General features: G+C 38.3%; 8 protein-coding genes and 3 long non-coding RNA genes across 22 annotated transcripts; 5 read left to right on the forward strand and 6 right to left on the reverse strand.

Annotated features, from left to right (window-relative positions):
- The first annotated feature begins 583 nt into the window (after positions 1–583).
- nsg2 (neuronal vesicle trafficking associated 2) lies at positions 584–16,842 on the forward strand. Its single transcript, XM_058414896.1, has 5 exons — positions 584–845; positions 1,246–1,405; positions 4,522–4,641; positions 15,123–15,233; positions 15,827–16,842. Exons 2-5 carry the CDS (start codon positions 1,277–1,279, stop codon positions 16,019–16,021), a joined length of 555 nt encoding a protein of 184 aa, XP_058270879.1. The 5' UTR covers positions 584–845; positions 1,246–1,276; the 3' UTR covers positions 16,022–16,842.
- Positions 16,843–24,853: 8,011 nt separating this feature from the next.
- Positions 24,854–30,813, forward strand: diablob (diablo, IAP-binding mitochondrial protein b). The gene is made up of 6 exons (XM_058416386.1): positions 24,854–24,992; positions 26,011–26,140; positions 26,702–26,821; positions 26,918–27,028; positions 28,746–28,842; positions 29,875–30,813. The coding sequence occupies exons 1-6, from the start codon at positions 24,955–24,957 to the stop codon at positions 30,069–30,071; spliced, it is 693 nt and encodes a 230-aa protein (XP_058272369.1). The 5' UTR covers positions 24,854–24,954; the 3' UTR covers positions 30,072–30,813.
- Positions 30,814–48,240: 17,427 nt separating this feature from the next.
- On the forward strand, positions 48,241–134,157 carry nectin3b (nectin cell adhesion molecule 3b). 4 transcript variants are annotated; one of them, XM_058415142.1, is made up of 8 exons: positions 55,034–55,212; positions 87,224–87,571; positions 93,528–93,827; positions 96,284–96,401; positions 97,028–97,179; positions 119,642–119,786; positions 131,850–131,946; positions 132,913–134,157. In XM_058415142.1, the coding sequence occupies exons 1-8, from the start codon at positions 55,098–55,100 to the stop codon at positions 133,072–133,074; spliced, it is 1,437 nt and encodes a 478-aa protein (XP_058271125.1). In that variant the 5' UTR covers positions 55,034–55,097; the 3' UTR covers positions 133,075–134,157. The 4 variants fall into 4 exon arrangements, with proteins under 4 accessions (XP_058271123.1, XP_058271125.1, XP_058271124.1 ...); XM_058415140.1 differs by lacking the exons at positions 55,034–55,212; positions 119,642–119,786; positions 131,850–131,946; positions 132,913–134,157 and adding exons at positions 48,241–48,464; positions 50,520–50,642; positions 104,085–107,638; XM_058415139.1 differs by lacking the exons at positions 119,642–119,786; positions 131,850–131,946; positions 132,913–134,157 and adding an exon at positions 104,085–107,638 and having other exon boundaries at positions 55,037–55,212.
- A 3,943-nt stretch (positions 134,158–138,100) lies between these two features.
- Positions 138,101–141,993, forward strand: LOC131368922 (uncharacterized). Of its 2 annotated transcripts, XR_009207218.1 has the most exons (4): positions 138,101–138,155; positions 138,573–138,661; positions 140,851–141,020; positions 141,242–141,993. It is a non-coding gene; the product is annotated as an uncharacterized LOC131368922 (long non-coding RNA). The 2 variants fall into 2 exon arrangements; XR_009207217.1 differs by lacking the exon at positions 141,242–141,993 and having other exon boundaries at positions 140,851–141,225.
- Positions 141,994–142,132: 139 nt separating this feature from the next.
- On the reverse strand, positions 142,133–149,445 carry rtn2b (reticulon 2b). Its single transcript, XM_058415152.1, has 7 exons — positions 149,354–149,445; positions 147,368–147,575; positions 145,855–145,993; positions 144,830–144,899; positions 144,667–144,713; positions 144,527–144,585; positions 142,133–143,994 (listed from the first exon to the last, which is right to left on the reverse strand). Exons 1-7 carry the CDS (start codon positions 149,364–149,366, stop codon positions 143,904–143,906), a joined length of 627 nt encoding a protein of 208 aa, XP_058271135.1. The 5' UTR covers positions 149,367–149,445; the 3' UTR covers positions 142,133–143,903.
- Positions 149,446–151,967: 2,522 nt separating this feature from the next.
- Positions 151,968–159,785, forward strand: ppm1nb (protein phosphatase, Mg2+/Mn2+ dependent, 1Nb (putative)). Of its 2 annotated transcripts, none has more exons than XM_058415145.1 (6): positions 151,968–152,680; positions 153,416–153,987; positions 155,898–156,015; positions 157,263–157,377; positions 158,492–158,555; positions 158,948–159,785. In XM_058415145.1, the coding sequence occupies exons 1-6, from the start codon at positions 152,269–152,271 to the stop codon at positions 158,972–158,974; spliced, it is 1,308 nt and encodes a 435-aa protein (XP_058271128.1). In that variant the 5' UTR covers positions 151,968–152,268; the 3' UTR covers positions 158,975–159,785. The 2 variants fall into 2 exon arrangements, with proteins under 2 accessions (XP_058271128.1, XP_058271129.1); XM_058415146.1 differs by having other exon boundaries at positions 151,968–152,674.
- A 5-nt stretch (positions 159,786–159,790) lies between these two features.
- Positions 159,791–166,033, reverse strand: kcnk12l (potassium channel, subfamily K, member 12 like). Of its 2 annotated transcripts, none has more exons than XM_058415144.1 (3): positions 165,592–166,033; positions 164,555–165,247; positions 159,791–164,065 (listed from the first exon to the last, which is right to left on the reverse strand). In XM_058415144.1, exons 2-3 carry the CDS (start codon positions 164,898–164,900, stop codon positions 163,062–163,064), a joined length of 1,350 nt encoding a protein of 449 aa, XP_058271127.1. In that variant the 5' UTR covers positions 164,901–165,247; positions 165,592–166,033; the 3' UTR covers positions 159,791–163,061. The 2 variants fall into 2 exon arrangements, with proteins under 2 accessions (XP_058271127.1, XP_058271126.1); XM_058415143.1 differs by having other exon boundaries at positions 165,584–166,033.
- Positions 166,034–185,786: 19,753 nt separating this feature from the next.
- Positions 185,787–189,524, reverse strand: LOC131368921 (uncharacterized). 2 transcript variants are annotated; one of them, XR_009207216.1, is made up of 4 exons: positions 189,425–189,524; positions 186,825–186,950; positions 186,468–186,588; positions 185,787–186,387 (listed from the first exon to the last, which is right to left on the reverse strand). It is a non-coding gene; the product is annotated as an uncharacterized LOC131368921 (long non-coding RNA). The 2 variants fall into 2 exon arrangements; XR_009207215.1 differs by lacking the exon at positions 189,425–189,524 and adding an exon at positions 187,506–188,653.
- An 11,755-nt stretch (positions 189,525–201,279) lies between these two features.
- Positions 201,280–205,793, reverse strand: LOC131368917 (uncharacterized). 4 transcript variants are annotated; one of them, XM_058415151.1, is made up of 5 exons: positions 205,678–205,793; positions 204,491–204,793; positions 202,927–203,035; positions 202,731–202,793; positions 201,280–202,621 (listed from the first exon to the last, which is right to left on the reverse strand). In XM_058415151.1, exons 2-5 carry the CDS (start codon positions 204,785–204,787, stop codon positions 202,482–202,484), a joined length of 609 nt encoding a protein of 202 aa, XP_058271134.1. In that variant the 5' UTR covers positions 204,788–204,793; positions 205,678–205,793; the 3' UTR covers positions 201,280–202,481. The 4 variants fall into 4 exon arrangements, with proteins under 4 accessions (XP_058271134.1, XP_058271133.1, XP_058271132.1 ...); XM_058415150.1 differs by having other exon boundaries at positions 202,731–202,796; XM_058415149.1 differs by lacking the exons at positions 204,491–204,793; positions 205,678–205,793 and adding an exon at positions 203,505–204,443.
- An 11,656-nt stretch (positions 205,794–217,449) lies between these two features.
- Positions 217,450–222,412, reverse strand: LOC131368919 (uncharacterized). 2 transcript variants are annotated; one of them, XM_058415154.1, is made up of 5 exons: positions 222,295–222,412; positions 221,112–221,414; positions 219,609–219,717; positions 219,413–219,475; positions 217,450–219,303 (listed from the first exon to the last, which is right to left on the reverse strand). In XM_058415154.1, exons 2-5 carry the CDS (start codon positions 221,406–221,408, stop codon positions 219,164–219,166), a joined length of 609 nt encoding a protein of 202 aa, XP_058271137.1. In that variant the 5' UTR covers positions 221,409–221,414; positions 222,295–222,412; the 3' UTR covers positions 217,450–219,163. The 2 variants fall into 2 exon arrangements, with proteins under 2 accessions (XP_058271137.1, XP_058271136.1); XM_058415153.1 differs by having other exon boundaries at positions 219,413–219,478.
- Positions 222,413–236,488: 14,076 nt separating this feature from the next.
- Positions 236,489–238,213, reverse strand: LOC131368923 (uncharacterized). The gene is made up of 3 exons (XR_009207219.1): positions 238,122–238,213; positions 237,918–237,980; positions 236,489–237,808 (listed from the first exon to the last, which is right to left on the reverse strand). It is a non-coding gene; the product is annotated as an uncharacterized LOC131368923 (long non-coding RNA).
- Positions 238,214–264,946: the final 26,733 nt, after the last annotated feature.

Raw genomic sequence — 264,946 nt, forward strand, 5'->3', positions numbered from 1 at the left:
TTTTATATTTTGCTTACATGGACTTTTAAAATAGAAATGACATGATCATGGCATTTTCGTTTTGGCTCACACATATTAAGAACAAAATGGCAAATATTTACTAGATTCTCTTGAAAACAAGCCAGTGTTGCTTAAGGCTTCTATTTTCCTCTCCTTTTTCAACTTTTTCAAGGTTAGATCTAGAAATGCAGACAAATGCTATTTATCTGACCACTCAAAATCAGACAAACAATTATAGGCACATAGACAAACCCAGTAAGTTAACATGTGTCCCATCTGCACTTCTACTGACCGTCCACTAGGTGGCGAACAGGCACTAATTAATCCCGAGCGGTCATTGTGCTGGAAATGTACATCACTGCAGCGTTTAATCTTCCAAGTTTCCAATAAGATATGAATTCAGTGGATTAGAGAAGGTCAGCACTAAATGACCCCGTTCGAAATTTTGCCTAAACACTTTCCTAAATTATTCTTGTATAAAAGTTTTGAACAGCCGCTTTCAGCACGCCATGTCCCAATCTGCATACTGTCGTACTAATTAGTGACCGAATAACAGTCCAGCCCTGCCGCAGACCGCGTCCTCAAAGCTTCGTTCATTGCTCTATCCTGTGGTCAAAACATCAGATTAAAGGTGCACTTGGACAAAAACACCGTGCAGCTTTCCTCTGGATCCCTCTAGCGGCGTCGCCTCGGTTGTGCGCGAGCTGCTGGAGAGACGCTGTGCGGCTGGAGCGTTTCCCCGGAGCGAAGTCTCTTACCTCCTCCATACTGCCTCCTTCCTCTACACATCTGCGCGTGCACGTCTCCGCCCGACTGCGTTGAACTGAAAGACGGCTGGTTTTTCGGTGAGTGTGGAGATATTTCTGAACGCTTAGCGTGTTTTCAGCGCGAGATACATTGTTGTAACTGGCAGGAAGCCATAAAAGGTGCGGGTTTTTTTTTTTGTTCTGGCGGTTGTGTTAATGTTAGGCAACCTCAGCAAGACAGAATCAATTCTCACTGCATTCATGGGTTTCTTTGCATATTTGAAACAATAAGGTTTGTCCGAGAGCCGAATGCATTTCAATCTTTTCATTGCAATTTCGACTGAATCATTAAGGAAAATTCTAAGCATCATTTATGTCTGATTAAGATGGATGCAGTCAGGTAGACAAGATGATCGGTTGGTAAATACAGCAATAATATCAGTGTAGCTTGCACAAAATCTAATCCTAACCATGCTGTTGAATTGATTACTTTTTATAGGCCTGTGAAAAAGGGAAATAATTGAATAAAGATGGTTAAACTTGGGAGTAATCTCCAGGACAAAGGGATAAAAGCGGTGAGCGTTGAAGATGGATTTCAAACTGTTCCCCTTATCACGCCCTTGGATGTTACTAATCTTCATTGCCAAGCTCCAGACAAGGTAAGAGACATTTCTGTCCTGACAGCCATCATCTTACATAAGCACTCATCAGATCTTCCAACATATCAGACTAATGGAGTCTTCACCCTGTCTCCTGCCACCAAGATGATATTATTGGGATGTGTCACAGGCGATCATCTTGACAGTGCAATTAAGTTATGAATAAATCCTGGTTATGTTCTCTGTGTGATCTGAACACTTGAAATAATTTCTGTTATAATATTTTGGTGCGACATGCTCCCATATTCTTGTTTATTATTTGTGTTGTGCATTCACATTTAAGGCTTAGCAGTGACTTTTATAGTTTTGACATGTCACCAAACCAGGGTGTATTCCTGCCTCATGCCCAGTCTTCCTAGGATCAGCTCCAGAGGCACCAGAACACTGACCAGAACAAAGTGATTACTGAAGATGAACGAATGAATTAGATGCCTGATGTGTAACTATTTGTTTCATGCTGATATCCAGATTTCAGGGCCAGTGAACAGGGTCAAGGATTTAAAAAAAGGTCAGAGTGAATGTTTTGAAGCCTTTGCCAAAATGCATTTTGGTTCATTAGCGATTCTACTGAGAAAAGCACAATCAGGGCATGTACCTGATTTCTGAAGTGCCTTGTCACTCTCTCTTTACACACACACACACACACACACAGGCAAAATACAGCATTCTGTTCTGCGCCATGAGTAATTCACACACTTAACCTCCTAAAACCTCCACTCCTACATGTTTGCCCAGGGATATTTTTGACCATTCCTGATACATTACAGTTTTTTTGATGAGAAAATTCCATTTTCATGATTTCTTAGCCTTTTCTGAGCCATTTCTCCATCTCTATTTCTCCATAATTGTTGTAGGTCTCTAAATTAGGTTTTTTTTTTGAGATGTCTGTTTTGACAGAAAGCAATTATGCAATGTCAAACATCTCCATGATGTATTTCTAGAATAAACAGAATATTTATTTTAGAAGACAATCAATAATGTAATACAATAAATCTAGGTTTAAAATATTAAAAACAGTGAACTCATATGTTTCAGGTTAATATATCACACATTTGTATCTGCTATGTTTAATTTGCCTCATTTACATAATGTGTAGTAAAATATTGGATTTGTGTCAAAGCCATTCTGATCACGCCTGCTTCGCATGCACAATTGAACTGTCAGATCTGTGGTTTTAGGATTATGTATGCACTGTAAGATACAATTAGGATTTTAACGCTTCTGTGAACATGTTTACAGACAACAAAGGAGCCCTTCAGTCTTCCTGGATTTGGGGTATTTCTGTTTACAGACTGTGGAGATTTTTTTGAACAGGTTGACTCAGTCTACAGTTGATATAAGGGACACGATTCGAAAACAACATAAGAGATGTGATTGTTTTTGTATGCATGACTAAAGGCAATCTAGGGAAAATAAATTAGTGTTATTTACCAAGGCAACAAGATTATTTCCAGGACACCAATTTAACCTCATTTCCTGAACCTGTTATAGCAAAACAATCATAATATTGTACAGAGTATGCTCACAGTGATGCTTATTTGAAATTTCTCCTGCTCTTTACCAGTATAGTCAAGAGACATTTTATCTGGTGGGCATCAGAAGGACTGGCAGCTTAGCCATGTGTTTATAAAGTGGATGAAAGGTTTTACTACTTAAGTAATTGTACAGCTAAAATGATCTATGAATCTATAAATACAAAGCCTTCTCTAACAGTTGTAGATAAAGATTACTATGTTTTTCCTAGCAAATGGTTATGTGGGCTTAACAAATTTCACCGTAAGCTTTAGTGGTACAGCAGTTAACACTAGACATCTAGCCCTCATTGGGTAACTTAACAGGATTTCTGAGTTTATTTAAGCTAATTAAAATCAACACAATATTTATAATAAGGTTACTAATGTAACATCTGCATAATGGGTAACAGCAATGTATTAATCTTACTACTGACTTAAAAGGTGCTGATTTTTGTAGAAACAGGAGAACATACAGATTTCCTGGAGTGGCACATCTCTAAATAAAAGTAAATAGTGCCTCATACAGTGGCATTTCACAGTAGTATCCATTTGCTCTATAGTCCAGGGTGATGACATCCACTATCCATTGGGCCAGCCTCTGCTTAGACATGGGAGCAGTCTGTCTGAGGATGATACTGGCATTGCAAAGCAAGCTGCCAGAGCATGCACCTTGCCCTCTCATTTAGCAGAAGTCACCTATCCAGGATGATGACATCCAATATCCATGATGACATGCGCTATCCACTAGAACAGCTTCAGCTAAGACATGGGAACATGTGTGCTACTCTTCCTACATCGTACCCAACAGAGAGAGCCCTCAACCATGTGTTGCCCTGATGTCTGATATGCTGTATCTAACCTTCACGATATTGTCTCTGCAGATGAGCAATGTTTTTAGAACCAGCAAGAACTTCACAGCCAGATGGACTGCCATCAAATACAACTGGTTAATTGACCTCACACCAATGGGGCATATGTCCCTTATATCTCTCTGGCACCACACAACCTCTGGCATGTGAGGGAGGCAACTGTGGTGATCACAAGTTTGCAAAGGCCAATACAACAAGGCAGAGACTCATGCATGTGCCTTGGCAAACTGCTTATTAGGGTTTTGGAAAGTGTTGAGAGTAGGGGAGTTGTAATATAGCTCTGGATTTGAGCACCCACTTTGTATGTCCCCAGAAAGTCTATTCCCACTCTTGTGTTCATTTTTGCTACTCTTTTAATAAATGCTGATGAAAAATGGGTGATTCACATGGCACGTTGGTGGGGAAAGGGATGTCCACTCCAAGTACCTGGACTTTACATCATTCCCCTGGACTGGGAAAGATCTGTGTAATTTAGAATAACCAGGGGATGTTAAGCAGTACCAGCAGAGCAAGCTAAATGCAATTACACTGAGATCCAAAAACTGTACTGCTTTGTAATCTTTACCAAAACACATCCTCATGCTAGTTCACAAGGTCAGGGACTAAGAGTACCATCAAGCTAAAAATGTTTCATTATTGCTAAAAATGTTTCATTTTCACAAAAAATTAATGTTTGCAGTTTATTTTGTGCATTTTATGTGTGCTATACAGTGTTTACTCCCTTTTTGTGCAGGTTGTGGTAAAGACACGGACTGAGTACCAGACAGAGCAGAAGAACAAGGCCAAGATCAAGGTGCCTAAAGTGGAGGAGTACACCATAAGCTTTACTGATGGGGTGTCAGAGAGACTGAAGGTATGGCTTAATTCTCTTAAAATCAGTTCCTATGCACCAAACAAATAGCATTAATTAATTGTCCTTTATCCTTAAATACACAGCAGCACTGCTCGTCAATCCACGATTTGTGATTGTATTGGATTACGTATATTGTTAATGATCAAATATACCAAATCATGAGCCTCACACTTTATGGAAAGATTCTCAGCTTTCAGTGCTTTGTAATGATCAGTAAGTTTTCAGAAAAGAGGACTTCTCTAAACTTGATAAACTTTTGTTATTTAGATTTAGTTGTTTAAAAAGAGATAAAAAAAAAAAAAAAAGCCAGGCTTGTGAATGAGTGATGGAGATAATCTTTCTGGCAGACTAGCCACATAACAATAAACCTGACATGCTGTTCATTGCTGAGTTGTAGATGATGTAATTGTTTTTTTGCAAATAAAATTCTAAGAATATGAATAAAAACAAATTACAAAATGAGTAGCTTTGTATTTTACCTTCATCTGTTCCAATAATCAACACAAATGAAACGTGTATGGAAAACATCGGTTGCACAGGAAATGAAATGAAACATGTACTGAACTTGGGTGGCACAGTGGTTCAGTGGGAGGCACTTCACTTCTGAGCTTGCGTTGCTGTCCTGGGGTTCACCTAGATTAGTTACACTAAATTTTGTGCTTGTCATGTCCAATGAGGTACTGCCATCCCATTCAGAGTGAAATCCAGCCTTGTACCCAGGATTCCTGCGACTGTTGTTCCACCATGACCCTGACCAGCATAAAGCAAATACTGAAAATGAATGAAAACTGCTTTTTTTTCCTTTTTAACACTACACATTTTTGCTACACGTTCTATAATTTCAGGAGGGTGGTGTGCTTAGGCTATCTACATATGATAAACATTTTGCATGAAAAACACAAGATGATCATTTCCTGCTTTGCTCATTATGAAATCAGAAAGATCATGTTACATCATTGACTTATACTCTGTATAGGTTAGCAGGTTTATGTTGTTTATTTTGTAGTTTGCTTAGATGCAACATATCATTTAGCTAAAGACACAATACGTGTAGCAAAATTTTGTTTCCTCAAAGTAAATGTTGCTGAGAATCTGTTCATGTCTGTACAAAGTGAGTTACATCAGTGTAAAGTGTATTTTATTTATGGCATTTGGCAGACACCCTTATCCAGAGCGACTTACATTTTTATCTCATTCTATACAACTGAGCAATTGAGGGCTAAGGGCCTTGCTCAGGGGCCCACCAGGGGCAGCTTGATGGAACTAGGCTTCAAACTCACAACCTTCTGATCAATAGTCCAACACCTTAACCACTAAGCTGCCACATCATCACTCATTTACTTTTAGCGGCTTCATTTAGTAACATTAAATATTATAGATTTATGATGGGAAATGTATGTTCTGTCTACAATCTTGGATGAAAGGGTTCTTTAAAGGGTTTGTTTGATAATTGAGGTATATTTGCTTCTGAAAAGGGTTCTACCCATCTATGAGATGCAATACCAGCATATAGACACTTAGAAAAAGGGAGTCACCTTTCACAAGTTCTTAAGAATTTAAGAAATTTGCTATGATGTCCTTTGTTCACTAGTCATTTATGGTTCAGTAGTTTATTTGTTTGTGAACACCAGTCCCCCAACCTGGGTTAGGCAAATAAACATCAACCTTGAGATGTAACCAGGTCTACCCTGGAGTACCCTGCCTACCCTTCACTGTTCAAACCAAATCAGGTTGCCTCCTGGCTTTACTCAAGCATAATAGATTAAAGCTCTTAAATAGCGTGTGTAGGACACAGCTACTACAGGACTAGTATTGAAAAAACACTGATATATTGTCTATACTGTAGTGAGCACTGAGATTTATACAGCCTCTATTGATTTGCTGTTGATGTTTATGCACTCGACTGAGATATGAGTCTGTTTTGCTTCAGTCTATGTACAAGGGAGTGACCTTTCAGGTTTAATTAATTCAAAATATTGAGTAGAAGGTTTTGGATCAGTGGTAAAGGTCACTGTAGTATCAGATAAAGGGAAGTTATATAGTACAAACACAGAGCTGTCTGTCATAAGAAGGGATATGATTGAGATATGGAGCAAAGCTCTCCATTACAGAACTTGTGAAGTTTAACTCGCTCACTATTGTGTACAGCAAACAAAAGCTATATGATGTGGAAATCCCCAGCATATTCTTCCTGTGTCTGATACACTTCCTGGAGGCATTTTCTGTAATGCAGAATACTCAGACTAATGCATTTCTCCTCCTTTGTTTGTCATTTTCTATCAAATGTGTCAGCTGAGCTGCAGGTCTACAATTGCTCTGACTCTTTCTGTGGGCTGATTTCTGTGTTGATATTTAGAATACACACCATCATTTCGAAGACAAAAAGCGTACTAATCGCTCAGCTCTGTTGCCTGGAGGCCCCCAGTGGAACTCAGCCATATTCCCTGCTGTTGCTCTACCAGCAGTTGGAGGAAGAATGTTCCCCCTCATTAAATGTTCAAAACAAAGAAAAGCAGGTCTCTTGGTATCTGGTGTAGCCAAGCAGAACATATTAACACATCATGCTAAAATAAATAAGGAAATAAGACAACATAATTGAGAAAGGACAATATTGCCCTTCATCTTAGTTTGGATATACGAGCTGACACTGGTGTATGATGAATGGGAACAGAAACTGTTCAAGTTTTATCAGTTTTCTATCTACATGCACATTTGACATTAATTTGACCTTAAGGAAATTTTGCATTGATATTGCCATTATAGACATATAGTACATTTCAATCTACATTAAGCTTTACAGTAATACACATATAATTGCTAGTTTCAAGGCATATGTTTCTCCTTCTTCCAGATATCTACATTTACATATTCTTATACAGTGCAAAATATATGCATCATCTGTGTATGATTAATGCCAACACAGAGCTGCACAACCTCAAGCTCAGACATGCATCTCTTGTCTTCAATGATGGATGATACACTTTGTGAGAAGAGAAATGAAAGGGAAAAAGTGAAAAAGAAAGAGAGAGAGGTAGTGATAGAGAGATAGTACACTGAGTCAGAACTGCTTCCTGTCAGTTTAAATATCTCTGACAGCTGACTACATAGTTACTGAGATCCTCACATGGTGGAAAAAACGAGAGCGACAGCGGGAGTGATAGCTGAAGAGAGCAACAGTGAAAGAAGAAGACAGGCTGCTAATAATGTGCTTCAGGAACAGAGCTTCAGCCAATCAAATAGAAAAGCTGCAAGACACTGAGAGTGTGTGTTTGCATTGTGTGTTTAAACTGTAAACTTCGTTACACACGACTTTGATGCACTTCTCATACGTCATTTGACAGTCATTTACATTTTGCTGATCTGTTAATTTAATTAATATTCATCAGTATACATACACAGATTTTGGTTTTAAATTAACATCATATTTCCTTTCTCAAAGGAAAATAAAGATTTGTTCTGCACAGCATATTTTACGCCTACATTATTAATTCCTCTTGCACACTCGGGTGTATTGTGCCAGTTGGCGTTGCTCAAGTTCACAGTGGTACTGTCAGGTTCACAGCAGGACATGATGCAGATTTAAAAGCATAGAGAGACCTGAAGCTAAAAACAGCATGTATTGTTTTCCTCCCTAAACCAGTTACTCGGAGGTCAGTGAGGACATTAACTTGCTCCTGGAGCCTCTTCATTCCCTTATAACCTATCCTGGCATTGACATAAAAGAGACAGATATTCAGGACAGCTTTTTAAAACAGAACTCCACAACTCTCAAAGACACAAACTTCTCTAACTCTCTGTCAGTATTTTCTCTTAGGCATGCAATATTTTGTGAGCAGTCATCCACCCACACTTGAAAGTAGTCAATCATTTGAGTAGTGTCTAAAATAAGCAGCTGTGCTCTAATGCCAGGGCATGAAGCTCAGCTGGGACTGGTTTTGACATACAGTAAATTGCAAAAGTATTCAGACTTTCTTGTTTTTGCACTCTTTATTGTGTTATTGATTTAATCAGAAACAGATCCATGGATCTAACTCCAGAAACCGGAGGTGACTTTTACTGATTTATTGATTTTGTTAAATAATTGTGACTGTGACCTCCAGTTTATTGGCATGTCCAGTTTCTGTAACCCTACAAAGCATATAAACTTTGTATTGATTATTCATTATGAACAGTCACTTGTTCTTGAGAATCACTCAAGTACATGTGATTGTTCAATGGATTATGAAAGTGAACAAAACAAAGTTGTTCTTTTTTCATAGACACAAATGATGAATGTAGGATTTTTTACATGCAGTATATATTTTTGGATAAAGCATAAAACATTCAGCTTTGTTTAATACCAGCTGATCTTTAATGGCTAGTTTTGGTCAGGTAATTTGTTAATCTTGTGTATAAAATAGCCAGTGAAGATGTGATGAAAAAGGACAGACCAAAAGGGCATTTTCTCTCTCTCTCTCTCTCTCTCTCTCTCTCTCTCTCTCTCTCTAATGTTAGTCCTTTATATCTGAGTGCTATGGGAGCAATTAGTGCTACAGAACAGTTTTCCCTGCCCCCCCCCTCTCTTTTTCCTCTCCCTATTCCTCTCCCCAAATCCCCTCAGTGTTGAGCGTACACTGTTAGCATGACTAATAGTGAGGATGCCCTGTGGATTGTCTGTGTGAGAGACACTGCCCTGGAGAACTGGTGTTGTTATTCTGCTTCTGGATAAACCACCACAGAAAGCTGGCAGTTCAGTGCTGCCTCCCCAGATTTTCTTAATGGAGGTAGACTACTACTTAGCATCAGCTTCACCCATCCTAAATGACAGGGTTGGTGAGAATCGCTTGGATAGTTACTTGTATGCATGCACTTACATGCTAAGACCTTCAGCAAAGTCACAAGGTGATGCATGATGCAGTAATAAACACAATCTCTGTGCAGTAAATAGTGCTGTCATACAGCCATGTGCCCTTTTCTTCTTCTCGCTTGTGCATTTCAGACCACATGTACACCATATGGAGTTATCCAGCTGGATGTGAATACTGTCAGAGGTACAGCTTACCTGTCCTTCACAGATAGAGATGACCTCCTCTGTGAATAAGGAATAGTCTAAGGAATTTTTTTCAAAGCAACTGCCTGTCTAATATTTACCATCTTTTATAAGTATTTTCTTTTATTAGCAGTCATATTAATTATTAAGATTTACTTTAGGACATGTTAATCAGTCAGTGCAGAATTTTGTTACTAAAGAACTAAAAACTCCACTACACACAAAACACATTTCCAAATAAAACATATAGGCATTTAAGCAGTTAAACCACCTGAAAATTAATGTTTTTGGCTATTAATCTTGAAGTATATTGTAGTACCTGCTATGAATCTTTCTTCACTTCTGTGAAACTAATACAAACATATTTTTGTAGTTTCAAGACTAATTTTAAGGGTTATTTTGCAAATATTGTAAACGAGTCCCTTAGTGGACATATTGTTTTTTTGGAGGGTTATTTTTTATGTTACATATTTTTTGCTTTGACTCTGTAAGATTAGATTCTGTTAACGTCTTACATCCTCAAAAAATGTCCAGAACTAAATCCAAGATTTGTGCAAACATCTATTCAAAATTTATTAACTGTCTTTTTTCAGCAGCTCTTAATATTTTTTTAATGTATTAGATATTGTTGTATATAATGTATTTCGATAGTTTTAATACATTATATAATTTCTGCCGTTTCTCAATTGACTTAATCTTTAACAATAAACATTTCTGAATTCATTTATATATCATTTCATTTCTATTATTTGGTTAAATCAAATTTTAGAGTGTTTTAAATGAGGTAATGCTTGACATATTCTACAGAAAATGGGCAAAATTGAGTATGCTGTAAACAAATCAAAATAACAAAATTGAGAAAGATTATTCAGTAGGATAGAACGTAAACTAAAGTAACTGCTTTATTCCAGTTGCTTTGGGTTTGGATCGTCAATTAATCAGGGCTTAAGGAACCCCTAGTGCAAGGTGAACATTAATTCTGTCAGTGACGGAGGAGTAACACCTGCACAGTTAACATTAGGAGAGTCCATCACAGTCCATAGTTACAAGAGCCCATTAAAAGTGAGTCATAGAACAGCACATGCACTAGGGATTGTTTGACCTCAACAGCTGCAAGTAAGTAATTTGCATAAATTTTTCTCAAAATTAGTTACAAATATTCTAACCACTGAAGTAACAATCACAAATACCATGTGCGTCATTCAAGAAGAAAACTATGTAATCTACACGGTCATGTGGTGAATTAATTGTTCAAATGAGGAAAAAACGGCATGTCCATGGACTCTAGCGTAAATGTACAGTATATCACAATTTAGATTTTTGCATTGTTTGCTTATTATTTCTATCTCTTTTCAGAAGTGTAATGAATATGGCCTCAGATATTTTTCAGGGGATTTTCTGCTAACCAAACCATCTGTTTAGAACTCCAGCTGGGAGAAAGTAGTATAAACAGCATTATTCTTTAAACAGTATGATACTTTAAACTGCAATGATGGGTATGGTCAAACTTTATATCAAAACATCTTTAAACAAGAAAATGTTTCTCTCACTTTATTCAGCTCCCAAATTGAGAAGAATAGATTAAATATCTAAATGCTACAGCATTGTTGTTTTTGAAAAAAAAAAAAAAGCCACTTAACATATAGTTTATATTATACAGATTCTAAATATTAAAATTATATGAATATTTATTTGGGCAATTGCTTTTTACAGTATACATGAATACAGTTGAATGTTTAAGTAAATATGATTCCGTTTACCAAATTATTTTTGATCAGGATCTGTTTTGCTGTGCTCTGTAGTAAGTGAGTGTAATTTATTCATAATTCCTCAATACACAAATCTGAGCTGCAGAGTAAATCTGGTCCAGAGAGGAGATGTTAGGGGAAAACCTTCTTTAATACCCTGCCAACCCTGATCTTCTGGTAAGTATTGTGCTTCAGTTAGCCCCAGGTGATACTTCTGTGGGTTTGCTGATGGTCCGGCCCTTCAGAGCTTGTTCAGAAGATGATACATGAGGTCCAACCACAAGTGTGCGTGGATCAAAGAGTCTTCCGAGATGGCTGCTGCAAGCTCAGAGTGTGGTTGTAGGATGACATCCATGAGCCGCTGGAACATTATGGGTGATCTGTTATGGCTGTTGCAAGCAGCACTGGGCTCACATGTTCGAGGCTTGTAGTTGGGCTATATGGCTGTAGGACACTTTTTGGAATGTGTGTGCATTTTACATTTGTTGCTTCACAATCACAGCCCCCTGACAATCTGCTTTTGCATATTCTGGAAATATTTGATCATGGTTTGAACAAGGATGGCTGCTTTTCCCATGCTTTCGTAGCCACACCTTTAGGGAAGTCTTTAGGGTTTCCTTTCAAAAAGGAGCTTGATCGGTGGTCGAGGATTGTAGACTGCAAGCAGGATGTTGTGCAGGAGGAGATCCCAGTTCCTCTGTTCCACCCACTGCAGCACCTTCTTCAGTGTTTAGTTAAACCTTATTTGTGTGGTTGTTTATTTATTTGATAGAACCCTAATTATTTTCATAGGTGACTAGTCAGTTAGCACCTAAATAGATAACGAGGCAGAGTTCAAGGCAGCAGTTTACTTTAAACGTGTCTGTATTAACATGGGGATTATTTTGGGGTTTTTTTTTCATGAGAATAAATGTGCTTTTTTTACTTGGCAAGAAATTCCTTTTGGTTTGACATCCACTTTTATCAGGCATGTCAGTTTTATCTGAGCAAGCTGAGAAGTAAAGATGTATGATGTAGCTGAAGGGTAACCAGAATGTGATTTCTGCCAAGCATCACAGAAACAAGAATTCAAATGAATATCAATTTATTTAATATTATGAAATCTTTGAGTTCCAAAATGTTATTTTATAAATGTCATGTGATATTATAATCCTCTCTGAAAGTATTGCAATTCTTTTGTTTTTGCTATACACTGAACCCTCCCATTTCATATCAAGTGATATGAAAAATAAAAATGAAAACTATTGGAACCTGGCAGGTTTCTGGTTGCTCAGGTATGCCCTGTTAGACTGATTGTTTAAACAGTTAATAGCTCTGAATGTCTCGTACTGGTTTGAGACGTGGGGTTCACATATTAAGACTGTGTTTGTTGTTAAAAAGGGTATCCTTGTTGTTTTGAAGTTCCTTTTATTTCTGAGCGCTTTCCTGAATACTGCATAAGAGACACTACCACCCAATATCTTACACCATTATGAAGACCATTGCCTCATTTGCAGTCAGGCAATAAAACTGCTTTCTTTCCCCTTATGAATTATGCTGTCATGAAACAAGTCTTCAGAGTGTTCATAAACTTCATTTGAATTCCACTGCTGTTGAATCTATGCGCTTTTAAATATGGGAGTGGGTGTGTTTTTTCTCCTAAAATGGATTTATTGTTGGATTTATCTGATTTTCTGATCTGGGAAGAGGTAGTAAGGGGACCTCTGGTATTCTTTATATATGCCTCCCCCCCCCCCCCAACTTGTTTATTTATTTATTTATTTATTTATATTATTTTATTTTTTTACTGTTTCATAATCTGGTGCTGCTTTCAAGGAAACAAAAGCCACCACTGCTATAATGCTACAATATAATACTGTTTGACAAACCGGTTTCTGATGCTGTAAATGGGAGTGCTAGGGAGTGAAACATAACTACAGGGTTAACTATAGATTCCAAAGGCAGAATCTCCTTTATTCCAGGATTTATTGAAAGCCCTCATACTGTGTCTTCTGCATCTTGGGATATGACCTTACATTAGGCTGGACAGCTGCATCAGCTCTAGACCAGTAAATATCTACAAACACACACACACAGAGAGAGAGAGAGAGAGAGAGAGAGAGAGAGAAAGAGAAATAGAAAGAGAGATGATAAATGATGCTCACTAACACCTCAAAGAAAACCAATATCTCAGAGATTCATACCTCTATCTCTGCCACGAGTAGATTTGTAATATAGAGATTGTATTATTATGGCCACCTTCTCCTCCACAACCTCCGCCTAATTATATAGGATGTCGTAATTTAGTGTTTAAAGTGTTGGACTACTGATTGGAAGGTTGTGAGTTCCAATCCCAGGTCCACCAAGCTGCCACTGCTCCTGGGCCCCTGAGGCCCTCAATTGCTCAGTTGTATAGAATGAGATAGAATCTAAGTTGCTCAAGATACGGGTGTCTGCCAAATACCAGAAATGTAAATGTAAATATGGCTGTTTGATGTCTTCATCTTGGGAAAAATCTTGGTAAAGTGCCCTCCCTTACGAATTTTCACTTTAACAATTGAAATTTGCATCAGCATATGAAGGATTTTCGGCATCCGAATGAACTGAAACGGACACCAGCTAAGTTTCACGTACGTCTGGGAGCCGATCAAAACTTTGTGCTTTGTTTATCAGTGGAAAGCCAAGCAAAGCGAATTTACAGATTCTTTTCCAGTCAGCGAAAGCTGTTTCTAGTCAACCCTCGATACCAACGTTGCCTTTGGCATGCATTCAAAATCTGTGTTTTCCCGTGCATTTTTTTGTGGACAGATTGGTGGCATGGCTGGTCTGTTCTATTTTTAGCCCAAGCTTGGTGGCACGACTTCCTTGACATAGAATGCTTGGCTTGGGTCAGTTCTTTATAAGCGGCCATACAGTTTACATATGCTTTGAACATACATATTGGTAATATTGGTAATATTTTTGGGTGGCTGGACCGGATTATCTGCATTTACATCATTTCTTTTGGGAAAATTCGTTTCACAGTACAAATTTTCGAGGCTCCACTGTATCATCTTGCCTTTTGGGAGATGTATTTTAACTGGGTTACTGGTGCTTAGGGGTTCATTAGCATTTAATGTTAGTAAAAAGTCAAGTATAATTAAAGTTACAGACTCCTTCAGTTGGTCTATCATCTCTTCTCTCTTTCATGTAGAAGTCAGATTAAACCTCTAATATCCTTTTTCCTCATGTTTAAATAACTGGATTTAACTACTCTACCAAGAAGATATGTCACAAAATCTACACTACAAACAGTGACCATATTGTATGATACAAATTGTTGTCTGTTAGTTTAAAGGTTGCTTCATGTTAACAATAAATATATGGTACACACTATATAGTACATAGACCAATAAACAGGAACTGTCCAGAAACATTTTTGTGGAAAAAAGTAGCTGAATTTTTAGCGCTTGTCTGGCAATATCAGTAACATAACTTTCTATTTTTTTTTCTAAAATTATAATTAGCTGATACTGATACCAGTTACTGACACTGCAGCGAAAAGACAGAAATGTGCCTTACTTTTTCTGTGAAATTCCCTTTATGAATGCGATTGTCTGGCATCAACCCCTGGTAAAATACACCAAGAGAATGGAAAATTATATATAAAAAAAAATACTGATAACACAGAATTTTGTAATTGATGACTAAAGTTACACTAATGTTGTGTCCTTTTTCATCCACAGGTCACCATCCTAATTGTCCTGGCTTTGGCGTTTCTTGCCTGCATAGTGTTCTTGGTGGTGTACAAGGCATTCACTTATGACCACACCTGCCCAGATGGCTTTGTGTACAAGGTGAGTGAGTGTTTATTACGCTTATCCCTCTATGTGTAAGGGCTTCCTTACATCAGGCTCTTGAAAAACAGTGTGCCCCATTTTAAAGTCCTTTATGACAATGTTGCTTTTTAACACGTAATATTAGTAATATTAACCTTTTAACATGCTCTTTGGTGTGCCGTGTGTATTTATATCTATTAAGTGCTTGATCAATTTGATATAGAGAGTTTTGTTTGTCATTCTAACCATATACAAGTAAAAGTATACAGTAGAAATAAATGGTGTCCCCCAAAGATATGAAGGAAAGAGACAACAGTGCAGTACAAGTGAATATACAATAATATTGATGATGCAGCTTGTCATATGGTAATATGGTGGTCATGGTGCCATAAACCAGTCAGAGAGTTTTAATATGTTGTCAAAAATCATTTCTCACATCACACATGATGTTTATACATCCTTTTCTTGATGGTTAGTTGAGAATGTAAAATAGGGTGTTTACTTCTTGCTTATAATAAGTAAATCTTAGTATATCATCTGATCTGCTTTTGCGAGCAACTACTCAAATTAGGAAAGACAATTTTTTCAGTGATTCATATGCATTTCAACAGCACAAGCGATGCATCCCAGCCTCCCTGGAGGCCTACTACACCGCACAGGATGCTCACTCTCGCGGCCGCTTCTACACAGTGATCAGCCACTACAGCAGCATGGCTAAGCAGACCATGTCACGCTCTGTGTCACCGTGGCTTCCAAATGGCAATGTCCAGCACGATGACAAACCACCTAATACTGTCAGCCAGTGAGGCTGCTAATGCTGATTCTCCAGTGGCCATGTCTGCTTTTCCCCATCTGACTTAACACTCTTCTCCATTTCTACTCTACTATTGAATTTTTTTTATTCATCTAGTTCATTTGTATGAGTTATTTATTTAAGACTACCTGTATTGTACAATTTCTGGTTTTATCGTATTTAATATCAGTTAGTTATTTGTACAAAGGCTTGCGTCTGTGACGCATGTCGAAAGTAAAGGTCTCATAAGAAACCATGTAGATTCATGACTGTCTGATTCATTGTAAAAGGCATGTTGCAGATACTGTATGGGATTTTTTTGTGCTTTGTTTCCAAGCATACTGTTTCTGTGGTTTTATGTCCAGACTGGGGTATATAAATAATAATAATATTAATAATAATAAAAAAAGAAAGAAAATCATATATTGATGATAAAATACAAGGTAAATGTGTGTTATGGTTCCTCCTTTTGAGCCTAAGTGTAAATAGCCCATGAGAAGTAAGATCCAGTGTCTGTGTTGCCATAGGGGACGTTGTAAGTTTATTACTGTTTCTAATTAGAAGCCTTTTGGAGCTTTGTGTTTCACTTTAGCTAACAGTCGATGATCAGTCTGAGGAGGATGATCCAGGGACAAAATACCCAGTGCTCTGGGATGTAAAGTCCCTGATTGCTGTGTTTAGTCATAGATCTGTGTCATTATTGCTTTTCTTATTATTTGCTGTCAGGAAAAAAAGAAAACTTGTGCTGAATCCATGGTTAATATGTAGCAAAGCCTTGAATATTTCATTCTGTAGCCTTCAGGTTTAAAACAATAAAGATATTATAACACACTGTGTTTGTGTGAATGTGTGCGTCAACTTACTCTCTGACCGACAGATTATTCACGTGTGACTTATATAAACACAATTTAGTACACTTTAAGTCCCCCATTTATGAACAAAGCATAAGTAAAAATGCCCTTATACTGTACATGCTTATCTGAACTAACAATCCAACACCAACATCTCATACCCCGTGATGATGTGTGGCATAAGCCTGTATGTATGTTTTTCACACTAATGAACAGATGACATGACAGCAATCTGGATGTATTTCTCAGTTAATGATGGAAATCAAAACAAAGCACTTAAAGAATCGGGTTTGCCCACATTTAGGTCCGTCTAATCATTTACTTTAAAGAGAAAATGTCCACAAACATTTGATCAGTGTGTAGTCATGTCAAATCACTTTCCTTTTAAACATGGCAAATCACAGCAATTCACTTACCAGAGCCTCATCATCGTCTCTTCACTTGACTGATCTCTGTCCATGTTAGACCTTTGAAACTTTTTAAAACTTTGTCCACTCTCATCTGTGCAGAATGTGTAAGTGCTTTTTTCCCTGATAATGCGATTGTGCAGGTGCATCATGGACATTTTGACACTTGGCACCTATTTGATAATGAACTGAATTCATTCCATTTTGCTATTGTGTGTAACTGTCCAAAACTTGATCAGATAGTGAGAAAAGCACACTCAGCTAGAAAGTGTGTTTCTTCCTTTATTTTGTCTTAGCCTTTTTCCACCCACCAGCCAGCTTTCTCTTGTAATATTATAGCTGTCAGTGGAGAGGGTGAAAGCCAGCCAACTACATATTTCAAACTGCTGCTCATGCTGCATCAGAGCAGCATAAGAAGAATGATCTGTCCTCTTCTGTGAACACCAGCTCTAAGATAGCAATTGCTGTGACTCAGAGATAGAGTAAAATATCCCTCTCACCCGAGGCCATTGTGCTCTCTTAGACTCCCACATGGATGGCTGTGTCTTTATTGGGATTCTAACTTGCAGTGTCTCTGGGTGATAGGATTTGCACTACTGTGGAGGTTCTAGAAAGTTTTCCTTGTTTTAAACCTTTTTTAAGTTTTAAACCTGATCACAAATCAATGAATATATGCAAAAAAAGTCTATGAAACTTTGGGACTTTTTCAGCATGCATTAGCTACTTTCATCTAAAAAGAGTCTTTATCTCAGACTTCTTTTTGAATCCTGTGTTTTGCTTTTTGTCAATTTACAAAATGCAAAGTGAGTGAACAGAAGAAAAATCTAAATCAAATAAATATTTGGTGTGACCACACGTTGACTTCTAACCAGAATTTGCTCACTTTATACACTTGTACAAAGTCAGGGATTTTGTAGGAACAGAGTCAGGTGTCTGATTAAGCAATTATACCAAGCAGGTGCTAATGATCATCAATTTCATATGAAGGTTGAAAAAGAAACAGTTGTGTAGGAGCTTAAAACTGTGTGAGAAACAGCCAAACTCTGCTACTAATGTGAGGTTGTGGAAGTCTCATGTCACAGGTCATAAACAATGACAAGACTGAACACACAAAAAAGATACAAGGTATCTCCCAGGTTTCAAGATGTGCTGTTCAAGCTGTTCTGAAAAAGCACAATGAAACGGGCAGTGTTAAGGACCGTAGACGCAGTGGTCTGCTAAGGAAACTCAATGCAGAAGATGAAATATTATGCTTACATCCCTTCAACATCTGAAAATGTCAGCAAAGAACTGGCGGAAACCAATGGGACCCAGTTACATCCATTTACTGTCCGGAAAAGTCTGGCCATAAGTGGTCTTCGTGGAAGAACTGCAATCAAAAAGCCATACACTGGATGTGCATACAAGGCTAACCAACTCAACTATGCATGAAAACAGGAACTGGGGTGCAGAAAAATGGCAGCAGGTGCTCTGGACTGATGAGTCAAAATATTTAGTTGGAGCAGGAGGCTGAAGAAGTGTAGTGGATGACAGAAGAATCCTTTCTCTGAAGAAAACCCCCTGCACACAGTTGGCCAGATCAAGTACACCCTTCAGGAGCTAGGTCTATTTATGTCAAAGTCAACAATCAGGAGAAGACTTCACCAGAGTACATACTCTGAGATGTTTACTAAACCAGTTCTGGCACAGCATCCCATGGTCAGATGAGAGAGATGAACTTGTACCACATTGATGGAACTAAAAAAATGAGGAAGGGAAGGAACTGCTGATGATTCAAAACACACCATTTACCTTATGGGCTGGTCATGTATGGCTGCTAGTCGAACTGTTGTCCTTGTATTTGTTGATGATGAAATTCTGTCAAAAGCAGCCACATGAATTCTCAAGTGTATGTAGGACTACCCTTTTCTCTATGTTCAGGCTAATGTTTAGCCTCAGATGTTGTTAATGTCATGAATCCACACGACTGCTTAATGTCCATCAATTTGTATGAATACTGTTTCCATGTTCATCTTACATCTCCCCAGAACACTAATGGAGTTTGTCTTCCATAGACAGACTTTCTAGTTCAAAGTTCTACCCTTCACTCTAGTCAAGAACTACTCAAGTGTTGTATGTGTTCTTGGGATGTAGATGCATGGCTCTGCAGTCTCAGAAGCATCTGCTTACTGTTATATTAGCACAACCAGCTCCTATGTGCCTCTATCAGGGAGCCAGCCATTTGGGAGACATCCATTCTCCTTGCACACATTACAGCACTCATTTTCTTTGAATACTCAGAGAAGAGCTCCCAAATACAGAAACAGACCACACAATTCACTGCATTTCAAGTTAGATTCATTGCTACCTATTGTGGCATATATTATCCACGTGATTCTTAACACCTCTGGTGGTTATGAGGTGTGAAACCATCAGGGAACTAGCTACATATTTGCATACACCAGGGAACATTCATTATTTATTTGCATACAACAACACAAGGCTTCCTGTCATTCACAACAAATCTGGTCAAACAATCATTTTAAGATTTTTTTCAATGTCCCTGCATGTGTTTACATGAGCACAGGAAGGTACTATAATGATATTCACTGCTCCTTGGTGGTTATCCAGTTTTACCTGTCTCTCTTACGGAAATAATGTTAGCCAACTAATTTTCTTACTGGCTTCCGGTTGCTGCACAAATCAGATTAAAAAAACAGATTCAAGACACAAAATTTGTCTTGTTTACATGTACATGTCACTTTAAATATTTATAACTGTTCACTTTTGATTATTTAAATACACAGGTCACTTTAATTAAATGTATCTGTTTCAACTTAATTACTTGTTACTTCTGCTGCTTTATTCACTGTCCTAACCTGTTTCTATCCGTCTTTGCACCCACTGTTAACACAAGATGTTGTGTTTTTTTGCACAAGAGTCAGCATTATATGTCTTGTTAGTCTGCACTGTATTGTCTTGTCATCTGTCTTTTGCACTTATGTTGTATGTTTAGTTTCTAAAGAATGCACCTTGTAGGAATAGTTTAGTTCTATGTTTGTCCAGGTCACCTGTACTTTGTTTTTGTTCTGTGTAGCACCTCTGGTCCAGGAGTAATGTTGTTTCACTTCACTGTGTACTGCATCAGCTATATATGGTTGAAGTGACAATAAAGCCTCTTTGACTTTGATTTTGACTTGATCCACTAGCACTCAACTGGTCCCACCATCTCTCAGAGTAAGAGGTAGGTATAAATCTGCATTCTTCTCTGTTCTGGCACCGGGGGGTGGAATAAACTTCCCCTAGATACAGCCTAGTCTGTACAGCCGAGTCACTAACCGTCTTCAAAAGCTCTTAGTTTTCCTGTTTGTTATATGTATTGTATGTTGATTTTAAAAAAAATCCTCCCTACCATCTCCCTTAGGCTGGTGGTATCCTGTCCGGTGCCTATTGAACCAGTGTTAATGTATGCACTGATAGAGCCTTCAAAGCTCTTGTACATCACTCTGGATAAGAGTGTCTGCCAAATGCCAGAAATATGTAAATATGTTATTATTTACTAATAAATTACCTTTTTTTTTTGTTCAAGCTTATAGATACCAGCTGAAGTCTGTAGGTTTATGATGAGGTTAGACATTTGACCACATGGTTACACACATGACCAGGTTAGACATTTGTATGAGTGTTAACAGAGAATATGTCAAACGAAGACTAGGCTGAGAGCTGCACTGTGACGTATATAATGACAGTGAATGGCTAGGAAATGAGCTGCAGATATCAGTGCCCTGGAGATATTAGTGTTCCAGAGTATTCCAGGACAATGAGTTTGTTGTTGTGACATGACATAACCATGAGTAGATGGTGGAGTGATGGCCCTCTGTGATGCTGGCTGAGCTAGGATGGATTTAGTACCAAGTGGGGAGGAATGTGTTATGTGTTATCCCAACAGTCATTCATTTTAAATTGCACAGGTTTGACGAGCCTAGAAATGGGTAGAGGATATATGACAAGTCAAATTGCAGCAGGCCTTTTAGACTAATTCTGTTAATATATCTGCAATTCACATCCCACAATCTCTGCTTTCTGACTTAGGGAATGCAACATACTGGTCACCATACAGCGGTGTGTTTTCACATAGTCCAGAATGCAGTGTTATGTGATTTGAATAAGATAAATTGTGCTGCAGTGATCCTGTCAGGAGAAGAAACAATGACATCTTGTGGGGAAGAGCTGTATGGAGAACGAGCTGCTGAACACGGAGGATAACATTGGTGAAACGTGAAAATTGAAAGGTAGTAGCACAAATTAATAAGATATTAAAGCTTGCACTAGTCATTTAACTTATATAGACTAAAAAACAAGATTTAAATTTCAGTTGAAAAAAAGTAATCAAATATAACACTGTTTTCGTTCAAGTTGTCTAAAAAATACATTATCCTCAAACAAATGTTCATTTTTAAATTAAAAATTCTTAAAAATTCACAACAGCGGTACACACAAAACTATTGGCAATTACGCTTATTTTATTTTATCTGGTAGAATCTAAAGTTTGAAAGCTGTTCTCCGCTTTCTTTAATCCTAACCCATATGCCATGACTACTATGTGCTTAATACATGCAAAAAAAATCTTTACAAATGACAAAACTAAAATACACCAATCAATTGGCTTCTACTCCTATATTATAAGCCGTTAAATTATAAACACAAGGAGCAAAGACTATTATCCCTTATCTCTTATGACTTAGTCTTTCCTCCTATGACTCACTGCTGTAATTGCACAGAAACATGCCCTTGTGACATGGCAGATAACTAACTTCTTGTGGGTATAACAAAAACACATCCAAAACAAATTGTTATTAAAATTAATGAATGCTGGATTGTGAATAAAAGGTGAAGCTGGGAAGAGTGAACAAAAGTACCCCTTCTTACAACTGTAGGGGATTTTGCTAACTAGTGTTCTGTGCTTCATTCAGCACTGACAAGGCAAATGCAGTGAGAGAATGTTTGACATCTTGTAAAATATGTTGGCTCCACCAAAAAAACACAGCGACCCCCAAAGCTATCACTACAACACCCTGCAGTGCCAAAAGCTGAGCAGAAAGAAGAGTCCCTTTACCTGACTGAACCTGATCCTCAGTTCACTAACACACACTAACACGGTTCTACATCAGGAGCAGCTGCACACAGGAACAATTAGCCCTCACCATATTATAACAAAGCTACATCACTGGAAAACACAAACACAAAGTAAAATGTAGTGCTATCTGACTCTAAATCAACAGTATACTATAGCTAAATACCTGAGAACAGTGACTGACCACCAACACAGAACCATGCTGAGACTCAGTGCACATACACTGGCCATTGAGACAGGCTGCTATAAGACATTATGGATCCCTACAGAGCAGAGAGTGTGCACACAGTGCAACGACACCACAGTGGGGACAGAGCTGCACTTACTAAAAGAGGTTCAAAAAAATTTACACACATTTATGTGAAATATATTTCAGAAAATTTCAATTAACCCACTCTCACTTCTCCCTCCTGCTCGACACCGTCTTATTGTCCTATTGGGAGAAATAAAGAAGATAGGACAGTTAATATCTGCCTGCCACAACCCGAGAGACAGTCAGTAAACCACCCAAACAGACAAACACACAGACATACACAATTCATGGTATTGATTTTTCAATTCGATCATATCAAGTTCCTTATTTGCCATAATGCTTTAACAATTGTGTACATATACACTTACCAGGCATAACATCATGACCACCTGCCTAATATTGTGTTGGTTCCCCTTTTGCTGCCAAAACAGCCCTGACCCATCATGCACTGTGTATTCTAACACCTTTCTACAGTCCTGCTCACCATTATTGGCACCCTTGATGGTTATGTAGATAATGTGGAATATCTCCTGAAAAAGTTAATCAAGTGAAACAGCTTTTTTTCTACAGAGAACTTGTGTATGATACAAAAGAGCTGATAAACAACAATTAAAAAAACAATAGGAGAAAAAAAAATGAAAAACTTAAAGCTTGCTGTGACACTGGTATTGGCACCCTTTACTATAAATCAGTATGGAAATACATTTTGATTCACCTGTGGTAAATCACAAATGAGAATCACCTGTGATAAATTGTCCCATTGACATAAATTATCCACTCTTCGAGAACTCTTCGAAGGTGCAAATGGTGGAAAAAACACCACGTCTAACATCCAAAGACCTGAAGGCCAACCTGGAACAGTCTGGGGTCATGGTTTCAACAAGTACTATACGCTGCACACTAAACCAAGCAGGGTTTCATGGGCGAAGGCCAAGGAAAACACCAATCCTGAAGAAAAGACATAAAAAGGAACGACTGGTCTTTGCCAAGGAGTACCTGGACAAACCACAATCCTTCTGGGAAAATGTTCTGTGGACAGATGAAACAAAAATAGAGCTTTTTTCAACGCGCACCAACAGTTTGTTTACAGACAACGCAATAAAGCTTATAAGGAAAAGAACACAGTACCAACAGTTATACATGGTGGAGGATCCACAATGCTGTGGGGCTGCTTTGCTGCGTCTGGTACTGGAGGCCTTAACCGTATCACAGGAATCATGAAATTAGAGAATTACCAAGAGATTTTGGAGCGAAATCTCCTACCTAGTGTAAGAAAACTTGGTTTGAGTTGAAGATCATGGGTCCTCCAGCAAGACAAAGACCCAAAGCACACATCCAAAAGCACGCAGGAATGGTTGAAAAGGAAAAAATATTTCAAAAAGCTTTTAAAATGGCCAGCAATGAGTCCTGATCTCAATCCCAGAACCCTGCAAACATTCAAGAGCTTGAACAAATTGCAAAGGAAGAGTGGGAGAAAATAACAGCAGAGAAATGCAAGAATTCACTTCAATTTCAATTCAATTTATTTTGTATAGCGCCTTTTACAATGAACATTGTCTCAAAGCAGCTTTACAAAAGAAGAAAACAGAGATGCTGTTTTTTGTCCTGTTTCTTCTTCGAAATTACTACATGCAAGTTGAAAAACAATGTTCTTTGTTTAATTACTTTGGACCTCCATTTAAAAAATCCTGATGATATAATTTTGGTACATTGTCATTTATTCCTGAAGATATTGCACAGGTTATGCATAAAATGAAGGGGTGCCAATAATGGTGAGCAGGACTGTATCAGAACCAGCATTAACTTCTTCAGCAATTTGAGCAACAGTAGCTCGTCTGTTGGATCGGATCACACGGGCCTGCCCACGTGCATCAATGTGCCTTGGCCACCCATGACCCTGTCGCCGGTTCACCACTGTTCCTTCCTTGGACCACTTTTGACAGATACTGACCACTGCAGACCGGGAACACCCCAAAGAGCTGCAGTTTGAAATGAAAGTGTTGAGCAGCACAAAGTGTGTGTGTGTGTGTGTTACTGGTCACTGAGAAATTATTATTATTATTGTTGTATTATTTTTAATTGGGATTGAAGGTACATTATCTGAATGAATTCAAAGTTTTAGTAAGAGTGGGAAAGTCAAGGAGCTGTATAGTTTAATAAAATAGTTTCTGCACAATGAAGCAGAATTAGTCATTTATTTTTCTCAGTCATGATGAATGACTCAATGAGTCACGATTAGAAAGAGGAATATAAAGCTGTTTTTATCCTGTCCTGCAGGCGGCGCAGTCCTGACCAGCGGTCACTTCTGTTCTTCACTTCAACATGGCGCTGTACGGGAGAAGAGCTCTTTCTCTTGGACGGTATGTGTTTCTTATTTATTTACACTCGTGATTACAGGTAATGTTCTGTAACATTTAACAATATTCCTGAAACATGTCAGAAATGAGTCGAACAGCAACATGTACACAGCTACCTGAGTGGAAATAAAGCGTGGGGTTTGTGCGTTAGTGGACTTTATGTCACCTGGGCTTTTGGGTGTTTTTTTACTGTATAGAGATGTTGTAGTTAAACTCTACTGATACTCAAACCCTGAACCTGAGCGTTTATTAAACTTTAATCAACACCATTACTTTAATCCAGCACAAGTACGAAGATATACATTTATTACATTTAAACTTATTAAACTTCCCGATTTGTCTCAGCGTTATACGTCTTTTTTTTTTCAAAATCTTACACAGATCATTATTTCCATCATCATTAAGGCAGACCATCATTGATTTCTAATTAAAGGAAATTTATAACTTTTATCTTAAACTATCTAACTGATCACTGGGTGAGTTTTCCGGGTTAGCAACAGGCCACTCCCCCTGACAAGCGCTTCATGACGTCACGTCAGAGTTTGTTTTTGTATGCAAATTCCAGTGTGTAATCATTTCTAAGGAAAACGAAATCTATGAATCTTGGGGGGGTTCCAAGATGTTGTTTTGGTTCTAAATATATATCACATTAGAAAATAATCAAGTTTCATTAGAAATAATCAAGTTAAGTAGAAATGTAATCTTTCTGGTTGTACACTTCCCATTTTTTGGCATGTGCTAGGTGACTGGTTATTGGTCCATCAAGAGCAAGGCTCTTAACCCACAACTGCTCAGTTGTATAAAAAAATGAGATAAAAATGTACATTGCTCTGGATAATCATAATAAAGGCAAAATGCCAGAAATGTAAATGTTTTTGTGTATGATGCAAAAAGGACAGCATGAAAAATCTAAAAGTCTAAACCCCTTTCTTGACTTTAGAAAGCCGCCGTATTTCAAGGCTGACTTTTGTTGAACTAGTACTTACAACATCGTTCTTATTGTCGTGGTTTTTGTGCGTAGCTGTGCAGTTCGCTTGCTGAGCACTGCCATCAGGACAAGGCAGGTACACTTCACACTGCCTTCAGTCATCAGGAGGAACTGGATTTCAGTCGGCATCTCGGCAGGCCTGTGTGCCGTCCCCTTTGTACAGGTTTGATGTGTTCTCACGAATTCAGTTTATTGATAAACATCTGTTAACTTTCTGAAGAACAGTGCACCATGATGGCACTGAACAGAAGTGCCAAGTATTTCTCACATTTGAGTTTTAAATTCACATGGTATTGGTGTATATCTTGGTATAATAGGCTTTTGTAAGAGCCTTACAATCCATGTTAGTTATAATAGAGGTAAAATATTCAGGTAAATAACGAATGATTAACAATAGTGTTGAATGATGAACTATCAGGAAATAATGACGTGTATGCTGTATATGAGTAGTTACCTTCTATAGACTCATTCTCTTAATTAATATCATGACTTGCTGTATTAATAAAGATTATTTACATTAATAATGGTCTTTTTGTACACATTCAAGTTAACCCAATACTTAAGTATGAATACATGCTTATTTGTGCACCTTATTGTAAAGTTCTGCCATTAAATTTGTTGTAGCAGTAAGGTTAAACAGTAGCCCTCTGCTATTTGCATTCAAACATTAAATATAGATAGCAATTTCTCTGAATTAAAGTCTCTCTGCCATGTCTATGAACAGGACAGTGAATCCCATGAAGCCTTAATCCGTAGAGCCTCGTCTCTGGTGACCGACAGTACCAATAGTTTTCTGTCTCAGACCACACTGGCACTAGTGGACTCACTCACTCAGTATACTAAGGTATTTAAATGCACATTTTCAGATGAAACTTATTTTGTGACTTAAAGATAAAAACATAAAAGCATAAATAGGTCTGTGTGTATTTTCTCTCTCCAGGCAGCGCACACCCTTATAACTCTGCACAAGCGCTATGTGGCGAATATCAACAGACTAAATCCTGAAGATGAGAGCGCAGTGTGGCAGGTGATAGTTAAGAAGCGTGAGCAGGTAAAAAATTCCAAAATATTCAGAAAACCAAGTGCCAAATTTCTATACTGTCATTCACCCTACACACTGATATTAGTAAATATAAGTAAAATAAATGTTTAACACATCACGATTTTTCTCAGTAAATATATTTCTAAAGGTGCTATTGACATGAAATTTTCACCAGATGTTGGTAAAAACCCATGCAATCCACAATCCATGCAAAGAATTAACACATATTGAAAGTATTGAACACATTTACTGAAATTTATTTAATACTTCGTACAAAAGCTTTTGTTGGTAATGACAGGTTTAAGACGCCTCCTGTATTGCTCCATTCTTCCACACAAACAGTTTTCAAATCTTGAACGTTTTATGGGCCTTTTCTATGAACTCTGATCTTTAGTTCTTTCCGTAGATCGTCACCTGGATTTAAGTCAGGTGATTGGCTGGGCCATTCTGGTAGCTTTATTTTCTTTCTCTGAAACCAGTTGAGAGTTTCCTTGGCTGTGTGTTTGGGATCATTGCAGAAATGTCCACCCTTGTTTCATCTTCATCATCCTGGTAGATGGCAGCATATTTTTATAAAGAATGTCTCGGTACATTTTCCCATTCATCCTTCCTTCAATTATATGAAGTTTGCCAGTACCGTATGCTGAAAATCATACTATCAATTTCGGTCTCATCTAACCAGACTATATTCCCCTGTATTTCACAGGCTTTAACTTTTAAACTTAATGTTTAAACTGTAAACAAGCTTAAACATGTTTTTTCTTCAGCAATGGAGTCTTGCATGGTGAGTGTGCATACAGGCCATAGCGGTTGAGTGCATTACTTATTGTTTTTTTTTGTTTAAATAAATTGTACCTGCTAATTCCAAGCTCTCCACAAGTGCTCCTTGGATCTTGGACAACTCTTCTGATAAATCTCTTCACTCCTCTGTCAGAAATCTTGCGAGGAGCACCTGGTCGTGGCCGGTTTATGGTGAAATGATGTTATTTCCACTCCCGGATTATGGCCCCAACAGTGCTCACTGGCACAATCAGAAGTTTTGAAATCCTTCTGTAACTAATGCTGTTAGTATGTTTTGCAAAAACAAGGTTGTGAAAGTCGAGAGTTCTTTGCTTTTACCCATAATGAGATGTTTCTTGTGTGACACCTTGGTAATGAGACACCTTTTTACAGGCCCTCAGTTTGGACTGAACCAGCTGATATTAATTTGCACTGTTAAGGGGAGGGATTGCTTTCTGCTTTCTGATTACTGACTGATTTCGGCTGGTGTCTTGGTTTTTTGCGCTTCTTTTTCTTCATGTGTTCCCTGTGTCATTTCACATTATTACACAAAAGTTAATTTATGGACATCTATGGTTTGATTTCTTTGCATGTTTTTTTGTTTTGTTTTTTTACGAACATCTGGTGAAAATTTCATGTCAGTAGTGCCTTTAGAAATGTATTTACTGAGAAAAATGGTGATGTGATCAATACTTATTTTACGTGCTGTGACAGTAAAATTGCACAGTATCCTGTCATATTAGCTGCACATTGTGTGTGTGTGTGTGTGTGTTTGTTTGTGGTCGTTACAATGAAAAAGAGAGGACATCATGTTTGGTTCTCTTCTTCTCTCTCTTCTCTCCACAGTCCTGCCTATAATGATGAATCCCTTGAGCATGTATTCATTTACTTATTCAGATATATACTATTTTAATGAACTGATGTACAGTTTCTGAATTCTGATTAGCTCATCAAATACAGAGATGACTGCAAGCAATTTGAAGAATACTGGAGGAGTGCGGTTCGTCTGTCACGGCTGGCCACTGAAGCAGCCTTTAATGCAGGTAAGAAATGTCTTTTATCCATTAAACAAATTAACACAGTATTCATTTTGATACCAAGGTATTCAATTTAGTATGTGGACATCTGCCAGACAAAAGAAAGAGTAATTTATTAGAATGAGCATATTAATATAAACCTGTGCATTACTCAGAGCTGCTCTTATAGAAATTAAATCAACACCTACTGACCCATTAGAATTCAGAACTCAGCATTGAAAAACTACAGTCCCTTCTGAAAGTATTGGAGCAGCAAGGCCAGTTTGATTGTTCTTGCTACACAATAAAGATATTTAGGTCTGTGATCAGGAGATAAACACAAAACAATAGATCAGCTTTCATTTCCTGCCATTTACATATAGACGTGTTAAACAACTTGGAACATCATTTGGCATCTTTTGTTTAAGCCCTGACAGTTTTGGGGTGATCAAAGATATTGGAACGTGACTGGCTGGTGTTTTCTTGTTGCCCAGTTATGTCCTGTTAGATTAATTGATTGTTTAAACAATCAGACACACTCTGAAGATCTGCTCTGGGTTTGTGGCCTGGGTTTTGCTTTTGAAGATTGTGTTTTGTTGTTCAGAAGGATAAACCTGTATGAAGATCAATGAGTGGAGGAGGAGAAAAGCTTACATTTTGAAGCTGAGAAAAGAGGGAAAAATCTATTCAGAAATCAATCAAATATTGTTGTTTACGTGGTGATACCTAACTGTCATGATACTTTTACTTACCTAAAGATTGGGTGGTCTGTCATCTATTGTCTCATTTATTTTTCTAGATGTCTTTAGTGTATACACTATTTAGCAAAAGCGAAATAATTCACCTTGCTGTTCAAATACTTTTGGATATTGACTGATAGTAAAACACACATGGCTGCAGATGTGTCTGTTGCATCAGTCCTGCTTGGAAAACTTGGACAAAATTCCTTCAAGTGTTTTGTTTTGTTTTGTTTTGTTTTGTTTTGTTTTGTTTTGTTTTGTTTTGTTTTGTTTTGTTTGTTTTTATTTATTTATTTATTTATTTATTTTCTTTCCTTAGGAGCTGACCAGGCATCAGCCACAGCTGCGACTAACTTGCAGATAGCACAGTCTCATGTAGACGAGGCTCGACAGCGCTCCCGTGAAGCAGACCAGAAACTAATGGACAGCAAAGCGGAGTACAGCCGGAGGCTCCAGAGCACTTTACCTGTAGAAAACGAGGAAGAAGTCCCAGAGGCTTATCTGAGAGAGGACTAGTGATGAGCAGCATCATAAAGACACATGCAGCTCTTCATCTTCTCCAATCCAGTTAGGAGCTGCTTCTGTGTCTGCAATTTAGATGTTTTTGCACAATGTTTTTTAATAATGATTTTCTAATAAAAAAAAAAATGACGCAAGAAAGCATAAAAACAACGGCCAAAAGTAACAGAAGTAAAAAGCAGAGTAGGCAAGCCATTCCTACACATATTTCTATATTATTATTATTTCTTTTTTTATTTGTATTTATTTGTAATAATTTGGTTTAGAGATGCTATCAAATTCTAGTGTAGTTTAATTTCTATTATTAATTTTAAGAAGTCAGTAAATGTCAAAAGTGTCATTGATCTGTAAAAATCATTTTAGAAGAATCCCTAATATGTGATTTACAATGCCTTGAATTTTTACTTTGTCTCAGGATTTTTAGCTCTTCAAATGCGAATGTGGGGGTCAGTTGGAGGAAAGTGGAAGCCTCATGCTTTCAGTGCAAAACGGTAGAGGGCTCTAAATATTGCAAATGCTCCTTTAATGTGAGACTATTAACCTGAAATACTGTTAGTGTTTACTGAAGCCTTTACACTGTTTATTTGCTCTCTCTGTCTGTGAGGGAGTGAGAGAGAGAGAGACAGAAATCTTGGATTCTGGGCTCTTGTGAAACTCTGTGCTGTATATGCTGATGGAAAAAAAACTGTCTTGACGTGACATGTACTGCATTTTGTTCAAATTAAAGATGCTGTCTCAAATTTGAGCATTTATTTATTTTTTATATAAGTTGATCATTTTTGATATTCCACAATATTTAATTAATGGGAGAATGAAAAATATGTTTAATATGAAATCATCATTCTGGTCAAATGGGAACAGTTTTGCTGATCTGTCAAGTGTTTATTATTTTTTTTAATTTTGTGAATGTGAAATATGAAGTGAATTTATCCTATCTTACACTTTAATCTTTTTAGCAAGTTCAGACGAAACACTTCTGAAATGTTGGTACAGACTCGCACACTTTTTGGTTTTGGTGGCAAACGTGCATTAGGCATTATGTTTTCATCTGTGGATGTAAGATGTGTAATATTTTAAGAATGAGTTAGTGATTGTAAGACTTGTAATGAATTCTCATTGCCTCATTCTCTAACCTGTAAATGAACTGATTTGTAGTTGATCCAAAGAGGGTCAAGGTAACAGCAAAGTCAAATTTCTGAAATACTTTTTCGTCTATGCCACCCTTCCTGTTTGAAATCTAGTTTAAGGGTATTATAAGCATAACTATTCATAACAGTATGGATAACAAGATGGACTGGACAGGCAGGGGAGGCATTCATACTGTTGCTATCGAGTTCTATTTGTGTGTTGAAGGCAGCATTTACTTTGCATGCAATTGTTATAATTAAGTCATTATTTCTAGTCTGGTATAAGAGAGTTTTTAGGAATTCAGAAATCTGGATTTAAGTATATGGTTTTAGCTTTGTTGTATTATAAATTTACAAATACATACAGTATATATACAAGTCAGACAGAATACTTTCTGTTTTTTGCTTTCTACCTAAGATCTGATTAGCTACACTGCAGGATTGGTAATTAGCTGAATATCAGAATTCACAATGCTAAACTGGTAGCTCTACTCAAATGATTTAACCAAGACTTAAATTTCAGTTAACCAACATGTTATGAGATAAGAGGGGAATTGTGTAAGGTTTTGGATGAATGAATCCTTTACCACACTAAATTTCTTGGTAATTCTGATTTACAGCAGTCCACAAATAAAGCTCACAGCTGAGCTGTAAATGAACTGATCTGACAGCATTGTTGCTTAAGTGTTAGTATTAAGAGTCAACTGGATCTGTGTTTAGATTCAAGATTTAAGAGGCTTTATTGTCATTTCAACCACATATAGCTGACACAGTACATAGTGAAATGAAACTACATTTCTCCAGGACCTGGTGCTACATAAACATACAACATAAAGATCAAATACGAAAAAACAACACAGACCTAGGACCAAAGTTTTTGTCCTATAGCCACATAAAGTGCAAAGTATGCAACTAGGTGCAAACAGTGCAAAGGACAAGACAACACAAAAACAGGACACTTAGCGCTGAAAAAGAAAAGAACATGTATAATGAAATGGAATAAAAAGAAATGATGTACAGAGTATAGCATCGGTTGAGGTAGTGCAAACAGAAATAGGCATAAACATAAATATAAACATAGCAGCGTAATGAAATCACAGGGTTTGAGGTATAAGTAGGGAACAATATAAGTTGTGTGTGTGTGTGTGTGTGTGTCCACACAGGTGAAAGAGTGTGTGTGTGTGTGTGTGTGTGTGTGTGTGTGAGAGAGAGAGAGAGAGAGAGAGAGAGAGAGAGAGAGTTTTGCACACTTAGTAGTTTTGTACACTATAGTTTACTGTAGTGCTTCTTTTAAGTAAAGTAAGTAGTGAGTAAAAATGAACAAAAAACATGTAGTGTGCCCAATAATAATATCCCAGTACACAGTGTTTTATTGTGTTCTTCACTGGTGTTTTCTCATTTATATAGAAAAGAAGTGACTTGCTTCTTAAAAGAATTATGACTAGTGTTCAAGTGTTTACAGTTCACAGCGTCAAGGCCACGGTTTACCAGTGGTGTTTTATGTAAACATTTCTTTTACTCAAGTGGAAAAAGAAAAAGGCTGCTTGAAGTTGTTAAAGTTGGAGTGCATTTTCAAATTCCTTACTAACCCCTTACGTTAGAATGTGGAAAAGTACAAACATTTTTACCAAACATTTGATTTTGCTCATCTGGAAAATTGTTCACCTTTCACCAAGGAACTGAAAAACATGGAGAATGGAGAAAAGGAGAATAAAAATGGGGGAAAATGCCATAAGGGTTTATTTTGAAGTTGTTTTAAAGTTTTTTTTAGTGTAGGATACTGTGATTGCATGTAGCAACTTCAGTAAACTACTAGAAGCCATTAATTAATTACTTAAGACATTCGAATATTGTAGAAAGTATGTATTTTATGCATATATACATGCAAACGTGGACAAAATTGTTGGTACCCTTCCATTAAAGAAAGACTGAAATAACTTATAACTGTTTGGTATCATGGTATGCACCACACTGAACATGAAGCACAGAAAGCTAAGGAGAGAGTTTTCTCAGGAGATTAGAAGGAAAATGATAGAGAAGCATATTAAATGTAAAGGCATCTCCAAGCAGCTTGATGTTCCTGTGACTACAGTTGCACATATTATTCAGAAGTTTAAGGTCCACGGGACTGTAGCCAACCTCCCTGGACGTGGGAACAAGAGGAAAATTGATGACAAACTGAAGAGACCGATAATAAGAACCAACCAAATAGCCCTGAACAACAAGAAATTAGTCTAAGGTCAAGGTACATCAGTGTCAGATCAGACCATCCGTCACTGTTTGAGCCAAAGTGGACTTAATGGAAGACAAAAAAGGACAATTCCACTGTTAAAAGCAAATCATAAAAAAGCCAGACTGGGATTTGCCTAAATGCATATTGACAAGCCACAAAGCTTCTGGGAGAATGTCCTTTGGAGAGATAAGACAAAAACTTGAGCTTTCTGGCAAGTCACACAGATGTTCATAGATGGAAAAATGAAGGATACAAAGAAATGAACACTGTACTTACAGTGAAACACTAAGGAGACTCGGTTACATTCTGGTGCTGCTTTGCTGCATCTGGCACAAGGCGTCTTGAAACTGTACAGGTTACAATGAAATCTCAAGACTATCAAGGCATTCTGGAGCACTATGTGCTGCCCAATGGCAGAAAGCTTGGTCTCAGTCGCAGGTCATGGGTCATCCAACAGGATAATGACCCAAAACACATGGCTAAAAACACCCAAGAATGGCTAAGAACAAAATATTCTGAAGTGGACTTCTATGAGCCCTGATCTAAATTCTATTGAGCATCTGTGGAAGGAGCTGAAACATGCAGTCTGGAGAAGGCACCCTTCAATCCTGAGACAGCTGGAGCAGTTTGCTCACGAGGAGAGGACCAAAATACCTGTAGACAGGTTCAGAAGTCTCATTGAGAGTTACAGAAATCGCTTGATTGTAGTGATTGCCTCGAAAGGTTGTGCAACAAAATATTAAATTAAGGGTAGCATCATTTTTGTCCAGGCCAGTTTCATTAGTTTTTTTTTAATTCTACTGTTGAACCAATTTTAAATTGTTATTATATTGGTATTATTTAAAAGAATTTAAAAGCAATGTCTGCTTTTCATTTGCCATTTGTCAATACTTTTTTATTTATTATTATTTTAGTCAGTATCAAGTTATTTCAGTGACCATTGTGGGTTTATCTTTCTTTAATGGAAGGGTACCAACAATTTTGTCCACGTGTATATAGTACTTATTTAGAAAGGTTGGGAGTTGCACCCACTAAAAACTATGAGGCTGCATACTGTAATGTACACTCACTGACCAATTAATTGAGATTCCCTGTACATTTTTTTCAAAACTCTAATCAGTGAATCATGATCCAGCTGCACAATTAAAGTTGGGTGTTTTAGTAGACTGGTAACTAAAATCCCAATTTTTACAATAGTTGAACAGAAAAGCATCTCAATGCACTGTTCTAGACAGATTTCCAATGAAGTTCCTAATAATTTGGTTCTCGAGTGTGACTTGAAAGAACTGATCTTATGAAAGTGATGCCTTCCTTTTGTGTACATTTTTGACAGGAACAACTATTCTGTACCTTTAATTAATCTCAGCTCCCTTCTTCTATTTAAACTCTAGGCTGATGAGTGAAGATAATTCTACATAAACTTAATTTTTTAATTTATCATTTAATTCACCCTTCTGCTGTATGCATTTTCTCAACTACTGTCTCATGTTTCAGCAGATTTTGCTGAAGTTATTTCTATTGGGTCCTGATCAGTACTGCTGTTATATAGAACACCACACAATCAAGGTCATAATTGTATTTTAATGTAAGATCCCTTTTAATATTCAATTCAATTCAATTCAGTTTATTTTGTAAAAATAACTAATTAACTAGAAATAAGAATAAATTATTAATTATTAGACTATTTTATCCCTAATGAGCAAGCCTGTGGCAATGGTGGCAAGGAAAATATTGAATATTGAAACAATAATATATATGAAAAGTTGCTTAAAGTTGCTTAAAGCATTCTTGTCTGTCATGTTCCTGTTCACAGCTGTTCATATCTGAGGTGTAGGCCTACAGTACCTTCTGTCACAGCTAGCTAACAGACTATCAGTGTTGGCTACTACATTACCTTTACATTACATTATAGCTGCTGGTTAGATAGCCTGAGGATATATGGGGGGACGATAGAGCTTATTGTTTATAAATTGATTCCACAGGGACAATCTTGAAAAAAATTCATCAACGTTCATAAAGAATTGTGAGAATAATATATTCATTGGTAAAGCCTAATAGTGTAAATTACAATAGTAATAATAGTGATTCTGTGATTAATAGATTATATCTTTATTAGATATTCTGAACTACAAATTTACTTTAAAAACATGTTATTTTGCAGCATTTCGCAGCATCTTCCTTTCACAATTCCACAATAAACAATGTCTGTCCTGAAACCAGCCACTTGGAGGCACCAGAGACAGAAAAAGCTGAACAGGTCAGTGGAAATCCAGTCCAGAATCTCCCAATGGCCTGGTAGTGACTCAGATATATTAAAAACTCAAATCATGTAATGATACTTAAAATGTACTTCATTAACTCTGACCCCTTGAGTTTACTATAAGTTTATTAGTAGACATCGAATGAATCAATAAACTTCAAATAAAATCTGAAATAAACTGAGGAGTGCAACCTTCTTCTTCTTCTTCTTTTGGCTTCTCTGTTCAGGGGTCACTACAGCTAATCATCTCTCTCCACCTATCCCTATCTTCTGCATCCTCAACACTTACACACACTAACTTCATATCCTCAATTATTACATCCATATACCTATTCTTTGGCCTTCCTCTTTGCCTCCTGCCTGGCAGCTCCATGTCCAACATTCTCCTACCAATATTCTCACTGTCCCTCCTCTGAACATGTCCACCATCTTAATCTGGCAAACTGTGGAGTGCAATAACACATTTAAACTTATATTCCAGTGAAGATTTCCAGTGAAGAGAATAAATAAGCAATTTCTCAGAACAATATCAGCTGTGTGTTTAGTGATCACAGCCGTGCTGATATTCTGTACAACAGCACAACTCTATGCTGCTTTTACACTACAGTTCTCAAATAAGTAATTAATATTCTGGGGCCGAGGCACAATATCGCCATATTTTGTTCATTTTTGCTCCATGAACAAAAATAGTGCCCAAAGATAGCCACAGTTGGATAGAGCAGTGTGTGTTTCCATGCCAACACACAGATTGACTGACAGCCAGTAGTAAGAGTAGTAATTTTTAATGTAATGAACTTTTGCTAGAATGGGAGTGTTCTATAGAACTGTTGGGGAAAAAACCCTCTACACTATTTATTATAACTATAACAGTAAGTTTCATGTTTTTATCTGTGTTCACGTCATAAAATTCACATTCTAGTAATAGTTCATTATACTGAAACCGTTACTACACTTACTACAGGCTGTCAGTCAGTACGTTGGCATGGCAACACATCTTTTTATCCATCCGTCAATTATTGTAAACTATTTACATTTTTCATTGACAGAGTAAAAATGAACAAAATATTAAGCTATATTAAAATGTCTGGAAGGTCAGTTATTTGATATTATTGTCTTGTTTATAGACCTGTATAAAAAAATAAATTTTGGCCAAATCACATATTCAGTACTATAGCACCCTTAGTCATGAGATTTAAAAAAAAAAAAACAATCTAATGAAACTGGCCTGGACAAAAATGATGCTACCCTTATCTTAATATTTTGTTGCACAACCTTTGAGACGACCTGTAACTCTCAATGAGACTTTTGCACCCGTCTACAGGTATTTTGGTCCACTGTCTCAGGTTTGAAGGGTGCCTTCTCCAGACTGCATGTTACAGCTCTTTCCACAGATGTTCAACAGAATTTAGATCAGGGCTCATAGAAGGCCACTTCAGAATAATCCAATGTTTTGTTCTTAGCCATTCTTGGCTGTTTTTAGCTGTGTGTTTTGGGTCATTATCCTGTTGGAGGACCCATGACCTGCGACTGAGACCAAGGTTTCTGGGCAGCACATTTTACTCCAGAATGCCTTCATAGTCTTGAGATTTCATTGTACCCTGCACAGATTCAACACACCCTGTGCCAGATACAGCAAAGCAGCACCAGAACATAACCGAGCCTCCTCCATGTTTCACACCAAACAATTTTTTATACACTTTGCAATAAAAACCAGTTACATATTTATTGATTATAAAGTTCAAAAAACCACCTGTTAGACATAAATGTCTTACGTTTGTTGCCTTTAACATCATTTTATGAATGTTCACGTTTAGCCACGTTTCAGTCGTGCACACTCACTACATGTTTTGGCCACACTCGTCTATCCACACGTCATTCCTCTTCTTTTATTTTCCTGTCAGGTTTGTAGGGAGCTGGACATCACATTGTCAGTCCATTTATCATGTCAGAAGAGCTGTCTGTGTGCCTGTGTGTGTTTGTGTGGTCTTTGTTTATCACATTCCCAAGAGTGTAACACCTCCAGTTAATGACACACACACCTTCATCTTGATCCGAGGTTCAGAATGTGTGATACTGCTGGTATTTGAAAGGAAATGAAAGCCACATGGAAAAACAGCAGTTCAAGTAACTTTCTAACTGAGCTTAAAATGAACTATATTACATTAGAATCTTTGGTGACTGTTGTAATGCTGGCTACTCTAGAACTTTCTCAATGTTGCTTTTTACACACAATAATTAATTCTAATTAAAAGTCTAATTCTGCGTCTTTTGTGTTAGAAAAGACGCACAAAAGAAACTTTTGTGTTAGTTTTGGTTTAAGGGCCTTGCTCAGTCATTGATTACTGCTTGATTAGTCCTGCTGTCATGAACTGCAAAGAACAGCTTGAAGCTTTAAGATGGAGTTGTTAGAAGGAAAAAAGATGGAGGAGGTTGTTAAAACATCGACAAAGCATGGAACCTACTTAGGAGCACTTGTGAAATCCACCATAACAGTAGAAAACTACAGTACAATCCCAACTCTACCAAGATCACACAAAACAGAGTGCTGAAGTAAGGAGGGCAGTTTGCAGAGTAGTGTCCAAGAATCCAGCTTCACTGAAAGAGATACAGTGCTCACTGCCCAAAATAGGAGAAGCTGTGCAAACAACAAAAATTTTAATTTGCTTCAAAAGACCTTTTTTTTTTTTTTTTTTACATTTCTGGCATTTAGCAGACACCCTTATCCAGAGTGACAATTTATACAACTGAGCATTAAGGGCCTTGTTCAGGGGCCCAGCAGTGGCAGCTTGGTGGACCTGGGGTTTAAATTCACAACCTTCTGAGCAGTAGTCCAACGCTTTAACCACTAAACTACCACAATTCACACTAAGGGACCTCTGAATAATTGATTTTTATTTCTGAAGAAAGTCATTTTAAAAGTAATTTTTTTTTATTACGTTTTAGAATTTATATTCTGAAAGCTGCTTTGCTACAGTGTCCATTGTTAAACGCATTATACAAATAAAATTGAATTGAAAAGGAGCAGAAATAAATCCCATTCTGATGTGCTTAAATTTGATATTACAACACAGCAAAAAGTGAATTAGTCATTAGGGGTGAATTCTTTCTAGAGGCACTGTGAATAACTGACAGCACAGATAACTCACAGCAGAATGAGACACCTTCTGAACTTTCTCCATTCCCACATCCCACAGACATACTCCAGTGAAAGCTTGCCATGTTTAATCTTGAGTCCATTTTGTTTCACTATGTATTAAATTTAAAATATGTTATTTTCTGCTTTACTCTATTTTACAATGCTGAATGGTTTTTATAAATTTTTGCTGCATAAAAATGTTTTGCTTTGAGAGACATATTGTATTGTATTATTTTTATGTATTGTTACACCCATAACAAATCTTACCTATAATACCAGCACTGGGACGCCCATTAAATTCAGTCAGTGTTAAAAATACACTATCCATATACATACACTGCTGCTCAAAAGTTTGGGATCACTTGCATATTTCAGCTTGATTTCAGCTATGGAGGAAGACTCCATCAGCCAGTCCATCTTGTGGGAGATGCTCCAGGAAGCATGGGGTGAAATCTCATCAGATTATCTTGAAAAATTGACAGCTAGAATGCTCAGGCTGTAATTGCTGCAAAAGGTTTTTTTTTTTGATGAAGGCAAAGTTTGAAACATTCATCATTTTCCTCAAAATCATTATTTCTAATTCTGACATGTCAGCATGTCCTGTTCTTTTGGTATAGCTTCTATTCAGACTAATTTCGTGTGTGTTTCCTTGGAAAACAATCAAATTTTTGAGTGATCCCAAACTTTTGAGCGTTAGTGTATATACTATACTTAGTTACAGGATATTACACAACTATACAATATAATGCAAAATCAAATCTACAACTATTACACCCCAACAATAAAGATCCTGGGATGAGTCAAGAGACATAAGAGAATAATAAGCTAAAATAAAAGCAGGTTTCAGGAAATGTCTACTATCCTGAAGGTTTTGTGCTGTTCGGACATCAGAGCTGCACAACATGAAGTGAGTAATCAGACATTAATTGTAATTTCTAATCCTAGGACTGCAACCAGCCCATGCGAGTTAGGTTTTTTCCTCTCTTAATTTAGTTAAACGCTTCTGTCAAATTCAGAGAAAACATAATTTCTTCAATCTGAAAAAGTAATCTCTAAAAGTACAAGGAATGCAGATTTTGAATTTGATTAGAATATAAAAGTGTTCCTTCAAAATGAAATACACAATGGCACAAACTTTTACTGACAGGATTCAAAAACTGCCTTTAGACTTTCATTAAAATGTTTTGCAGAATAATGAGATTTTCTGTTGAGTTTTTAGTAAAGGGAAATGTGGAATTCCAGAAACACTGGAGTAACCTTTAAAGCTTATACTTGTTATTGCTGTCATTTTCTTATCCTGTAGACTTTCCTGTGTCAAAAAACTTTACCTGTGATTGTTATATAAAACACTGACACTGGAGACTCCTTCCAAAATAAATAATGTGTCAAATAAAAGTGCTATGTACATAGCATAAAAAGTGTCATAAACACACAAATGTATTACCTTAAAGGGTGCATTGTCCATGTAGATGCAGTAGATTGACATGAGATTAAAATATGTTGGAGTATTTCAGGTGTCTCTCAGAGTATCTTGAGTATGGTTTTTCTCAAAGTTTATCTCTCATGCGCTCAGATGAAGTCTATTTTCTGTGCCATCTGCTCTGACTTGTTTGTTAGTGAGATATATATTTTTAAAGCTGCTTTGTGTGCTTTGTTTGTACACAAATAAATTCCAATTGAATCAAACTCAAGTTACTGTTTTCAAGCACAAATCCTTAACCACTTAGCATGTGTGGACTCCTAATCGAGCCCAGAGTGCACCTCTACAAGCCCAATGTTAAAAGACATTCATGCACCATTGGCACCCTATTGTTTCCAAAACCGATGGGTTTGCATGAAGGACATGTGGGCTGATGGCAGAGCATTAAGCAAAACATCATGCATCATGGGAGAAAGTGTGGCTACAGGTGAAACTGTTTGATCATCGTGCCTTTCTGAGTCAGGCATTTAAAACCCACAACCCATTGACTTATTGAGCTCTTTGTGCTATATTTAACTCTAGATGGCATACATCACAAGTGTCAAACTCCATGGCAGAAGTGTGGGTTGAATGCTGCGCTCACTTCATTAAGTCTGCACAAAGTTATGCAAAATAAAATTGAAATGGCTCGTGGTAAACTGCCATCAGCACTGACACAGAGCCCTCATTCTCCCCACAAACAGATGATGATGGAGAGCGAAGGGACTTATAAGAGAGGTGGAAAGCTAAGCGGCCTGCATGTGTGTGTTTATGTAAGAAAAAAAAAACACAATGGGGCATGTTGTTGGAAGATCAACCTCTAAAACCAACCAACAAACCACCTGAAATGGCATTTTTAAATAATCAAACATTCAGCCCCCACTAAATGAATGCTATCTTCATATAAATGTAATAATTTAAAAAAAAAAAAAAAAAAAAAAAAAAAAAAAATAATAATAATAATAATAATAATAATAATAATAATAAGAAAAATAGTAATAATAACTTATTTATTTTTTATGTGGATGGTTAAGTAGTATTTTTAGATTAAAAAAACATTTGTTATGGGACCTGTAGATACAAAACTAAGGAGATGGCTCAGAACAAACTATAATCTTCTCCTTCTTCTTCTTTGTCTTCTTCTTCTTATTATTTTTATTATTATTATTATTATTATTTTGTTGTTGTTTACTGAATAAAATTAAATAATTTGTTTTTTTTATAAACTGTAGACATTATATTTGAGAGGATTTTTTTACATTCACCCCATTCATTAATTTGTATTTATACCAATTAGATACTGAATATAGTTTTTTTTTTTTTTTTTAATTTTTTATTATATATTTAGATTGTTGTATACATTTTTTTTTCAGATCTCCAGGACTTTACACTGTATCTGGTGAACTGAAATGCTGAATTAAATGTCATAAGTGACTTCCAGTAATAATTATAAGAAAATAAGACAATAGAATAGCAGGAGGTTTTAAAAAATAGCATTTCTGATATAATTGTTAAAACCATACAAGAGGAGAACATACAGTGAGGGAAAAAATTATTTGATCCCCTGCTGACACATTTCAGAAAAGTTCTACATTGATTTGCATTTTAATGAGTGAAATAAGTATTTGATCCCCTATCAATCAGAAAGATTTCTGGCTCCCAGGTGTCTTTTATACAGGTAAGGAGCTGAGATTACAGTAGGAGCACTCTCGGGGAGTGCTCTTAATCTCAGCTCCTTAACTGTATGAAAGACACCTGTCCACAGAAGGAAGCAATCAATCAGATTCCAAACTCTCCATCATGGCCAAGACCAAAGAGCTGTCCATGGATGTCAGGGACAAGACTGTAGACTTACACAAGGCTGGAATGAGCTAAAAGACCATCGCCAAGCAGCTTGGTGAGAAGGTGACAACAATTGGTGCGATTATTCCCAAATGGAAGAAACACAAAAGGACTGTCAATCTTCCTTGGTCTGGGGCTCCATGCAAGATCTCACCTCATGGAGTTTCAATGATCATGAGAACGGCGAGGAATCAGCCCAGAATTACTATGGAGGACTTTGTCAATGATCTCAAGGCAGCTGGGACCATAGTCATCAATAAAACAATTGGTAACACACTACTCTGTGAAAGACTGAAATCCAGTAGCGCCCACAAGGTCCCCCTGCTAAAGAAAGCACATGTACAGGCTCATCTGAAGTTTGCCAGTGAACATCTGAATGATTCAGAGGAGAACTGGGTGAAAGTGTTGTGGTCAAATGAGACCAAAATCCAGCTCTTTGGCATCAACTCAACTCGCCGTGTTTGGAGGAGGAGGAATGCTGCCTATGACCCCAAGTACACCATCCCCAGGTGACAGGACAACTGCACCGCATCAAAGGGACAATGGACGGAGCCATGTACCGTTAAATCTTGGATGAGAACCTCCTTCCCTCAGCCAGGGCATTGAAAATGGGTCATGGATGGATATTCCAGCCTGACAATGACCCAAAACACACGGCCAAGGCAACAAAGGAGTGGTTCAAAAAGAAGCACATTAAGGTCCTGTAGTGACCTAGCCAGTCTCCAGACCTTAATCCCATAGAAAATCTGTGGAGGGAGCTGAAGGGTCAGCCACAACACCTTAATGACTTGGAGAGGATCTGCAAAGAGGAGTGGGCCCAAATTCCTTGAGATGTGAGATGTGTGCAAACCTGGTGGCCAACTACAAGAAATGTCTGACGTCTGTGATTGCCAACAAGGGTTTGCCACCAAGTACTAAGTCATGTTTTGCAAAGGGGTCAAATACTTATTTCTCTCAATAAAATGCAAATCAATGTAGAACTTTTTTGAAATGTGTTTTTCTGGATTTTTTTGATGTTATTCTGTCTCTCACTGTTCAGATAAACCTACCATTAAAATTACAGACTGATCATTTCTTTGTCAGTGGGCAAATGTACAAAATCAGCAGGGGATCAAATAATTTTTTCCCTCACTGTATCTTGATTAAGAGAGCTCTTGGAAAATATGCTTGAGGAGAGAGGATTTCGTAATGTTAATTTTTGGCCTGTAGGTGGCACTAAAGTTTAAATTAGACAGGAGCATGTCACAGGCTTTACTCTGAATTAATGTAAGCGGTTAATATGGCTATACAACATTGTAATCATATTTTAATTAACGTCTTGATTTTGTAAAGCTGTGGATGATCACAGTTCACTTCAAAGACAACATTTTCCGTCTCATCAAAAAATCACATCACGCGTTTGTCTGACAGTTTGGGTTTTTCCATCTGTTCAGTGTTTACTTTATTTATCCTTTATGTTTTTTTTGGTGCTTTTCTCCAAGGGGAAATTGCTGAATGGACCACATCAAGCCTTCGCACAGTTTATAGACCTTAAAAGGCTCAACACTTGGCTCATCAGATTATTATGTGTCTTATGTGTGACATGGTAACTCTGCAAGTGTTTTCTTCAGCTGTCAGTGGTGTCTTTTATTGGTCATGCAGGATCCAAACTAAATTAACATGCACATTGCCAGAAATACTATGAAACTGTAGAAAAAAGGAGATCCACAGGAATGGGCAGACAAACCAGAAGTGCATCACTGATTTTCATGATTGAAATTTGGCAGCATTTATAACAAACAGTCGCTCCGTTACGAGGACGTCATTTGATTTTGTTGTATAGAGGCCATGAAAATGAAAATTTTTATATCTTTAATCATTAAATCCCAGTTATATCACAGATCTCTTGACAAATCCTCTCTAAGCAAGTATTATTGAATGGCTTGTTATTTAATGGCATACATGACAACTGCTGTGACTTTCACTACAGGTCCCTGGTAGCTCAGTGGAATAGTTTCTCAAAAAATCAAATGTCTTCAACTTTCTGTTTTTTAGATAAATAGCCATGTTTTTTTTCTTTTTTCTTTTATTACTTTGGAGGTGCAAGTCTAATGCAGCTACCAGATAAGTGTGTAGTTTGTGAGGTGGTTTCTGTCACTATCACACAAATGAAATTCAATTATTTCCTCTCAATATGTTCACATTTCATATTCACACGAGTTACACACTGTGGTATCACAAAAACGGCTAAGTAATACTCAGACTGGCTAAATGAGACAGTTTAAAATTCACTTACCAAGAAAACGACAATAATGGTTAAACAGCTCTCGATGGATTCAAGAAATCTCAGTTTTAACTCGTCAGACAAGTTAGCTCACCTCCTTGTTCACGTCTTGGGCCTCATACAAACACAATAAACACCAGTTCATTCAACTCCTTTTCGTTAGAAAAATGTCACCACTGTTTGTAATCTCAAATCATGAATTTTGTTTAATAACTTGGTTTCCCTCTCAACGTTAGCATTTTAACCCGTACACACGCTCAAGGTGAGATTGCTCTTCTTCCTAATCCATGCTTCCAACGACGCAACCCACTAAGGGCAGAGCTATTACCAATTCAGGCTCTTCAATTCATATTCCCTCTCTTATGGGCTCATCCAAATTTTTCTTCACAGGTTTCCATTCAGGTAAGAAATCCTTTACAGGTTCTTCTAGATTATCATCCAAAGATTCCTAAGCGGGTAAATTCTTAAAGTCAGCTGCAACTTCTTGAACACAATGCAATTGCTCAAGGCTTGCAATAATTTGGGTTTCAAATCCTAATGTTCTTCCAGGTTTATCACATGGAATTTTCTCATCTTCAGACTGGTATTCGGAAACAGACTCTGACTTCTGCATCCCATTCTCACCAGGATAAGCTCTCATTCCAGGTCTTCTGACTACTTTTTGCTTTGGTCTTTTGCTTGGCTGCTTAAACCCACAGGGCAGTAATAAATCATGGTGCAACATACATAGAAGACTGCTTTTTCCCTCCGGTTGAACAGTATGTACTCACATGTCACAAACTTTTTTGACAACCACGTAAACATCATGTTCCCATTTGTCAGCTAGCTTCTGCTTACCTTGTAGTCACAAACTTCTTACGAGAACTCTGTCACACAGGGTTGAAGCATTCACACACACATCAATTCTTCTCTTATTATGCTCTGCTACTTTCCTAGCATTTTCTATAGCTAGATCATTGCTCTCTCACAACGATTTCTCAGATCTCGCATGTACTGAGAGTGGGATATATTGGGGGTGTCTACTAGCTATCCGAAGGCCAGATCAACAGGTAGGTAGGTTGATGCCCAAACGCAAGTTTATATGGGGTGAACCCTGTTGTATCATTAGGGGTGCAGTTATAGACATGTACTGGGTGGTTTACAAACTCCTTCCACTGAGTCATCCCCATCATTTGGAGGAGTGTATGTTTAAAATGTTCCACCGGATTATCCCTCGGATGGTACGGTGTAGTCCACTCCTTATGAATTTCTGCAATCTTACACAGCTCCTTTATTGTGTGTGACTCAACTTCTGCCCCTTGGTCACGCCACTATGTAGTTTCTCCGGAAACCGAGGAAGTTGTCCCAGAAACTCTTGGTATTGCCATATTTCATGAAATTACCTGTAATAACCAGTGAAACGTAGTTTCTTGGTGTTGCTTGAGTCTGGCTCCAGGGACAGAAAATCTACGCATACCAACTCTAAGGGCCTGCTGGTTTAGATGTTCACCAAAGGAGCTGCTCTGTCCAGAGGGTTTTTTGTGGAAACAGCATTCACAGGTTTTGCCCTTTTCTTCCACTGCTTGTGCAATTTTTGGCCAAAAGAACCCTGACCTGACAAGATCTAGGATCCTTTCAATGCCTAGGTGACCCATGTCATCATGAAGGCTCCTTCAATATCGTGTCTCTCAATGCAGCATGCTGTGCCAACTGATAGTGAGAGGTTCCACGGTCTTGCCTCCTCCTATACAGTGCTCCACATACTTAGTTCCACTCTTTTAACTGCAACCCCATGGCAGGTTACATGGTTTCACCCCACTCTCCACCCCTTCAATAATTACTTTCATTTCTGGATCTTTTCTCTGCAGTTCTGCCAAGGCAACTTCTGAAGGTGAGAAAAGTCTGGAAGACTATGTTCATCTTTCTGCTGGAACTCATTAGGTATAGAGTCCTTTTGATGAAAATGTCAGCTTGCATGTTGAGATTCTGGAGGAGCTTGACGTGCTGAATGGGTTTCTTTGAGTTTCTCCAATTCTTCTAGAAGCACACTTTGGAAAAGCCTTCCACTCCCTGTATCCCTCAGTGGCAGTGCAGCTGGCAGTCTGAGTGTACATGGTAACTAAGACACACACTTGGAAGGTAACACCTGGGTCAGAGAGACTCCCCAAAGTTAAGGGTAATATGGGCACAAATTTTTCATTGCCGAGTTATGATTATATTTTATTATGGCACTTCTGTAAAATTCCGAAGTTGGATCATCAATTACTATGCCTAGTTGAAGCATACCTGCAAATACATTTCCAGCTCATGTCTACTCTGGTTATCATGAGGCCTACCATAAGCACATTTGCTACATTCCTGTTTTGTGATTACCATTGTAGCGGTTCAAAGTTTCAGTAAACCGTTTGCTTGTTTTTCTAATTTCCCTTCTCTGTCTCTCAACAGTTGCAACACGACTGCCTCCTGGCTGGCTCGCCAACTTTACAGCAAAAGCATAGATTATCGAGCCACAGAATACAACATGACAGATTACAAAGAATACACAACCTAACAGTGGCATACTGGGACAATAATTCAGGCCAGGAATTTGACTCCATCCCAGGCCACCTTTGCTGCTGCTGTCACTGCCACCCTATTCATGTAATCCACCAGACTGATATTCTTGTAGGCTAACCATAGTTGATGTAACAGGTAGACGAATTATAAATTAATTAATAGGCCTAAATGAACCCTCAAAAACTCACTAAGAATACACCATCTATACTACCACACCACAGACAAATATAAAATTGTCTTACACTTTTAAAAAAGGGATAATAAGAGATACACATTCAAATGTTGAAATATATATATTTTATGTATTTCCAATTATCAAGTACAGTATTTCAAAAGTATCAGAAACACAAGCACACAGACATGGGTCATTTCCTAGCAGAACCTGGAGAGACAAAATATTTATTCCAAAAGACCTTAAAGCTTGCGTTAGATAAAACCTTATTATTCATATGTGACATTTAATGAGTACATGTTCTACTCTTTCTTCTTGTCTGCATTTATCACAATTCCCAGTTTCAGGTTTTCCTATTCTGTGCAGACACTTATTTAACCAACAGTGTCCAATGTTCTTGAAATAAATATAACATTCTCTTTCTGTCACATTTGCTGTTACTACCCCTTCAACAATAATCAAAACATAGCACATTTTATGTTATTTATTTATATGGTCATATATTTTTTTATTTTTAAAACATGAGTTTTAGTAACCTGGGTTACATTTGGTCATGGCACCACAAACTATTTAGGTTTTTTTATTTTATTTATAAAAAAAATAATAAAAAAAAGATTAAAAAAACACTTGCCCACAAAATGAAACAGAAAAAAAAGATTTTTTTTCATTTGACATTGATGACTAAAAACATATTAAAATGTATTATGTGGCATTAATTAATGAATAAACTGTAATAATTGTCAAATTGCTGTGGCATAAGAGAAATGAACAGTACTTCATCTCGCCACCCAACTATTGAGTATTTTGCTATAACAGCACTGCCACTGTGTTTCATTCTCGTTTCTGAAACAGGTAAAAGTTTGACTCTGACCCTGGACATCCTTTCTTGTCTGAGGAAAGTGTGTGGATATGTCAGTTGATTAAATCTTATAAATCAATTCAATGCCCAATAAAGATTATATTTCAGCAGTGAAACCACAAGACAAAATAACACAACACAGAGCAGCGGTTTATGTTAACATATTTGTACTGCACTGATGGGGTTAAATCACAGAGTGTTGACACAAAAGGGAGTCCGAGCCTCCTCTTTTAAGGGTCCTCAAGGACTCATGAAGCATTCCTGGGGCAGACGACACCCTCGGTGCACTTCTCCATGGAAGAACTTTGAAAAGAAGGATTTAAAACAGTTTCAGAAAAGAAGCCTCATGGAAAGTATTTTGCTGAAAGAAAAGAAAAAGTTACAGCTCCATAGACACAGACTGCTACAAACTGAAAATTGTGGAGGCAAGCAGTAATCTCGACAAAACTACAAAGTTACCAAGCTATTTTAGAATAAAGTCAACACATGGTTATTCACATTAAGGTAACCAAAGATGTTTTTCCTGCATGTTTAATCAGTGTACATTACGTTCCTTCTGTAATAAATTCTAAGCGAAACACCTTTAGGCTACTCTTTTGATAGTTGTACCAGCTCTGTGATGGTTTACAAACCTCTAATGTAAACACATCTGATTAATTTAACGCTATTAGAAATGTTGAAATGTGAGAAGCAGATGTGTGTGTTTGTGTGTATGTGTGTGTTTGTGTGTGTGCACATACATACATACATATTTATGTGCATGAATAAGCCTTGGGTCTCCATGACCTTTCATTGGTTGTTCTTCCTTGAAGCACTTTTGGTAGGTATTAACCACTGCATATTGAGAACACCACACAAGACCTGCAGCTGTGGAGATGCTTTGACCCAGTCGTCTATCAGGCCCTTGTCAAAGTAACTTAAATCCTTATATTTCCCCATTTTTCCTGCATCCAAAACTTCAACAAAAACTATTTACTGCCTGTCAAAGGTATGTGAACACTTGGTTTTAACAATTTTGGCTAAATTAAATTTCAAGAAATGGACTCAAGTTAAATACTTCAGTTAGAGTTAGAGTATCTAAGCATTTTGGGTTAAACTTTAGCTGTAAATTGAAAGACCAAATATGTATTTGTGTTATGCTTAACACACACAAACACACACACCTAGGGGCAATTTAGAGTAACCTAATGACACCATATTCATGGTATTGGAGAAGAAAATAAAGATCTATGTAATTATATACACTCACTGACCACTATATAGAAACATCAGCACCCCTGATGAATTCTTAGGGGAAACAAATCATCCAACGAGCAACATTTTGGCAGGTAGAAATGGTGTATTGATGAAAGCGTTCAGAGGAGAATGGCCAGTCTGGTTCCACTGCTCACTGCATGTTTTTATTTTTCAAACCATCATCTGTAAACTCTAGAGACTGTTGCTCATGAAAAACCCAAGAGATCAGCAGTTTCTAAAATACTCAAACCAGCCTGTCAGGCATGTAAGCATGACATGGTCAGTGTTACCAAGATGACATTTTTTTCTCTTTCTGACCTGTATCATGGTTTTGTGCACTGCACTGCTGCCACATGATTGCTTTATTGAATAATTGCATAAATGACCACTGGTTCAGAAATTCCTATTAAAGTGGCTAGTTGGCTAGTGAATGTAACTATTTTAATATAAGTATTCTCTACTGTAATAACTTTACCTGCCTTCATGTACAATATATATATATATATATATATATATATATATATATATATATATATATATATATATATATATATATATATATATAAACACATATATATACATATGCCTTCATGTAGAATATATATATATATATATATATATATATATATATATATATATAAACATATATATATATATATATATATATATATATATATATATATATATATATATATATATAAACATATATATATATATATATATATATATATATATATATATATATATATATATATATATATAAACATATATATATATATATATATATATATATATATATATATATATATATACATATAAATGACATTTTTTGTCACTCCATACAACCACACAACATGCAGTGAAATGCTTTTCAACTGTCCATGTCATAAAAGTAGAGTAAAAATAGAATAAATATAAGGTTACCATAGAAAATAGAAATATAATTATCTGTACAGCAGCAAAGGGAAAAATAAATAGAAAACATAAACCTATATGAATATGGACTGATAACAGAGCAGTAACACTAAAATGAATAAAGTACAGATTACAGTGTGCAGGAATATCATGACATAATACACTAAAAATATCAGCACACCAAGTGTAACCCAAGCCTACTAACAGTAAACACTTGTTAAACAATCTCTCTTTGAGGAACACTATCTGAAAGCAGGTGAGAAACAGGGGGAGGTGATGGATCAGGGTTTGACTAGCTAACACTGAGAGCGGATACGACACAAACCAGACAATGACCACACGATAGAGTTTCAGTAGGACTAGATGTTTAGAAGCCCATGCTGACGAGGATTTCTGTGGTCCATTTAGGCTGCTGAAAGAATGAGATCTACGTTGAAAGAGGATCAGGACTTCATCCTAAAGGATTGTGGGAGGGTCTGGAGGATCTGTGGATTGTTTTAGGAGGCTATTTTATTGAGGAGGCTTCAGCTGGTGAGTGAAATGCCATGTCATAAATGGCAATTCTGTGTATTCTGAAACCGTCCTTAAAGATTGTTCAGTGACTAAGTTAAAACAAGAACTCCTTTCACTACTCACAAGCAAGCAGTCACTTAAAGCCTCTTTGTTAAATGAAAAAGGACAAAAATGCAACTTGAAAGCTATTCCACACAGAGAATCCAACAAATCACTCCATCTACCTGAAGCTGAGAAACACACATGCAGAAATAACAATAAGCACATAAGAATGACTGGAAAATGGGTTGAAAAACTAAAGCAAATATCAACATAACAACATAAATTAAGCGTTTCTGACTAATTTCTTTGCTTTTGCAGTTAATCATGTTGGCTAAGTATCTAGACTTCAGTGTAAAGGGTAAACTCAAAGCCCATGTGTTAGACTAAATGACACTCTCTTGGTTTGGTTGAACAGTGAAAAATGAATTTTGTAATGTTTTGTAAATAAATTAACAATATCCTGTTTTTAAAACTTGTCCAAAAGGTCAAGGGTTTAAGCCCCAGCTCAGCCAAGCTGCTACTGCTGGACCTTTAAGCAAAGCCCTTAACACTTATGTGAAGGTAGAATTTCACTACACTGCAATGTATGTGTGACAAATCAAAGGCCTCTTTTTCTTTTGCTTCTTCTTCTAGATGTAGCTCAAATGACTAACTAGATAGTCTCTAATTTAGTAAACAGCTGCCTGCTTTTTTCAAAGAATTACGTTGGACATCTTACACTGTAATTTATTCAAAGTTGATACTAGCTTAGACTTTTACTGTAACAGTAGACCCTATAACATATGGCCAGCTAGATTGCTGAAATGCTAGCGCTGTTCTCTGAGATGAGGCATTAGTTAGATTCATGGTAAGTTGCCAGCTAGCAAGCAGCCAGTAGCTTAACAGTTGATTGTGTCATAGATAACATCATTTTGTTGCACGATTAATGTTTTTTGTCTGATTTGCTGTACTTCTAGATTCAAGTGCTGAATCACTTTTTGTACTAACTTCTGTATGGTAGAACATTAACCATAATTCCTATAAAACACAGGGAACTGCAGAAAAAAGGTCAGCTCCCATTGTGACCTTGGAAGACAGCCAGGTAAATACATTAGGGGGAGAATAACTAATGCTCCTGGTGACCTTTAGAGGTGGAAAATGGACTCAAAAGGAAATGCTGACCTGGTTTATAATATAGAGATGGGCTTTCCTGCATCTCCTGCCTTTACTGTTTTCCAGGATTAGTCTGGTTAAGTGGATGCACCCCAATTAGACGTCTGCTGAGGTGTCCATGTAGGGGGAAGTGAAGTGTTTTTTGGGTGAGTGAAGCAGATTGGACAGCGAATGGATTCCTGAGAAAAAAACACTGAGAAGATTAGCTTCGCGGGAAGGGCACACAGGATTATGTTTTATGACCACTCAAAATTAATGCCTGGCTCCGAACTGGTGCCCCAGACTGTGTTTATGGTGCAAAAGGATAATGAAAAAATAAAATGTAATGAATTGGACTGACCCAGTGCTTGTTGGTGTTTTGTTTTTCTTTTTTCCTGTTACTCAGGAGAAGTAGTGTGTATGTTGCTGGTACTGGCAGCTGTCTCCCTCCAAAACAAAGTGTCCAGCATTTCTCTGAGAACATGTAGGTTTGCATATCAACACTAAGGGGGCACAAGAAAACCCACAGTTCTCAGTCCTTCTTCATGAAAATGCTGCTAATTGTGTTTTCAAGGACCCTTGTGCACAGAATCCCACAAACACCACTGAAAGGATACGCCATTGCAATGCTGATTTGACCGGGTTGAGTAAATTCAAAGGTTTTTTTCACTGTGAGAAGAATTATATGAAAACTATTTGAATTATATATACATAACACAGTTCCAAATACAGTTATGGGGACTATATTTAAAATAAAATAAAATAAAAAGTCTTAAAAAGTCTTTTGTTTGTAGACACTTTTGGAAATGAAGGTCCACTGTCTGGCAGTATTGTGCATCTCATATAACAGTGAAATCATATGATTATTACAGTTCCAGCAACATTTTTATTCCCAGTAATATGCCATATTTATGAGTAATTCCAGATACTTTGACAGGAAAACATTTACAGCTGGGCATTTCCCATACATGTTGAAATTTTTTTAGATGTTTATATGTGGCAAAAGTAATGTAAATTGCAGAAAAAACACGGAGGTAGGAATACATCCAGATTTAACACAACTGGTGATTTTTGACCATTGAATTTCCCTTATCCAGAGTGATGTCAAATCATGTTACACATGTACTCATCTTGTTATAGCGACGGCATCAGGTTTCTGTGTGTGGGCTGGTTTTCTTTGTAATAAGCTCTCATGAGTTTTCTATACAATTCTAATTGGGAATGTAATCCAATACACATCTTGACATGTGTCTTAATTCTGCAGTGGGAAGAATTAAGTTAGCTAGCATCATTAGCTGGAGTTTTGTAATATTACATACATTTCTATGAATGTGGTTCATTCAAAGCATTGCAAACATTTTAAATATTGATATTTTAAGAGAGATTGAAAATAAATTAATAAAACAAGAGAGATGATTGTAAGTTTCTCTCACTGCACTATTTATAAATCATATGTGTAGTAAATCAACCCCATGTGTAGTCATGATCCCTAGTTTGGGAACCTCTCCTCTAAGTGATTAAAAAAAATATTTACTTGTTTCTCTTGTATTAAAAAACTGACAGGAGGCCCATGTAAACACAGACATGGGCTGGAATGCAATTTTTCAAACAGCTTACTTTAACTTTCACAGCCATAATGCTCTTCTACATATTTTCCAGGTTATTTGTACTAGTAAGAAAAAAGGACTATTGGACCTTTAATGAAAAGCTCTCTGTTTGCCAGGCCTTTCTTCCACTGGCTGGATTCAGCTACAGTTCATCTGGTTTTCCACCTGCTGTTCCAAATAATTCCACAAGCTCTGTATAGAATCAACATTTTTGTTTAGGGGATCTTTGGAAATCTCTGCAAATTCTGTATCATCAGATAGATGAATTGGTGTGAAACCACTTGGGCAAACTCGTTATCTCTCCTGTTCCCTCACACATAGGAAGATGATTGAGGTGTAATGCTAGCCACATTTTTCTTCCCAAACCCCTCCCGTGTCCTAATTCTGTCATTTTAACTGCTAAAATTAGCCTCATTACCCTGCAATTAACTAGCTAATTTGGCAGCAAGAGACAGTGTTATTAGAAAGTGCAACACTAGTTAACAATAGATGTCATACTTTAATCATTTCGAGGTAATGTTGCTGACTAACAGCGAAATTATGAAATCGACACTTAATGTAAAATATTTCGAATGTAAAGTTACTAGCCAGATAGCTCACTATTTCTGCAAGAAATGGCCTCATTTTTATTTAACTTAATGTTTGTGTGATGTAATGTTATATAATTAGCAGAACCAAGTTACTCCTCTGCAGTGACTGAATTTCCATTACATTGCAGCAGCAAAACTGACCCAAATGCTGGGTCATTATCAGATTTAATTAATTAGAAAAAAAATCTGGGTCGTAACACAAACTACCCAAAAGAAGAAAAAAAAAACAGTAAAATGGTTCAAGCTGCTGAACCCAGTGACTGGTTATGTAAATTAATGAATGTAAAAAATGATTTTCTGCAACAGCAGCTCTGACAGTAGTTTCAGCTACAAGGCAAATGACAAGTTTTATGCAAAGGATCTAACACATCACTCTTTAGTATAAGCTCATTCACAGGGACTTCTATGACACTGCACATAATCTATAATAAAGACTAATAAGAAATACATTAAAAAAAGTATTATTATTATTATTATTATTATTATTATTATTATTATTTATTTCTATTTATTTATTCTATTTTTTTTTTAATCCATACAAATCGTTGAATCTCCAGTCAGCATTTTCTAAAAAGCTATAACTTTAAGTTTTCCGACACAGGAAAATCTTCAGGACAAAAGAATTTGAACTTTGTGCTTTATTATAGATAGATCAGCTTTGGCCATCAGGCTGATCTGGCATTACACCACTTCTCACTGTAGATTATTTTCCCAGAAGAGAAAGTGCCCAAATGTTTTATTCTTTACATTATTCCTATATCCTCCATATTCTGTATAAACCTGTGCAGTGTATAAACATACACGGCCATAAATCAGCTATCCGTATCGGGCTGATTGTTAAAGCAGGTGTGTTAGATTATGGTAGATGATTAGGAAGGTAAGGAAGGCAGATTTCCAGAAACATGAGTGATAACCGGTGTTTGTAGTTAGTGTCCAGAAGCGGGCGCTATCATTCTAACTGGCCAACTGGTGCACCCCTGTTCGATCCGGCAGAGTGGTACGGTCCAGACTCTGCCTCTCTCCCTATGGAGTTGTTGCTGAGGAGCTTTCAGACTTTAGGGCAGAGAGAGAGGGAGAGAAAGAGAGAGGGAGAGAGAGAGTGAATGAGTAAAGCGGGCGTTGACATGGCGCTGGGAAAGACTGCCCGTTATCTCAGGAATATCCCGAATCAACCGGCCACGCATTTCACACTTCTGATTCTTCTGGGCATCTCTTGCGGTAGGTGTTTTTATTTACTTGTCGCTTGTATATTTTAAAAGGCACGATAACTATGTTCCAGTAGAGTTGCTGTTTAGTAAACTATAACCATGCATGCAACTCACTCAGTTGTGTTTTAACTAGATTCCCGGGAAATAAACTAGCATGCAGAGTGTTTTTCCCGTTCTCTGTAATGACTCGAATCTGTTTTGTTGGAATGGATCCATGTCCCATATTTGGGGCACGCGGATGATGTCCAACCATGTGGACATGTCGGAAAAAGTTGACGACGCGGACATAACTCTGGCCGAAACTTAGTTTGCACGAGCCGAACTGCAGATTCTCCATGTATTTCTTGGCGTTTTTCCAAGTTTTTTGTCGTCTCCGTTAACTCACGGCACGAGCTCGTGCGGCGGAATCTCGCGCGCTGGTTGTGTGATCTCTCCGGCTGCCATGGAGACGTGCTGGAGGGACAGGAACCGGAGAGGAATCTGACCCCTAAACCTCACACACCAGCTACCGAACTAAACAAACACTGGGTCAGGATAGTAAAGCCACCCATTATCTGACATGCTGTGGTCACTAGCGGGTTTGGATTTTCAGATTTATTTATTTATTTATTTGTTTTTGGAAACTAATGAAGCAGACTTTTATAGTTAACATCTGCACTCGTTTTTGGCATCCATACTGCTCAGTTTGGGCATTATATCAAACAATCTGTTTATCCCCTGGGATGAGTGTTCACATCCTCATCATTAACCTGTTAGAGTTGGAAAAGAAGCCTTATTTGGACTGGATTAGTTTTACATAGGGGTTTCTGAAACTGCTGGAAAAACTTACAAAACATTAGAGTAGCATGGTCATGAACCCACATGCGTTTTTTATTATAGAAGACAAAACAGTTTGTATTAAAACAAGCTGTTTTATATTATGCTTTGATTTGTTTTTATTTTATTCATTTATTATGCATTCATACATTGCAAGTTCAGACCCATCGTTGTCATTTATACAGAGATTGTTTATCTCTTGTGAATCACTTATGAATTCTACAGACATCCTGCAGCTTAACACAGTTGGCAGGAAGTCCATTCCCATCCAAATATTACTTTACACATAAAGATGAGCAATATTAAATGGAACAGAGATTTTGTTGAGTAATTTGAGTTGAGAAATGTAAAAAAACAGGGAGTGATTATCTTCAGCTTGTGTATTTTGATGCCTTTTCGGTCAATGTAGAAATAACATGAGGTAAGTTAACTTGATCATGCAGCACATGTCTCGTGTGGTCTCTAGGCTGAGAGAAATGTCACACACAATACAATTTTATATCACTGATAGGAAAAAAAATCCCAAATAATTTGTCATATGGAGAAGCATGGAATTTAAACACCACTCATTACAGTCCTGGAAAAGTACAGGCATTCACATTTCAGTGAAAAAGTAATTTTCTGAATCTATTGCTTGTATACATTTTTGGTATTTTCTGTTCATTTCATATTTGCAAGCAAATGACCTTTTTTAAAAATGTCATGAAAACAAAGAAACAAAAAGTCTGTCCAGCTTTAACATCTGGAAAAATGTCATGAAAGTGTCTGGAAGCACAGTTTTAGAGAAGCTGATTTGGATAGCAGATTTTATACAGAGTTCTAACTCCGTTCTATTTTGTGGTAAACTGCAACTCATAAAAGTTTTATTTTTATTAAGAAAGCTAGAGCATGAAGTTTGCCGTTGTGGTAACAGCAGTGAATGAGGCCATTTAATTAATCCTCACCACCACAGAATTAACACAAATGTCAGGATGGGTGTCAGATTTCAGTGACCGAGTCAGAATTGTCTCAAAAATTTAAGATTAAATGTAATTTTGCGGGTCATGTGGTCAGCTTTTGACATCTTTTGTTTTAGAAAAGTCAAAATCGGTGACTGCGGCTGGTGAAAGTCATTCATTTGTGAAATTCATTAATAGAAAACAGTAGTTTATCTGTTTAGCTTTAAGGGAGCACCATAGTTGGTCATTAACTCCACATTCATGTCTTAAATGTCAAAATCAGACCCAGTGTTGACTGATGCCCATACAAAGTCATACAATTCTCTTTTAAAAATAGTCCCTGAAAGTTTAATTGCCCAAGATGATGTGATTTCCTACATAAGCATTTGTGAGTCTCACCTGCCACCAAACACCGACAGACTGAGTGAATTTCTATAGTGACAGGAGAAGTAAAGCTTTATTCTGGGTCTTGTTTCCCGTTGCTTGGTTTGTAGAAACTTATCAACACCCCCTGTCAGGCCGGGCAGAGCCAAGTGTGTGTTCAGTTTTACCAACTGATATTTACCCCTGAATTCCACCATTGTCCACCCTGGGTTATTGGGCTTATAGATGGGAACAATGTCAGCTCTGTGTGTGGCCACCATGCTGTTTAAGTCAACATTTGTCCACTGATTGGGGATGTTTGCAAGCCATGCTTGTCTTTTCCTCTTTAAGGTGTACTATAGCACTGATTGTGCAGGTGTTGTGCTGTGTAGGTCAGTTATATAGTTTAATTCACAGTGTGCTTTGTTCTCCCTACTTTTTAGGAGAAAACTTTTTTTTATGTAAAAGAAAACAGTGTCTTGTTGAGAAAATGAGCCAAAATCTAAAAATAAAGTGTAAACATTTGGGCACATGCAGTTTTAGGAGAACTTTCTGTTCAGCATGGGGTTGTGTAATAAAGCAGAGTGCTTATTGTTTTGCATGAAGCTGTGTTCGACTTCAAATAAGTTGTATTGTAGATGTCAAACTCGATGTCATTTGTTTATATCTTTGTTTGATTATAGAGACAGCATTCTGAGCATTGTTGTAGGCATGTGGCCTTTCTCTGTTCTCGTAGTGCATTAATCCCTGTCCTGTTTTCACCTGAAGCATTGGTTTAGAATTTTATACTGCATCATGTCTGCCTGTTGAGGAAATGTATAAAATTAATGGGCTCAAAGGTCAGGATAGTTCCAGAATACACGTCTGTGTCTGGGTGACCTGAGGTCTGGCGGGGTCGTCCGGTGTGGCTGCCTCCTGCAGGTATCTCCACACAGAAGGCTGGTCATCAGTCGCTCTGGCATGAATGATGGCAGTGGGTGTAAGAGCAGCAGGGCGGGGGAGCAATGAAACCACAAACCTCAGCGTCTTCCTGTTGGTCTGTTTTGCTCTACACAATCTCCTCCTTAGACCTAAAGTATGTTTCCTCCTTGTTTTATAGAGTACTTTAGGTCTCTGGGGTATCCATCATAGCCTGGAAATGACTGATGTCTTGTCTCAGGATGTACTGATCCAGCTGAGTCTTGGGTATTGAGCTGATCTCAGTCTGAAACTGTGAATTGCTTACGGATCAGATCTGTTAAATATGATGCACTGTTTTATTTTTTATTCCTGGCATAAGTGGGCTTAACTTTGTTTTCCTGCTCCACCATTTAATTAGAATTTTTTTCTAATCGTAAGCAAAAGCAAGCAAGATAGCATCCTTACACCTACCTTTTGAAAGACTTTTTGAAAGAATCATTTATTTATCTACTTCTTTATTTATTACTATACTTTTTTTTAATGCCTCAGAAAAACTGATTTCAGAATATAGCAATTCAATTAACTGGCTAGTTCCTTTGTTTCAGAACAATTTTCTAAATTAGATCTGACCCCAGCTGAAACAGAGCTACCCCAGCTGAGCTTTTTTAATTAAAGGCAACCCAAAAGCCATATATAGTTTTGAGTGTGTGTACTGGGCAGGCACTCTGTAGCCAACGGAGGGCTCTAAAAAAAATCAAGCTGCACCTTTAAGCAATGACTGTAATTATTATGCACTTATTAAAGTTGGGAGAGGAAAAACACTAGATCAGTATCAGGAATCAGATGATGATGATGTTGTCCTGCAGCTACTTCCTGTTCAGGGTCGCCACAGCGGATCATCCGATCTGCGTATTTGATTTTGGCACAGGTTTTTATGCCGGATGCCCTTCTTGACGCAACTCTCCCATTGTATCCGGGTTTGGGACCTACACGGAGAGTTAACCCTTCTCATCAAAAACAGGCCGCAGTGGTGAGAACATGGGATCCTGCTGCTGGACCACCAGGGAACTTTAGTATCTCAGCAGTACATTGATTGTACTGTAGGCTGCAGAATTATTAGTGCCCTTGCTCAATGTGGCTTATGAGGGGAAAAAATGTCTTGGTGTTTAATTAGCCTTATCTCACAGCGTCGATAAAATGGATTCACTTTAATTAAAGGATAGATTTCTAAGAAAATAACTCCAGCAAAATATTTATTTTTAATGTAGCCATGTGTCAGAATTATTGGCACCTCTATAAAAGTCAACGAGGCATGTCATCATTTATATTTTACTTTAAAAGAAAACTCAACCCTGAATGACCTGCATGTCAGTGTATATATAATCAATATGTGATCTTCAGTGGGGCAATTATTACATTTATGATTGCATTTTCTTTATTCTACACACCTTTAACTTTCATGCTAAAACAGTGAGCATGGTGAGTGAGAAAAGAGCGCTTGCTCTCTTGTTTTTAGGAGATGATCTCTGGATGTTCTCCCTTATGTTTGAGATTTATCCTAAATTTTTCTTAGTAAACACCATTGTAATTGTGTTAGCGAGAAGAAAAGCCCCTGTGACATCAGCACATCACAAAACCACTAACCTTTTCCAACAAATGAGCATGTTTTCCTTTGTTTACCTGAGTGTTAAGGAAGCAGTCATTTATGACTTTCTGCTCCACTGGGGTTTAAGTATTAGGCGTCTCAATGTGCAAATTCCCCTAGTCATCATCAGGGGTTCCGTTAACGGGGAATTTTTTCATCATTTACCGAATTTTGAAAGCATTGACAGAAAATTACAAAGACCATCCGTCATTTTGACGGATACAAAATGAGGCATTCAATCTTGGTGTGCATGGGGTTGGTCTTCTGCCCTTAAAATAGAACATCAAAACCCTTCTACTAGCAGCGGTTTTAAAAACGCAAACTCCCTCTGCATGTGCTCATTCAGCTCCAGTGGCATAACTACACACTCGTGTGTTTACACATCTGGTGACATACATATATATTTAGTAGCATTTCAACTTGGTGGTAGTGACAAACGCTACCAGACACAGCACGTGATCATTGCAGTAACAAATAACATCAATGCACAAAGAATGCTTGCAAATAGCCGGACATGAATGATGTTTGTGCTGTAATGGAGGAGGCTTAGTTTATGAAGAGTACATCTGTAGCATTTCAAAGAGTCTGACTGCACAAAACCACTGGCAGTAAACATCTACCAAACAGCTAACAGCTCCTGTTTACAGGCCCTAACTACGCAGCTGCTGTTCCTCCAGATCAGTGAGATCTCGTTTATATATATATATATATATATATACATACATACACATAATAATATTATAAAATACTCCCACACTGCACATGCCCTGACTGTTACCACTGCGAGGTAACTAGTTTATTGTTTATACTTGTGTTCATTAGCAACTGTAGTTTAAATGAACTAGTTAGCCAGCCAAGTGTGAAAAATGCACCTAACCCTAGCTAGCTGTTAACTGCTTACATGAGTCTGGAATATAGCAGTTGAGGGAATTTGCTGTCACTCACATAGTTTAGTAGAGAATCAGTGCTCGCAGTGCTCAGTGTTCAAAAAGGTCTTTTTCAGATGGTTAATGGGGACAAAAAAGACATAAAAATAAACTTTGACTGACTTTTATAGCCCTGTCCGTCAACACGATAGATAATTATTGAGTGTAACACAGCCTCTTGTCTTTATTGTCAGCATGGGTTGGGAATGAGCATCACCAGTAGCAGTTAGATTCCAACACAGGGGCAGGGAATTATTCCTGGCGTTCAGCTCTGTGAGTTCCACTTAACCTCTTCTAAGTCTTCTCTGCTTTCTGTTTAGTTTCATTTCCACTGCAGGAATGGACTTTTTTTTTTTGTCAACTATTTTCTTGTCATTTGGGTCAGTGGTGGCTCACTGGATAAAATGATGTGCTAGTGATCAGGAGTTTGTGAGTACAAATCCAAGAAAACCTCCAGGAAGACCTTCATTCCTTTCACCCCGTGCTTGGCTTGGATTGGATTAGATTCTGCCTCCGAACCTGCGATGGATAATAGTGTCTCCCAGATGAATAAAAGTATTTACAAGTCATTTATTCAGTTTGCTCTGACTTCTTTTTGTTATTAATCTAGAACTCTTTCCGTACAACTGACCTTCACTCCCTTTTTATAGAAGTCATGTGACAATCTGACATTTGGAAAATGTGTGTCAGAAGTTCCTCTTTATACCGAACACTCGGAGAACGCTTGTAGAACATCTTTAACCTTAAAGGTCACTTCAGACTCTACATGGAGTAGCTACTGGTTGAATGAAGTACGGCTTGTTCTTTTTCTTGATTTCTCTTCATCCGAGTCTTTGGTTCCGTTCTTCTTTATCGCTCTTCTCTCTTTCTTTTCTTAGATCAATAAAAGCACTAAAAGGTTACGCTGGGTCGAGACATCAGCACTGTTTGCTAACTCAATCCTTCGGCACTTTTCTTGCTCCTCCTGTGCTGAGATCTCTGCAGCTCGGCCTGCTGTAGCTCTGCCCATTAGGAGCACTTTCATGGGCTTCCAGTATGTTAGTGATGACGTCGTCGGTGCAATGTATAGTCCGGCTTTAAGAGAGCAAAAGCATATGTATTAGGCATTAGATCTTTCTTGGTATGGACTGGTACTCAGCAGACTTACACAAACTAATGAACAGCAGTCAGATGGGATACGGGGAAAAGAAAAGGAAACATTATTTCATTATTTATGACTAAGCCAGACTGTGTATGGAGGGGGAAATGAAGTTGGATCAGGAATGTTTTGCGGATGTTTTTGTTCCCCAGTTGCTCAATCAGAGATGTTTCCAATTGGTGAGGACTTGCATGAATAATGAATGACCTCTTTTTACATTCAGCCTTTCAAATGGGTTCCTAGGAATTTAGCAGGAAGGTCGGAGGCTCTTCAGCAGTCTTTTCAGGTGGAATCTGCCATCAACCATGACCCGTTGAACATGGCATGGTTCCTGTGTATTGAAGAGTTAAATGAAAACTAGCCTAAGCCAAAAATATTATCTTTATTTAAAGTTGATCCTTGCTTGTGGATTCTCGGTTGTGGAGTTGTTTGAATTCAGTAAGTCACTGTACCATAGACAAGCTGTAATTAAAACCATCTGGGTAGCGGCCAATTATTTCAACCTACTGTAAATCCTTTGCGTGTGTGTGGCTTTGCCCTACAGCTCCGGCTTTCACTTTGTAGCCACTTTTATTATCTTTTTCCATCCAATATTTCAACACTGCCTCATTATAGATGAGTTTACTTATGGACTGATGGAACGATTCTAAAAATAAAAGAAAGTTTCTCTTTGTTAGATCACTATATCGTGCTAATTTCTACTAGCGTCCCTGGGCTAGTTCCAAGCTGTAACTGAACAAATTCAGTCGGAGTAGCACACCTACCCCAAACAAAACGATCAGATAGATGTGGTAAATTGAAGGACAAGCCAATTTAGTTTGTTTGTGTGGTGAAGAACAATGTCTGTACCAAGAGCATGCTCTTTTCTAGTGTGTGTGGAGTCTTATGGAATAGCTTATGAACTCTGCGTAGAGTGCTACAAGTTTACAAATAAAGCCACATAGCACTGAAGATGCAATAATTGCAACCACTCAACAAGCCTCCACCACAACATTTGCATCTACAAAAATGCAGCAAACAAAAACAACTTTCAAAGCTTTAAACAAACAGCAAAACACAATAGCCCTCAGTCTCGTCTTGTCTAGTTTCGGAGGTTTGCCATAGGTGTTTTGGGAAAGAGCTGTCTGACTCCAGACAATGTTCATTTCAGCTTTGTCCATTACCACAGAGTTAGAAAAGAACATGTGTTGGGTTGAGTTTCCATCCACAAAAACAAGGATCTGAGGACAAAAACAAGTGTTTATGTCTGTTACACAAAAGGCTTTGTGATGAACAAAAGCAAGCAAGTTTTTCTGTGTACTGCATGTTTCCATGGTTCAGGAGCAGATTTCAGCATTGTGACACATTCAAAATATGAATGTAGTGTCAGAGACGGAATGGTCAGACATGGAGTTTAGGGGTTTGGCTTCCAATCCTCGGTTATTTTAGTCTGAAATGGCAGAAATGAGATGAATCTTGGTGATGATTAAAAACAAACTGAAAACAAAACACGATTTTTTTATATTTATATTTTATTTTAAATGCAATGCTTAGATCATTCATGAATCATCTGGACTGGTCACATAAGACGGAAATCTTTTCAAGCATCTACACAGGGTCTAGTAGAATAACCCATTTCACTGACAGTCATGATTTACTGCCACTTTCCTCCTCATTTTGTCTACAGCAATCAAATAATGCATGCCAGCACAAAATCAGCCATAAATCTGAGGCTTCGACTATGTAGCAAGAAGTTTGAAGCTACTGGTGGCCAAAAATTGAGGGGGAAAGCACAAATTTGCCCCCAGAAGCTATCACGATCTGCGATACAATATTTACAATATGTGTGTTAATATCATGTGCACATTTCTCTCCAGCACCTTTTTGTAGGTTTCATTTATATTTATTTATCTTGTGAAGCAGTCTCTGGCAAAATAATTTCCTTCAGAATGTATAAAGTTCTATGTTATCAACAAGTTTCCTGAAAAACACTTAAAAACCTTATCAAACAGTGAAGTACAACACTTCATAACCGACATGTGCCCAAAATGGATTTGTTGATTTTCTTTGTTTTTGCCATCTATGGTGCATTTAGATTATAATATGTCTGGGAAGCAGCTTTACTATTTAATAAAACATTTGAAACTTGATGTATAACTCAAATGTTAGTACATTTGAGGATTTTTGTATTTTCCCCCCCAATTGTCCAAAAAAATGACTCTCTTCATGTGAGAAATCTTTCATCTTGTTTTGTAATTATTGATGAAATGTTGAAGATTTTGGAGTCTGGAACTATTTAGCCTCTAATTATATGCTATTGCTAACTAGGTAACTAGTTAATGCCTGAGAATGTGTGGAACCACGTTGCAGACACATGGTAAAACCTCACATTAAAGCACCTCTCAGGTAAAAATAATATGATGATGGATAAAATCACATGTCCACACTCAATTGACCATGATACACCAAATAGCCTCAACGTTGGCTGGAGATTTGCAGATAGGATTGCATGAGGATGCAAACACAATGTACTCTATAGAGTTGTTGTGAGATCAGCTGTTCTATTAAAAGGAATGATGCCACAGAAGCACTTCTTGAACTTGAGTCTGGTATTAATCTCAGAAGAAAGCTGCTGAATCACAACCAGAAGCTCAGAGTTGAGCAGCTGTCTCTCTGCGGGTGAGAGGCAGGCCTTCAGTCACTGCGTTGTTTTTTTTTGGATGTCCTTGACACATCCACCTTTTGTCTTGTTCCTGACCTACTCCTTCCTCTGCTTGTTGGTGAAAATGGATGGATGCCGTTGATGTCATTGTGATAAAATCCAGGCAGCTTGTCACTCAGTGAGGATGAAGCAAACCCTAATTCCTGTCTGCATAGAGGAAGGGTCTTGTCAGTGTTGTGCTGTAGTTCAAGTGTTTTACTACTTCCTGTGCTGAAGCTTTGATTAAGTCCTGCTAAATGTTTAGAAGTTTACATTTTACCAAGAAACCCAGTGCACATTTTGACAAATCAGTCTACCGTAGATCTAATTTGTGCTATGAGCTTCTGAGAGCTGTGCGAGGACCCAGTCTTACCTCTGCAGGAATTTGCACTACTAGTAATTTTTGTAAGATTGTAATTTACATCTTGTCTTTTTCTTTTTTTCTTTCCTTATGTCCATATAATTTATGTCATAGTCTGCTGGCGGATTCACAGAGTAAGAATTTCCTTGGTGTAACAAAGTTTCCTGTTGAATCTGATGGAGAGACATGCACACCATAAAAAGTCTAACAAAAGGACAAACTGCTGTAACTTCTGAACTTCCATGCCTGCCCTTTATTTGTCTGCTGTAAACACATTACAGTGACTAATGATAAAAAAAACTATACAGTGTCTTGCTCTGCATATAAGCCAGTGTGTTAACAAGAATTTATAGTCCAGAAAATGCTGTAATTATCTGTCTTGTACATGTTCTCATATTGTTCTCCGTCTGTCTGCTCGGTCATGACGAGAAGGTTTGGCAGTGAGAGTGGAGGATTTGGAGAGGATGCTTTGGAGAGTTTGAGTTTATTGCTGCATGATGTAATGACTGTTCGAGTAATGACCGAGTCATTATTCTAATATTCAGCATTAGGAGGAATTTTGTTGCTGTTTCATGTTGAATTTGTTGTCGTGGATTCCCGTTCACTGCAGATCTTGTTTTTTTTCCGACAGCATTGTGTTCTAATTACTTCCCTGCCCTGTGCAATTGCATAGACCTCTCTCACCAAAACGTCCCATTCCTCAGGACTTAGTCATCCATTTTTTTCCCCACTCGGTTTGATGCATACTGTCCCAGTTCTCAGAGCTGTCACTGGCTCTGCATTGTGTAGAGGATCAGACTATTTCCGAGTTGAAAGACTCGGACGCTCACAAAGAACTGTCTGTAGGATGATGTCCAATATTTTTCACTGCCACTTTTTAATGAGGCTTCTGTGAAGTGTGTGTGTGTGTGTGTGTGTGTGTGTGTGGGGGGGGGGGGGGTGATTGATGTGCTGAAAGATAACTAAATAATTAAAGTGTGTAAATGTGCGTTTTGTCATGTAGTCAGTGTCAAGGAATTGAAAGTAGTTTTGTTAAGCTACAGTAACAGTCTTACCAGTAAGACTGTTAACTGGTAATAGTCTTACCAGCTAAACTTTACAGTAACATAAAACACAGAGCCTGGGAGGAAATTTATAAGCTTCCTAAAGGATGTTGTGTGCATTAACTTTCAATTAATGTTTTGTTTTTTAACTAAAAGGAAGCACAAATGTATAAAACCCATTGTACTGAGAGAGTTATGTAGGGATCGTGACATGCTATTGTTAAAAATTTATGAAGCAGAGTTGCTGTTGTAACACCACACCCTGTGTTAAAAATGGAAAAAAATGTTTAATCTAAGTTATAACACGACAATTTGCCAACGATCCTCATCTTGTTTTAGGTAATAAGACAAAAAAAGCATTGTCTTATTATCCAGAAACTTCAAGGAAAAATCTCAGTCTAAAAACTTTCCCATATTGGAAAGCTAATGATTTGACCTCTTTACCTCTAACTGCTACGAGGCACTGACAGACCACAAAAAAAAATTCCACATTTAATATTTAAATCAGTAAATCTGTACCTACCATGTGCATTGTAATAATGTGTTGCAAAGAAAATTTTCACGACTATTATAAACTGTTGTCAGTGCTGCAGTTATAGACCTTTTATGGGCTGACGTCACAATTACGTCCCAGCACTAGCTGGAGGCAAAACAATGGGAAAACTGGAGTTGGCCAATACAAACCAGTACAGTCGGCTACACAAGGAACACAAATGTCAAATGGTTGAGTTGTTCGGTGACAGAATCGACAGAGTACAGACTCCAGTTTGAAGTTTTATCACATACCTGCTGCCACTGCCAGACAAAAAAACGATCAGCTGTGGTTAAACTCAACTGGTTAAATTCAAACTCACAACCAGAGACTAGACAAAGGAAACTGTGTGTCATCTCCCTTTCTATAGTTGCCAGAAGCGCTCGGTTTTTCTATCAGATAGGTGTAGATATCCGGTCACTCAACCAGAGGCCATCCTGTCATATCGCCGATCCGCTGAGTGAGTGTGTACAGGTCGACCAGTCTGGTTAAGTTTAATTTTTTCAAATAACATTCATGGTCCTGGACAGTGAGTGACCTAACATAGTCAGATAACTACAAAACTTGATAACTAGCGGTCAGGGAAATCTTTCTGCCCACAAAAAAGGTCAATGTTTACTAATAGAAAAATGGTCTATAGAAATTAAGCAATGTCTGAGCAGTTCATTATCTGCATTGTACAATTTAACAATAATGGCTACTACCTTGTTTCAAACTCTACTTTAGTAAGTATATCTACGGTAACACAAAATGACACCCAGACGTGTGGAGTGATGTACACAGTGAAACGTCGTGATGCTGTAAATGTCCGCGTTCTTGAAGCTCTGCTCGACCAATCAAATAAATGGACCAGAACTAACTGTAGTATAATAAACTGTATGATCTCACTGAACAAATGAAATTTACTGATATTTATATAATGATGTGATTGTCATTTAGTTATATTCCACTGATGGGCCATATGACTGTGACCAGACACCGCTGGTGAGGCATTAATAAGCTATTTAAAGAGATACCTGTATTATAATTTCCATCTCTGTATTAGTTTGGATCGTACTGTAAGCTGTGACTGAGCAGAGAGCACTGTTTCCACCCCTCAGCAGTGTGTCTTCATACTGTGGTATTAATTATTAACACTGTGGTTAACCAGAGGTGTTGGACTAATTACTCTCCCTTTTGGTGCAGTCTCGCTCAGCATAGCTCTTACTTTATTTGTCGTTTTTGTCCCTTGGACAGTCCAGCGCTTCGGAGCAGCTTTACTGAACACTGTTTCACGCAAGCTTATTGATAAACCAAGATGCACAACCGTGTGCCAAGTAACATATCTTTCAGACTATTAGACACACCCTTAAAAAGAATCAATATCCACTGTATAAGTCGTTTTTATTTTTGCCTATAATGATCGTGTTGTCTCTAACACAATGCACATACTGACCAAGTTTAAATTCATGATGCACTTAAGAGACTGCAAATGGTTTTATATTGGACATTTAACATTCCATCTTAAGTTCTCATGAACGACCATGAATCATCTAATATTTTCTCACTCCCATGAGAACTAACTGCAACCAAATGTATTTTTAAAAGGACTTGCTATTCTGCTGAAGGTTGTGTTTTAGAATGATTTTAGAAGTGTTTAGAGTGAAGGATTTTAGATGTGGCTGCAAGACCACTAAACACTCGAAACACTCCAAACACGCTAAACACACACCACATGCAGTACACTAGAGAAAACTGTTCTTCTCCCTGTTTAGCCGCATGTCTAGAGGAGTCCTGCAGAGTCATCCATTTCATCTGCAGAATCAATGCACTTATTAGACACTCTTAATGATTCTCATAAATATTCAAGTAGTGATTAGTTAGTGTTGGACTGAGTGATTTGATGAAAGATCATTTCAAAAAATGTTGAAAAGAGGAAGCTGAATGTCTGTCAGTCTGACTACAGTCTAGTGTTGTGTACAGGTTGAATTTTGAATATTGTTGAAGCACTGAAGTTGAATTCAGTGACTATCCTTTTGCTGGATAGCTGGATTCTTGGGTTTTGCTCATTTTGTAGTGGATACTTGATCCGTGTGTGTGTATGTACTACGGATCAAATTTCAAACCAGTTTTGTGTATCTGCAGTCTGATTACTTGTCCCTGAGTGTGATTTCACACTGATATGTGAACAGGAGCAGTTGGTATAGAGATTTATAGCAAGGAAAATACTTCAGGGTACATAGCTTTCTTTACCCAAATATTCAGATAATTATAAGCCCTCTATGGGTTGAGGTAAGGAAGAAAACATGACTGTTATAGGAAAATACCGTGACCGGGAGGTGTGATGAAGCAGAGTTAATGATCCAACCCCAGAGGTGATTATTTCCCTATACCAACATGTTCCCCAGTGGTTTATTACAATTTCTCTGTAGTACACTGCCATCATGTTATAAAGTGCTGACAGTGGAGACTCCTTTCATACATTCTAATGCACCACTTTGATCATGTGGCATGTTTGTAAATAAATAAATAAAATTGTAAGAATGAGTATGTTACTATAAACCTGTGAAGTGCAGGTACACTACACTACAATTTTGACAGTGGTGGCCTAAACAACAGTGATCTGAATCACTGACTTGCATTTTAATATATTTAATATATTTTTCTATGAATGTGTATTAAATTATTCCCAATAGTCTATTTTCTACATTTCATAGCTTTTCTCTTGGTTGTGCTGCTTCCAATAGTGTATATTTATGATGAGTATGTATCCAATCATATTTCAGCCAGTGGCTGACATCATGTGTTGCCAGGGTGAAAGAAATCACTAGAATCAATAGTGCAGGCGCCCGTAGCTTAAAATAAGTGGAAATGAAATTGTTACATTAACCAATCAGATTTCAAGTTGGCGTCATTGCGGCCATCTAGCAGGCATACGATTACGTCAGCAATTTCCCGTCCTTTAACTGGATAATTGGAGTAGTCAGAGGCAGCGAACCGCACATATACATTGTTTCTGTATTCACTGCATCTCATTTCAGATGCCTCTTCCTCCGGAGATTGCAGTTTGCTGCATACGTCATCAAGAATGTCTTTTTTGAGAAAAGTAACCATAATAAAATTGACTGTTCCTTGTGAAATACTGTAGCCTAATTTCTTTTTTACTTTGCTATTTAACGGTTGATTGGTGTCTATTGCTGTGGCGTCATAATGATGGTATAGAGGTGGATTAATTTAGGAAGGACAGCAGTGAATGCCTAGGTGTGAAACGCACGGCCAGCCACTGAATTTTGAGATATATAAACTAAATCTCCTGACCAATCAGATTCCAGAATTCAGAGAATTCCACAACATATCTGAAATAGGTTTTTATTATTCTGAACCAATTCAAAGGAAGCTGCCCCTGAAACGGAATTATTGGTATTTTTCTCCCAAACCGAGACTCATGAGAAGTCCCATGAAAAGATGAAGAGTCTGATGGACAGAAATGACATCATAATGTCCCAAACCATGAGAATGAGACACATTTGCACGTATCCCGGCTGCTGTTCTTTCTGTCCTTCCTTCCTGTTTTTCCTGAATCTGTCATTCCAGAATGCACATGCTTAGTAAAAAGGTTCTGGCTGTTGTGCAAAAAGGATGAGCGCTTTATCTATGTCTTTCATTCAGCGTCATTGAAATTCACTGGAACGTTTTTCAATGGCTGTAATTATGAGGGATGCTGTGCCTCTTGTGGTAGATGTCTCCGTCACTCTTCATTTTCCAACCGCCTCATCATATCGCAGTGATGACGGGTAACTGAGCTTCAGCTTTGGCTTGTAGCTCAGCATTATTCAAACTCTTGACTTTGACATTTCACCTGTACAGCTGAAAAGATCAATGGCATTGCTTTATTAGACAGACAGAATAGATGTCTTCTATCTGCATAGACTCACAGTGCCTGTTCATTTAAAACACAACAGATGTCTGCACAGTTTGATTTCTCAGAATCACACATTTTTTTCTTTTGGAGTTTCAGCTCCATGCTGCTGTCTGCTCGCAGTGCAGTTTGTAAAGAAACATGCTGGGCCTAGCAGGCTGTCTATTCATCTTTTCACTTCGCACTAACATTCTGGTGTAAATGTTCCTGTCACTAATTGTTTCTGCATGTTATGCAGTCATTCAGTGCCAGTGTGACTTTGCTCTGCTGAGTGTCAATATTTATTCCTTTGCATTAGATGCAGCTTTTATTTTTAAGCAATGATGAAGATTGACAGCGTATTAGTCAAAGGCAGTATATCTCAGAAACGATGACTGCGTGTATCCTGAAATGCTTTGCAGTGTTGTATCACGTTTTAATTGTTGTGTATCATTTAAAATGTAATTGATTTAATGATTGATGACTCTAATGTCCATAGAAATACTCTCAAATAATTGCCTGATTTTTTTAGTCATATTCTATACACGATGCAACACTTGAACTAAAGAAACAAGCTTATTCATCTCATTTAAACTCACTTCATCGTGACTTTGCAGCTACTGCAAACTGTGGTATTCCATGCAGGAAGTGAGCTCATGGATCATAATGTGAGGTTCATGTTAATTTTAGTTGCCCAGTCCCTCTCAGTGACACTTGGGTCACAGTATGAACACTGCTGACATGGAGTAGTCTTTCTTCTCCTTATTTGCTAACTGTGTCTCTAAGGAAAACTGACATCTCTCAGTCCACCTGCCCACACTGTGTGTGTGTGTGTGTGTGTGTGTGTGTGTGTGTGTGTGCGCCTTTATACACTCTTTAATTAGCCCGTCCCCTTGGAGCTGCTAAATCGGGACTCCTGAAAGCGGGTCTTTTTGGCATTGCTACAAGTATGTGTTTACATGCCGTCTGAGTTGTCCCTCTTGCTTTTATAGAATGACCACACACTAGCTGCTTGCTTATTTTTCTGCTCGTGTGTGTAAACCGTGGTGTCTGCAGCCTCTTTGTTCGTGTCTCCCTCGACTGCTCTTGTATGTAGAAGCGAGTTAATCTTTTGACCATTGCTGTTTGAAACGTGTCTAACATCAGTGGGGATTGAATCATCGCCGTCTTTCTGTTTGAGTCGGAGATCAGACTATCCCACTCAGCTGGGAGATGTTCCTGTGTGGCCAAACTTTGAAGAAGTTTATGCTTTGTTCTGCTACATTTCTACCACCATGTAGCCAGAGTTGTGCAGTATTTTATAATCGCTGTGTGTATTCCCATTCCCACCCATCTCTGTCTTGTGGACTTTGAAGGGGAATTCAGGAACAGATAGGAGGGGCATATTTCCTAGACTGTAGACAGTCTTCCAAAATTTCCAAAGATTGAAGACTTTGTTTTTACAGTTTTTTTTTTATATTATACAGCTAAACCTACCGCAGCAAGCAGCTTATACACATGTTCTTCTCCTGAGGAGTTTCTACATGGTGGATCCTGACTGAATTTCAATTTCATCCTTTTAATGCTGAACCATTAATAATTAGTTCATGGCTACTAATCAGAGATTATGATGCATCCAATATATTTTACAGATGTAACATTTTGAATATGCCCCATTTAAAAAAAAAAAAAAAAAAACCAAAGAAAAAAAAACAAAACTGTAGGGCTATTTTTCATTTGTAGACATAGGTCCACTCTGTTGGTCAGCATCTTTAAGGAAAACTGGGGATGTGGGCGGGATGTGTTGGGGATTTGTTCATTGGTGTGCTTATCTATGTGTATAGTCGTGTGTGTCATTCAACTGATAAGAGTGATAACATTTATTAAGATTTACTTTGACCTTTGACCTGTCACAAAACTCATACAGTTTGATGATTTGTGGCTTCTTTTATAACCAGAAAGTGTAAAGGAAAATAAAAAAAAAAATATGTGAGAGTCTGTCACATTTAGCCTCTGTGAATGTGTCTATATCTGTAACAAGTTTTTGGTCTGCTGTAATTCATTTATTTACATGAATGCATGTGATAAGCCAGCATTCAAAAGTCATTGAACGATGAAACCAGTTTGTTTTTCTTTTTTAATAAATAAATGTTTTTTTGGTTCTGCTGCAGAACTGTTTCCATAGCACTTTCAGTCAGCATCCCCCAACTGACTATCCCTGGCTTTTGAGTTTGTTGTATTTGTTTGGGTTCTTCTGTTAAAGGGTTTTATTGATTGCCAAATATGAAAGCATGTACTGGTGAAATATCACCAGTCTGTCTGAAAACATGTGTATAACTCAGAGTGACTTTCAGGTCGATGCTTTGCCAAGAGGCTTCTCCTTTTTTGAGCCTTGATCCACTGAGTAGCATAGACTAATCTCTTAACCTGAAGTGTATCCTTAAGCTGTGTAGGACAAATCAAACTACCAGTAGTGCAGCCTGGGATTCTTAGACAAGACTGTGCTTATTAAATTATTGATCCAAAAAATGAACCAATTATGGAAGTTTCTTTCTCAGTGAGGTGAGCTGCCTTTAACGGTTGTTGCTGAACTACAGCGTCTTTTCAGCCCATCGATCAGTTCTGCTCCAGTATTTTTTGAGCGCTCGGTGTGGTAAGTTGAAATACTTTGCTGGGTCTGCATCCAGACCTCTGTCTGCCAGTCGCTGACCGCTAATTTACGCTGGTTCTGCTGGGACTTTAAGACTTTTCTCTTACTGATGTACAGTTGCAGAGGTGTGTAAAGTACAGGAAATGTGAAGGAGTTGTCTGAAGGAAACAACTGGGACTTTCCCAGTAGAAAAGGCGTTTTCCGTTTAAGCATGCACACAATAAATCTGTGTTTTATAAATCATAGCTCAGTCACTGGCTGACAAATGTGTGCTGAGCACAGGAAGCACTTTCCGGACTAAGGTATTTGATAGCGTTGTGGGAGGAAGTGTAGAGTAAGAGCCCTTTGTGTTCTAGGATGTTATGGAGGGAGATGCAAGGGTAGTTTTCTTGGAGTGGTCACTAATTCATTGAGTATTAGAGTAATTGACCTTTTAGCATGTTTATTTAGTTTAATTTTTGCTTTTTTATTTCAGAAGCTCGGAAGACACGAGTCTTGTTTTTCAAATTGGACTCAGAAAATCATCAGGGGTCTTTGATGGAGATCATTCAAAAGCACATCTAACACCCTGAAGGGTTCTTTGGTTTGTCTTTCTGGGGGAACCATTAAATATCCTGCATAAAACACTACAACAGAGGGTTTTCCATTTAGACAATGTTCCAAGTCACAGCCCCCCCCATCAGCTTGTTATAATTCCATCCGGCATATATTTCACACGGTGTACTAGGTGTGTTTTTAAAAGCAATCTACAATCATTAGGAGCTCTCTACTGCCCTTGCTACAAAAATGATGCTACCCTGTCCTGGAGAAGGCCCTTTGATCGCTCTCTTTCCATCCTGACCTGACCTTTTCTCCTTGCTCCCAACTGAGTTTAGCTTAGTGCAGGGAAATCACATTAACCTCCAAGAGAATGATGGAAAAGAAAACCAAAAATGAAAACACTGCTCTGTTCCATTATGGGGGAGCAGAAAGGATAAGGGAAGGAGACTGTTCTGGTTTTGACATGGAAATGACAAATAGCAGTTTCAGTTCTATCTGTTTAGCTCATTAAACTCTGATGGGTTTTAAATTACAAAGTTGTGAGGTTAAGCCTAAAGCCTAAAGTAAAGAACACTGGTTATTAATATTTACAATCTGATGGAGTCTGTTATTAGGTTTACAGTTAGATTTTTTTTTTTTCCATGAGGTAATTTTCTGTTTGACATAAAAATGATCTGGATTTTCGTCACCACACAGTAGCACGCTGGGAAAGCTGGTTATCGGGGGAGCGTCTTGTGAAACATTATTCTCTCGGCTTTATTTCCGCTGAGGTCACAGCAGCACTTGTTAATCTCTTATCTCTCGAACTGTTCCTCTGGCGTTTACGTTTAACATTGTCCATTAAAGAGTATCTCTCACGTGGGGTTCCCTGTGCTATAAACAGCTTAGCTGCCATAAAAGCACTTTCCTGCACGCCTCGTGCTGTGTGTGTGTGTGTGTGTGTGTGTGTGTGTGTGTGTGTGTGTGTGTGTGTGTGTGTGTGTGTGTGTGTGTGTGTGTGTGTGTGTGTGTGTGAGAGAATGTGCGCGTGTGTACGAATGCCAGAAGCGGGTAGAGTCTGGCAGAATGCTGGCCCCGCTGTGGTCTAGACTGGAGCGAGAAGCTCACTGATGGAGCCCCATGAGTCACTCTCCCCGACCGCCATCTCTGTGTGAGAGCATCAACTTCGCTGCTGCCCTGAGGAGAGCTCGGCTCGGACCACAACATAGCTGCCTCACACACACGCACGTGTATGAATATTGACCAGGCTTGCTCATCTGACCCCTGTATGTTGTTATTTTGGTCTGTTTTCTGTCATCACATGTTTGTCAGCTCTTGGAAAACTAATGAGCTGACAGTTGTAGGATAGCCTGACCTTTAGGACTTTTTGCGACTTGACTTATGACCATCAGCCTCCAAGAACCATATTTCCCAGATTATAAATCATTCTAGAAACATCCCTACAAGTCATTTTCATATAGAAGGGATTTTTATTTTCCAGAATGTTTTTCCAGTGTTTCAGAGACCAGTAGTGCAACCTGGTTAACTGTTTCTAACCACTTTGTTCAGCAATTAAATTCTTTACGAAGGTACTGATCTCTCATGTCTGGAAAATAATGTGCTATGTGTCATATTGGAACAAAGTTTAATATTCTAAATTGAAAATTTACTTCTTACAGTGCATTTCTATCTATGAAAAAAGGGAAAAGGTTCATTTTAGTGTGAGTTTTAATCTAATATTCACAAATATAAATAATGTTAGGAAATACCCATAATCATACAGGTTGTAGTATTTATTATGTGGCATTAGTATTTCAAACACTTGGTTTTAAAAAAGCAGCAGTATTTGGTGCAGCAGCTCTGATATTCCTGACTGCAAGACAAATCGAAGGTTAGAATGAACTTTTATTTAACACAGAAAATTTTATAGCAGCTAGTCACTAGCATTTAGCATTTAGTCAGTTTTTTTTTTTAACAATTAAACATGAACTGTCAAATTCTTGCAAAGCCAAAATCTCAGTAAATGTAATGAGTTATTAGCTTTATCTAAGCTCATTATTAAATGATTTGAACTATACGTGTCATGTTAGATTTCTTATATAGTGAAGGAGTGCTAAAAATCATGTTTCCTGTTCATTGAAATCTCCATTTATGTGTAGCAAAGTAAAGATTTTTCTGGATATGGAAAGCTAAGACACTTATCAGAGAAGAGCCTTTTGTTGCTCGGCTCCTCAACCAAAAATACGGCTTGTTATTCTTTAGTTAATAAAAGATTATTAGCATTGGCACATTGGCTGTGTTGCAAGATGAATAAAAAGCTTATCAAAAGAATACACTTTGTGGTGGAAAGTCTTTGGAGTAACTTCACTTTGTCAGGTTGCATCACATCAACCTATCTTTGATTACTTTCTTCTAGCGTTATGTCCCCAAAGTGTTTCTCACTTTTTTTTTTGTATTAAATTATAAAGTATATCGGTACAGTTTCATAATATTGTGGGCACTTTGTCAATACTGGCCAACACCAATGATACTTTTATTCAGTATTTACTCAACTACATTTGAGATGTAGCTGAACTTGAACTTGGTTCCCTTTCCCTTTTGCTTTCCCTTAACCTAAATATTGTGGTGTGTAAAGTTAAAAATATCACGTTTTATGATATCAACTATCTCTAAGTTTAGTAAGGGGAGATATAAATGTTTTACACTGACAAGAATACATGCCAAGCTGTTCAATGGTTTTCTCTAGCACTGTAATTAGACCTGCCTTTATTTACGTGATGTATAAACTGAGATTTAAAGGTGCTACAGGTATTTTTAAGACATTAAAAGGAGGGCTAAATCACAGTACTTTATACCTCTACTGTAACTGCTGGAATATCGGAGCTACCAAAAAAAACACTATCGAATCGGTATATTACAATTAGGCTAATCGAGAAATGATAACATTTAACAGTTATTATTTTGCACAAGACACACTACCAACTATAGGGCAACAAACCTTCAGTGTTTTTTTTTTCTGTTCCTCATAAACACCCGGCTCACACAATAAACACCTCCGCGTCATCTGCCTCTAATGTGGTTGCAGCCATTTGGCCACTGGAGCCAGACCAGGTCATTTGTCTTCAGGAGGGGGGTGGAATGGGACTATTACCGTTCAGCACGCATTCCTCCACCAAGACTCAAGCAGCTGAAGGTATACAATCTCCTTTATGTGAAACCGGAGAGCACATGGAGCCTGCTGCTAAACAAAATAATGATCCAGCCTTCCACCCAGTTCCTGTACATCTCTCTATACACAAAGAGCACACATGAGCTAATCCTCAACTTCTTGTCTCTCACAGCCTACAAGCCAACAATCGTGTCGTTTTCAACCACTGTGCTGAGGCACACAAAGTGTGTCAGGTGTGCTGTAGGAAATCATCCAATTACACGTAACTGGAAGTGGAAAAGAAATTTAGTTACTAGAAATAATTTTCCATTGTTGAATGCCTGTGCATGCGATGTAGTGACTGGGAGCGTAATGAAATACTCCTTCACATCAGTAGGTAACTCAGTAATGACCTTGTTCATTCATGACTATAGAAACAAGAACACAGACTATTTTGTACGCCTGTGTGAACACACTGAGAAACCGACAACTTTAATTAAAAAAAAACAAAAAAAACAACACCACAGTGTGAAACCTGGGCTCTCTCATTCACCTTTGAGAGAGTATAAACAAATTAAGAGATTACATTTTTCATTATATATTTACCGTGTTAGGCTACTGTGTGTATTTTGTAAAATTCTTGGTTGGTGGTATGCTGTGGGATTTTTTTTAATGTGAAAAATGTGCCATGCCTCAAAAAATGTTAAAAAAAAAAAAAAAAAAAACTGCAGTAATCAATTAACCTTTCACACAAACTTCCCATTTTTCCCTCATGACTCCTTGAGAAGTAGTCAGCGCTGAGATCTTAGACAGGTCTCTGCATCACCTTCATGTTTCTTTCTCCTGTCTGTCCTGGTGCACACAGGCACCACTCTACTCCCTCCAGGCTCCGGTGGGTCTGAGTGACGGGTACAGAGGGAGCAGGGTTAAAAGTCTGCCCTTTCTCATCCCTCCTGTCAAGCACACCTGTCCGTCTGCTCAGAGTTCCCCAGCCGTTCCTCCTCCGTAGCTCCATTTTGTTCAACTGAAGACGCTCCATGAGGTTCACTGGCTCATGCCAGGTTTTAAAACTAGGTTCTGTAAGCGGATGGTAAAGTCTGACTATTGTTTTCTTGTGGCTGAGCAAAAAGTCAATCTTGGGTCACGCAGGGAGATGGATCATGTAACTATGTATTATATAAGAGCATTTAACAGCAGGGCACATGAATCTTTCCCAGCAGAATTTGTTCTTCTCACTTTCTCATTGCAGATTGGCAGGTGAAAAAGTGTGTCAAGAAGTTGACGCACATCCACTGTAGTCCTTGGGGTTTTATTTCAAAACAGAATATTAAATTAAACAGAAATGAACATCCACATGCCTTAGATTTACTTATTTAATATACTTCCAGTGCTAATTTCCACTATATTTTCATTTAACATTATGTTCTTGTGCAAATTGCACATAATATCCCTTGTGCGTGCAAGTAGCATCATGTAGGAGGTGAAGGAGCTTCCTAAAGTTCATTGGTACAAAGCTATTAAATGACAGCTAAAGGAAAAGTGCTAGAGTGTCATAGCAAACACCTTAGACATTCCTGTCAGGACTATTGGCTCTGTAATATGCATGTGGAACTTGTACCTTAAGTTCACCACACGCTCCCAGAACAACGATAAAGAAGGTAAGAGAGAAACTAGCAGTCACTCGACTTGCGGGACAACCCGAAAGCTGCAGTGAGCTGCACTGCAGGCTTCTCTGTTCCTTCAGCTCACAATAAACTCCTCTGCTTAACAAGGAGCACAGGGGTGCATGTCTAAAAGCATTTAGACTATTCTGAGCATTTTTTGGAACAATATACTCTGGTGAAATAAAAAAAACAAAATAGAACTATGTTCAGCTAGTGTTTGGAGAAAGAAGGGATGTGTGTGTGATCCCAAGAGCACCACAACCACAGTGAAGTACAGAGTCAGGAGCATCCTGATAAATGTCTTGGGACTTTACACATCATTGTAGGAACATAAATGGAGTAATGTATCAAGAAATGTTAGAGGAGAATTTAACCTCATCAGCACAGAAACTAAATCTGGGCAGAAGATGAAGTCTTCCTGACTCCTGATTATTATTCTCACGAAAATCATGATCCCCTCGTTTATGACGTCAGATTGTCATGTTTCTCACCTTTACTACAAAACATAAGCTCCTCTGTTCTGAAGACTCTCCTGCATCAGAAAACCGTTACAGTGATCTTTAAAAAGTACTGATACTGGAGGCTCTTTCCTTGAATGTTAAATAAACAGCTCCCTAAAGAAAACCACATCATATCTATGATATCACATGCAGCACATCTGTTACACAAATCCCTGTGAATAAGAAGTTCCTATAGAAACTGTAACGGAAAATTATCCACTACTTGTTACTATGAGCAACAATTTAGCTGGTCAGTACGACAACTGCTGTAATTTGAGAATAGTAACATAAGACAGTTTAAGTTTATCACAGTGTTGATATATTTATAGAGACCCCTAGCTTAGCCAATGCATCACAACAAACTAGTGAAGCTGCTTATTGTGGCTCGTTAAGAGTTCTCATTTGTGATACGATGAACAGCTATATTGTGCAGCTCTGTTGGAGGTGACCAGCTATGCACAGTAAACCGAACGTGTGTATAACCCCAATGCCCTTCTGCACGTGGTCACACTCCCACATGCCTGTCACACCCTGCAGGTGGGGAGTGTGTATTAAAGGACAGCTGACTAAAGCAGAATGGGGGAATAGATGGACTCCGCTGGGGACTTGGTGTCCTTGCTGTCAGCATCATTGGCTCCTTACACCGTCCTTACCTGCCTTGTGTTATTGATTTATTTATGTATGTGTTTGACCTGTTATTGTGTGTGTGTGTGTGTGTGTGTGTGTCATATGTCTTATACTTTGTCTTCAGCAAGGTATATAGGACTATAGATTTTTTTTTTTTTTTTCCTGGATACCTTTAGAAAGTAATTACCAATTTTAGACCCTTGAAATACACAAATATTAGAGGAAAAAGTATATGTCCGTTACATTGTTGTATGTGAGGGGGAAAAATCACCAGCTGTTAAGGGGAAATAATCATAGTGTGATTAATGTAGAGTTACTGTTTCCTGTAGCAACATTTTCCTATAGCAAAATGTAGAACCTAGTATATAATACAGCTTGAATTTGATAAGCCAGTAGCATATTTGATTTATATAACATTACTAGCCTTTATTTATTTCTTTAAGTTTAACAATATTAGCTGTGCCAGAAAATATTAACCATTTAACAGTCCATCTTGCTAAAATTGGTTAGCTAACATTAGTTATTTAACAGCATGTTTGCTAGTGGAAGATTTATTTGCTGGTGATGTTTTAAAACCATGATACAGCCACGATCATCATTGGCTGATGAAGTTTAAGCTGCGAAACTGTTGGTTCATGGAAATGTCATTCTGCTATATCAGTTTGTATTAAAGCTGTTTTCATGATCTGTCTCCAGCCAGGTCTTTTTCTCAGGGTGCTGAAGCATAATTGGTGAAACACATGTTCTGAGATGGATCAAAGATTAGAGCTCATGTAGTGAATGCAGAAAATCATCAGTAAGAATATTTTTAGCCACATTTACAGGCATAGGAAGTCTAATTTCTCTGGGGGTTTGGTTATTAATAGGGTAGGTTAACAATTGCAAGACAGCTTTGCTGAAGTCCTTTCGCTCTTCGCCGGTGATGTGCTGCTTTCTGCAGAAGCCAGTTTGAACAGAGATTTTCCTCTCTATGTCTTTAGCATTAACGTCTACAGTTCTGTGAGCCTTTTTTTTTTCTTAGAAAATCTCTCATGACGAGGTGAGGATATGAGCTGATATGCAGTGGGATCAAACACATGCTTGGTGAGGGTGGGGAGCCAGGGGCCCAGCGAGGGGCTGTAAGCAGAGAGTCGTGGAGCAGAATGTTGTTGTAACCAGGGTGGGTTGAGGACAAGACCTGGACTTATCTCCCAAACATACAGTCCAGTTGAAGCTGGGAATACTCTTAGTGTACAGCATGAGAAATTGTACATTATTGCGTTTTTTCCCTTACTTTATTGGCCACAGTCTGTTTGTTTTTGAAACTGTCTTTCTTTCTGACACCAGCAGTCAGTCAGACCAAACCCAGAGGCAGAAATGATTGCCAGTTGTTAAGCTCAGCATGCAATAGAAATAGAAAAGGTGGAGCTAACCACACTGTAAGGTTTTATTTAATAGGCCTTGCGCTATTTTAGAAGTAAACTAAATGCAGTTAGGTTTATCGTTTCTGGACGCACCAACTACTACACATTTTTAAAAAAAACTCTTATAAAAATAATAAAATGCTTAAACAAATCAAGCAAAAAAAGTTTTTAATACATGGCCAATCTGAAATTAAAACTTGTATTGCAATCCCAATTATTGGTTTGAATAAAACGTCCAGCTATAAGATGACCTTGTTTTATATGAAATCCAACTGCCTAATATTGTGTGGATGCCATCAAAACAGCTTTGACTTGTCGTGGCCTGGACTCTACAAGACCCCTGAAGGTGAGCTGTGGTTTCTGGCACCAAGACATTAGCAACAGATCCACAAGTCCTTGTGAGGTGAGGCCTTCATGGATTGAAATAGTTTGTCCAGCACATCCCACAGATGCTTGATTGGATTGAGATCTGGGGAATTTGGAGGCCAAGTCAACACCTTGAACCCTTCCATGTTCCTCAAACCGTTCCTGAACAATTTTTGCAGTGTGGCAGTGTGTATTATCCTGTGTTGCAATGACAGCATGTACAAGGTCTGCGATGATGTTTAGGTTGGTGGTATGTGTCAAAATAACATCCACGTGAATGCCAGCACCCAAGGTCTCCCAGCAGAACATTGTTCAGACATACACATGGCATGCCTTCCCCAGGTAAGTGATGTACAAGCACCCAGATGGCCACATGATGAGAGACACATGATTGATCAGACCAGGCTTCCATTCCTTCCTTCTTCCATTGTTTTGTGGTCCAGTTCTGATGCTTATCTGTCCATTATAACAGCTTTCAATGATGGACAGGGGTCAGCATGGTCACTCTGACTGTTCTGCAGCTCCACACATGAGAACTGCCTGTTCACTTGATGCCTAACATATCCCACCCCTTCACAGATGCCACTGTAATGAGAATCAACATTCACCTCACCTGTGGTTTTTCACTGGTTTTAATGTTTAGCTGATCAGTGTATAAATGTAACTATTATTTAGATATCCTGTTTTAATGTGTCATGATTTTACATTGTGTCTTTTTTTTATTTATTTAAATCTGTCTATAGCTAGTTTAGCACAGGAGAGGGGCAGGCCTGGTTTGGCTGTCCATTTGTGCCCATGTTTTGCCATTTTCTCTTCTGCATCATTTCTGTGGAGTAATCCTTGTGCTATGCAGAGCTTGAACTCCCAGTGAGGTTGTCCCCTTCATTCCTTTCCTAATGCCTCTGCCTTCTTCTCACATTCTGCCGTCTCACTCTTTCCCTCTGCTCATTTTGGGAGTGTTGAGTTTGAGAAATTCACTGTTTGGAGACCGTTGCCAGGCAACGAAGCAAAGTCCGATTTACCCTTACGTCTTCTGACCGGCAGCTTGTTGCAATTAGCATTGTTTGAGAGGGTGTGTGTGTGTGTGTGTGTGTGTGTGTGTGTGTGTGTGTGCGCGTATGCACACGTGTTTGTGTGCGTGTTTATTTGTCCATGTTCATTCCAGCCATGCTTTTGTGCTTCATTTCCTCCTGATTTTCACGCAGCAGCAATAAATTTGACTCCTCAATTTTGTCCTCATCATCCTCCTCGCCTTTTTCTCTCCCTGCTGATCGGGAACATGACTCGGATAATCCCAGAGCAGACAGGGAAAGTACAGATTGAATCCAGATACTTTTGAAGTGCAGTGCTGAGTGGACCACAACGCAGCAGTTCCACGAAGGCCTGGTTTCAATTCTGAGAGTGAGGTCAGCTATCGGCTATCCCGTCGAACGCAAATACTCTCATGTAAAGAAAACACACACAGATGAGGATGGGTCCTCTAGAGGGCGGCGATTTCAACAGAGATCAAAGCCAGTTCCCTTGGTGAGGAACAAAACACCCCTGTATGGTGTTCAGTGTAGCTTCGTGGACTGTAGTAATAAAGGTCATTGCAACAATAGGTGTGTATTCACTACAAGATGGCTGTAGGAACCGGGCCGTTTGACTTGAAGTCATGAAATGCTTTAACATATACAGTGGGGTAAGTTCAGAACACTGAAGCTAGCAGTTGAGCTCACTAGCATGTCTTTTATATGACAATGGAAAGGTACAGTGACTGAAGAAACAATCATCTAAAATAACAGCATTTCCTTCAGATGTGTTGGTAAATGATTGAACAAATTACTCTGAATTACTCTTGGCATCGGCTGCAAAACATCCATCAAATTCAGTACTGCTTCACAGCTCAAAAACTCTGAGCTGTAGAAAAATATTAAAGTAACTTTACTAAAAGAAAACACGGTAATCACACACCCTTTAAGACTACACAAAGCTGACTAGTGGAAATGTGTTTCTGAAAAAGTTCCCGGCTTCCTGAAAGTGCTCTTTAAGAGGTTCCTGGAACTACAAAACATTTCCACTTGAGGCACTTTCAGGAACCTGGGAAATGTTTCCTGAAATGTGATGTAGTTCCAGATCTGTCCCTCAGTGTGGTGGGAACTCGAAAACGGAACCAAGAGAGTTCTCAGACCCAGAACCGTGTCCATGAGGTCTATCATTTGTCCAGGAGTGAGCTTGCATGATCGATCCAGTAGGTGTGAAGGCAATGTGTTTTTAGTATTAAGTCCTGAAACAATAGTCTGGATTACACAGTTCCTCAACAGGGTCACTGAGTGTGTGTTTGTTTGACTGGAACATCCTACAAGTGACTGATACATAAAAGATGTGGGAATGTATTGCAGACACGGCTCTGAATTCCATCATTCTCTCCACCTCACCACATGAAGGGAATGCCTGTGCGTGAGGGGAGGCGTGTGCGAGGTTGTGTGTGTGTTTGCGTGTGGAAGGAAGGTTGGACTAGTCGGAGTGTAATAACACACAGGTTGTCCTTTATGTGGCCCATGTCTCATGGGCCCGTTTTGCCTTTCTGTCTCTCTCTAGTCACCCCCCCACACACATTCTTGCTTCATCTCTCTTGTCACTCTCTTTTACGCAGACATAATTAAACTTTTGTTCAGCGAATGGAAAGAGGAAAAACTATCGGAGGGCGACAGTGTGGTGGAAGGTAGCAGATGGAAAGGAAGCGAGTGGTTAAAAGGGGGAGGAAATGAGGGATGGAGAGAACAGGGAGAACTCTGTGGTCGTATTCCCATGTTAATTATTTTCTGTCGTTACTGCTCTGAAACAGCACACCCCTTGTTGCACTGTAAGAAAAAAAAAATAAATAAATTATCTACCAGCAAGTACAGCACCAATCACATAAAGTGTGGAAAGAGGTTTAATAGTGAGAGGCTGTGAGAATGGAGCATTTAAATTTTATGTTCTTCTAATCACAAACAATTAGAAATTACTTCTAGTTAATTAACACAGCTACTGTGGAAAACACAAACACCAACGAACAGGAAAATTACAGTTCCGGTTTAACTGTGAGTAAATAAAAACGGCTGGTTGAAAAGTCCATGCACTTGAGTAGGAGAGGATGCAAGATAAAAACCTTGCTGTTATTTTTGAGAAGCAAAAACTAGACCATTTTATGATTTTGGTGGGCATATGGTGAATTTATGGACTTTTTTTTATATGCTTTTATATTTATTTACTTCTCAAATGCACCTTCTTTTATTTAATATAATTTATCTATTTATTTATTTGAGTGGAAGATGCTTTCACCTTTGTAGAGTAAAGCTATCCAGTGAAACTACCTTCTGGAAGCAAAATCTGGCTTTTCTCTAGGCAAATTTTACATTTAGTCTAACTACTACTTCAACTTGTATGTGTGTATGTATGTGTGTATATATATATATATATATATATATATATATATATATATATATATATATATATATATATATATATATATATATATATATATATATATAATATATACATAATGTGTGTGTGTGTATATATGTATATATATATGTATATGTATATATATATGTATATGTATATATATATGTATATATATATGTATATATATATATGTATATATATATGTATATATATATATATATATATATATATATATATATATATATATATATATATATATATATATATATATATATATATATATATATATATATACACACACACACTACCAGTCAAAAGTTTGGACACATCTTCTAATTCCATGGTCTTTCCTGATGTTTATTTCTTTCAATGCTGAAGGCGGCCGAAATACACAATAATCTCATTTGAACAGTTGATATTGAGATATGTCTGCTACTGATGCTCTGTAAAGCCTTCATAACGGCTCTAATCTGAGGTGCTGTTAATTGGTGATTTCTGAGGCTGGTAACTCTAAATGAACTTCTGCTCTGCAGCAGAGGTAAGTTTTGGTCTTGCTTTACTGGGATGGTCTTCATGTGAGCCAGTTTCATCATGGTGCTTCATGGGTTTTGCAAATGCACTTGACAATACTGTTCTTGCAAGAACTATTCCAGAACATCTGACCTTCGTGTCTTAAATAACAACTGACTGTTTTTTGTTGTCATTACATATGGATTACCAAAGTCCATGTGCGTTATTTCATATTTTTGAAATCTCCAGTATTGTTCTAGAATGTAGAAAACAAATAAACTTTTGGTAGTGTGTATAATCTAATCTAATCTAATCTAATCTAATCTAATCTAATCTAATCTAATATATAATATTTGTCCTCTGCAAACACCTTAATAAGCTGCTGTGTGATTGGCCTTGCAGAACAAGAAGGCATCTTTCTCTGGTGTATCTTAGCTTCCCTTGTCCCTGCAGCCAAACAGATAAAGTCACGAACGTCTTTGCTCTCAGAACACAAACACAGAATTATATAAAGAAAATGACACAGTGGGTTGTTTTATCGTGGCTGCTTCATTATACAAGAAAAAATAGGTTATTAGCTGTGATTTGTTTTTACCTGACTTCAGTTTTGCAAAGATTTCTGACACTGTTAATGCTCTTAAGCCAAAAAATACCTAGTGACTAAATGTTAGAGAGTGCAGCTACAGCTTTGAGACTCGTAACCAGCTTCCTGTCATTTTCTCTGCCGTAATAACACGCATTAGGTAGTTGTAGGTAGTTCTGGCATCACCTCCATTATCTGATCAGGTTTATTTATCTGGCGCAATCTGATGTCGCGTTACAAAATTTACAGCAATACAACAGCTGGTATATTTATACCAGAAACCTGAACCTGTGTATATAAAGTGGCTTTATGTATAGCTGTAGCTGGCAATGGAAAAAGCTCCTTCAAGATCACATTCCTCTGATTCATTATATTTTCTTTCTCTTGCTAATGTGGTAATGGTGTAGGCAGTGTGGAGATGGATGTGTAAGACCCATGCCAAGTAAGTTGTTAAATAGTTACCATTCACAAAGTCTGTGTGTGCTAGGCACATGAGCACAGCGAGGAACAGAGCTTAACCTTTTTTTCCAGTGCAAGGGGAGGAATCCGCGTGCATAATCATTGTTGTGTCTACCCAGATGGAAAAAGAAAAGTAATTTGGTCTGTGATGTCTTCTGAAGAGAAAAAGAAAACAACACCGAGGAGGATCTTCAGATGAGGGAATTACTCCAGTGAACATGTGAATTTAACCCTGTGGTGTCCCAGCACCTGCTGGTCTTACCTTTTGAGCAGATCTGGTTTATAACAGCAGTTAGTAACATCATGAGCAGTGATTTCATCTAGAGAAATGAGTGTGAGAATGGAGTCCACTCCCTTGACGTTTATTTTCGTCCTCTTTGCATTCCTTGACTTTTTTTTCCCCCTGTAGTTACTTTACTAGAAAAGCTTCACACCTCATAACTTCATGCTGCTTTTTTTTTTATATTTATTTTTTCCAAAAGCCTTGTGTAAGTGTTTTTCAGCAAGTTTTAGGTGGACATTAATTTTAGGTTCTCAAGCTCTTAAAATGGACCCCTGTGGTTTTATTTTCTGCTTTTTGCCATCTGACAAATTGCAACGGCTAGCTGGTGTATGGAAGAGAATAAAAGACTCTGCTTCACTGATTTTTTTGTCTCTGATCCAGTAAATAATAAACCATAGTGTGTAAATATATATAATACACTGGCAATTCTGCTTACAAGCAAATAAACATAGAATAATTAGTAATTTGAGGTTGCAGTAATTGATGCACTGTGTTGTCAGTTGAGACTCTTTGACTTGGAAGATTCATGAATTTTTGAGAAACATGGCTGATTGTTTTTCCAACTGGAGAACAATTTTAGAAATGTACAATTTTGCAAAACCCATAAACTGTGGAGTGTTAGAGAATAGACAAATGATAGGTGAATGCTATCTTATGTTTGGTTCATATGTCTCTTCCTCAGGTGTGTGTGGTAGCCAGGTGGTGGTGCCCCCCAAGGTGAGCGGTGTGCTGGGGAAGAATGTGACTCTGAGCTGCAGGATTCAAGTAGACTCCAACCTGAGTCTGACGCAGAGCTCATGGGAGAGGCGCATGCCGTCCGGCTGGGTCACTGTGGCCGTCTACAACCCCATGTTCGGCATCTCCATCCAGCCCGAGTACGTACGCCGCCTGTCCTACCGCATGCCCTCCAACCATGACGCCACCATCGTCCTGGAGGATGTGGGCTTTGCAGACATCGGCGAATACACGTGCAAGGTGGCAACTTTTCCTTTAGGCAACACTCAAGCCTCCACCACCCTCAGTGTCCTCGGTGAGTTTTAGTAATAAATGCAACTCATCCCTTAATATACATGGCTGGTGTCCTGGGAAAGGTTGGACTTTTTTACTGTACATGGTTCTTCTTTTGCATGCATGTAATGTTGTAACATTAAAGTGTAGTTACTCTCAGAAATGAAAAGACATAATTTAAAGCTCTCATTCTCACTGTGGTGTAGGAGCATCATAGCCAATTTGACAGCTGGTATCTGTTTACAAACTGAAATGATGAGGTTTATGTCAAACACGTCGCTATCCAATATCAAATTTTGACATTCAGGATTCAAGGAATTCACACTAGGCTTGTGAGAGTTTGGAGGTTTTAAAAGCAGGCTTTTTTTTTTTTAAACATTTGATGACAATTTTTAAGACTTTTTGCTGTGACACTTACACCATATATATATTTGCATTGGCCTAATTATGATTTGCCATTTTGTTCGAGTTTCTAGGGTATGCAACTATTATAGGAAGGTGTATTTCTTGCAGGAATTAACACTATCCTAGTGGAAGTCATCAGCCTAATAAAAGCTCCATATAAAGCTTCTTACTGTGCTCAAGGATGGACTTACAGTCTTACAGTCGGATATATTCCAGGCCTGACCAAAGGATTAAGAAGTGAAGGCTTGTGCTCAAGAAACATCAGAGCACTCTGCTAAAGCAGCACTAACGTGACGAACACTAAAGATCATCGATAGAATCTAGAATAAGATGTGCATAGTCTATGTACTTAGTCAGAAATGACGTACACAGTGATGATTTATGTTCTGGTGTACAGGGGAACCTCGGCATACAAACTTAATTGGTTCTGGAGGCGAGTTCTTATATTGTGAGATGAATGTTCCCATGAGAAATAATGTAAATGCGGATAATCTGTTCCAGCCACCCAAAAATATTACCAATATGTCCAATACAAAGTGTATGTAAACTGTATGGCTGCTTACAAAGAACTGACCCAAGCCAAGCATTCCATGTCAAGGGTCCTCACAGGAAGTCGTGCCACCAAGCTTGGGTTAAAAATAGAACAGACCAGCCACGCCACCAATCTGTCAACAAAAAAACACCCGGAAAATCACCTAGTTTTTGAGTATGCAGAAGGCAATGTTGGTATCGTGGGTTGACTTTTTTGAAACTCTTTTGCTGACTGAAAAAAGTTCTGTAAAATTTGTAAACTCGCTTTGCTTGGCTTTCCATTGATCCAAACAAGTTTTGAAAGACTCCAGGATGTACGTGCAACTTGGCTGATGTTTGTTTTGGCTTGTTCGTATGCCGAAAATGCTTCATATGCAGATGCAAATTTCTTGCAAAATTTCATTTCTTAAGGCGAAAATTCGTAAGGGAGGGCATTCATATGCCGAGGTTCCTCTGTAACTATTGCTCTGTAACTATTGCTTTGGATGATGTTACAGCTCATATCTAACCAGTCAGTTAACCCTACATGTGATGGGTCTCTTGTGATGCTTCTGGTCTTTTAGTTTGTCCTTTGTGGGTGTGGCCTCTCTTTTTTGTATATCTACGCCTTTTTTTTTTGTATATGTAGATGTGATCTCTCTTAATATTATGGATGTGGCCTATTTTTTTTTATACATATGGGTGTGGCATCTTTTTTTTTTTTTTTTTTTTTTTTTTTTTTTTTTAGTGGTATGACTCTTTTTTTATCTTGGCGTTTTTATGTACAGTTATTTATGTACAGTTTAGCTTTTAGGGCTATCTAATTAAACAAGACGTAAACAATGCACTGATCAGTGTGAATATTGTTGTTTGATTTAAGTGTTATATCGACTATGTACATTCACCAGAGGTAACAACGACCTCTACTGCTTGCTTCTAAGCTTTATATCTGTGTCTCTATACACATCTTAATGAGCAGTCATACAGAGAGGTGTAATGCACAGAATACTAATTTATCACAATGTCATATGGTGGTGTCGCAATACATTATTCAAACAGCAGAAAAATAAGCATGAATATGTGCCCTAGGTTTCCATATTCAACTTATAAAACCATTTAACATTATAAAGACACAATGTGTACTGAATGTATATTCAGCCATGCATTAGACCATAATTAGCCCAAAAGGTTCATACACTTGAGATGGAGATGCATCATTCTTCTTGTCTTTGTAACTTACCTGACTTTTCAAGCTACAACTTTGCTTAGAAACTACCCCAGGTTGCTGTAAAATACTCAAACATGTTTTTGAATCCTGCATTCTCCTCGAACCTCCCAATCTCTACATCGATTTATTTAACATGGACTGAATCAGCTGGATGTAGAATATATTGTAGATGCAGACCTGCTGAGTCAAGAGCCTTGTATACACCATACTGTTACACCTCTAGCCATATATGACAGGATAAGATTTAAAAAAAAAAAAAAGTTTCCCTTATTGTTTTGCTTGATGAAAGTAAATTAGGAAGTGAAGTTGAGTGGGAATTGAGGTGACATTGGGTCATATCCTCCTGTATAAGGATTCATGTGTCTTTATTGCTTTGTCATGTCTCTTTATTGCTTTGTGATGTCATATTTAATTTGCACAGAATTGAGAAACTCTCAAATGACTTGACAGTGATCACCTGTTACTCTGTCTTACCATCTGAATATAGCTTTCATTTAGACCATGCTAAACGATGGTCCAGTCACAACAACCGGTGCGGTCAGTAATATACCTTAAACAACTGTGACCAGTATAGTAGGTGGAGCTGAAGGTGATCATAAATCAAACCCACAAATGTTTCTCTCCAGCTGGCAGTTTGACTCCCAGGGCAGCGCCATGTGAAAGCGATGATAATGCAGACAGTGTGTGTGTGTGTGTCCGTCTGGACTTACCTGATTTAGCCTGAGGGAGACTCTGTCTCAGTAGCCTGAATTTAAAAATTCAGGCTATCGAGAGTGTTCAAGTGACTGACGGAGTGTGATTCACAACTATTATGGGTAAAGTGGCGTGACAAATTGTTGCACATGTATCACTATTCAAATGGGATGGTAGCAAATGGAGGGTGTTTGTATGTGAGTGGGATAAAGGGAGAATGAACAGGTGAGGGGTGTGTGTGTGTGTGTGTAAGAGAGAGAGGGGTGGGGTTTGAGCGAGTGATTCCTCAAAACAGTATGATGTCATCCTGTCTCCTGCAACCCATCTGCTTTGCTGCAAAACTCATGAGAGGTTTGTGTGTGGGAGAGAGATTGTGTGCACATTGAGTTAAGTAGGCATTATAAGGTTATGGAAATGTAGGTATGTAGGTGACCACTGAAGTGTGTGTGTGTGCGTGCATAAAAATGGGAAATGGGGAAAAAAAGAGAAAAGTCTTATAAGCTGAGGTCCTCTGTGATGGAGGTATAAAGAAATTGATGTAATAAAGGTGGGGGGAAGAAAAACCATGTAATAGTGTCAGTGTATGGAGCAGAAAGGTGGGGAGGGGGGCATGCGCAGGAGCTATAATTAGAGCAGAAGGAATGTAATGTGTCTGTGTGTATGTGTATGTCTGTGTGTGTAGTAGATACAGAGCCAAGATGCCCAAGTATTTTTAGGGGCTTCTCTATAAGCCGAGGTCAAGGGAGTCTCCTTGAGTATCGTGTGGACTCTGACATGTACACGAGGCCTGCGTACAGTCACAAGCATGTATGACATTTCACACACACACACACACACACTCATACATATATATTCAGTGGTAACTCTGAGCGCTCAGCTGCTGCTCATGCTGAAGGTCAGGCAGGAACAAGAGAGAATGAGCTGAGGGGATTGGGATGAGGGAGGGGTGGAAAAGCAAACAAAGCTGACTCAATGAGGCAAGGAAGGGGTGTTTGTGTGTGTGTGTGTGTCCCATCAGTCACTCCCACACCCCTCAGTCCAAGCTGAAATAGCAAAAAGATAATGATGGATACACATCATACCTACAGTTAATGATGAAATCCTGGTTGAGGTCATGTGTCTTTCTCACCATCTCACAACTGAACCTATAAAAGTGTGTGTGTGGGATTTTAGTGGAGGGGTTTTAAGGTCTGCTGCATGTTTAACTAGTTATTTGGTTTCATTTGTAAAGAACCCCAGGTGGGGCAGTGTGTAGCATTGTTTCCTCACAGCTCCAGGGCTCCTCCATCAAAAATGAGCTCAGCTTACTGTTTGTTTGGGTTTCCATCCAGTTCACTGGTTTCCTCCCGCCTCTTAAAACATGCCTGTAGATGGATCAGTGAGCCTAAATCACCCCTAGCTGTAAAGGTGAATGAATGTACAGTATATATACATGATGCCCTGCTACTGCATCCAGAGTGTATTCCCACCTCACCTGCTGTTCCCAGGATAGGCTTCAGAGCCACAATGACACTGACCAGGTGAATAAATTAATGAAGAGACAAAAACAGAACTTTTCCAGGATTATGTTGTACTCAGTAGGAAGTTTATCAAACTCTGTGTAGATTACCTGTAACTTGGGCTACCATCTCTTTATTTGTAGCTCCTTCCTTTGAGTAACATTGCAAGGAAAGTAAATAAGAACAGAAGGAATTGAGAACAAACCTCTACAGTGCTTAATGAGTTCATGGTCACTGAAGCATTCCTTTAAAGTGATGCAAGTTATTTTGGGAAGTGATGGAACTTATATCCTATAGTAAAATAATTTAAAAAATATATATAAAACCATCTGTGCAGGATGTACCTGTTTATCTAGAACCCTTCTGTCTCCTCTCTCCTCGATTCCTCGGATGAGAAAATGGCTCGTTTTAATTGATTTCTCGAGCTTAAGCATAGGATGAAGGATGTATAGTGGCATCGATTTGTGTTTGGGACACACCCATGGTCTGGGCTATTTCTGTTTCCACCTCCATGCTTCTCTTTAGTAGTCTTTGTGCATTGGCAGAAAGGGGAATTAAATTCAACATGGCTGCTTGTTTAAAGCATGGCTCTGTTGGCACGGGAGTCTCAGGACTGTAACCGTACTGATAACGGAGACCTTAGAGAGCTAATGTGAGGACACTTGGTTACAATTCTATGAAATTCTCGGGAGAAAGTTTCAACTTTTGTTATTTTCCCGTGACTTGGGGAATGTACCGTGTTTTCCTGGTAGGAAATGTGCTAGAACAGTTACAGAAGTATATGATGTTCAGTTACAGATGCACTATTCTCTGTAAGCTACTATTATCTAGCAAGATTAGGGTTCAGTTAAGTCACAAAGTTCTAGTAATAGTTCCTCATAAGCCCTTGATTGCTCTTGTAAAATGGACATTATTTAGTTAGTTACATTATTTACTGTCCAGTGTCACCCAAATGAGGATGGGTTCTCTACTGAGTCTGGTTCCTCTCAAGGTTTCTCCCTCATATCATCACAGGGAGTTTTTCCTGGCCACCGTCGCCTCAGGCTTGCTCATTAGGGATAAAACAGTTTAATAATTTAATTTAATATTTTTTTCTCTACTTTTGTAAAGCTGTTTTGAGAAAATGTCCATTGTAAAAGGCACTGCATAAATAAATTGAATTGAATTGAAAATTTGACACTTTAATTAATTATGATGTACTATTTAAAACAAAACTGGTGTTTAACTGGTGCAACTTTGCATCTCCACTCCAGCACTCGTGTGAAACGCACTTCCCTGTCCATACAGCATGTTAACAGAGACCTTCAGCTCCTCAGGAAAACCCCTCAGTGACTCAGATCAGAAATAGCTCTTGTTAGCAGCCGTGGTCATCGTCACTGCAAGAAAATCACTCCTGTTTCAGTCGAGTACCAGCCATTTTCTGCCAATTTTAGATGAGCAAATAAAAGGCTATGGAGCTAACTAAGCAAGCTTAGCATTTTAGCATATGAAGGTTTCTTAATATGTCCATCCGCATGTCAGGAAAAATGTAATCGTTGATTAGGTGTGTGATTATGACTTGCTACACAGTGCTTAAATTTTCTCTCTCTCTCTCTCTCACTGTCTCTCTTCTCTCTGTCTGTCTCACTCTCCCTCTCTCTCAGTGGAGCCAAAGGTGTACATATCCGCCGGTTCCACAGCTCTGTTAGATGGAGGAAATCTGACCACTGTGGCTACTTGCATTGCCGAGCGTGCTCGTCCCCCAGCCACTGTCTTCTGGGAGTCAGATCTGTACGGCACATCGGAGGTGCACATCCAGGATGACAGCAATGGCACCACAACCACACAGGTGCACTACACCTGGGAGCCCACGCGCCACGCCCAGGGTGACACCCTCACCTGTGTGGTGAAACACCCAGCCCTGCCCAGTGAATTCAGGATGCCTTACATCATCAATGTGCAGTGTGAGTGTGTCCTTTGTACTGTCTCTAGGTGTGTATATGTGTGTGTGCAGTGTGCAAGAAATAGTGTGTGTGTCCTTTTTACTGTCTCTGTGTGTGTGTGTGTGTGTGTGTGTGTATGTATGTGTGTGTGTGTGTGTGTATATATATATATATATATATATATATATAAATATATATATATATATATATATATATATATATATATATACATATAAATATAATATGTGTGTGTGTGTGTGTGCATGTAGCGTGTCTGTGTGTGTCCTCTTATCCCACAATGCTGTTGAATCCCGATTGAGAGTTTTAGAGTAACGGCTCTTTCACAGGTCCTGTATGGTGGATGCTCCACAGAACCCAAGACTAATAATAAATGGATTGAAAAATGTTAGTTATTTAAGAAAGAAAAGCATTCCATCATCATGTAACAATTTTGGTAAGGAGTTATTTATTTAATATTTATAATATAAAAGGAGTTTTCATTATCACTGCTTTATAAAAGTCAGAGGTAGAGCTTTAAGTTGCAGCAAAAGGAAGTGAGTTTACAGGACAGATGAGTTTACGCTTCTGCAGTTTCTTGGTAACAAAACAGAATAAAAAGAGTCTGGTGAGGGTTAGCGACTGTTTATAGAGAATATAATGTAAGTAGGAACAGGAGGGAACATGTTTCTTGAATGTTTCACAATACTGAGTAAGCGTAATCAGAGGAGAAAGTATCACGTCATTCTCTAATATAAAAAATTGTTATCATTAGCAAATGGCTGCGGTTTAATAGGAATAAAACACTTGGGTACATGCCGTTATTGTTATTTTGTGGAAGTGGAAAAGTATCAGTAAGTCAGCACTTTCCGATTAATCAGAATCCAGCATGCAGTGGTCTGGATATGAAAGCAGCGAGCAGTTGAAGATGCTGCAGACACACAGTGATGGAGAAAGCTCTGGGAGTGCTGAAGCGTAGCTCCTTTACAGCAGCAGACGCTTCCGAGAGTCGCCTCGGTTTCACGTAAACACTTCTGTCTCAGATCAGGATCAGATGTCGGTCTGTGCTCAACCCTGATATCAACGTGGTATCGAAACACCGAATCAATGTGTTTTTAATGTTCTTGGACGTAGGATCAGTTTGTCTTTGGCAAACTATATAACAAAGTTTCTTTAAACCACGAGTTTCTCCAAAAACCTCACTGCCGTCAGAATCAAATGAGTCAGTGACCTTAGACTCGTGTTCCCTTTTCTGCTCACGCTCTGTGTGTGTGTGTGTGTGTGTGTGTGTGTGTGTGTGTGTGTGTGTGTGCACGTTCAATTCCAGTCACGCAGAGTCTCTCTCTCTATCCATTTCATCCTGTTTCTAACTTTCTATCTCTAATATTTCCACCCTTCAGTTTCTCACTACTGCCTCCCTTTCCTTCCTTTTCTCCCTCTACTCTTTTCTTTCTTTCTTTCTTTCTTTCTTTCTTTCTTTCTTTCTTTCTTTCTTTCTTTCTTTCTTTCTTTCTTTCTTTCTTTCTTTCTTTCTTTCTTTCTTTCTTTCTCTCTCTCTCTCTCTCTCTCTCTCTCTCTCTCTCTCTCTCTCTCTCTCTCTCTCTCTCTCTCTCTCTTTCTTTCTTTCTCTTTCTTTCTCTCTCTCTCTCTCCTTTGTATCACTTTTTCTTTTCCTTTCTCTCTTTCTGTCCCTTTCATTTTCCCCAAAACAGTTTATCAAAAGCATTCTCTTTGTGTTAACCTTTCCCCCTTCTCTTCATGTTTTAGACTTTCATTTCTCTTTCTCCTCCTATCTCTCTCTCTATCTTTCTGTCTCTCTCTCTCCCTCTCCCTCCCTCTATCACACAGTGAAACATGGCATGGTTTGGCACAGCACTCAGGGTTTGTTCATAGATCAGAGCGAGACCTATTTATTTTTAGTGGCTATGTGGAGTGCTTTTTAGTGTCTGAAGAACTTGTCATATATATTTTTTATAATGCAGTTGTGTGTTCCTGCATATCCAGAGTGAACAGCGGTGATGTGTGTATGCTGAGGCAGCAGTGACAAAAACTGCTTGAAGTTTAGCTCAAATGGCCAGAATGTGAGGCACAGCCAGTCTCATCCACCCACCTGCCTTCACGCTGCTTTTGTTTTGTGTTACAGTTTTCTGAAATCAGTAACCGGCATCGATACGTAACCATACAAACACGTCAAATCTGATCTGTAATTTAAAACCACCTTTAAATATGGCTATGATCCTGGCAGAACAGTCTGGAAAAAAGAAAAAAAAAAATTAGTCTGCTTGAGGTCATCGATGTCTGATTAGTTAGACTCCCAGAGTAAGAGGTTATATTGAGGGGTTGCTTAAAAATTCTCTGTTTGACAAGGTGTGGTCATCCTGCCTTGCTGTACCTGCCCTGAATGAACCTTTTGTGTGTGTGTGTGTGTGTGTGTGTGTGTGTGTGTGTGTGTGTGTGTGTGTGTGTGTGTGTGTCCACAGTTGCTCCGGACATCCTGCTGCTGGGCTATGATGGGGACTGGTATGTGGGGAGGGAGAACGTCCAGCTGAAGTGCCAAGTCAAAGCTAACCCACCGGCCCACCACTTCCAATGGATCAGGTGTGTGCACACGCAGCCACGCGCACACACACAGACACACACACACACATGCAGACAGGGCTGTGCTGTTCGTGCAAGCCTTCTGGATCGGGTTCAGCTTCGTGGTGTTCATAGGCCTGATTCCAGTTACAGCACTGTGAGCGCAGATGCTCCATCTGAAGCACAACACACACACACACAGAGCACCAGTCGCCCTTTTTCCTTCTCATTACACTTCCTGAGCACTTAACATTTAGAAAATTGCTTTTTATTATTCCAGTATCCGGGAGTTGAGCTACCGTATTTCCTAGACTATAGGATGCGTGTGTACGCCTCCAGCAGGTGCTGTGTGGAGTCTTTAGTGTGATATTTAGCTACCCAGATGGAATCTCTGAACGTTTTTGTAAGAAAAAAATGTGCATAATGCAGCAGCTGATTAAAGTCTAATCCTGCTTATAGCTTTTTCAGTAACTGCTTATTACAAAGGTTCTCGACCTCTCGAAAGGTTCTGATCATTAAAGCTGTTGGATTGTTATTACTACACATTGACCTTAGCAGCGCAGAATTTTCAGCAGCAGCATATTTAAGTAATTTTTAATTGTATTCGGCACACTGTTACATGGAAGTGACTTGTGTGTGTGTGTCAGGCTGGACGGGGAGATGCCAGATGGAGTGAGGGTGGTGAATGATTCCCTGACGTTCCTGAGACCACTGCAGAGGAACGACTCCGGTGTGTACAGGTGCGAGGTGGGAAATAACATCGGCCTGCGCACCCGCGACCTCAGGATCCGTATCCAAGGTGAGACAGAGTTCAGAACAAAAACAGCTCCCTGCTCTGCGTGTCAGCATCCTGTAATGCACTGCATTTGGTTACAATCAAAAGGCTATCACACGCAAACATGAGGTATCGTTTACTACGTGCACATGAAGGATGCATACTTTTGTATATATGCAATCACTCACACACACATGCACGCACACATAGACACACACACAAACACACATTCATTTAGGCTGTAGGGTGTGTCTGTGAAACTGAGCAGAAAGAGAAATGGAGAGAAAGAGAAAGTCTGTGTGTGTTGATTAGCCACCATAGCTGTCCAGATGTTCATTAAAGAAGAATCCTCAGAGAAATCCAGGCTTTCACTCCATCTTGCATGACATCATGCGTCACCACGGGGTCAGAGGTCACTGCAGGATAAGTTCCGTTGTACCACTTTGGCTGGTGTCACCTGTATACACGAGAGCTGTTGCTCCAGAGAGAGGGTGTTTCCAATTAAAGTTTGGCTTCATTCACTGAGATTTATAAAAGCCGAGAGTAAGCTGTAAAGATGGACTGTTCCAGTCTGTAAGGGGTGGCCGCTGTAGTGATTGCTATGGCGACTGAGCTGAATATTTTGCACATGCGCAAATCTGACTTTACACTCCTTTGGTTTAGCCGTTCAGCTTTGATCCATGCTACAGTGATATTTGGACACTTCTGAATGCTCCAGTTAAATCAGTGGTTAGACCAAAGACGTATAAAATTCACTTCAGTAAAAGAGAGAGGATGTGAAATGAAATTGAAATGTTCTGTCATCATTTAATCATGTGTTTTTCCTGTAGTCTATAGACTTTGTCCTGAGTATTTTGTGTTCGGTTTATGCAGAAAAGTTATGCAGAAACTTTTGTGTCGTTAATAAAAGTGTAGGGTCCTGATTTATATGTACACCCTAGCTAGTTAAGTCCTTTACCTTTTCCACATGTGTTGCCAGGTCTACATGACTGAATCAACCCCATGAATATTTCAAAACTAGCCATAAAACTGCTGTTTTCATTTCAGCTTATATCACATCTTCATTTACTGCAACTTTAATCTTAACAGCATGCCCTGATTATGGATTTACCGTTTGTATTAAAAACAGATATAATAACCCTCACCACCCACTTTATTACCTGTATTACCTGTAAGTTCATGTAGTTATCTAATCAGCCAATCATATGGCAGCAGGACAGCACGTCTCAGCATGCACATCAAAACTAGACGTAGATGAGCTACAACAGCACATCATGTTTGGACTTGTCAGTCAAAAACAAGAATCTAAAGCATTGCTAATACAATAAATAAATAAAGGCCTTCAGGCTTTTGAGGCTCATCATATTTCATAGATTCCATTCTACACCGTTTCGTGTTAAATTCCTGGCTTTATGTATAAGCAATTTTTTTTTTGGTTATTCTTGTTCATAGACGTGTTATCATGACATTATGAGCTGCACCTTTCATTCAGTCTCGGAGCAGAGGGCAGTTTCATCACAGGTGTACCTCTCGCTTGTGTCAGGCTCTTCCTCCGTCCTGTGTTGGTCTTGCTGTCAGCTGTGCATGAAGCTGTGTAATTAGACTCACCAATGGATCTGCAGAACATCTTGCTCCTGCACGCACCGTTCCCTCCCTGCACCAGTCACGCTGCTTACAAAAAATATTCATGAAACATTCACAAGCTCATTTCAAACATTCACATGTTCATTATTTATTTCCCCCCTTTTCACATGCTTCCCCTTGAGAGAGATTAGGTGTGTGTGTGTGTGTGTGTGTGTGTGTGTGTAGGCATGCTTACATAAGCATGTGTTTGATGTTGTATTTCTGTCTCACTCTCGTGAGTATGCTGCATCACTGGCTTGCATCAAGAGATTTTGGTATCTGGTGGAATACCTTCTGCAGCTGTGTGTGTGTGTGAGGGAGGGAGAGAGAGAGAGAGAGAGAGAGAGAGAGACACTCAAAAGTTTCCCTCATGGTGGACCAGTCAGATGTCCCACCAGCATCAAAACTGTCAGCATTTCTGTCCTTGTGGGGACATTTGCTCTATATGAAAACGGGCCCCTACACACATCCTAGTAATTATATACAGCCGTTGAGACTCATGGGAGTGTTTCAGACAAATGAAATTTCTACCTGCCCTGAGAAGAGGTTCTGCTGCATGAACAAGCGCAAAAACAAGGTGGCGTCATGATTTTCATACATCAGCAAGTGACCGAGGAACTGACCACTATTTTTCCTCCAAGTATACATTTCATTAAAAAAAATAATGCACCTCTGGATGGTTCACCTCAGTACACATCACACTGTCACTGATTATTTTCATATAACAGCATGCAGGCGTTTTATTTCGTATTTAATACATATGTAAGGAAGAGTTGGTAGGAACTGGATTTAAAATGAACAAATAATCTCACACTCGTTTAAGCAGTATTGCACAAGCATTAGTACAGTTGCTGAATACCAGAACCACATGATTGTGAGCGTGAGATTATTTTTATACAATAGTTCTTTAAACAAGAAATTAATACTGAGTGACCTTTCAGACACAGTGTGACCAAATGCTCTGTTTAATTTTTGCTCCACAAGTGGAACTAGATCCCTGAAGAAGGCACACTCACTTTACAGCTCATTGGCTTATGGGCTAGCTAACTCACCAAGATTTGTACAATCCTGTTAAAAAAAGTAAAATTCCAGTAAAATTTGAAAATTTCTTTCTTTTCATCTTCAAATGAACAGCTTTTAAATTTTAAGTTAAGTTATCATCCTGAAAGTATCATCCTGCTCGCTGATGAGGTCACTAGTACTATTGTAGTAACAGATTAGAACTAGGAAGTGGAATTTTACCTGCCGAATACATGTGAGCAAAGTGATGTGTACAGAGACTCACCCCCGGCCTGTTGAAGAAATACAAGAACTCTAGAGATGCCATTCCAGTAGTTAAATGAACAGACCAGAGTTAATTCTTGTATTATAGTATACAAATTGTTGCACACAGATAGATAGGTAGGTAGGTAGATACTTTTTTTTGATCCCGAAGGAAATTCCAGATGTCCAGCAGCAATAGAGACAGTAACACAAAGACAGGTTGTAGATTACACACTGTATATCTTACAAATAGTCAGTATACACTTACTAGTATAAAGTATAGAGTATAAAGTTACTAGTACAATGCTAAGAACAAAAACTACAAGATATATAAGAAGCATATAAATCACAGTTTAAAAAGGGGGAAAAAAACAAACATGAATAAGAGAAATGAGGTTAATTGCAGTGCAGCCCTTGATGTGCAATTTTATATGTAACAAAGTGACTGTGCAAATAGTATTAATTGTTCAAATACCTAAGTAATTGTGCATAGAGCCGCATGAAGGTGACAATGAAATTGAGTCTGTTTGTAATGGCAAGATATGCAATAGTGAGAGAGAGTAGACCCTGAATTTAACGGATGAGAGTTGTACATGTAACACCATGATGTATATAGCAGACAAGCTTTAGCCTAGATCTCCAGTCCACATTACCATGTCCCTGTAGAGAGGTGTTGAAGAGCCCAATGGGAACAAAGGATCTTCCAGGTCTGTCCGTTGAGCAGCTTTGTGACAGAAGTCTTCCACTGAACACACTCCTCTGTTTGCAGAAAACAATGTGCAGTGGGTGGTCAGGGTTGGCCATGATGAACAGCATTTTGTTTAGAGTCCTCCTTTCCACCACTTCCTTGAGAGAGTCCAGCTTCACACCAACCACCGAACCAGCTCTTCTGACCACCTTGTCCATCATCCCTGCTTTTCAGGCTACCTCCCCAGCTCACCACCGCGTAGAAAAGCACACTGGTGATAACTGATTGATAAAACATCATCAGGAGCTTTTTGCAGATGTTGAAGGATTCGCCCTCCTTTACATCCCTTATACACCCCTCAATGGCAGTATCATCTGAGAACATCTGCATGTGGCATTACTCTGAGGTGTAAAGAGTGAACAGGAAGGGGGCTAGATGGCTAGATGGCATCTCCAAAACTGCAGCTCTTGTGGGGTGTTCCCGGTCTGCAGTGGTCAGTATCTAACAAAAGTGGTCCAAGCAAGGAACAGTGGTGAACCGGCGACAGGGTCATGGGCGGCCAAGGCTCATTGATGAACATGGGGAGTGAAGACTGGTCTGTGTGAGCCGATCCAACAGACAAGCTACTGTTACTCAGACTGCTGAAGAAGTTCATGCTGGTTCTGATAGAAAGATGTCAGAATACACAGTGCATGACGGGTCAGGGCTGTTTTGGCAGCAAATGGGGGACCAACACAATATTAGGCAGGTGGTCATAATGTTATGCCTGATCGGTGCATGCTCTAGTGCTATCATTTCCTTTCACTGGTATTAAGAAGCTCAAACCTGTTCCAGTATATCAATGTACACATTGAGCTCCATGATGTCAAGGGAATTGTGCACAGAGCCTCCATGATGTCAAGGGCATTGTCCAACATCCTACACAGAGTCCTGACCACTGAACACCTTTGGGTTGACCTGGAACACGACTGCACCCCAGACCTTCTCATCCGACATCAGCAATCTATTGACTGTAAGAGCACAAATCCCCTCACGCTCTGTGTCCATAATCTAGTGGAAAGCCTTCACAGACAAGTGCAGGTTATTATAACATCATATAGAGGCTATATCTGGAATGGGATATTTAAAAGCACATATGAGTGGCGTGTGATGGTCAGGTGACCATAAACATTTGGCCATAGTGTATACTATATTCAGTAATGTATGAGTAAACACTTAAACTGATTCTGGATGCTCTGGCTATCTTGCTAATATTACTGCTCCATTAAAAATTTGCTCCAGATGGTGGATGAGGCAAGAGCCGCCAAATGGAACGTGTTATGGATTTTGTGACTCATTTCCCCTTCATGTAGACTCTTACATGTTACATCCAATAGACACCAGCAGGCATGCTCAGTCTTACACTTTCCTGAGTGTCAGTCTTGGTTAAAGCTCCCATGAGCATTATTTGAGACTGTGTGTGTGTGTAAGAATTTGTGTGAAAGGCTGTGTGTGTGTGAGAGATGTATTCTGACCTTCAGCAGCTTGTCCCCTCCTCTCCACGTTTCCTTCCCTCCGCTCCATGATGTGCTGAGGCTAGAGGGCTCTACTGTGTATTGATCAGTACAAATTGTTCTCGAAGTTCACAGCCCCAATTCGAATACATTAAAATAAATTGTCATTTTGTGTGCCCATGTGCTTTTAAAAGCATATATCATATATAGGCTTTATTTAATGCCTTTAAAATCCCATCACTTTAGCAACACCATTCTGGAGAGGTGTGTCTAAGAACTGAGGAATTGACGGGAATTTAGGGAGGGATGCTGTCGTATTTATTTCGTCCATTCTTTTAGCCAGACCTTGACACTCTCTGTCTCTCTCACACACATACACACACTCTCTCACACACACACACACAAAGTCCCTTCAAAACATATCCATGTGTTGTGTTTTGTGCATCGTCCTTGCCCTCTGGAATATGGTGTAAAGGAATGCATGCAGTCTGCTACATTATACCTCAGGGTCTACTACATTGAGGACAATGCAACATTTATATCTAACTGTATCCATACAGTGGAAAACATCCCATACACATCAATTCCTTCTGCTGAGTGCATGCGCACATGCGCGCACACACACACACACACACACACACACACCGCTGGCTACCAGATAGCTCTATGCTACAGTAGGGATAGGATGTTCTGTATTGTGATCAATGGTCTCCTACAACCCCTTTCTCTCAGCTTGTGTATTGCACATGCATGACTCCGAATGCTCCAACACCCAACACAGCAGTGCTCTAATCCAACCCGGCGGTCACTGCATGCCAATGCTGTGCTGCAGTCTTCAGACGTCTAGCTAACCCTAAGCCTAAACTTTTGACTTATTCACTGTGATGCAATGATTTGTACTGTAACATTTCCTTCCTTCCCCCCTTTCTAGCTCACACTTCCTCCCTACCCTGTTTCTCCCATCACCTCTTTACTCATCCGTACTTCCTCTCTCGGCTAACGCAGCGTTCTGCACTAGGTTTCATTGTTGTGCGAAGCTTTTCACGTTGTTTTCTCTATTCACACTGGAATGTGTGGAGTTAGCGAGAGATGCTAGTATGTACAACCTCATGATCCCTTTGTCATAAAACTCAAAAGTCCAAAGAGGTCTTGTTTTAGTAACTTTTTTTTAATGCTCTTTTTCTGACCGAAAAGTTTTCTTGTGATTTTGAGATGGTAAAACTTGTGCTAGTATTTTGTAAAGGCCATGGTTGTCAAATCATGATAAATGAAAAGATTTCTATGAAAGTTTGCAAAAATACAAAAAAAATAAAAAAATGGCCGGCTTTTTCACAGATAAAGTGAACACTGGCTGAAATCTTGCTATTCCCAATAATCTGACAATTATTATCTTTAACCTCTTGCATTTTCAAGCTAAACCATTTAGTTTGTTATTAAAATTAAACAAAAAAAATCAAGATCTTGAGTAAAAAATAAATAAATAAAAATGAATAATAATATGCACCTCTCTGGACTTCTGGACTTTTCCCACCTCCCATGTTTTATGTTTTATGTTGTCTACTGCCCTGGACAGCAGTTTCAGGTTTTGCTTATTTAATTAATTGTTTAATTATTTAATTTTGATTTGATTTATTCGCTAAAGACGTAAAACTGGAACTGCTGCCTTCACGGCTGTAGATACAGACCGTAGTTTAATGTAATAAAGATAACATTCATGCCATTAGATAACTTAGACAAGTTCATGTGATAAATGTTAATAATATCTGGATGTAGTTGGCATTGACATTCTACTTTTCTTTGTCTGTCCATACCTCCTCCGTTCTTCCCTCCCTCCTTCCCCTCCTCCCTCCTTCTTTCATTAGATCCTCCTTCCACCACCACTATGCCTCCCACCACCCCTGTGCTCCCTCTTAACGCCGAGATCTCTGTCACAGCGCCTGGCAATAAGCAGCGGGCCCTCTTCACCTCCCCGACCCTGGCGCCACTGCACGAAGGCAACCTGGGCACCATTGTGGGCGGGGCGGTGGGCGGAGCCCTTTTCCTGTTGCTGCTTCTGGTGCTTGGTGGAGTTTACTACCAGCGGCGGCGACGCACGTTCCGTGGAGACTACTACACCAAGCAGTACCTGGGGCCTTCAGACATGCAGAAAGCACCGCCGCCTCCACCACACGAGCTTCACATCTACTCCAATGAGGCAGACAGGGCCAGTCCTGACACCAAGCTCAAGTCCTGCCATGACGTCAATGGCACCATCCTGTCTGACAAAGACCGGGAGGAGTGGGGCGGCTTCGAGCGGGAGAGATCCCCGAATGGCCGCAGTAGAGCTTTGCGAGAGGCCAACACCCAGCAAAACCTCCAGAACCATCACAACCACAATCAACAGCAGAGCTACCAACCTAACCACCACCCAACCCCCCAGCCCAACCACCAACCAGACCACCAGAGCTTCCTCAGCGGCCCGCACAAGCACAGGAGCTCGCTGCAGCCTGAGTCCCGCAGATACCCTGGCCCTCAGGTGATGGGAAACGGCTCCCCCTTCTTGACGGAGGACTGCTATGACAGTGACTACGTGTCACACACAGATGGCTCCATGATCTCCCGTCGGGAATGGTACGTCTAACCAGGAAGGCGCTGCAGAAACAGACTGCTTACAACCCTCCGCAGAAGACGTCAAACTTGCAAAAGAATATGATGGTAGAAATAGAAAATGTACTGAAGAAAAAAACGATAAATAGAAAAGCACCTCTTGCACCTTTTTTTCCATGCTTCTACTGTTTTGGTGTGACCTTTTTTTTGGTTGATGTAAAGGATGGGTAGCAAAAAGAGAAAAGTACACCCTGAGTTGCCTGTTTATTAGGAACCCCTGCCTTTTCTCTGCACTTATTGGGCATTTTATCAGGTCCACCTACCATTCAAGTATCATCAAGCACCCTACAGTGTTCTTAGTTAATGTTGCTCCATATAATACTGAATAACAGAGGGTTTCTTCTAGCAAGCAAATAAATAAATAAATACGTAATTTATTCCACAAACGCTAGAATTGTTAACTATCCAAAGAACCCTTATTCTAACAGATTTAGATTCTAACTGTAGCACATCTACAGCTGTAGATGTTTCCAGACTCCTTTTCCCAGTCCATCAAGTAGTCCATCAGCCACCATAGCACCATCGCTGGTCTGTGGACTTTTGTGTGCTACAGCAATAGGGTTTTATGTGATGAGTGATTAGATTACAGTGGTCCCTTTTTACTGAGCGATACTGAGAGATAACAAGCTCCAGTCAGTATTTTGACACTGAAGTGACCTGGTTGGAAGGTGAACCTGATCAACTGTCCAGTTTTTGTAAATACAGGTAGAGTTAGCCTAGGGCAAATTTTCATATCTAAATATGCTCAGTGGTCACTGATTTAAGTTAATATTTCTATGTTAATAGCTGAAAATATCCTACTTCCAATTACAGCGAGGCAGCACTGTACACAATCCGTAGAGCTCTGTTATTTCAAAAAGGACAGGTGAGTGTTTCAGACAGCTCTCCCATGATGAAACGGTGAACTTTCAGTAATATTGAAGTTTTAATAGAAACAGAAATTAGCTCTTGTCAACAGTCTGCCATCTGGTGCGGTTACCATGGCAATGCTTCAACATCCCTCCCCTCAGGCATTAAATGGAGTGAGCTGTAGGAACAGTGCTAGACACAGGGAGGACTTGGCACACACACAAACCACTCTACATACAGAGAGCAAGTGGCTGCAGTGTGTTCATGTACCAAAACTTGAGTGTTCAGATGTACATTTTGTTTATCACAACCATTTGCTTACACTGCCCAGTAACGTTGATCATCAATGTGTATCAGTGACCCTTAGTTTAGATTACGCTAGTTCTTATAAAATCTCTTCTTTTAGTGCCTTTCTTCTTGTGTTGAACACGATCTTATCAGTTAGCATGTTTGTTTCTGGAACATTTTTTTCCAAGCACAATGTTCTGATATCTCCGGTCAGACCCTCCCTCTTCTTCCACTCCTGAGCCTCCACCTTGACAGGAAAGTGCTTGTTCCACTTCATGATTCAGTTCATAAATTGAGCTAAGTTTTCCATATTTAGCCGAAGGTGACCTTTTACGCATAAGAAAGCACGCTTTGTAGTATCGAGCAAGCTTAAATTAGCTGCAGTATTTAAAAGATCCCTCAGAGAGGTGAAGCATTCTTTCCTTTAATTTCCTTATTCTTATAAATAAATAAATCCACAGATTGAATGGAACAGATGTATGTAATGAATGGCTCTAAACCATGACCAGCTTTCAGGAAATGGTTTTATTTTTCTTCTAAACCATAACAAAAGTTACGAGGTCACAGATTTCCAAAATTTTAGTTCAAATTAAGTCAATAAACGAATCTGAAAAAGAGTTGGATGTAATCATGCAACTAAGAATATGCCCACTTTTGAAAGGTCACTTATTTGTTATATTTAAGGATGGTGCAGCATGTGTCCAGTCAGCCCAGTCAGCCTCTGATTGTAGACTCCATTTAGGGTTGTTTTTTTTTTTTTTTTTTTTTTAAACTTTGGTGTACTTTTTTTTTCTTCTGGATGATGCTCAAAATCATCATCAGATCCTGTGTAAAGAGGATGTGTGATTTGTTAGCAGTTGACCTTTCTCAGTGTGATCAAGCCTTAAAGTGTCAACAGTTAAATGTTTAAGTGAAGCTTAATGCAGTCAATATTTTTCATCCGGGTTTTCTGTTCTCCTCTGTACGGAAGCCGACTAAATCGCCCGGAAGTGGCTGTTCAAGATGGCATCTCAGGACAGGAGAAATGGCAGTGATCGGTTAAAAAGAATGTTGATCCGGGAACATGTGCTCCTTAATGTCTGTAAATGCACATCATTAGTGTTAAACCTTCACAGTATATCGAGTGGATGAGTTCTCCGTCTAGCAGTGTGATTTTTTCCACAGATTCCTAACACCTCAGTCCCACATCTGTGGTTTTGGTTAATATGAGTTTTGCTGACTAGGTTAAACAGAAGAGTAATAATTATTAGTTCTAGGTATCACAGCTGTGTCCAGGTCAGGGAGATGAGAGCAGTGCCTTATTGTGAAGATGTAGTTTATTCCAGTGGCGTTCTAAAGGCGTGTTATAATGATCTGTTTGTGAATGTACGTGTGTTTTTGAGTGTTGAATAAGGTGACCAGTGCAGGTGCGTTGCTGAGCGTCCTGTATGGTCCTGGACTTCTCCGGTTCTTCCATTTGCCTTTGCCACTTTAGAAGACCTTTGTCTATTTGTGCCATTACTTGTATTGTATTTTTTTTTCCCCTGAATAGTCAGACAATAGCATATTTTGCTCACCAAAATATGACATTTGTGACACTTGAGTTGCAATGCATTTAAATAAAAAAAAAAAAAAATAAATAAAAAAAAAGAATTACAGAAAGATGGGAATGTTTGTTGGAAGGTGATGTAATAATTAGTAGGTTTGTAGTTGAAGGGGTAAAGGTTGTGCAAAAAAATTAATTTGTTTATTGTGTATATATGTTTTCTCCTGTATAAAGACTAAGACGTGATGATGGAGCACACCAGAGCACGCCTACCACTTCACTGTTTATGATGAAAAGTGCTCAGGCTTACTGAGGTTTCTCAACCACTTGCGCTCCTCTCCACCGGTTTCTGTTCTTTTTCTACAGAGGGGATACTGTTTAAAAAAACAAAAAAAAACAAAAAAAAAAACAATAAAAAAATATGGAAGAGCTGCATGGCACGAGCGTTATTTTGTAAAAATTCATGTTTGGGATAGGTTTTGTTTTGAAATAAAGCACCTTTTCTTCTTTGATGTCTTGATCTTTTATTAACTGATTTCGACGGTGTGGCCATAAGCTCAGCCTGTCTCTTCCTTTTGTTGCCCCAAATGATCACACAAATACTGTAATATTCTACTAAATTTTACTCCAGATCATTTTATTCATTATAGTTCAGTAGTTTTTATAAGACCAGGTCATAAATACTAATGTTCTCTGTTGTTAGACAAAAAAACATTCAAATTCCTTCATCTCCTGTAAATTCTTTATGCTGGTCAGAGCCTTTGAGGTTTACATTGTCGATCTGTTTATATTTCTGGAAAAATAAAGATCAGATGGATCATTTAAGTAAAATCAGAGGCAGTGACAGAAAAATAATTGTGTGAAGGAGTGCGAGTTGTCCGATTGTCTTGCAGTGGATGGTGTGGGAATAAAAACATTCCAGTGCCCACCTCTGTCCTTTTAAAGTGTTTCAAAATCAGTATTTCTCCTTTTAAAACGTGTCGTGGATTTTAATTCAGTACTCATGCATGGCGTTGTAAATCTCTGGTGTCTTAGTCTTCTTTGGATGCCCATAGTAATCAGAGCCTCTTGTCTGATGGTCAATGTTGGAGGGAATCCTGAGCAGTGTGTGCAGATAACTCTACACAGCTCTGAGGTATAGCTAAGTGGTTAAGATGTTGGCCTGCTGGTTGTGAGTTCAAATCTCAGGATCATTAAAAACTGCCAGTGCTAGGATTTGAGCAAGACTCTTAACCCTGAACTGCTCAGATGTATTAATAAGATAAGTCACTCTGGATAAGGGTGATATTTGGGGATTACCAGATATGTAAACTGGTATGGTTCAGAATTGAACAGCTGTCTTTCAAGGGCCAGGTGTTTTTTTTTCTATCTGCACGTGGACAAGATCCAACATTGTAGCTTAATTGTCAGTTCTTAGTTTGTACTGGACAAGATGCTGCAGTAGATTTCAAATAAATGTCAAATAATTAATAGAACGATGATGTTTAAAAAATAGCCCTAAGTTGTTATGATTAGATATTTATTGGTATTGGTGTATGACCACTCGGTCAAGCCTGCATGACCTGTGAATATTTCTGGTAAGCTTTAAAAAGAAAAAAAGAAATCATGTTCTACGTATCTGTATTTGTAGCTATTTAGAGCACATTATCTGTTCATTCTGAACAATGTGTTGATATTTGGTTACCAATATAGAGGCACTGTTTTGTGACTTATTAGCTCTACAATGACCTACATTATCATTAGTGACCTGTATTGAGACCCAGGTGCCCCAGTTGCTTGCTCTCTACCTCCCAGTTTGATCTCTGGTATCGGCTCTGTCCGTTTTACCTCCCACACTTTTTACTGTTTACTTTGCTTGATCTCCACACCATCACTCACGCTCCCTCTTACAACCTCTGTCAGAAGCTCCTGTTTTTTTTTTTTTACTGCCAAAGTACAAAGTTTCAGCCGGAGGCTAAACTAAGAGAGCACTTAAACCCTGGGATAATGTGGACCTGCTTGGATCTATGTTTGCACTGCTGTTCTCTCGATCTGTTTCACTTGAGATGTGAGAAGTGTTGAGGGAGAAAAGATCAGCCAGAGAAACAGGCACAGTGGTGGGTCTAAACCAATGTTTGAGCAGCTGAAACTTTTGAAAGCAGCATTACTAGGTTGCTTGAGCTTCATGGAGTCTTGTGCCTCTTTTGTTCCCTGCCTTCTGTCGTCTCCCTTCCCACCCCCTGTCTGAATGGTTTGGTTCTGAGCAGTGAAATTAGCTCACTAGAATGCCCATCAAAGCCCCAAACACTCCCTCCAATCCCTACGCTATCATAACTGTCCCCATGGCAACACACTCCTCTATGGCTACTGATAGAGGGCTACTTCCCTTAAGCCATACCTGCACTTCCCTTCTCTTTTTCACTCTCTGTCAGAGACGAACAAGAGCAGCAATGAAAGAAGGGAGTTGCAGAGAATGGGGGTAATTCAGTAGGGAAGAGAGAGGAAAGAGAGGGAATGAAAAGTCATGAAAGCAAGAGACTCAGAATAGGATGAGGGAAAGAGAGCCCAGGGGGCTGGCGGGGGGTGATGAGTATAGTGCTCTGTGGAGATAAAACACACCGTAATGAATTCCTTAATTAATAGACATTCACTGTTCACTGTTACAGTGGGATGATTGGTCATTATGAGTATTTAAACATTTTACAGAGCTTCGTGCTGCATTTTATAAGCTCACCATGCTCATATAATCTACTCCCTATAAACTGCAGCCTGCTGAAATGAACACAGCACACACTCAGATCTTCACAATGCTAACCCCGCTGAATTATTTCAGCAAGAGAGATGTATAAGAATGTTGGGAAAGAAGAAAGAAATTAGTACTTAATTAAGGGGCAAAAGAAAGCAACAAAAATGTGTGGAACAAAAAGCCAATTAAAAGCGAGAAAATAGGATAAATGGATAAAAGAAGAAACATGAACAGTAATGAAATGAATGAGCGATGAAAAGGAAAGAAAATATGCAATAACGAAAGAAAGGATAAAAAATAAACTTTTGAAGGAAAAAAAATGCCAGAGGAGTAAAAAAAGGGAGAGAATATGTGGAAATTGGATGAATAACAGAAAAAAAGAGAAAAAAAATATATTCATTAACATTCATAAAATGGGAGTGAGAAAATCTGAGTCAGTGTCAGTAGGAGTTGTGATCAGGAGTGTATCAGTTTGTCAGGAGGAGGAAATCTCTCCCAGCAGCCACAAGACTATACATGAGGAAACACACTCTCTAATGAACACAAACCCTTACTCATCCTCCCCTTCATGCTGAACTGCTCCATACAGTTAACCCTTTGGGGCAGCATGGTGGTGCAGTGGGTAGTTTTCCCACCTCATAGCTTCAAGCTGAACTTGGGTTACTGACTGTGTGGATTTCTTGTGTATTCTCCCCATGTTCCTTCTTGTTCTTCAGTTTCAACCCAACTACCAGGAACTGGCCAGTAAGTGGATTGGCTATGATAAATTACTCGTATATGAGTGTGTGAATGAGTGTGTGTGCATCATGCTTTGACTGGCCTGCCATTCAGGGTGTATTTCCGGCCTCAAGCCCGGTGTTCCCGGATCCACCACAACCCTGACCAGGATAAAGTGTTTACTGAAAATGAGTTAACCCTCGGGGGAAAAATTTTCCATCTAGTTTAACAGTAAGAAAATAATTTTTTTAAATAATTATTTTCCAAGTGACTGTGTGTGTGTGTGTCCTGTTAGACTGATTGTTTAAACAATTAATAACTCTAAATTTGAATGCAGAATGCAGTCTACGCTTCACCTGCATTTGTTGTAAAAAAGGAAAAACCAACATGAAAACCAGAGAGCTGTTCTATGGGAGAAAAACAAGACAATTTCCAATATAGAAGCCATACCACTTCTAAGCACTGATCAGACACATTGGAAAAACAGAGATAAGATGCAAAAATTCTGGCAGCATGTGTAACCTCTAAACAAAAGTGATGAAATGGGGAAAATGATGAGAGAATCAAAAGGAAAAAACATAGAAAGAAAAGATTTGCTCATGATCCAAAACATATGAGCTCATTGCACAAACATGGTGGAGGTAGTGTCATGACTTGGACCTGCATGGCTCTTTCTGGACACTGACCCAAAACACACTGCCAACACAACAAAGTACTTCATCAGGAAGGTTTTAGACTGACAAATCAATTCTTACCCCAGTTAAACAGCATGTCACTTCCTGAAAAAGAAGAGAGAACCCCTTCAAAACACTCAACTAAAAGAATCAGTCGTTACAAGCCTGGCAAAGCATCACAAAAGAAGAAGAATGCCAGAGATTGATGATGTCAGTGCATTGACAGCTTGATGCAGTTATGGCAAGCGATATATGCAAATAAATATTAAGAGTTATTTACTTTCATTTACATTAAGACTATCTTTACTTTTGCTCACCTAACGACTGAATAGTCTATAACCAAAGGTGTCATGTTCTAATTGTTTAGATTTAATCCAGATGTAAATATCAGGATCTGATCTGTTGTCTCATATTCATCTTTTGATCTCAAACCTAGATGTCTTTAGTGTTCAGTGGGGGAAAACCCTGTATTTGCTGTTCCAGTAATTATAGAGGGGACTGTATGCTCTATACTGTATATATTGTATATACACATACACCATAGATTTCTTGTTAAGATTGTAGGTACCTCTGCCGGGTAGTTCCCGCCTGAAAGCAATTTTGGATCATTTAGAGGCTTCCTGCAGTGAAAACTGCCCTTGTCTTCTTATCCTAAGAATGACAACCAATCCACTGGTCAGAGTGTCTGACCTTCTGACTTTTCTTACGATCTGATTTTTAAGTGCAAGCATAACAGTGACATAACTGATCCATTTAATCACACCTGAGAAGGCTTGTACATCCCTAGCCTGCTCTTATGCCACCACCCGAGAGTGGCTCATCTAATCCGCACTCACTCTAAACTCAGCCTGAGTCGCTGAGTCAGCATTCTGTACTGGTATTATATCTGAAGGGTAAACATCTCTCAGTACTAGCAGTGCCTCTTCAAAGGACATGGTTCACTGCTGGGTTCAGCTGTTAAAGCTCAGGCTTTAAGACCTGTCACTGTAAAGCAGTGAGAATCTCTAGGGCCTCTGAGCTCGAGTCAATAATACTTGCTCTAACTGCCGATACTTTAGGAGCATGGAATTTCCTTCAAACTGTTTTCTTCTTCCTGAAGGGGAAGTCATCTATCATGACATATCTAAGTAACCCACTCTCTAAGGGGTTAACTGGCCAAATCTACTACTGTTTAGCAAAAATGTTTTAACCCTTTCAGAGCAAAATACACTCCCTGAAACTTAAGTAGAATTTATTAAGTATTCGACCAGACATTCAGTTAAGGCAGACATACTGCACATGGAACAGACAGTGAAAAAGTATAAATCTTCTACTAGACAAAATGAAGCAGGCAATCAATACATTGTGTGATTGTCACTGATATCCCTTCATTATAATAAGCAGCAAAAGGGCCACATTTTCTTAACTTGCATTATAATTCTGCTAGATGTCACATAAAGCCACTTTAAGGTCAGAGCTGGAGATGGCTCATGAAAAAAAATGCTTTCCATTTATAATTTTTCATTATACAGACACCCTTATTCACAGTGATGTACTGTGATATACTGTACTTTTACTGATCTCATTTATACAGCTGAGTAATTGAATGTTAAGGGCCTTGCTCAAGGGAATAGGTAGTGGAATTTGCACTTAAAACCTTCCGGTTACTTGTCCAACATTTTATTTCTTTTCCTTTTTTATATCTTTTTCCCTTCTTTAAAGCCATAATGCATAATGCCACCTTTTGCACTCAAGTGTATACTCCAAAGAGCTGCATGGTGGCACAGTGTAACACTGTCCATGTGGGTTTCCTCCGGGTTCTCTGTTTCCCCCCCAAACATGGGCCTGAGACCTAATACCCATCACTGTTATCCATCTGCTGCTAATGTAATTTGTATTCATCACAGCACTCTGTATCATGACAGCTAACAATCAGCATTCCGCTAGTTATTACAATGTTGGCTAACATTTCAGCAATTACGCTGTTGGCCATTAGCCTTAGCTAATGTTGTCCCACATTACTTGGTACTTTTGCAAAAGAATCTCTATTTAACTACTCGATGTGTGATTTGCAATCGAGGCAGGCACCTTTTTCTCTTGTGACCTTTCTTGTAATATTATAATAACACTTAATAATTAGAATAACAAGTAAATTTAACAGCTTATACCTTTCTGCTTTAATTAGAGAATTTTTAGATGATTAATTGTCCTTTTACTAGGTAAAGATTTAGTAAAGAATTTCAATATTTTTTTACCTTCCTTTAGCAACACACAATGCTTACTATCTACATTTGAAATTGTCATTATATGCACTCTTGTGACAGGAAAAGCTAGTTGTGTTCAAATATTGATATTTAAAATATTTAGAAATGAATTATCCTAATCCTGGTACACACAGCATGTTGTTTCTCATGTGCTGTGTGGTATCTGGTGTGTGAGAAGCTGGAACATTTCAATATGAAGTGAACTGTAAAGCAGTCTTGTGACTCTCTGTGGGAGGCCCATCTGTGGTAGAAAGCAGCCAGACGGCCAGTGATGGTGTACCCCTGCCTGCTCCATGTCCTGGCACCAGACTGCCCTATTATTCCTTCATTTTGAAACACATGTAATCCTCACTTAGGTGAAACCTCCATAGAAACATCCTCAACCTGGAGATAAATGAAAATATCCCAGACACTGTATGACACAAAATGAACTCTGTAGAGTTAAAAAAAAGTTCATTTTGAAACCAAATCATGTAAGTACATTGCTTGGTGTTACAAGGTGATTGTAGAATCTTATGTTAGCAATTTTAATTCAACTCAATTTTATTTAGTTAGCACTTTTAACAAAGGAAATTGTCTCAAACTTTATATAAAAATTCAGAACAAAGTTTAATATTAAAATTGATATTTATCTCTAATGAGCAAGCCTGTGGCTACAGTGGCAAGGAAAAACTCCCTGAGATGATATGAAGTAGAAATCTTGAGAGGAACCAGACTCGGAAAGGAACCTCATCCTCATCTGTGTGACACTGGAGAGTGTGATTATAAATAATGTCCTTTCTACAACAGTATACTCAAGTGGAATGCAGTAAAGTAATGCAGATGATGATACACATTTACCATTTTTGTAGGTTCAGTGGAATAGTTTATATCCTAATGCTGTTACTGAGACAAGGTTTATCATTTAAACATGAATAAAACTGTAATTTAGGGCAGTCACTATGATTTCCTCTTACTAAAGTTCCCAGGATTCATAATGTGGAACTGACATCTGTGATGGTTGCATGAAAATGAACCCACCTTCTTCAGCTTCCAAGCTTACGCAGTCTGTGGTTTCACATTGGCCGTCACGTATGAATGCTCCAATCACACCAGATTATTTGGGGAAGCGAGCTGAACGTGAAGTGTGCTGAAGCCTTTCCTCCTTATATCGAACCTGTTAGCCTTATTAGTCAACCTTATTGTGTCTTCCAGTTAGTGTCCCGTGTTAACAGTGATCTAATTCCTGTTGCTCGGTAACAGTCACCTTCCCACCTAGCTGCCACTTTTCTATTTTTATACCCTTACCATAGGCTTTTATTCGTCATTATTGAAGGATACTGCTCTGTACACCACGAGGCCAGATTTGACACAATGCTAACAGACATTCAATGATTAATGTGTCCTTGAACACAAACATTTCGTTGTTGAAAACTGGTTGTGGCCTCACATTTTTAAATGATTTTGATAGATATTTTTCAGAGGAGTAAATACCCGAATAAATAATACATTACAACACTGTTGTACTAAACTAAGCAGGAGAGAATGATTAGTTCTTCATTAAGAAGACTTATCTTACTCCTGGTATGTACTAAGAACTACTAATTGACTAATCAGCAAATACAAACCCATAATTGAGGATGTAGTCTTACATTTCTTCTGCAGAACTAATTAATTAATTATGGCGCTTTCGTATTGACTACTGATTAATTACACATCATATCGACATTAATTCCCAATAGCAAAGCCTTAGCATTCTCCTAGGTATCTGCCACCTATTTTACATCCCATCCTATCCCAATAGCTCAGTCTCTAAAATGGAAATGTCTATATGAGTCTGAGCCAAATGCTGTAAATGAGTTATTATAGGTCTCCTCAGAGGAGCACAAAGCTGGTGTTTGTGTGTGTGTGTGTGTGTGTGTTATTTACCCAGTCACGGTCTAAAGATAGAAACGCACAATAACCTACAAAAATACAAGGCTGTAAAGTAGCAATGAGCAAAAAATATTCTCCATTAAAATTATTAATGCTCTCAAAAGTGTTGTAAATAATTGACTTGTAACAAAATACCTATGTTTTAGTAATTAGTAATAAATGGGTAACGGGTAATGAGGACTGACGGAACAGTACTGTGTGTACATGCAGAAATTAACATAAAAAACAAACAATAAATGATGAACTTATTACCTTGTCTAATTTTTTTTGTTGCTTTGCATGTATTTTAACTATATGGATATGAGAATAAACAACATGAAATAGGTATTAGACAGGTAATAGGTGTTAGACAGTATAACATTTATCACTAAAATGTCTTTTTTTTTGCTTAAATATTATTATTTACAACATTTCTGAGAGTATTTTAATAGAGAATATGATTAGCTTATTGCTACATTACAGCCTTGTACTTTTGTAGGTTATTGTTCATTTCTATCTTTAGACCTTGACTGGCTAAATATAAACAACACCTGTGTTCCTCTGAGGAAACCTATAATAACTCATACAGACATGTCCATTTTAGACACTGAGGTACTGAAGTAGTTTAAGGTCTATTAGGTAGATCTTCAGGAGGTGTAGCTATTGAACTTGAATGTCATCATGACCAGGAACTAACCAGTAGTTATCATAAATAGTCATACTTAGCTAGTAGTTCTACAAGGGAAATATAAGACACAGTTATTGGTTAGTTACTGCATTTGGTATATTGAATCTCTACTTTTTTAGTAGTTCATAAGAATAGTCTTATTTGAAGAAGTAATTGTTTGTTCCTTCTTGGTTCCTGTGAGTCAGACAACAGTATTTTAACATGTTAATGAATATTTAGAATGCATGAAGTATGGAAATAATACTAACTACAACCACTACATAGTTTCATGTGTGTATCTATCATTGTTGTAGAGTTGATATGTAGGATGTTCTAATGTGTTCTAATCTGATATGATCTACATTAACATGTTTTAACACTAAAGGAGCAACACATCAAGGTGATAAATTAAAGGTAAAAAATGAAAGGTAATTTTTTTTTCTTTAATTGGTCACCCAGTCATATATTTGAGCCATGTGTGTGTGTTTTGTAATTGCACAGAATCTCAACTCTGTGTCTTCAGATTTAAGTTTGAGTCTTCAGTCCAGTCAAGAGCAAATCATCACATCCAAAAACACTAAGCTGCAAACTGGAAACACTTCAATACAATATACACCCTGTTTCCTGGTAAACTGGCCAACAGTAAAGGCAATATCCAGTGTGTGTTAAGTAAGAGTTATAAATGGTGCTTCCACTATATTTATTTATAGAAAGAAGCAACCTCAGCTCAGATTGTACACTAATTGTCTCCAACTTCCTCCAAGTTCTCTGAAACAAAAACTGAACATAAAGCAAAATCAGCAAATGAATCAAAATTTCTAGAAATTGTTCTTTTAATATTTGATATCGCATTAATCTATTTGTGTTTCTTTTTAGAAATAATGGCTTAAAATAAGCAAATTTAATAAAACAAAACAATTTCAAGCATGACATTTTTGTTTTCCTTTTTCATGCAGCAAAAAAGAATTGAGTGATTTACTGTGTGTGCATTATTATTTATTATTTAATTTGACTTCTTATTAAACATATTGTACAATTGTACATTCTACAAATAATCATTCAATTACTCATTAGTTAATTTGTCGAATTAAACTGCTGTTAAGTTGTAATCAGTATAGTAATTGATATTTATGCATCGTGCGTAAACTGGGATTATAACTAAATTACACTGATTTATTCAATAAGCTCCAAGAATCATGTTAAACATTGCTGTATCACATTATCTGTATAATGCTGCTTCAGTTAGGTCTCTGTGCCTCCCATTATTCATGCTTCCTACCATCACAGACTCACCCACTCAGATGCAGGGTGTTTGTGCTGCTTAGTGTTGGCCAAGGCTATGTAACTGACCACCTGTTGCTCTGCCAAAGGACTTTTTGAGTTTAATTCATCCTAATTAACAGATGCTAATCTCATCCAAGGCAACCCCTGTTGTGGGGATAACGAGCTTGTGATCTAACGAACCCCATGGTTCTTGGCTAACCTACTCCATCACGTTGCAAAAGAGCGTAAAATAGCCAAAGAAAGAGAGGGAATAAAACAGAGCAGTAGACGGGATGGAGCAGCAGGCTTTAAAGGCAGGCAGCATGGGGCACTCATTAGAGTACAGCTCTCCCTAGCCAAACCACAACATAATACACTCCTCTGTCTGACAAACTACTTTAACAATCACACACTTCAGTAGCTCCTGGAATGGCATTCCCTTTGATTGACACATTGCTGTCAGCTTCATCATGCTTGAGATCAATGTGTACTAATGGAGACAGTATTCTATTGTTGTAAAAGTAAAATGTTGTTCTTTAACATAAGCTAAATTTCACAGAATCATTATGTGTCATGGTGATTAAGAGTTTGCTAATGTGTTCTAATCAGGTATGATTTACATTTACAAGAATGCATTTAACGCTAAAGGAACAGCACCTGACAGGTGATGTTATCCAGTAGTATATTTGCCATATTCTTGCTTTGTGTGCACTACAGCTATGTGCATTTTGTAATTGTGTTCTCACCTGCAGAAAGGAGAGGTTGACATACCCTCAAAGACCCGTCAGTGGATCACACAGGTCTCTGACAGGAAGGAAGCAGTATGTGAAACTGGGTCTCCACCTCGCAGCCTCCATGAAAATCAGCACAGGAGTACCACAGAGCTGTGTTCTCTCATCACTCCTGTACTCCCTGAATAACACTGAGTGCACCACAACACAGAGCTCCTTCAAAATCATGAAGTTTGCAGATGACATAATCTCCAACAAAGATAAGACTATCTACAGAAGCAAAGTACAGAACCAATCACGACTGAGCAGTGTCTCAAGTTTGAGTCTTCAGATTCTTAGGGACCACCAGCACCATCACCAACTCACTGAAATGGTTCAACAACACAACAAGCATCTTCAAGACTGGTATTTCTTCAACAGACAGCAAGCTCAATGTATCTCAGAAGGTCCTGAAAAGATTTAACTCAAACTCCATATAAAATGTGTTTACTGGTTTGCAAGACCAGTGGTCCACTCGCCAAGAAAGATTACCAAAGGATGTCTCCACCATCATGACAAAGAGCAGGGCAGTGAAACTTGTTGCTGACACCAACCATCCAAGCCACCACTGTTTTGCCATTGCAGAGGCACTACAGGTCCATCATCTCAACTCCACTTCCACAGATTCTTTCCAGATGTTATCCAGTTACTCAGTGTTATGCCTCTTGTCTCTTGTCCTGTCTCTGTCTAATCCTTTGTGTTTGCTGCACTGTTTGTTTGTTGCACTGTCTGTTTGCATGTACTGCCACCAAACCAGAACCAATTTCTGTGAAATCAAGTCACTGTACAATAAAGAGTTTCTGATTCTGACCACTTCCTGCACTTATCGTTTGCGTCTAATAACTTTGTTATCACCTTTACATAGCTTTGTCTTTAATATTCTTTCAAAATATCAAGAAATTAGTCATAAACCACCAAGATCTTGTCCAGGATAAAGATGTTCCTGATGAGTTGTTTGTGTCCTTGACAAGTCAATTTCCTTGTATACACTAGTGTACCTGGAAAAGAAAACATAAGTCTGATACTGAAATTAGAAATTGAAGCTCCCGTGGTTTTAAAGCTCTTCACTATCACTTGATCACACTGCTGTATAACCTGATAGTCTACTATATATATATATATATCTGCTGTGGAGTGACTGTGTCTCAATGCCTTATAGAAATGTCTCAGAAGCAGATGACCTCTTCCATGGCTGTGGCAGGAGCTGTTATGGGAGCCGTGCTGGCACTCTTCCTCATCATCATCTTCACCATTGTCCTCCTCACTGCCCGCAAGGTTCCTCCACACACACATACTGACAAAGTGTAAGTTTATCTTTTTATATCATTCATATCATCGTTCATCTGACATTAATCTCCAACACCATATACAATAAAGAGATCATGATCACACAACTGGGGTGATGAAAGTAAAGAAAATTCAGGAGCTAACAATTTCCAGCTTCTCTAACTGAGGACCAACTCCTGCCTTAATGCTGTGTCTGGTTAATACTGTAGCATTACTGGCATAACTCTGTGTGTGTGTGTGTGTGTGTGTGTGTGTGTGTGTGTAAGGCTGTTACCATGAGTCAGCAGACTTTCTGCACTCAGATGTGCATTTATGGGGCAGGTGGCGCTGTATGGGCACTTACCTGCTGAATTATTGAAAAGGCTGTGCTTTCTCAGCCATTTACTGACTGTCCTTTGAACCCAGACTGACAGATTACAGCTCACTATTACTGCTAGAGGTACAGCCACTTTCTCTTCAGATAAAGTGCACACGATGAAATGGTTTAGATAAAAGGTTACTTTTACCCCATATCAATTGTTCATAAGTTTACGAAAGAAACACGGTGACTAAAACCTTCTTAGAAAGTGTGTCTCATTAGCTTATGGTTGCCAGCTAGCTAGCACTGACACTGAAGAATATGAAATTTTATAAATATGAAGCAATAATGCTCTCAGAATCCTGCTGTGTTAGCAAATCGTAAACATATATTAGATATTATCAGAAATCATGTCTAGCTAGTTATACAGTCACCCAGTTAGCTAGCAATGACAGTTAAATTAATGTTTGTCAGTTTGTTAGCATTAATTATAAATGATGAAAATGGTTAATATTAATATGAGTATGACTATACTTATGAGTATGACTAGATCCTCAGAAATGATATCAAGTTATCAGATGTTAGCTAGTAGGCTAATGCTAATGCATTATTTTATAAGCTTTACCACCTGGCAGTCACACAGCAAAGGATACTAGAGACTCATAAGCACTTCTAAAATAAACAGCGTGATGGATTGTGGCTGTTATTCCATGGTGAGAGTTTACGAAAGAACTTAAATATAGCACCAAGCTACTATAAACCTGAGGGTCATAATGAAGTAACTTCTGAAAACTGGTGATCTGATTTTAAACTGAAAAGTAGTAAATAGTTAGTTTGGAGAGAAACTCAGTGTAAATGTTCCTTAAACCCCAAATTTGGTCAATCAGCCAGTGGTGTGCTTTCTGTCTAGGCCAAGGTTTTGAAGTTTCTAAAGACCCGTTTTTTAATGAATAAAGATATTTTTGAAAAAGGAGGGGAGAGTTTTTTCCAGTATTTTCAAAACAGAATCTAGTTCTACAAAAAGATCCATATACATGTGTCCATTGAAAAGCTTACAGTCTCTAATAATCACCTTAAAACTTTTCAACTAACATTAAAGAGTGTAATACACCATAATACAAACCAAGCACTCTTTTTCAAATCTTCCTAATCCCTTGACTGTACACAACCTTAAGGTCATCCTGGACAATCAGCTATCGTTCTTCTCTCACATTGCTAAACTGACTGTCATGCAGGTTTCTCCTTTACAACATCAGGAGGATCATTTCTATCCACGACATCCGTGAATGGTTATTCAGTCCGTTGTCATATCAAGACTGGACTGCTGCACTTGCTGCTGGTTATGGCCTCTGTATCTGACTGAGAATGCAGCTGCTCCTCATACTTCTACCTCACCAAGGACCCCTACTCTACCGCATTGCTCTGCTCCATCTACTGGCTTCCTTTAGCTGCCTGAATCAGATTTAAAACACTGATGCTGGAAAGAAAACCTTTCATGGTGCAAAGAATACATGCATCAAGAATCTTCTCTGTCTTGGTATCCAGAAAGTGAAATGAACTATCGCCGGAATTCCCCCAGAATCACTGGTCTTCTTCAAACCAAGACTTTTCAACTAGCCCTTAAATTAGCACTTTGTTAATCTATTTTTTTTTTTAATCCTTTCTGTTGTTTTCTTTTCTTCCTGTCCTAACCCCCAAAAAGGGTTTTAGACTGATGTACCTCTTAGTCCCTAATCTACAGAACTAGCCTGAGGATGTGTTTTTGTTAGAGACTACAAAGTATTTCTGTAAGCTGATCTGGGTATCTGCTAAATGCTGTAAAGTTAAACTTTAGGTCACCCCCCTGACCTGCAGTGACACCAAACTGAGGAGGAAGAAAGTGATTTGGCTTTAAAGTGAAGCATCCTTTTTTCTTTTTCAGAGAATGAAGTGTGCCATATAATGATAAATGGTCAATTCCAACCTATCTTTAGCAACATTAGCATCATTAGCTATTAATTCAAATCCTGAAAAACAAACTTCAAACATCAAACACATCTTGCTTGTTTGGGAATAAATGAAATGATTCTGGCTGAAATGCAAGTTAAGTCACGTTAAATGTCTTCAGTTTAAATAAACGACAAAGTTCAAAATGTTTTTAAAGAGAAAGTACAACTGGGACGAGGAGCAGTAGTTATTTAACCGAGAGAAAAAAAAAGTGATCATTCCATACAGGTCAAGGTCCACTAAGTTCTGATTAATTATTCTGGACAGAATACAGAATTCAGGACAGTTTCTCAGGTGAATGTGGGGATATCATTAAATGCATTACGCTTCACCTGTTTTCCTGTCAAAATGTGGGCCTTCATGCTACAGTGGCTCTCTGTGGCCTCATCCTCGATTAGCTACGCACACTGTAATCGCTTTCATTTGGTCAATAACCTCTAAAGGCCAGAATCCCAGTCAAGCTTACAAGGGTTCAACTGACTATTGTTGTATTACAACACTGAAAGCGGAAGGAAAGCTGTATGTGACCTGAAGAAAGCCTAAAAAATGAATCATCTCCTGAATTTCCATTCACTTTAAACACAGAACATGACTTCTACTATTGTGACATTTTTTAAGGTCAGGAAAATTTGGCCTATTTTAGGATTTTTGAAGGAGGCCTGGCAGTTTTCTTTGGCTCTGACATGCAGTGCTAGCCTCTGTCCTGTGACTGTGAGAGACTATCCAAACTTCAGTCCACAGATGTATTATTTTCCTCAGCCTGGTGGTCTGCTGGTTCCCACGATGTCTGTCAGAAACAATGAGGAATTCTGGTCAATATGCCTTAAAAATCACTTCAGAAATCCTGTCAGGTTAGCTTGTTTTTGCCAGGTAGTTTGAATTAGCAAGAAGATTGCAAACTTTATAAACATGACAGCTTTTTTGTCCATTTTTAAGTGATATTTAGGTTAGAGTTAGCAGTATCTATGAATATGAGGTCTTGAAAAGCACTTAAAGATGAACTTTTGTTGTTCTGCATTAGCAGTAAAGATTCTAAACATTAGTTTATGAAGTATATAAGTCAAAATCCTAAACATTTCTAAGTATGACATTTTATTTAAAACTTCTGTCTAACTAAGTTTTCCAGTTAACTAGGTTTTTCTTATGTTAGCCTGTTAATTAGCAGTCAAGATTTTAAACACTAAACACTAAAATTTTGTTAAGCTGTCTTCCCATCTTTTAAGCAGTGCAGATTATTAATATGATTTATGACACATTCGTATAATTTATTTATATAATATGTGGAGTTAACTTTAATGCTAATGCTAAGTTAATGTTTGTTGAGTAGTTAGTGTTAGAGTGATGATTTATGTTTGTCTTCTCAGAAATTAGCTAGGTTCAAATAATGTAACCCTAAAAAACCTTGAATGCTCTCACTATGCCATAGCTATTATTAATTCCATTCATGGACATAGTGACACGCCATGTTTTTATATATGAGCTTAAACCCTAAAAAGGCTGATCTTTGGAGTATGTGCTTCATAAGCTCTCCATTACAATGCCTTTGTTTAACCAAGGGCATGTAACTTCCCCTGAATTGGACATATTGGTTTTAATTCTGTACAGACCAGCAGGAGCACTGAAAGGTTCTCACTCTGTGCAAAAATATGTAAGCACTCCAACGCAAATATATAATAATAAATAGTTAAAAGTGAACATTTGTGAAATTCCTCAGCATGATGATGATTGATGCTGTTGTCATGAGAGTGAGGTCCCAGAGTAGTTTGGCTTGGTAGATGGTACAGTCAGCTCATCATTCAACATCATTCATCCATCAGCAGTAGCTGCTTTATTCTGATCAGTGAAGCAGTGGATCCAGAATCCTTGGGAACCATGGGAGTGAGGTGGGAATACAGTCTGGACTGGACACCAGTGCCTCACAGGACAAGAGACACACTCATTTACACATTCAATCACATCTTTTCACATTCACATTTACTTTTTTGGAGGTGGAAGGAATCCAGAGAAACCTGAAAACAAAAAACATGTGAAACTCCACATGGAGAGGAACCAGGATCAGGATCGCTTTGGTGACTCAAGAGCTGTGAGACAGCAACTCTGATCCACTCCTTAATAATAATAATAATAACACCTGAAATTAATTCAAGTCTTCACAGCATGCATGTGATGTTAAATTCAGCAGCACTACTTTTCTCATTTCTGCAAAAAATCACCCTATGAATATTTTGAGCTGAAATTGATAGGGCATCAGATTTGTATCTTAAAAGGAGCAGCTGGCCCACTTGAAAAACACGTGAAATAACTCTTCCCTAACATGACAGTTTTCAAAGAGCGTGTTTTTGATGAAACTTCTCCATAGTTCTGTTTGTGTTGGACAGCCTGAGACAGCCTTATCTTCTGTTTTGCTACTGATCCTTGTTCAGCCTCCGCCTGTCTGAGCTTAGGTCGTCTGTGGCAGTAAGCCGCATGCAGATCAGTGTGTTGGGACAGCTGGCACCAGCCTGATAGATGCTACTGCCACTGGGCTACAGACAGCCGGGAGATAAGCAACAGCAGGCCTCTAACACACCTGGGCAGAGAGAAAAAAAAAATCCACACGACTATCCACAGTTAAGGCTAAGGCAGTGCATCCCAACATACAAACGAAGCATAAAACAAAGACAAACTCAGTCATCACTGGTCTAAATATATACAGGAATCTCCATGACTCATGAAAATAGAATTGAAAGCTTTGTGTGCTGTGTTATCATGGTTAATGTTATCAGCTCCAAAGGAGAACCATTAGGGCTAAGGATTTTTGGGAATTAAAAAATGACATGGTTGTAATTTTGGAGTCTAGAAAGATTACGTATAGTGTATAGAAGCTAATTTACATTATACACTCTAGTTAAATGATACATGACTTCTTACACATCTATCTCAGCATTCAAGGTTGATTCTGTCATCAACAGTGTCATGATCATCAGATCAGTAACTAGCCAAGTCGAGTCTCTGCAGTTACTCAGTGCCACTGCCTCATTTAGCTGCACTGCATTCTGGGTCCAGTGTCTGCTCTCACCACTACTATTCTATGCTAGATTCATTAATTATTATGAATACAATCTTAATTAATAGTTTATTAATATGACATTGAATGTTGCTGGAAAATAGTGAGTGAGAAAAGAAAGTCTTACTAAAAGTTTAGCTTGAATTTTTTTCCCCGATAAATACTATTGTAACTGCACCTGTAATACCACTTTACCAGATTAATACACACAAATGTTTCAGTATAAACGTATTTAATATGTTCAGGATGGTGTTCTCCTTTAAAAGCTGGCCAGAATGCACTTTGGGGACCAACTGGAATCAATCACATTTTCGATTGTTTCATTTCATTTGATTTCAGCAAATTACCTTAAGCTTCCTGAAAGCAAAAATACGTCACTGACTGCCTTGCTGTTAGCATTGCTATTTCATGCACAACCAATCACCACATAAAAATTGCACTGAAAGCAGAGATAATCTAATAAGTAACATTAAAATATAAATATAATATAAATATAATATAATATAATAATAATATAAACTAAATATAAATCCATGTGCTGCAATGGTCCTGAGAGTCGAGAAAGATGAATAAAAATGATGTGATAATTAAGAATGATTATTATCAATGTACATTATAAGTATTAACTCGTCTGATTTAACAATTAAATCAGCCTGACTGTGTGATTTTTACAGTCAGCTGCTGACTGGAATTTCCTTAAGGTCATCGACCCATGGACATATTTGATTTAAAATGATTTAATGAGTAGTTTTTTGAAAGTTTTAAACTAGATCTTCATCTACAGTGGTACAGGGGGTGTAGGACCTCACTGTCAGGCTCAGAGTGGGGTTTGCATCAATGTTTGCTGCATTTAAATACATAGCAGATAAGATTTTAAAGGACAAAGACAGAGATGACATCATACACATGATTTCATTCAGGTGATCAGCAAATTGTTTGAGGATAGACAAGGCTAAACTGTTCAAATCTAAACAGTAGAGGTTTAAGAAGCTAGAAGTAATACTTTGTCATAATCTGAGGTTTGTGCCCATGTGTTGTAGCTAAACAGTTATTGGGGTCAGTTGTGTCGTTAGATAGGTCATATGACAGATCATGGGATAAGTCTTGTTTGTTAATATGCAAAGGATTCTGGGCAAATACATTATGTTTTCTGGGAACAACTCTTTCCAAATTCAAAAATCCTACACAACAGTTCCCCAAACTGTTACAAGATGGAAGCACGCAATTCTACAGAATGTTTTTTGTATGCTGTAGTTGTAAATTTCACTTCTCTGGAACTGTTCTAGCATGACAATGCCCCTGTGCACAAAGCCAGCACCATGAAGTCATGATTTGCCAAGGTCGGTGTGGAATAAATCGAGTGGCCTGCATAGATCCTTGACCTCAATCACACTGAACACCACTGGGATGAAATGGAACGCTGATTGCACACCAGTCTCAGTCGACATCAGTACCTGACCTCACTAATGCTCGGGTGGCTGGAAGAGCAAGTCCCAACAAATACACTCCGAAAGCTAGTGGAAAGCCTTCACTGAAGGTTGGAGGTTATTAAAATAGCATAGAGGGGCTAAATCTGGAATGGGATGTTCAACAACACATATGGGTTTGGGGTCCAGGTGTCCACACACTTTTGGCTATCCTAACTGGTGGTATTTTCCGTTCATCATTCATTCCACTGTCACTCCACTGTAACAAGCTGAATTTGTCCTAGGGTCCAGCTGAATAAAACAATATTCAACATGGGCTTTTAAGTTTGATTTTTAACTAGATTTTAGTGAACGATGCTGCGCCACTTTAGGAAAACCTGCTTCTCCAAGTCTGACTGATATGGCTTGGAAAGAAAATTGGAAAAGCAGTAAGATTTCAGTCTGGTCCAGGAAATTTTTGAAAACTGACCTTCAACTGTGTGCATATGCATGTGTACAGAAAGGGAGGGAGAGATGGAAAGAAGGTGCTTCCTCTCCCACTTTGATGTTAGACCCAAAATCGTGGTCCTTGCCCTGTCTTGGTGGATATCCAGACATATCTGCTGAGAGAACTCAGGCCTGTCTGCTCTTCTTCCTGCTCAGGCCATAAACACTCCCAACATCCATCTGTGCACAATGGATCATATCTACTGCCTTAAAGCCTGAATTGCTTTATCTCTCTTAACCTTTCATGGGAAATTCTAATGTGAACTCATACTCATAATGATTGCTAAAAAGCTTCTTAATTTGTAAAGCTCTATTTAGATTTTGGCATGCAGAGAGGACAGGGCACACATTACACAGAGCTAACAGTCCATTACAAATCAATTATACTTGGTTGTGATGGCTTGGGATATAGTATCCATTGAATTTCAAACAAGAATAAAGAGGTTTGTTCTATAGGTCCTCTTTACATAATCAAGAACCCAGAGATCACAGGTCAAAGGGGGTCATGGTCCATTTCTTGTCTCTTCTTCAGCATGGCTGCATGTAACTGATAGATCTGACATTAGAGTATCTCCATATTTGTCCAGCAGCACCTTGGTCCTATCTCCATGTCACTCAGTGAGTGACTCCTTACAGCAATAAAGAATTAAAAGGGCAAATAGAGGCATCTCTGGGTCAGTTAGGCATCCTAGGAATTCAAGGTCAGGATAGTGGTGACCCTCTAGAATTGTGAAGAACGTTGGAACGATAATAAACAGAAAGCTAGTGGAGTTTAACTTACCAATGCTTGAACCCACACCATTGTGAAATCTCTTAAATATTCAAGGGCTGGGTTCAATTCATGTCGCTTAAAGTCAGAGTAGAAAGGAAGCAAAGAGGCAGAGAGCAGCAGTTAGGAGATTAGAGATTAAAATGTTTAAGTAAGAATGAAAGAGAAAAGTATTAACATCAAGCTGAAGTGAAAGATATCTTGATTAGCTTTAAACATTTCATGATGGCAGGATGTATACATGTGCTAAATAAGGAGGCAGTAAACTGCATGAATTGTAGTGTACACGTAAACCAATGCAAAGGAGTCCTGACGAATGGAAATGTAGAAATATGAACCATGAAATGTTGAAATGATCGTTCAGTACTGGTGACAAAGAACTGGGTGTATTGTGTTTGGAAGACAGTATGTGTTTGAATGTGTGTGTTGGAGGCTGTATAAAGATGTATAAATTCAAATCACATCTAAAAGTTTTTAATATGTCACTTGAGGTGTAGAAAAAGCGACTTTGTAAAATGCATCTAATTTTATATGGACCAAACAATGGCATATTTTTATTGGCCAGATCAAGCTGGCCCAGAATTAACTACAAATGCTCCACTGTCAAAGTCTTTCCACAATGTCAGGCCAGATTTCTATTAAAGGATTACTGCTACATGAAACACTGGTGTAACTTGTGAGGTAGTCTTTGCATTATGGTGGTGATGGTTAAAACAAAAGCTGGATCATTATGATGGTATGCTGGCAGTATTGCTGATAAAATGCTAGGAACATCTCCAAATTCCAGCCATAAGTCAACGGGAAAGAGTTAAACAAACAGTAACAAGATGGACTACACTTCACTTCATCATTTTAAAATAAACTGAAAAAAAAAAAAATACTTTGTTTAGAACATTATGATTTTTTTGCCCTGCTGTTCCTAACAGAAGTGGCAGGCTGGCAAAATATTAGCATCGGCACAACAAAATAGCATGAAAATAATAAAATATTAAACCAACAAAATGCAATTCTGATCTACTGATCTGATTTTCTGACTTGAAAATTACTAAACTATGTTGCCAAAAGTTTTGGGTCACCCCTCTAAATCATTGAATTCAGGTGTTGTTTTTCAGGGGTTGGGCTTGACCCCTTAGTTCCAGTGAAACGAACTCTTAATGCTTCAGCATACCAAGACATTTTGGATATTTTCATGCTTCCAACTTTGTGGGAACAGTTTAGGGATGACCCCTTCCTGTTCCAACATGACTGCACGCCAGTGCACAAAGCAAGGTCCATAAAGACATGGATGAGTGAGTTTGATGTGGAGGAACTTGACCTGCACAGAGTCCTGACCTCAACCTGATAGAACACCTTTGGGATGAATTAGAGCGGAGACTGCGAGCCAGACCTTCTCATCCAGCATCAGTACCTGACCACACAAATGCACTTCTAGATGAATGGTCAAAAATTCCAATAAACACACTCCTAAACCTTGTGGAAAGCCTTCCCAGAAGAGTTGAAGCTGTTATAGCTGTAAAGAATGGGCCAACTCCATATTACATTCATGTGCATGTAAAGGCAGACGTCCCAAAACTTTTAGCAACATAGTGTATATTGTGAGTTTCAATGAGCAAATGCAATGATTAGTATGGTATATGCAGCTACATACCTAACACATATAGTATTTTAGCACAGTAGGTAACAAATATCTGTTCTCCAATGACACAAATGTAGAAAATAAAAGAGGACAGTCCCGAAAATAATGTGTATGTATAAATTTTAATTATTTATATATTAATTTACAATTAATATTAAATTAATTGATTTACTTAAGTTTCTGTAAACTCCTAGGAGTTTTGAAGGGTTTGTAATGCTATTTTGTACCATATGTTATATATATATATTTTATGTAAATGGTCGTAATGGTGTACCAGGTGAGCTAGGTTATCTGAGATTTGCTTGATGATTTGCTTGATGAAGGGAAACGATTGTAAAGTGTGTAAAGGGTGTGAGGGTGAGAGAACATGTTAAATACGTTCAAACACATGTCAGGTATTAATTCTTCCTTATTCTAGTAATAGATTAATGAGGAATACTAGATGGGGATGGAAAAGGAAGAACTGAGAAAAAACATTTCAAGACCACCCACCACCCTGCCAAACTTCATTGTTTATCAGGCAAATTTCAAAAATAAAAGTCAGGTCTTTGTGTAATTCTATAAGTTTGGACCAGGTCAATGTCATTGGGTTGAGGTGGGTTTGTAGATGTGTTGTGAACAGGTCATACAAAAAAAAAAACTCAGTGAAACACAGAACATTGTGTTAATCAGACCATCATGTGGAATTAATTGTGTCAGTATAAGTTATTCATTTATTCAGTTTGGGTGCCTCTGAGGTCTGGCACTGACCTTCCTAGTCTTCTATAATTTGACTGGATAACAATCTGTGCTCATTCACAGGGATTTATGGTGTATGGTTGATGCTCCATGGATTTAAAATAATGTGTAATTGTCAATATGGTGAAGGTTTCTGTAAGGAGATGTTTATTTAACACTGATGGAATGAGTCTCCTGTGGCAATGCTTTTTAACAGAGATGTAAAGATGTAACTCTAGGTTTTCACACAGGGGTCAGGGGGATTTTTGGTTTCTCAGTAATATGTAAGTTGTTTTTTTAAATGAACTTTGAGGAAAGGAGGAAATGACTGTTAAAAGATGATATATCATGTGATAACGGAAATGAGAACAAGGAACTAACTTGTCGTTAACCACTGGCATTCAACAATATTAAAAGTAACTATAAAAAGGTAATATGCTTTATATGTCCTTCTGTAAAAAATTTAAACATAGTGATCATTGGTATATTGCTATGTATAAGAAGAGTAAAACAATCACTGATAATCATTCATTATTATACTATTACACCGTGTTTTATACCTTTTGCAGCTCTGAGCTATAAAAATCCCTCAAGTTAGTTCCCATAGACAGTGTATTTCAGTCTAGTTCATAAATTAGTCATTTATACCTGTAAGGCTTAAACGTAACATTAAAGATTTTTGTTGTAATCTTTTTTCTGCTAAAGGATTCTCACCTTGTCTTAGTGTCACCGAAACAGAGCTTCTGCTTTTACAAGTACTGACAGTGACATTTAATCTAATATCAAACTCCTGCTTCAGTGTTCACACAGCTACACACCAGGTGTCTGGACAGATGGGAAATGTTGTTCGACATCAAGTATTGAGAATATTTAACAAATTACATAATTGACTACAAGAATCATGATCACAGGATTTGATTTTGTAAATATTGATGCATTTTACAGCCCAGACATTATGGGATTTGCTGAGTGGAAATTATTCCGTATCAACAGAGTGTAATTACTGATCTAATAAACAAATCTTGAATCAGAGTGTGATTGTTACAGCAGCTAGAAAAGCTATCAGGTCACAAAAAGAATGGATGCACCTTTCTCTTTTCCTTTCTCTTTGTTTCCTGTTTTCTCAGTGAAATAAATCCCTGTTGTTTAGTGTAGTAGCTCAGGAAGCATGACAAAATGTTTCATGGTGCCCATGTGGGATTTAACACACAGACTTGCAGGATTTTTTTGTTAAATCTGTCACCAACTCAGAGTTGTCCTTTGTGAGTGTGAACGTGGGCAGTGAGTGTGTGTCTGCCACCCTGCTGGGGTGAGAGTGAGACATGGATTAAGAGTTAATGCCCCAACACCGGTATGTGAAATCTCTGCAGAGGCGGCTTTGTTTTTAACACAGGAAGGTTCAACCTTAAAACATAATTGCTTCTTGCTTAAATGGACAGTGCTTGCTTTGATGGCCAATGCTGATAGGGAAGTGAAAATTGTTCACTTTTACCCTGGGAACTAAAACAGGGTGGTGTGCATTCTTTTACCCCCGGTTAATCAACTAACATAACACAAGTTTTGGAAAATATTTGCACTGCTTAGTGATAATAGCAGAAGAATTTTGCAAGCTTACCTCACCCTAATCTCTACATTAGGAATTTCCTTGACCTCTATACCATATCGTCTTGTTTATTTTTACAAGGTCTCTAAATATTATTTATTCCCTGCTACAGCATTGATCTGCCTCCGACACACAGGCCACCTCCTCCGTACAGTGAGAGACCCCCTGCTGTCCCCCAGGACCCTCACACAGTTGCTTCTTTCTCCCAGGTGGGTACTTGTTTTTGGCTGCTTAGTGGTGTTTCCTTAAACAGTAAAATGACTGTGACAAATGTGATTTGTTTTTGCGTCTAATGATTATCTATTCTCAGTCCACTTTAGCAGGATTCCTCCCTCAATTACTGTCCTTTATGGACTCCATTTTCTCTTATCTGTCTCATTCTCTCCCCCCTCTGGCACATGCATTATCTCTAGTCTTCCAGTTATGTTAGACAGCACATTTCAGCACACACGTTTGTGGAATGTTCCATAGCTGTGGGAGATGAATCTGAATATGAGCGATTTATTGTCAGCTATGGCTGTTTTTGATAGAGATGACAAGAGAGTACGATGTTGCTTAGAAATTTGCAGGGTCTCTTATCTTCATGATTGTTTTGTAGTGTACGAAAAAAGTAACAGCAGTGAAAAATCTGAAGGCTTTGTTTAAATAAAGTATTATCCAGGCTGACAGAAAACATTCATGATATGAATGACAATGTGCACTTGTCAAAAACGTGTCACTAAACCTGTACTCTTAATATAAATGCTATCACAGAATTGCTGGTGAACTAGTAGACTTATTCATTAAGTCACTTTTTGATTAAGATGAGACACATTCACACAGCAGGAACTTTATATTAGTTTTTTTTCTTTAAAAGGAATTACACAGATCTTCCAGTTTTCACTAACAACTTGTGTGCCTTGTGAAACCTAGTGGCTGTGACTATGCTGGTCAATTACCTGCTGCTTGCTTCAGATTGTGGATGTTTTCCTTTCTTGCTTATGTTGGTTTTGTAGCATTTATCGCTATAGCCTATGATCTTGTAATGGACTGACTGAATACACAGGCGTTTTAGACTGTTCAAGTTGTGGTTTAAGTCTTACTTGATAGGGAAAAGTCAAGCAGTAGGTCACTTAACATGATAGCCATATTAGCTTTAGACTGTGTCATACTAGTATGCTGATGTTCTGCTACAGTCTCACAGGATGGACAGGTGGCAGGTGGACAGAACACCAGGCAGGATGAGACACCGTGAACTCCAGAACCCCACCCACCACCCGCTGTCATACCAGGAGTGGATCTGCCATCAGAACGGAGCCGACCGTGTTTACATCAACCACAGAGAGCATTATGTCTGATGCTGGCAATTCACAAAGCCACAATGTCTACCCCACCGGAAAGCAGTCTTGTGGTATAACCATGGGTTTCAATGGTGTGGTGAAAATGTAAATCCACACAGCACAGACAACAGCAGGAATAACAAAGAAATCTGCAACAGTGTTAGAGATTAAACTGCAACACACCGAGCAACAATGTCTGTTCCTTCCATTTCTATAATACACCAGTTTTCCTGGTTCAGTATAATCATATGGTATCAAACCATGACCTCAATCTGTCAACCATTTACTCAAGAACTTTAAATATAGATATATATAGAAACACAGCATCAGGAAGATTAAATTTAAATACTGCATTCATGATTTAATAATGTGCAAGCAATACAATTTTAAATTTAGGTTTAATTTGCTGGTACTGGAAAAATCCTCTACCACAGGACTCTCAGAGTGGACACACTGTTATTTCCTTCTTGTTATATAATGAGATTAAGTGGCATAGTGACTCTTCACTAACTTGCCATATGGGCTTGTTTGGATCAGATCTAGAACAGGTACAAACATTATGAACTTTATATTATTGCTGAATTTTACATTTTTGGGTTTACATGTATGGTATTGATGGTCTTCAGGTAATCATAAATGTCTTTAAAATAAACATCCAATACACATTCAATCAATAAAACCCAACTCACTATTTTGAAATATTATACCATTATTCTTATTTTCAAAGTTGTTTTTTTTAAACATTTTTCTATCAAAATTGTTTTTTTTAATGCTGTTTAATTGCATCACTCTTCAGGATGATGCCTCAACACCAAGAAGTTTGATCTCGTTGGGATAATTATCCTGTTTTCTGTAAAATGTACATTTTTGGAAGATATATTGTTTGTTTTTATTTTATTATGTCTGCTATCTTTTCTATTCTGTAGATGATTAGAATATATATCTTGTACATGACTTGTACATGAAGCATAGACTAGACTTCTCTTCTGTTTTGCTGTTTTTTTTTGTTTTTTTTTTACTTTTTTTTTTATGTATATAACATGTTCAAGTGGCAAAAATCCTAAATCCAAAGCAATCACATTACAGCACACACATACACAAATAAACCATGTGAACACTGGGACAATAAGCTTCAAGATGACGTGTGTTTGGCTACATTATTGTGTACTGTATACCGTTTTTCATGTGCTTGAATTTTTCCCATGCTGTGGAAAAGATCCCTGGAGCATGGTAAAGTCTGAGGACTGATTAGCATGGCTCAGATACGGCTCTAATGAGCTAGGGGTTTGGGAACAAATAGAGACGGACCCTGATTTAACGCATGATGGATGCTGATAGTCATCTAAAGTTGGTTGGGTTCCTCAGTCTGATGACAGAAAATTCCTGCTGGAATGCTGCCATTTCTAAATGTGGGAAGGGACCAGATTGCCATGGGTGTTTACAAATGTCCCATCCTGCAGAAACTCCACACTAGATGAGATGAACTTGTGAGACTTATTAAAGGTATATAAACAGTGTATCTGCTGGGCAGCTTGCATGGCCTGGGCTGTGAAACAGCAGGATTTTAATGAGGTGGCAGGCTCAGGGGACCATTTGACACTATTCTGGCTTCAGTGTAGGGAAAAAAGGCTACTATAACCCAAGCACTCAATGAGAGCATTGTTTGTTTCACTAGCCATTGGTGAATCACCTCCCTGGAATGCATTCAGGACTGATATAAAAATGTGTCGGTACCACCATAAATTATTAAGCTCTGCAAATCCAGAATAGGCCGTCTTGGGCCCATAAAAGTGTTTGTGCTCACCCAAAATCTCTTACTATGCATTGCGTTGTGTTTAACTCATTAGTATATTCATCTCATCAGTGTATACCGGTCAGAGCTGGAAGCACACTGTGACCCGTGTGCAGTTATTGTATTGACAGGGCCCGTATTTTCTTTGTGCTTTGTAAGGCTCCCGTAGTGACTCCCTGTCTTGAAGTTGGACATATCTCAGGTTTTATGTTTTATTTGAATGTTACCACCTTAAAATTCATTACCGGGAACAGAGGTGCTCATTCCATCGTCTATATTTTCACGTGAGAGTTCATGTATTTATTTTGGATGAGTGAAACCTCTCTGGATCCGATGTGGCTCTCTTTTTGTGCAAGAGTCCAGATGAAATGTGGAACATTTAATAAATATTTTTGCAGTAGTATCGTCAGAGGATGATACCTCAGGGAACATTGTGATAAAGTACACCTTCAGCCACTCACTCTTCTTCTCCAGCAGGCCAGAAATGTCTGTCCTGGCCAACAAAAGAGTAAATTACCCTCAACCACCTAGTGATATTTCAGACCCTGGGGAGATTCCTGTTTTATGTCAGTGAGACTGAACAGGTCATGGAATCTTAAGAAACGATGGGAAAGAGAAGAAAAATTCTTGAAAGTGCTTGTAAAACGCAATTTGTCACCATCGATTCATGCAGCTTGGAGACTGTATTGACTGGTGCCTCTTAATGGTGAGCTGCAAAGACCATCCAAAGATTTTACAGCAGTTACCTGGAGGCTGGTTAATTTTATTTAAGTGGAATGATATCAGCCTCTCAGCTTCTCACTTTTCCTGCTGGTCTTTAAAGATATCCCTCTTGTAACATCTTTTCAACTCTTCCACAGCTGAGTTTCAGTGGGGACCCAGAGTGTGGCAGCCATACTGGACACTTGCCACGTTCTACTCGCATTAAGCTGTTAGTCGTTCTGCTCCAGAGCAACCAAATTTACAGCTGTGAGAGTGACTGGGGTACGATGAGGGGATGATCACCACAAGAGAATTATTGGACTGATGAGAAGGGGATAGTGAAGGACTCGTCCTTTGCTTCTGCTCAGAGTTACCCTGTCTCCCTTCCTATCCAGTGCTGATGTAATTGTCTCAGCGCTCCTGAGACAAATCAGAGGGTGGAGGTCTGACAGAGCTCAACACAGGCCTGAACTCAAGACTTATTTTTTATTACAGTACTTTTCTGTTTCTCTGTCTTAAATTAAAATCAAGTTACTACATACAGGTGATGAGCAGCAAGATTAGAAAGCAAACATTATATGTATTGTATGTATTGTATGTTTTCTCCCTTAAAAACTCTCACATTGTAGGTATATGTTTTCTGAGAAAGTGTGGGCTTTGAGTTATTCAGACTTTCAGCCAGCAAAAGGGTTTTTTTACTGGAACAGACACATTTACTTTTGCTGTGAAAGTTTCATTATACAGCCTTATATGGATGGGATTAGTTTTCCTGGGATTAGTTTAACTAATATCTTTTTATCTTAATATCTCCTAAATGATAAAACAATTCAGTTAAAACAAAATGACATGTTTCTGCAGCATGTTTTGGGCATGAATTTGTATGTTTTAAACATGGTCATCATGATGATTTATTTAAAAATCATCACATTATTAGAAGGTACAGTGATCTGCTTATTCATTTATTTATTTATAATAGAATATAAAGCGGCTTTATATCTGTAGTTGTCATTAAGACAGCTCCTTTAATCAAACTTCAGGATTGATTTTATGTTACCACTATAGGTAGTATATATATATATATATATATATATATATATATATATAAATATAAATTTTATGTTTACATGGTTCGAGAATTTGATATGCATACTGTGCAGCTAAATACAGCATATAGCAGCCATCAAAGCTTGTTTCCAATACAGCAGCCATTATCTGCTTGCAAATGACACGTGTTTCCTTCCAGACAAGGCTGAAATTAACAGACAACCACTGAGGTTGTGAAACAATCGTGTCATTTGGTCTGTAAACAGTGGCATGACCATGACCAGGGGCAGAAAATAAAACCACAGTGGAGCATCAGGAAGTGATGAAATTACTCCATGTCCCCAAATAAATTGCATACCTTATGATGTACAACAAATAAATCGTCAAAATATTGTTTCAAACATTTATTATCTACTTCTTCACTCTAATTTTGATTAATTTATAAATGATGCTTCATCAGTGAACATTTGAAGACTTTGGCAGTAAGGAATTATTGTTAAGTCTATAATGAACTTAAAAATTACACTGACCTATTTGCTTCTCCAGAGCTCTTGGTTGCACAATTCCACTTGACTATAAACTGTTGCCTAACGGACATTATTTACATTTATATCATTTACTGTCCGGTGTCACCTAAATGAGGATGAGTTCCCCCTGGTTCCTCTCAAGGTTTCTACCTCATATCATCTCAGGGAGTTTTTTCTTGCCTTTCCGTCGACTCAGGCTTGCTCATTAGGGATAAATGTTAGAGATAAATAATAACCTAACTTTAAACTTTATCATTTTTATTCTATGTTTACTTTCATGCTAATAGTTAAATAACGTGAATAGTTAATAAATAGAAAGTTGTTGCAGTTAATAAATAGAAATTGAAATTAAATGCTTCACACATGGACTGCATGATTCATCAAATAATCTTTTAGCATGAAGGTCCAACATCTCCTTTACTTCTTGGATTTAGAATCAGCTTATCTTCTCCTGTTGTCACGTCATTCTGTTAATAGTTTAAATCAGTCTTACCAAAAGATATCAGAATTTTCTCTGTAATTTAAAGGCTTCTGTACACATGTGAGTCTCCTCTCAGTATTTTAAATCTGGCTAGAATTCACTCTGAAGCCTTCCTTTGATTGGTTAAAAGAATTCCTGCACTTATTTCCCCATACACCAGCTGTACTGCTAGACAATCACCTCATATATGTTCAGCATCTGAATTTTCCTTCTTTTGTTTTAGCTAACAAGTACTGAATGTCTATCTCACCTAAAAATTTAAATGCGTGCCAAATCTTCATCTACTTCCCTTAAATGTATCGAGCAGAATATTCTTGCTAAGAACAGACTAGGAAAGTAGTAAAAAGGTTTATTTCCTCTGTATTTAAACACTTATACTGTATATTACAATTATATTACAGCTACACAGACTGTTCACCTTGGCAAGAAATGTGTTTGGGTGGAGACAGGATTGTTGTGTGTGCTCTGAACACTCTGACTCTGACTCTAGTCAATCAATACGAGAGTATATGAGTGTAAGACTGTTGGTGAGAGATTTAAAGATGATGTTATGGTAAGTGATTTATTATTTTTTTTAAATAATTCACTTCATAAAGATATTATAGCAGTATAAGTTGAAACACTTTTTACTGGAATTAAAATGTTCCGCTCAGATTTTTGTCTCTAATCAGAATTTATGAGTCTCCTCTCTATTTATCATCAATTCTGGACAATGAGGGAGATGTTCTTCAGAGAAGCATAAAAATAGCATACATTATTCTTTATTAGTGGGTGTCTAGACAGTTCAGACTCTGAAATACAAATGTTATAGATGCATCTGGTGTAGTTTGAGTTATAATAAGCGTGGATAAGAGAGAGAGAGAGAGAGAGAGAGAGAGAGAGGGCACATGTATCTTTGTGTGTGTGAATGAGAAATAATAGTGAAATCAGTGAAAAATCAAATGCACACAATCTTTCCCCATTCCTCAAGTATCGTCAGCGAGGATGTTTGCTGTCTGTCTGGCTGCACCTGAACTATTATCGGAATGATGGATGTCTAAGTCACCCAGAATCCTCTCGGTAAATACTGTATCTGCCTCAGTTCATTTAGCAATGTGGTTTAGTACACAGTGTGACTTACTGTCATCTATCAAGGTGGAAAAAAAACACCACAGTGCTTTGTTCACAGAACCTTGGACTGTCAAAGGAAGTTTGAAGGCTGAATCAAAAGTAAAGCTGGAAGTTATGAAAGGAATGAAACCCTCAGGATTACAAGAAAAAATAATTACATAAATAATAACAGAATGATTAGGAATGGGGTTATGTGGTGTGAGTTACTGTTACCACCACAGGAAGCCAAGAACACACATTTATCCAGTGAGTCCTTAAAGAAGCGTATATACAGATATAGATAGATAGATAGATAGATAGAGAGAGAGAGAGAGAGAGAGAGAGAGAGAGCGAGAGAGAGAGAGACTTGAAGTTGAACTTGCATTACCTGTTCCTAGCACTGGGTCTATACTGGGTCTATACTGGGTTGTGGCAAGGAAGATAGGAAAATGTCATGAACACGAACACACACACACAGGCTGCAGTGAGATTAAGACTCTTCTGAGCTTGACCCTGTTTACGTCTGAGGATCTCCGATCTTAAATCCACAGATTTAGGAACAGAGGGAATCGAGGGAGGGGAAGGGGGCGGGGCTGTCCTTTAGTGGCAGCTGAGATAACCAGCACTACACACTATGCGGTGCAGCCCTTCCCTCTCTTTTATCTCTCTGCTCTTCAACCCTCCTCCACCAGTCCTCACCTGCACTGTCCTGTGACTCCTTCAGTCCCATTAAATCCTTAAAGGACACATGGACTCTCTCATTCGCTGCTCTGATTAGATCATTATGCTTGAAAAAGAATTAATCAGCACTTTGAACATGTCTAATTCTCGTGTATGTAAGCTGTAAGTATTAAAATTATCATAATCATTTCAAAATGTTCTTCTCTTCTTTTTGACAGACATTAAAATACAGTATATATTTCCACACAGAGCATGACTATCCATAAAGACATTTATTACTTCAACAAGTTTTAAATCTTAAATGCATATATATGAAAAGAGGTGTAATGTTATCCAGGATAGGAATCATTTTAGGCTCAAGATTAGTTTGACCCCAAAGACAACACACTTTGAAAGGCAATAAAACATCTGACCGAACTAACTACAGAAGCACTATATAACACCTGAACAGTTTCATTTAGTTCTGTTTTATCCTGAGGTTATAAAAGCCAGAACAGATCTTCTGTCATTTTCAACTGAGGGTTTATAAAAAAATGTATTATCTTAAAAGAATGGTTCAATAAAGTTAGGGTAAAAATATTGCATAATAATATTGCTAAAAACATACAGCAGCTCTGACAGTAGCATAGCTGTGAATCACTGGATCCACATAAGCTGATTCAAGAATATTAACGTGCATTGTTGATATAGTAAAGTTTTATTGAACATTTATGGAAATAATCTCAGTGTATCAGTGCTTTGTAGAAGTCATCTAAACCTTTCCAGGACAGGAATGTGTTCTTGACAGAGGGGATTGCTCTTATATAACATTTTTATACAACATGACAAACTGCATTTTTTGTTGTTGTATTAATTTTGAGAGAAAGCTAATAAGAGAGAGACCAACTGCTTATATCTTTTATGACATAAACGATTAGAAGAATTTGTATTGCTGGCATTCAGCAACATTAAATATAACTGAAATTACAGTGTTCAGTCATCAGTAAATAATTGTCAGCATTGTTGTGGTAGAGGAAGAATGAAAACACTCCTGGATATGCTCTTTTAGAGAGAAATACTCCATTTTGTGTGGTAACAGTTCACACCATCCCATTACTGATTGTGTTCTTCCTTATTTTTCTTGAACAGAAGTGTTTTATTACCCACATGATTGATCTTCTTCAATCAGTGTGAATGTGTGTGTTTACATGGGTATAAACGTTTGGATTTGATTGGATTCCTCTTAGTCTGCATGTATTGACAAATAATTGTGTACATAATAATTGCGTGTTTGTATATTCTGCATGTTTGATGTAGTCTGTTATGGGGTAATTAACGTGGAGGAGTATTTTAGACAAAAGTCTGCCCATGCACATCTGTGTGTGTGTGTGTGTGAGGGGTAGTAGGTATGTCCATGTTTATGTGGAAATCTATGTGTCAACATTACAAAGGATGAAACACGGTTTTGTTTTGTTTTCCACTATTTCTGCTTGTTGCAGATGTTTCTGGTCAAGGACGAGAAGCAGCTCTTGTTCGTGCTGACGTACCCCCTGATAGTATTTCCACCCTTTGGCTCTAAAAAGCCACAAACCCCAGAAATGCTGGCACGGTGATCTGACAGGATCTCCTCATGGATAAAATGACACATCTGATCTGCCTAACTCTCCAGGTTCGCTTCCTCCACATATGTGGAAGTCAAAACTCTTTGAACTATTTCCTTTGATTAGATGTTAAACGATTGCCAACCATTTTATTTTTGTAGCTGAGATGTAATATAATCTGCATACTGTAAATTTGAACATCAAGAATAATTAAACCATTAAAAGATGCACATCTCACCTTCTGAGTGATGGTATGTGATGAATCTGCATTATATTTCCTGCTCCTCAGAGGCCATCCTTGTTCTCTGGCAGGTCGGAGTGAATTTTGCTTGGACAGCGTCCAATCTGACAGTACCTGACCAGAATCCTGCATTAGCCTGTTCACCTCTCACACAATGGATCAATAATGATTAAGAGACAAGGGCACTCTTAAAGTTATCCGGAACAAGTCTGCTTCTAGAAACAACTTCATGCAGTGTGCACAGGCATGCTTTGAGGTCGGAAACAAAAACTCTGAAGCAAGATATTTATAAAGTAATGGATAGCGAACAATCCTTCTGTGCCAGTGGGGTAAGGGTTGCTTCTAGTTTACTTTAAAACACAGGAATGACATAATCGCCATCTGTTTCTTGGTACATTCATTAAAACTTGGACATTTCTACAGTCAGACCAACATGTCAGTATTAAATAATTCTTTAATAAAGAGACTTCATAGTCTTGCCATAAAGAAAGCTTACTATCAGTGTAAAACATTTCTAAACAGTTTGGCTCCTTGTGAACCAAAAATGTCATTTAACTGTCATGAAAACAATATTATTGTAAGATTTTTTCCCATTAACCATTCTGAGCCAGCAAGTATTTGATGGCCAATCAGTTGGCTACTGTTTTATCTCCTACGTATACCATAATGCTGTTGATTTCTCAAATCTAATTGGGCATTTCTCTCAGTAGTCCCAGCTACATGACTAATCACAGGTTTATATTAATGTGTATGTCATATTAAGGTATTGTTTCTATAGAAACAGCTAATTCACAGGGATGGCAGACAATCCCTATAATCTAAGACTAAGAAACATGATTTAACAGAAAAAAATGTCTAATCACTGATATAGTAATGTTTTCCCTAAGGAAATGTTTAAGTAAGGAGTCTCCAGTGTGAAAACAGTCAGAGGTAAAAGTGTAAAATTACACTGGAAATTCTTTAATTCATTTTCATGCTTTCCAGTTTCACAGTAATTTTACAAAATATCTTTATTTCTTGCAATCGGTATCTTTCTTATAATGTCAAGTAATGATATGCAAGCACATTTTATAGATTTAACAGCAAATAATTAGGTAAAATCTGTTAAACTGCCAAGGAAATGACATTTGTAATTTGTCATGTGTAATTCAGTGTTTAGTGTGGTAGGAGTAGGACAGATGTAATGGCAGGTCATCTTAATTTTTATGAAAAGCTATGTTTGAGCATTATCCTTTTCGTTTAAACTTACAGTGGGAAAAATAGATAAATAAAAATTACTCCGAATTGTGTTGTTGAAAAATGGTATAGCCTTATAACGCCCTCTAGTGGAGAGAATACAGTATGGCACTGTCCTCAAATTGCCGGAATAACCTTCAACAGCTTTGGACAGGAATAAAAAAAAGAAAAAGGCTTTTTTACTAGTTCTTAGCTTTTTACTCGTCTTTATAAGAGAGTGACATTGTTTTCTGAAATGCTTTGCTCAAAGCAGCTTAAGCAACTAAAAACTCATCCACAAGGTGAGCTCATAGATAGATAGATAGATAGATAGATAGATAGATAGATAGATAGATAGATAGATAGATAGACAGACAGACAGACAGACAGACAGGCAGACAGACAGACAGACAGACAGACTGACTGACTGACTGACAGACAGACAGATAGATAGATAGATAGATAGATAGATAGATAGATAGATAGATAGATAGATAGATAGATAGATAGATAGATAGAAATATAAATAGATAGATAGACAGACAGACAGACAGACAGACAGACAGATAGACAGACAGATAGATAGATAGATAGATAGATAGATAGATAGATAGATAGATAGAAATATAAATAGATAGATAGATAGATAGATAGATAGATAGATAGATAGATAGATAGATAGATAGATAGATAGATAGACAGACACAGACACAGACAGACAGACAGACAGACAGACAGATAGATAGATAGATAGATAGATAGATAGATAGATAGATAGATAGATAGATAGATAGATAGATAGATTTTTTTCTGAAAGGGAAATCTTCTGTTGTGAGTTTCTACAATGAACATTTAAGGATTCCTTAAAAAGAAAAAAAAATAAGAAAGAAGTGTCTAATTTTAAGAAATAAATAAGTGTATTTAAATCTAATGCTAACTTTTTTACATAACACATGATAATTCATCCATTCATTCATGGCTAGTAAGCACTTTATTCTGGTCAAGGTCATGCTGGAACTGGAGGTTATCCCACGAACACTGAAAACCAAGTCCATCACAGGGTACACTTCACAATCTCTCTCTCTCTCTCTCTCTCTCTCTCTCTCTCAGACACACACACACACACACACACACATACCTCCATGTCACCCATGTGTGATAATGTTGCATCAGAAATTAAGCCCAAAGCAATCTAAAAGTCTAAAACCTGCCATTAAAATGGATTTCTTTAATTCCATAGTTAGTTCATTTACACAGGGGTGACTTAGGGATTTCCCACCAAGGCCTTTCTTTTCCAAAGCTACTGATTTATGTTTTTTTTGCACAGTCATAGAGTCCAGCTGCTGAACTATTGTAGTAAAATCCAATACATTCTCAGCACCATAAAGAAAATTGTCATTCCACTTCTTCTGTCATCCTACATCAATAATACCTCCCAGCCATAAAATAAGACTTTATTTCCTTCTTCTCTCCATCCCTCCATTCTTTAGCCTCATTATTTGGTCTTGAGTTTGGGTTTAGGAGCAGGCGCAGGAGTTGGAGCGGGAGGAGGAGGAGTTTTGATTAATGACGTCACAAGATCAACCCTGGGAAACAAAGAGAGGATAAAAGTCCATTAATAGAAGAAGAGTCAAAGCTATAACATCTGCCAAAGCTGGAAAGGGATTTCAGTTTTTGAGTTTTCTGAGATTTCAATTTTTAACTGATAATAAATTTCTAAATTTTCAAAAACTTGTGTTTGCTTTGTCATTATTGTGTAGATTGATGGCAAGAAAGTGCATTTAATCAGTTTATAAATGAAATCTATACTTTCTGTATGTCTTTTGAGGATGTAGAAAAGTGAACTGATATTAAAATGTCAAACTTGATATAGACCAAAAAACAAGCATATATTTAGGAGCTACATCGAAATCATTTGCAGACCAGGGAAAATTGTAAAAATTGTAGGGTATAAATTAAAGTTATTCCAACAAAATAAACAAATTACCCCATATTCTTATAGAATATTATTCAACATAAAAATAGTAACATGTTAATTATCATTCATCTTTAGAACCAAATGAGGAACTTTTATGCAGAAATTAGAATTGTTTTATAATTAAAATGTCAAGATCTTACATCTCCTTCGTTTTTGTCACCAATGATTGGACTGCACTGATAATCCTGTCAATTCGTTCCTGTCAAAATTATTGATAGTTATGTCAGAAATAGTTAAAAAAGACTGAATTATTAATAGACTAATTTCCTCAAAATCTTACCTGCTGAAGTCTGTATGCCAGAGGCAGAGAAAAAGCACAAATCACGCCTGGAGAAAGCAAAGAAAGAAAGAAAAAAAATGATGGATGTAACTCATCAGACAAATGAGGTATTCATTCCTTAAAAACAAAAAAGTGATGTTATTATTAGAGAGGAAACTCTTACCAGCAATCACTAGAGTCAGACCATTGGCTTTTATCCCAACATAGGTCAACAAGTACAGCAGCACAACAAACTATAAAACAAAACAAAACTTATATTTACTTAGTACAGCTAATAACCTATTTAATTTCTCATCTGCTTCTGATCTGGTCTCTACTTATTTATATATATACAACATCTTTGCATCTGATATCTGCTAGAGAACTATTTGAATTAGCAAAAAGCAAGAAATAAAACTACAGCTACTTGTACTGCACTTAGTAGCTGTTTGGATATCTGAACCCACGTCAGAACATTTGTGATAGCCAACCTGTTAGCAAATAAGGATAAGTAAGTTATAAACATGGTATTTCACCTTATTTAGCCGCCATGCCACTGAAACTCTTCTGTGTTTACATATATAGCTATTGTAACTAAATTGTCCAGCTAACAACCTACCTTCCACTTTTCATATCACTATAAACATGGTTGCTAGCAGCAACTAGCAAGTGAAAGTGAATAATGTTGTGTTTTTAAACAGTTAAAATTGTAGTGGGAGAAATTAACATAATAATATGAAAATAGATATTGAAGCAATTTAGACTCTCATCTGATGGATTCATCTTTTGTTTATTTCATCCTAACACACAGATCTTTTGTCAGTTTATGCTAATACTGCTGTCTCTTAGCTTTAACTAGATTATTCTGTTCTATTGTGTAATCCTGGTGTGTCTGTCCTGATTCTTAGCAATGTATTAAGCCTATATCTATCTTAGTTAATTAACTAGAATATCTTAACTAGCTTAGCAACATAGTAAACAACAGTATAAAGTAAAAAAAAAGGATTGGCACTGACTGCTTTGTTATTTATTCATTCATTCATTCATTAATCACATGGGAGATGTGTTTCTGTTTTATGTTTGAAATATTCTATCTACAAAATGTTAATTTTTTTATTCTTCTTAAATAATGTTAATGGTTCATATCTTTTGTATTAGCTTGTACTGTACAACTACGCTTATAGCAGAACTTTTCTTATGCATTCAGACCTTCAGCGAGTCTATAACACTGTCGATGAAGAAGAGTCTCTTCAGCTCGGTCACTAAAGTAGCAATCAGCAGCACAATCTTCTCCACAACACGGACTGTGGTCTCATCTGTCAAAGTGCTGTCCTCATCCAAATAGGACCTTTTTTAGTAATATAGAAGAGGGAGATTATAAGAAGAGATGAGAGAATGAGACCAATGGCACATGCAGTGCTATCATGGTTAACATACACAACGCTCATCGCTAGGATATGAAGAGCTGATATTCATCAGATGTCATCTTCTGATTTTGATGAGCAACTGAAAGATTCTTTGATTTACAGAAGAATTTTCTGCAAGTTTTGTGGAGGCCAATTTCTACATACAAAATGATGCTCATATACACCGATCAGACATAACATAAAGAGCAGTGAGAGGTGAAGTGAATAACACTGATTATCTCCTCATCATGGCACCTGTTAGCGGGTGGGATATATTAGGCAGCAAGTGAACATTTTATGCTCAAAGGTGATGTGTTAGAAGCAGGAAAAATGGACAAGTGTACGGATTTGAGCGAGTTTGACAAAGGGCCAAATTGTGATGGCTAGACGACTGGATCAGAGCATCTCCAAAACTGCAGCTCTTGTGGGGTGTTCCCGGTCTGCAGTGGTCAGTATCTATCAAAAGTATCCTTTAAGTCCTGTAAGTATCCTTTAAGTCCTTTAAGTTTCAAGGTTGGGTCCATGGAGGCCCCACCTTGCAACTTACAGGACTTAAAGAATCTGCTGCTGACATCTTGGTGTCAGATACCACAGCACACCTCCAGGGATCTAGTGGAGTCCATGTCTTGATGGGTCAGGGCTGTTTTGGCAGCAAAAGGGGAAACAACACAATATTAGGCAGGTGGTCATAATGTTATGGCTGATCAGTGTATTCCACATCATTGTTAATTTAACAAATCTAATTAGAAAGCATCTCATTCAAACTTGTGTGTGTTGGGGTGGAGAAGGGGGAGGTATGGTATGGTGGTTGTAGTGTCTCCATTAAAAAACAAAACAACATTTACTTGTATAGTGCTTTTAACAGTAACCATTGTACCAAAGTCTTTGTATAGGAATCTAAAAATTCAGAGTGAAATTTGTATAGTTCAAAATTTAAATTAGTGTTTATACCTAATGAGGAAGCCAGAGGTGGCTATAGTGAGGAAAAACTCCCTGAGACAATATGAGGAAGAAACCTTGAGAGGAGCCAGACCCAAAAGGGATGCCATCCCCATCTAGGTGACACCAATGTGATTGTTTATAATTTCATTTTTATAACTGTACCCTATATAGTCAAGTGCAATTTTTTTTAAAAACAAGTGTAATTTGTCATTATCACTTTTTAACAGCCAGTTTAAAAGTTTGCTGTGTATGGTTTCTCAGTAATATGACCAGCTCCATTTTTAATAAATGCATTTAAGAAAAGTAAGGGATCGATTGTTTATTGATGCTATAATGTAAGTGATACAAGGACATGCTGTTGTTTATATACTTACTGGAAGGGATGAGATCCATCGTTAAGACGGACCAGGTCCATTGTTTTGAAGAGGATACGTACAGGGAGGGTGAAGGCCATGATGCCCAGTCCCAGGTTGGAGAGCAGAGAGATGGCACTGAGCTGAAACAGGCAGGCCAAGCCCACCACCAGCCCTGTGAACACCAGTCCTGTTTTTCCCACATCCCGCCAATACAATAGGTCCACCACTGACAAGAAGAATATAACACGTTCAAAAACATGATCATTAAAGAAAAACATGAATTCCATTATTTATTTCCTAGTCTAGCTGGGCAGTGTTCTGTCAGGTAAGGCTATACAATATATTGTTTGTTAGTGGTTAGTGCAGTATTGCTGTTTAAAATATCAAAACCTTAAATTTGAATAGAAAACCAAACCATAATTGTTTTTGTTGTGTTATCTGAGCATTTTAGCCAACTTAAGAGCTTCCAGTTGTGTTCTTGAGGGTATTTCAATTCAAAAATGGCATTGGCATGATAAAAATGGATGAAATTAGTCTTGCCAGGCATATCATGTATGCAGTATCATGTGGCCCAATATGAAGAAGAAAAACAAAAAAACACAGCTTGTCATATCACTGAGAAACAGCAATGAGTGAAATTCCATTCGAAGAATTACAAAGAGTTACAAAGCTCTGACAGTGGAGACTCCTTCAATAAATATCAATAAATATTAAATAAATAAATAACTGCTTATGTGTAATCTTCACTGTACAAGTCTCTGTGAATGAGCTGTTACTACAGAAATGATAATGTATTAGAACAAAGACATTAGTATAGAAGCTGTGATCTGCAGCCACACAATTGTCAGCTGCTGCTGTTACAGAAAATAATCCACACCTTCTGTCCAATCAGAATCAAACAGTGCTGTGGTATAAATAATGACATTATATATGTTTTGTCCAGTTTTAGCTATTGCTTCTTTGTGGTGCTTCTAAATAATTACAATAAACTTAAATGAACAGTAGATTTCCTATAATCCTTCATGCTTCATAGACCTCATAATAATGGTGTTGGCATGCTTGAAATTTCATCCTGAGACCAGTCAAGATAACTGAATATCCAAAGGTAAAATCTGCTACACTTGAACAGTTCAATTATTATGGTGACTCTGAACAAACAAGCAAACAAACAACTAAATGTAAAAGTTGTCTGCTGGAGCTATACCCTAACTAGTCTTGAGTACAACACTTTTTATTCTCATCCATGCATTTTCCAATAGCCCACATTTTCTTGTATGTGGACAACCATGTAGCCTATGTGTTGCATTAGCCCCAGTGACATGTATAACACATATAACAAGACAGCAACAACAGATCAACAGATGCCTTTCTCATTCATAAGAGTGCAGAGGCAAATAGTACCACAGCTCTGTGTAAAGTACCATTAATATCTCTGCACCTCGCATTGAGCTAACAGATCCAAACAGCTGTTGCTTTTGATTATTCAGCAAACAGGTGCAAACCTGTGCCATGGCAATAACAGGTGGAAAGCCAGGGTGAGAGTTCAAACGCAACCTGCCGGAAACTCAGATATACAATAGAGAATGTGTACAGTAAGTCCCACAGCCGAGCTAACAAACCTCGTAATTCAGGCTAACATGGCTGGTCCAGATTAAATCACTGCAAAGAGTCGTCTGGTGGCACAGCCGAAACAAGCCAAAGAAAGAGTCTCACCTCCTTTACTCAAACATCACATTCAAAAGAAGCACAGTATATGCTAGAGCCCAAGGCCTAGAGATGATCCATCCATCAGTTCCCTTCTGCTTGCCAATATCCTGAAAGGAAGCCCGCTGTGATGAACTGACCCGTCAGCAGTCTTACTGTAGCTCCACTAAACACTGCTGCCAAAGTGCTGCCAAAAGCCCCTTCACCTGCTACTGCTGTTTAATCACAATAGCATCAGATTATCCTCTTTATATTACGTAAGTTCAGTTCCTGTTCCTGAGTCGTGTGGACGTGTCTCACCTTTGCTGGCCATTTCTGCTGTCTTTACGCCAAACCCCCTCTCCTCCCTACACTCCTCAGACCCAACAGGCTTTTTTTGGCCACCACTAGCACTGTCAGCAGTGAAGACCAGACCTAATTATATCCCCCACCATTTGGGCACCCCATCTTTACACACACACACACACAAAACCACTCCCTATTTCACTCCCCAGAGTCTCTTAGAGCTCAAGGACTTCAACATGCGCTTGTCTGTAGAGAGATCTTGAAACTGTACTTCCTCAACCTGCTTTACCCAGCAATATCAATCAGTCTCATCTCATCTAGAGTTCTTGGTAAAAGATTAAATGTCAGCTATTAATATTTAATGAACATTAAAATGGATCTTGTCCTGTACAGTGATGACTTGCTCAACCGAATCACAATTTATTTTCATGATTAGAGACTTCTCAAGTTGACATACTTGAGGAAAGTGAGTCAAGTTCGCAAATCAAGTCCACTTTAAACAAATTGAGTTGACAATTTTAGCCATATAAAATTAACTCCTCGAGATAAGCAGTGTCTTAGGTTAAGATGTGTCTGTGGTCTGAATACTGTTGTATACAATGATGGTATAATGAATATGAAATTAGACTATTTAGAGAATTTATATTATAAAATATCATTAAAAAAATCAATAAATTAACTCTGTTTAAAGAGGCTGTGATTTCCAGAGACTGATGCTGTCTGTGAGGTAAATTGTTATTACATTCCTAATATTTTCAAGCCTTCCCCTTTCTCCCAACTTACTCCATCACCTCTGTAAAAATACACTCATGGAGCACTTTATTAGGAACACCTGTTCAAGCAATTATCTAATAACACAGTTATGTGCAGTGCAATACTCAAAATCATGCCAATACAGACCAGCGGTTTCAGGTACTTTTCACATCAGCCATCAGAATGGGGAAAAATGTATCTCAGTGACTTTGACCGTGACATGATTACTGATGTCACAGGTTCTAGTTTGAGTATTTCTGGGATTTTTCATACACAACAGTCTCTATAGTTTACTCTGTGCCAGAAAATAAAAATGTCAAGTGAGCAGCTCTTATTTGGACAGAAATGCCTTGTTGATAAGAGAGGTCATCAAAGAATGGCCAGACTGGTTTGAGCTGACAGAAAGGCTAACTCAAATTATCACTCTATACAAACAGGGTGATCAAAAATGCATCTCTTAATCTCAAAAAGTAAAGTTACACCTTGAGTCAGGTGAACCATGGCAGAAGACCACGCTGGGATCCACTTCTGTAAGCCAAGAACAGAAATCTGAGGATGCAGTGGGCACAGATTCACCAAAACTGGACTGGTGAGGACAAAAAATGTAGCCTGGTCTGAAGAATATCAAATTTTTGAGGCACACAGATGGTAGGGTCAGAATTGGCAGGGGGTAAACACCATGAATCCATGAACCCAACCTGCCTTGTATGAACAGTCCAGGCTGGTGGAGGTGGTGTAATGGTGTGGGGAATGTTTTCCTGGCATACTTTGGGTGTTAATCACTTGCATGTCTATTTGAGTGTTGTTGTTGACCATTGTTTTCTTCTAATGGCTATATTTAGCATGATAATGAACCTTGTCTCAAAGCAAAAGTCTTCTCAAACTGGTTTCATAAACACAATAATTAAGGCTGTTTTGAGAGCAATTTGAGGCCCTACCTAGATCTGTTACAGTGTTCTTTATTTGTTACCTGCTATTTTCAGCAGTATGCCATGTTCATATCTGATACAAACATATAAATCTAAACAAAATTAAAATGAAAAACCTTATCAAATCAATTTCATGGCAATATAACAAATGTATACAAAAATTGTATAAAGTATATTTGATATTATATGATTATTACAGGTCCATTAGTCAATACAAACTGCACCTTAAACCGTTCAGGGCTCTCTAATGAGGGTGATATTCTATTACGATAGTACAAGCGTTTCAATAATCTTTCAGTGCAGTCAAGCGTTTGCCAACATCAGGCCACTGAGATGAGTCAGATGGATAAAAATAGCCTTGATGTGTCCGGAAATATCATCTTTATATCCGAATAAACCTCAAGCTGGACACAGTGTAGTACATGGCAAACTGTGTTCCTTAAATGACTATTTCTGATACATCATGGATGAAATATTAGTGAGTTCTTTTTCCATTTGTCTATTAGGAAATTGTAAAAACTCTAACCATGGAGCATGTTGTATAATGCAGAAACTGGCTTTGTCTTATGGCCTCTAAAACTGAGACTTTTCTTTAGTGGCTATATGTGTGGTTGTTAAAAGCTAACATCCCTTTTCCATTAAAAGGTCATCATTTGGACTATGAGTTATGTCCACACTGAATTATGTCTGTTCAATTTTAAATAGTTTTTAATCTCTATCCACAATGCATGGCCTGTGGCTTGGCCTCCTGGTCTACAATAATGGAAATAGCTCAAAAGATAGGGAACAAACAGAGAAAGGGAGAATAAAAAGGAACCAGTGACAGTGGCACAGAGATTGTGCATGCGTGTGTAAAACAAGGAGGACGGAGGGGAACAGCATGAAGGGATTGGAGGACAGAAATAGCTCAGCCAATCAGAGACACGACAGGCAAATAACAGGTTCGGGGAGAAGAGAGGGAAGGGAATAGCACTGAGAGACAGAGCAGGACGAAGACAACAGCAGAGCAATTTGTACAGACCGGTTAAGAATGAGGATAGACTCCTGAACACAGCCAGGGATGGGTAGACTATCAAGAAGCAAGATACCTGGATTCTATTATCTGCTGATGTTTGGAATAATAGGATCAGTCATGCTCTGAAGGCCCTCAGCAGCAAGGCTGCACACAACGGCCAAGGCACAGACAGAAGCACAGGGGCGGAGGCTGGGAAAAAGAGCCTGGGGATTTAGACACTGATCAAAGCCAGCATGAGAACATCCAGGAAGGGAAGCGTAGAAATGCCAGCTTTTGTCTGGCAACTGGTAAAGGAGACAGAGAAACGGGTCACCTCTTTTTTTAAAGGGGGGCGTGGGGGAGGCGGGGGTGAGCCAGCTGAAGGCGAGGAGGCTGGAGAGGAGGAGGGGGTCATCCCTAGTCCTTACCTTGAACGTCCTGTGCTGGACAAGTATTTCGAAGAGGGCTGTGCCAACTGGGGCCTCACCTATGCTCTGGGCAGCATGCAGGGCTGGAGGGCCCACATGGAGGACTTCCATAACTGCTACCCCCAGCTGGGTGGAGAGCTCTCTCACTGGGGTTTCTTTGCAGTGTATGATGGCCACGCTGGGAGCACAGTGGCTCAGCACTGCTCACGAAACCTGCTGGAGCACATACTAGGTACAGGTGAGTTAAAAGCTTTCTTCCATCCCATTACATTGTTTCATTTCTATTTGGTAGGGTGGATGAGGTAAGATGTTAAACCTGTTTTATGGCTTTTCATGTCTATAACTTATTGGGAACATCAGCTGTATTTTAGAGCACTTGTTATGTGTGATTACAATAAATTGCATCACTTATAGCAGAGAATTTTGCTGCATATGCTAAGTGACATGGATAAGAAACTAAGAACATTTAAAACCACACCACCAGCACAACTTTACTAATGCAAAATGCAGTTTAGAAACTTTAATTGATTAAGACTCGGTTGATGCTTTTATTCAAAGCAACATACTTGATTTAATTGAGAAAGGATTACGTTGAGTAGTTAAAGGTTAAAGCCCTTGCTGAAAGAACCCAGTGATGCTGGGATTTAAACACTCATCATCTGATCAGAAGGCCAGTGTATTAAACACATCCACAACTATCAGTGTCACTGCGCAGAGCCCACTTCCAATATCAACCTGTGTAATTTACTTAAAGGATGAAACCATGCTGTCATGATTTGAATAGCCCAAGTTTCCATTTCCTGTTCTCACTCATCTATCAGCATATATAAACATATATCAGGTTTCCCATGGATGGCCTTCTGTTATTACTTCAAGACTGTTTATTACTAATATTTCTTTGCTATGAAGATAATTCATATGAGCTTGATTTCTATTATTGCACTAGTAAATGCATTCTGTTTGCATCTTCTAGGTAAGGTCCGTGCAGAGGAAGATGTGGAGCAAGTAACTGAAGGCATAAGGGAAGGCTTCTTCCTAATGGACAAACACCTCCATGCAATGGCCTGTCGTGAAGGTTGGGAGCGTGGTGGCACCACTGTGGTCTCCACTGTGATCACTCCACAGCACATTTATTTTGCAAATTGCGGAGACTCACGAGCAGTTCTGTGTCGTGCCGGGCGAGTGGCCTTTTCAACAGAAGACCACAAGCCATTCAGTCCTGGAGAGAAGGAGCGCATTGAGAATGCTGGAGGCTCAGTCACTCTGCAGCGTGTTAATGGCTCCCTGGCTGTCTCCAGAGCTCTTGGTGACTTCAGCTACAAGTCGGTCGAGTGGCGCCCAGCTACTGAGCAGATGGTCTCCCCAGAGCCTGAGATCTCGGCCGTGGAGCGTTCACCGGCGGACGAGTTCATGGTTCTGGCATGTGACGGTGTTTGGGACACAGTCAGCAATGAGGAGCTCTGTGCGTTCGTGCACAGCCGACTGAGAGTGTGTACAGACCTGCGCGATGTCTGCTCCCAGGTCATTGACCTCTGCCTTTATAAGGTAGGTCTGTACTTATCAAATCACAGTAGAAAGCAAACTGCTGTAAGTTCATCTATTAGACTTCATTTAAACCTATAATTAGTTAACAGTTCCTCTCTCTAAATAATGTATGACTCCCACAAGGCTTCTGTTTCACACTTGAGGACTGCAAGGTGGGATTTTGCTAATGGATGCATTTAGAAACCAGCAACACCGATGCTTCATATTTTGTTGGCATGACTGTATTTAGAGCAGCACAAAAGTCTGAACACCCACACATACTCTTTCACAAGTCTACAGTGTCTTAGTCTGACTTGAGCTGGATGATTATGTAAGAGAAAGGATGACCTACTGGCTACGACAGGCTTTAGAGGAGAGTCACTAAGCTCTATTTTGTGATGACAGTACCACAGATTCAAAGCAAATCTCTAAGCCACAAATGGATGATCTACTTTTAGCCGCAGGGCGAAATTAGGACATTTAACGTAGCACAGAACAGTGTCAGGACGCACGGCCAACAGTAAGCCTCACAAGCACAACCTGCATGTGAGTCACAGCAAAATAAATGATCACAGATGCGGTAGCCTAGGGGCATTATTTTATGATGTAATCATTATGTCAACACTGGCCCATTTATGTCAACATTGGCCCAACAAGCCCACATACTGGCAGAGTTTTCAGACTTTTCCAAAGTCTACATACAAAAAGCAGTTGTATAGAGCTCTTTATTAGGAACAGCTGTTCATCTGTGCATTCATGATGTTATCTGATCAGCCAGTCCTGCACAAGATACAAGGCACGAACTTCACTTTATAAAACATCAAACATCAGAATGAAGAAAATTGTGATCTCTTTGATTGTGGTATAGTTATTGGTACCAGATTGAGAATTTCAGAAACTTCTGATCTTCTGGGACAGTCTACACAGAATGGTGTAAAAAACAAAAAACTTCATGTGTGTGGCAGGTCTGCAGGCTGAAACACCTTGTTGAAGAGAGAGAGGAGAATGACCAGACCTATTGGAAATCTATTGTAACTCAGATTAGCACCATTATGGACACAGACTCCAGACTCCATTTGAAGACTGAATTTTTTTCTAATATTCAACTGTCCAGTTTGGTTGAGTCAGTGTTCCTGACTCCCTCAGACTTCTTGTTCTTGGCTGAGAGGAGTAGAACCTGATGTGACCTTCTGCTATTTTAGCTCATCCACCTCAGGGTTCAATGTTTTTTGTACATGCTGAGATGCTTTTTTGTTCACCAAGGTTGTAAAGAGAGATGTTACTTATTCCTTCCTGCCAGCTCAAACCAATTTGGCTATTTTCCCCAGAACTCTAATCAACAAGGCGTTTTTATCCACATTACTGTTATGTGACAAATTCCCAAGAGATCAGCAGTTTATTAAATTCTCAGTCCAGCCTTTTGGTACCAACATCTCTGCTATGGTCCAAGTCACACTTTTTATCATTCTGATGTTTGATGTGACCATTAAAGGAAGCTCTTGGCCTGTATCCGCATGATTTGTTTTCCATTGCTGCCAGATGTTAGGCTGATTAGATAAATGTCTGAACGTGCAGCTGTATAGGTGTTCATTATAAAGAGAATGGTGAGTGTATGTGGTTTGTATGCATGAAACATGGATTACAATTAGAGGTACAGAATTACAATTCATAACATTACTTTATACTTTACTTTATTATTTTATGGTAACTGTTACATGGATCATACAGTACAGTGGGCAGCATTGGACCATCACAGCTTCAGGTTTCCCAGTTTTAGCCTGAGCTTAAGTTAGTGTGTAAGTGTGGATTTCTTCAGGGTTTTCTTCCACCATTCAAATACATGCCAGTAATGACCGGCTAGGGTAAATTACTCCAGGTGAAAAGCTGAAAATCCTCCAGAGTATAAGTTCTTCTTTGTTGTTGCTCCCTAGGGAAGTCTTGACAATATCAGCGTCATAGTGGTGTGTTTCCCTGGTGCCCCCCAGCTTTCTCCTGAGGCACTGCACCAGGAAGCAGATTTAGAAGACTACTTGGAGTCAAAAGTTGCTGGTGTGTAACAAAGTCTATATAATTGCATTTCAAACTGTTTAGATATTTCACCACTGTTACTCCTTTTCCCCTTTATTAATCGTTAGGATTTTTTAGTGTCTTTTTTTCTTCACAAAGACAGACATATAATTATTTTGTTTTATCTGACAATATCACTAAAATCATCTAAAATAAACTAAAGAAGCTGTAAACTGTAAATCACTGGATTGATCTCTAAGATGTTTAACGCCATATTTCAAGTCAGTCCCCTGCACAAATTCCTCTGTATCCCTGTGCTGTTTTTATTTCACTAGTTATATCAAAAACACGTTTGTCCAATGATATTTCTCAGACAAGATTCCATAGAGAAGTTATAATAATAATAATAATAATAATAATAATAATAATAATGATGATGATGATAATGATAATAATGATAATAATAATAATAATAATAATAATAATAATAATAATAATAATAATAATAATAATAATAATAATAATTAATCCTCTATCACCCCAGATTCAGACTAGATTTGCAATGTAAACATTTCTCCAAGAGTGATGGCAAATCTTGTCCTTATGGCATGATATGAATATAGACATTTCTAACTTGTTTTTGTTCGTGAGAGTAAGAAAAAACTTTTTAATATTCAATAATTAATATGAAAACTTTTGTAAACTACTGGAAACCCAAATCTTTAACTATGCCCCCTTCACAGCCACCCCAAGCAAGTGCTCATTTTTATTAATTAATTACACTTACCTGTTACTCATCATTTCATAATCACCTTTTCACCTTTATAATGGTCACTCAGTTTATATAAGGAAGAAATATTATTAAAATAGATAGATAGATAGATAGATAGATAGATAGATAGATAGATAGATAGATAGATAGATAGATAGATAGATAGATCACATCTCCAATATTATTTAAGAACACTAACCTTTCTCCATGGGTTCTTGTTCTGGACATAGACACAGACAGACAGACAGAGACAGACAGACTGTTTTACAGCATCCACAAGAATCACAGTGCACAAAATAAAAGCAATATTAATAAGTAGAGATATAAATGTTAAATAAACCATACATAAACAAGCATGTGGATTAATGGATGCATGCACAAAATGTTCTGTATACTGCATAAATATTCATCATGAGCTCATGAAACCTTTACAACCTCTTAATATATAACAGTATCAATAAAACATTTTGACTGCCATCTCTGAAAACTAATGAACTGCATAAATTCCTCTGGACAGAAATCTTTGAGGAACTGAGTGGAAGAGGAGACGAGCCTGATCTCTTGTCAGTTCTTACTGTTCTGGCTTCAACAGAGATCCCTGGCCTACCACCAGGGGGTGGCCTTCAGAGCAAGTAAGACACTGCGCTTTTCCTACCCTCTGAGTACAGACAGGCAGAAGATGTTTGCTGTCTGACGTTTCTGCTGTATTTTTGTTTAGAGAAGCTATGAAGTTAACGTAACTCCAAACCACATCAGTTACTCAGTGATGCAGCACAGATGTTTTTTATTTGAGTAGCAAAGAATGCACCAAAGCAGACTTCAGTTAACGTAAATGAGATTTCCTGCTTCAGTGTTTTTAGGTGAAACTGTCAACGATGAAAGCATTTAGTCCAATAAAAATGGAAATTAATCCATGTATAAATAATAAATAATAATGAAATGTCATTTTACACTATCAAGAGAGTTCTAATATTTAAAATGTACTCATGTGGATGAGCTCCTTATAGCATAACGATGATTAAATCCATGATTAATGATGGATGGAGGATGTGATGTCTATAGCAGCATCTGGGAGAATATAATGTTCAAACATGACCTCAAAAGAACACTGGATCAGTCTCTTTAAGCAGGCATGCATCACCAATCTGACTCACCCCCACAGTCTTACCAGCTCACACACACACACACACACACACGTACATACACACACTTTTCACTTTATGCAAAGTGATATCAAACTTTTACAGGTCCATTAAAGCAAAAGAAAAGTGTATAGTCTTTGTAGTCTTGCTTTGTGGGCTTGGACATCTTAATGTACACTTCACTGCTGTCTTTCCCATCTGATTCACTGATTCTTTCACTGCTCAACTAGTCAATATCCACACTTGAAAATGCCTTTCTAGTCTTAGTTACCCCAGTTTTGCATCAGCTGCCACCCAGGCCCTGTTTCTCAGGTTTAACTCAACTTAAAACAAATTATAGTTAGGGCCAGTTCAAGTTATAAATTGTGTTGCTTTACAAAGTAACATGTTGTTTAAAGCATTTCATGCATTTATAGTTTAAGCAACAGTAGTATCACACACACAGAGAGAGAGAGAGAAAGAGAGAGAGAGAGAGAGAGAGAGAGAGAGAGCTTTTTTAATTGTAAAAGCACAACTTACAAAGAATAAATAAAAAAAAACTAATTACTTTCATATTTTCTGTATACATGATGACATTTTGCCTAACTGACATTGAATTTTGCAGACGAAACTGTATCATCTCTGCTTACTATCAGCAAAAGGAGGCTCGTAAAGCCAGATTAGCCCAGGTAATTTCTGTATTTTAACATTTCTATGTCAAGCATGGTTATTATAAAATAATTATATAAATAAATCACATTTATTTATTTCAAGACATTTTTACTAACATTATCTGAAATTATTCTTTTGGCGGAAACTTTATTTCTGCCAGTGAAAAATTCTAAATGAGAAATATATATACTGTATATATATTTATATAGAAATATGTTCATTGAACATAATGTAACAAATAAGAATGATAAATGAAAGAGCAAATATTATATTATTTTACTTCTTGTAATAAGGTAGTAATTTTTGTGTTAAATACTATAATAAGTCCACCATATTAAGAATATACATGTAAATACCATGTGTGGTTTTCTGCTCAGATAAATAATACGGTTTTCATTTTTCTTTTCAGGAACTTGGTTCTGCAGATTCCACTTAGAGTCGTCTACTAAACCCTTACTGCAGACAGACTGCTACCTATACTTCTGTGTCGTCTAAAAGTCCTTCTGAGTAAGAAATGGTTTTATCTGATTGCAGTCAACAACCTTTGCAATTGATTTCTTATCTTGGAGGGTAGGGGATCTCTCAGTAGCTAGAAGGATTATTCCAATCTATTCACTTCTCATGATAATAAATAATGAATGTAATGTATATGTACTTAGGTTTGGGGCATATTTCCAGATTGATTTCCTGTATAATCATAAATACGTATATATTCAATGTAAAAATGGCAACACTCAGGTAATTTGTAAAAATAAATAAATAAATAAAACAAAGACTTTTAAAGAAATATGCTGATGTTCACACGACAAGTTTTTGTAGCATTGAGTCTCACTGAGCTGGTCAGAATGATGATGTGGTGTTCCTGATTAGCCATGTCCTGCATGTGAACGCTGAACAAATATCAGATACAGCCGAATACAGAGAGTTGTGGTGATTTAAAACATACAGACCCACATCACAGACACTCACGAAGATCTTCAAATGTCTTTTCCTGTTATTTGAACTGATGTTTGCATGATCTGTATATTGTGCTGCCTTACTGACCACTTACAATACCAATACCAATTAGATGGACAGCATTAATATTATTAATAGATTTCCTAGTGTCTATTCAACATTCAATAAGTCATTATTGTATAATGTTATGTGAAATGACCTTTGTGCATATTTTACACACCTTGTATATGGACAACGTTTGTGGTAATGTAAAGGTCAAACTCTCAAAAATAAAGGAATAAAACACAAGAGCCGGTTAATAAAATGTGGATTTATTTGTAGCGGCTGTGGTTTTATATAGTATAAGGTATCACCTCAGACTTCATCTGTAAAGGTTAACAATTGAAGCAACTATTTTCTAAACCTTTTAGATGAATCTAGCTATTATCTTGTTTTGAAAGCAGCTGTATTCATGAATTTAGCGACCTCTCTCTAGCCGTTCATGGTGGAGTCAAAACACTTTATACATTATGTTTTTTAACAATGTGCAAGATTGTACCATCTGTAATGATGAGTTTTTTTAAAAAAAAAGCTAAATCCAACCCAATATTTCCAGTGTTTAATAAATATTTTCATCCTTTCAGAGCATAACAATTCCATGCTATATAATTTTAAGTTATAATTTATTAACTTTTTTCAAAAAGAAAATTCATCCTACAGTCCAACAATAACCAAAGCCATTCCCAAGATCATAACAAAGGGTTAGTCACATTAGAGCATCTTTTGGTTTTCAGTCATAAACCAGGACTATTGGGTCAATCACTCAAGTTTGGGTTTACCTCTATTAGAAAAAGATATCGCTTCCCAGCTGAGGAAGTTGGGGTCAGAGTGCAGGGGCAGCTATGATACATAACTCCTGGAGCAGGGAGGGTTAAGGGCCTTGCTCAATTGCCCAACAGTGGAACTTGCTGGGGCTTGAACCCCAACTTTCCGATCATCAACCCAGAGCCACTTGAGCCACCACTGTCTCAAAATTGACTTAACTTTCTGGATTCAAGTAATTTCTGTCTGTATAAAAAGGTAAGTATATGTCAGTGCTACACAGCAAGCTCAGGGTTTCTCAGTTCCAGTCATGAGGACATAAATGTTAAATTTCTCCTAACAGAAAACGTTACCATGTCAACAATTACACATATTATACAAGTCCCAGTGTAAGCTGTTTACTACAGAAATAATAAAGTACTAGAATGGGACATTAATCTAAAGGTGTCAGAGCTGCTGTTATAGAAGATCCAATCAGTTCAAGTTTGAAGAATTCAACAGTTCAACTAAGAGATGTGGGATGTTAGGACCAAATCATCCGCTGTGGAGACCCAGAACAGGGAGCAGTCGAAAAAACAACAACAACATTTACACAGCTGAAGAAGGCCTGCATGAACATAATAAAATCGTGGCATTTAATAGAGGCTGTTGATGAAGATGTAGAAGATGGTACTAATACTGCATCTTAGGTATTCATTATGAGACAAAAGCTCACTGGTTGCTTATAATCTATCATTATTATAAAGTGTAGTTTTGAGGAAGAGGTTTGTAATCGCTAACCATCTAATCTTTGAGCCTCGAGGGGGCACCAACGCGTAACTCCTCAGCTTACACTCCTGAATACGTCATGAGAATACTCTGTGTTTGGTAACATCATCCTGTTGATGCTGTTGTAACAATGGGGCCACCAGAGTTCCTCAGAAAGAATCAACAAACAAGAGAGGGAAGCAGTACACAGGCTACGGAAGAAATACGGCATGCAATATGCCCATGAATCACTTCTCTGCCCTTTCAAGTGTTCATTCTGTAAATACAGGATATTGTACTAGTGGATAAATGGGAAGCTATTTACAACATAGTACACCGTAATGTCTACAGTATCTGCAAGTTTTACATTCCGTCTCTAGATATATACAGCAGCTCTATGTACAGTTTTATCTTAGACGTATAAAGTGTAAGAGTGACACGACGGCGGTTGCACCGCTCTCGTAAATCAGTCTGTATGAACTGAAGGGTCACTGAAGGAGCTCTCCAGAGTCCCAGTCTGATTGCTCACAGTATAAACCAATCACTTCAGCTGTCCAAAGTGACTCTCGGATGAGCTGATACAATTGCAGTGCTTCAGTCTTTAACATTCCTACTCGGATCAGATGTGAAACTTTGATACGAGTCTTTTTCAAGTGGAGGAAAACTGTTCACGCATAAACCAACATCATGATCACGTAACACTGCCTGGCTCTGTGACGTGTTCGAAATGAACTACTTACCTAATTAGGCAGTGCTTCTAACTTCATCATCTAGACAGTAATATACATCTAAAATTCTGGACATCTGCATATATTAAAAGTCTGGTTTTATAAGCAATCACAATAATATAATATTACTGTCACGCAAAATGTAGTGGATTAGATGTTTTGATTTTTAGTCTTGAACAGGAGCCACATGAGTAATGTAGTTAAGAAGTAATGCATGTCTTTACTATCCATTTATTTCTATAAATCATAGCCAAATATTCACATATCTGTGATTAAGTCTGGAGTTCTCAACAATTTGTAGCCAGGAAACCCTTTAACTATAAAATAAAATCCCCACACCCTCTCAACACACATTAATTTCATGAATATCATTTAAATGTGTACAAGAATATTATTTAATAATTGCAGCTATAAAGCTTTTCGTTTCTAATCTTCCCATAAACAAATGACAGCTCAAGCGCATAACCACATTAATTTAAACACATTAAATTGACATGACCAGTGAAATAACCTAATATTAGAGATCAGTAATAAATATAATGGTTTTGACAACAGTGGTTTATAATTTCCACCACTGTAACTAAATTGAAAAAAAATCACAGCCCCCCTGGCTGTGGTTCATGGACCCTGTCACTTTGTGGACCACTGCTTTAAATCACTGCTTTAAATTTGTGTAATGTAATTTGTAATTATTTTGGAAAAAATCTAAGCTATAGTCCACCTATCCCATTTATATTCAAAGTAGAATGATTATAATTAATATTTCTGGTACAATTCCATTTTGAATTTCTGGACTGGGTTCAAGCAAGTGGAATGGTAGCAAAGTAAATGTAGCTTGTCAACTACCATTCTCATGTTCAGCTATACAGCAAAGTTCCAAAAAGTGTCCTAAAGCGCATCAACAAGTCTGTGTGGCTTCACTTAAGTACTGGATATGGTTTAAGGATATTTAAACCAAGGTTTTCAGGTGAAAAAGATTTGTTAAATAGACTAGCTCCAGTGCAAGACTACAGAACTAAAATTGAAATACCATACATATCTTGGATGATTGGTGTGATGGGAAATTGTCCGTTTCATTTTGTTTTAATAAATAATGCTAAATGCTAATAAACTATAAGTAGCTGGGTTCATTAAACACAATTAACAGGCTAAAATACTGGCTAAATGAAATGGTCTAAATCCAATTTCCGCACTAAAGCACTCCTCTAACATTAAGCAATGCTTTAATTTTCTGCTCATTCAAGAAAATACACCAGACAATGCTAAATGCTATGATCAGCTGTGACTGAATTATCTGTCGACACTCGTCTCTTGAAGGCGGTTATTCATGATGGCGAAGGCTCCCACTCCAACAGAAAAGCCGTTCTGCCGAACATGGCTCTGTCTTGGGTTTCCATGGGCGGTCTCTGAGAGCTGCTTCTGCAGAATGGCCAGAGAAACCTTGTTGGCCATAAAGTCATTGACAGAGATCATTTCTCCTGAGAGTCTGTGCCCTGTGAGATAACCTCCATCTGGGCCCAGGCCAGGATCAGTCTCACTATCGCACACTGTTTCCACTGATGCATTAGTGAAGCGCTGCTTACGAGCAGCCTCATTGGCAGGAGCTGGGTGTACAGCATTGCGCTTCTGTGCCCTCTGCCGGGGGTTTCCGATCATGGGGTGCTGGTTGCGCTGCTGACCGGGGAGGCAGCAACAGCAGCATGCTGAACCTTGCCTTCTGTAGGTGCGTCCTCGGCAGGGACACTGCAACCTGCTGCAGTCCAGCTTAGACAGGATCCAGTTTAGGGTCTGCTTTATGATGATGGAAATGACATTAAAAAGTGAGTAGATGCAGCAGACACCCATGAGGATAAAAAGACAGTTTCCTAGTCGGTAAGCTTCCTGTGCCTTGTAGCTCTCCCTCTGGCTACTCACTAAGTCCCCGAACCCAATGGTGCTGAAGGCCACAAAGCAGAAATAGAGCGAGTCAAAGTAATCCCAGTCTTCCATAGATGAGTACAGTGCAGAGGCGCAGCAGGCAATCACCAGCGCCGCAACCCCCAGGATGAGCATCACGTAGTAGACGGAGGGCTTCCAGCCTTCTAAGCTGTCATCCTCGCTGCGAGCTTCCTCTCCTCCAACGCCAGCACGCCGCAGCTGCCTCTCATGACACCAGCGCATGATGTACGCCAACATGGTGATGATACGCTCCAGGAAGAGGTTGAAAAACAGGATGGTCGCTGCACAACCAATGAGCCCATAGAATATCAAAAAGACTTTCCCCCCTATCGTCACAGGTGTGGTCATGCCGAAACCTGCAAATAAGCAAAGATTCAGCATAATGAATATATATGGCTTATTATATACAATATATAAGTACCAGTGTGTTAATCTGTAGTACTCTCTGCTGCTTATAAGGGGAATTCCAATTGAACTGAACAATATCTCATAAAAGTCTCATATCTGTCATCAGCCAGCCCACTTCATTCTTCCATCAAAATTTTATATGGTTTTTAGTTGCATTTAAGGAAAATGGGTGGAGCAATGTTCATTTCAGGGTGCAAAGAATGTAAAGAGAAGCTTGAAAAGAAAAAAAACAGAGATTATACTAATTGCATACTAATATTGCAAATATTTTTATATTTTTTCTAAGGCATGTTTAGAATGATATAATTACAATGTATGAATGATATATGAAGATGTCTAACTATACCTTAAAATGTCTAACTGATCAGCCATGTCTTTAATGTCACCTTGAAGAAAGACTTGGCCAGTAATAGTGTAAGACTCAGAACAAAACTGACCTATTGTGGAAACTACGGTACCGACAAAGTAGAACGCCCCAGAGAAGTCCCAGCGAGGTCTCAGAGCATCCACACGGATACCCGTGATGAAGGCCTCCTCATAGTGCCTCAGCAAAGCCTGCAGGCTCTCCACACTCAGCCTGTGCTGCCGGGTGAAGTTAGCCAGCTGTTCCTCCCAGCGCTGGTGTGCCCGCAGTTCGGATGGACGCTCCAGGGCAGAGAACACCAGTGCCCCACAGAACAGGTACAGCAGGATGAGCACCGCCAGCAGGCCAAAGCGGGCATTGTCCTCATTCAAGTGCAGTGGGAAGCAACAGCTGCTCCTGACATCCGGTCTCCGAGGCATGACTTAAGTACCAGCAGGAAATGACACGGCCAAACAAGCATACACAGCCTCAAAGCAAGCGTACATATCACACTAGAGGTTTGTCTACATGAATGAATTGATATGGATGGACTCAGAGGAGTCTCTCCAGTCCGTATTTCTCTTCCTCAGTGAGGCAGTAACAGAATATGATCAGTTCCCAAGGCTTCACGAGATGCCGTTCTGTGTGAACATTGTGTGGAACATTAAGCTGCAGACCAAATCCTGATGGCTATCTCCTGCCATGCCAGTGTCCAGTTCTGATGCATTCCACTTTAGCAAAGAGTAAAGGGTTCTTGATGAGCCATCCACCTCCTGCACCATCATTTCTGCAAAAAAAAGAAAAGAAAAGAAAAACAATACTGACTAGAGTCTCCAATGTTCAGACATCATAGGGCACTGAAGAAGGACAGAACTGTTTATGACTATTTTTGCATTTAGAAGAATAATGTAGGATATTATTTTACACTGTTACCCATGATAAAAATCATGCCTTGAACTAAGTGCATATTAAAAATATCTACACATGTTTGAGGATTATAAAGCAGTAGAAAGTGTGAGTAACTTTTACATGTGCATTCAGTAAATATAAATGGATTTTAATTATGAACTATTCCAAGTTGCACCAACGTTTTTAACGGCTAAAGGAAACACACTGCACTTACCTGCTCACCGATTTATTGGAGTATTGTACTGTGAGGATTTACTCAGTATAAATCGTCCCTTGTATTTCAGCTTCCAGGTTTAAAATAAGAAAAATATTTTTTTCCGCTTCAAAATCGGGCTGCATGAGTCGTGACAGCTCTGTAGCTTCTCAGTCAATGGGTCTGAAGTGGACGACAGCGGCACAAGTGCGCTCCAAGGCAGGGTTGCCAGGTAGGTTCGGTGTTTTCAGACTAACACTTGAATAACCTCGAAATGGTTTAGGATAAAATTCATGTTTTTTGTTCCTTCTCATAACAGGAGAAAATAATCAAAAGCAATAATGATTTATGAATGATAATGAATCCATGCCACGTCTAAACGTTTATTTATCCTTATTTATTATTCCGTTTTAATTCTTGCTAAAATCATGGCAAAGTGCCCGATGCTGTCTGTTTCAGACAAAAGACAAAACACTTACATAATCATACATAATCAGCACACACATGAACAAAAAAAAACAATCTGGCAACCTCTCAAGTGAGTGGCTGTGAAAGACACGAGGGTCAGAGTGAGGGGACTTTAGTGCACTTTAGGGTGTTTTTGCTTTATTATTATTATTATTATTATTATTATTATTATAACTATAATTAGCATTAATATTATTATTATAGTCTAAGCAACCTTTGCCCACTATGAAGATCCTTTTGTGTTATGGAAACATTTAAACATTTATTTTTAAGAATGTGCATAAAGGTTTTAGTAAATTCAAAATTCAATATAGTATGTTGTTAATAGAAAATAGAATATACTGTATATCCACAATAAACTTATCTCACAGCACTGGTGTATTCTGTAATTATGAATTATAACTAAAGCATATAATAAAATAATTCATACAGAGTTGTTAAAGGTTGGAAAAAATATCATTTCTGGCACAGAAAAAAGTTTACACTGTTGTTTCTCTATAACATAACAAGTCACATTTTATTCAGTCTTATTAACTTGAAAAGTGAGACAAAATGGGATTGACTGTTATAGTGACTGTAACATGAGCAAGAACAGTAACTATATTGTTTCATAAACAATCCACAACATTAAATGTTAAAGTCCAGCCTAACATTTTTTTTTCTTTATATAATTCACACACCTTCACAGACATGCAGTAACAGTGAGAGTCAGTTCTGTAATCCTATTATTCCAGATTAAACACAAAACAGGAAACTGCCATTGAACATCCCTGAGAACCTCCTTAATGGGATCCTCTGAAATCCTATTTTTCCCTAATTCCAGTCCTGTTCAAGTGTTCTTAAATGGTTAAAGGGTACATTTATGGGAAAAAGAATGGTTATATGGTTTATTTATCTTTAAGAGATTTTATTAATTAGCAGCTAGGTGTCACTAATGAAATGCACAAGACTAGTGACTACTACCTTCACAAAATGTTTGGCAGTTTAGTGTTGTGGAAAAAATCAGTTCAATCAAATCAGTCTGGGAAGGGTTGCACGGCCTTTTCTATCTGCTTACAAATGGAGAGACTTCAAGACAGTTGACTTCCCAGAGGTGGGCATCTCAGCAAATTCAGTCTGAGGTCTAATCGTTAGGTTCTATTTTTATTAGAAATAGGCAAAAACCAAACACAACATATCACAAAATACACTGCATACCAACTGTCAAGCATGTTGCTGGAAGAGTGATCATTTGAGCTTGATTTTCACAGTACCAATAATAAACTCCTTTTTATATCAGAATATTCTTAAGAAAAATCTGTCCAGCAGCTTAAGCAGGGTGGAAATTGGAACATGCAGTAGCACAATAATCCAGCAAAATTATATCTGAATGGCTAAAGAAAAAAAATATCAAGGTGTGAAGTGGTCATGTCAAAGTCCAAACCTCAACCCCATTGAGATGCTGTAGCTAGAAAAGGAATGCATTTATACATCAATGAACAGAAGCAATGTCGGAGGGATAAAATTTCTCCAAAATGATCTCAGAGGTTGATAAACTCCTAGTGAACATATTTACTTCAAGTTATTGTTGATAAAGATGATTTTATATATATTAATGAAATATCCTGGTTTCTGAATGTTGGTTTATTTTTGGTGAAAAAAAAGACTAATATTAAAATGGTCCTCTGTGGACTGTTATTTTCCTTCATGTGCAGTAAGAGTCTTGTAAATTTTTGATTATCCAAATCATTTATCCTATGAATCTTTTAAGGTCCCTTGAAGAGCCCATTGTTTCTGAATGTATTTAAAAAAAAAGATTTTGAGTGAGGTAGACTTGCATTAGATGTTTATCAAGGACTTTTCAATTTCTTTGCAAACCCCATGACTTCACCTCAGTGAGTATTAGATTTTGCTTTGTTGAGCCTCTCTCAGTACACTGACATAAAGACATTGTTTCGCTTGACGTTTCCAGAATGAGAAGAACCCGAACTGGTGGTGAGGGACTGCTGTTGCACGTCTATTGTGGTCAGATAGTAGACGGGGGGGACTGTGTGGCTTTGTTCTCTCTGACCAGTCACACGTTGCCTTTCATCTTGAGCGCCGGCAGCTCATAAGATACTATCCATCATTAGAGAACTGTCCGTTGGCTGTAAGTGCCCAGGTGCAGCTGAGACGCTATATCAAAGAGTTTACTATTCTAAGCTTTTTCTTTCTACCCTGCAGGGCGTACTTATTTTATAACTCCTCACTATCACTGTCAAGCTGCAGACACATTTCCAATCACTGGAAAAGCACTGTGGCTAATCAGCTGCCTGGGCCGAGCGCTCGACACTGCCTTTAAAGTCATCAAGGGATCTGAGATGTGAATCTGCATAATGGGATTCATTGCAGGTGCTGTTTGATGAATACAATGATGAAGCAAAGCTTATTACAGACTCTCCATGATTCTTATTTCTCTCCCTCTTCCTACACCACCTGTTTTTTTTTCCTGTCCTCTTATTTACATCTTATATATGCATTAAATTGGCCAAGAAACAAATTTACACAATTCCCCTGTTGCTATACGGTCCATTTGACCATCATGACTGATGGCTACTTCTTTAGTTTTGCACTGCAGATGAAAGACTATATTAGTTAACAAGCAATCTCACCCAAATGTTTGTGTGTCAGTGTGCTGTTATAGCATAGCAATCAACAGCATGGTGTGATTTGGCTTGACACAGTGTGAGGATGCTGTTACCACCTGAAGCTGATTATTTCACATAAAAGCACATTCTCAAGTGTTTTATTACTCTTCAACTACAGCAACTATTTGCAACATTTAATATTATGGAACTGGAACATCTGCAAAACAAGCTATAATTATCTATATATCGCAAGCGCCTTCCTTAGAGCAGCAACAAACGGACGTTCCCCCACCAGCATTTCATCTCTCTCTAAGCTTATAGGACAAAAATATTGAGGATATGGATTTACTTCTGTTATTAAACTCTGACAATAAAGACTTTCTCCATAAATGGTAATTACGTGTCTTCTTACCGAAAACCTCACAATATCAATGATGATAGATTACATAACATATTTTTATGTCATTAAGCTTAAATCTGATGTCAGGTCCTCCATACAAGTCCCAGGTAATAAGTAGTTACTACAGAAGCTGAGCACATTAATATAACCCTGTGATATGCAGCTGTGTATGGTATAAATTAATACAAATATTTGTAATTAATAGATTAAATAAAATACATTCTGGAAATCTATTCACATTTGCACATGGAAAGAAAGAACACATACTTTATTCAGTTAATTAATGTTTGTGTACATGCAGCAATTACATGATCAGGCCTAAAGAAATTAAATGACATTTCAAGTAGGAATCTTTATGAATACATGATAAAACAAACAAACAAACAAACAAACAAACAAAAAAACATATATAATCATGCAAAAATGTTAGCTTTAAGTGTAAGGCAGGGTGAGGAGGAGAGACAGAGGTCATCTCTGTATTCAGAGGAGAGGTGAAGAGTCTAAAGCCTGCACTCTAGAGGCAAACAGAAGCACGTTCTTCTCCACCTCAGCGTTCAGCTCCCGCTCCGAGGCTCTAGGGTTCCTCCTTACAAAATCCACCACACTCTGGATGCATTCATTCTGTCAAGACATACAGTATGATTAAGACATAGGTTTGCTTTTGTGATAGAGTTGTGGTTAAGGTGCTAGATTACTGATTGGAGTTGTGAGTTTGAATCCCTGGTCCATTAGGCTGCCACTGCTGGGCCCCTAAGCAAGGCCCTTAACCCTCAATTGCTCAGTTGTATAAAAAAATATAATAAATTGTAAGTCGCTCTGGACAATCACCCTGTAAAAATGCTTTTCAGACGTAAAGTTTAAAAAATTTATTTTTTCTAATTTAAAATTCTTTTGGTGGAATTGTGCACACATTTGATAAGTTAAGTGTTATTGTGTTGGAATATATAACAGCCAATTAAATTCCAGTATACAAAGCAAGTTATCAATAGTGGGCCAGACATTTGAGAGAATTTAACATTTGCATATTTATAGTTATAACCTGGATTTCTTCATAAGGGTTAGTGTTAGCACATTGTACCTTTTTTTGTTAACAGGTTTTCTCATTGCTCTGCTTCATCAAATAATGGGGAAAAAATCATACAGAAAGTATTTCATGCACTGATGTACTCATTTTTCCATTCAATTACATTACATGAAATTAATACCAATCTGATACTGAGTGGTCATGTCAAAACTGACCTGAAACTCTGGCGTGTTTTGGTAGAAACAAATCACACTATCATGTCTGTGATGCTCCGTATGGATTATTAGCTCAGTATGGATTATTAGCCAAATACTCAAAGCTGTGCTCCCAATACTGTACAAAAACAGAACTGCTGCATTGGATCCATTAAAACTCACATTATAATGCCAAAAGTTTTGGGACACCCCTCCAAATCATTGAATTCAGGTGTTGTTTTTCAGCGGTTGGGCTTGACCCCTTACTTCCAGTGAAAGGAACTCTTAATGTTTCAGCTTCATACCAAGACATTTTGGACAATTTCATGCTCCCAACTTTGTGGGAACAGTTTGGGGATGACCCCTTCCTCTTCCAACATGACTGCACACCAGTGCACAAAGCAAGGTCCATAAAGACATGGATGAGCGAGTTTGGTGTGGAGGAACTTGACTGACCTGCACAGAGTCCTGATCTCAACCCCACAGAACACCTTTGGGATGAGTTAGAGCGGCGACTGTGAGCCAGGCCTTCTCATCCAACTTCAGTGTCTGACCTCACAAATGTGCTTCTAGTGGAATTATCAAAAATTCTCATAAACACACTCCTAAACCTTGTGGAAAGTCTTCCCAGAAGAAGCTGTTATAGCTGCAAAGGGCGGGTGAACTTCATATTACATTCATGTGCATGTAAAGGCAGACGTCCCAGTTTTGGCCTGTCTCACAGTCTCCATTCTAATTCATCCCAAAGGTGTTCTATTGGGTTGAGGTCAGGACTCAAGTTCCTCCACACCAAACTCACTCATCCATGTCTTTATGGACTTTGCATTGTGCACTGGTGCACAGACATGTTGGAATAGGAAGGGGTCATCCCCAAACTGTTCTCACAAAGTTGGGAGCATAAAAGTGTTCCTTTCACTGGAACTAAGGGGCTGAGCCCAACCCAGCATCCCAAAACCTTTGGCAATATATAAAATATCTGTATAACATTATACTATCCAGAACTCAAACTATCCTACCAAAAACCTAAAGTATCTCTATGGATTTCCTCTCTGGATCACCAAAAACATGTCAGTATGAATGTATGTGTGTGTGTGTGTGTGTGTGTGTTTTGGGCTCTATGTGTATTCCTACATCACATCCAGTGTTCCCTAGACAGATCCGTCTCCACCTCTGACCTTGACCAAGCGCTTAAAGATGAACAGATGAATAAATAAGTGTAAACTGCAATAATAATGTGATCGACGGAAGCACCTCACCCTGTAAGCGTCCACTTTTCCTTGACCTGATAATCTATTAAGGACTTCTCGAGCCACCTGCATGCCAGTGACAGTTGTGAGGAACTGTTTACACTCCACACTGTCAGTGTTCAGCCAGCCAAGCAGAGCTAACTGAATGAAGACACACAATACACACAGATTTACAGTTAGAAAGCCTGTATTATCACAGGCATGGGGCTCTCATTCTGCCAGAGCCACTAACAGCATTACATGAGAATGATTCATATCTGACCTGATGATCTGGAGTAATGTCCATACATCGAGATAATAATGTTTCAATAACAAGCTGAATTATAAGTAATAGGCACAAACATTGATTCTTTTACTGTATATGATAAGGTTTATATAGTCTTAAATGTATCGTATGTTAACCTGCTGGATTAGCTGAGCGTTTGTCATCTCGCTGCTTGTCTTGTTCGACTCCGCCATTTTTCTGCCATTTGATAAGAGACAGATTTGTGATAAAGAAACACGTTTTATTTCCTTACTGCAAAAATGAAACGATTAATTAAATAACGATTTCCTTTTTTTATAAAGTACGTTTTTCACTCACCTCCTACTTCACTTCCTGTTTACACTGACTGACTGACTGACTGCTTTCTCTGGTGCCGAGTTTTAATGGCGGTGTCGGCCATCAGCGCCCCCTACTGGCTCAACTAGTTCACTGCATTGTAACGCGTGTTGAACGCTTATGTCCATTTTCTTTGGACGCTCAGAATTAATGTGGCTCTTACATACCATACAGGATTAAGCTGCTTTTCTTCCAGACATTAAATAATTGTCTTTGCACAGTTCTCCATGGGCGCTGAAAAACAAACAGAGCATCGAAACAGCTGACATGTTTTATATGGTGTAGCAATTTTCTCTTTCAAATATAGGTGTATATTGTACATGATTAATTACTAATCATCCTTCTTTTCCTCTGCCTAATATATTTGACTGCATTTTATTTAATTTGCATTTTTGTATAGCACTTTTCAATTCAATTCAATTCAATTCAATTCAATTCAATTCAATTCAATTCAATTCAATTCAATTCAATTTTATTTGTATAGCGCTTTTAACAAAGAGCATTGTCTCAAAGCAGCTTTACATAAGAAACAACATAAGAAAACAACAAACATATAAACAGACAAACAGTCCTAGATGTTATCCCAAGTGAGCAAACCTGAGGTGACTGAGGCAACTGTGGCAAGGAAAAACTCCCTTAGATGGTATGAGGAACAAACCTTGAGAGGAACCAGACTCAAAAGGGAACCTATCCTCATTTGGGTGACAGCGGAGAGTGTGATTATATTGTGCATTTATGTGTAGTCAATTGTGTGATGCCGATACAGCATGTGTAGAATATTGTGTAAATTAATAAGGAGGTTGTTGTTGTCCACATAAGGTTGATAGCGTTGCTTTGAATACCCCAATCCTCACAAAGCAGAACCCGGCTGGAGCTGTTCCATCTCCGGATGCCACTGGAGCCGGCACAGTCTCTGTATGCCTCTGGATGGGTTCGAAGAAGGGAAACAATGGAACAGCATTAGCATAGCTGCTGTTCATAATATTAGCAGCACTAGATGATAATGTGCATTTAATCAGATGTACTGGAGCACAAGGTTATGGGATGTGTTAAATGTATACCAGGCTAAAGAGATAAGTCTTTAGTCTACGTTTAAACTGGGAGACTGTGTCTGAGCCCCGAACACTGTCAGGAAGACTATTCCAAAGTTTAGGAGCTAAATACAAAAACGCTCTACCCCCTTTTGTGGACTTTGATATTCTGGGAACTACCAGGAGTCTGGAGTTTTGTGATCTTAAAGAGCGTGGTGGACTGTAACATGTTAGAAGACTGGCTAGATACGTGGGAGCTAAACCATTTAGAGCCTTGAACGTAAGTAGTGCTAATTTATAGTCAGTTCTAAGTTTAACAGATAGCCAGTGCAGGGATGATAATATTGGGGTTATATCATCATATTTTCTTGATCTGGTAAGAACTGGCGGCTGCATTCTGGACTAACTGTAGCTTGTTTATTGAAGATGCAGGACAACCACCTAGTAATGCATTACAATAGTCCAGTGTGGAGGTCATGAATGCATGAACTAGTTTTTCTGCATCAGATACAGATAAAATGTTCCTAAGCTTGGCAATATTTCTAAGATGGAAGAAGGCTTTCTAAGATGGAAGAAGGCTCCAATTGTAATATTGGAAATATGATTTTCAAAGGACAAGTTGCTGTCTAATATTACGCCCAGGTCTTTCACTGTCGAGCAAGTAGTAATAGTACATCCTTCTAAATGCAAGCTGAATTGTGAGAGCTTCTGTGTACTGGTTTTTGGACCAATAAGTAATATCTCTGTCATCAGAATTTAGTAATAGAAAATTATTGGTCATCCAATCTTTAATATCTTTAACTCAGTTAGTCTAGACAAATTAGCTTTGTCAGTGTTCAGACCCCCACAGGACCACCACTGAGCAGGGATTATTTGGGTGATGGAGCATTCTCAAGACATCAGTGACACTGCCCTGGTTGTAGCATGTTAGTGTTTGTTAGCACGTTAGCCCCAAACCTCCAGCGTCCTGGGTTCGAATCTGGCTCCCACTCACTGTGTGTGTGTGTGTGTGTGGAGTTTGCATGTTCTCCCGGTGCTTGGTGGGTTTCCTCCCACAGTCTAAAGACATGCTTCTGGGCTGAATGGAGTCTCTAAATTGCCTGTAGTGTGAGTGAATGAGTGTGTGTGTGTGCCCTGCATTGGGTTGGCACTCCGTACAGGGTGTATCCTGCCTTGATGCCTGATGACGCCTGAGAAAGGGTGCAGATAAGTGCGGATAAGCGGTGCAGACAATGAAATGAAAAAAAATAAAACTCTTGACTGGCACAAATAACACTGTTTAGTCTGCAGATAGTTATAAAAGACTTTTTACTCATTATTTCAAATGTGTTTGCTATATGGACTACCACTGTTATGGATATTTAATGTGGTGATATAGTGATAAGACATTCTTCAATCTCCACTCACATTCCAGGCCAATAATATAGGTTGAAAATGACATGTATTGTCTTTTCCACTATGCCCATCTGCCTCACTGGTATGAAATTCTTTAAAAAACACTGTCAGCTTCTTCAGCACCACTGACCACCTTTATGTTCCTTATGCACCTTAATGTAAAAAAAAAGGTTTCAGTTAAAGAAAATGTTAACAAAGTTTAGAAGGAACAAAGTAAATGTTTCACTAATACAAAATGGTTAAACCACACAGGGGGTCTTCTTTGCCTTATCTTTTTCTGTTTCTGTCCACTTCACATTCCTACAGTGCATGTGGAAAGTATTCACAGCACTTCACTTTGTCTACATTTTGTTATGCTACAGCCTTATTCCAAAATGGATTAAATCCATTATTTTCCTCAACATTTTACAAATAGTACCTCATAATGACAACAGGAAAGAAGTTTGTTTGAAATCTTTCCAAATGCATTAAAAATAAAAAAACTATGTCACATGTACATAAGTATTCAAAACCTTTGCCATGACACTCAAAAGGTCCCACAGTTAACAGTGCATGTCAGAGCACAAACCAATCCATGAAGTCCAAGGAATTGTCTGTAGACCTCCGAGACAGGATTGTATCGAGGCACAGATCTGGGGAAGGGTACAGAAAAAGTTGTGCAGCATTGAAGGTCCAACAGGACCACGATGCTAAGCACACAGCCTAGATAACAAAGAAGTGGCTATGGGACAACTCTGTGAATGTCCTTGAGTTGCCCAGCCAGAGACCAGACTTGAACCCGATTGAACATCTCTGGAGAGATCTGAAAATGAATGTGCACTAATGCTTCCCATCCAACCTGATGGAGCTTGAGAGGCCCTACAAAGAAGAATAGGAAAAACTGTCTAAAAATAGCGGTGCCAAGCTTGTACCATCATACTCAAAAAGACCTGAGGCTGTAATTGGTACCAAAGGTGCTTCAACAAAGAATTGAGCTGTGAAAGGCTGTGAATACTTATGTACATGTGATTGATTGATTGATTGATTGATTGATTGATTGATTTATTGATTTATTTATTTATTTATTTATTTATTTATTTATTTATTTATTTTCATTTTTCATTTTTACAAATTTGCAATTCATTTGTTTGTAGAATTTTGAGGAAAATAATGAATTTAATCCATTTTGGAATAAGGTGTAACATAACAAAATGTGGAAAAACTGAAGTGCTGTGAATACTTTCCAGATGCATTGTATAACATCAGATCCTGTGGAAATAATGAAGCTGGCAGCAGGATTTTATACAGGTTTATATGGTGCTGAAAGTTGTGACTCTGAAAGTACCTCTGACTGATTTCGAGAGCTACCTCAGTTGGCGGATGAGCGGCGGAGATCTTTGGACAATTCAGTCACATTCCAGGAGCTTACAGAGACAATGCACCAGCCACCCACTGGCCGATCCCCTGGAATTGACGGACTGCCTGCTGAGTTTTATCAACATTTTTGGAATATATTAGGATAGGACTTATATGAAGTACTTTTGGAAAGTAAGTAAAGTTACTTCCCTCAAGCTGTTGCAGATCGGTCCTGTCCCTGCTTCCCAAGAAAGGGGATTTAGGACTCCTTAAAAACTGGAGACAAGTCTCTTTGCTGGATTCAGATTATCAAAAATACTATTAAATGTTTTAAAGAAGTTTGGGTTTGGGGACCAATTTATTTTATATATTCACTTGCTGTACTCTAAAGCCTTTGTAAATGTTAAAGCTGTTGGTGGATTAAGTGCAGCAGTACCTGTGTTAAGAGGCATTAGACAAGGTTGTCCACTCTCTTGGCAATTATACATTCTCGCTATTGAGCTACTGCTGTGTAGGGTAAGGAGGGACCTCAGTGGAACTCTCATTTCAGGCATAGATACTAGGATTAGAGTGGCTTTAGCAGGTTATGCAGATGACATCACGTTCTTTATTACAGGTTAAAACGATGTAACAGTGTTTTGTTCAAGCTATTAAACAGTTTGAGGAGGTATCATCAACAGCATAGGTGAACTGGGCAAAAGGGGGAAGGGCTTATTATTGGCCAGTGGGAAGGAACAGGACCCCCAAAACTACTAGGTGGATTTCTGTGGAAAAGGGATAGGAGGAAAATTTTAGGTATTTTTTTAAGGGACAAAGAGTTTCAGAAAAAAACTGGGAGGAAATGCTGGAAAAGGTGTCTTCCAATTGTCTAAGTGATCACTTTTACAGCAATTGTCATACAGAGGGAGAGTTCTGATTATAAACAACCTGGCTGCTTCTACCCTGTGGAATAGAACCAGGATGAAGGACAACCTTATTTTGGAGTGGAGAGCTGAATTCATGTAGCAGCACTCTGTCTTCAGGTCCAGCAAGTTGGACATGGCTTGGTGGATATGAGGTGCTGGATGTGTGCTGGATTTTGTATTTGTGTCAGAATACAAAAGTTCAGTGGTTGATGTACAGTAAAGACTTGGCTTGGAATCAAGTCGTAAGAGTGATTGAACAAAAGGCAGTTGATCTCGGATCACCTCCTCTTAGTGAGATTGGGGAGGTTAGATGCAGCTGCTCGGTCATGAAAACTCATTCCATGAAGCTATCTATTTGGAAGTCTGTAGTTATTGACTCTGCAGAAAGCTGGTGACTTCTGCGCACTGTGTACCTCAGCATGCACTGACCCCGCTCTGTGATTTTACGGGGTCTATCACTTAATGACTAAGTTGCTGTTGTTCCTAATTGCTTCCACTTTGTTATAACACCACTAATAGTTGACCGTGGAATATTTAGTAGTGAGGAAATTTCATGAATGAACTTATTGCACAGGTGACAAACTATCATGTTACCACGTTTGAATTCACTGAGCTCCTGAGAGTGACCCATACTTTCTTTGTAGAAGCAGTCTGCATGCCTAGGTGCTTGATTTTATACAACTGTGGCAATGGAAATGATTGAAACACCTGAACTCAATGATTTGGAGGGGTGTCCCAAAACCTCTGGCAATATAGTGTCTATTAGATCCAGCTATAAATCTAGGTCAACAAAGTACATTATATATACAACAGAAACTAGTATCAGCATGCTTATAGTTTAGCTCTTAGTCTGAAGATGTTTATCTGCCACTGCTTTCATGTTTGCCTGTGGAGATTATGAATATTAACTAATAATTAACTAATAACTTTAATTAATAATTAAAGTTAACACATATAATAGAAAATACAGTAGTTTTTTCCACATCATGTATTAGTTATTATTATTATTATTATTATTATTATTATTATTATTATTATTATTATTATTGCCTGCTCTGTGTTTGTTTATTCCACCAAAGTAACTGGTGTGTCTGTGGATTATGAAACTCCCAGAAGCACAGAGGTTATTTTTAATTGACCAAGTCAGGACTGGTGAAATTTGGCATATAATCAACTCAATCTCTTTAAAAAATATGTATGTATGTATGTATGTATGTATTATTATTATTATTATTATTATTATTATTATTATTATTAATATTAATGATGTTGTTGTTCTCGTTATTATTATTACTTTCTTCTTCTTCTTCTTCTTCTTCTTCTTCTTCTTTTTCTTCTTCTTCTTCTTCTTCTTCTTCTTCTTCTTCTTCTTCTTCTTCTTCTTCTTCTTCTTTATCATCATCATCATAAACCTGGTTCCTTTTCCCAAACAAAAAAGCCTCATGAAGAATGTGGCTCTACCCACTTAGCTCATTTGCATGACGGACAAAACCTACCTTTAAACTAATTCTAGGATTTTTGCCGTATGTTCACAAAGCTAATGTCAAACTACAACGGAGAGTTTAACCCTCCATAATTCAATTCAATGTCAAAAATAGATCAACATTTGTAAACAATATGGCCGCCATTAGATAATCATATCTAGCAGAGCAGAGTCTAATGAAACTGTTGTAACTCATGATTGATAGCACTGATTCATACAAATAATGAAAGACAGGAAAAGATTCTGAGGATGTCTCCAAAATGTGGGATGTGACCATACATAGAAGGCTGGGGCTATGTTTCGTTAAAAGCCTTATTCAGGACTAAATGCTGATGTTATCTGTAAAGGCTTGGGTGTGAACATTTATGAGGCAGGGATTCGTTAATATTACAGTTTCTCAGACCCCATAAGTCTGACCAGGATCAAATTTAGTGTACTGCATTGTTGTGCTAATCTGTGAGGTTCTACTAATTCTACTCAAAGTCAAAGTCAAAGAAGCTTTATTGTCACTTCAACCATATATAGCTGATGCAGTACACAGTGAAATGAAATGAAGTTCCTCCTGGACCAGAGGTGCTACACAGAACAAAAACAAAGTACAGGGTGACACATAAGTGCAGAGGATGACGAGACAGTGCAGACAAACAAGGCACCTAACGCAGTTAGAACATTGTTAGACAGTGAGGTATGGTTCTCCGCGCTGTCACGTCTTTCCAAGCCTCTAACCGAGCACAGAAGTCGTTCAGCGCATCTGGAAGGCGTCACTGTCACAGGCAGGTGAAGCTGTCCTGTAGTTGGTGATGGACTAGAGTGTGCTGAGTGTCAACACTGCTCTGGAAGTAGAGGTGGATACTGCTAACCTGGTTAATTCAAAAACATAGCTGTCAGTATGCTCTCAGTATGCACTTCATAGCATTAGCACTTCTATTCAACTTGGTAAGACGTAGCCACTAGGGGGTGCTGGATGCAAAGAGGTGCTTTGCAAGATTGCTGCTTGTGACTACTGTATATTTTTATTTATTTTTAATAGTTGATTTAAAAAAATTAACAATTTGTCAGAAATTACATTTGACATGTAACTATTGAAGATGAAAGGAAAATAAATTACACTGAAGTTTCACAACATGTGACATTGAATCAGGCCATAAATCCTTAATGCATGTATTGTAGCAGAATAAAATGTGTGCATGTGTAACAATAGTGGTACAAAATCAGGCTGGGGATGTGGAGTGTGTAGAGTTAAGGAGAAAATGCTGCAGAAATGATAAACTCATAAAATATTGCTGTTAAACTAATACTTTTATATTAATAATCTTATTTAGATTGGGTTATTTAGGTTACTTATTTAAACTAAAATAAAAATGTTTTAATAGAAATTAAGATAGCTTAATTGGACATTTTGATATGTTTTAAGTCAATCATATATTACTTAAATATTTAACCGTATTGTATCATCCTATACCAGACTAACAGATTTTCTATGGCTATTCATCTTAGAACTCTGTAGTAGCAATGTCGAACACTGACATCGAAAAATATCCAACAATTCTATGACCTTACAAAAACATTCGGAAATGAGAAATGTTGTTAATAAATAAAATACCGGACTATTCAGATCATATATCTGTGTGCTGGAGGATTGGAGAGAGAGCATGGTGCAGTGCAGGGTGGAATCAGTGCTTGAAGGTAGGTGGGTGCTGGTCCATTTTTGGCTTTGTAGGCAAGCTTCAATCTTTTTAATTTGATGTGGTCAGCTACAGGAAGCCAGTTGTAGCAATGGGGTGGTGTTGGTGAACTTGAAAACCAGTCACACAGCTGTATTCTGGATCAGTTGCAGAGGCTGAATGGTGCTCAGAAGCAGACCTCCAGAGTTGCAGTAGTCCAGAGTGGAAATAAAAAGAGACTAAACAAGCACCTGAGTGTCCTGCATGGTTAGAAATGAATGAATTCTTCTGATTTTGTGAAGAGGAAATCTATACGAGCCAGTCAGCTTAGAAACGTGAGAAGAAAAGGACAGTTGATTGTCCATGATTACCCCTGGGTTACATGCATGGACATCACCAGTTTCTGCTTGATTCATTAGATTTGTTCTAAAATAAATACAGTGCCTGTGTTTTTTGTTTTTTTTAATAACTTAAAAACATTACTTTACATCTCTATTGTATGATGTTGTTTTTAAATGAAGTGTACGAGTTAAATGAGGTAGATTGTTGGTAAAAGGTGGAAGTAATATGTTTTGATTATTACAAATAATCAGGTACAAATAATAATTACAGGTTTGACCAGACATGAGGAAAAGAAGAGAGGACAGGAAGCAGCCTTGAGACAACACAAAAAGGGGATGGTTATTTTTCTTTACTTTGCCTTTTCAGTGAATCTATCTGTTAAGTCTAGTCAGAAACCAAAAAGGAAACCCGCCCAATCTGGCAACACAGACTCTAGTGAGTAAAAAACAGCTCTTAACAGGCGGAAACACAATCAGGAATGTTGCCAGATTGGGCATATTCACGCCATATTGGGCTCGTTTTGGTCACTTCTAACCAGGAAAAAATGCATTGAGCGGTTTGCTAAAATTTGGATGCAACTGGTGGTGTTGAGGTTTTAATTAAATAGTTCAGTTTAGCCACTAAGGTTGAGGAGAGTCCTGTCCAAACAGACTTCAATCTTGATTGGCAGGTTGTTGTAATTGTTGTACTTGTTAAGCCAATATCAGAAAGTTATTAACAAAGCTGTAAGTGTTTATCATCATGCCAAAGTGGGGTAAATATAGAAAGTCCTACAGAAAAGAATTTCAACAGACGTTCTCATCAGTTCTGTGAAGATTCTCTGCATTAAGTCCTTATAAAAAGGTAAGCGTGTTTATACACTATTATATGCTATTATTCTGCGATACAATTCTGAAGTCATGTTTGATAATTAAACAAAACGTATACAGGTAGCGTAGTGTGTGTGTATGTGTGTATGCGTGTGTGTGTGTGCATTTGTGTGTGTGTTGCACTAACCCATTTGTTTTGGGTTTTCTGTTTGTTATTGGATTACTTATCACAGTATGCATGTTGGGCTGGTATTGTTTGAAATGGGCAGGGTTTAAACTGTAGTTGGGCTGGTATTGTTTGAAATGGGCAGGGTTTAAGCTGTAGTTGGGCTGGAAATCTTTAGTCCAATCTGCAACACTGCACAGAACTGCATCCTCGTTATTTTAGTCAGGATCATATGCTGCATGTTAGGTTATATTTTCAGGAGCATAAAGCTGATTTTACACCAAAAGCAATTCAGCCTGCAGGACATGGAGGAGCTTCTTAAGAGGAGATCCAGATTGAATGATGACCAATACATTGTTATTATTATTATTGTTATTATTATTATTATTATTATTATTATTATTATTATTATTATTATTATTATTATTATTATTATTATTATTATAACTGCAACATATCCGATGGTGTGTTTTCTTAAGGATACAGCCAGAAATAAACAGTGAATAATGCATACAAGTCTTTACTCTGTAAACATTATTTAGTAACATACAACAGACTTGCCTAAAGCACATGTATGTCGCAAAAAAAAAATGTCGTAAAGCGTTTTGTTTTCCACTTTCTATATAAAATTGTAGGATTTTTATTTTACCATTTTTATTATTAGTTAGTTATTATTTAATTAGATATTAAATATTATTAAATATTCTCTTAATCAAATCAGAGACCCAAGTCCACGTAGGGTCGCGAAACCTGGTTGGAGAACCTGTGCGTGTGCACATGCGTGTGCTTCTATTTCGGATTGCTTATTGGTGTTTAAACTGTCTCCATGGTGATGTCGCGTTGCAGCGGACTATTTTAGATTAAAACACAACATTGAGACTCTGACTGGCAATGGATCAACATCGTCTATCAGCTCTACGGAAAGCGCCTCGAGAAGAAAAAACACGATGGTTTTACGGAGCCTTGTAGTGGCAGTGAAGAACTGGAGTGTGCGCGAGATCACCTGTGCTACGGGGCTGCTCGTTGTGTCTGCAGGGGCAGGTTACTGCGTTTACCGCTACCTGCGGAGAGAAAGTGTCCCTCCTGATCACCCAGCCTCATCAAGGTAGGATGATGTGACTTTAATCTCCAACTGTTTTTATAAGAAATCATGTTGAGTTTACACAGTGTTACAGTCTAATGTTATCTACTTCATTAGAGAGATCCTCTTTTGTCGAGAATTAGCCTAATGCTAGTTACCGTGCTATTTTATTTTTACACTGAAATATTTACATTATTAGTAGTAATAATTACATTATTACTAGTAACAAATGTAACTAAATCATGCTTAGCTTAGTGATTAGCCAGCTCTCGCGCTACGGTCTTTTTGGTACAAATGTGTTTAGCATGTAGCTAATCACAAGATAAAGATTGTATTGAGTAGAGTAAAACTTTAAAATGAGTCAATTTTCCCATGAATACCTGAATAAGTATGATATCATTTAATAGTTAGCTGAATGCTGGTACTCCTGAAAACATGGCTATCAATTTTAAGATCTCAACACAACATAATATTTCTCCTCATTTGACCTGCTAACTAATAAACTCGGTTATTGGTTTTAAATGTACGATAGAAAATGTAAAAAGTCATAATTGTGAGTCACATAAAAAGTCATTTATTACAGAGTCTGTGGATGTGCTGAGAGAGTCACCAGATGTGTGTGTGTGTGTGTTAAGGTCATCGGGCAGGTCAAAGTGCAGCTGCTGCCCACCTAACCTCTCCAGAACACTTCATCTGTCGTTCTGCTGAGCAAAGCTATAATTTATTCACTGGATTTTCCAAGTGACAGAATGTTAGATGTGTTGGTGTGAAACTGCTATGATAAGAAGCACTTGTGATCTTTTTGCTCTACTTTTCACAGCCTCCCCCAGTGGGCAAGACATCTATTAGTTGGCATTCAGTGCCAGCCACTCAAATTGAAGCTTTTCTGCTGCTGTCCCAGGTGCTGAATTCATGTCACAGCCAATTGAAATGTATTAAAATGTTTGTCAGGAACGGGGTTCGAATCCCTCTCAGTGCAAATGAATGAAATTTTTAACTGAGTGAAAACATTTCTGCAAAATGCTGCATACTCTTTGTGAACTATAAGCACAAAAACAGCATGCAGTTCATAAAAGAGTTTATGTAAACACACATTTATGAATAATATATAATGAATTCTGTAAATAGAGACACACAGTACTAAAGGAATCATTGTTTATCAATCAATTTATTTATTTGACATTTTAAACACTAAAGAGCAATCAAAACAAAAAGCAATAGTGAAAAAACACACAACAGAGACTGCGCATATATACATATTATTGCAAACTTTAAACACTAATTAACTTTAATACACATTAAAATAAAGACAAAATATATCAAAAATATTAATTTTTTAATTATCTAAGTCTGTGTGTATGTGGACTGTTTGGACCCTGCTTTGGTTCCATCTTAAAAAACCTACACGTGTCCAACATGGTGAGCTTCAGGCCTCTTGCCTTTCTGCCGTCTTTTCCCCTCCACCTGTTGCTTTGTGGATGCAAGTTCTCGCTGAAAGAAGTCCATAAAATCTTAAAACATCAATCTGGGGTTTGTTAGTCCTTCAGCACGGTAAGCTTTGAAGACCTTTGTGGAACAGTAGAAGTATCTGAAGGGGCCTTGCTGATGAAAAAAGTGGACAGAGGAGCTAGAGAAAAAAAAAGATATAAAATCAAAGAAGAAAATAAGATTAGTAGCACTGTAATTGAAAGAAATGTCTGAATTTATAAGCAGAATTGAAATCTAATTAAAAATAAATAATATATGATTATAAATAATTTACCATCGACTGGTGGCAGTTGCTTGCTGTCAGGAGGTGGTACGGAGAGGGCAGCAGAAGGAACTGATATCAGTTCACCATGGCCAGGGAATGAATTCATAACCCCTTGAACAGTTAATATATTTGCCAATGGAACAGACATTTGTTAGTGGAACATGGCCAGAACACTGACAAAATAAGAAAGGCTTTTTGTTCAGACTTGGAGAGCATTTCATTTCACAATTCAACAGAACTGAACCTAATGTGTAAAAACCTTTTCCTGATCCAGCAGACTGTCCCAGTTCAGCAGCTGAGGATGATGATGGTGGTGGTGGTGGTGGTGGTGTAGCGAGTGATTAACACACAACACATTAACATGTACAGCATATTTTTTTAAGACATTTGACAAAATGAAAATCCATTTGGATCAATTAATGACATGCAGTCAGTACAGAAAAAAATACTTACACTGCAACAGTAGCTTGGAGGGGGAGATGTTCAGCTTTGCACTCTCTCTAACTCATCATCGTCGTCTTCCATTTCTGTTGGTGAAAGACAACAATTAGCAATCTGCGTTTTCACTGTACTTGGATTTCTTAAAATAGACCCGTGTTAATTGGACAGTAGTGTACCTGTAAAACAAGCTAAGCATAAACGGAAGAAAAAATAATTTTTTTGTCCTTGTACCGTTTCTGCACTGACTGTCTTTGCTAAATTTTTTTTATTACTCTACCTGTTTATTTTGACTCAGATTTTTGCCTACTGATCTGGATTTGTTTGCTGTGGATTTAATAAACTACCACTTATGGATTCTACACCTTCTGCCTCTAGGTGTTCATCACAATTAGATGGATAGACACAGTTTTCCACAGATTATTCCACACATTCAGCCAAAGCTTTCATGTCGAAACATGGGTGAAGATTCCATAGAAAGTAATGACATATTTTTGTGTTTTCACTAGTAGGAGTTTAAAATTCAATTCAATTACTTTTTTTTTCTGCAAAAAAAACCCAGAAAAACATCTGGGGTCACCATGGGGTCAGATTTTGGACAAGCCTGACCTCAGTAGATGTGTTATTTAATAAAGTAACAATAATGAGGTATTTCATTTCAAATTGTTTATTTCATTTATTCAGCAAATGAGTTTATGATAAGATTTAATGCTGAAGATGATAGAGTTTTTGTTATTAAGATCGTTATAGATTTCTGACAAAACTACTGGTCAATTAGAGAAGTTATTCTCAGATATTTTAAAGACTTTATGTGAGGAAGAAAATTTTCTGAAGCCTTAGCAATCCTGAGCAGCAGGTAAGTCAAACATTGCCAGTGAGACTGTGTCTGGATGAAGCAGAGCAGTTAAGACTAGAATCTCTGCAAAAGGAGGAGCTTTGTTCTTTATGTAACTTACATTTACATCTTGATCCTCTTAATAGGAAGAAGTTTTCACTCTGTGGTGTTAATTTGTTGTTGTCTTTTTGAAAATTTTCCTCACAGACTTTCTTTCATGAATATAAACCTCAATTAATTCCTATTACTATTCTATATTTAAGGTATAATTAATAACTTAAATATTTTTATTTGGATTTTTTTCTAATCTAACTTTTTAGATTGTAAGATTTATTACATTATAAGATTCGAACACTCTTGAGTGGTAAATAATAAATGTACACAAAAGTTTCTTTTTAAATTTTAATTAAAATGACAATCATAATATGAAATTATTATTGGAGGGTGTGGGGCTTTTATTCATTCCTTTTTCCTGATCTTCTTTTTTATTGTTTTTCTTCTTAATCTTGCTGATGTTTTTGCATGATTGTAAAATATCATCTTCAGGGTTTCCTAAAAGAGAAGTGCAGAAGAAAATGACATCTGTCCACAGCTAGATGTTGCACTTTCACATCAGATCCGGATGGGGCTCGAACTTCTGGCTTGGGGTCTGTATCACAGACGTTATTTCATCTGTTCTGATCACAGGTGGTGTTTCTGTCTATCTAGCAATAGCCTCTTGTGGAAATTTGGGGCAGCAATGTAACGTCTACCTCAGGAACGAAGTTCTTCATTAGTCAGGGAGGCAACATGGGCTGGCAGAGTTTCTGAGAGTTTCTGATATTAAACTGCATCCTCTGCATTCTCTGACAAGCAAGAAAACCATGACCTCATTCATGGTGTTCAGTGCTTCCTAGGAGGACGTGAAGTTCACGGAGCCGAACCCACTAGACCGGCCATTCTCCATCATCACCTTCATGTTTTTGATTTTTCCAAATTGCACAAAGAACAAGCGCGGACCCTCGTAACCCAGGTTCTCATCCATGTTCTTAATGTAGAGATTCAGACCCTGGAGCAGAAGAGGCAGAGTTAGCATTCCTTTTGTGTGTATATGTGTGTGTGTGTGTGTGTGTGTATACATGTGCTTACCTGCTCAGTCTTCTGACTGAGCCCAGTCTGCCTCTCTATACTTTTCTGCGCTTATCCCACATCCAGCTTCTTGTGCGCCTCTGCCTCACGATGATTGCAGGATTTGAAGTGCTCTGTGGTGCTGTAACACAACAACAAACGTTGCTCTTAGAGTCTTTATCTAAACTCTGCTGTTAGAATGACATCTTTGCCAGCAAAATTACACCGGGACTTTGACTGAAACACTCATAAAATCAAACAGAACCCTCTGTTTCAACAGTATATGGAGTTCAATAAATATCAAATGCAATTAGTTAAAGCACAAAAAAACACTTGAACCCTGGCTGGTAAAAACGTACAATTTTACACATGGCTTACACTTGGCACTTGTTTAACAGTTTTTCATTTAGCTGCTTGATGGCCATCTCCGCTGCCTCCGCCTACTCGTCCTGGGTGTCGTCCAGCACAGTGCCATGTGTGTGTCCATCTAGTGAGATAAAATCACTGAAAAGGGAAGGAAAAGAAAAAGGTGTTGGACTACTGATCGGAAGGTTGTGAGTTCAAATCCCAGGTCAACCAATCTGATACTGCTGAGTCCCTGAGCAAGGCCCTTAACCCTCAATTTCTCAGTTGTCTAAAATGAGATAAAATGTTGCTCTGGATAAGGGCATCTGCCAAATGTCAGAAATGTAAATGAAAATATCTGAAACCTGCCTCTTCTCTCCTCAATTCTGGTCAAACCCATTAGTGTCACAATACTAAAAACACATGTCACTAACACCTATTGTAAACATCCATCCATCCATCCATTTTCTAAACCCGCTTTATTCCTAATAAGGGTCACGGGGATCTGCTGGAGCCTATCCCAGCAGACAATGACAGGCAGGGGTACACCCTGGACAGGTCACCAGTCCATCTCAGGGCCACATATAGACAGACAACCACACACACTCACATCTATGAAGATTTTAGAATTACCTAATAACTCCTATTTAGAATTACCAGTCAACCTATTGTACATGTGTACAACTGTCATTGGTCTAGGAGTGTGACTCTCACCTCAGTGTGAGAGGTCCCAGGTTCAGATCCTGGATGAGCCACCAATTTCATGTTACACCCCATCTAGTGTAAAGGTGCAACAAGAAAGAGTTGATGACTCAAGAGAGTGTGGAAAAAAGGCATTAAAGTGGCATTTTAATGAAAACCAAAGGGTTTAGAGTATAATGGGGGAGTGTAGCTTCGGGAGCCAACAAGGCCAAAATAACAAACAAAAACCCACTACTAGATGTGGGTAGTAACGAGTTACATTTACTTGAGTAAGTTTTTTGGGTAACTTGTACTTTTAGAGTATATTTAAAGAATTGTACTTTTACTCTTACTCAAGTACATTTTTAGTGAAAAAACTTTACGTTTACTTCGCTACATTTGGCTGCGTTCCTCCATTACTGTCAAATGTTAATAAATATGAGCTTTTTAAAATAATTAGTTTATATGGCTTGTTCGCAAGTCTCGTGAGATGTTGGAGAGGCTGCTTCGCAAGAGGCTGCAACGGATCTCCCGCTTGCATATATCGCGCGTTCAGCTGGAAGATGAAGCTGAAGCAGAGGAAGACGTGTGTGAGTTAACTGAGGCAGATCAACTATGGCCTCAAGTTCAGTCTGTTTTCACTCCACGATGTCAAAAAGAATAGTTTCATAATGTGCATGCTGTGTTCACCAAAACGAACTGACATTGCAGCGTAGAACAACTCCAGCTCCAACCTGAAAAATCACGGAGCAGTAAGTGTCAAAGTTAGGCCTGTTTGAACCCTATTAATGGTCATTTGGTAACTATGGGCACATTGACCTTATTTTAATACCAGATTTCTCACACTGTCCAAATGTTTTCCCTCATATGCCCTCTCGTGCAAGCAATGACCAATATCTTGTGAACCCTACAAACAACACAGGTTCATAAAGAAACGTTCATTCTAAACATCTGCACAATTTCACACCCATTTTCTACAAAACTACATCAATTGAACAGCATATTGTGACATCTTGCATTTATACACAAATAAGAACATACATACAAAATAAAAACGGGATTGAATTTTATTTTATTCCTAAGAATGCATGTACTTATAAAATGCACATATTATTATTTCATCAGAGGATTCACCAAACAAGCTTAAGTTTTATGCAGAACTAATCAAGTCAAGAAAACGAGGATCAGTCCACAGTAAAATTCTGTAAAACTGATTGTTCAAGAAAGAACATATGACAAAATAAACACTCACATACTGAAGGGGCAAACACACACTCTGCACACACACACACCTTCTCTTTTGTTCTGTTAGCTTGTTGAAATGCAGAGCCTGGCAAGTTTGTGTTGTGAATGTGAAAATAAAGACAGAGTAACTGTTAGAAAAACACCTTGGTGTGTTTGAGATTTTATTGCAAATGACCCATTTAATGTGCCCATTACTGGACTGAGATGTGCCCATCACTGGACTGAACTATTTTACTTCAACCTGTGTTTTATATGAGCAGAACAAAGAGACTTTCAAGGAGAGGTAGATAACTAGTAACTAGCTACTTGAGTAGTTTTTCATTGGATACTTTTTTACTCTTACTCAAGTAACTATTAAGATTGTTACTTTTACTTTTACTTGAGTAAATATTTCCAAAAGTACTTGTACTTTTACTTGAGTACAGATTTTGGATACTCTACCCACCTCTGCCCACTACTGTCCAGGATCTAAATACCCTACTTCACAAAACAAAAATAAATATAAAAGACAAGTTCCTTCCCTAATTCCCTATCCAAAACAATCAATGAAAGGATCCAATAAAGAAAACGGCATAAGTCTCCTTACATCCCCAAAATCCCTTGTAGAACTACATACAGTATTAAGAACAATTTTACAACAGGGCAATCCAGTAGGCCGTACTATAAAGAGTTGAGCTAAGCACATTAGCAAACAGTTGGTTCCTTACCCTCAAACATTCAAACAGACACACACTGTCTTAGCATACACCTAGATAGCTATTAGACAAGGCAGGGCAAATACAGGAAGCCAGCACAGGACAGAGCAAGCACAGCAAATGAGCAAAAGGTTGAAGCAATTGAGCACAAGGCTGAAGGCAGGAAGTGATGAAAGAGTCTTCTTATAAGTTGCATGGAGTCAGCTGACCAGGCAGGGCGTGCCACCAAGTAGACCGGGGAAACCAATTAGGCTTCTTCCTAGACAGAAGACACAAACATCACAAAGAAAACACAGAAGTAATACCAAACATGACATTATAGGGAGGAAACCCACACAAGCACAGGGAGAACATGCAAACTCCGCACAGAATGGCCCCTGCCTGTTTGAACCCAGGATCTTCTTGTTGTGAGGTAACAGTGCTGACCACTAGACCACCGTACTGCCCCCAGTGTAATTTTAAAAACTTTTTTTTAGTATTTTCTTTACTTTAATTTGAGACTTGAGTACATTTTGGATGGATTCCTCTTTTAGTAAAGACTTTGACATTAACTGTAATTTTTAAAGTCTACTTTAAATTATAGTTTTTTAAACTATTTTTTTGAACTATATATATATATATTTTTTTTTTTTTTTAATTCTTTCTGACCACATTCTCCTCAGACTTGACATGTGTCTGCTGTTGAGACATGGTGCCATTATGCAGGTACAGATCTCCCAGTGCTACTGTAAATACACAAAGAACATCAACTGTCAAAATACACTCGTTGTGTGTAGTACCCTATACTACAAATGGGTAGGGTTTCTCTTTGCTACCTTCCATGGTAGATTCTGTTTCATGTTGATGTGACTGCATCATGTAATTCCTGCAGGTCCTTCAGGTGCATGCTGTGAATCTCCTGTTCTACTACATCCAAGTCCGCATTCTACTGGATTCAGATCTGGTGACTGAAGACCAATAAAGAACACTGATCTCATTGCCATGCTCATGAAACAAGTTAGAGACAACTTGTACTTTGTGAGGCTGTGGCATTTAAGCAGCCCAGCAGGCCCAATGTGCCATAAAAACATTTCCCACACCGTTGCACCACCTCCACCAGCCTGGACTGTTTTAAATAGTAGATAATAGAAATAATTTTAAACCTCTCTTTTCTCTCTCTTGAAGTGAACATGATTGCATGTAGCCAGTTTATCTGATTGCATGTTTTGGGGAGCAGGGAGAAAACTGAATAAACCAGAAGAAACTGACACAAACATGAGGAGAAGCTTCACAGACAGTGACCTGAGATTATGATACAGCAGTTACTGAAAATGACTGAAATAGTCTTCCGGTATGCAGTTGAGTGAATGAGGTGCGTCCGGGATCTGCTCCGTAAATTGTATTTTGTTTTCAATAATTTATGAAAATGTTTAGTGATTTAAATGATCTAGGACGACTCCTACAAAAACTTAAAAAAATTTAATGATAGTTGGAGCTTCTCCTCTCATTCAATGGCGAATCACGCAGCTTTGACACCCTTGATGCCGCTTCGTCATTCTTTTCCACCGTGATTAAGACCAAACAGTACAGTGAGATGCCCGCTGCAGATACAGGTAACTAGCCGACTGATTTATGACAGTGTTCCACTCATGTGAACTTATGTGAGTGACCTTTAGTTAAGATAGTTAATAGAATCTTTCCGTGACTGTAAGAACTGTCCTGACTCTCTGCTCTACAAGTACTTACTATACATCGTTTACTTTCTTGATCCTTACACAGTATGTGGTCTTTAATTCTGTTGTTTCCTATCTTCATGCTTTTATAATTGTTATGAAGCTCTCTCTGAACGTTCTACAGAGAGAAGGTTTTTGTTGTGTGCTGATGTTCATATCAATGTATATGGGTGGTCATTTTTCCCTCTCAATCTCAGATATGTCAAAAGTTACTCCATGCATGTTTCCTCTTTCTGAAATTATTTGTTGTTGTAACCAATGACCGCTAGTTCATGTAATGTTAAGTCAGGGGGTTCCTGCATTAATTTTACCAGTTGAAATGGGTTTTTTTTTCACTTCCATTAGTTCAGGCTAGAGGTGAATAATGAAGTGTAAAGAGTGTGACCAAATTACTAAATGTAAACACACCACAGAGACAAAGTATGTGTTAGAGATAAAATATCAGTTTCTGGCTCTTAATATAATCACCATAATATCCATACCACACACACTGAACACCAGGGTGGAAAATACATCAGCAATTATACTTTATCACTATACTAAACTATTATTAAGCCGTTCATGTTTTTAGATATTTTCAGTTCCAAAACTTTGTTAAAAAACACCCCTTATTCAGCAACAGTGGGGGTCGGACGTTTGCCTCTCATTTGAAGATGAGATCTGGAGCACGATCTTGTCCCGTATCCATACCTCTTCTATTTGTGCATGACATAGTATCATCCAATTAAAATTTATTCATCGAATTTATTGGACAAAAGTGAGGTTGGCAAAAATTTGGCATGACATTGATCCTATATGTGATCGCTCTCATCAGGCCCCTGCAGACTTAATACATTTATTTTGTTATGTCTATCCATAGCTTCCTTTAGCTATAAATTTTAAATGTTTGCTCCACTGTGACAAAGAATGAGATCGAGCCTTGTCCTTTGGTTGCACTTTATGGACTTCCTCCAAATGGCACAGGTTTGTTGTGCAATGCTCTGTCCGGATGTTCTGCAAACACTTTTGCTTTTTTAACATTATTAGCTAGACGGCGTATTCTTCTGCTATGGAAACAAATTCTCCCTCCATCTTTTGATGACTGGCAGTAAGATGTTATGAGCCTCATTCATTTGAAAAAAAAAAGAAGAGGTACACAATAAATGGCAATACTGGCATATTTTCTGAAACTTGGGACCATTAATTATTTTTTTCTGATTATGTGAATTCTTCTTCTATAGTTAGTCAGTCTAATCATTAGCATGTCCTTATGATTGTGGCTTGATCTTGATCAAAAGTGTATTGAGTACAAGTATGTGCACTGTGTATACTAATTAATAACTGTATATAACTGTGTATTAATTTATATTAATGTTTTGTTTGCTTATATAAAGTATTGTGATTTTATTTATTTATTTATTTATTTATTTATTTATTTTGTTTCTAGACTCTGATTCAAATCATTTTTCAATTCAAAATATAATTATATATTGAGGGGTTTTTTTGGTGTATAACTGAGTGTGGGGGGGAAATGTTGTTTCTTTTCTCCTATATCTTTATCCTTTTATTATTATAAAAGTATAATAAACAGATTAAGCAAAAAATAAATAAAATAAAATAAACAGAAAAAAAAACAGAAAATGATTGAAATAAATAAATGAAAGTTACATATTGTTATTGGAATATCCTTCAGTATATGTTAAACATTCTCCTTACAGAAAGCTTCAGCATTACAGTAGTTCTATAAATTCAGCATTTCTTTACATCACTGCATTTAAACATTACATTACATTACATCACTGCATTTAAAATGTTAAAGGTGAGGCTTAAATGATTGGAGTTTGCCATATACTTTTATTTAACTGTTTTTAGAGAAACAATAATCAGAAAGAGGACATTCTTAAAAAAGAGAGATTTGATTTGAAACCTGAACTGCTATCAGGTCCATGCTGAACACCTTCTGACCAATCCAAATCAAGTATAAATTTTAATGTCAATACTGCACATAATTAATTCAAATAAAAGTCTATCCAGCTGTTATGCAAAAGTCTTTAATGATGTTTCTCTTAAGCGTTTTAATTAAAATCCATATTTTGGTGTAATTTATACACAGGGATTTGTAAATCATGACTTTTGGACACTTTATTATGTCCATTTTATGATGAAACAGCAAAAGACTTTGAAAATTATCTGTCATTTTCTGATCATGTTAAATATAAACACAACTAGACTGAAATATCTACTGGTTTCCTGTCAGGGTTGTGGACTTTTTTCTGGCCACTAGAGGCCCCCACTGCCTTTTGGTTGGTTTCCAGTCTCTGTCATTATGTCTAATAGGTGTCACCTGTGCTTTGTTTAGGTTTGTGTATTTAAGTCACCCTTTTCTCGGCAAATACTTTGCTTAGTGTTGTACCTTGTACCTGTACCTTGATCAAGTCTTGGGCAGCATTGTGCTCTGTTTTCTTTCCTTGTGCTTAAAAGCCTTTGTGCATCTGGTATAGTTCTTTTTTTTGCTTGATTGGCAGGTGCTCTTTAGAATGCCTTATGGATTTATTTTGTGGACTAATTAGAGTTACTTTTTGGGAATATTGAATTTTTGTTCATTTGCTTTGTATGCTTTTGGATTAACCTTGTGGATTTTGGGGATTTATTCTTTGGAACTAGTGTCAAGTCTTTTGAGCTGACTTGTTGGATTTGTTTTGTGGATTATTTGACTTGCATTATCATCTAATAAAAGATAAGTAAACATTTCTCCAGAACTGTGATCTGGTTATCTGCATTTGGGTTCAGCCCTCAAGTTTCCTCACTAGTCCTGCCCTCACTCATTGCCATAACCCACTGTTCCTTCATTGGACCAATTTTGATAGATACTGACTACTGCAGTTTTGGAGATGCTCTGATCCAGTCGTATAGCCATCACAATTTGACCCTTGTCCATACGCTTGCCCATTTTTTCTAACACACCAACTTTGAGGACAAAATGTTCACTTACTGTCTAATATGTCCCACCCACTAACAGGTGCCATAATGGGGAGATAATCAGTGTTATTCACTTCATCTGTCATATTCACATTTTATATATATATATATTAAATTTATTTTTTCGGAGATCTAGTGGAGACTACACCTCCATGGGGCAGGGCTGTTTTGGCAGCAAAAGGAGGACTAACACAATATTAGGCAGGTGGTCATAATGTTATGTGTGTGTCTGTGTATACACACTTTACTGTGCAAAACAATGTGTGAATGTGTGAAAAAAGAAAAAAAGAATGTGGGAAAAAAGCTCAGATATTTAGAGACACCTTTTTTATTTATATATCTATTATATAAGTCAGTATGAGTGAGGGGAATCACGGAGTTCTGCGCATGCGCTTGTCGCGCTGCAACGTCACGTGATCTAGTTTGTGTTTAAACTGTGGAATGTTTAGATTTAAATCCTAAAGTGTTGCGGTTCTGAAGGTCGCAAGATTTGGATTCTCTTTTGGCATTTTTGCTACACCCCTGTTTCGGATTTCTTCTTACACCACTACTGGATTTGACTCCTACACCGACTCTACAGCGCAGCGATGATGAACTTCAGAGGAGGAGCCGAGCCTCAGCACCAGGATGTGGATCCCGAGCCCGGATGGAGCGGACTGTACGACCCCTGGAACGGTGAGATACTGAGTTTCCTCTTTTTCACTTAAGTATAAAGTCTTTTAAACACCGCGTTATTACCAAAAACCGCAATTAGGAATATCGTTTAATATGATTAGATGGTTTTGAGAAATTCTGTTCGGCTAATCTTTATTCGGCTAATTGCTTTACGGACACGATCAGTATGCTAAAGCTAGTGGACAAAGCGGCAGACTCCAGGGACACGAGCAGGGAAGAAGAAAACAGTGTTCATGTTTTCAGATATGTTAACATCAGCTTTTTATAAAAGTCCCAATATTACAAAGTAATTGTTTTTCAGGGTTCATAGTTTTTTTTGATGGCGTGAATAGAATAAGTTAAAATACTTACAATAATATAAACTAGCTTATTATTTTAAGGATTTTTCATTGTCCGTGTTTGTCGAGTTGTTAAAGCGGAGAGAGAAAGGGGCTGTGAGGAAAGGCAGCTAGCTGAACAAAACCAGTCGGTACAAATAAATGGAGCTAGTGTGGCAATGTAGAGTGCAGCTTAGGCAAAAATATCAAGCTGTTTGTTTGAATTCTGTTCAGCAAGGCTTTGTTTATAGCTGTCGTGAATAAAATAGTTAGGAGTAGTGTAATTTACAATAAAGGGTGAATTTTTGACAGGAGACACAATTGGACTCAAAGGGGATGTGAACCACTGGAGTAAGAAACTGCTAAAGTAATACACTGTAATAGAAATGTGTTTTAATCTGCATTTTTTGGGGGAAGATACTTTTGAGCATTGAAATAAGTGCCCAGTGTGACAAACAGTGAAGCTGTGATACTGTAAGAGCCCTGTATAACTCCTATACATGCAGCTAAAATGTAAATACTGAGTTTTTAATGCACTGTTATAGGAAGATTACAGTAATATAACTTGTGTAAATACTTCTTGTTTTGATAGTGAGGCTTTCCTGCTTTACGGAACATACACAGTGCTATTAAAATAAGGGTTTCTGCTTCCTTTTATGAGATGTTATTAGATGTGTTTCATTGTCTGTTCATCTTTGACACAGGGAGACGGAGGGAGACATTTGTGTTTCCGGAAGCTGAGCTCAACTACAACAGAGAGCTCAGCGCTTACGAGGACGACGACAGCCGGCCTGCTCAGGAGAATGAAGCTGGAGATTGTGAACATGAGGTGTTGACAAGGAACCTGTCCCCTGATAGAAGCCCATCCCCACCTATGAGAGGCCTCTCTCCTCTCAGGACCCCATCCCTTGTGAGCAGTCCATCCCCTCCCAGGACCCCATCTCCTGTGAGCAGTCCATCCCCTTTCAGAACCCCATCCCATGTGAGGAGTCTATACCCTCTGAGGACCCCATCCCCTGTGAGCAGTCCATCCCCTTTCAGAACCCCATCCCATGTGAGGAGTCTATACCCTCTGAGGACCCCATCCCCTGTGAGCAGTCCATCCCCTTTCAGGACCCCATCCCATATCAGGAGTCTATACCCTCTCAGGACCCCGTCCCCTGTGAGCAGTCCATCCCCTGCCAGGACCCCATCCCCTGTGAGCAGTCCATCCCCTCCCAGGACCCCATCCCCTGTGAGCAGTCCATCCCCTCCCAGGACCCCATCCCCTGTGAGCAGTCCATCCCCTCCCAGGACCCCATCCCCTGTGAGCAGTCCATCCCCTCCCAGGACCCCATCCCCTGTGAGCAGTCCATCCCCTCCCAGGACCCCATCCCCTGTGAGCCACCCATCCCCTTTCAGGACCACATCCCCTGTGAGCAGTCCATCCTCTCTCAGGACCCCATCCCCTCCCAGGACCCCATCCCCTGTGAGCCACCCATCCCCTCCCAGGACCCCATCCCCTGTGAGCAGTCCATCCCCTCCCAGGACCCCATCCCCTGTGAGCCACCCATCCCCTGTGAGCAGTCCATCCTCTCTCAGGACCCCATCCCCTGTGAGCAGTCCATCCACTCTCAGGACCCCATCCCCTGTTAGGAGTCCATCCCGTCTCAGGATCCCATCCCCTGTGAGGAGTCCATCCCCTTTGAGGAGGCCACCACCTTCAGGGAGTCCACAGCCTTCAACAGTTCCTCTGCCCCAGCCTTTTTTTGATATCGACATCCACAACATTGTGGCTGGTATGTACTATGCCCCTGCCACAATGGTAACTCCTGTACCACGCCAGGGCATAAGGAGGAGGTGGGATGAAGAGGGTGCTAATCAAGACGCCCCTCTGAGTAGACGGCAGCGTGTGGATCCTGATGGGGAGGTGGAGTTCATCAGGACGCCCGTCCTAGTCCCCACTTGGTTAGTTAATATTTTTGTGAACGAAATGTAACATCAAAAAGCTCAGTCTTCACCTCATGTTCATCACCTCATCTTCATGATGTAAGGTATGTATCTGTGGTAAGTATGTGTGGTAAGTATTTCACCCCTAGTTTTTGTTAAATGTATAGGATTTTTAGATTATTATTGTTTGTTTATTTTTTGTGTATTTGTCTAATTTACATTAACAATATAATTATATTAATATAATTTGCATTGTTGTTGATTTATGCATTTCTGTAAATATGTAAATATTACATTTTTAAGATTAAGATGTTTTTTGTTAAGTCATACAAATGTAGTCTACTCCCACCCCCCGAACCCCCAAAACCCCCCTCTCATCCTCTTTTAAACAACCTAAACACCCCCACCCCTAAGTTTAGAGTTTATTAAGATATTTCTACCACAACGAATTGCCAATGATAGGGATGTTTCATTTATTAAACATTAATGTTACATAAGCATTTCATTATTATTAATATTAACATATAATAAATGCTACTAAAATAATACTAAAGTAATCATACTAAAATGTTTTAAAAATAATGCACACATTTCAATCAGGTTCAAGCATTTCGTTGTGGTATAAAATATATTAATATCTGTAATAAGTTTAAAGTTCATTGCTTGAAAATAGTTTTAAATAGTTAATAAATTATTTTTTTTTGTTCAATACTCGTGTCTCCAGTGTCTTTTTTTATAACACATCATAAGCATTTCTCATTTATTTCTCATATAATTACACTGTAGAAATTGGAACCTTGGTGTTCAGAAGTAATTATACTGTTTTCCTCTCACAAGCAAATACTTTCTAGCCAGCAATCTAAACCTGTTAAATCTGTATAACTAATGATCTGGTCTTGTTGTAATGTCAAATAAACTGATAACAAGTGAAACTAAAGATGTGATTTTAATTGTACATGTTCAAGTTAATTCACAAAGGTGATTGCAGCGTGTTGGTCAAGTGATTAGTTCATAGATGAGACTTAGGAACTAATGCACCATGAGGAAGAAACTTCGGAGTTCAAAGCAGCATCAGCTCTAAATATGGAGGAAAAGCTGTCATAGAGATGCTGTGGTCAGATAGACACGAGGGTTTGGATAACAAGTTCACATTTCCTTTCTGCAACATTTAATAATTAACCACAACACTTATTTTTTATAAGATTATGCATTATTTTTATTTTAGATTATGCATTATTAAACACAAACTGGTCCATCTTTGGTAGGTATCTGTTTATATATACATTTTATATATAAATAAATAATATATATATATATATATATAGATAGATAGATAGATAGATAGATAGATAGATAGATAGATAGATAGATATGCAGAATATCACTCATGGGATCAATAAAGTCTATCTATCTATCTATCTACCTACCTACCTACGGTCAATGTGTGAATATACTTTGCCCAAAAAAAGGGAAAAGCAGTACGAATCAGATATATATTTTGTTCACTACTTGTGAAGTGGTGTGGAATAAAAGACAAATAATACAAAACGAAAAAGAATAAAATAAATCAACAATAAAGAATTACAAACCAGCAAGTTCCAGTGATTGTTGTTAACAAGCACAAAAGACAGAATTGCATCATAGTTGTTAAAATTTAACTACAGTTTAACTACAATTTACAATTTAACTACAGTTTTTGAGCTGAGGAAGAAACCACATTATAACATGAACTGAAGTTTATTAACAGGCTTGACATGAACACGATGTTCCTCATAGTGCATACACAAGCACACCCTTCATATCACATGGCACCATGACTCTACTTTCTTTTTGTACATACACGTCCTAGACTATATCAACACATTTGTCTTTAAAAACAGACAATAACAATTTATTACTTTTCCAACTACTTTTCATAGTGTATTAAATTATATTTAATACACTACACTCACTGTACCACTTTCCTTAATAACACAACAGCCAACCAAAAAAAAAGAATGAATAAATAAATAAACCCTTTACAAAAAATCCACAGCATGTTTATCCAGATTCATTGGGGTTTTACAGATTTAATCTCTGGCATACTCTTCTGACACAGAAAGGCTTAATGTTAACAGACTTTTGAGATACTTCTGATACCACTGTTGAATTTTCACTTGCTCTTAACCCTGTTCCTGAAGTGTCACAGACGTTTTGTCTGACGGCGCTTCCACATCCTGCTCAGTATTCGTTCATTTTGTTGCTTGTAACTGATCTACATGCTTTTTGTAGGACTTGCCCTTTCCCAGACCAGTTAAGTAACTGGACCTAATGGTCTTCCACTTCTCTTCCCTGCCCCTGAACTGCTTCACAAGTACCTTCTGCTGTGGATAAAATACTCTCACATGAGCTGAACTTCTTATTTGTGTTTGCTGCTTTTCCTGCATTTGACAAGAGAACTGTGGCTGTATCTGTGATAGCCGCCTTCTAATTTTTCTTTTCAGAAACAATTCAGATGGGACTGAAGTATTTCTTTAACAGAAAAAAATCTGTCAATGCAATGTTGAAGTGTGATGCCTAATTGTTTTTGCTTGTCCAATGACTGCTTAAAGGTATACAAATTGAGGTCCATTATTCGAAACAATTACCTTAGGTAATCTATAGCTGGCGAACATACTACGCATCACCTCAACTGTTGCTTTAACAGTAGTAGTAGTCATTAGCATGATTTCTTTGGCACATAAAAGTCTCTGAGCGTTTTCAAAATGTCAGCTAGTAGTGTTTCAGACGGTCTTTTTGGTGAGAATAAATCTGTGAGGAATGAAATGGTCTTTGCACCTACCATAGCCAGAAAAACTGAGTGTTGTTTGCTTTCTTCGATTCCGCTGGCTTATTGTGCGAAGTGCTCTTCATAGCCTCTACAAAACACAGGCCTGATTCTGTGCTGAACACCGCCATCATCTCTCTCTCTTTTCATCCTGGTGCTTCGTTGCCAAATTGTTGTGACTAGGTGGCCACCTGGAATTTCTGAGCTGAGGACGACACCACGTTCTAACAAACTGAAGTTTATTAACAGACTCTATGAACATGATGCACCTCATAGCGTGTACACAAGCACACACACCTCACCTCACATGCCACCATGGCTCTACTTTTTTTTTATTACATACACATCAAAGATTATGTCAACATATTTATCTTTACATTTGATTTTTATATACTTTTTAAATGATCTATAATATGCTACACATAGCTTAAAATTAAATTGAAAAAAAAGGACATGCAAAGGATAAATTCATAGTTCACTTCTGGCAATAATGTTCTTTATGTGTTGTGCTTAGGGATGGTATGGATGTCCAACAGTAAGTAGATTTACTTTCAAACCAAAAAAATTCATAGGCTGGATTTACTGATGAGCACACCAGAGAGGATGAAGTAAACAATAATCTCTGGTAATGTAGTACTTGTTTGGAATGAAGACTTGTTTATTTTCACCCTATTTGATGCAACATCTACCTGATCATTTGCAGCCTGATGCTTGATGCCCTGGCTGAGACACCCGAGTCTTCAGCAATGTGGAATATCATTATATTATATTAAGATATTGATCCTGATCCACTTGTGGGTTCTTGGGGTTGGGTACTGATTTTTGGTGGATTTAAGTACTTTGACTTGAATTTGGAGTTGACAGCAGAACTGTCCCGCTTGTTCCACTGTTCTTCATAGTCATTATCTGGCCTGGTAGAACTTGGACAGGTTTTATCCAGAATCTGCATTGATTATGTTGATCAATATGTTCTACATATCTTCCCTGTACTGATTTTGAAACATTTTGGATTTGAACTCCAAACACTTGAACTTTATCTTTAACCTGTCTGGCTGCGATGGCCGAGTGGTTAAGGCGTTGCACTCGAAATCCAATGGGGTTTCGCGGGGGCAAGACTTGTATAGTTGACATTCAGTGCCAGCCAATCAAACTGAAGCTTTTCTGCTGCTCTCTCAGGTGCTAAATTCAAGTCACAGCCAATTTAAATTTATTAAAACATTTTTCAGGAACGGGGTTCAAATCCCTCTCAGTACAAATCAATGAAATTTTTTAACTGTGTGAAAAAATTGCTGCATACTCTTTGTGAACTATAAGCACAAAGACAGCATGCAGTTCATTAAACAGTTTATGTAAACACACATTTATGAATAATATATAATGAATTCTGTAAATTGAGACACACAAAGCCAAAGAAATTAGTGTTTATCAATCAATTTATTTATTTGACATTTTAAACACTAAAGAGCAATCAAAACAAAAAGCAATAGTGAAAAAACACACACCAGAGACTGTGCATATATACATATTATTGCAAACTTTAAACACTAATTAACTTAATACAAATTCAAACACAAATTCTATCTGAAAATATATACAAAAGTCTGTGTGTATATGTGGACTGTTTGGACCCTGCTTTAGTTCCATCTTAAAAAACCTACACAGGCTTCTGACATGGTCCAAAGTCAAAGTCAAAGAGGCTTTATTGTTACTTCAACCATATATAGCTGATGCAGTACACAGTGAAATGAAACAACGTTCCTCCTGGACCAGAGGTGCTACACAGAACAAAAACAAAGTACAGGTGACGTGGACAAACATAGAACTAAACTATACTACAAGGTGCATTCTTTAGAAACTAAACATACAACATAAGTGCACAGGATGAAAAGACAGTGCAGACAAACAAGACACATAACACAGACTCTGTGCAAAAGAATAGTGTTTGACAGTGAGTGGAAAGAGATACAAATATTAAAGTGATGTGTACATGTAAACAAGATCAATGTAAAGTGACGTGTGCATGTAAACAAGACAAATTTGTGTGTGTGTGTGTGTACTTGTCCAGCTCAGTTCAGTTCTCTGTTGAGACCAGCTCTCTGTTGTGTGTGTGTGTGAGACTGTGTCTAGCACAGTTCAGTTCTCTGTTGAGAACAGTTCTCAGCTGTGTGCATGCTGTGTGTGTGTGTGTGTGTGTGTGTGTGTGTGTGTGTCCAACTCAGTTCAGTCCTCTGTTGAGATACCTGATTGCCTGGGGGAAGAAGCTGTTCAACAGTCTGGTTGTGTGTACCTCTTTCCGGGTGACAGAAGGGTGAAGAGTGTGTGTGAGGTGTGCGTGGGGTCATCCACAATGCTGTTTGCTTTGCGGATGCAGCGTGTGGAGTAAATGTCCATAATAGAGGGAAGAGAGACTCTGATGATCTTCTCAGCTGATGGTGAGCTTCAGGTCTTTTCTCCTCCACCTGTTGCTTTGTGGGTGCAAGTTTTCTCTGAAAGAACTAAGTTCCCATAAAGTCTTGAAACAGCAATCTGGGGTTTGTTAGTCCTTCAGCATGGTGAGCTTTGAAGACCTTTGTGGAACAGTAGATGTATCTGACGGGGCCTTGCTGATGAAAGAAGTGGACAGAGACGCCATCGTTCCCATAGCGAGACTTTGTCTGAAAGAAAAATAATAATTAAAAAAACATTTTAAAAGCTTGACAATAAACAAAGAAAAACAACTTCATTAATGACACAGATAGGTGAACAGCTCCATGTGATGCCTCAGCTCTATGTGGAACACTGTATGAAGTGGTCTCTGAAGATGAGAGATTTTCTGAAAAATAAAAAATATGGATAAACAATACATTCTAAAATTAGTACAGATTAAGCACAACATAATGAATTCAATAAGTCATGTCCAGTCAAGCGAAATAAATCCTTACCATCTTTGCCGCAGTCCTCAATAATTTGAGAGCACACTGGAGAGCTTTCTACGGTGCGGCGGTCTGCTAAAACAGGGTACCATTCCTCTATTATTTGTATACGAGATTATAAATATTAAACATGATTTTAAATGTTGAACAGTAAAGGTTAGGTGAACATTATAATTAGCTAAAAAAAATCAGACACAAAACACACCTGCAGTTGAAACCGGTCTCTTAGTTTGTGTGGCAGCTGATTGTTCTGGCACAAGAAACATCAGCTCTTTGAGAAGGGGCACACGTTTTCTGAGCAGGCGAGGCTGGTGCTAGGGAAGGAAAAGATACAAAATCAAAGAAGAAAATAAGATTAGTACCACCGTAATTGAGAGAAATGTCTGAATATATAAGCAGAATAAAAATAAAATCATAAATAAATAATATATAATTATTAATAATTCACCATCGGGTGTTGGAGGGCCAAACCAAAGATAACTTGAACTTAATTCTGCTCAATATTAATTTTCTCCCATTCTAAAAAGCAATAAATTATATATTTTGATTAGCTGCTACTGGTAGTCAGAAGAATAAGGATATTCTGTAAATATTTATGTAAATTCATGAATTGTTGTGTAGGTCAAAGAGGAAAATAATCCTACAGAAGTAATAAACAGTTTAAAACAAAAACCTTTTAAAACAAATCATTGCACCACTGTTTCATTTTATTTTTAACTTGTTAATCTTCACAAATACAGAAAAGATGTTTTGCATTATGTTCAAGAGAAGCAACTACTCAACTTCACTCAAATCGCAGTTCTCATCCAGAGCCAGTGAAAAATGGTAAAAGTTGACCACTCTGTTCCTCAGCTGAAGCTCCAGATTTCCCACGATGTCCTCAACCCTTCTCATTACAGTGTGTCGGAAGAGGGGCACGTTCTCAAATGTTCCCTTTTTCTCTGGGCATATCAGGGCAGCAGAGTCCACCATACACTCCTTAATAAACTCTCCGTCAGAAAACGGTTTACTTTTTTTATAGCGATTTTGTGAGATATGACATAACTTGTCTTGACAGCTGCATCTCTGGGTGTGGGAAGTTTTGTAAAAAGGGTTTGCTTGTCGGGTTTGCAGCGTGGCTAGCATAGCCTCCGACTCCTTTGCGCGATCTTCATCAGACAAGTTCTTGTATTTCTCCTCGTGTTTGGTCACGTACAGTAGTGGCGATTCAGATTGTAATCTTTGAACACAGCGACCTGTGTACCACAAACTAAGCACACGGCTTTACCTTCGATTTCTGTAAATAAATATTTTGCAGTCCATGTCTTGTTGAAAATGCGGCATTTGTAATCAACTTTTCTTTTTTTAACAGGAGCTGACATTTTTAGGGGTAGCTTGACCAGCATTAACGTGCCAGCATCACCTATTACTGTTCAGACACGCACGCACGTCCATAGGTAAATAATAAAACTCCAGGCTTTTCAAAATAAAAGCAACACAGTTGTATTGCAGGCACAGCATAAGTACTTGTTCATTTATGTTTATGACTGACTTAACGCAGGCCGGACAGGGACGTCCAAAGGGCCGTAAAATGCCCAGGTCTGCTCTAACTTGTCGTCGTCGAAAGACAAAAATTAGCAATCTGCGTTTCGCTGTACTTGGATTTCTTAAAATATACCCCTGTGTTAATTGAAGCATAGTGTGCATGTAAAACAAGCTATGTTGTTATTCATACTACCAGACACAATGGCAAACAATTCCTTCATACAAGCAAAAAATAAACAACTGACCCGTTGGCTTGGACGGTCTGACTGCATCTGGCTCCAGAGGTAGTGCTGCAGTTTGTACATCCGTGTCCCTGGGACACAAGTTGCCCCATTATAAAGGAAGCATAACGTATTCACCAAAGACTTCTCTTTTGTCAGAGACGTCACCCCCTCTCTGACAGAACACAACAAGACAAGGTCCTCCTTCTTCGGTGCCGACTTGTCCTGCAGAGACGGGTCATCTTTGATCAGCCCGGCCTCCTCGGTTGGCTCCTGAAGGAGATATCCGAGTGGTCCCTTACGAAACCCTTTTTTGTGCATGGTGATCTGTAAGACAGAAAAAGTAGTAACTGTTAGATGTTAGTATGTCTGTTTCAAAACAAAATCTTACAATAGTCACTATAAAATATACTAGGACTTTGTATATTTTATGTTTATGCACCCTAACCACCCAGGGCCAAGCTTAACAATCAGATTTAATTATCAGGTATTTAACAACTGTTCTCAGACCAGTCCTTCACACCTAGTGGTTTATCACCTAGTAGAGTTTCAGACACTCAATGTAACATGAAACATAAAACTGTTTATTTTTTTTTTATTTTTTTTACAGTCATTAAATACATAAAGGCACAAATAACATTATCATTAATAATTAGAGCAAACACTCACAATAAGAGAAAACTAAAGTCATTTAAAAAATACTGTAATAGATATAAACTGATAAACACTATAATAATAATAATAATAATAATAATAATAATAATAATTAAAAAATAATTAAATTTATTATTAAGCAGGTAAACAGACATAAACAAACAATCTCTCTTAGCATCGTGTACATGTTCACGTATCACAATGAACAAACAAGAACAAACACAAAATAAACATTACACAAGTAAAAACACCACCGTTCATTCATTCACCCGACAATAAAGACGATAAAGCACGATAAAGACGTTAAAGAGATAAATAACGAGAGAGAACATACACGGAAGAAAAAATAAATCATAATCGATATGTTTTAACACGAAAAGCATCACACAAAACTCATATTCAAGTCGAGCTCGTGCAGAGTTCAGCGTTTACATTAATCTCTCACGAACAATGTCTGATACGGTGATGCTAGCGTGTTTGCAGAGAAGCTAATATGAGCATTAACTGTAAACAAAAACAAACACACGCTAATGTCATTTTAAAGTCCAGTAACATACCTGTAATCGAGGGGCAGACACCGCTGAATGAACTGGACAGGGGTTGAACAGTGTGCGCACGCGCAGACGGGAGCAAGAACACAGAAGAGCGGCAGCAGAGGGTCAGCGGGCGAAAATATACCGCAGCCGTAGTGGTTTAGCTCTACCATTGAAAATGAATGGAAAACTGTTTAGGGAATGGCCTCGGGTGAGTTTAATGTCAGTGTCACAAGACTAGTCAGTCCATATCCACTAATACCTTTTTCAAGGCAGTGTGCATGGGGATGTTCATGACTATCCACTAATCCCCATAATAATCCAGTTCAGGAGTCAAAAGCTTATTATACAGGCAGCAGTTAGTCCTCACCTCAACCACTGACTTTGGGGACAAATTGACCAAAATTTTGGCTTTTGCTGAGGTAAATATAATGCTGTTCCCCACATCAAGCTCCAAATTGTAGGTCATACAGTGACTCGGAGACACTGACTATGAGGGGCATAGCGGGTTTATCACCTCAATCTCCGTAAAATGTGTAGAGAGGTGGTCCCTGCAGCTTTGGTAGAGGTCATTCCTGAAAAGGAGGAGCTAGGGCCAGGTACAAAGTCTATCCAATACCAAATGCTGCATTTTCTTTTCTTTTATGATCACTCACAAAATAGTCACAAACCAGACTCCTTCTGTGATAATATCTGAAGCAAAAGAATGATTCATGCCCAATATTGTATGCATCAGGTGCAAGACATTACACGCTCAGTTTTCTTGACTGTCATTGAAAATGCTCACAGACACTTTTACATTTCACCTACGTTTAAGCTCCACCACAAACAGCTGAGAAAAGAATTTAGGTTAGAAACACAGATGGCCTGTTGATTGAACGTAATGTTGCAACAGTTTAATTATAGAGAAAACTCCTGTATATATAACCCCTCATCATCTATGTTAAACATGTAAGCACTGTTCAGTTCCTACAGAGAGGTACCAGCTTAATTGTAAATGTTTTATGTACAGTACATGATACATTTTTATACAGTAAACATATTTCCCTTTACATTTCATAGAACTATGATTAATTAAACAAAAAACAGTGTACAAATTCAATCATAGTATTCGGTAATTACTCCAGAAGCCGTGAATGGTCCATTGTTAATGTCAGCAGTTGTACTACTGCTTTGTGAAAGAGTATGTATTCGTATCTTAATGGCACTTGTCACAGGATGGGATATATTAGGCAACAAGTGAACAGTCAGTTCTTGAATTTGATGTGAAGTGAAGCAAGAAAAATAGGCAAGTGTAAGGATCTGAGTGACTTTGACAATGGCCAGACTGTGATGGCTAGATGAGTGAGCCAGAGCATTTCCAAAATCATGGAGTGACCCCAGCATGCAGTAGTTAATACCTACATAAAGTGGTATAAGGAAGGACAACCGGTAAACTAGCAACAGGGTCATGGGCACCCAAGGCTCACTGATAAGCTTGGGAAACGAATGCTAGCCTGTCTGGTCCTATGCCACAGAAGAGCTACTGTAACATAAATTACAAGAAGGATAAAGCTGGCTATGACAGAAAGGTGTCAGAAAGCACAGAGCATCGCGACTTTCTGCATATGAGGCTGCATAACAATAGACAAGTCAGAGTGCTCATGCTGATCCCTAACCACTGATGAATTCGCCTACAAATGGGCATATGAGCATCAGAAATGGACAAAGCAGCAATGGAAAAAGGTGGCCTGCTCGGAGAAATCACGTTTTCTTGTACATCATGTGGATGGCCGGGTGTGAGTACATCGCTTACTAAAGGAAGACATGACACCAGAATAAACTATGGAATGAAGCCAAGCCAGCAGAGGCAGTGTTAAGCTCTGGGCAATGTTCTACTGGGAAATGTGGGGTTCTGGCATTTATGTGGATGTTACTTTTACACATACCACCTACTGTACCTAAACATTGCTGCAGAGCAAGTACACTTGATTGGAATGGTATTTAATGGCATTGGGCTCAGTGAGCAGGCTAATGTGTCCTGGCCCCACCTCACAACCTACAAAACATACAGGATCTGCAGTTAATGTCTTGGTGCCAGATACCACAGCATACTTCAAAGCTCTTGTAGACTCCAAGCGTTGAAAGGTCTGAGCGTTTTTGCATCAATAGGGCCCTACACAGTATTAAGCAAGTGGTTTTAATGTTATGTCTGTACTGTGTACATCATATCATCTGAGACAGTTATTTGTCATCATGCCCAAACTTAGCAATACATAAAACACCACAAATTGCATGGCAAAATACACACATCCAATATGCAACCCTATGTCAATGCTTGTATGCATTATTCTAAGTTGTGGTCCCTTATGCAGAATAACGTGTGAGGTCCTTTGTGACTTCTCATTTGCTTTGGGTACGATCAGTCTTGAAGTGAGTGGGCACCATTCTCCAGTCCTTCAACTGGTCAAAAGTGTTACCTTTTGTTAAGGGAATGCAGCTGATGTCTTGCCCAAACTGAAGTTTAAAAAAATAAATATAAAGTATATTAAAGCTTCCAGATACAGTGCAATGGCAATAAGTACACAAAGATTCTGCAGAAAATGTGACAAAATTTACAATCTACATAATGTTTAAGTTATATCCTATATCTATTATATCTTATGTTTAATACTCAAAATGTGAATAACCTGCAGGATGCTGGTTACTTGCGCTACTCATAAAAGATGACTGGAAATTGTGGATAGTTTCCTGCAGTATCTGTCTTTCTCTTCCCCGAAATTCATATGATATTATAACAAAACATGGGGCCAGATTACTTTGAATATTAATGGACAAAGTTGGCTACCGGTTTTTAACTGAAAAAAAAAAAAAACACACCTTTCCGGCATTATGTTCAGAAATGGCTGCCAGAATCTGTTGTCTGGGCCCATCTGTTTTAATCCCCAGCTCCTGCAGATCTCCATCAGTCAGAGTCAAAAAGGCCTCCATGTCTACCTGTAAATAAAACAATACAGGTAATTTACAGAGAGGAAAAACTGCAAGCATGCAATTGTAGTGTTTGGAAATCGGAAATTGGTTAAAGAGAAAATCAAACTATTAACTATTGTGTTAAATCCATTGCACATCTTTGTGCTTATTCTTAACATTTGATTTTTCTTCCATAAAAGTTATTTTAATAACATGTAAGTACAAGAAAAAGTTGCAGACTTTAGAGATGGCCATGTCTATACCTCCTGTTCTTCAAAGATGGGCTGGTACTTCTTCAGGGAAAGTTTTCTTAGTATACCTGAAAGCTCATCTGTGAAAAAGGAATAAAAGTTCTTTGATCATTGATAAAAGATCATTGACACTGTAGGTTTGGAAACAATTCTCACATATGATTTGTGCACAATTTACTGAGTACAGCTCTAAGGCTACTTTGACAAGACTCTACAGGCTACAGGTGTAACTGCCATCTTCATGTTGCTTCACTGAAGTCCTATGTGGTCTGGGATTTGGTTGGGCCATTTAAGGACATTTAGAAACTTGTTCCAAAGCCACTCCAGGGTTGTCTTGGCTATATTCATGTTGTCGTGCTGAAAGGTTAAACCTTGCCTTAAAATCTGAGGCTGTGTCCACTGTGGAGCAAGTTTTCTTTAAGAACCTCTCTGTATTTCGACTGCATTCATCCTTCCCTTAATTCTGACCCGTCTTTCCCTTCCTGCCACTGAGAAGTACTCCTGCCAACACCTTGCTTCACAATAACAGTGCTATTGCCCAAATGATGAACAGTGCTTATATTCAGCAGCAGTTTTCATTTAGCTATACCAACATAAAGCTCTTACTGATGGAGAACTTCTGAGATGGCTGTACTTCCAGCAAGTACTTCCTTTTCTCAAGCTCTAGACACAACTCTTCAACGTAAAACAGACACCATATTGGCTTTTGTATGTTAGGAACTGGTATAATTGCAATGGGGTGAATGAGTGTACATTCCTACACACCATAAAGTCTGATCATCTTTATTTGCACTGACCTTCATCAGTGATGCTGCCACTGCTGGAGCCACCACTACTTTTAGAACATGGCTGGGAGGAAGCAGAAGACAGGGATTCACCAATTAGACGCTTAGGAGTTGGGGGTGGCGATGGAGTCAGGGTAGGGGATGTACTCTTAGATGTGGAGGAATTCCCAGACTGAGGCCTCTTTTTCAGATCAACCTTCTGTGGGGATTGTAGGCTAGTGTTAGGTTAGACTGATGGAAATGAACAATACTCATAAAACACACTGACTTGGTGCAGTTAATATATAGTAGTTTCTAACAGAGATACACACTCGCTCACTTATTAAGACTATTTGTACAGTCCCCTCTGAAAATACTCAAATGTTTTTTTTTATACTTTGAAGAAAATTTGGCTTTAAGTTCCAAAAAAGTATATAAGGCTATAGACCAGAATTCTCAGATTTCATTTCCAGATATTTACATCTGGATGTGTAAACATCAACCTGTTATTTGAAATTTTTTCCACAATGAAAATACTGGACATGTGACTGGTGTGTCCTGTTACACAGATGTCCTGTGCTGACTGAATGAATGTTACTGATACTGAACAATTGGGAGAGCTGGTACAGTTCACAAAGTCTCAGAATGATTTTGCTCGTTGGTCAGCTCTCCTCATTTCATTGGCTGGTCATTTAAACTCAGTAAAGATGAACGTTTTGCCTAGATTTCTGTATTTATTTCAGTGTGTTCAAAATTTTATCTCTAAAACTTATATTTATTATATCTATTATTTATTATATCTAAGACTTTAAACCAACACATCTCATCTTTTTTGTGGAACAAACAACCAGCCAGAATTCGGAGGGAAATACTTCAAAAACCAAAGGTTGAGGGTGGGCTTGCCCTTCATAATTTCTTATTTTACAACTGGGTGACAAATATACAATCTACACTGTTCTGGTTACAGAGTCATTTCAAGCTCTGTGATTGGGTCCCAGCTTGGGTCAGTATTGAAGAGGGTTCTTGCTCCACGGCCTGACCAGCTGCATTTCTGTGTGGTCCTCTTACTGCCATCTCACGTTTTCCTAAAAGTAATTCCCTTGTCCAGCAATTATTACAAATTTAGTCCCAGAATTTTGATCCATAAGTTTTTTTTGGCTCTAAATCTTTAAATGTTTTTCCACTGTGACAATGAAACAGATCAAGCCTTGTCCTTTGGTTGCACTTTTTGGACTCCGAATGTCGCAGGTTTGTCCGGATGTTCTGCAAACGCTTTTGCTTTTTTAACATTATTAGCTAGACGGCGTATTCTTCTGCTATGGAAACAAATTCTCCCTCCACCTTTTGATGACTGGCAGTAAGATGTTATGAGCTTCATTCATTTGGAAAAAAAATTAGGTACACAATAAATGGCAATACTGGCATATTTTCTGAAACTTGGGGCCATTAATTATTATTTTTTTTGATTATGTGAATTCTTCTTCTATAGTTGGTCAGTCTGTGGCTTGTGGCTTGATCTTGATCAAAAATGTATTGAGTACAAGTATGTGCACTGTGTATACATAATTTATATTAATGTTTTGTTTGCTGATGTAAATGACTGTGATTATATTTAGTTAGTTAGTTAGTTAGTTAGTTAGTTAGTTAGTTAGTTAGTTAGTTAGTTAGTTAGTTAGTCTCTTAACTCAAATTCAGTTTCTTCTGTACATATTTGACATACACTTTTTTGGTTTGTATAACTTTATATATATATAATCAGAAAGAGGACATTCTTTAAAAAAACAGAGATTTGATTTGAAACCTGAACTGTTACCAGGTCCATGCTGAACACCTTCTGACCAATCCAAATCAAGTATAAATTTTAATGTCAATTCTGCACATAATTATCAAATAAAAGTCTATCAAGCTGTTATGCCAAAGTCTGTAATAATGTTTTGCTTAAGCGTTTTAATTAAAATCCATATTTTGGTGTGATTTATTCACAGGGATTTGTCCATTATGACTTTTGGACACTTTATTATGTCCATTTTATGATGAAACAGCAAAAGACTTTGAAAATTATCTGTCATTTTCTGATCATGATAAATATCAACACAAGTAGACTGAAATATACAGTTAAGATATGCAACTAATTGTAACGTGAACAGAGCAAGATATAAACTGATATCTACTGGTTTCCTGTCAGGGTTGTGGACTTTTTTCTGGCCACTAGAGGCCCCCACTGCCTTTTTGTTGGTTTCCAGTCTCTGTCATTATGTCTAATAGGTGTCACCTGTGCTTTGTTTAGGTTTGTGTATTTAGGTCACCCTTTTCTCGGCAAATACTTTGCTTAGTGTTTCCTGTACCTTGATCAAGTCTTGGGCAGCATTGTGCTCTGTTTTCTTTCCTTGTGCTTAAAAGCCTTTGTGCATCTGGTATAGTTCTTTTTTTGCTTAATTGGCAGGTGCTCTTTAGAATGCCTTATGGATTTATTTTGTGGACTAATTAGAATTACTTTTTGGAAATATTGAATTTTTGTTCATTTGCTTTGTATGCTTTTGGATTAACCTTGTGGCTTTTGGGGATTTATTCTTTGGACCTAGTGTCAAGTCTTTTGAGCTGACTTGTTGGATTTGTTTTGTGGATTATTTGACTTGCATTATCATCTAATAAAAGATAAGTAAACATTTCTCCAGAACTGTGATCTGGTTATCTGCATTTGGGTTCAGCCCTCAAGTTTCCTCACTAGTCCTGCCCTCACTCATTGCCATAACCCACTGTTCCTTCATTGGACCAATTTTGATAGATACTGACTACTGCAGTTTTGGAGATGCTCTGATCCAGTCGTATAGCCATCACAATTTGACCCTTGTCCATACGCTTGCCCATTTTTTCTGTGTCTAACACACCAACTTTGAGGACAAAATGTTCACTTACTGTCTAATATGTCCCACCCACTAACAGGTGCCATAATGGGGAGATAATCAGTGTTATTCACTTCATCTGTCATATTCACATTATATATATATATATATATAAATATAAAATTTATTTTTTCGGAGATCTAGTGGAGACTACACCTCCATGGGGCAGGGCTGTTTTGGCAGCAAAAGGAGGACTAACACAATATTAGGCAGGTGGTCATAATGTTGTGTGTGTCTGTGTATACACACTTTACTGTGCAAAACAATGTGTGAATGTGTGAAAAAAGAAAAAAAGAATGTGGGAAAAAAGCTCAGATATTTAGAGACACCTTTTTTATTTATATATCTATTATATAAGTCAGTATGAGTGAGGGGAATCACGGAGTTCTGCGCATGCGCTTGTCGCGCTGCAACGTCACGTGATCTAGTTTGTGTTTAAACTGTGGAATGTTTAGATTTAAATCCTAAAGTGTTGCGGTTCTGAAGGTCGCAAGATTTGGATTCTCTTTTGGCATTTTTGCTACACCCCTGTTTCGGATTTCTTCTTACACCACTACTGGATTTGACTCCTACACCGACTCTACAGCGCAGCGATGATGAACTTCAGAGGAGGAGCCGAGCCTCAGCACCAGGATGTGGATCCCGAGCCCGGATGGAGCGGACTGTACGACCCCTGGAACGGTGAGTTACTGAGTTTCCTCTTTTTCACTTAAGTATAAAGTCTTTTAAACACCGCGTTATTACCAAAAACCGCAATTAGGAATATCGTTTTATATGATTAGATGGTTTTGAGAAATTCTGTTCGGCTAATCTTTATTCGGCTAATTGCTTTACGGACACGATCAGTATGCTAAAGCTAGTGGACAAAGCGGCAGACTCCAGGGACACGAGCAGGGAAGAAGAAAACAGTGTTCATGTTTTCAGATATGTTAACATCAGCTTTTTATAAAAGTCCCAATATTACAAAGTAATTGTTTTTCAGGGTTCATAGTTTTTTTTGATGGCGTGAATAGAATAAGTTAAAATACTTACAATAATATAAACTAGCTTATTATTTTAAGGATTTTTCATTGTCCGTGTTTGTCGAGTTGTTAAAGCGGAGAGAGAAAGGGGCTGTGAGGAAAGGCAGCTAGCTGAACAAAACCAGTCGGTACAAATAAATGGAGCTAGTGTGGCAATGTAGAGTGCAGCTTAGGCAAAAATATCAAGCTGTTTGTTTGAATTCTGTTCAGCAAGGCTTTGTTTATAGCTGTCGTGAATAAAATAGTTAGGAGTAGAGTAATTTACAATAAAGGGTGAATTTTTGACAGGAGACACAATTGGACTCAAAGGGGATGTGAACCACTGGAGTAAGAAACTGCTAAAGTAATACACTGTAATAGAAATGTGTTTTAATCTGCATTTTTTGGGGGAAGATACTTTTGAGCATTGAAATAAGTGCCCAGTGTGACAAACAGTGAAGCTGTGATACTGTAAGAGCCCTGTATAACTCCTATACATGCAGCTAAAATGTAAATACTGAGTTTTTAATGCACTGTTATAGGAAGATTACAGTAATATAACTTGTGTAAATACTTCTTGTTTTGATAGTGAGGCTTTCCTGCTTTACGGAACATACACAGTGCTATTAAAATAAGGGTTTCTGCTTCCTTTTATGAGATGTTATTAGATGTGTTTCATTGTCTGTTCATCTTTGACACAGGGAGACGGAGGGAGACATTTGTGTTTCCGGAAGCTGAGCTCAACTACAACAGAGAGCTCAGCGCTTACGAGGACGACGACAGCCGGCCTGCTCAGGAGAATGAAGCTGGAGATTGTGAACATGAGGTGTTGACAAGGAACCTGTCCCCTGATAGAAGCCCATCCCCACCTATGAGAGGCCTCTCTCCTCTCAGGACCCCATCCCTTGTGAGCAGTCCATCCCCTCCCAGGACCCCATCTCCTGTGAGCAGTCCATCCCCTTTCAGAACCCCATCCCATGTGAGGAGTCTATACCCTCTGAGGACCCCATCCCCTGTGAGCAGTCCATCCCCTTTCAGAACCCCATCCCATGTGAGGAGTCTATACCCTCTGAGGACCCCATCCCCTGTGAGCAGTCCATCCCCTTTCAGGACCCCATCCCATATCAGGAGTCTATACCCTCTCAGGACCCCGTCCCCTGTGAGCAGTCCATCCCCTGCCAGGACCCCATCCCCTGTGAGCAGTCCATCCCCTCCCAGGACCCCATCCCCTGTGAGCAGTCCATCCCCTCCCAGGACCCCATCCCCTGTGAGCAGTCCATCCCCTCCCAGGACCCCATCCCCTGTGAGCAGTCCATCCCCTCCCAGGACCCCATCCCCTGTGAGCAGTCCATCCCCTCCCAGGACCCCATCCCCTGTGAGCCACCCATCCCCTTTCAGGACCACATCCCCTGTGAGCAGTCCATCCTCTCTCAGGACCCCATCCCCTCCCAGGACCCCATCCCCTGTGAGCCACCCATCCCCTCCCAGGACCCCATCCCCTGTGAGCAGTCCATCCCCTCCCAGGACCCCATCCCCTGTGAGCCACCCATCCCCTGTGAGCAGTCCATCCTCTCTCAGGACCCCATCCCCTGTGAGCAGTCCATCCACTCTCAGGACCCCATCCCCTGTTAGGAGTCCATCCCGTCTCAGGATCCCATCCCCTGTGAGGAGTCCATCCCCTTTGAGGAGGCCACCACCTTCAGGGAGTCCACAGCCTTCAACAGTTCCTCTGCCCCAGCCTTTTTTTGATATCGACATCCACAACATTTTGGCTGGTATGTACTATGCCCCTGCCACAATGGTAACTCCTGTACCACGCCAGGGCATAAGGAGGAGGTGGGATGAAGAGGGTGCTAATCAAGATGCCCCTCTGAGTAGACGGCAGCGTGTGGATCCTGATGGGGAGGTGGAGTTCATCAGGACGCCCGTCCTAGTCCCCACTTGGTTAGTTAATATTTTTGTGAACGAAATGTAACATCAAAAAGCTCAGTCTTCACCTCATGTTCATCACCTCATCTTCATGATGTAAGGTATGTATCTGTGGTAAGTATGTGTGGTAAGTATTTCACCCCTAGTTTTTGTTAAATGTATAGGATTTTTAGATTATTATTGTTTGTTTATTTTTTGTGTATTTGTCTAATTTACATTAACAATATAATTATATTAATATAATTTGCATTGTTATTGATTTATGCATTTCTGTAAATATGTAAATATTACATTTTTAAGATTAAGATGTTTTTTGTTAAGTCATACAAATGTAGTCTACTCCCACCCCCCGAACCCCCAAAACCCCCCTCTCATCCTCTTTTAAACCCCCTAAACACCCCCACCCCTAAGTTTAGAGTTTATTAAGATATTTCTACCACAACGAATTGCCAATGATAGGGATGTTTCATTTATTAAACATTAATGTTACATAAGCATTTCATTATTATTAATATTAACATATAATAAATGCTACTAAAATAATACTAAAGTAATCATACTAAAATGTTTTAAAAATAATGCACACATTTCAATCAGGTTCAAGCATTTCGTTGTGGTATAAAATATATTAATATCTGTAATAAGTTTAAAGTTCATTGCTTGAAAATAGTTTTAAATAGTTAATAAATTATTTTTTTTTGTTCAATACTCGTGTCTCCAGTGTCTTTTTTTATAACACATCATAAGCATTTCTCATTTATTTCTCATATAATTACACTGTAGAAATTGGAACCTTGGTGTTCAGAAGTAATTATACTGTTTTCCTCTCACAAGCAAATACTTTCTAGCCAGCAGTCTAAACCTGTTAAATCTGTATAACTAATGATCTGGTCTTGTTGTAATGTCAAATAAACTGATAACAAGTGAAACTAAAGATGTGATTTTAATTGTACATGTTCAAGTTCATTCACAAAGGTGATTGCAGCGTGTTGGTCAAGTGATTAGTTCATAGATGAGACTTAGGAACTAATGCACCATGAGGAAGAAACTTCGGAGTTCAAAGCAGCATCAGCTCTAAATATGGAGGAAAAGCTGTCATAGAGATGCTGTGGTCAGATAGACACGAGGGTTTGGATAACAAGATCACATTTCCTTTCTGCAACATTTAATAATTAACCACAACACTTATTTTTTATAAGATTATGCATTATTTTTATTTTAGATTATGCATTATTAAACACAAACTGGTCCATCTTTGGTAGGTATCTGTTTATATATACATTTTTTATATATATATATATATATATAGATAGATAGATAGATAGATAGATAGATAGATAGATAGATAGATAGATAGATAGATATGCAGAATATCACTCATGGGATCAATAAAGTCTATCTACCTACCTACCTACGGTCAATGTGTGAATATACTTTGCCCAAAAAAAGGGAAAAGCAGTACGAATCAGATATATATTTTGTTCACTACTTGTGAAGTGGTGTGGAATAAAAGACAAATAATACAAAACGAAAAAGAATAAAATAAATCAACAATAAAGAATTACAAACCAGCAAGTTCCAGTGATTGTTGTTAACAAGCACAAAAGACAGAATTGCATCATAGTTGTTAAAATTTAACTACAGTTTAACTACAATTTACAATTTAACTACAGTTTTTGAGCTGAGGAAGAAACCACATTATAACATGAACTGAAGTTTATTAACAGGCTTGACATGAACACGATGTTCCTCATAGTGCATACACAAGCACACCCTTCATATCACATGGCACCATGACTCTACTTTCTTTTTGTACATACACATCCTAGACTATATCAACACATTTGTCTTTAAAAACAGACAATAACAATTTATTACTTTTCCAACTACTTTTCATAGTGTATTAAATTATATTTAATACACTACACTCACTGTACCACTTTCCTTAACACAACAGCCAACCAAAAAAAAAGAATGAATAAATAAATAAACCCTTTACAAAAAATCCACAGCATGTTTATCCAGATTCATTGGGGTTTTACAGATTTAATCTCTGGCATACTCTTCTGACACAGAAAGGCTTAATGTTAACAGACTTTTGAGATACTTCTGATACCACTGTTGAATTTTCACTTGCTCTTAACCCTGTTCCTGAAGTGTCACAGACGTTTTGTCTGACGGCGCTTCCACATCCTGCTCAGTATTCGTTCATTTTGTTGCTTGTAACTGATCTACATGCTTTTTGTAGGACTTGCCCTTTCCCAGACCAGTTAAGTAACTGGACCTAATGGTCTTCCACTTCTCTTCCCTGCCCCTGAACTGCTTCACAAGTACCTTCTGCTGTGGATAAAATACTCTCACATGAGCTGAACTTCTTATTTGTGTTTGCTGCTTTTCCTGCATTTGACAAGAGAACTGTGGCTGTATCTGTGATAGCCGCCTTCTAATTTTTCTTTTCAGAAACAATTCAGATGGGACTGAAGTATTTCTTTAACAGAAAAAAATCTGTCAATGCAATGTTGAAGTGTGATGCCTAATTGTTTTTGCTTGTCCAATGACTGCTTAAAGGTATACAAATTGAGGTCCATTATCCGAAACAATTACCTTAGGTAATCTATAGCTGGCAAACATACTACGCATCACCTCAACTGTTGCTTTAACAGTAGTAGTAGTCATTAGCATGATTTCTTTGGCACATAAAAGTCTCTGAGCGTTTTCAAAATGTCAGCTAGTAGTGTTTCAGACGGTCTTTTTGGTGAGAATAAATCTGTGAGGAATGAAATGGTCTTTGCACCTACCATAGCCAGAAAAACTGAGTGTTGTTTGCTTTCTTCGATTCCGCTGGCTTATTGTGCGAAGTGCTCTTCATAGCCTCTACAAAACACAGGCCTGATTCTGTGCTGAACACCGCCATCATCTCTCTCTCTTTTCATCCTGGTGCTTCGTTGCCAAATTGTTGTGACTAGGTGGCCACCTGGAATTTCTGAGCTGAGGACGACACCACGTTCTAACAAACTGAAGTTTATTAACAGACTCTATGAACATGATGCACCTCATAGCGTGTACACAAGCACACACACCTCACCTCACATGCCACCATGGCTCTCCTTTTTTTTTTATTACATACACATCAAAGATTATGTCAACATATTTATCTTTACATTTGATTTTTATATACTTTTTAAATGATCTATAATATGCTACACATAGCTTAAAATTAAATTGAAAAAAAAAGGACATGCAAAGGATAAATTCATAGTTCACTTCTGGCAATAATGTTCTTTATGTGTTGTGCTTAGGGATGGTATGGATGTCCAACAGTAAGTAGATTTACTTTCAAACCAAAAAAATTCATAGTGTGTGTGAGGTGTGCGTGGGGTCATCCACAATGCTGTTTGCTTTGCGGATGCAGCGTGTGGAGTAAATGTCCATAATAGAGGGAAGAGAGACTCTGATGATCTTCTCAGCTGATGGTGAGCTTCAGGTCTTTTCTCCTCCACCTGTTGCTTTGTGGGTGCAAGTTTTCTCTGAAAGAACTAAGTTCCCATAAAGTCTTGAAACAGCAATCTGGGGTTTGTTAGTCCTTCAGCATGGTGAGCTTTGAAGACCTTTGTGGAACAGTAGATGTATCTGACGGGGCCTTGCTGATGAAAGAAGTGGACAGAGACGCCATCGTTCCCATAGCGAGACTTTGTCTGAAAGAAAAATAATAATTAAAAAAACATTTTAAAAGCTTGACAATAAACAAAGAAAAACAACTTCATTAATGACATAGATAGGTGAACAGCTCCATGTGATGCCTCAGCTCTATGTGGAACACTGTATGAAGTGGTCTCTGAAGATGAGAGATTTTCTGAAAAATAAAAAATATGGATAAACAATACATTCTAAAATTAGTACAGATTAAGCACAACATAATGAATTCAATAAGTCATGTCCAGTCAAGCGAAATAAATCCTTACCATCTTTGCCGCAGTCCTCAATAATTTGAGAGCACACTGGAGAGCTTTCTACGGTGCGGCGGTCTGCTAAAACAGGGTACCATTCCTCTATTATTTGTATACGAGATTATAAATATTAAACATGATTTTAAATGTTGAACAGTAAAGGTTAGGTGAACATTATAATTAGCTAAAAAAAATCAGACACAAAACACACCTGCAGTTGAAACCGGTCTCTTAGTTTGTGTGGCAGCTGATTGTTCTGGCACAAGAAACATCAGCTCTTTGAGAAGGGGCACACGTTTTCTGAGCAGGCGAGGCTGGTGCTAGGGAAGGAAAAGATACAAAATCAAAGAAGAAAATAAGATTAGTACCACCGTAATTGAGAGAAATGTCTGAATATATAAGCAGAATAAAAATAAAATCATAAATAAATAATATATAATTATTAATAATTCACCATTGGGTGTTAGAGGGCCGAACCAAAGATAACTTGAACTTAATTCTGCTCAATATTAATTTTCTCCCATTCTAAAAAGCAATAAATTATATATTTTGATTAGCTGCTACTGGTAGTCAGAAGAATAAGGATATTCTGTAAATATTTATGTAAATTCATGAATTGTTGTGTAGGTCAAAGAGGAAAATAATCCTACAGAAGTAATAATCAGTTTAAAACAAAAACCTTTTAAAACAAATCATTGCACCACTGTTTCATTTTATTTTTAACTTGTTAATCTTCACAAATACAGAAAAGGGTTAGATGTGGTAAAATGGTAAAAGTTGACCACTCTGTTCCTCAGCTGAAGCTCCAGATTTCCCACGATGTCCTCAACCCTTCTCATTACAGTGTGTCGGAAGAGGGGCACGTTCTCAAATGCTCCCTTTTTCTCTGGGCATATCAGGGCAGCAGAGTCCACCATACACTCCTTAATAAACTCTCCGTCAGAAAACGGTTTACTTTTTTTATAGCGATTTTGTGAGATATGACATAACTTGTCTTGACAGCTGCATCTCTGGGTGTGGGAAGTTTTGTAAAAAGGGTTTGCTTGTCGGGTTTGCAGCGTGGCTAGCATAGCCTCCGACTCCTTTGCGCGATCTTCATCAGACAAGTTCTTGTATTTCTCCTCGTGTTTGGTCACGTACAGTAGTGGCGATTCAGATTGTAATCTTTGAACACAGCGACCTGTGTACCACAAACTAAGCACACGGCTTTACCTTCGATTTCTGTAAATAAATATTTTGCAGTCCATGTCTTGTTGAAAATGCGGCATTTGTAATCAACTTTTCTTTTTTTAACAGGAGCTGACATTTTTAGGGGTAGCTTGACCAGCATTAACGTGCCAGCATCACCTATTACTGTTCAGACACGCACGCACGTCCATAGGTAAATAATAAAACTCCAGGCTTTTCAAAATAAAAGCAACACAGTTGTATTGCAGGCACAGCATAAATACTTGTTCATTTATGTTTATGACTGACTTAACGCAGGCCGGACAGGGACGTCCAAAGGGCCGTAAAATGCCCAGGTCTGCTCTAACTTGTCGTCGTCGAAAGACAAAAATTAGCAATCTGCGTTTCGCTGTACTTGGATTTCTTAAAATATACCCCTGTGTTAATTGAAGCATAGTGTGCATGTAAAACAAGCTATGTTGTTATTCATACTACCAGACACAATGGCAAACAATTCCTTCATACAAGCAAAAAATAAACAACTGACCCGTTGGCTTGGACGGTCTGACTGCATCTGGCTCCAGAGGTAGTGCTGCAGTTTGTACATCCGTGTCCCTGGGACACAAGTTGCCCCATTATAAAGGAAGCATAACGTATTCACCAAAGACTTCTCTTTTGTCAGAGACGTCACCCCCTCTCTGACAGACCACAACAAGACAAGGTCCTCCTTCTTCGGTGCCGACTTGTCCTGCAGAGACGGGTCATCTTTGATCAGCCCGGCCTCCTCGGTTGGCTCCTGAAGGAGATATCCGAGTGGTCCCTTACGAAACCCTTTTTTGTGCATGGTGATCTGTAAGACAGAAAAAGTAGTAACTGTTAGATGTTAGTATGTCTGTTTCAAAACAAAATCTTACAATAGTCACTATAAAATATACTAGGACTTTGTATATTTTATGTTTATGCACCCTAACCACCCAGGGCCAAGCTTAACAATCAGATTTAATTATCAGGTATTTAACAACTATTCTCAGACCAGTCCTTCACACCTAGTGGTTTATCACCTAGTAGAGTTTCAGACACTCAATGTAACATGAAACATAAAACTGTTTATTTATTTATTTATTTATTTATTTTTTTACAGTCATTAAATACATAAAGGCACAAATAACATTATCATTAATAATTAGAGCAAACACTCACAATAAGAGAAAACTAAAGTCATTCAAAAAATACTGTAATAGATATAAACTGATAAACACTATAATAATAATAATAATAATAATAATTAAAAAATAATTAAATTCATTATTAAGCAGGTAAACAGACATAAACAAACAATCTCTCTTAGCATCGTGTACATGTTCACGTATCACAATGAACAAACAAGAACAAACACAAAATAAACATTACACAAGTAAAAACACCACCGTTCATTCATTCACCCGACAATAAAGACGATAAAGCACGATAAAGACGTTAAAGAGATAAATAACGAGAGAGAACATACACGGAAGAAAAAATAAATCATAATCGATATGTTTTAACACGAAAAGCATCACACAAAACTCATATTCAAGTCGAGCTCGTGCAGAGTTCAGCGTTTACATTAATCTCTCACGAACAATGTCTGATACGGTGATGCTAGCGTGTTTGCAGAGAAGCTAATATGAGCATTAACTGTAAACAAAAACAAACACACGCTAATGTCATTTTAAAGTCCAGTAACATACCTGTAATCGAGGGGCAGACACCGCTGAATGAACTGGACAGGGGTTGAACAGTGTGCGCACGCGCAGACGGGAGCAAGAACACAGAAGAGCGGCAGCAGAGGGTCAGCGGGCGAAAATATACCGCAGCCGTAGTGGTTTAGCTCCACCATTGAAAATGAATGGAAAACGGTTTAGGGAATGGCCTCGGGTGAGTTTAATGTCAGTGTCACAAGACTAGTCAGTCCATATCCACTAATACCTTTTTCAAGGCAGTGTGCATGGGGATGTTCATGACTATCCACTAATCCCCATAATAATCCAGTTCAGGAGTCAAAAGCTTATTATATAGGCAGCAGTTAGTCCTCACCTCAACCACTGACTTTGGGGACAAATTGACCAAAATTTTGGCTTTTGCTGAGGTAAATATAATGCTGTTCCCCACATCGAGCTCCAAATTGTAGGTCATACAGTGACTCGGAGACACTGACTATGAGGAGCATAGCGGGTTTATCACCTCAATCTCCGTAAAATGTGTAGAGAGGTGGTCCCTGCAGCTTTGGTAGAGGTCATTCCTGAAAAGGAGGAGCTAGGGCCAGGTACAAAGTCTATCCAATACCAAATGCTGCATTTTCTTTTCTTTTATGATCACTCACAAAATAGTCACAAACCAGACTCCTTCTGTGATAATATCTGAAGCAAAAGAATGATTCATGCCCAATATTGTATGCATCAGGTGCAAGACATTACACGCTCAGTTTTCTTGACTGTCATTGAAAATGCTCACAGACACTTTTACATTTCACCTACGTTTAAGCTCCACCACAAACAGCTGAGAAAAGAATTTAGGTTAGAAACACAGATGGCCTGTTGATTGAACGTAATGTTGCAACAGTTTAATTATAGAGAAAACTCCTGTATATATAACCCCTCATCATCTATGTTAAACATGTAAGCACTGTTCAGTTCCTACAGAGAGGTACCAGCTTAATTGTAAATGTTTTATGTACAGTACATGATACATTTTTATACAGTAAACATATTTCCCTTTACATTTCATAGAACTATGATTAATTAAACAAAAAACAGTGTACAAATTCAATCATAGTATTCGGTAATTACTCCAGAAGCCGTGAATGGTCCATTGTTAATGTCAGCAGTTGTACTACTGCTTTGTGAAAGAGTATGTATTCGTATCTTAATGGCACTTGTCACAGGATGGGATATATTAGGCAACAAGTGAACAGTCAGTTCTTGAATTTGATGTGAAGTGAAGCAAGAAAAATAGGCAAGTGTAAGGATCTGAGTGACTTTGACAATGGCCAGACTGTGATGGCTAGATGAGTGAGCCAGAGCATTTCCAAAATCATGGAGTGACCCCAGCATGCAGTAGTTAATACCTACATAAAGTGGTATAAGGAAGGACAACCGGTAAACTAGCAACAGGGTCATGGGCACCCAAGGCTCACTGATAAGCTTGGGAAACGAATGCTAGCCTGTCTGGTCCTATGCCACAGAAGAGCTACTGTAACATAAATTACAAGAAGGATAAAGCTGGCTATGACAGAAAGGTGACAGAAAGCACAGAGCATCGCGACTTTCTGCATATGAGGCTGCATAACAATAGACAAGTCAGAGTGCTCATGCTGATCCCTAACCACTGATGAATTCGCCTACAAATGGGCATATGAGCATCAGAAATGGACAAAGCAGCAATGGACAAAGGTGGCCTGCTCGGAGAAATCACGTTTTCTTGTACATCATGTGGATGGCTGGGTGTGAGTACATCGCTTACTAAAGGAAGACATGACACCAGAATAAACTATGGAATGAAGCCAAGCCAGCAGAGGCAGTGTTAAGCTCTGGGCAATGTTCTACTGGGAAATGTGGGGTTCTGGCATTTATGTGGATGTTACTTTTACACATACCACCTACTGTACCTAAACATTGCTGCAGAGCAAGTACACTTGATTGGAATGGTATTTAATGGCATTGGGCTCAGTGAGCAGGCTAATGTGTCCTGGCCCCACCTCACAACCTACAAAACATACAGGATCTGCAGCTAATGTCTTGGTGCCAGATACCACAGCATACTTCAAAGCTCTTGTAGACTCCAAGCGTTGAAAGGTCTGAGCGTTTTTGCATCAATAGGGCCCTACACAGTATTAAGCAAGTGGTTTTAATGTTATGGCTGATCTGTGTACATCATATCATCTGAGACAGTTATTTGTCATCATGCCCAAACTTAGCAATACATAAAACACCACAAATTGGATGGCAAAATGCACACATCCAATATGCAACCCTATGTCAATGCTTGTATGCATTATTCTAAGTTGTGGTCCCTTATGCAGAATAACGTGTGAGGTCCTTTGTGACTTCTCATTTGCTTTGGGTACGATCAGTCTTGAAGTGAGTGGGCACCATTCTCCAGTCCTTCAACTGGTCAAAAGTGTTACCTTTTGTTAAGGGAATGCAGCTGATGTCTTGCCCAAACTGAAGTTTAAAAAAATAAATATAAAGTATATTAAAGCTTCCAGATACAGTGCAATGGCAATAAGTACACAAAGATTGTGCAGAAAATGTGACAAAATTTACAATCTACATAATGTTTAAGTTATATCTTATATCTATTATATCTTATGTTTAATACTCAAAATGTGAATAACCTGCAGGATGCTGGTTACTTGCTCTACTCATAAAAGATGACTGGAAATTGTGGATAGTTTCCTGCAGTATCTGTCTTTCTCTTCCCCAAAATTCATATGATATTATAACAAAACAGTCTATAAACATGGGGCCAGATTACTTTGAATATTAATGGACAAAGTTGGCTACCAGTTTTTAACTGAAAAAAAAAAAAACACACCTTTCCGGCATTATGTTCAGAAATGGCTGCCAGAATCTGTTGTCTGGGCCCGTCTGTTTTAATCCCCAGCTCCTGCAGATCTCCATCAGTCAGAGTCAAAAAGACCTCCATGTCTACCTGTAAATAAAACAATACAGGTAATTTACAGAGATGAAAAAATGCAAGCATGCAATTGTAGTGTTTGGAAATCGGAAATTGGTTAAAGAGAAAATCAAACTATTAACTATTGTGTTAAATCCATTGCACATCGTTGTGCTTATTCTTAACATTTGATTTTTCTTCCATAAAAGTTATTTTAATAACATGTAAGTACAAGAAAAAGTTGCAGACTTTAGAGATGGCCATGTCTATACCTCCTGTTCTTCAAAGATGGGCTGGTACTTCTTCAGGGAAAATTTTCTTAGTATACCTGAAAGCTCATCTGTGAAAAAGGAATAAAAGTTCTTTGATCATTGATAAAAGATCATTGACACTGTAGGTTTGGAAACAATTCTCACATATGATTTGTGCACAATTTACTGAGTACAGCTTTAAGTCTACTTTGACAAGACTCTACAGGCTACAGGTGTAACTGCCATCTTCATGTTGCTTCACTGAAGTCCTATGTGGTCTGGGATTTGGTTGGGCCATTTAAGGACATTTAGAAACTTGTTCTTACTCCAGGGTTGTCTTGGCTATATTCATGTTGTCGTGCTGAAAGGTTAAACCTTGCCTTAAAATCTGAGGCTGTGTCCACTGTGGAGCAAGTTTTCTTTAAGAACCTCTCTGTATTTCGACTGCATTCATCCTTCCCTTAATTCTGACCCGTCTTCCCCTTCCTGCCACTGAGAAGTACTCCTGCCAACACCTTGCTTCACAATAACAGTGCTATTGCCCAAATGATGAACAGTGCTTATATTCAGCAGCAGTTTTCATTTAGCTATACCAACATAAAGCTCTTACTGATGGAGAACTTCTGAGATGGCTGTACTTCCAGCAAGTACTCCCTTTTCTCAAGCTCTAGACACAACTCTTCAACGTAAAACAGACACCATATTGGCTTTTGTATGTTAGGAACTGGTATAATTGCAATGGGGTGAATGAGTGTACATTCCTACACACCATAAAGTCTGATCATCTTTATTTGCACTGACCTTCATCAGTGATGCTGCCACTGCTGGAGCCACCACTACTTTTAGAACATGGCTGGGAGGAAGCAGAAGACAGGGATTCACCAATTAGACGCTTAGGAGTTGGGGATGGCGATGGAGTCAGGGTAGGGGATGTACTCTTAGATGTGGAGGAATTCCCAGACTGAGGCCTCTTTTTCAGATCAACCTTCTGTGGAGATTGTAGGCTAGTGTTAGGTTAGACTGATGGAAATTAACAATACTCATAAAACACACTGACTTGGTGCAGTTAATATATAGTAGTTTCTAACAGAGATACACACTCGCTCACTTATTAAGACTATTTGTACAGTCCCCTCTGAAAATACTCAAATGTTTTTTTTTATACTTTGAAGAAAATTTGGCTTTAAGTTCCAAAAAAGTATATAAGGCTATAGACCAGAATTCTCAGATTTCATTTCCAGATATTTACATCTAGATGTGTAAACATCAACCTGTTATTTGAAATTTTTTCCACAATGAAAATACTGGACATGTGACTGGTGTGTCCTGTTACACAGATGTCCTGTGCTGACTGAATGAATGTTACTGATACTGAACAATTGGGAGAGCTGGTACAGTTCACAAAGTCTCAGAATGATTTTGCTCACTGGTCAGCTCTCCTCATTTCACTGGCTGGTCATTTAAACTCAGTAAAGATGAACGTTTTGCCTAGATTTCTGTATTTATTTCAGTGTGTTCAAAATTTTATCTCTAAAACTTATATTTATTATATCTATTATTTATTATATCTAAGACTTTAAACCAACACATCTCATCTTTTTTGTGGAACAATCAACCAGCCAGAATTCGGAGGGAAATACTTCAAAAACCAAAGGTTGAGGGTGGGCTTGCCCTTCATAATTTCTTATTTTACAACTGGGTGACAAATATACAATCTACACTGTTCTGGTTACAGAGTCATTTCAAGCTCTGTGATTGGGTCCTAGCTTGGGTCAGTATTGAAGAGGGTTCTTGCTCCACGGCCTGACCAGCTGCATTTCTGTGTGGTCCTCTTACTGCCATCTCACGTTTTCCTAAAAGTAATTCCCTTGTCCAGCAATTATTACAAATTTAGTCCCAGAATTTTGATCCATAACTTTTTTTTGGCTCTAAATCTTTAAATGTTTTTCCACTGTGACAAAGAAACAGATCAAGCCTTGTCCTTTGGTTGCACTTTTTGGACTCCGAATGTCACAGATTTGTCCGGATGTTCTGCAAACACTTTTGCTTTTTTAACATTATTAGCTAGACGGCGTATTCTTCTGCTATGGAAACAAATTCTCCCTCCACCTTTTGATGACTGGCAGTAAGATGTTATGAGCTTCATTCATTTGGAAAAAAAATTAGGTACACAATAAATGGCAATACTGGCATATTTTCTGAAACTTGGGGCCATTAATTATTTTTTTTTTTGATTATGTGAATTCTTCTTCTATAGTTGGTCAGTCTAATCATTAGCATGTCCTTATGATTGTGGCTTGATCTTGATCAAAAATGTATTGAGTACAAGTATGTGCACTGTGTATACATAATTTATATTAATGTTTTGTTTGCTGATGTAAATGACTGTGATTATATTTAGTTAGTTAGTTAGTTAGTTAGTTAGTTAGTTAGTTAGTCTCTTAACTCAAATTCAGTTTCTTCTGTACATATTTGACATACACTTTTTTGGTTTGTATAACTTTATATATATATAATCAGAAAGAGGACATTCTTTAAAAAAACAGAGATTTGATTTGAAACCTGAACTGTTACCAGGTCCATGCTGAACACCTTCTGACCAATCCAAATCAAGTATAAATTTTAATGTCAATTCTGCACATAATTATCAAATAAAAGTCTATCAAGCTGTTATGCCAAAGTCTGTAATAATGTTTTGCTTAAGCGTTTTAATTAAAATCCATATTTTGGTGTGATTTATTCACAGGGATTTGTCCATTATGACTTTTGGACACTTTATTATGTCCATTTTATGATGAAACAGCAAAAGACTTTTTTTATTATTTTTTTATTATTTTATTATATTAAAATTATCTGTCATTTTCTGATCATGATAAATATCAACACAAGTAGACTGAAATATACAGTTAAGATATGCAACTAATTGTAACGTGAACAGAGCAAGATATAAACTGATATCTACTGGTTTCCTGTCAGGGTTGTGGACTTTTTTCTGGCCACTAGAGGCCCCCACTGCCTTTTTGTTGGTTTCCAGTCTCTGTCATTATGTCTAATAGGTGTCACCTGTGCTTTGTTTAGGTTTGTGTATTTAGGTCACCCTTTTCTCGGCAAATACTTTGCTTAGTGTTTCCTGTACCTTGATCAAGTCTTGGGCAGCATTGTGCTCTGTTTTCTTTCCTTGTGCTTAAAAGCCTTTGTGCATCTGGTATAGTTCTTTTTTTGCTTAATTGGCAGGTGCTCTTTAGAATGCCTTATGGATTTATTTTGTGGACTAATTAGAATTACTTTTTGGAAATATTGAATTTTTGTTCATTTGCTTTGTATGCTTTTGGATTAACCTTGTGGATTTTGGGGATTTATTCTTTGGAACTAGTGTCAAGTCTTTTGAGCTGACTTGTTGGATTTGTTTTGTGGATTATTTGACTTGCATTGTCATCTAATAAAAGATAAGTAAACATTTCTCCAGAACTGTGATCTGGTTATCTGCATTTGGGTTCAGCCCTCAAGTTTTCTCACTAGTCCTGCCCTCACTCATTGCCATAACCCACTGTTCCTTCATTGGACCAATTTTGATAGATACTGATTACTGTAGTTTTGGAGATGCTCTGATCCAGTCGTATAGCCATCACAATTTGACCCTTGTCCATACGCTTGCCCATTTTTTCTGTGTGTAACACACCAACTTTGAGGACAAAATGTTCACTTACTGTCTAATATGTCCCACCCACTAACAGGTGCCATAATGGAGAGATAATCAGTGTTATTCACTTCATCTGTTATATTCACATATATATATATATATATAATTTTTTTTTTCGGAGATCTAGTGGAGACTACACCTCCATGGGGCAGGGCTGTTTTCGCAGCAAAAGGAGGACTAACACAATATTAGGCAGGTGGTCATAATGCTGTGTGTGTCTGTGTATACACACTTTACTGTGCAAAACAATGTGTGAAAAAAGAAAAAAAGAATGTGGGAAAAAAAGCTCAGATATTTAGAGACACCTTTTTTATTTATATATCTATTATATAAGTCAGTATGAGTGAGGGGAATCACGGAGTTCTGCGCATGCGCTTGTCGCGCTGCAACGTCACGTGATCTAGTTTGTGTTTAAACTGTGGAATGTTTAGATTTAAATCCTAAAGTGTTGCGGTTCTGAAGGTCGCAAGATTTGGATTCTCTTTTGGCATTTTTGCTACACCCCTGTTTCGGATTTCTTCTTACACCACTACTGGATTTGACTCCTACACCGACTCTACAGCGCAGCGATGATGAACTTCAGAGGAGGAGCCGAGCCTCAGCACCAGGATGTGGATCCCGAGCCCGGATGGAGCGGACTGTACGACCCCTGGAACGGTGAGTTACTGAGTTTCCTCTTTTTCACTTAAGTATAAAGTCTTTTAAACACCGCGTTATTACCAAAAACCGCAATTAGGAATATCGTTTTATATGATTAGATGGTTTTGAGAAATTCTGTTCGGCTAATCTTTATTCGGCTAATTGCTTTACGGACACGATCAGTATGCTAAAGCTAGTGGACAAAGCGGCAGACTCCAGGGACACGAGCAGGGAAGAAGAAAACAGTGTTCATGTTTTCAGATATGTTAACATCAGCTTTTTATAAAAGTCCCAATATTACAAAGTAATTGTTTTTCAGGGTTCATAGTTTTTTTTTTGATGGCGTGAATAGAATAAGTTAAAATACTTACAATAATATAAACTAGCTCATTATTTTAAGGATTTTTCATTGTCCGTGTTTGTCGAGTTGTTAAAGCGGAGAGAGAAAGGGGCTGTGAGGAAAGGCAGCTAGCTGAACAAAACCAGTCGGTACAAATAAATGGAGCTAGTGTGGCAATGTAGAGTGCAGCTTAGGCAAAAATATCAAGCTGTTTGTTTCAATTCTGTTCAGCAAGGCTTTGTTTATAGCTGTCGTGAATAAAATAGTTAGGAGTAGTGTAATTTACAATAAAGGGTGAATTTTTGACAGGAGACACAATTGGACTCAAAGGGGATGTGAACCACTGGAGTAAGAAACTGCTAAAGTAATACACTGTAATAGAAATGTGTTTTAATCTGCATTTTTTGGGGGAAGATACTTTTGAGCATTGAAATAAGTGCCCAGTGTGACAAACAGTGAAGCTGTGATACTGTAAGAGCCCTGTATAACTCCTATACATGCAGCTAAAATGTAAATACTGAGTTTTTAATGCACTGTTATAGGAAGATTACAGTAATATAACTTGTGTAAATACTTCTTGTTTTGATAGTGAGGCTTTCCTGCTTTACGGAACATACACAGTGCTATTAAAATAAGGGTTTCTGCTTCCTTTTATGAGATGTTATTAGATGTGTTTCATTGTCTGTTCATCTTCTTTGACACAGGGAGACGGAGGGAGACATTTGTGTTTCCGGAAGCTGAGCTCAACTACAACAGAGAGCTCAGCGCTTACGAGGACGACGACAGCCGGCCTGCTCAGGAGAATGAAGCTGGAGATTGTGAACATGAGGTGTTGACAAGGAACCTGTCCCCTGATAGAAGCCCATCCCCACCTATGAGAGGCCTCTCTCCTCTCAGGACCCCATCCCTTGTGAGCAGTCCATCCCCTCCCAAGACCCCATCTCCTGTGAGCAGTCCATCCCCTTTCAGAACCCCATCCCATGTGAGGAGTCTATACCCTCTGAGGACCCCATCCCCTGTGAGCAGTCCATCCCCTCCCAGGACCCCATCTCCTGTGAGCAGTCCATCCCCTTTCAGAACCCCATCCCATGTGAGGAGTCTATACCCTCTGAGGACCCCATCCCCTGTGAGCAGTCCATCCCCTTTCAGAACCCCATCCCATGTGAGGAGTCTATACCCTCTGAGGACCCCATCCCCTGTGAGCAGTCCATCCCCTTTCAGGACCCCATCCCATATCAGGAGTCTATACCCTCTCAGGACCCCGTCCCCTGTGAGCACTCCATCCCCTTCCAGGACCCCATCCCCTGTGAGCAGTCCATCCCCTCCCAGGACCCCATCCCCTCCCAGGACCCCATCCCCTGTGAGCAGTCCATCCCCTCCCAGGACCCCATCCCCTCCCAGGACCCCATCCCCTGTGAGCAGTCTATCCCCTCCCAGGACCCCATCCCCTGTGAGCCACCCATCCCCTGTGAGCAGTCCATCCTCTCTCAGGACCCCATCCCCTGTGAGCAGTCCATCCTCTCTCAGGACCCCATCCCCTGTGAGCCACCCATCCCCTCCCAGGACCCCATCCCCTGTGAGCAGTCCATCCCTTCCCAGGACCCCATCCCCTGTGAGCCACCCATCCCCTGTGAGCAGTCCATCCCCTCCTAGGACCCCATCCCCTGTGAGCCACCCATCCCCTGTGAGCAGTCCATCCTCTCTCAGGACCCCATCCCCTGTGAGCAGTCCATCCACTCTCAGGACCCCATCCCCTGTTAGGAGTCCATCCCGTCTCAGGATCCCATCCCCTGTGAGGAGTCCATCCCCTTTGAGGAGGCCACCACCTTCAGGGAGTCCACAGCCTTCAACAGTTCCTCTGCCCCAGCCTTTTTTTGATATCGACATCCACAACATTGTGGCTGGTATGTACTATGCCCCTGCCACAATGGTAACTCCTGTACCACGCCAGGGCATAAGGAGGAGGTGGGATGAAGAGGGTGCTAATCAAGACGCCCCTCTGAGTAGACGGCAGCGTGTGGATCCTGATGGGGAGGTGGAGTTCATCAGGACGCCCGTCCTAGTCCCCACTTGGTTAGTTAATATTTTTGTGAACGAAATGTAACATCAAAAAGCTCAGTCTTCACCTCATGTTCATCACCTCATCTTCATGATGTAAGGTATGTATCTGTGGTAAGTATGTGTGGTAAGTATTTCACCCCTAGTTTTTGTTAAATGTATAGGATTTTTAGATTATTATTGTTTGTTTATTTCTTGTGTATTTGTCTAATTTAACAATATAATTATATTAATATAACTTGCATTGTTGTTGATTTATGCATTTCTGTAAATATGTAAATATTACATTTTTAAGATTAAGATGTTTTTTGTTAAGTCATACAAATGTAGTCTACTCCCACCCCCCGAACCCCCAAAACCCCCCTCTCATCCTCTTTTAAACCCCCTAAACACCCCCACCCCTAAGTTTAGAGTTTATTAAGATATTTCTACCACAACGAATTGCCAATGATAGGGATGTTTCATTTATTAAACATTAATGTTACATAAGCATTTCATTATTATTAATATTAACATATAATAAATGCTACTAAAATAATACTAAAGTAATCATACTAAAATGTTTTAAAAATAATGCACACATTTCAATCAGGTTCAAGCATTTCGTTGTGGTATAAAATATATTAATATCTGTAATAAGTTTAAAGTTCATTGCTTGTAAATAGTTTTAAATAGTTAATAAATTATTTTTTTTTGTTCAATACTCGTGTCTCCAGTGTCTTTTTTTATAACACATCATAAGCATTTCTCATTTATTTCTCATATAATTACACTGTAGAAATTGGAACCTTGGTGTTCAGAAGTAATTATACTGTTTTCCTCTCACAAGCAAATACTTTCTAGCCAGCAATCTAAACCTGTTAAATCTGTATAACTAATGATCTGGTCTTGTTGTAATGTCAAATAAACTGATAACAAGTGAAACTAAAGATGTGATTTTAATTGTACATGTTCAAGTTAATTCACAAAGGTGATTGCAGCGTGTTGGTCAAGTGATTAGTTCATAGATGAGACTTAGGAACTAATGCACCATGAGGAAGAAACTTCTTCGGAGTTCAAAGCAGCATCAGCTCTAAATATGGAGGAAAAGCTGTCATAGAGATGCTGTGGTCAGATAGACACGAGGGTTTGGATAACAAGTTCACATTTCCTTTCTGCAACATTTAATAATTAACCACAACACTTATTTTTTATAAGATTATGCATTATTTTTATTTTAGATTATGCATTATTAAACACAAACTGGTCCATCTTTGGTAGGTATCTGTTTATATATACATTTTTTATATATATATAGGTAGATAGATAGATAGATAGATAGATAGATAGATAGATAGATAGATAGATATGCAGAATATCACTCATGGGATCAATAAAGTCTATCTATCTATCTATCTATCTATCTATCTATCTATCTATCTATCTATCTACCTACCTACCTACCTACCTACCTACCTACCTACCTACCTACGGTTAATGTGTGAATATACTTTGCCCAAAAAAAGGGAAAAGTAGTACGAATCAGAAATATATTTTGTTCACTACTTGTGAAGTGGTGTGGAATAAAAGACAAATAATACAAAACGAAAAAGAATAAAATAAATCAACAATAAAGAATTACAAACCAGCAAGTTCCAGTGATTGTTGTTAACAAGCACAAAAGACAGAATTGCATCATAGTTGTTCAAATTTAACTACAGTTTAACTACAATTTACAATTTAACTACAGTTTCTGAGCTGAGGAAGAAGCCACATTATAACATGAACTGAAGTTTATTAACAGGCTTGACATGAACACGATGTTCCTCATAGTGCATACACAAGCACACCCTTCATATCACATGGCACCATGACTCTACTTTCTTTTTGTACATACACGTCCTAGACTATATCAACACATTTGTCTTTAAAAACAGACAATAACAATTTATTACTTTTCCAACTACTTTTCATAGTGTATTAAATTATATTTAATACACTACACTCACTGTACCACTTTCCTTAACACAACAGCCAACCAAAAAAAAAGAATGAATAAATAAATAAACCCTTTACAAAAAATCCACAGCATGTTTATCCAGATTCATTGGGGTTTTACAGATTTAATCTCTGGCATACTCTTCTGACACAGAAAGGCTTAATGTTAACAGACTTTTGAGATACTTCTGATACCACTGTTGAAGTTTCACTTGCTCTTAACCCTGTTCCTGAAGTGTCACAGACGTTTTGTCTGACGGCGCTTCCACATCCTGCTCAGTATTCGTTCATTTTGTTGCTTGTAACTGATCTTCATGCTTTTTGTAGGGCTTGCCCTTTCCCAGACCAGGTAAGTAACTGCACCTAATGGTCTTCCACTTCTCTTCCCTGCCCCTGAACTGCTTCACAAGTACCTTCTGCTGTGGATAAAATACTCTCACATGAGCTGAACTTATTTGTGTTTGCTGCTTTTCCTGCATTTGACAAGAGAACTGTGGCTGTATCTGTGATAGCCGCCTTCTAATTTTTCTTTTCAGAAACAATTCAGATGGGACTGAAGTATTTCTTTAACAGAAAAAAATCTGTCAATGCAATGTTGAAGTGTGATACCTAATTGTTTTTGCTTGTCCAATGACTGCTTAAAGGTATACAAATTGAGGTCCATTATTCGAAACAATTACCTTAGGTAATCTATAGCTGGCAAACATACTACGCATCACCTCAACTGTTGCTTTAACAGTAGTAGTAGTCATTAGCATGATTTCTTTGGCACATAAAAGTCTCTGAGCATTTTCAAAATGTCAGCTAGTAGTGTTTCAGACGGTCTTTTTGGTGAGAATAAATCTGTGAGGAATGAAATGGTCTTTGCACCTACCATAGCCAGAAAAACTGAGTGTTGTTTGCTTTCTTCGATTCCGCTGGCTTATTGTGCGAAGTGCTCTTCATAGCCTCTACAAAACACAGGCCTGATTCTGTGCTGAACACTGCCATCATCTCTCTCTCTTTAAAGATCGCTTTTCATCCTGGTGCTTCGTTGCCAAATTGTTGTGACTAGGTGGCCACCTGGAATTTCTGAGCTGAGGACGACACCACGTTCTAACTGAAGTTTATTAACAGACTCTATGAACATGATGCACCTCATAGCGTGTACACAAGCACACACACCTCACCTCACATGCCACCATGGCTCTACTTTTTTTATTACATACACATTTGTTTTTTATATACTTTTTAAATGATCTTTAATACGCTACAAAGTGCTTAAAATTAAATTGATAAAAAAAAGGACATTCAAAGGATAAATTCATAGTTCACTTCTGGCAATAATGTTCTTTATGTGTTGTGCTTAGGGATGGTATGGATGTCCAACAGTAAGCAGATTTACTTTCAAACCAAAAAAATTCATAGGCTGGATTTACTGATGAGCACACCAGAGAGGATGAAGTAAACAATAATCTCCGGTAATGTAGTACTTGTTTGGAATGAAGACTTGTTTATTTTCACCCTATTTGATGCAACATCTACCTGATCATTTGCAGCCTGATGCTTGATGCCCTGGCTGAGACACCCGAGTCTTCAGCAATGTGGAATATCATTATATTATATTAAGATATTGATCCTGATCCACTTGTGGGTTCTTGGGGTTGGGTACTGATTTTTGGTGGATTTAAGTACTTTGACTTGAATTTGGAGTTGACAGCAGAACTGTCCCGCTTGTTCCACTGTTCTTCATAGTCATTATCTGGCCTGGTAGAACTTGGACAGGTTTTATCCAGAATCTGCATTGATTATGTTGATCAATATGTTCTACATATCTTCCCTGTACTGATTTTGAAACATTTTGGATTTGAACTCCAAACACTTGAACTTTATCTTTAACCTGTCTGGCTGCGATGGCCGAGTGGTTAAGGCGTTGCACTCGAAATCCAATGGGGTTTCGCGGGGGCAAGACTTGTATAGTTGACATTCAGTGCCAGCCAATCAAACTGAAGCTTTTCTGCTGCTCTCTCAGGTGCTAAATTCAAGTCACAGCCAATTTAAATTTATTAAAACATTTTTCAGGAACGGGGTTCGAATCCCTCTCAGTGCAAATCAATGAAATTTTTTAACTGTGTGAAAAAATTGCTGCATACTCTTTGTGAACTATAAGCACAAAGACAGCATGCAGTTCATTAAACAGTTTATGTAAACACATTTATGAATAATATATAATGAATTCTGTAAATAGAGACACACAAAGCCAAAGAAATTAGTGTTTATCAATCAATTTATTTATCTGACATTTTAAACACTAAAGAGCAATCAAAACAAAAAGCAATAGTGAAAAAACACACACCAGAGACTGTGCATATATACATATTATTGCAAACTTTAAACACTAATTAACTTAATACAAATTCAAACACAAATTCTATCTGAAAATATATACAAAAGTCTGTGTGTATATGTGGACTGTTTGGACCCTGCTTTAGTTCCATCTTAAAAAACCTACACAGGCTTCTGACATGGTCCAAAGTCAAAGTCAAAGAGGCTTTATTGTTACTTCAACCATATATAGCTGATGCAGTACACAGTGAAATGAAACAACGTTCCTCCTGGACCAGAGGTGCTACACAGAACAAAAACAAAGTACAGGTGACGTGGACAAACATAGAACTAAACTATACTACAAGGTGCATTCTTTAGAAACTAAACATACAACATAAGTGCACAGGATGAAAAGACAGTGCAGACAAACAAGACACATAACACAGACTCTGTGCAAAAGAATAGTGTTTGACAGTGAGTGGAAAGAGATACAAATATTAAAGTGATGTGTACATGTAAACAAGATCAATGTAAAGTGACGTGTGCATGTAAACAAGACAAATTTGTGTGTGTGTACTTGTCCAGCTCAGTTCAGTTCTCTGTTCAGACCAGCTCTCTGTTGTGTGTGTGTGAGACTGTGTCTAGCACAGTTCAGTTCTCTGTTAAGAACAGTTCTCAGCTGTGTGCATGCTGTGTGTGTGTGTGTGTGTGTGTCCAACTCAGTTCAGTCCTCTGTTGAGATACCTGATTGCCTGGGGGAAGAAGCTGTTCAACAGTCTGGTTGTGTGTACCTCTTTCCGGGTGACAGAAGGGTGAAGAGTGTGTGTGAGGTGTGCGTGGGGTCATCCACAATGCTGTTTGCTTTGCGGATGCAGCGTGTGGAGTAAATGTCCATAATAGAGGGAAGAGAGACTCCGATGATCTTCTCAGCTGATGGTGAGCTTCAGGTCTTTTCTCCTCCACCTGTTGCTTTGTGGGTGCAAGTTTTCTCTGAAAGAACTAAGTTCCCATAAAGTCTTGAAACAGCAATCTGGGGTTTGTTAGTCCTTCAGCATGGTGAGCTTTGAAGACCTTTGTGGAACAGTAGATGTATCTGACGGGGCCTTGCTGATGAAAGAAGTGGACAGAGATGCCATCGTTCCCATAGCGAGACTTTGTCTGAAAGAAAAATAATAATTAAAAAAACATTTTAAAAGCGTGACAATAAACAAAGAAAAACAACTTCATTTACGACACAGATAGGTGAACAGCTCCATGTGATGCCTCAGCTCTATGTGGAACACTGTATGAAGTGGTCTCTGAAGATGAGAGATTTTCTGAAAAATAAAAAATATGGATAAACAATACATTCTAAAATTAGTACAGATTAAGCACAACATAATGAATTCAATAAGTCATGTCCAGTCAAGCGAAATAAATCCTTACCATCTTTGCCGCAGTCCTCAATAATTTGAGAGCACACTGGAGAGCTTTCTACGGTGCGGCGGTCTGCTAAAACAGGGTACCATTCCTCTATATGCAATTATTTGTATACGAGATTATAAATATTAAACATGATTTTAAATGTTGAACAGTAAAGGTTAGGTGAACATTATAATTAGCTTAAAAAAAATCAGACACAAAACACACCTGCAGTTGAAACCGGTCTCTTAGTTTGTGTGGCAGCTGATTGTTCTGGCACAAGAAACATCAGCTCTTTGAGAAGGGGCACACATGTTTTCTGAGCAGGCAAGGCTGGTGCTAGGGAAGGAAAAGATACAAAATCAAAGAAGAAAATAAGATTAGTACCACCGTAATTGAGAGAAATGTCTGAATATATAAGCAGAATAAAAATAAAATCATAAATAAATAATATATAATTATTAATAATTCACTATCGGGTGTTAGAGGGCCGAACCAAAGATAACTTGAACTTAATTCTGCTCAATATTAATTTTCTCCCATTCTAAAAAGCAATAAATTATATATTTTGATTAGCTGCTACTGGTAGTCAGAAGAATAAGGATATTCTGTAAATATTTATGTAAATTCATGAATTGTTGTGTAGGTCAAAGAGGAAAATAATCCTACAGAAGTAATAAACAGTTTAAAACAAAAACCTTTTAAAACAAATCATTGCACCACTGTTTCATTTTATTTTTAACTTGTTAATCTTCACAAATACAGAAAAGATGTTTTGCATTATGTTCAAGAGAAGCAACTACTCAACTTCACTCAAATCGCAGCTCTCATCCAGAGCCAGTGAAAAATGGTAAAAGTTGACCACTCTGTTCCTCAGCTGAAGCTCCAGATTTCCCACGATGTCCTCAACCCTTCTCATTACAGTGTGTCGGAAGAGGGGCACGTTCTCAAATGTTCCCTTTTTCTCTGGGCATATCAGGGCAGCAGAGTCCACCATACACTCTCCGTCAGAAAACGGTTTACTTTTTTTTATAGCGATTTTGTGAGATATGACATAACTTGTCTTGACAGCTGCATCTCTGGGTGTGGGAAGTTTTGTAAAAAGGGTTTGCTTGTATAAGCATAGTGTGCATGTAAAACAAGCTATGTTGTTATTCATACTACCAGACACAATGGCAAACAATTCCTTCATACAAGCAAAAAATAAACAACTGACCCGTTGGCTTGGACGGTCTGACTGCATCTGGCTCCAGAGGTAGTGCTGCAGTTTGTACATCCGTGTCCCTGGGACACAAGTTGCCCCATTATAAAGGAAGCATAACGTATTCACCAAAGACTTCTCTTTTGTCAGAGACGTCACCCCCTCTCTGATAGACCACAACAAGACAAGGTCCTCCTTCTTCGTTGCCGACTTGTCCTGCAGAGACGGGTCATCTTTGATCAGCCTGGCCTCCTTGGTTGGCTCCTGAAGGAGATATCCGAGTGGTCCCTTACGAAACCCTTTTTTGTGCATGGTGATCTGTAAGACAGAAAAAGTAGTAACTGTTAGATGTTAGTATGTCTGTTTCAAAACAAAATCTTACAATAGTCAATATAAAATATACTAGGACTTTGTATATTTTATGTTTATGCACCCTAACCACCCGGGGCCAAGCTTAACAATCAGATTTAATTATCAGGTATTTAACAACTGTTCTCAGACCAGTCCTTCACACCTAGTGGTTTATCACCTAGTAGAGTTTCAGACACTCAATGTAACATGAAACATAAAACTTTTTTTAATTTTTTTACAGTCATTAAATACATAAAGGCACAAATAACATTATCATTAATAATTAGAGCAAACACTCACAATAAGAGAAAACTAAAGTCATTTAAAAATACTGTAATAGATATAAACTGATAAACACTATAATAATAATAATAATAATAATAATTATAATAATAATTATAATAATAATAATTAAAAAATAATTAAATTTATTATTAAGCAGGTAAACAGACATAAACAAACAATCTCTCTTAGCATCGTGTACATGTTCACGTATCACAATGAACAAACAAGAACAAACACAAAATAACAAACATTACACAAGTAAAAACACCACCGTTCATTCATTCAATTTCATTCAATAAAGACGATAAAGCACGATAAAGACGTTAAAGAGATAAATAACGAGAGAGAACATACACGGAAGAAATAATAAATCATAATCGATATGTTTTAACACGAAAAGCATCACACAAAACTCATATTCAAGTCGAGCTCGTGCAGAGTTCAGCGTTTACATTAATCTCTCACGAACAATGTCTGATACGGTGATGCTAGCGTGTTTGCAGAGAAGCTAATATGAGCATTAACTGTAAACAAAAACAAACACACGCTAATGTCATTTTAAAGTCCAGTAACATACCTGTAATCGAGGGGCAGACACTGCTGAATGAACTGGACAGGGGTTGAACAGTGTGCGCACGCGCAGACGGGAGCAAGAACACAGAAGAGCGGCAGCAGAGGGTCAGCGGGCGAAAATATACCGCAGCCGTAGTGGTTTAGCTCTACCATTGAAAATGAATGGAAAACGGTTTAGGGAATGGCCTCGGGTGAGTTTAATGTCAGTGTCACAAGACTAGTCAGTCCATATCCACTAATACCGTTTTCAAGGCAGTGTGCATGGGGATGTTCATGACTATCCACTAATCCCCATAATAATCCAGTTCAGGAGTCAAAAGCTTATTATACAGGCAGCAGTTAGTCCTCACCTCAACCACTGACTTTGGGGACAAATTGACCAAAATTTTGGCTTTTGCTGAGGTAAATATAATGCTGTTCCCCACATCGAGCTCCAAATTGTAGGTCATACAGTGACTCGGAGACACTGACTATGAGGGGCATAGCGGGTTTATCACCTCAATCTCCGTAAAATGTGTAGAGAGGTGGTCCCTGCAGCTTTGGTAGAGGTCATTCCTGAAAAGGAGGAGCTAGGGCCAGGTACAAAGTCTATCCAATACCAAATGCTGCATTTTCTTTTCTTTTATGATCACTCACAAAATAGTCACAAACCAGACTCCTTCTGTGATAATATCTGAAGCAAAAGAATGATTCATGCCCAATATTGTATGCATCAGGTGCAAGACATTACACGCTCAGTTTTCTTGACTGTCATTGAAAATGCTCACAGACACTTTTACATTTCACCTACGTTTAAGCTCCACCACAAACAGCTGAGAAAAGAATTTAGGTTAGAAACACAGATGGCCTGTTGATTGAACGTAATGTTGCAACAGTTTAATTATAGAGAAAACTCCTGTATATATAACCCCTCATCATCTATGTTAAACATGTAAGCACTGTTCAGTTCCTACAGAGAGGTACCAGCTTAATTGTAAATGTTTTATGTACAGTACATGATACATTTTTATACAGTAAACATATTTCCCTTTACATTTCATAGAACTATGATTAATTAAACAAAAAACAGTGTACAAATTCAATCATAGTATTCGGTAATTACTCCAGAAGCCGTGAATGGTCCATTGTTAATGTCAGCAGTTGTACTACTGCTTTGTGAAAGAGTATGTATTCGTATCTTAATGGCACTTGTCACAGGATGGGATATATTAGGCAACAAGTGAACAGTCAGTTCTTGAATTTGATGTGAAGTGAAGCAAGAAAAATAGGCAAGTGTAAGGATCTGAGTGACTTTGACAATGGCCAGACTGTGATGGCTAGATGAGTGAGCCAGAGCATTTCCAAAATCATGGAGTGACCCCAGCATGCAGTAGTTAATACCTACATAAAGTGGTATAAGGAAGGACAACCGGTAAACTAGCAACAGGGTCATGGGCACCCAAGGCTCACTGATAAGCTTGGGAAACGAAGGTTAGCCTGTCTGGTCCTATGCCACAGAAGAGCTACTGTAACATAAATTACAAGAAGGATAAAGCTGGCTATGACAGAAAGGTGTCAGAAAGCACAGAGCATCGCGACTTTCTGCATATGAGGCTGCATAACAATAGACAAGTCAGAGTGCTCATGCTGATCCCTAATCACTGATGAATTCGCCTACAAATGGGCATATGAGCATCAGAAATGGACAAAGCAGCAATGGACAAAGGTGGCCTGCTCGGAGAAATCACGTTTTCTTGTACATCATGTGGATGGCCGGGTGTGAGTACATCGCTTACTAAAGGAAGACATGACACCAGAATAAACTATGGAATGAAGCCAAGCCAGCAGAGGCAGTGTTAAGCTCTGGGCAATGTTCTACTGGGAAATGTGGGGTTCTGGCATTTATGTGGATGTTACTTTTACACATACCACCTACTGTACCTAAACATTGCTGCAGAGCAAGTACACTTGATTGGAATGGTATTTAATGGCATTGGGCTCAGTGAGCAGGCTAATGTGTCCTGGCCCCACCTCACAACCTACAAAACATACAGGATCTGCAGCTAATGTCTTGGTGCCAGATACCACAGCATACTTCAAAGCTCTTGTAGACTCCAAGCGTTGAAAGGTCTGAGCGTTTTTGCATCAATAGGGCCCTACACAGTATTAAGCAAGTGGTTTTAATGTTATGGCTGATCTGTGTACATCATATCATCTGAGACAGTTATTTGTCATCATGCCCAAACTTAGCAATACACACCCTATGTCAATGCTTGTATGCATTATTCTAAGTTGTGGTCCCTTATGCAGAATAACATGTGAGGTCCTTTGTGACTTCTCATTTGCTTTGGGTACGATCAGTCTTGAAGTGAGTGGGCACCATTCTCCAGTCCTTCAACTGGTCAAAAGTGTTACCTTTTGTTAAGGGAATGCAGCTGATGTCTTGCCCAAACTGAAGTTTAAAAAAATAAATATAAAGTATATTAAAGCTTCCAGATACAGTGCAATGGCAATAAGTACACAAAGATTGTGCAGAAAATGTGACAAAATTTACAATCTACATAATGTTTAAGTTATATCCTATATCTATTATATCTTATGTTTAATACTCAAAATGTGAATAACCTGCAGGATGCTGGTTACTTGCTCTACTCATAAAAGATGACTGGAAATTGTGGATAGTTTCCTGCAGTATCTGTCTTTCTCTTCCCCGAAATTCATATGATATTATAACAAAACAGTCTATAAACATGGGGCCAGATTACTTTGAATATTAATGGACAAAGTTGGCTACCAGTTTTTAACTGAAAAAAAAAAAACACACCTTTCCGGCATTATGTTCAGAAATGGCTGCCAGAATCTGTTGTCTGGGCCCGTCTGTTTTAATCCCCAGCTCCTGCAGATCTCCATCAGTCAGAGTCAAAAAGGCCTCCATGTCTACCTGTAAATAAAACAATACAGGTAATTTACAGAGATGAAAAAATGCAAGCATGCAATTGTAGTGTTTGGAAATCGGAAATTGGTTAAAGAGAAAATCAAACTATTAACTATTGTGTTAAATCCATTGCACATCGTTGTGCTTATTCTTAACATTTGATTTTTCTTCCATAAAAGTTATTTTAATAACATGTAAGTACAAGAAAAAGTTGCAGACTTTAGAGATGGCCATGTCTATACCTCCTGTTCTTCAAAGATGGGCTGGTACTTCTTCAGGGAAAATTTTCTTAGTATACCTGAAAGCTCATCTGTGAAAAAGGAATAAAAGTTCTTTGATCATTGATAAAAGATCATTGACACTGTAGGTTTGGAAACAATTCTCACATATGATTTGTGCACAATTTACTGAGTACAGCTTTAAGTCTACTTTGACAAGACTCTACAGGCTACAGGTGTAACTGCCATCTTCATGTTGCTTCACTGAAGTCCTATGTGGTCTGGGATTTGGTTGGGCCATTTAAGCACATTTAGAAACTTGTTCCAAAGCCACTCCAGGGTTGTCTTGGCTATATTCATGTTGTCGTGCTGAAAGGTTAAACCTTGCCTTAAAATCTGAGGCTGTGTCCACTGTGGAGCAAGTTTTCTTTAAGAACCTCTCTGTATTTCGACTGCATTCATCCTTCCCTTAATTCTGACCCGTCTTCCCCTTCCTGCCACTGAGAAGTACTCCTGCCAACACCTTGCTTCACAATAACAGTGCTATTGCCCAAATGATGAACAGTGCTTATATTCAGCAGCAGTTTTCATTTAGCTATACCAACATAAAGCTCTTACTGATGGAGAACTTCTGAGATGGCTGTACTTCCAGCAAGTACTCCCTTTTCTCAAGCTCTAGACACAACTCTTCAACGTAAAACAGACACCATATTGGCTTTTGTATGTTAGGAACTGGTATAATTGCAATGGGGTGAATGAGTGTACATTCCTACACACCATAAAGTCTGATCATCTTTATTTGCACTGACCTTCATCAGTGATGCTGCCACTGCTGGAGCCACCACTACTTTTAGAACATGGCTGGGAGGAAGCAGAAGACAGGGATTCACCAATTAGACGCTTAGGAGTTGGGGGTGGCGATGGAGTCAGGGTAGGGGATGTACTCTTAGATGTGGAGGAATTCCCAGACTGAGGCCTCTTTTTCAGATCAACCTTCTGTGGAGATTGTAGGCTAGTGTTAGGTTAGACTGATGGAAATGAACAATACTCATAAAACACACTGACTTGGTGCAGTTAATATATAGTAGTTTCTAACAGAGATACACACTCGCTCACTTATTAAGACTATTTGTACAGTCCCCTCTGAAAATACTCAAATGTTTTTTTTTATACTTTGAAGAAAATTTGGCTTTAAGTTCCAAAAAAGTATATAAGGCTATAGACCAGAATTCTCAGATTTCATTTCCAGATATTTACATCTGGATGTGTAAACATCAACCTGTTATTTGAAATTTTTTCCACAATGAAAATACTGGACATGTGACTGGTGTGTCCTGTTACACAGATGTCCTGTGCTGACTGAATGAATGTTACTGATACTGAACAATTGGGAGAGCTGGTACAGTTCACAAAGCCTCAGAATGATTTTGCTCGCTGGTCAGCTCTCCTCATTTCACTGGCTGGTCATTTAAACTCAGTAAAGATGAACGTTTTGCCTAGATTTCTGTATTTATTTCAGTGTGTTCAAAATTTTATCTCTAAAACTTATATTTATTATATCTATTATTTATTATATCTAAGACTTTAAACCAACACATCTCATCTTTTTTGTGGAACAAACAACCAGCCAGAATTCGGAGGGAAATACTTCAAAAACCAAAGGTTGAGGGTGGGCTTGCCCTTCATAATTTCTTATTTTACAACTGGGTGACAAATATACAATCTACACTGTTCTGGTTACAGAGTCATTTCAAGCTCTGTGATTGGGTCCCAGCTTGGGTCAGTATTGAAGAGGGTTCTTGCTCCACGGCCTGACCAGCTGCACTACTGTGTGGTCCTCTTACTGCCATCTCACGTTTTCCTAAAAGTAATTCCCTTGTCCAGCAATTATTACAAATTTAGTCCCAGAATTTTGATCCATAACTTTTTTTTGGCTCTAAATCTTTAAATGTTTTTCCACTGTGACAAAGAAACAGATCAAGCCTTGTCCTTTGGTTGCACTTTTTGGACTCCGAATGTCGCAGGTTTGTCCGGATGTTCTGCAAACGCTTTTGCTTTTTTAACATTATTAGCTAGATGGCGTATTCTTCTGCTATGGAAACAAATTCTCCCTCCACCTTTTGATGACTGGCAGTAAGATGTTATGAGCTTCATTCATTTGGAAAAAAAATTAGGTACACAATAAATGGCAATACTGGCATATTTTCTGAAACTTGGGGCCATTAATTATTATTTTTTTCTGATTATGTGAATTCTTCTTCTATAGTTGGTCAGTCTAATCATTAGCATGTCCTTATGATTGTGGCTTGATCTTGATCAAAAATGTATTGAGTACAAGTATGTGCACTGTGTATACATAATTTATATTAATGTTTTGTTTGCTGATGTAAATGACTGTGATTATATTTAGTTAGTTAGTTAGTTAGTTAGTTAGTTAGTTAGTTAGTTAGTTAGTTAGTTAGTCTCTTAACTCAAATTCAGTTTCTTCTGTACATATTTGACATACACTTTTTTGGTTTGTATAACTTTATATATATATAATCAGAAAGAGGACATTCTTTAAAAAAACAGAGATTTGATTTGAAACCTGAACTGTTACCAGGTCCATGCTGAACACCTTCTGACCAATCCAAATCAAGTATAAATTTTAATGTCAATTCTGCACATAATTATCAAATAAAAGTCTATCAAGCTGTTATGCCAAAGTCTGTAATAATGTTTTGCTTAAGCGTTTTAATTAAAATCCATATTTTGGTGTGATTTATTCACAGGGATTTGTCCATTATGACTTTTGGACACTTTATTATGTCCATTTTATGATGAAACAGCAAAAGACTTTGAAAATTATCTGTCATTTTCTGATCATGATAAATATCAACACAAGTAGACTGAAATATACAGTTAAGATATGCAACTAATTGTAACGTGAACAGAGCAAGATATAAACTGATATCTACTGGTTTCCTGTCAGGGTTGTGGACTTTTTTCTGGCCACTAGAGGCCCCCACTGCCTTTTTGTTGGTTTCCAGTCTCTGTCATTATGTCTAATAGGTGTCACCTGTGCTTTGTTTAGGTTTGTGTATTTAGGTCACCCTTTTCTCGGCAAATACTTTGCTTAGTGTTTCCTGTACCTTGATCAAGTCTTGGGCAGCATTGTGCTCTGTTTTCTTTCCTTGTGCTTAAAAGCCTTTGTGCATCTGGTATAGTTCTTTTTTTGCTTAATTGGCAGGTGCTCTTTAGAATGCCTTATGGATTTATTTTGTGGACTAATTAGAATTACTTTTTGGAAATATTGAATTTTTGTTCATTTGCTTTGTATGCTTTTGGATTAACCTTGTGGCTTTTGGGGATTTATTCTTTGGACCTAGTGTCAAGTCTTTTGAGCTGACTTGTTGGATTTGTTTTGTGGATTATTTGACTTGCATTATCATCTAATAAAAGATAAGTAAACATTTCTCCAGAACTGTGATCTGGTTATCTGCATTTGGGTTCAGCCCTCAAGTTTCCTCACTAGTCCTGCCCTCACTCATTGCCATAACCCACTGTTCCTTCATTGGACCAATTTTGATAGATACTGACTACTGCAGTTTTGGAGATGCTCTGATCCAGTCGTATAGCCATCACAATTTGACCCTTGTCCATACGCTTGCCCATTTTTTCTAACACACCAACTTTGAGGACAAAATGTTCACTTACTGTCTAATATGTCCCACCCACTAACAGGTGCCATAATGGGGAGATAATCAGTGTTATTCACTTCATCTGTCATATTCACATTTTATATATATATATATATAAAATTTATTTTTTCGGAGATCTAGTGGAGACTACACCTCCATGGGGCAGGGCTGTTTTGGCAGCAAAAGGAGGACTAACACAATATTAGGCAGGTGGTCATAATGTTATGTGTGTGTCTGTGTATACACACTTTACTGTGCAAAACAATGTGTGAATGTGTGAAAAAAGAAAAAAAGAATGTGGGAAAAAAGCTCAGATATTTAGAGACACCTTTTTTATTTATATATCTATTATATAAGTCAGTATGAGTGAGGGGAATCACGGAGTTCTGCGCATGCGCTTGTCGCGCTGCAACGTCACGTGATCTAGTTTGTGTTTAAACTGTGGAATGTTTAGATTTAAATCCTAAAGTGTTGCGGTTCTGAAGGTCGCAAGATTTGGATTCTCTTTTGGCATTTTTGCTACACCCCTGTTTCGGATTTCTTCTTACACCACTACTGGATTTGACTCCTACACCGACTCTACAGCGCAGCGATGATGAACTTCAGAGGAGGAGCCGAGCCTCAGCACCAGGATGTGGATCCCGAGCCCGGATGGAGCGGACTGTACGACCCCTGGAACGGTGAGTTACTGAGTTTCCTCTTTTTCACTTAAGTATAAAGTCTTTTAAACACCGCGTTATTACCAAAAACCGCAATTAGGAATATCGTTTTATATGATTAGATGGTTTTGAGAAATTCTGTTCGGCTAATCTTTATTCGGCTAATTGCTTTACGGACACGATCAGTATGCTAAAGCTAGTGGACAAAGCGGCAGACTCCAGGGACACGAGCAGGGAAGAAGAAAACAGTGTTCATGTTTTCAGATATGTTAACATCAGCTTTTTATAAAAGTCCCAATATTACAAAGTAATTGTTTTTCAGGGTTCATAGTTTTTTTTGATGGCGTGAATAGAATAAGTTAAAATACTTACAATAATATAAACTAGCTTATTATTTTAAGGATTTTTCATTGTCCGTGTTTGTCGAGTTGTTAAAGCGGAGAGAGAAAGGGGCTGTGAGGAAAGGCAGCTAGCTGAACAAAACCAGTCGGTACAAATAAATGGAGCTAGTGTGGCAATGTAGAGTGCAGCTTAGGCAAAAATATCAAGCTGTTTGTTTGAATTCTGTTCAGCAAGGCTTTGTTTATAGCTGTCGTGAATAAAATAGTTAGGAGTAGAGTAATTTACAATAAAGGGTGAATTTTTGACAGGAGACACAATTGGACTCAAAGGGGATGTGAACCACTGGAGTAAGAAACTGCTAAAGTAATACACTGTAATAGAAATGTTTTAATCTGCATTTTTTGGGGGAAGATACTTTTGAGCATTGAAATAAGTGCCCAGTGTGACAAACAGTGAAGCTGTGATACTGTAAGAGCCCTGTATAACTCCTATACATGCAGCTAAAATGTAAATACTGAGTTTTTAATGCACTGTTATAGGAAGATTACAGTAATATAACTTGTGTAAATACTTCTTGTTTTGATAGTGAGGCTTTCCTGCTTTACGGAACATACACAGTGCTATTAAAATAAGGGTTTCTGCTTCCTTTTATGAGATGTTATTAGATGTGTTTCATTGTCTGTTCATCTTTGACACAGGGAGACGGAGGGAGACATTTGTGTTTCCGGAAGCTGAGCTCAACTACAACAGAGAGCTCAGCGCTTACGAGGACGACGACAGCCGGCCTGCTCAGGAGAATGAAGCTGGAGATTGTGAACATGAGGTGTTGACAAGGAACCTGTCCCCTGATAGAAGCCCATCCCCACCTATGAGAGGCCTCTCTCCTCTCAGCACCCCATCCCTTGTGAGCAGTCCATCCCCTCCCAGGACCCCATCTCCTGTGAGCAGTCCATCCCCTTTCAGAACCCCATCCCATGTGAGGAGTCTATACCCTCTGAGGACCCCATCCCCTGTGAGCAGTCCATCCCCTTTCAGAACCCCATCCCATGTGAGGAGTCTATACCCTCTGAGGACCCCATCCCCTGTGAGCAGTCCATCCCCTTTCAGGACCCCATCCCATATCAGGAGTCTATACCCTCTCAGGACCCCGTCCCCTGTGAGCAGTCCATCCCCTGCCAGGACCCCATCCCCTCCCAGGACCCCATCCCCTGTGAGCAGTCCATCCCCTCCCAGGACCCCATCCCCTGTGAGCAGTCCATCCCCTCCCAGGACCCCATCCCCTGTGAGCAGTCCATCCCCTCCCAGGACCCCATCCCCTGTGAGCAGTCCATCCCCTCCCAGGACCCCATCCCCTGTGAGCAGTCCATCCCCTCCCAGGACCCCATCCCCTGTGAGCAGTCCATCCCCTCCCAGGACCCCATCCCCTGTGAGCAGTCCATCCCCTCCCAGGACCCCATCCCCTGTGAGCCACCCATCCCCTTTCAGGACCACATCCCCTGTGAGCAGTCCATCCTCTCTCAGGACCCCATCCCCTCCCAGGACCCCATCCCCTGTGAGCCACCCATCCCCTCCCAGGACCCCATCCCCTGTGAGCAGTCCATCCCCTCCCAGGACCCCATCCCCTGTGAGCCACCCATCCCCTGTGAGCAGTCCATCCTCTCTCAGGACCCCATCCCCTGTGAGCAGTCCATCCACTCTCAGGACCCCATCCCCTGTTAGGAGTCCATCCCGTCTCAGGATCCCATCCCCTGTGAGGAGTCCATCCCCTTTGAGGAGGCCACCACCTTCAGGGAGTCCACAGCCTTCAACAGTTCCTCTGCCCCAGCCTTTTTTTGATATCGACATCCACAACATTGTGGCTGGTATGTACTATGCCCCTGCCACAATGGTAACTCCTGTACCACGCCAGGGCATAAGGAGGAGGTGGGATGAAGAGGGTGCTAATCAAGACGCCCCTCTGAGTAGACGGCAGCGTGTGGATCCTGATGGGGAGGTGGAGTTCATCAGGACGCCCGTCCTAGTCCCCACTTGGTTAGTTAATATTTTTGTGAACGAAATGTAACATCAAAAAGCTCAGTCTTCACCTCATGTTCATCACCTCATCTTCATGATGTAAGGTATGTATCTGTGGTAAGTATGTGTGGTAAGTATTTCACCCCTAGTTTTTGTTAAATGTATAGGATTTTTAGATTATTATTGTTTGTTTATTTCTTGTGTATTTGTCTAATTTAACAATATAATTATATTAATATAACTTGCATTGTTGTTGATTTATGCATTTCTGTAAATATGTAAATATTACATTTTTAAGATTAAGATGTTTTTTGTTAAGTCATACAAATGTAGTCTACTCCCACCCCCCGAACCCCCAAAACCCCCCTCTCATCCTCTTTTAAACCCCCTAAACACCCCCACCCCTAAGTTTAGAGTTTATTAAGATATTTCTACCACAACGAATTGCCAATGATAGGGATGTTTCATTTATTAAACATTAATGTTACATAAGCATTTCATTATTATTAATATTAACATATAATAAATGCTACTAAAATAATACTAAAGTAATCATACTAAAATGTTTTAAAAATAATGCACACATTTCAATCAGGTTCAAGCATTTCGTTGTGGTATAAAATATATTAATATCTGTAATAAGTTTAAAGTTCATTGCTTGTAAATAGTTTTAAATAGTTAATAAATTATTATTTTTTGTTCAATACTCGTGTCTCCAGTGTCTTTTTTTATAACACATCATAAGCATTTCTCATTTATTTCTCATATAATTACACTGTAGAAATTGGAACCTTGGTGTTCAGAAGTAATTATACTGTTTTCCTCTCACAAGCAAATACTTTCTAGCCAGCAGTCTAAACCTGTTAAATCTGTATAACTAATGATCTGGTCTTGTTGTAATGTCAAATAAACTGATAACAAGTGAAACTAAAGATGTGATTTTAATTGTACATGTTCAAGTTAATTCACAAAGGTGATTGCAGCGTGTTGGTCAAGTGATTAGTTCATAGATGAGACTTAGGAACTAATGCACCATGAGGAAGAAACTTCGGAGTTCAAAGCAGCATCAGCTCTAAATATGGAGGAAAAGCTGTCATAGAGATGCTGTGGTCAGATAGACACGAGGGTTTGGATAACAAGTTCACATTTCCTTTCTGCAACATTTAATAATTAACCACAACACTTATTTTTTATAAGATTATGCATTATTTTTATTTTAGATTATGCATTATTAAACACAAACTGGTCCATCTTTGGTAGGTATCTGTTTATATATACATTTTTCATATATATATATATATATATATATATATATATATATATATATATATATATATGAAAAATGTATATATAAACAGATTAATTATTATATATATATATAGGTAGATAGATAGATATGCAGAATATCACTCATGGGATCAATAAAGTCTATCTATCTATCTATCTATCTATCTATCTATCTATCTATCTATCTATCTATCTACCTACCTACCTACGGTCAATGTGTGAATATACTTTGCCCAAAAAAAGGGAAAAGCAGTACGAATCAGATATATATTTTGTTCACTACTTGTGAAGTGGTGTGGAATAAAAGACAAATAATACAAAACGAAAAAGAATAAAATAAATCAACAATAAAGAATTACAAACCAGCAAGTTCCAGTGATTGTTGTTAACAAGCACAAAAGACAGAATTGCATCATAGTTGTTAAAATTTAACTACAGTTTAACTACAATTTACAATTTAACTACAGTTTTTGAGCTGAGGAAGAAGCCACATTATAACATGAACTGAAGTTTATTAACAGGCTTGACATGAACACGATGTTCCTCATAGTGCATACACAAGCACACCCTTCATATCACATGGCACCATGACTCTACTTTCTTTTTGTACATACACGTCCTAGACTATATCAACACATTTGTCTTTAAAAACAGACAATAACAATTTATTACTTTTCCAACTACTTTTCATAGTGTATTAAATTATATTTAATACACTACACTCACTGTACCACTTTCCTTAATAACACAACAGCCAACCAAAAAAAAAGAATGAATAAATAAATAAACCCTTTACAAAAAATCCACAGCATGTTTATCCAGATTCATTGGGGTTTTACAGATTTAATCTCTGGCATACTCTTCTGACACAGAAAGGCTTAATGTTAACAGACTTTTGAGATACTTCTGATACCACTGTTGAATTTTCACTTGCTCTTAACCCTGTTCCTGAAGTGTCACAGACGTTTTGTCTGACGGCGCTTCCACATCCTGCTCAGTATTCGTTCATTTTGTTGCTTGTAACTGATCTACATGCTTTTTGTAGGACTTGCCCTTTCCCAGACCAGTTAAGTAACTGGACCTAATGGTCTTCCACTTCTCTTCCCTGCCCCTGAACTGCTTCACAAGTACCTTCTGCTGTGGATAAAATACTCTCACATGAGCTGAACTTCTTATTTGTGTTTGCTGCTTTTCCTGCATTTGACAAGAGAACTGTGGCTGTATCTGTGATAGCCGCCTTCTAATTTTTCTTTTCAGAAACAATTCAGATGGGACTGAAGTATTTCTTTAACAGAAAAAAATCTGTCAATGCAATGTTGAAGTGTGATGCCTAATTGTTTTTGCTTGTCCAATGACTGCTTAAAGGTATACAAATTGAGGTCCATTATCCGAAACAATTACCTTAGGTAATCTATAGCTGGCAAACATACTACGCATCACCTCAACTGTTGCTTTAACAGTAGTAGTAGTCATTAGCATGATTTCTTTGGCACATAAAAGTCTCTGAGCGTTTTCAAAATGTCAGCTAGTAGTGTTTCAGACGGTCTTTTTGGTGAGAATAAATCTGTGAGGAATGAAATGGTCTTTGCACCTACCATAGCCAGAAAAACTGAGTGTTGTTTGCTTTCTTCGATTCCGCTGGCTTATTGTGCGAAGTGCTCTTCATAGCCTCTACAAAACACAGGCCTGATTCTGTGCTGAACACCGCCATCATCTCTCTCTCTTTTCATCCTGGTGCTTCGTTGCCAAATTGTTGTGACTAGGTGGCCACCTGGAATTTCTGAGCTGAGGACGACACCACGTTCTAACAAACTGAAGTTTATTAACAGACTCTATGAACATGATGCACCTCATAGCGTGTACACAAGCACACACACCTCACCTCACATGCCACCATGGCTCTCCTTTTTTTTTATTACATACACATCAAAGATTATGTCAACATATTTATCTTTACATTTGATTTTTATATACTTTTTAAATGATCTATAATATGCTACACATAGCTTAAAATTAAATTGAAAAAAAAGGACATGCAAAGGATAAATTCATAGTTCACTTCTGGCAATAATGTTCTTTATGTGTTGTGCTTAGGGATGGTATGGATGTCCAACAGTAAGTAGATTTACTTTCAAACCAAAAAAATTCATAGGCTGGATTTACTGATGAGCACACCAGAGAGGATGAAGTAAACAATAATCTCTGGTAATGTAGTACTTGTTTGGAATGAAGACTTGTTTATTTTCACCCTATTTGATGCAACATCTACCTGATCATTTGCAGCCTGATGCTTGATGCCCTGGCTGAGACACCCGAGTCTTCAGCAATGTGGAATATCATTATATTATATTAAGATATTGATCCTGATCCACTTGTGGGTTCTTGGGGTTGGGTACTGATTTTTGGTGGATTTAAGTACTTTGACTTGAATTTGGAGTTGACAGCAGAACTGTCCCGCTTGTTCCACTGTTCTTCATAGTCATTATCTGGCCTGGTAGAACTTGGACAGGTTTTATCCAGAATCTGCATTGATTATGTTGATCAATATGTTCTACATATCTTCCCTGTACTGATTTTGAAACATTTTGGATTTGAACTCCAAACACTTGAACTTTATCTTTAACCTGTCTGGCTGCGATGGCCGAGTGGTTAAGGCGTTGCACTCGAAATCCAATGGGGTTTCGCGGGGGCAAGACTTGTATAGTTGACGTTCAGTGCCAGCCAATCAAACTGAAGCTTTTCTGCTGCTCTCTCAGGTGCTAAATTCAAGTCACAGCCAATTTAAATTTATTAAAACATTTGTCAGCAAACTTTAAACACTAATTAACTTTGATACACATTAAAATAAAGACAAAATATACATTATAATAACAATAAAATTATTATTATTATTATTATTATTATTATTATTATTATTATTATTATTATTATTATTTAAAAACCTTCGTTGAATTTATTATTAAGCAGGTAAACAGACATAAACAAACAATCTCTCTTAGCATCGTGTACATGTTCAAGTATCACAATGAACAAACAAGAACAAACACAAAATAACAAACATTACACAAGTAAAAACACCACCGTTCATTCATTCACCCGACAATAAAGACGATAAAGCACGATAAAGACGTTAAAGAGATAAATAACGAGAGAGAACATACACGGAAGAAAAAATAAATCATAATCGATATGTTTTAACACGAAAAGCATCACACAAAACTCATATTCAAGTCGAGCTCGTGCAGAGTTCAGCGTTTACATTAATCTCTCACGAACAATGTCTGATACGGTGATGCTAGCGTGTTTGCAGAGAAGCTAATATGAGCATTAACTGTAAACAAAAACAAACACACGCTAATGTCATTTTAAAGTCCAGTAACATACCTGTAATCGAGGGGCAGACACTGCTGAATGAACTGGACAGGGGTTGAACAGTGTGCGCACGCGCAGACGGGAGCAAGAACACAGAAGAGCGGCAGCAGAGGGTCAGCGGGCGAAAATATACCGCAGCCGTAGTGGTTTAGCTCCACCATTGAAAATGAATGGAAAACGGTTTAGGGGATTTTCACTGGGCAAGACAGCTCGTCCATCTTATTGTCCAGTGATCTCACGTTTCCCATAATGAGAGACGGGAGATACGCTTTATATCTCCTCACTTTCTCTTTGCGCGCTGCAATTTTCCGCTCATCATTTCCTCTTCTCCGATTTCTTTCGCCTCTGCATCCTCTCACTGTCCTCCCTCGTACCCAGACTTAGTGATTTGGGGGCCCTAAGCGATTCCAGGTTTGGGGCCTTTAAACTCAACACACTCTCTTTCTATATATATATTTTTATTGTTTTTATTTTCTTTTCTTTTTTTGTAAATAAACTGCATGTTAAAAATATCTTTAAAGTGGAACTTTTATTTTCCTAATGTAAAATTAAATGCAATAAATTCACAAATAAACTAAATTCACAAACTAACTATTTACAAATAATTACCCATATTTATGATGATATTTTAATATGAATGCTCTGTGTCTGGGGGCCGGGAACATACTCCTCTTCATGAACCATGGAAACGCATTTGAAAAGATGTAATAATAACGTTAAAATTTTAATGGTTATAGACAGACCATACAATATATGATAGAAAATTAATAAGTACTATATGATTTATATAGGCTTCTTGGTATTGGTCGGGGCCCCCTAATTCCCCGGGGCCCTAAGCGGCTGCTTACCTCGCTTATTGGTTAAGTCCGCCCCTGCTAGTACCTCGTCTGGAATGTTTAAAGTCTGATACAAAGTAGGGTCAACAATGCGGGCCGGTTGCAGTGCGATCAGCACATCTCTGGTACAAACCATGAACCATTTGAGCCATGAAATCCAAACAGCATCATATTGGCAATCCCAGGGTCCAACAGAAATGGTTCCCATACTTTGAGAAAAGGTCTGTCTTAGAATTAATTACACATGTAAGGTATTCCAGTGGTAATAGCTCTGTTAACACTTTCCCTGCCGAAAATGTTATGTCATTCAAGTGCCAACTGTTAGCCACAGAAATTACCTTACTGTCCGGCAATCCGAGTAACAATGACAAGAGGGTTTAAATCTAGAGCCAAACTCAAAATCTTTTTCATTTCACAAAGTATATTACACCAGTAATCCTGTATCAAACAGCATGACCATAAACAGTGAGTCAGAGTGGCAATTTTGGTCTTACATTTCAGACAAAAAAGAGAAACAGAACTGTTAAAAGTATGTCCATTTGAATGGTAGTTTTCTGTTTTCTTCCACGACTTGCTGGTTTTATTTGCCATTTTAAAGCATTTGTTATCATTTTAGCTGAGCAGCCTATAATTTTCTGTACTTCTTCATATTTTTTTATTCTTTATAGTTTTCCCCTCTCTAATCAACTTTTTAATCAAAGTACACTGTCCTTCTGAATAATGTCTGGAACAACCCATTTTACTCCAAATTTTAGAGAGAATGCACAGTACAACATTTGCTGCCTTCATCCTTAGATAAGGGACACTAGTTTGACACCATTTTTTCCCCGGAATAATTTACCTCTCTAATTGAACTCCACATTGCTATTATTTTGAACACACCCTTTTCAATTAATGATTCAATTACACAGAATCAGCAGCATGCATGTCATTACTATTGGGTTTGTTGGTTTTCTATTACTCTACTATACCTTCTAGTAAAATATTTGCCATGTAGAAATATAATTTCTACCAAAAACAGTGATTGGTTAGTGATGTTGGACTGCTATTATTTTGAACACAACTGTATGCAGTCTGTGCAAAATCTTTTAAAGATCAGCTAAATTGCTCTTGCACGATTACAGACTGATATCATGTTCTCCTTGTGTTTCAGTGGTTTCCTCCAAGTAGTCCGGTTTCCTCCCCCAGTCCAAAGACATGCATTGTAGCCTGATTGGCATCTCATTCTGCATAGTTTATGAATGGGTTTGTGAATATGAATGTCTCAGTAGCAAGTGATACACTGTAAAACATACTAGTGATGGGAAAATTGTGAGTTCCAATCCCAGGTCCACCAAGCTGCTACCAAGTGGCTCTGGATAAGGGCCAGAAATGTAAATATAAATCTGTCTCTCTGTGAGCATTTTTAGTGTTAGTGTTTGAACCTGTCTTGAGCAAGTGAGAAGATGGGCAATTACACACAACTACATGTAATCAATATCAATGTATATGTTAGTTAGATGCCTTAATTGTACAAGGAATCAGTTGTAATATGTCTAAAATGCTTCTTAAATGTTCCAGTTGATTTGTGTAGGTGTGGATGACATTGCTTTCATTGCTTTGACAGTTTTTTGACTATGACAAGAAGCCATTGTTATAATATGAATAAACAGCTCTCTCTCTCTCTCTCTCTGTCTTTCTCTCTCTGGCCTTAATATAAAACAGTACGACTCACTGCTTTAATAAAACTTTATTTACTTTTTTTCTTTTTTTCAATACTTGAAATGAAATAGCCTTTATTTGTCACATATACATTACTGCACAGTGAAATTCTTTCTTTGCATATCCCATCCTTGGAGGTTGGGGTCAGAGCGCAGGGTCAGCCATGATACAGCGCCCCTGGAGCAGAGAGGGTTAAAGGCCTTGCTCAAGGCCCCCAACAGTGGCAACTTGGTGGTGCTGGGGCTATAGCAGTAACAGCCCTTGACACAGAATTATAAAAACTGCAGCAAAAAACTACTGCAATGGACAGAAACAAGTGCAGAGTCAAATACTTTTAAAACATTATGCAAAAAACCCTGTATTTTACAAATCAAACAAGTACATCTTTTATCAAGTCAAAGTCAAAGGAACTTTATTGCCATTTCAGCCATATATAGCTGATGCAGTACATAGTGAAATGAAACAACATTCCTCCTGGACCAAAGGTGCTACACATAACAAAGACAAAGTACAGGTGACGCAGACAAACAGAGCTAAACTTAGAGATAAAACTAAACTCTATTTAAACTAGACATACAACAGAAGTGCACAGGATGACAAGACAAGTGCAGACAAACAACATGTAGACCGACTCTGTGCAAAAGAATAGTGTTGACAGTGAGTGCAAATAATAAAGTTAACATGTAAACAGGATCAGTATAAACTGTAAAGTGTAATGTAAAGTGACATTTGCATGCAAACAGGACAATTTTTGTGTGTGTGTTTGTCCAGCACAGTATAGTTCTCTGTTGAGAGCAGTTTTCAGTTGTGTGTGTGTGTGTCTGTGTCCAGCACAGTTCAGTTCTCGTTGGGAACACAGTTCTCAGTTTTTGTGCGTGTGTGTGTGTTGTGTGTGTGTGTCTGTGTCCAGCTCAGTTCAGTTCTCTGTTGAGATCAGATCTCGGTTGTGTGTGTGTGTGTGTGCGTGTGTGTCCGTGTGTCCGTGTCCAGCTCAGTTCAGTTCTCTGTTGAGACACCTGATTGCCTGAGGGAAGAAGCTGTTCAACAGTCTGGTTGTGTGGGTCTGAATGCTTCAGTACCTCTTTCTGGAAGGCAGAAGGGTGAAGAGTGTGTGTGAGGGGTGTGTGGGGTCATCCACAATGCTGTTAGCTCTGCGGATGCAGCGTGTGAAGTAAATGTCTGTAATAGAGGGAAGAGAGACTCCGATGATCTTCTCAGCTGTCCTCACTATCCGCTGCAGGGTCTTGTAATCTGAGACGGTGCAGTTCCCAAACCAGGCAGTGATGCAGCTGCTCAGGATGCTCTCGATGGTCCCTCTGTAGAAGGTGGTCAGGATGGGAGGTGGAAGATGAGCCTTCATCAGCCTTCGCAGGAAGTAGAGATGCTGCTGGGATTTCCTGGTGATGGAGCTGATGTTTAGTGAACAGGTGAGGTCCTCCGCCAGGTGAACACCAAGGAATTTGGTGCTCCTGATGATCTCCATGATGGACCCATCACTACTACATCACTACACAACAAGAACACTACTGTAATGGCAGCCCTGAACATTCAGACTATCTTTCCTGCTTTCTGGAAGCAGTGTTTATTCTTCTTTTTCTACAGGCAGTCTGCCTCCTGAAAATTTCGGGGAAAGAGCTAAAAATGTCATAAAGAGTGATGCAGCAGACTTTTATCTAGATTTTATTAACGGTCATCTTGACAACACTGCACAGGGAATCTATGCTTCATTATACCACCAGCATGCACTTGGCCATGTCCTGATCAGTGCATGTGTCCATCTCTGATCCTGCTGCCCCTGACCCTGTATCTGACTGACCTGAGCCTGTGGACGCAGTGATACAGGACTCTGATTAAGAGTCTGGGTTAATACAGAGATAAGAGTAAACACAAAGTGACTTATATTACTTTAAAGGTATACATTTCTTCATGATGAAACTGAACACATGAGCTTAGTGCTGCTAGCGCACTACTCTACTGTTTGAGCAACAGTAACGCTATGCTATGATGCTAATGATGGTATAATGATACACTTCACCAATTCATCATTAAAATACTCTTTAGCATAATAACAGGAGGTTTGACACGATACTACAATAGCCACACATATAAGACAGGTTCAAACACTAACCGTCAGTGACGTCATTTTACTGATTAGCTAGAGATGGGCAGTAGGTTGAGAAGCAGTGGACCAATGGGGACTTTTATCCTGCCCCCTAATCTGCATAAAACTCTACTTGTATTTTTGGAATAAGAAACTAGTATCCTGGAATAAAGAGAAAATTAAATAACAAGCAAAAAATAGCATGCGAGTAAATTACACACAGAAATATAAAAGTATGTTTTTAATTCTGAATTGCAGACACATTTCATAAACCCATTTATTATTCTGTGTTTAGTGTAACATCCCAAACCCGAGACTCCAAATGATACTACAGACGGAACTTTATACATATTTGGTGAGCTCGGACCCAGTAGATATTTTGCCAAAATGGTGTATTGGTATGTTCCAAGTGTTGAGGATGAAGATGACAGGGATAGGTGGAGAGAGGTGATTTGCTGTGGTAACCCCTGAAGGGAAAAGCCAAAAGAAGAAGAAGAAGAAGAAGAAGAGGTGAATTAGTTGCTGAGTTTTCAGCAATGTTCTTGCTGTTGATGGTTCTCCTTTTTCATTCCTCCCTGGGAGGTCAACAACATACCTAATTCGATGTTTTGCTGTCGACTTTTGCAGAAACACGCTGTGTGTGAAGATGGAGCTGTTTCATCTGGATATGTTTCTCACATAATTCTTCTAAAAAGTTGCTCTGTGTGCTCTGTGTGTGTGTGTGTGTGTGTGTGTGTTTACCCTATTACTGTTCCTATTTTAATAAAACTATTTGCTCAGTTGTTCCTTTCATTATTCCTGCCAAAATAAAACGGTTTGTTCTGTTATTTAATTCAGTTGTTCATGTTTTAGTAAAACTCTTGAAAAAACAATGACTGAAGTAGTGTTTTCAGTTCCACAACAGATGATATTCCAGCTGTTTTCATTGTTAACCATTGTATATTTTGATGAGTAACATTTTGGCCATTATTATTTCCTCCATGGTTTTATAGTGTCTTATCCCTGTCAGTGCCCTAATAGCATATTCTACAGATGGATACAGATTTGGTCCCCTTTGTTCCTTTCAGACACAGGGTAGCATTTGGTACTAAGTCCTCATTACCATTATCAGATGACAACATTTATGATTCTGCACTGTAAGATTGTCTGGTATAAATAAATCCTATTTATAATTACAACATAATTTAGCACATGTCTGTGGCAAATATTTGTCAGGTGATGTGTGTGTGGTTTTGATAATATGCTTATATACAGTTATGACTTGACATTCCTTAATCTAACAGTCCTGGATCATCTCATCAGAAATGGGAGCTTCTGTTGGGGCCTTCTAGGAAAAGGGTAAGCAAACACTACCAACATTGTGCCTGAGCGCCCTCTACTGCCTGATCATGGTAACGTTGTATTTTCTCAGGCTTGTGGAACTACCTGATTATACTGTAGTTCGGCTGAATGAAATTAAACTCTATTTGAATATTTTAATTCTGCACACAGGATTTCGTTGGAAGACTGTATGTGTGTATATGAAAATAATCGAAATGAGTTTCAGCTGTGAAAGTTTGAATTTTTAACATGTCTCTGTCATTAATGCATGTTTACCTCAAATCGCATACATTTAATGTTTAAGCTGGGTTCCTTTATCAAAAACTCCCTAATGGTCATTAAAATAGAACCTAAAAATAACCATTAGAGAAAGTTCTGTACAGATTATATTCAGGTTATTTACAACAAAACACACACAAAAAAAAACATCACGTTTTGGGAAGGTTAGTTTTCGATCATTAAAAATAAATCCTAAAAATAACCATTAGAGAAAGTTCTTAGAACGTTATTATTTGGTTCCCAAAAAAACAAACAAACTGGAACCATATGCTAACGTTAGTGGAACGTTCTGTGTTTGCTGGGGGGACACCCTAAAAGTACCAACCCATCACAGGGCACAATCATACACTATGTCCACCCTACAATTCATGTCTTTACCCACAGGAAACCCTTGAAGCATTTAAAATCCACACACAGGGCAGGATTCAAACCCCAGTCAGGAATCGAACACCCAACATGCAAGGCAAGCATGTTCCCATACACTTTTCCCTGTGTCCCCATAGACTTGGAGCATGGGGCAGGCGACACCCTGGTCAGATCACATACACACACTACTTCTACATGTTACAGGATTGGGATGGAAAATAAGCATAGGCAGAACTTGAACCCCAGTCAGGAATCAAACCCCCAACATGCAAGCCAAACATGTTCCAATACACTTTTCGTAATAAAACACACACACACACACAATCAGAAACTTCATTGGTATCATTCCCACCCCACAGATCCAGTGGCCCTGGTTCAACACTGGATTTACATTCTCTTGTCCAGTTTCCTCCAATAACACATTGGCAGGGAGGATTAATGGCTGAAAATTGCCCCAGGGTGTAAATTTGTGTGTTGATGGTACCTTAAGATAAACTGACATCCCATCCAGAGTGTATTCTCTCAAATCTCTCAGTATCTTTTCGGGACAAGCTCTGGATCCACTGCAACCCTACCCAGGACAAAGCACTTATTGAAGATGAGAGTTCCAGGTTCAAGCCTGAGAAACTTTCTCATGTCCATCTCCTTCCACCTCCTAAAACAGTGGATTAGCTCTGCCAAATTGACCCTGTGTGTGAACGAGTGGGGATTTGTGTACATGGTGCTCATTATGACCTCACACCCAGTTTTTACATGGTGGCTTTCTCTAAATGTAATGTGTGGCACATGCACACACCTTACCTTTCTAAAGGCTGAGAACTAGCTAATATTTAAATCTTCCATGAATAAGTGTAAAGCTTATGCCTTTAGTTTGTGTGACTGGCTTCAGAATTTTCTCGCCGATGCTCTGATTATAGCTAGGTATCCTTTCAGGACCCTTGCACATATTTCTCTTGCTGCTTACTGCTACTGGACATTTTCTTTTTAATAACCAAATTTGTACACCTTTCACCCTAATGTTTGCAAACTTTTTTGTATCTGCCCTACCTACTCGCAGTCATTGCTGTGTTTTATAGATAATGCTACTGGGTAACATAGGTTTTTATCTTTTATGGGTCAACAATTTAATCTTTACAGTCTTCACCTCAACCTGATAGAACACCTTTGGGATGTATTAGAGCAGAGACTGTGAGCCAGGCCTTCTTGTCCAACATCAGTGCCTGATCTAACAAATGCAATTCTAGTGGAATGGTCAAAATTTCCCATAAACACTCTCCTAAACCTTGTGGAAAGCCTTCCCAGAAGAGTTGAAGCTGTTATAACTGCAAAGGGTGGAACAACTATATTACATTCATGTGCATGTAAAGGCAGACGTCCCAGTTTTGGCCTGGCTTGCAGTCTCCGCTCTAATTCATCCCAAAGGTGTTCTATCAGGTTGAGGTCAATACTCTGTGCAGGCCACTCAAGTTCATCCACACCAAACTGGACCTTGCTTTGTGCACTAGTGTGCAGTCATGTTGGAACAGGAAGGGGTCATCCCCAAACTGTTCCCACAAAGCTGGGAGCATGAAATTGTCCAAAATGTCTTGGTATGCTGAAGCATTAAGAGTTCCTTTCACTGAAACTAAGGGGCTAAGCCCAACCCCTGAAAAACCACACCTGAATTCAATGATTTAGAGGGGTGTCCCAAAACTTTTGCCATGACTAGTCTATCTATCTATCTATCTATCTATCTATCTATCTATCTATCTATCTATCTATCTATCTATCTATCTATCTATCTATCTATCTATCTATCTATCTATCTATCTTTTTATTTGAGAGGAATCCCTATATATATGTATATATGTATATATGTATATATGTATATATGTATGTGTGTATATATGTATATATGTATATATATATATATATATATATATATATATATATATATATATATATATATATATTTATATATATAAAATTGCCCATCAAGAGATAAGACCCAAATGACCAGTAGGGGGAGCTGATTGACCAGGGGTTTCTATATTCAAACATTCACTTCCTTAAACCTAGCTCCAACGCTTGCTTGAATGCTTGAATCTGATTGGTCAGAAAGTGTGCATCGTTTTCATTGAACAGAACAGAATAAGTCTTCAGATTGTAACATGAACAATAGGATAATATCAGTGAGCTTAAAGAAATACACTATTGTTTCTTCAGTAACATCTCGTGCACATATTTGGCAGGTGTTGCACATAAAATAATTATTAATATAACATATTTTCTTTAAGAGTATCAATCCATTGCAGGGTGCAATCACAATAAATAAATAAATGAATAAACTCTCACGCACCCATTTACACATAAGGATGTGAATCAGGAGGAGGAAACCGCAGTACCTGGAGGAAACCCATGCATCCTCCACACTCATGGCAGAGGCCTGGGAACCCAGAGGTGTGAGGCAAACATGCAAAGCCACTAAATCAAGGTGACCCCTGGGTTGTGTGCACTGTGTGCACTTTGGAACAGTCACAGTGCTTTGTGAAGTTTCTCAGGGCCAAAAGTGTATGCTTTCCTGTGGCTTTGCTGTGTTTTTTGCTTGTGTGTGTGTGTGTGTGTGTCTGTGTGTGTGTGTGTGTGTGTGTGTGTAGGAGAGAGAGAAAGAGAGAGAGAGAGAGAGAGATTGTTTATTGTGGCTACAACACAAGTAAGGACGGGAACTAACTTGCCTCTCGGATGTTCCACAGCATTAAATCTAACTAGAAGATATGTAAGCTCCAGACTGTGCTATTATACAAAAATATCACAACTTACCACCCTCAATGCATTATAGAATAGGGCATAGTCCACTGTGTGTGTGTGTGCGTGTGTGTGTGTGTGCGTGCATGTGTGCGTGTGTGTGTGTGCATGTGTGTGTGAATTGAAGGGGTTTGATAGAATGTAAACTTAGTAAAAGTGTCAGAAAGCTAACATTCATCATGCTTTTTGATAATTAGCTATGAACTGTGTCAAGTAAACAAACCATGAAGACAAGGCACTGCTCTGCTGCTGCTCTGCTCACAGCTATGTGGTTTTAAACAAAACCCAGACTTTACCAAAGTGAAACTGTGGTTCTTGCTGCAAAAGCGGAGCTGAATTTGAGAGGCAGACAGAGAAAGAGAGAGAGAGAGAGAGAGAGAGAGAGAGAGAGACAGAGAGATGAGATGAGAGTTTTTGTGTGTGTGAAAGAGAGAGAGAGAGAGAGAGAGAGAGACAGACAGAGAGAGAAAGATGACATGAGAGATGAGTTTGTGTGTGTGTGTGTGTGTGAAAGAGAGAGAGAGAGAGAGAGAGATGAGATGAGAGATGAGTTTGTGTGTTTGTGTGTGTGCGTGTGTGTTTGTGTGTGAAAGAGAGAGAGAGAGAGAGAGAGAGAGAGAGAGGCACAGTCAGTGCAATAGGAAGTACTGAAGTACTGGACTCTGATGTCAGTTGGCATGAAAGAGTGCTGCAGACATCTCGAGGTATGTGACTGAAGGAATCTGTGGCTGAGCGTGCTGCTAAGCTGCCTCAGATCAACACAGAGACAGA

The sequence above is a fragment of the Hemibagrus wyckioides genome, linkage group LG18 (assembly GCF_019097595.1).
Source record: "Hemibagrus wyckioides isolate EC202008001 linkage group LG18, SWU_Hwy_1.0, whole genome shotgun sequence".
Taxonomy (NCBI): domain Eukaryota; kingdom Metazoa; phylum Chordata; class Actinopteri; order Siluriformes; family Bagridae; genus Hemibagrus; species Hemibagrus wyckioides.

Coding starts and splice junctions, on each gene's coding strand:
- nsg2 (XM_058414896.1), top strand. CDS start 1,277: ATGGTTAAACTTGGGAGTAATCTCCAGGACAAAGGGATAAAAGCGGTG. Junction 1,406..4,521: donor ATTGCCAAGCTCCAGACAAG/GTAAGAGACATT, acceptor CTTTTTGTGCAG/GTTGTGGTAAAGACACGGAC. Junction 15,234..15,826: donor CAGATGGCTTTGTGTACAAG/GTGAGTGAGTGT, acceptor GCATTTCAACAG/CACAAGCGATGCATCCCAGC.
- diablob (XM_058416386.1), top strand. CDS start 24,955: ATGGCGCTGTACGGGAGAAGAGCTCTTTCTCTTGGACG. Junction 24,993..26,010: donor AGAGCTCTTTCTCTTGGACG/GTATGTGTTTCT, acceptor TTTTGTGCGTAG/CTGTGCAGTTCGCTTGCTGA. Junction 28,843..29,874: donor TGAAGCAGCCTTTAATGCAG/GTAAGAAATGTC, acceptor TTCTTTCCTTAG/GAGCTGACCAGGCATCAGCC.
- nectin3b (XM_058415139.1), top strand. CDS start 55,098: ATGAGTAAAGCGGGCGTTGACATGGCGCTGGGAAAGACTGCCCGTTAT. Junction 87,572..93,527: donor CACCACCCTCAGTGTCCTCG/GTGAGTTTTAGT, acceptor CCTCTCTCTCAG/TGGAGCCAAAGGTGTACATA. Junction 97,180..104,084: donor CCTCAGGATCCGTATCCAAG/GTGAGACAGAGT, acceptor TTCTTTCATTAG/ATCCTCCTTCCACCACCACT.
- rtn2b (XM_058415152.1), bottom strand. Junction 145,994..147,367: donor GATGGATCTCATCCCTTCCA/GTAAGTATATAA, acceptor TTACTAAAAAAG/GTCCTATTTGGATGAGGACA. Junction 144,586..144,666: donor TGGCATACAGACTTCAGCAG/GTAAGATTTTGA, acceptor TAATTTTGACAG/GAACGAATTGACAGGATTAT.
- ppm1nb (XM_058415145.1), top strand. CDS start 152,269: ATGAGAACATCCAGGAAGGGAAGCGTAGAAATGCCAGCTTTTGTCTGG. Junction 153,988..155,897: donor TTGACCTCTGCCTTTATAAG/GTAGGTCTGTAC, acceptor GTTGCTCCCTAG/GGAAGTCTTGACAATATCAG. Junction 158,556..158,947: donor GTAAAGCCAGATTAGCCCAG/GTAATTTCTGTA, acceptor TTTTCTTTTCAG/GAACTTGGTTCTGCAGATTC.
- kcnk12l (XM_058415144.1), bottom strand. CDS start 164,900: ATGCCTCGGAGACCGGATGTCAGGAGCAGCTGTTGCTTCCCACTGCAC. Junction 164,066..164,554: donor TACCGTAGTTTCCACAATAG/GTCAGTTTTGTT, acceptor GCTTATTTGCAG/GTTTCGGCATGACCACACCT.
- LOC131368917 (XM_058415148.1), bottom strand. CDS start 203,846: ATGCTAGCCACGCTGCAAACCCGACAAGCAAACCCTTTTTACAAAACT. Junction 203,036..203,504: donor AGAACTGCGATTTGAGTGAA/GTTGAGTAGTTG, acceptor TTCCTTCCCTAG/CACCAGCCTCGCCTGCTCAG. Junction 202,622..202,730: donor TGAGGACTGCGGCAAAGATG/GTAAGGATTTAT, acceptor TTTATTTTTCAG/AAAATCTCTCATCTTCAGAG.
- LOC131368919 (XM_058415153.1), bottom strand. CDS start 221,408: ATGCACAAAAAAGGGTTTCGTAAGGGACCACTCGGATATCTCCTTCAG. Junction 219,718..221,111: donor CAGACCGTCCAAGCCAACGG/GTCAGTTGTTTA, acceptor TTCCTTCCCTAG/CACCAGCCTCGCCTGCTCAG. Junction 219,479..219,608: donor GAGACCGGTTTCAACTGCAG/GTGTGTTTTGTG, acceptor ACCCTGTTTTAG/CAGACCGCCGCACCGTAGAA.